Source organism: Mya arenaria, chromosome 17 (genome assembly GCF_026914265.1).
Source record: "Mya arenaria isolate MELC-2E11 chromosome 17, ASM2691426v1".
Taxonomy (NCBI): Eukaryota; Metazoa; Mollusca; class Bivalvia; order Myida; family Myidae; genus Mya; species Mya arenaria.
The window spans coordinates 52,173,340-52,461,697 of record NC_069138.1 but is presented as its reverse complement, the minus strand read 5'-3'; the positions used below and the strand labels follow the sequence as shown (position 1 = coordinate 52,461,697).

Sequence of the window (288,358 nt, the reverse complement as noted above, 5' to 3'; positions counted from 1 at the left end):
AGTAACAGTCGAGTACAGTTACAGTCGAGTACAGTTACAGTCGATTTAAGTAACAATCAACTAGAGGAATAGTCAAGTATAGTAACAGTCAAATACAGTAAAAGACAAAAACAGTAACAGTCAAGTACAGTTACAGTCAAATACAGTAACAGTAAAGTACAGTAACAGTCAAATACAGTAACAGTAAAGTACAGTAACAGTCAGATACAGTAACAGTAAAGTACAGTAACAGTCAAATACAGTAACAGTCAAAAACAGTAACAGACAAATACAGTAACAGTCAAATAGAGTAACAGTCAAATACAGTAAAAGACAAAATCAATAACAGTCAAATACAGTAACAGACAAATACAGTAACAGTCAAATACAGTGACAGTCAAATACAGTAAAAGACAAAAACAATAACAGTCAAATACAGTAACAGTCAAATACAGTAACAGTCAATTACAGTAAAAGACAAAAACAGTAACAGACAAGTACAGTAGCAGTACAGTAAAAGACAAATACAGTAACAGTCAATTACAGTAACAGACAAAAACAGTAACAGACAAAAACAGTAACAGTCAAATACAGTAACAGTCAAATACAGTAACAGTCAAAAACAGTAACAGTCAAATACTGTAACAGTCAAATACTGTAACAGTCAACTATGAAACAGTCAAATACATGTAGATAGGTTTATACGACATTGAGCATCGCATTTTACTGTTTTGTTGTTTTTGCATACACGGAGGTATTGTACTTTTTCAGATCGTTGAAGAATCTCCTTTGTCCTATTCTTGCTGGCATATTTGAGCCTGACCGACAAAGAGCATGGGGATTTGACAAATTCTATATAGCAGTTGCAGATATCCTGAACAGGAAATCATTAACCATTTTCCAAACTGATAGTTGTGAAAACTTCAAGATCTACCTCCACAAAATGGACTGGTATGTATTCATTAGTCTTCATTTTGGTCGTTCATGTGAACTTGGTGTTCACATGAATGAACAAAATGAAGACTTAATGAATACTGTTACTGTTTCTGTAAACAATTTTTCATAGTTTGCTTTAAATTTTATCCTGTTCATCGATTCAAGATATAAATGTTTGCCCTTCATCCAAGGAGTGGTAAAGCGAATGTTATTCTGACAAAAAAGATAATTGCGTTGTGTACAGTCGAATACAAGCAGATGTCAACATGGACACTAGTTCACAGTAGAAATGAATCAAAGTGTCACTTAAAGTTGCACTCTCACAGATTGACTGTTTTGATAACTATTATATATTTTTTTAATTTGGAATAAACTTATTATTTCGTTAATATCTGACAACTGGTGATATAAGACTGCTGACATTATCTATCAAGTCAATGTTTCATACCTAAATTTGAAAATTGTTCTTTTATGGCTAAAAGCGTAACACTCTACGAAAAAAGTTTTATGGCAATTTCCCAAACAATTGCAATCAATTTTATTGTGAGTTATCTAAAATGGCTGAATTGAAGGCGTTGTTGCCAAAATCAGCTGATTCTAACACAAAACATACAATAAAGGTCAACACTGTCAATCTGTTAGAGTGAAGATTTAAGATAGATTAATTGTTTATGCTAACAATGTTAAGATGATACAGGTCAGTCAGCGTAGCTTTGTGTGAACAATGCTGTAGTAGTTTCTTTTTTATTTCAGCCTGGTGCATATTCAGGAGATGGTAGCAGAAGCAACTGACATACCAGCGGAAAGACAGCTCATCCTGATTGGCAACAAGAATGTGAAAGATGTGGTTGAAGCTAATGCACAGTTTAAAACCTACCCGAAATCCGTCCAGAACGCACAATTCTTCGTCTTTGACAGAGACAATCCGGATATTCATAGACCGCGCATTCCGAAAATACGTAAATATCTTAATAATGTATCTGATATATTGTGATATAATTGATTTTTTTGTCATTATAACCGTCTGGCAATATCATGCTAGATGTCAAGTTTGAGGATTCATTAGAAAAATACATTAGTCTTTTAAATATATTAGATTCTGAAATAGGACTTTAACGCCCCTCACCCATCATACTGTGAAAACCCTAGGATACCGCCGGCCAGACCTAAAACCTCGAGTTATCCGAGGTACTATCAAACGATATATACAGTCAGAGTGATTGACCATGAAAAAATATGCACAATTGCATTAGACACCAAGATTGAGATTTATATTTTTCTACTCGGGGAAACGAAGATGATACTATACTATCGTGATAAAAAGCAACTTACATTTCAATGCAATATTTGTATATTTTTCTAACATGCCTGTTTCCATGTTTACTTTAAGGGTTTTCCACAGTACAAAAGGTCATGTAATTTTAGTTTGAAGGAACGATCGTTCCACAGTACAAAAGGTCATGTAATTTTAGTTTGAAGGAACGATCGTTCCACAGTACAAAAGGTCATGTAATTTTAGTTTGAAGGAACGATCGTTACTGGGAGTAAAAATTACATTCCTGGTTACATGTTTTGGGTAGTAAGGAGTTGACCAAATTTTACATAGCAGATTTTATCAGAATTTTGATAATTAATAATATACCACATTGACATTTTTTTTCAGAATAGTCTCCTGACATTATAGCTTTGTTTGGTGGCAAAAAAAACCCCAGCCTAATCCTAATCAATATTGTATTGAGAAAGTTATTTATTAAAATAATGAAAAATAGTGGATGAAATTCATTACTTGGTTACAAAAATGCAAATCTTTCTTAAAATAGCTGCAATCACCACTAACCTTCAATGCATTGTTGATTTGGTAGTTCTGATAATGTAACACATACACATATTCATTTTGTTAGTGAAACATTTCCGGGAAAATGTAAATGCTTTTTATTGGAAATCTAATAAAATCTTCTTTCGACAAAAATGCTCAACTCCGAATTACCGTGAGCTTTACATGTTGCAACGGATTTATGAATTATGTTTGCTAAATATTGAACCTCAAAACTTAATTCAAATTCTCATTTTAGTTTTGGTCCTTCAAACGACGTTTGCACTGTGGACGGCCCTTAAACATCATATACTTTACAATGAGTGTGAAGAAAGTTATGATAACGTATATTTAGTCAGTTGTGTTGACACGAAGTTGCGCGTGATCATGGTCTTGTGTTGTGGGGGAAACCCAGTCAAGAAGAGAAAGAGTCACACAGAGAAAACCCAGTTGTCCGGCTTGGTGACCACTTACCAAACTCAACTGCGCCTAGGCTGGGAAACGAACCCATGTCGCAGAGTGGTAAATGGACAACCAAAGGCCCGATGTTTTGAATGTTTGTCATTTTAAGCTGATATTGTGTTCCTGTTGCAGCCTCCTTTACAAATCTTGCAATGGACACCTCTCTGAGTTACGACTCTGCTGTTGCCAAGCAGTGTGTTGGAGTTGCACACTTCATAGAGTTCAGAGCTGAAGAAGTAATTGCTTGCCAGCATCTTGCCTTGGAATCCATCTTGCATCTCAGGTAAATGCTTTGGGTGGGTTACTTTAATGTTTGCGGGCAATAAAAAACGGGTTTGCATGATTGAACATTGGCTCGTAAGTTCTTTTGAAGGGTTTCCGATCAGTCTACAAGTTATACTGGTAAGAGACCATTTTTTCACCTGGACCAGTTATTCGTCCAACATGAAAAATCCTTGTTTAGCAATTCCAGTAAGATTGATCGAACATACAAATAATATTTTCTTTTCAACTGAACAATAATTTTAAATTGATCCAGGGTTGTGTCAACATTCTACCAGCATTATACCACTCAACAAAATAGTTCTCCATCAAAATGGATAGCAACATGCAACAAGTTTAATCTTATAAAAAAATCAGGAATACTTTTTTACTAGCTTCATTTTTTTCATGTTGGCAAATCATTGGTACAGTACACAGTCATTTCATTGGATTTAAGTCAGTTTTTTTTATTGAACTAATTTTTAAAACAATTATGATTTTATAAATCTAACCATACTGATCTTTTTCGATTTTTTTTCAGTTCTAAAATTGTTTAAAAAAGTCTCCATCTCCGGATAGAAAGGGGTCTCTAACCAGTAAATGTGCTTAGTGCAGTGTTAATCGATTTCATATATTTTTATAATACAACTTATCCTAGGAAGGCATTTAAAAAAAGGTCTTAGTCGCAAATTGAAATAATTTTAGTGTCATAGTTTTATTATTTTGCAAGATATTTTTTTTTAACTGAACTTAATCCGGCATTGAACATGAACAGGGAGCTGTGTTTTATATTCGTGATGTTTAAACAGACTTGCGATTGCACCTAAAATTCTTTATTAAATTTGGCCAAGGGGTGGTATTCAATACTGGTCTTATTTATTGGATCTTAGAACAATATAGCTCAGCCGATTACTCGATATAATCAACGGACATGAATACAGCGATGATGAATGACAATAAGATTGAGATCGTTTAAGAAATATATATGCACTGTCACTATTACAGTGAGATTAGCAAAGAAATAATGCAACAACTATGTGAACAAAGGTCCACTTCACCCCAGCAGTCCTTTTTGTTATGTCATTTGTGCTTTCCATGTTATTGGCATTCGTTTAGTCCATGTAATCTTCATCTATGTACAATGTTTTGTATAGGGTTATGTCTGAAACTGGTTGCATATAATATTCAATATAGAATTTTATTGGTCAATATTTATATCATCACCATACCAGACTAACTTTCAATTTTCTCTAACCTGATTCATTACCTGAACGTCGAACCGTAAAAAAAAAATTCTGTATCAATTTTTAATTAGTTCAACCTTCAGTTAATAATATAACTGTCTGTAAAATTAAAACGTTTCAAATACTGGTGAGTTGTTTTATGTCATTACATAATTTACAATTATTTGTATCTGTATTTATTTCTATTTTGATCCATATATATATATATATATATATATATATATATATATATATATATATATAATGTTTACAGGTTTCACCATACTGGCAACATAAATTGAAGAACCCTTACAGGTGTTGTTACTATATTGCACCTTCTACATATGTATCAAATATGTTAAATAGTTGAATTCCGTCAAAGAAATCGACTCATTCAGAATGGGTCATCCGGAATTTCACAACAAAGTTATAATGACTAATATGAAAATGCGCATTGAAGTTAGTAAACCATTTAAAGGGTGGTCAACAATATGCCATATACGGGATTTGTTGAATAAACCATATATTTCAGTATCACGCCTCCAACATAAATGACGAAACGCCACTGGTGACCCCATAGTTTTCCATATTGGATCACCAAATTTATATCGTACAACAATGACGTATATGACGTATATTTTCCGGTTCCGATGAATAATCCGATAAATACATTAAACATTTTGACATGTGCCGTAAAGAGGTTGTCAAAGTGATATATACGTTACGGGGTTAGGAGGTACCTGATATGGGAAATAGGGAGCTCAGAAAACCAAAGTTGGGTCGAGCTTTCCTCTCACCTACAAACCCCATATTTATAATATCACTTTTTCAGTATCGTAGTCATTTTTGTTAACAAACACAAAATAATAAGGGTTCATTTATGTTCTCAAACAATATAAGTCATACACTGTACTCATTGGTTTTGCATCTGTATGTTTATCCGTATTTTGTTAGTCAGAAAACAGCAAAGGTATTTTGTGATTTTCCGTATATTTCAGGGACTATGTGGAGGACTCCATGCGTCCAGCTGTAACTCTGGTGCCAGAAACAGAGATGCATATTGTAACTGCAAAGAAAAGACTTGAAATGATAGAATCAAGCCAGACATTGATAAAATCATTCCTGATTATTTTACGGGAAATCGGCGCGAAGACAAGTTTTAAAGATATGGGATCTTATTGTTTCCTTGATGTCAATTTAGTGGATGATTTGAGTGCAGTACGTATTGATAGTTTCTGTAGAAATTGGTGTCCCCAACTTTAAATTAAGTAGATAAAAAAAAATTGGCCAAGCTGGAAATTCGTATCTTGCCCGCTGTGTGACCAGAGACCTAGTGACAGAGACTGAGTGATCAAAGGCTGTGTGACCACAGACTGAGTGACACAAGGCTGAATGGCTTGAGAATAAGTGACCAGAACCTGAGGGACCAAAGATTGAGTGACTAGAGACTGAATGACCAGAAACAGAGTGACCAGAGACTGTGTGACTAGACACTGAAAGACCAGACACTGTGTGACCAGTGACTGAGTTACCAGAGAGTGAGTGACCAGAGAGTGAGTGACCAGCGACTGAGTGACCAGAGACTGAATGACCAGAGACTGAATGACATAAGACTGAGTGACAGAGACTGAGTGACCAAAGAATGAGTGATCAAGAGCTATGTGACAACATAATGAGTGACCAGAGACTGAGTGACCAGATACTAGTGACTGAGTGATCAATGGCTGAGCGACCAGATAATAAGTGACCAGAGACTGACAGATCAGAGACTGGGTTACTAAGGCCTGGCTGACCAAAGAAGGAGTGACCAAGGGCTGAATGACCAGAGACTGAGTGGCCAGATACTGACAGACCATAGACTGGGTTACTAGGAGCTGACTGACCAGAGATTGAGTGATCAAGGGCTAAGTGAACAGAGACTCAGTGACCAAGGGCTGAGTGACCAGATATTGAGTGACCAGAGACCGAGTGGCCAAGGGCTGAACGACTGGAATATGAGTGACCAGAGGTTAAGTGACCAGACACTGAGTGACCAGAGACTAAATGACCAGAGACTGAGTGACCAGAGACTGAGTGATCAGAGACTAAGTGACTAGAGATTGAATGACCAGACAATGGGTGACCAGACACTGAGTGACCTGAGAGAAGTGATCAGAGCCTGAATGACCAGAGATTGTGTGACCAGACACTAAGTTAGACACTGAGTGACCAGAGACTAAATGACCAGAGACTGAGTGACCAGAGACTGAGTGATCAGAGACTAAGTGACTAGAGATTGAATGACCAGACAATGTGTGACCAGACACTGAGTGACCTGAGAGAAGTGATCAGAGCCTGAATGACCAGAGATTATGTGACCAGACACTAAGTTATCAGAGACTGAGTTACTAGAGACCGAGTGACCAGAGACCGAGTGACAAGAGACCAGCAACTGAGTGACCAGAGACTGAGTGACCAGAGGCTAAGTGCCCAGAGGCTGAAAGACCAGAGACTGACTGACCCGAGACTGAGTGACCAGAGGCCATATTAAAAAAGTTTTTTTAATGAAGCTATTCAACTTAGTGATTTTGTTTTAATTTATAACATGAACTAAATTAATAACCTATATTTTCATAAAAAAAATTCATGTCTTATTAATATTTAGATCATTTTCTTACTTTTTTTTATAAAATTTCAAAACAAATAGCGTTGTTTAAATTCAACGTAGGCAAAAAGCCACCTTACTAGGTTTTACTTAATATTATGAATACGGCCACAGTTCATTCTCTCTTTTTCAGAAATCAGTATATATCATAAACAAACTATAAATCCGATTGCAGATTACTGTCCAACTGGGGGAACTCAAGGTGTATCTGGGAGTTATGAGTTCCAGACTGAGGGAGCACTCAACACAAGGGACCGTAGAATGTCACATATGTAACGAGCATGACAATTGGTTAGTAATTAGGGTGATTGTACATGCAAACATAAACCTAATTGAATGCTCTTATAAGTACCTAGACTTAAATACACGTATACTTTGTTCCATGTTCCTTTGCTCCGTGTTCCCTGTGAAAAAATCACAGTGATTTGATGGGTATGAACTCTGTTTTGGTGTCATTTGACCTGTACAAAATTTAGTGACATTTAACCTCGAATATTGTTTTCTTTAGATTTATCAAAGGGGTCACTTCTGCCAACTATCTAGCATAAAATAACAATGAATAACTGCACTTGAACAATGTAAGAATATAGAGGCATTTCCAGATTTTCTCACCCCAAAACATGTATTCAATATTTTTAGGTGCAAATATATTTCGTAAAGCATCTTCATGAACATTTTAAAGTGGAAATAAAATAGATTCTATGTCTAATTTAAAGAAAACTAACAATGTTTTATACCGGTAATATGAAAATGAGCAAATAAAGGGTATCCGAACATTCTACCGAGAATTCTGCAACTGTTACGGTGTGACACTATCCCGGTGTGACACTATCCCGTTGTCATAGCGGTGCTTGAGGAAAGGTGTCATATCTTTTTTAGCTATAACATTTACCTTTGGTACAATAATACCTGAATATCCAAGTGTTAACAAACTAATTGACTCTTGTTCATATACCGTATTCATCATCTTTCTATACAGAAATGGAAAGCGTTTTATTGGACTCATCCCGATTATATGTAGTACAGCTTTATGTTTTAACACAAACACTCCTCAAAGTATTGTTTCTTAAGTTTAAGCTGGCTGTATGTACAACACACAGTTTCATTGTCGATGTTTTATGTTTCAGTCTCAATAAAATGGGTCATTTGCGTGAAGGGATTCAGGCAGTATCAAATGCCTTTTCAAGGCGCAGAAAGTTTGAACATCTGCATGAACACGACGCGTTTGTTCACAGATCCGAACGGTTGGTTTTCCTTTAAAATGCTAGTAAACACGGTATGAAGGCATTTTAGGTTGGTCTGTATATGTTTTGGAATAATTTTTCTTCAAATTTACATCCCTTCAATATTATCATGTTTGGCCTCATACATTCAACTCTATGTATGGCTGGTATTACATATCGGATTATCCATTCATAAAAGGGTGGTGGTCATGCATTACCGGGTGAATGGTATACATTACAGGATGAAGGCCATGAACTACAGAGTGAAGGCTATGCAAAACACGGTGGAGACCATGCAAAATAGGTTGAAGAAAATGGATAAAATTGGGCCTTGCACTATGAGATTGGGATCATGCATTACAGGATAGAGGTCATACATTACAGGGTGCCAGTCATACATTAGCCTATGCATAACAGGATAGAGGTCATACATTACAGGGTGCCAGTCATACATTAGCCTATGCATTACAGGATAGAGGTCATACATTACAGGGTGCCAGTCATACATTAGCCTATGCATTACAGGATAGAGGTCATACATTACATGGTGCCAGTCATACATTAGCCTATGTAATACAGGATAGAGGTCATACATTACAGGGTGCCAGTCATACATTAGCCTATGCATTACAGGATAGAGGTCATACATTACTGGGTGCCAGTCATACATTAGCCTATGTAATACAGGATAGAGGTCATACATTACAGGGTGCCAGTCATACATTAGCCTATGCATTACAGGATAGAGGTCATACATTACAGGGTGCCAGTCATACATTAGCCTATGCATTACAGGATAGAGGTCATACATTACAGGGTGCCAGTCATACATTAGCCTATGCATTACAGGATAGAGGTCATACATTACAGGGTGCCAGTCATACATTAGCCTATGCATTACAGGATAGAGGTCATATATTACAGGGTGCCAGTCATACATTAGCCTATGCATTACAGGATAGAGGTCATACATTACAGGGTGCCAGTCATACATTAGCCTATGCATTACAGGATAGAGGTCATACATTACTGGGTGCCAGTCATACATTAGCCTATGCATTACAGGATAGAGGTCATACATTACAGGGTGCCAGTCATACATTAGCCTATGCATAACAGGATAGAGGTCATACATTACAGGGTGCCAGTCATACATTAGCCTATGCATTACAGGATAGAGGTCATACATTACAGGGTGCCAGTCATACATTAGCCTATGCATTACAGGATAGAGGTCATACATTACATGGTGCCAGTCATACATTAGCCTATGCATTACAGGATAGAGGTCATACATTACATGGTGCCAGTCATACATTAGCCTATGTAATACAGGTTAGAGGTCATACATTACAGGGTGCCAGTCATACATTAGCCTATGCATTACAGGATAGAGGTCATACATTACTGGGTGCCAGTCATACATTAGCCTATGTAATACAGGATAGAGGTCATACATTACAGGGTGCCAGTCATACATTAGCCTATGCATTACAGGATAGAGGTCATACATTACAGGGTGCCAGTCATACATTAGCCTATGCATTACAGGATAGAGGTCATACATTACAGGGTGCCAGTCATACATTAGCCTATGCATTACAGGATAGAGGTCATACATTACAGGGTGCCAGTCATACATTAGCCTATGCATTACAGGATAGAGGTCATACATTACAGGGTGCCAGTCATACATTAGCCTATGCATTACAGGATAGAGGTCATACATTACAGGGTGCCAGTCATACATTAGCCTATGCATTACAGGATAGAGGTCATACATTACTGGATGCCAGTCATACATTAGCCTATGCATTACAGGATAGAGGTCATACATTACAGGGTGCCAGTCATACATTAGCCTATGCATAACAGGATAGAGGTCATACATTACAGGGTGCCAGTCATACATTAGCCTATGCATTACAGGATAGAGGTCATACATTACAGGGTGCCAGTCATACATTAGCCTATGCATTACAGGATAGAGGTCATACATTACAGGGTGCCAGTCATACATTAGTTTATGCATTACAGGATGGTAGCTCAAATAAACGGAAGGGGACATGCACTTAAGGATGGAAACCTTGCATTAAAGTGTATATGATATGCATTATTGTGGAGGTCACGCATTACAATGTGAGGATCATGCGTTAAAAGGGGGTAAAACATTGCAGGATAGGAACACACTTTCACAATTTGGTTGTCATGCATAACAGGGAATTCATGCATTAAAGGATGGAAACCAAGCATTATCGGATGCAGGCCATACATTATAGGGTGCAGGCCATGCATTATAGAATGAAAGCTATACATTACAGGGTGGAAGCCATACATTACAGGGTGGAAGCCATACATTACAGGGTGGAAGCCATACATTACAGGATTGAGGTCATATATTACAGGGTGAAAGCCATATGTTACAGGGGTGAAGCCATATATTTCAGTTTTGAAGCTATATATTACAGATTGGAGGCCATACATTACAGGGTTGAAGCCATATATTACAGTTTGGAAGCCATATATTACAGATTGGAGGCCATACATTACAGGGCGGAAGCCATACAGTACATTTCAGTTTCGACACCATGCATTTTGGGTGGAAGCCATACATTATAGGCTTGAAGTCATATATTACAGTTTGGATGCCATGCATTTTAGGGTGGAAGTCATACATTATAGATTGGAAGTCATATATAACAGGGTGGAAGCAATACATTACAAGGTGGAAGTCATATATTACAGGATGGAAGCCATACATTACAGGGCGGAAGTCATACATTACAGGGTGGAAGTCATACATTACAGTGTAGAAGACATATATTACAGGGTCGAAGTCATATATTACAGGATGGAAGCAATACATTACAGGGTGGAAGTCATTCATTACAGGGCGGAAGTCATACATTAAAGGGGTGAAGTCATATATTACAGGGTGGAAGCCATACATCACAGGGTGGAAGTCATTCATTACAGGGTGGAAGTCATATATTACAGGGTAGAAGTCATACATTACAGGGTAGAAGTAATATATTACAGTGTGGAAGCCATACATTACAGGTTGGAGGCCATACATTACAGGGTAGAAGTCATAAATTACATGATTGAAGCCATACTAATCAATTTTAAGGCATGCGTTAAAGTGAGGAGAACATACAGTATAGTGTGCAGGCCATGCATAACAGTTTGGAGGATGAAGGCCATGCATGACAAGGTTGAACTCATGCAATTCAAGAAGGATGCATACATGTTCATTATGAAATGAAGGCCATGCATTATAGGGTGCGTGTCATGCATAACAGTAGGGAGCATGCATTATAGGGTGGAGGTTATGCAGTGAAAATTTGAGACCGCAGTGAATCCCATAACATTATTAGGATTTAAGATTTGTGATTCTTATACAAAGGCCATAATTCATCATAAAATGTTACAAATTTATAAGATAAATGGTCGATTTTAAGATATGTTGTATTGTGTTTTCCAGGGAGAAGCTGAAAGACCTGTGTGTTCAGACAGTGGACCAGTACCACTGTCACTGCGCTTACAACTTGCAAACAGTCCATGAGGCTTCACAAAAAGTCATCAGGTAATGTACAACAGGGGATGATGATGATGATGATGTTGATATGATGATGATCATGATGATGATGATGATGTTGATGATGATGATGATGATGATGATGATGATGATGATGATGATGATGATGATGATGATGATGATGATGATGATTTAATGATGATGAATATGGTGGTAGTGGTGACAATAAAGATGAATTTTCTTTTGTTTACCTTTTGTAGAAATACAATATTTTTTCATGCCAAAAAATCAGACCTGAGGACACCTGCCAGGTAACAAGTTTTGCCGAGTAACTGGATGCGCAACGTGCCCAAGGGTCTGATTATTCTATCTTGACCGGACACACATGATAGATTTTTTTCCAGCATACCTTAAATCCAATTTTGTGGAAAGAAATGAACAAGAAAAACGCATATTTGTACATTTCACCGAAAACGTATGCGCTGTTATTTACTGACGTCTTGACGCGCAGTAATTTTCATTCACTGCATACGCCAAGAAGTTCCTCCGGAATTACATCTTTAAAGGGTTATTTTGTTCTGTTTGAAGCTATATTTTAATATTCAACGATTTATGTGTTTAGCTCACCAGAGCACGAAGTGCTCAAGGTGAGCTATTGTAATCGGTCTTTGTCCGTCGTCCGTCCGTCCGTTCGTCCGTCAACAATTGCTTAAAAACATCTTCTCTGAAACTACCTGGCCAAATTCAATGAAACTTCACAGGACGCTTCCTTGGTTGTCCTTCTATGACAATACAACAAGGGTCACGATTAATTAATAACAAAATCGAAAAAAATGGCCGACTTCCTGTTTTGCTTTAAAAAACATCTACTCTTATACTACCAGTCAAAATTTAATGAAACATTACAGGAAGCTTCCTAGGGCCATTTTGTTGTTGTTGCTGTTGTTGTTGCAACAACAACAAAATGGCCAACTTCCTGTTTTGCTTTAAAAGGCATCTCCTCTTAAACAACCAGTTACAATTCAATGAAACGTTACATGAAGCTCCCTTAGGTAACCCTCTACAAATATACAACAAGGGGTCGCGATTGATCAACAACAATCAGGCCAGCTTCCTGCTATGCTTTAAAAATAATTTTCACTGAAACTACCGGGCCAAATTCCCTGAAACTTTAACGGAAGCCTTATTGCATGACCCTCTACAAAAATACAACAAGACATTGAGATTGATCAACATCAACAACAACAAAATGGCCGACTTACTGTTTGGCTTTATAGAAATCTCTGAAACTACCAGGCCAAATTCAATGAAACTTTACAGGTTAAGGTAGCTTCATTACGTGACCCTTTACAAATATAAACCAAGGTATCGTCATCAGTAAAGATATGTTTAAATTGCAACAATTTTATCGATGCCTTATCACAGAGTTGTGGCCCTTTGCTTAGGTGAACGTTGCCCTCTTGTTTGAAATCATCCCTTGAAATATCATCATTATGCTGACGTTAAGTAATTAATAATAGATAATAAAGTATTGGTATTGCGTAAAAGCGCGTAGAGGGTAGGGGTGCCATACAGAGTTTTCCAGCAAGGCGCAATTCACTCGAAATGTCTATTTTGCTTGTATGCATTTTCATTTAACCAATATTATTAACTATGTCCTACATTCCAGTTCCCTCCTGAAGCACTCGAGGATGCAAACAAATATCGAGTGCAACCTCAAAGGCATCCGTGAATGCTTCAATGAGATCAATGAAAGATTGTGTACAGTAAGTGCAGTGGAGGCAAATGACGTATAATATGAGTTATAATGGTGCTTGGGTAAAGATAAGTTACTGGTCTCTTAAGTATTTCCATACGATTTAAACTAAAATTATACCATAAATTTAAATAGACAATATCAAATTTAGCGGATTTGAATATGTGATTATTAGTTGTTTGAAATGAAGGGTGCGGGGATTGGGGAAGGAGGGCGGGCTACGTAAGGACATAAGTTATATGTTTAGTGTCAACGTTATACTTGTTAACACGAACCTTGCACATTTGTTAACATTGACAATTCCAACACTTGAGGGAAGTCTTATATTGTGGATACGTGTGAATCCTCCTTTTTGGGCCTTAAGAAAACGAACGGCCGTTTGCATCCACGTTTGTTTTCGGTTGTTGTTTCGTCCACACGAAAACTATGTTTCTCAATATAGGTTGAAGAGACTTTTAATCGGATGGTCCATCTGTCTTCTCGGGTGTCGAGCCAAAACTTCACTGGCCCTCCGATTCCTCTTGTCAGTGCGGAATTTTCCGAAGCTCCGTCCGACGCGAGCGCAAGGCAGAAAGAACGCTCTGCCCTTCTCAGCAGCCTCGCAGCGGAGTATGTTCTGTTTTTATTTATAAAGATATCAAAACAGTCAAAAATTGACCAAAGAATTGCATCCTTAAAAATAATTAGACAAAAAGATCAGAATTAGATGTTGTTTTGATAGATTCATTTATTGCTCAATTAAAACTAAAAGTGTTTGCCCTACATTAGCAGCCAATCAGGAGCGCTAGATTTTTAAAATGTTTCGTTCCTAATTTGTGAAAAATCATTACTTATAAGACGACTCTCCAGGAGTAAGTAAATTGCTATAACTGCGCATGCGCATAAAGCCACGTCTACTGTTTAAGGCGCATTTAAATGTCAACGCTGATTTAAATGACGACATAATTTCTCCATTGATTGACAGGTCTTTTTTACAGGCACACGGCTTCACTTTAAAGCTGATGTAATTCGGGAGGGGCTATCACTATGTCGGTTATAATTTATTAAGTAATTTCTTCGTGAATAAGAAACCACGGTCGCTCCGCTTCCTTAGATTACTTATTGACGAAGAAATTACTTCATAAACTCTAATACTCAGGGGCGTAGCTACGTCTAAAAACCGTGTAGGCCTGATTGTATTATAAGAGTTTATAAGAGGGGAATTTATTTGCACATTACACACATCTAATTATATTTACAATAATAACAATGAAATAAAGCAATACACCCTGCACGTAGATTAGATAAACACCAAACTTGCTTTGGTAAAAATAAAACAAATATTAAAGTTGTTGAAATAGCTATTTTATTGCATTTTAGGGTTAGTCAAATTTGTCATTTTTTCATAACAATTGTAGGCCCAGGCTTACAAGGCCTTTATATGTAGCTACGCCACTGAATTTACTTAGTGAAGTATATCACCTAGCTTCATGGAAAGTTTAATTCATATCATTCTATGTATTCCATCATTTCTATCCGTTTTTAAAACAAATGATACTTTTAATTTCGCCTTAGTCATGATTCAGCTATTTTTCATACATTTCAAATAAAACCATTTATGCAGGGTTGGGAATCTACAACATGCCAGTTCGGATCTTCACTGCACCGTAAGAATGAGTACTGATGCCCTCAGAAACTTGAAAAGGTAGGTCAAAGGACTATTTAATGAACCTTGTGTGAGTTGGACGTCTTGACTTCCCTGGCTTCCCTTGATTTTTTAAAGGAAGTAAATTAAAGTAGTTCAGGACAGGATAAAGAATTTTGTTACAAAAATAATAAAACAAGGGAAAGAAATCTTAAATATGGTTTAACTTTTTATAAAGAAATGTTTAAATGCACGGGAACTGAATGTTCTTTTGAATTATAACTGAATCTTATTGGTCTGAAACATACTATCGGGTAGATCTAATGTATCTTTATAAATGTTAGGGATGGAATAACTTGAGTTATTTTGCGAAAGGTTGATAAAATGGATATTATTAGTTTAAAGTTGTTTTTATATACAAGTAGAACAAAGTAGCCACTGTACAGACAAAATATAGCACTGTTATGAAACAACTAACTTAATGCACTGATTTCTTTTGCTGAAAATTGATACATGTGTATGAAAAATATCCTTTTGTATAAACAAAAGCAATCGGATAGAAAAACATTAAGCGTCAAATGTTTTAGATAGATTTATTATCATGCAGTTTCTTTTCCCGCTAGTATAGTTGGTACTTTTCTAATAGTGCCACTGAGTTTTATACCCTGTTAATAATCATTTTCCAAACAAATGAACATTTAACATTTGAAACATATAGCATTAAAACTGTTAATTTGTATCGAAAATAATTGACAGAGAAGCACATCAGATTAGGTTGTATATTTTAGACGGCTGGAAGGCGCCTCCAAATAGAGTCTCACCTCCTTTCTTCCTTCTACGTGGACGATGGAGTTGACAGGTCTAGAGATGCAGCCAATTTCAGGATAATTCGGCTTGCTAAGGGTTGTCTTCATCAAAATCATTACTTGGACAAAACGTATTGTTGCTAAGATTTTTAGCTCCACTGGCCGAAGGCCATGGAGCTTATGTCGTCACAGATTGTCCGTCGTGAGTGCGTGCGTGCGTGCGTGCGTGCGTGCGTAAACTTTTACTTTAAACGACATCTCCTCTGAAACTGATAAGCGGATTTTGACAAAACTTCACAGGAATGTTCCTTTTGTGGTCCTTTACCGAAATTGCTCAAATGGTTCCGGTCCATTGCACAATATGGCCACCAGAGCTAAAAATAGCAAAATCTTTAAACGACATCTCCTCTGAAACGGTTCGGCAGATTTTGATGAAACTTTACAGTAATGTTCCTTGGGTGGTCCTTTATTAAAATTGCTCAAATGGTTCTGGTCCATTGCACAATATGGCCGCCACAGCTAAAAATAGCAAAATCTTTAAACGACATCTCCTTTGAAACGGATAGGCAGATTTTGATGAAACTTGACAGAATTGTTCCTTGGGTGGTCCTTAACCAAAATTGCTCAAATGGTTCCGGTCCGCTGCACAACATGGCTGCCAGGGCAAAAAAATAGAAAAACCTTTAAAGAACATCTTCTCAGAAACCGATGATCAGATTTTGATGAAACTTAACAGAAATGTTCCTTGGATGGTCCTTTATCAAATTTGCTTCAATGGTTTCGGTCCACTGCACAAGATGGCCCCCAGAGGTAAAAATAGAAAAACCTTTAAACGACTTCTCCTCAGAAACCGATGATCGTATTGCAATGAAACTTGACAGAAATGTTACTTGGGTAGTCCTTAACCAAAATAGCCCAAACAGTTCTGGTCTGCTGCACAACATGGGCACCAGAGCTAAGAATAGAAAAAAACGTTAAACTACATCTTCTCAGAAACCGATTATAAGATTTTGATGAAACTTTACATAAATGTTCATCGGGATGCCCTTTAACCAAAATTGCCCAAATGGTTCCGGTCCGCTGCACAACATGGCTGCGAGAGTTAAAAATAGAAAAACCTTTAAGGACTTCTCGTCCGCAGTCTTCACGAAAAACATTTTAACCTACTAGCCAGTTGGACTAGCATAATGGCATATTTTACTAGTCCGAATGACAATCTAGAAGTCCGACTATTTTGCCACATTATAAAACTGTATGCTTGAGGTAAATACTTATTTCAATTGAGCAGCTTGCAGTTTGAGTAAACATTTCTTTATTATGATGCTCATGCATTGATAGGGAGTGACATCCTTCTGTTGGGAATAGTGCTCCTTGTTTTTCAGAACCTATGGGTACTATGTAAAAACAAAAGGCATCTTGCTTGAATAGACTGTAATAATATCAACATGGTTAGAAAAGAAATGCCATGCTTTAATAGCTTTGATTACATTTTACTACTGAATTACCTCCCTTTAATAGAAAAAAATAATGTCTTAATTTTTCACGTATAGCATCTTTAAATATTTTTTAAACAATAATAATTTATGAGTAAACATATAAGCATAAAGTTCTCACAAAAAGATCAATTTAAAAACCTTACATTTATACATAGGAAAGTATATATAGACTGAACATTAATTTTCGTTTAAGTGACATTCTGAAAGTTTATGAAACAGCTATTTTTAGTAACTTAAATGGCCGAAAAGTGTAAGTAAAACACCAAGTCGATTCTATCTCGTCAGTTCTTGTTCAGGTTAGATATTTGCTTCATAATCTATTCAGATTAAATGTTTATTAATTGTTTAACTTTTAAGCATTATTTTGGGTCGATATTTATAGTTTAAAGGAAAAACATTAAACATTAAAACATTTATTTGCATAGATATGTGCTGTTATTTCTTCGTTTACAATGTTTAACCAAAGCCATCTTTCCTGCTAGGTATCACATGACATGTGCTGTGTGGGTACACCTGACAACCAGTCTGAAACTGATTTACCACAATTATGATTATATAGCAGTTCTGATAAATCAAAAGTGATAACAAAAAAGAACAATTCCAAGGTTTATTTCTTTGCTTGTTTTGCGATCTTCTGATCCTTTGTACAAAGCAAACGACGTCTCCATTTCCATTTGGAAAACAATGGTTTGTAATTTTTAGCTCGCCTGTCATATGACAAGACAAGATTACATGTTAGTCAATCGTCAGTCCACAAATTGCCTGCGTCACAATTTTGACATAATCTTTATGAGACTTAATAACAAGGGTCATCTCAACAAAATCTTTGACAAAATGGCCCAAATGGTTCCGTTCCGCTGCACAACATGGCAGCCAGAGCTAAAAATAGGAAAAACCTTTACACCACTTCTCCTCAGAAACCGATGATCAGATTTTGATGAAACTTGACAGAATTGTTCCTTGGGTGGTCATTAACCAAAATTGCTCAAATGGTTCCAGTCCACTGCACACCATGGCTGCCAGAGCTAAAAAATAAAAAAAACTTTATACGACTTGTCGTCGAAACCGATGACCTTTTTTCGATAAAACTTGACAGAAATGTTTGTTTGGTGCTCCTTTACTCAAATTGCCCAAATCATTTCGGTCCACTGCACAACATGGCAGCCAGAGCTAAAAATAGGAAAAACCTTTACACCACTTCTCCTCAGAAACCGATGATCAGATTTTGATGAAACTTGACAGAAATGTTCCTTGGGTGGTCATTAACCAAAATTGCTCAAATGGTTCCAGTCCACTGCACACCATGGCTGCCAGAGCTAAAAAAAAAACAAAAAAACTTTATACGACTTGTCGTCGAAACCGATGACCTTTTTTCGATAAAACTTGACAGAAATGTTTGTTTGGTGCTCCTTTACTCAAATTGCCCAAATCATTTCGGTCCACTGCACAACATGGCAGCCAGAGCTATTAAAGTAAAAAATTTTTTCAAATAACTTCTCCTCAAAAATTGATGATTGTATTTCTATGAAACTTGACGAAAATGTTCGTTAGGTGGTCTTTGCTTGAACCTTTTGGCCAGTGGAGCACAGGCACTGACGTGCCTCTTGTTAAAAAATGTTTTAAAATCTTCCAAAGGGATATTACAATTATTAACTTTTTTTTTTATTTAAAAATTTCCAAAATTCTCTAGGTTTATTTTTTCTTAAATTCTCAATATCCTTCATTTTTTGACGATAAGCAAAGTTTTTCTTTTTACGAAGTAAATCTTTATAAGACTTCTTTTGTGCACACAGACTACATGTGTAATAAAATCGCATTTGTTGCCTACACGGCTATTAAAATCACCAGATAAAAATATCAACTATAACATTACCCTCTTGTAACTATCCATGGCCACCTTGTAACTCTTCATGATACAAGTTTTACAAGTTTACAAGTTTATTTCTCTTTTCCCAGAAGGTCATAGACCCATGTGGTACAATTTGCAAAATATATTATATGGCAAACATGCATCAATATTAAGTTGACATGATCTCATACATGCATTACGGTAGCACATTTTACACTTATATAAGAGGGTAATGTTATTGTTGTCGGATGATTATGTTATTTTCGCAGATAATTATTTTACTTTTATTTCTTTTGTTGATTTAGTGAATAATTTTCACATTGAAAAATAGTTATAGAAATTCTTGAGTATGTCTTGATTGATTTTTTGCGCAGAAAATACCTTCTATAATTATGATGTTTCAACCATTAAAAAACACCTGTTTGAGTAAAACGTAATAAGAGCTGTTGTATTTAGCAATGTTGATTATTTAAAACATATCATCGATGTTTCCTCTGTATCACACACAGCGTTATCAATTTAATCTATGAAGCAAAAGTCATAAGTGGTTCAAGAAGCATGCATGTCATTATTGCTTATACCTTGTAAAATATATATTTAAAATTTAAACATTCAGCTAACGCGGTGTTTTAAAAAGCAAATGTTTTTTTATTAAATTACATATTACCTTTAAACATAAAATTATTATAGGAAAGGAAAATACACAACAGCTTTTTAAAATTGGATATACAGCTAAAGTGGTATATTTTCGTCAAGCAACGCCCCTGTAAGTTTATAAAACTTTATTTTGATATTAGCAACTGACCGTTAATAGAAAAAAATGTAATCCCGTTTTTCAATCATTTTTTTAAACTTTGAAGCTGACTGTTCTGACTGCTGCTTCATACCAAACAAATTAGAGACGAAAACAACTGCTCGAACATAAATAGAATGTATATGATATCACCGTTCCAATACATTTTGTAACTGTTTGTCGTTGTTCTACGTAATACGAACTTCCCGGAAAATTCACACAACAATTAACAGATTAACTGATATTTTACCCTACCCACGTCTCAAATGTGGCAACAACCTAGCGTGATCTTAACTCATTTACCTGGAAAACGGTCTGTCTTCAAGCGAAACAGACTTGTCTCTGACACAGTGAGATGCCATGTATCATAAAACACACACTTATACGAAGAAAAATGTTTTATAGTCAATGAAAATCCACAATTGTTTTGCTAGCACGTTCGACCTGTCAAAGTTGTATTCAATAAATGGCGGCGGAGTAATTTGGCTATGCAGCCATGCCCCGTTTAAAATAAAAGTGATTTCGTTTTGTTCTGATTTTAGAACATATTTGCACTAATAAAACTTTATTAATTGTTGTTATAAAATCTTTGCACTAAAAACGAGCAAATAATAAACTATTTAAAAGTATATCCGAGAACTTTTTCTCAGCAAACCGGAAATAGAAAAATAACAGCTACGTCATCACCTATAATTTTGTGTGAGGGGCGGCCCACGGGTATCGGCGTGAATAACACACTTTTCAAAAAGGGGGTCATTAAGAAAATAATAAAAATAATTAAAAAAATCCGAAAAATAACATTAATGAAGCTGAAAAATTGTTTATTTCAGTGTAAGACTCGTGATCATAGAACAACTATATTGAAGCCACGTGTGAAAATATGGTTTTCTATGAAACTCGCGAAATGAAATACTATAATACGATAATATATCGGATGCAAAAGAGAAACAAACCATACAATTCTCTTTTATACATCTGGTTTTGTGGTATGATGCTTATTACAGACACATTGTAAGCTTGATACAAAGTATTCTGAAAATGTGTCGTCGCTGACGTCGGCTAAATTGTGCACACGTTGCAAGACACATGTTCAACTGGTCCATAATTCCAGCTTATATTATCGTAGATTTTTTTAGTGCTCAACTGCTCCGCGGCGCTCTTGTTTGTAATTACATTCACTAGACGAGATATTTTAGCAGCTCAAAGTGAATTCAAATATAGATTATTCAATGTTGCATATATGTATTGTATAGTTGTGCGTTCCCTTGTTACAGACTAAACCAGCGTCAACAAACTACCTCAAACTACCTCTATAAGGAATCCGTTTTGTAGGTATAGGCGTAATAACTATTCATACCGCTCGGGTAATTCGAGAGTTATCGCCCTTTGATTGTGGAAAATACCTAACATCGATATTTTCCAGTCGATAACTCTATAAGCATGCATCAAATCCATAACCAAATTTGCTCGGTCGGGTTCGAAAACCAGCCATGTCGTCTCCGTCTCTCTAGACCTATGACCCTTGGATAGAAGACTCTATATACAGTTTCCGCTCCTTCATTATAAACTGGCGAAGGTTCGTCAAGTTATTTATATACTTACATTCTTCCAAGCCGAGCGTCGAACCCGTCCGGGACGCATTAGTGACCACTGGCTAGACTCATACACGAGCAGTGTACTCTTGATGGTGTCACTGGTGAAATATTTCACAAGTAGGCTTTGTTTTCATCAAACCCTTGTCGCCTACAAATACAATAAAGTTTCGCAATTTTCAATAAATGCCAGCATATAATTCAATACACCAGATGATTCGATTGCAAGAAAAAAAAGAAAATTGTCAAACATCTTGACATTCTTGTGAACTTTGTTTTCATCCTAACAAGAGGCAGGCATTAAAACGTTCATTGTTAGATCTCAAGATGTCCTAGTGGTTTGAGCGAGGTATTTCAGTTTTTTTATATACTTGTGTAGGTAGCAAGCGGGGATTTTTGTTTGGAAATGAAAATTGTCAAAACAAAGGAGAAGATATTTGTTCAGTAATATTAGCCATTCATAGCTTCAGAAGGTGTGATACAACAATGGCGCCCCCTTAAATCATAGAAAAGGACTATTACCATTTCTATATGGCTTCACTGTCTAAACTTGGTCACATTCTTGACATTCTCGTTCACCAGAGTGATGATGCTATGCGTTCCACACAGATTTATCACGATCGAACCTCTTATGAATGAGATTGCTTCTTGACGGAATCGAATGCTTTGTCTGCTGAATGGTAAACCAAAATATACACAGGTTGACAAATTGAGGTATGATACATTCTGCAAAAAAGAACCTAGGTTCTCAAGGTTCTCTCTTGACTCGTATAACAACATGAGTTGTATAGCACCCCTTAAAATGCATGATCATCAGGTCAACTACCACCTGTACCTCTGGAAATAATTCCATGAAAATTACCCACTATGACTTTGAGATTGAAAATGAAGTGGTCGGATAAAAGTGCCAAGTAGTATAAAAAATGTGTGGACATGGGGTAAGATTGTTTCACAAGAAATTATAAAAAGTTTGTGTACTAGGGAAGCAGAAAATTACAGTGACTCGAAAAAGGACGATGAGGAAGTGAAGCATGATAATATGACTGACATTGTATTTGAAGGTGTATCTGATACAGACTAGATCAGGTTGTTGCTATATTACGAGCATATCGGTGAAAGTGAACATAAATTTTGAGTGAAAAACCTTTTACTTTTGTAACTTACGCAATAATGCATTTTTGGAAAATATTATTTACTGATAACAATATTGTAACAGTGTGTTTCATATCTTAACACGCAGTTTTCTGAGATTGGTGAGTACTAAAGGTTTACTGAGATTTATTTTCGTCTCATAAGGTAGAAATACCATGTTGCCTGCACATTAGTTTCAAATAACACTCGGCATCCTTCATAAGAACAATTGTATTCGGCATTTATTATCATTTTTGGTTTATTTAAACAATTGTACTTTTTAGGTAAATCATATTTTGGAGTAAGAGTTAATCTTTAAAAGTATTTAGAAGATTTACTGAGGTTACTTGACTTCATTGGTTGCAGATTCATTTTTCAAAATTTAATTATAATGTATGATTTCAAAACGTGTAGGCAATACGCAAAATTGGTTAGATGTATTACCATTACAATTTGTCACGTATATGACACTTAGTGTAACAAATGTCAAGTTGTTTTAATGTTATGTTAGATAACTACATGTAAACGAACACACGAGAGTGTACATCAAGTTTTAAGACTGTGATTTTTAACAGATTGTGTACAATTTAAACTATATAGTCCGTTGCAAGGTGAATGTTATTCTTGTTAACACTGGTAACGTAAATAACAATTGACAGATGCAATAGTATTCCCACTTCAGAATGTAGGTAATATTTCTAGTCTATTAAGTTAAACATAAAATATTAAGGAGTGTTATTTTATTACTACTTGAGTCAAAATGTGAAGTCATGTAATTGAAATTTGAAGTTAAGTATTTTATTTGTAGATGAGTATTTTTGTCATATATATATATTTAATCTAAATTTAAAGGTCGTTCATTTTTTTTTTGCAATTTAATCTTGCATAACAGATTAGAATTGTAAAGTGAAAAGTGTGAAGTTAACAAAACTAGTGTTTTTTACATTAAAAATTGTTTGTAACGTATTTTTTTCCATAAGCAAATGTTATTGTTTCTCTGAATAATATTTGTGATTTGCTTTTGTGCCTGCCATAAACAAGGATGACTGTGTAGATAGGATTGCAAAATGACAATAAATGCTCATTGTAGGCATACTTTGTTTAATTTGTATAAACAGCCATCATTCTTTCTGATGAAGTAACGTAAATTACAGTATAGTAAGCCATTTAACATCTTTGGTTTCAGCTGAAAAACTCTTGGTGTGTAAAATTACATAACATAATATTGAATTAAACCATTTTCTACACCTTCTTTTACAAAATGACAGTATTTAACAAGTGAAAGCTATGTTCGAAAGTTCCGAATTAACTAGTAACGGACTTTAGATGCTGTAACTTCCAAACGCCCCAACCGTCAAGGCGTAAACCTGTCTTCAAATGTTTGTAAGATGACACCCTTTCATAAAATCATGGCGTACATAATTCCCCCATTGGAGGGGGAGCAAAATCCTTTTCCACTCATAGTCTACAAAAGATGGAATCCTTCAGCAAATGTTGAGCTTTGCTCAAATATCGTTTTGTAAGACCACATATATTTCATATAAGCGTAAATGCATTTTATTTGCATAATAGGTTGATTAACATCATCACGTGGTTTTATCAATGTATGATTAAAATATTTGTCTATTATGAAGTCGTGACGGCCTAGTGATTCAAATTCTGTTATGATTTCTTGACCTCTCCGGCCTGGTTTTGCACCCCGCTACAGCCAACATACATTTTTATACTATAACTTATTATTTCTGCAATTTCGAGTAAAATAATGATGAAATAAGTAGTCCGGGTTCCAAGTCCTCATTTTTGAGAAAAAAGTGTCCGGCATGTTATACAAATTATTTTTATATGTTTTGTTAGGAGAAAGTCTATTTTTTATGAAAAGTGCCTTTGGCCACATTGCGGCTCTTGCGAATTTGCTAAATTCAAGATGGCGTTCAAAATGGCCGCCAAAATTTGTAATATGAGAAATAATCAAATAATAGGTTGTAAAGATATTTTGAAAGTAAATATTAAATCAAAATTACTTTTAAGTATATACATACACTCACTACTGTTCTGTTTCAAGTTTCAAAGAGGTCAAAATACTAATTTTGAGAAAAATACACTATCGAACTGGCTTCTTTCTTTTATTTTTAAAAAAAATGATAATGAGTATCAAGCTTTTATATGTATCAAAATAAACTGCTATGTATTTTCTTGTTATATTTTATTTTGAATGCACCCTATATGCTTTTACCATGGAGATATTCAAAATGGCGTACAAACAGTCAATATTCAGAATAAGCTAAAAATGATAAAAACAGATGGCTATTATAACTTGCCAATTCAGTAGAGATGTAATGTTTGAATATAAAGAGGAACATTCTCGTGGATATGACTTCTCTCATGATGTTCTTCAAATTGACATACAACCTTAACCACTTCAAGGTCAAGATCATTTTTTTCAAGGTCAAATAATAAAATGTACCCGAAAAATTGATTTTTCCTGTAATATTGTGGTGTGTTTTTTTAATTATGTGTAGTTTGTGTCAAAAAGTGGCGGCAGAATTGAAAATTGTATGGTCCTTCATTTTAAACAATATTTATAACGTAAAGGTGTTAGATTTTGTTGAATATGTCCAGATTTAATACTATTACAGAGTGCCAAAGGTGTTGATATCGCTGTAAGAGCCTTAATAATAAGGCAAATTGTGCAAGTTTTACACTCTAAGTCTTAGTCAATAGTATATCTAAATGCATGGCATGCATATATTTCATAATGTGTTTCATGTTACCATGCTTGAATGATCGCTTCAATGTCAAGATCAAGTTCATTTCAATGTCAAAATACAAATACGCAAGATTCATGTATCTTTAGGATATCATGTATATTGTTTATTTTATTTTATTTTTAAAGTTTACTATTGCATGTTCATTTACAACGTGTGATTGCAGAACTTGTTATCATGAATATATAAATATTTCAATATTAGGTAAGTTTTTAGAAAACAGTTTCAGAGTTTCTAAAAACATTTTGGTGCCATACCAGTACACGTTGCATAATATAAATGCAGAAATTGGCGTTAACATTATGTTCTCCAGTTCATTTTTTTTAATTCATAATATCTATGTCTAAAATCTAAATACAAACGGTGTTTCTATTTCATAATATGCTTAAAATTATGAATTAACTCACAGAACAGACCTCATAATGGTGATTATAAGGTCATAACACTAAACTGTACCTTGTTGGAGTGTTTTCTTTGTTTTCGTCTATAAAATAACTCCTAAATCTGAACGGTAACCAGTAGGCGGATCCTAATAATACATTAACTAGATTCAAGTAAATAAAAATACTTATATACATAATAGTTATTGAACTTTTTCCTTGACAACAGTTACGTCACCATCTACTCTCATTATTGAAATAAATAAAATGTTGTTGAAGATATTCCAAGTTCAATCCAAGTTCTGTAACTCTTCTTCATTTTATTTAAGTTATACTTATGTGTAAAGAGAAAGCAATTTGAAATTGAAAAGTAGTCGAATGTTTTGAATAAAAATGATGAATGAAGGGAAACTTGTCAAATATGAAAAAAAAACTTTATATATTCAAGTAAATTTAAAAAGAAGAACAATCTTCGGATTTCATTGGCCAAATATATCATAACATATAAATTACCTGTTATGTGTCTTGCTTGAGTTTGTTTTGCTCTCAATATACTATATCACGCCTCCAACATAAATGACGCAACGTCATTTGTCCAGGACTGGTCACGCGGCGACCACATATTTTTCCATATTGGGTCACCAAATTTATATTGTACTAAAATGGCGTCTTTTTTCCGATTCCGATAAATATACGAAACATTTAAACATGTAAACAGGTTGTCGACGTTATATATACGTTATTAGGGTGATAAGGGCGCAGGAAACCATATTCATGGGCTTCGCTCACACCCGATATGGTTTCCTTTGCCCCGTATATCCTATATCGGGTCACCTACTAACCCCGTAACTTATAATGTCGTTCCCAAAATGTGATCTCAAAGGCATTGTGTAGGCTTACATAGAGCTGCACATGGGTTTGTTTTGATCTTAATGGGTTTAATGGTTTCAAACATTAGGTCCGATGGACACTCTGTATGCTTACTTAGAGCTCCAAATGGATTAGTTTGGATCTAAATGGGCTTCATGGTTTCACAAATGGGGTCTATTTGACTCTGAGAATGCTTACTCAGTGCTGCACATGGAGTTTGTTTTGATCTAAATTGGCTTCATACTTGCCAAATTGTGGTCTAATGGGTACTGTGTAAGCTTATTTAGAGCTGCACATGGGTTTGTTTGGCTCTAAATAGGCTTAATGGTTGCCCAATGTGCATTTTCATGACACTGAGTAGGTTGAATGAAAGCTGCACATGGGTCTTTATGGTTTCTAAATGTGGTCTATTTAACACTGAGTTGGCTTACTTAGAGCTGCACATGGGTTTGTTTGGATCTAAACGGGCTTATTGGTTGCCAAATGTGGTCTATTTGACACCTAGTAGGCTTAATTAGAGCTACACTTGGTTATGTTTGGCTCTAAATAAGCATTATTGTAGTCGCAATTGACTTGATAGAGAATTGAACCGACTTAATTATCGACCTATGGAGTTTTTACCTTGATATACTTGACTGTACACTGGCACTGGTACTGTTTCGGCTCGTATAGAACCTACTTTGTCCTGAATATGGCAACTTTATGGATCACGTGGCACTCGATTGGCTTTATACGGTCTATATTTGGCAGATATCAGATTGAAAAAAGTTTTTTGGACACAAAGTAGACTTGAGAAGAGCCAGAGTGTGATGATGGTCTGCAAGATTGGGTTTGGTTACAGCCCAAAAGTGGTTGAATGACCTCTGACTTGGCTTTCGTAGAGCCCGTCTGTGTTTATTTGATAATGAAAGCGCTTGTCTGTAACCATAATAGGGATTTTTGAGCTCTTAACGAACCCTTCTGTAGTAAGAAAGGTACAAAATGGGCTTTATTGCAATCATTCAGAGGGCTGTTGGGGACCTTTTGTGTCATATTGATTTTTTTTTGGCGCTTGGAAGGCCACACAATGAGCCATAATGAGGTTTCGGGCATTCGGTAGGCTTATATATAAACACTATGGCTTGGTTAGGAGGTATTATACCTGGACGAACTGATTTTGGGTTGCTTGGAACTAGAATATCAATACATTAGGTTGGACTTGAAAATCGATACTTATGGCTGGATGTGCTTAAATGGGACTCTCGCAAAAATATATGTCATGTAGCATGTTTAAATTGGCTCAAGAAGGGACATTTTGTGGATGACTTGACTTTTAATATGGGAAATAAATTAACTATGATTAAAACTGCTTGGTGGTGTTGGTAATGTATAGAGATTTTAAGATAAAATTTAACCAAAACTATAATAAATTAAATAATAACAACTTCGATATTGAACAGATTTGCATTTAGACATTCAAATGAGTTTGACTTTGATTTTGAAAAGCTTAATTTTGTATTTCAATATGAACTACGTTATAAAATAGTTATCATCTATTTATATATATATATATATTGGCACACTGTAACGGTATGGTCTTTGCTATACTTCGTTTTTACCATAAAAACAACAATACAAATGTGCAATACCAGACGAGTTGTTTATTAGATGATGACGTGCAGCCAGGTTAAGTAAGTATAAAACGAGCACATGTATTTATGTAGAGCACAACACAATAAAATTCCCTGGCTAATAAAGTCCTATGCAGTGCAACCGACCGGCCAGGAAAAACCAGAGACGGTTAACTCTGGAAACCTGTGTTCGTTTGCCTAGTGTCGATCCACAAAGTATGAATGTCGAACCTCATTCATTTGTCTGGTTTCAATATGGATATAAAACAGTGAAACAAAATCACTAAAAATATTGAGGTGAAAATTTAGGTTACGAAGTGAACTGAGTGAAATCGACTGGTAGAATGACTCTACACGCTAATATACCAATATAGCACGAATTCCTCGTGCAAGACTGACCACTACTGTATTAAAATACTATCATTTCGCCAAGACAAATATTTCACGCTATACTAACGAAACGCGTGAAATGAATAGTCTTTGCTATACTTCGTTTTTACCATAAAAACAACAACACAAATGTGCAATACCAGACAAGTTGTTTAGAATACAAAAAGAGCGGGCTCGAAAAATGAGATGAAAAGAATAGCTTATCAAAAAGATAATATGTTTTGCAAAAAAACAAATGACGAATTTTGAATCATTACACTTAAAGTAATCTTTAAAGAAAAAAACAAACTACAAAGCTAAAGATTTAGACACTTGCAACCTCCTCTCCAAGGAGTCACAGACATATCTGTCCTTACTATTTTCGCTCTTCCAGCGACCATGACGTTTCCAACAACGATCGTTAACACCGGCATTCGCCGCGCACGTGGCGCCACCTGCACGCAAAGAGTGCAAACCTATGTTCGAATCCCCAACCACTTCTCTCAATCTAGCCAAAAGACACTCACGAGTTCTCGTGTAACTCAGTGGTTTATTCTTTGAAATGAGTTTGCATTTATCTTTCGATCTATTGATAGGCCGAAAAAGAAAACTATTTTCCAGACTAGACAAATTTGCTGCGCTAAAATACCTTTGTAACAAAGTGTATGGACAAGCCGCTGTAGAACCCATAGCAATATCTACTTTATCGCCCCTGCGATACTGGTCAGTCTTGCTTCCCCTTATAGCTATCGTTAAGTAATCATCGTAAAACTGTATATCGTTACAATGCAAATGAATCAATTCATCAAAACGCAAAAATCCATTAAACGCTAAAACAATCATACATAAATCACGTAGAATGTAAACATCTGTAGTGCTAGAATACTTGTTACACAAACTTATTAACGTGTCAGTTAAAATGGGATCCTTGCGTTGTGTCGGTTTTGAAAGGATTCTTTTTGCAGTTTCGAGCAGGTTTGACACGAAAGAATTAGCAGTAGGATCCGGTAAATTCCTGAGTTAATGCTGTACACAGTTGCACTTATCACAGAACTAGAAATGCGTTTGTCGATTAATTCAGTCAAATATAAGGCAACGTGAATTGGTGAAGCTGGAATTGCGTTACATCCCTTTGATGTAATGAAATGCTTCCACTTGTTAAAATAACTCATATACTTATATGTTCGTATTGTCACTCCTTGAACCCGCCAAAAAGTTCGCCATCTTGTCCGACAGATTACCGATTACGTCACCATCCAATCCACTGGTGCTTAACTCGTTTTGGATACCCTCTCTCAGGTTTAGGCCTGCGAAACATAAACATACATGAATTACATAAATCTCAAAGCCACAAATCCAAATTTAAGCGGCCTGCCGTCAAAAATCCCGTTCCTTCCGCGTCCCCGTCTTGTGAGACGACCAGGCTGAAAAACAATACAATCATGTACAAAACCAGCCTTTTCGCCGTCACTCTGAAAACATATTGGCCAACACGGAGCAGATTTCCACATAGGAACTAACAATGTTGCTTTACACCGTTCTTTCTTTATCTTAATAATGCAGTCATTGATCAATCTCGGTGGAGGAACTAGCCAATTGTTCTCTCCCGACCATTGTACACTAAAAGCGTCAACGGACGTAGTACCCGGACACCAGTACTTTGAATTAAAATTGGCACATTTCGCATTGTAGCTGCATGCAAAACGATCACATGTATGCGGTCCCCATACACGTTCTAAGTCATTAAAAACAAATTGCTTAATAGACCAGTCATCACTATCCGTACACCTACTCAGAAAATCAGCTTCAGTATTGTTTTCCCGAGGTACCCACTTTGGGACGAGTGTAATATTGTGCGTGTTACATACATTGTCAACATTCAAGGCAATATCATGCAAATAAGGCTTTTTACTGCCAACCTTCAAAATGCTAGGCACATTTTTATTGTCTGAATTAACAATGATCTCACGCCCTTCCAGGCAGCCAACTGAGCTATGTAAAACTCTATATACAGCCTCAAGCTCTCTCCAAGTCGAGCTTAAACCACTCTCAGTTTCAGACCAACAACCTACCACGACGCTGTCGTCAATGCCTTCAATATAACCACCAAACCCAGCTCCACTGGCGTCACAAAAGACGACTGCTTGATCGCTTACAACAGGCACCTCGATCTTTTTATCGGACTCTTAACTTGCCACAATTTAATCTCTTTATATTTGACTGCCAAAACAACATTTCGTCAAAAGCCACACTACTCACCATGACAGGAGCGTTCCAACTAGCCCGACTTAGCACACATTGATACAGTGACCTTGACATTAGACGCACAAGAGGCCCAACAGCAATTTGCATTGATATCAACTGACCAATAAGACGTGCGATTAAACGTACTGGGAAAGTTGACTTGCCACTTGCGATTTTTGCAATCAAATCACTCAAAAGATCAAGCATGCTCTCAACACGCTCAATGCTTACAACAAACGTACCTTCTAACGTGTTCCAAACGTAACCAAGCCACGTAATAGACTGACACGGCTCCCAATGACATTTGTCCTCCGCAATCAAAAACCCAAAACGTACTAGATCTCTATGAAAGAAGTTTGATGCAGAAACCGCATCCTCGTAAGTTTTTGCACCACCTAGACCGTCATCAAGAAATAAAACAATTTTATGGCCTAAACTTCTCCATTTTGTAATCAGAACTCTCAGTACTTTAGTAAATATGAATCCTGCAGTTGATATCCCGTAAGCAAGCACGTTATAGACGTAGTATTTTCCGTTCCAACAGAAACCTAGAAAAGTTCTATGTTCATGAAAAATCATGATATGGTGATAAGCACTGCGAATATCAAATGCAAACAAGTAATCTCCCTTAAAGAACATTCTTTTAGCAACTGACTGATCTTCAAAACAACATTTATACTTGAAAAACTCTGGATTTATATGGCGACAATCAAGCACTAACCGTGGCTTACCTTTCTTGCCAAATGCAACTGTCAACGGATTTATCACAAAAGGAAATTCGCTAACCTCAGATATACAACCTTTTTTCAGTAGTGTTTCGATTTCACTGGTCACGAACGATGCATCGTCTAATGCAGATTTGTTATTATTTAAAAAGACAGATTTAGGAATCTCTCGAAAAGGTAATTTGTACCCATCCCTTACGACATCTAAAATATACTCGTTTGCACCCGCTTCCTTCCAGTGTGTATAGCAAAAATTTAACCTACCAACGGGTGAATCAACTGATTTTACTTTTTTCAATTCTCTGAAATTTTCTACAACAGAATTCACCAAAGATCTACTTATCTTATTTTCCTTTTGTAATGGTGCACCCACGTCAGGCACCACAACCTTACATTCCGCCCGCCAATGTCCCGAACGCCCGCATCGGAAGCAGAGGCCCGGACGCCTCGTCTGCGTACCACCGCCACTGACCACAGGTATAGTAGAAGTTGTCCTGCTTCTCACGTCGACATTGTCCGATGAAGGAACTCCGTGATAGGGCACGAAACGCCGAGCACGTGACAGCCGCTCTTGACGCAACTTCCGGTCCGCTTTCATCTGGGCCCTGTAGATTTTCTTCTCGTCATCCGAGTCTTCTGCAAGAGAGTGAGCCTCATACTCTTGAACAACTTTCCATTCCATTCAGGAATCCGCAAGTTTAATCATTTTTTGTCTATGAGATAAAATGTCCATACCCTCTGAAATTTTCCTGTGCGCCTCGGCCACGGGTTCCGCGGAGTGGTTACTCAAGGAGTCCTGGAGATAGCCGTCAGCTTCTTTCAATTTGCCAAGAACTTTCGCGTTGACCTTATGCTGTTCTTCATTTCCCTTCCGCTGGAAAGAAAAAGACTCGTGCTGGGCGAGATTCTCTTGTATCGAAGAAAGCTGAGCTTGAGAAACATGTTGCCTGTCCGAAATACGCTTTTCAAAAGCATCCAATTTATTTGTAATAATGTTTTCTAAATTAGATAAAATGTTATTTTCTTCCATGGCTGCACGACCATCAAAACTAGAAATTTAGGTTACGAAGTGAACTGAGTGAAATCGACTGGTAGACTACACGCTAATATACTAATATAGCACGAAATCCTCGTGCAAGACTGACCACTACTGTATTAAAATACTATCATTTCGCCAAGACAAATATTTCACGCTATACTAACGAAACGCGTGAAATGAATAATCCTTGGCTGTGGCGGTTTAAAAAAATATGAAAGCTATACCCAAACAATTGTTTTAAATGAGGGAACATATAATTTACAATTCTGTCGACACATACTAAACGGAAATTAAAATGAAAATGGAAAAAAAGTATATAGGAAAAAAAATATTTTTAGTTATTTTTCATATCTTGACCTTGAAATGACCATGACCTTGAAATGACTGAAATAAGCTTGAACTTGACATGGGAGAGGTCAGATAGATATGTCAACATAAAGCATACTATGAAATAGATAAATGCCATGCATTTAGTTAGACTTTCATAGTAACACTAGCACAGTTTGCTATAAGACTTTAACAGCAATAGCAATCTTGCGTCCACCTTTGGCATGCCATTATAGTATGAAACCTTGGTGTTTTCAAAAAATATATAAAAGCTTTATCCTAAAATATTATTTTAAATGAAGGAACATACAATTCACAATTCTGCCACCACTTTTTAACACACACTAAACATAAATGAATTAAAAAAAGAAGAAAAATAAACAGGAAAAAATCGAATTTTAGGGTATTTTTTATACTTTGACCTTGAAATGACCTTGACAATGACCTTGAAGTAGTTAAGGTTATATGTCAATTTGAATTACATTATGAGAAAAGTAATATCCACATATATATTCTTTCTTATTTATTTAATGAAAATAGCTATATTCAAACATAATATTTTTACTGAAATGGCAATTAATGGCGGCCATCTTGGACGCCATTTTGGATATTTCCTTTTCGCAAGAGCCGCCAAGTGGCCAAACGATTTTTTCATAATCTACAGACTAACCTACAATTTGATACCAAAATGTGTTGTATAGCAGAGGGGTGCAATAAATTTCCTTATTTTTCACATTTTACTGTCTAGGAACCCAGACTAAAGTGTTTTCAAATGCATTATCGGGAATACTATTTAAACTCAAAACGTCTTAGTTTAAAAAAATGCAAACCATCAGGTATTCAGAAAGCCACGTGATATTGTGCGACGTAAATTTAGATTATACTAAATGTAACTTTCGGTTTTGTTGCATTTTCTAATTGCGATAAAGGCATTCTTTTTTGGTTAAAAACGTGAAAAAGGTGAAGAGAGGTCATTTGAATGGACTAAAAACAAAAAAAAAATAATACATCACTGAAACATAATGGGTCTTTAAATGTATGGCTAGCATTAAAGCCTTTCAATTTTAAGTTAAATAAAGTGTTAAAGCGTATCACCTTTGAAATGATATTTTCGAGCGTTTTATGACGTCATGTGATAAACTGTTTCCGGTAATGATTGGTCGTTCTTTTACAGATTGAGAAATAACTACTGTAAGGTTTTCTTAAATTATATTGAAATATTGATACGAAAAGCTACAGAAACAAGTTTAGTAGCAAAACATATTTAAAATAAACCCGATTTAATGGCACACGGTGAATACTTATTTAATAATTCTGGAAGGGAATAATAAACTATTCGTGGGTTTAGAGGTCAATCCACGGCGTAGCCGGGCCGTTGAATGATATTTGGCCCGAGTAACTCATAATGGCCCGAGATGTAGTCGAACTACACCGTGTATCTACCCCTTTAATACTTATGTAAGTTTTAAGTATTTAAAAAAACGCCGTGTATTAACCTCTTTAGTGTAAGTTTTAAGTACATTTGTGTAGTATTTTTAAAGTTACCTGAAAACCAGTTGTGCATTTATTTTTCGTTTACTTGACTACGATGGGGTATCTCACACTCAAATCGAATTTAGTTTTTGAGTGAAAGCCAAAAAGGCAAACAACAGTTTGTTGTCATTTCATGTTCCCATCAATTTTGATTGTTCACCTTGAACATTGCTATGCACGTCTATCCGATTTTTTTCTGTAATTGAAAATTTCTATGCACGTCTATCCGATTTTTTCTGCAAATGACATCTGTCTTTTCATGTCTTGAATATCAAAATTGAATTTAAGGAAAAGAAACTCGGGGTTTACGACCATTGAAATAAAGAAAAAAAAATCGCTTATGAAAAAAGTCGGCCTCATTAGCGGGTTGGTCGTAAACACGGGGTGGTCGCATAAAGGGTTTGTGCTGTGCATGAAAAGGCATTTCCCCGATTGCCTTGCAGTTAACGTTTAAAATCAACAGCTTTTTGCGAGCTGCTTGTGACGCCAATAGCAATCTAAGACATAATAAGTTAATTATATACAATAATGGAGGCAAAAGTCGATGTCGTTAACTGTACTGCTGCCCATATTACCGTTTATAAGTTATCACCCGTGGTTTATTGCGGGCACGTGCTTTTTGCTCTAAGCAAATTATTTATTATTTAGTGTACAACATAATTATTCTTGTTTTTGTGTGGATTTATTGCACAATGGCCAGCACTTCTAACAGGTTTTCTCCTTTGTGGCAAAATGGAAAGAAGCGCAACGTAGAGGAACAAGTGCTTCATCATGTCCGGACACATGTCCAGATATCAGTCAGTAATATGGCCCGTGTGGTCATCATGGTAAACGTGGTCCCACGTCTGTATTCGCCGAGTGAATTTGTTTTGTGATTAAAATAATACTGTTTTAAGTAACCACATTCCCCTTACTAATTATATTTGTTTTGTATAATGATGAACTCCAAACCTGTTGTGAAGCCGCCATTAACCCACCTCTAGCCCCAAGCATGGATGCCTAAAAATATTGTTTTATCGTATTTCGATTTTAAACGTTAAAGATGTCATTAGAGTATTACAAATACCTTTTTGAAGTCGATCATTTCGTCTGATACAGTATATTAAGACATCCTGCTGGTGAAACTATCTAATCTACCTAATTGTATACCTGTAACAAAGATGACATGAAGTAACATCTTAATGATTAAGAAGGGGGTCGTTCCAATATATTCCATGTCATTTGAGTGTTACATATTATAGGTTTTTGAATTCGATCACATCGTCTGAAACAGAGAAATTAGACATCCTGCTAGTGATACTTTATTATCTACCAAATTGTATACCTTTAACCAAGATGACCTGAAGTAATATCTTAATAATTAAAAAGGGGCTCGTTCGAATTTATTCCATGTCATTTAAGTATGACATATAGCATTTTGAAGTCGATCACACCGTCTGATACAGAGAAATTAGACATCCTGCTGGTGATACTTTCTTATCTACCTAATTGCATACCTGTAACCAAGTTCAAGCTACGGAGGTATTTTTCGATATTACCATATATAGCCGTGAATCACATGCACCTGACAAGAGAGAAAATATATCTGTATCTGTAACTTCAGAACAACAATTCCGACCAAGATCATTTAAGTTCGCATAAATTCATTTAACATAGTTTCTATTAAGAATTTTACAACAATAATATTTAAGGATATCAGTGTTAAAAAAGTTTATATTTAAATACAAGGACTACATACCGAGGATAATCTACGCCGAACTTGAAATGCCCTCACAAGGTATGTAATCTTTCTTAAGCTTTAAATATATTCCAATTAAATAGAGTCCACTCTCGAGTCTAACAATGTCAGTTTTGGTTATAATTATCAATTTAATCAAGAGGGGCGGAGGGACTATTGATAAATGTACATAAAATGATAAATTTGGAAGTAAAAATCACGTAAATGGTAAAATAACTATTAAAGATTGTTAGTTTGTACATACGACAAAAATGATAAGATGCGATTTATTTTGTGTAAGTACATAGTAATAATTTCTAACAATCTATTTAGTGGTCTATATCACAATGTGTAAATTACCCTCCAACGTTGTCACCCACTGTTTACATCTACCGCTTCACCTGATTTAATTCGTAATTCTGATTAACCAAAATAAAGGATTTATAGTTTATTCTGTCTCATCTATGTACAATATAATACAATAACAAATCTTCACATACAACATCAAGCACACAACCATTCTTTCAAAGAATTATAAAAGACTATATAAAAACATTTGTCTTGCGCGTACATTATCTTGATAAAACTAAATTACAGGAGAAGTCGGTGTATTTATTCAATGGTCACTTTACAAAATGATTCAAGAAAACTGTAATTTAATTTATAAGTTGAAATTGAGTTTCATAAAGTTGCAACAAGTATTCTTTTAGTAACATTAGTAAGTCTATGTAATATGGTAAACACATATTGATGTAAAGTTCCTCTGTAGAGGGAAATGCGTTCATAGCACGTTCATGTACTTTGTATTATGCACACTGGCATAACCAGTTCTCCATGTCGAGGTTCAGTCCCATCAGGGTCGAGCATGTTTTTTTTCTGAAGAAATCTGTTAGTTTAAGCATATTTATTTTACAACGATTGTGTAACAACTTATTACAACATTATATTAATCACTCTCGTTGGCACGATTTTACGCGAGAGTGTGGTCTTGTGTTGTGGGGGAAACCGGAGAACCCGGAGAAAACCCACTTGTCCGGCTTGGTGACTACAAACCAAACTCACATGCGCCCAAGCCGGGAATCGAACCCGGGTCGACTAAGTGAGAAGCGAGTGCACTAACCACTGCGCTAACCGAACAACCGAAATCTGTTGCGTCTTTGGCCTCGCACGTTACAAATGGTGGCAGCAGTAGGATGAAGACAACTGCCGAATCGGAGATGCCTTACCCACGAGTTTCCCAGACGAAGACTCGGGACGTGTCCTCTCGGAACGGAAAGTAATGAAACGTTCCGTTGTAGCTGAATATGCGTTCATAGTCCGCTCATATAATTGGTACTATGCAAATTGGCATAACCAGTACTACGTTGAGGTTCAGGGCCATGTAAATAAGGCAAGTCGACCCCTTAAGAGTTGAGCATGCTTTTCTCTGAAGGGATCTACAATTGCGTCTTTATTCTCACACGTTACAAGATGTTCCAGAAATAACTAAATTAAAAGTTTTGCTAGATAAAAACTCACGTGATTATATCACAACATATAATCAAATACAAAGCATATATTTACTAAATAAAACATTGTTTCTTCTTGTGTGTTTTTGTTTTAATTTTTACCACAGGCTTTTGCTAACGAGATGTTAAAAGCTCAAAGTTTGGTTCAAAAATTGCAACATCAAACAGTGTTTGCCTAATACTATTAAACATATAGCATTCTAATATCTTAATTCGGTTCAATATAGCTATCACGTACTTTAATGTATTAGCCATGAGTGAAATATTTACTTTTCGTGTTCACGAGATGAAATATATTGCTATCTTATATTGAAACCAACTATTTTTGTTTTGTTTTTATGCCTACAATTGAATTTAAAGATCATTAAATCACATTGTTTAGAAAAAAGCGAAATTACGTCGTTGATATTGTGTCCCAGCGCTGACGTTTGATTTGGAGCTGGTTTAAATTTCAAAGCAGTGAAATGTGTATATCTTTCGTCATCAATAATTCGTTTTTGTACTATTATATATCAAATCAGATTCCAGAGTGTGTTATCGTGCCCTTCACGTATTAACGTAACCAGTAAGATTTACCTGTTACCCATTTTCCGATAATACTATATTTAGCTATTGAACGCATGCTACTGATAAGAGAGGATAAATTAACATTTGTATCCGCAAGGTTTAAAGTGTTGACGCCATCTTTTTCAGACGGATTACGTGTAGAAGGAATATATTCTAAACAAAGATTCATAACATACTAAACAATTTTTAGTAGTTGGAACATTTGAGGTGAACATAGTTTTAGTTCTGTGAAAACTATTTTAATAGGTATCAAGCAGTGTCATTCTAACTTTACTTTTTAAGGAGAAAGGGAGTTTAACATGCATACTCAAGGTAAGTTATTTGCACTGAAATAAGTTCAACTATCGATGTTTACAATATAAGTTTAAGTAAATTAGTGAAATTAATTTAAAATGATAGCTCGAAAAAAGCGAGTAAAACCATTTTGATCAATAATCATGTGTCGATTTTGATAAACAACAATAAATTGAATAAAATGGTAGTTTTGTGAGTAAATTCAGTTGTGTTTTTTACTTTAGGCGACTATAAATTTATTGCTGGATGTTTATCCCTGTCCGTCCACTCGCTTTTCCGCCGCCCTAAAATTGTATTGGATTCAAGTAAAACCACCATTGAACTTGGTTCTGTATTTGCTGATCGGCACGGTTCTGTCCGAGAACGGCTTTTATTCATACCTACGGTTTTGATGTAAAATTCTCATGGAAAAAAAGGAGAATTGTTACGATCGTGTTTTTGACTCGTCTAGAAATACATGTAAGTATATAGTCCCATTTGCGTTAAAAGGAGCATGAGCACATGTTCAGCGGTGAAACGGTCATCTTGAGGATAAAATGTCACTCCTGGTCCCCTTCTAAAATGAATGAACATCTAATAATTCATTTGTGTTGGCCTTAATCATGAGTTGTTCTTTATTGATTCACCACAAGAGGTTTTAATTTGTTCGATGATAAGGACTATAAATCAGTATTAAGAATGAGTTATCACTGTGTTAAACATTTCAAAACAGTAAATAATTAAAGTATGAAAACTGTTATTATTACACACTATTTAATAAATATTCAATACCAAAATATTTATGTTTTTTTTGTCATTGTAGATATTTCATTTTTTGAAGCACATAAAACATCAGACCAGTATAAAGAACAATAATAAATCATACCCTTGATAAAGACTTTAGTAACTTTTAGGGATAGACTATAGGCACTCACAAGGCAGGTCAAATACGTTGCGATAACCATGCAGTAATTTAAAGATATATCAAGCAATAATGCACAATGCACTATGCTAACATTAAATGACTAAAACTCTTATCGGAGCACTCGACGAATGGGCCTTGCCTGAATGCGATTATAAATTCGCTTACAAACACTAAACAAACACTCAACGAGAGAAACTGTATGTACAGTTCAACAAAGACATTCCACACGCGCAGATCATTGGACACTCAAGGCATAATATTTTGTCTGTAAACATCAGCAATAAAATTATTAAATATGGCAAAATCTCATTTGAACTAATATCTATACTATGTACACAGAGGTTTGACATAGTGTGTTTATGGGTGATCTTTCTTCCTTCTATGGGATAGGTTTGCGTATATGAGAGTCACACAACCGATATCTTGCACATGGTTAGGATTATGGAAGGTATTACACAACCAATATCACCATGGTGATGCCTTATCGTGGGAAAATGTATTCGAGCCTTACAAATATCTGTTGAAAGCCGTATGCTTCTCTCTGTGTAGATTCTGGTTAAACAGATATAATTGTAAGTGTACCAGCTCTTACTACCTTTGAAGTTAAAACTAGTAGTGATACCTAAATAATGATTTTGGGCATGACATACGCATTGTCTTGTCATTAATTTATACAAAGACACAAGCTCAGACTCAAAACATTTTAGACAAATCTTGTTCATTTTTCATGGACAAAGTTTGAGCCAGTGGTTGTCCTATTTTTCATAGTATATCAACATCAAACTTTTTGCTTCTATATTCTAAGCCTAACGACAAGCAAGCGAAATTGTTAAAAACATCTCGTGTAACATAACACTATAGAAACATTAAGTTATTCTAGACGAAGAAGTGGTAGACTAATTCTTTTGTATAAATGTTCGACACCATAAAACGTGGTAAGTATCACATTTATATACAGTTTAACGGCTCGTCTAATATGGTTTACCCAGCTGCGTTCGAGTCAAAATACATCTCCGTATTGTACACTGTTAGATAACCCATACTTATATTACAGTTAATTTAATATTTCAGTTGCTGGAAGTGCACAAAGCACGAGATCCGCTGAGCGCACCAAGAGATGTATCCGTATCACAGCATGGGCCACACGAATTCTAGCTCTCCTCAGCATCGTGTTTTGTATCGTGGCCTTTGTGACAATAGGAGAATATGTGTTTGGAATCTTCATGATGGTCACAGCAATCCTTGTAAGTAGTTCATCGAGGCACAATTAAATGTAAGCATTGAGTTGTAAACCTCAGTGAAAAGGAATTACCACGTACAAACTATACTTACGGAGCCCAACATATTCAGATTATCAAGAGAATAAACAGATTAAAGAATGTCTTTGCAGTGGAACCTAGACGTTTTGTACCGTGAAAATATTGAAACCATCTACATTATGGGCATACGTTCGAATCAAACCGTGATGTTCGGACATATCGTATGCACTGGGAATTATAATGTGGGCACTCCTAAGTCCTTACACACCTGAAGAGTTAGGAAGATTTTTACAGCTCAGATCCATTTAGTTTTTTAGCAAACTTCTTCAGTATCCGCCTCAAAAGCGGCCATAAGTGACGTTATATTGTATGAGCTATTGCCTGGAAGGCAATTATTCTCATAATACACCTGCTAGTTAAAATAGTTTTAGAGTAAGCTTAAAATTCTACATAGAAGCATGTGTATTGTCCCTTTTTACAATTAATTGTGATAATCATCATCAAATGCATCTTATGTCTTTGCAAAAGTGTAATGAGTTGTTTTCCTTGCAAAAATACGTTATTCTATAACAATGAACCTGTTTGAGACTAAAGGCAATGGCTCAAACGAAAATGAATAAAACAAACATCACACACTGGCCACGCACTCATAAAAACAGCTTTACTGATAAATGATGTCAAACACCCTTCGTATGTAAAACATTACTTAGATATAACTAGTTGCAATTTCCTCAAGAATCCTGGACATGTACAATACTACAATTCTAATATCTCCTAGGTAGGCAATGGCTGCCATGAGTTGTGATGAAACAGTCCATGCACTAAAATTAACGATTACTTACCTTTCAGAGTGTTATGAGCCCGTTAAACTTCAACTGTTGCTGCTACTCGGATTGTTCAAGAAACACAAAGGCTGAAAAAGTAAGTTACATTTTGTCTTAAATCGCTGTATGTGTTCATTTGTTAAGGATTAAATGTTTTTGTAATGAGTCTCGTATGTGTTCAAAAATCTTAATGTATTTGTGTTTGGAATACCTAACGACTTCACGATATACTGTGTACTGACCGAATACAGAATAACATTTTTTTCGATTATGCAGTGCTTATCCGTATAATCCAATGAAATAACTGAATATCATCGGCAGCGTCAATGACTTCATCTATTCCATCGAGTTCACGTTCATTTAACCGAACTAAAACGTCATAAGAGTAATCAAAATGGGATCTGTAATACTATTACAGTGTTTCGTTAACATAATTGTAATTGAAACTGAACGGAAACTCGTTTAAATTAGAAACGGCAATATTTATAAGTAAAACTGCGTGTTTATGAGCAACATCTTATTTCAGGCAATCGGACATTGGGGTGTCATTGTGTGGATGTTCTTGAGCAACATTGGATACATCGTTATGTTTGGGTACAGCTGGTACTATTGGATGGCATCTAGAGATAGCTATTACTATAGAGGTTCCAGATATGACAACAATTATAACAAGAATTATAGCTACTACTACCCTAATCACGACATTTCTTTGCTCGACACAGTATTTGCAATGTCTCTGCTTATCACGTTCTTCCTATCGATATTCAACCTTTACTCGCTTTGCCTTGTCTACAAGTACGGTTGTTGCTTCATGAATGAAGTCGATAAGGAACACTCTCAGCAAAGCGTTGAAACAGTAGTCGTGATGAATCAGCAGATATCCACGATCGGAGGCGGTATTCCGGTTAACGTAAGTCCCTGATTTTGATCGTGATCTCAATTCATAAGAACAACCGTTTTTCTTTACTTTACTGAATAACTTCTGATGTTGCGACAATGTATTACTAGTATTTCACAACCTTCATGTATTGTGTAGCATGACATTTTAAATAGGTTTTTCAATACATATCCTAGTTAAAAGATAAATGTACGTAGTTGGTCGGGCTCGCGGGTGTACGAGCGGGCGCTAAATTGTCTATTTCTTATCATGAAACTAGGCATGTTTGTAGCTTATGGAAACATAAACATTGCGATTACTGTGGTATTGGAGTGCTTATTGTGACTGTTACGGATAAAGACTTGAGTGAATAGGATTATTTTTAAAGGCTTTAGATTTGATACTTGGTTTATAACAAGCTAATCTGAAGTACATTTGATTGGTAATTATGGCTATTGCGCTAAAGATAAAGGTCAATGTTTTTAAATAGAGAAACAAACATGTTTCCAATCAATTGCTGTAGAACTTAAGTTTAGTGATAAAACTTTTTGTGTATGTAGCTAAATTCAAGTGTAAGCTGGTGATTGCTTTTGGATTCGGTAGTGTCAAGTTCAAGGTCGCTGAAATTAAATGGGAAAAAAAGAAACAAACTTGTTAGCTAAATAACTTTAAATATGCTCGATGTAACGTTAAGAAACCTGCTGTGAAGAAAAACCTTTGAGTTCGGTCAAAATTAAAAACAAAAATTGCGTTCCTGGTAAATTGCTCGAGATAAGATGAATCGTTTGATCATTGTTTCTAAAAATTAGAAAAATGGTTTCTAAATTATAACTTTAGCTAGAGAAAACACTTTGTTTATCATAGTGACATGTATTCATAGCATATTAACAGTTCATTATGAATATTTTTACATTTACAACAGGCACATCGGGCCTATAAGTCACCTATATATGGAGCATAGTTTCATACAAAACATAAGTTGTATGTAACAGTGCGGATATACAAACATTGAGAATTTGGGATAGTGTAAATTTGGTTGTGTTTGAGGTTTATGTGTAGACTTAGCTTTCAGCTACTTTTGTTTAAGATGGTAAATGCCGCTGTTTTAACAGATAGAAACAATATTTGCTGCTCAATACTTGTGTTTGTCAATACATTAATGTGATTTAACTTGGTATATTTTTTAATAAAGACGCATTTTGGAGTCGGTGAGGTTAAATTTAGTGTCATTCACAATATAAATCGAAAACGTTTTACTCAATAACTTGTTATGCATTTCACTTGGGGATGATATTCAGGAATCAATGTGTTTGAGGAATATGTTACATAAACAAATAGGAATAATCGGCATAATAACTTGATCCCAAACCAAGTGCCAAATTTCCTTGTTTTGCCGCTTTGTGGGTTATCTAGATACTATCTTATAGTTTTTATAGCAGTACCTGTCGTATTGCTAAAAGTATTTGACGAATCTGCTTCATATATGACTTTAATTGACTTTTGTGCATATATTGACCTACTTCTTTGTACTAAATATTACATAAGTTCAATATCAACTTGGAACGCATATCATACACAGTAGTTGTGTAAGTTGAATAGAAATAATCACAGAATGCAAATCAGCTTATTTTTGCAGGGTGTACAGTTTACAAATGCTGCAGTGGGTGCTCAGCAACCGTTTACCAACCCTGGGATGCAGTACCCTCAATACCAGCCATATCCTGCCGGACCTCATTACATGGCTACACCTTTACCACAAGCTGTTGGTGTAACAACTGACTCAGTTGGCGTATCTTTTCCACCAACAATGGCGGAACCAGTTGGACAGGCTTCTAGCCCTCCACCATACGCTGAAGCTGATCCGAATGAGAAACAACCACAGTGATCGAATCACAAAGCTCGTTTCTTGCCAAATTGTCACAGTAACATGATACAATAACAATGATATAACTAAAACATACCAATAAGTGTTAATGTTCATAATTTAAAAAATAACATTGTTTAAAAGAAAATCATTTTACGAGCAAATCTGTTATTAGTCTTTCAAACAAAATGATGCCAAATGAATAGATCTGCATATCTATATAACATCCATGTAAAATTACCTTATTTGCATAACGTATAACTATATATCTCAACATATTTGTCAACATATATGTATACAATTTCATTATAAATGTTCAAGCGCTGTTACGTGATATGTCCAAATTTAGCATTTTCCGATGTGAATAAGTATCTCTTAAATGATATACAAAAAAAAACTCTTTGTAAATTAACCAAAGAGTTAAAAACCAAAAACTTAAAACAAAATATTATGATGGATCTTTCAATTGTACCCTTTTTGAGTGTGAAATATATTATTTATTCGGAATATGTTAAGTATGTCATTTCAACGCATGACTATAATTGCTATGTGTTTTAAACATGTGTTCGTAAATACCTGTATGTCGTCGCTGGTATGTGTTATTTTTTTATTTCAAGCTTTTAAGTTTAACTGATGTTGATTTTTACGTCTAAGAATGAGTATTGTCTAAAAATGTTTATAATATATATATAAAATTGATAAAAACCAACCAAAATCGGCGCGCTACTTTTTGTTTTAACAATTTATTAAAGTTATTTGCAAACGTCTGATTTCATTTATAATTTAATCATAAATCATGAGGGTATTGTTTATGGTGTATATGTGTCCAGACTTACATGTATTTTTTTTATATGTTCCTATAGCTAGCTTTTTACAGATTGATCCCACAATGATTTGAAATAAGATTGCGGGCATGCGCGGAAGACAATCGAAATATGAAACAATCGCAGTAATCGAATCAAAAACAATGTTGATGCCAATTACATAGATCTGCATTTGTATATACTTTCTGTGTAAATATTTCTTTTTTGTGTAACTTACTTACATTTATCTTAAAGGCCTAGTTTAAGCCTGCTATAAGTGACCCCCCCCCCCTCACCCCCCCCCCCCAAAAAAAAGAGAGTGTATTTGTACACAACTTCTGTTAATAAATCTTAATATAATTGCCTAATCGTCTTATCAGATCTCGATTCTGAGTATCCTGCTGTGCAGTTTTGGATATTTTATTATAAAAATGGACCCTAAATGGCCCTGAGCCAATTAACGAATACACAAGAAATTGACCATACGGAGATGCACAGCAGGGGATTATAATGCCAATCATTCCTTAAACTAGGCCTTTAAACATCTTAGTCAAATGATTTGTTTAATATTCTGTGTGGAATCCTACATATCATACATGCAACAGCATCTTACACAAGTTTTTGAAGGAAAATATAAAAAACAATTGGCGAGCCGTGAATAATTGAAAGCCAATAAGAGTTTGATCAAATTATGTGTGCTAAATAAAAAATGAAAAAAGGAACATTTAATTCAGATATAAGGTGTGCTTAACAGTGTTCGTATCACATCTTTATAACTGGTCGGCTTAACATGTCATCCATTTTCCGATTAAAATATATTTAGGTATATAGTTTAAAACACTACTCCGAACACAGGTAATCCAAAATTATCGCTATTTCGAAAATAAATCGGTCCCGATTTTAATCTTTCCTATTGTTTAATCTTTAAACAGTTATCGCTTGTCCGAATTAATCGCTATTCCGAAGTAAAAGAATACGGTCCCGATTTGGTACTTCACACCTTTTTGTAAATTCTTATTTCGAACTCGACCATCTCATAGTTTAACACATCATAATGCGAATGCACCTATAATGCATTAAGGCGCTATCACATTTGATCGCCGCACTGCTCACTCGACCCGCTAAAAGCTTGGAATTTCAGTGCTATTTAAACATGCTTTATATAACTTGAGCTATGTTCCGAATGCATGCATGTGCTATTGTTTAAACTGTTTAATGTTGTTTTAATAAAGAAGTATATTTGTTTGTTATTTATTAAACAAAAGTTCAACAAACATGTATACGAAACCGAATGTATCGTAAGTGTTAAAGGAAATTATTTAGAACAACAATTCATTTAACATTGAACATCTTTAAAGGTTGAATCATTTGAGGTGATCTTTCTCCTAGTGTAAGTTCTGCGTATTCTGAATAAAAAGGTTTAAAGGAGTGTCATTCAAATTGTTATATGTTGAAATAACGAACAAGGGAGATAAATTAAGCCGAATTTTAAATGCATACTCAAGGTAAGTAATTTGCACTGATTTAAGTTCAACCCTCGATGAGTTTAAGTAAATAAATGAAAATAATTTAGAATGACAGCACGAATAAAGCTAGCAAAACCATTTTAATCAATGATCCTGTGTCGGTTTTCATGAACGGCATGAATTGAATGGATTGGACGTTTTTGGGGTGAATGCATTTTTAAAAAATAAATAATTGTAATTCGTTGTATATTGATTCACCAGAACATTTTAAAGGTGTCTGGAATCAAACCAAATGAGTTTTTAGAATTAACACTGACCGAACACTTTTGCGAGTGATCTGTAGCCTTAGTGGGGCTAAATATGCGAAGGTAAGAGACACACAACCAGTATCTTGCACATGCTTAGGATAATGAAAGGTGATACACAACCAATATCACCATTGTGATGCCTTGTTGTGAGAAAATGTATGCGATACCTGTTGAATTCGAATGTTTTTCTATGCGTGGATTCTAGTTGGCCAGATAGAAGTGCATGTGTATCAGCTCCTACTACCCATGAACTTGATTTTATAATCAGCAATGATACCTGTATGGTGGTATACATCATGATATACATATACGTAAGTATGTCATTCATTTGTACAAATACTCAAGCACAGTCTAAAAAAGTTCTTCACAGTGCATCAACTCGCTAGCTATTGTTACAAATTATTTGTTTCTATATATGTTATATATATTTATATATTGTTTCTATGTTTATATATTCTACGATTCATGAGAAGTAAGCGAAACGGTGAAAAGAGTCATGTGTAACATAATTATATATATTTTGTTTTACTTTTTTAGACTTTGAAGTTAAAAACACACGTAGAAAATTTAATCACAGTTAAATAAAGCGAGTAATTTCATTTTTCGAACATATGGTAGAATAATTCAAAACTATGACGTCTAAACTCCTTTTATATAAATGGTGAACGCGGGTCATAGATAAAAAGTTTATGTCATATTGACTAAATGGCAAGTAGCTCAGAAATTGGGTTTTCTTCTGTACTTAATTCAAACAGTGAATACAAGGTGAACACTGTTTGCTGAACAAATACCAACACCATAATGTCGGAAAACATCGTATATTTGTATATTCGCTGCTTTGAAAGTTATTGACAGTAAGCTGTGTCCATTGACTAAATTGATGAGAATGGTCTAGTGATATATATGACCATCTTTTTCCCAATAGGCTGTGGGTTTGATCCCAACTAGGGTACATTCTCATGACCTCTCAAAAGGACACATAAGTACTGGTTTCTACATTGGGAATAGACTCGACAGGGATTATACAAGCTATCAGCTTTGGTCACGATCGAAATGAAAATAAATTAAAATATTAGTATAAACTAAGGGAAAAGTACAACGCAGTTATTAAAATAATATGCATTTTCAAAGATTTACTTTTAAACAGAAAGTAATGGTATCAACGACACTTGATTAATTTCTTTAACAAATCCCAAAGGTTTAAACACTTCACAAACACAGTTAATAAAAAAAGACATGTACAATATCACATACACAAACGGTTCTATCTGAACTAGAACAGTGTAGAAAAGTCATTGAACTTAACAATAGCAGGGCTTTTGATGGCATTTACGTTTCTATAAAATTAAACGAATAATCAAAAAAATAAATAACTGCAATGAATGATTTTTATATATATCATCGATACATTGCATTTAAAATTGTCTGTAAAAATTGGTGAAATTACGTTTACAAACAAAAAACTTTAAACTCAAAACACTAACAGATGATTGTCAAACAGTCTGTAACTAAAGCGACGATACGGATATGATGAGTTTATATATATTACAATCAAACGAATTTCACCCTTTTTAAAAAAGGCGGCACCATTAATTTTTGCGTTTTGGAGTAACTATGACAATACACAGCATGCGCATTTTATTTAAAGTTAAGAATACTCTTAAATAAAAACAATCTCAGGGATATATTCTTATTCTAGGAAACTCTGTACAATATCAATGTTGTTGTTCTCTTCATTTTTATATCATTCATTATAGTCACCAGTAATTCGTTCTTGTTCTCTCATATATCACATCAAATACCAAAGTGTGTTATCGTGCGCTTCACGTTTTAAGGTAACTGGTAGGTTTACCTGTCACCCATTTTCCGATAATACTATATCTAGCTAGTATGAAATAAGGCACTGCCTTAGACGGGCTCAAGGTATGTTATCAACTGCAGAAACTGCTAATGCAGTTCATTTTTTCTTAGGTAAACCAGAGTCAAAGGCAAAATTCATTTTATATGACATACGTTGACTTTGACTACACCAATTAGATTATTAAGGTGCATAACAAGTAAGGTTAAGATATTGCAAAGCAAATTTAATATTTTAATGTTTGAAAAAACTCATAATAACAAACACAAGTATATTAATTCACCTAATACTGAATATCATACAAGCATTTACAGTACAAAATGATTCCTACTTTAAACATAACAAGGTAAACGAAACAGATTGAGTTTACTGAAAACTAATTATTACAGTTTCAGTTACAACTAACTTGTACTAAACTATTTTGATATGTAAAACAGCATTGTGTATATTTTAGATTTTTAAGGTTCTGCAAATAATCTGGAAAAATGGTTTGACCACCTCAGCAATTTGAAATGAATATAAATTCCCTGTAGTTGATGTTGTTAGCACCATTCCATCATTGAATATAACAATGTATGCAGAAAGTATGAAAATATTTAATTATTTAAAGTATGAGTCTTTAAACTGAATTATACATCTATAACATTTTTCAAAAAAAACAAGAGGGCCATGAAGGCCCTTTATCGCTCATCTGATCCAATACTGATCATAAAGAATAACAATCTGATCAAGTTCCATAAACATATGGTCATAAATGTGGCCTTTTCCTATTCCTTGACCTGGTGACCTAGTTTTTGACTGCACATGACCCAGATTCGAACTTGGCCTAGAGCTAATCAATGTAAACATTCTGACAAAGTATAATGATCATACAGTCATAAATGTGATCTCTAGAGTGCTAACAAGCGTTTCCTATGATTTGACCTAATGACCTAGATTTTGACCGCACATGACCAAGATCGAACTTGGCCTAGAGCTAATCAATATAAACATTCTGACCAACTTTCAGGAAGATACAGATGTAATTGAGACCTCAGGCGTCAATTTCTCGAAACTTCTTAAGTCCCTTTTAACAGGATTAAGCTAAACTCACTACATTTGGTCTTCAATAATTTGGATAATATTTACTTCTTTAAAAGTTTTTATACTTTAGATAGGAATAATCTATATGTTAGTTAAATTAAACCGTTTTTCATTTATCAAAATTCCACTCAAGCATGTATTTTGAGTAATTGAAATAAGCTACTTAAGATTGTTAAGCTTAAGAAGTTTAGAGAAATTGGGGCCTAGAGTATTAACAAGCTTTTCCTTCAATTTGACCAGATGACCTAGTTTTTTTACCCTGATTCGAACTTGACCTAGAGAGTATCAATATTAACATTCTGACCAAGTTTCCTGAAGATACAGTCATAAATGTGACTTCTATAGTGTTAACAAGCTTTTCCTTTAATTTGACCTGGTGCCTGAACTGTGACCTCTAGAGTGTTAACAGTCAAATTGTTGACGACGGACGACGACTACGACGGATGACGGACAAAGGGGGATCACAATAGCTCACCTTGAGCACTTTGTGCTCAGGTGAGCTAAAAACAAGCACATAGATTATTCAACAAAACATTAGTTATTGATATTGATACACACAGACACATATTGTAAACTTGTAATATTTGCACAATAAAAATAAATTTAACAGTCCACAACATTATCAGAACATAAATGTACTATAATTTTGCTTACATTAGCTCATTCATTAGCTCATTCAGTTTAAAACTACAAAATGTATATCTTTTGCCAATACACTTGATTGTTCAGAACGTATTAGGCTTTGTTTTAATTTTAACAATGTCACTGTATTTTAGACATAGTAAATCCCTCCCAGCAAGAGTTTAGCAGCCTACTGACAAGATGACTGTAATAAACTAAGATGTATTGATCTATTGATAGGGGAATACTCTGCAAGAAAATTGACACTTTTCTCTGCATTTGATACATATGCAATTCTTGTATCTTATTTCAATTGTTCATGATGATTACAGTACTGAAGTCATCGATCCAAGATACATAATACACTCTGGTATAGGGTACTGAAGTGATCAACCCATATACCAACTCTGGTATCCTGGATAAAATGTTACTGGTGAATACAGTACTGAAGTGATCAAATCCTGATGCCACTCTGGTATCCTGGATTAAACGTTACTGGTGAATCCAACTTACTGAAGAGATCAATCCCAGATTCCACTCTGGTATCCTGGATAAAACCTTACTGGTGAATACGGTACTATAGTGATGAATTTCTATCTGAAACAGATTAACACCTAACTCAGAATATAATAAACAAGGGTCAATTTGTTTACATTGACGCAGATGAAGAGACTATCACACTAACAAATGAAGTCTCCGTTGTTAAAAATATGTAAATATGGCCTAAGACCACAGTTATTCTAACTATATGTTTCATATAGACACTAACCTTGAGCTTACATTGTATCTCTTCAAAACAGTATTTTCATATAATATTTTTGCAAAAACAGATTTCAAAACTCCTATAGTTCAATTTCAGGCTGTGTGCAACACATATTGAAAGTTTGGCATTGATATGTTAAACACTTTTAGAATTAGTATAAGCACCTGTGGTGTTTTCATAAAAAGCAGAAATAGCCACTTCCATCAATCGGTAAGCCGCAAACTTTTACAGAGCCATTATTTCCTCATGCATTGGAATAATCTGGCCAAGTAAAGTTTATATATATTAGACAGCAGCATAAAAATGGGCTGCCTACTGTATTAAGATTTTTCCACATTATCAGTTTAGCGTTTATATAAAAAATGACATAAAGCCAAACTGAAATGCTTCCAGGGACAAATGGCGCAGCAAAGGGAATGGGAAAAAAAAACACACACCAAAACTGAAAGATTCATGACAACTGCAAGTGTTTTCATGTATGAGTTGGCTACATGATGCAGAAAATGCAGTGATAGCATAATTATGCTAAGTTTAAAAACAAATTGCTTTAAGTATCTGTTTTGAAGGCTAGATTTGCCTTAAAATTAAAATTACAGCTCTTAACCAGTGTCTATAAGTTGCTTATTTACAACTGATTGGTATAAAGTTCACTCTTTGGAATCATTTACACACAAACAAGTACTACAAAGTTAACTTACATCTTCATTCTGAAATATTAGATTCAGAGCTCAAACTCCTGGATCTAGATTGCAGGACCTACTACCATGGGCGAAAAGCCGCAGCAAACTGGAGCTTATTGGCACATCAAATTCTGCAAGCAAGACACAAAATCAATATTTGACACAGAATAAGACTATCTTCTTCTACTGTAAAAGTATGAAAAAATGCCTGTAAACACTCATTTGAGACATACATAACCTTTTATGTAGGTATTATGCTTCAGTCAATTGTAAACACCCCCCCCCCCAAGCCCGGGGAATAGCGGGGACTTTGACTTTCAGTCTAGCCAACCCAGGGTAAAACCCCCGCCCTGCAGGGAAGAAATGATGTTAAAATGCCCGCCAAATGCCCCCGCACTGCTATATTTTGCGCCAAGACAAAACCATCGCATTCACCCGGCACTGCAGGGTCACCTGAATGGTAAAAACACAGCCCTTTTCCTCGGCTATCCCCGGTTTACCACTGGACCTGGAGGGTTCAAGGTTACAATTGACTGGTGCATTAATGCGATAAATGTAAAAAGTTCATTAATTCCAAAAAAAATTATGACAAAAATATTAAATATATAGTCTTTTGGACGATTTGCAATAACTTTTTTAACAACTAAAAGGTTAATCTTTACTAAATGAGTACCCAGATGCATTTTGAAAGCCTTTAAACCAGACTTTCTTAGAAATCTTTCTTACTTGCAGACAATATTTCTTTCTAAAAAATCCTTGCCAAGAACGGGTATGGACTTCCATCACTAGACCATGATTTGATCAGCATTGGTTCTTGTCCTTGAAAATACCTCTGTGGCTTCAGCAACCAGGCTGACTATATTAAATAAACAATAAATTTGTGTTTTTAATTTATTAAAGCTGCACACAGATTGAACGTTTTGATCAAATTTTATTAAACAATTGTCCCGAGATTCGCTACAGAAAAAAATCTTTTTGGTGCCAATCTGGTGTATCCTTTAAGGTATTTTGAGTGTATTTAGGTTTTTTTCTTTAATGTATAAAGGGGAAGGGTTCTTATCTCAACCCCCTGCTCACTTTTTATTGATTTTGCCATCAGAGATGAACATTTTTTCAATGTATTAACTTTAAGTAAATGAATATATTCATGAATGATTGATAGTATGAATGAATGAAAAGTAGCAATATTTCTTTAGATAGGGATCTCACTGTGTTGCTGTGATTGCTTAAGTAGATGTTTTTCATGTTCATAAGCTAAAAATCATATGCAAACTAAATGAAACATAATTCTGCATCATGTATAGTAAGTTGTGATACTTGTTTGCAATTAATGCAATGTTTGATTGAAAGAGCAAAGTAAATGGGCGAATAGATGCACAATACAGTTTAAAGACCAATGAAGGTCAGCAGTTTTATTAGAAAATGATATTATCTCAAAGCCCAACAAAAACGGCATGAAAGAAATTCAATTCGGAAAGAAACAGTTCATCAATGAGCTATTGAAATAAACACTTATCGTGATGTCATAACAAGCGAATGTTAATATCAAAGAGCAAGAAACATCCTGGCAATTTATTTCAGGGAAACCTTGACCAAAGTCTGGTTTATTTCCAAACGTATTGCCTCCAGTAATACATAACATGGCAATATCTGCATTGCTGAAAATCTGTCCACAGCAGTAATGTCAAAAACCAGGTGGCATTGATGCATTCTGAAATACAAAAAAAGTCTGTAATTTGTGCTAATCTTACATATCCCATTTAAAAGTGATTTACACTGAAATCTAATTGTTCTAAACTATAGTAACACAACTTCTTTATGACCAAACATATTGCTATTGAGCATTAGTACACTGTATGTACAGGACTTTTTCATTTTGTATGTCATGTTTCTTTGCCCCAATTTATGGAAGTATTTTGCTTGGGTCTTATGCACCAGTCAATTGTAACCACGCCCCCACAGGTCCGGGGGTATACAGGGGATAGACGGGGAAATGGGCCGTGTGTTTACCTTTCAGATGGCCCGCAGTGCCGGGTGAATGCGGTGGTTTTGTCTTCGCTTTAAATATAGCGGGGAATGGGCCTTACCTAGGGTCCCTGGGGTGAAGGGGCATTTGGCGGGGATTTTACCATCTGTTTGTCCCCTAAGGGCGGGGATTTTAGCCGGGGTTGGCTGGACTAAATGTCAAACTCCCCATTATTCTCCCCGGACCTGGGGGCTGCGTGGTTACAATTGACTGGTGCATTATCGCATGCAGATTTGAGTGAATCGTAGAGGGTGTTTACAGTATTTACTGTCAACAACACAAACTTCTTTAGGCAACTCTCACTCAGTCATGGGGGTTGTTTGGCAGGATGGTTTGCCATCTCCACACCCTGGACTGACTATATATTTACAATATTTCACACGATCTGTGGCCCACACCAAAACCTTCAACCCGCATTTGCCGATTTGTCTTTCAATCACAATTTTTGCACTCTAATGGTGTCAGCAATCCTCTCAACATATTCAGTCACAATCTCATCTCTCATCTCCCATAGTGTTGCTTGGCACGAGTAGTCACTCGGCACTATTTATTTACAATCGTTCACACAATCTGTGGATCAAAGCAAAACCATTCATCTTTACAGTCACAATAGCTCACAAAGCCATGGTGTTGGACCGCAACCATCCATTTATCTTTTCAGTCATGATCTTGCGCTCCGCCATGGGTTTATTTTGGCAGGAGGGGATACCTCTCCCGCACCCTCCCCTTCCAACTTCTTAATTTAATAACATCTGTCACAAAAAAGTGGTGTTGCATTTCAGTTACCTGGTATTTGGACTGCAGTTGTGGCTAGTCGAGCTATCTGACTGGGGCGATTCGGTCCCTTGGGTGATCTCTTGGTCTGAGAATTATAAAAAAAATGTTTTTGTGTACTCTATGATACACATAATAAACAAATGATCCACTTTTGGTCGTATATTTTTACATATTATTTTTTTAATATTACATACAATCTTTATCATTCACGTGGTATCGGACCGCAACCGTCCATTGATCTTTTCAGTTATAATCTTGCGCTCCGCCATGGTTTCACTTGGAAGGAGGGGATACACCGCCCGCACCCTCCCCGCCCAACTTCTTAATTTACACAAAAGTAGTGTTACATGGCAAAAGAGTTCACATGTCACACAATTCCTGTATATCTTTTTATTTTCAATCTCTCAACCAGCGTGTTGGTAATTGAAAGGTGTTCCCATCCTTTGATCTCAGTCAAAACAGCTCACTCATCTATTGCTGAGGCTCACAGACGTACTAACTGTCATGTGTGACCTTCGTATAAAATGGTAAACAATGCGTATGAATATCTTTAATAAACAATTGAAAACAAAGTATATATCTCAGACAATCTATAGAAATATGTTTTATTTGTCTTTGTGAGTTTACCAAATGAATTCATTGTAATTGTTTATAAGCATATTTTGAATAATTTTAATAACTAGTTGGGCGCTATTTCGCATCTCATAGTTTAAAATTTCATGAGCCTATTTTCTTCCGTGTTGTCACGCTCTGATGATTTTGGTGTCCCGCATGCACGCGCTCAATATAATTTATGAACAGAAAAATACTGGTTCCATCACCTTTACGTCTTGTTTTCAGGCTGATAGTATGTGCAACTTTTGAACGAAAGTAGTGTTATGTGTGACCGTAATAGGGTTCTGCCGAACTTCGCTCGGTTTAGAGCCCGTATTAAACGCATGGAACTGATAAGGAAGAGAAATTAAAATTTGTATCCACTAGGTTCAAAGTGTTGACGCCATCTTTTTCAGACGGGTTTAGTGTAGAAGGAATATATTCTAAACAATAATTCATTAACTGTTGAACACTTTTTAATAGTTGGAGCATTTGAGGTGAACTTACCGCTAGTTTAAGTACTGTGATTTAGAAGGTGCAATGCAGTATCATTCTAACTTTACTATTTAAGGAGCAAGGACGTTTAACATGCATACTCAAGGTAAGTAATTTGCACTGGTATAAGTTCAACTATCGATGTTTACAATATAAGTTTAAGTAAATTAGTAAAATTACTTGAGTCTGGCTCGAATAAAGCGAGCGAAACCATTTTTATCAATATCATGGCTAGATTTTGATAAACAACATGAATTGAATGGTAGTTTTTGGAGTGATTTCAGCATTTTTTACTTTAGGCGATTATAAATTATTGCTAGATTTTTATCCCTGCCCGTCCTCTCCTTTTTCCGCCGCCCTTAAATTGTATTGGATTAAAAAAAAAATGTTGAACTAGGTTCCGTATTTGCTTATCGGTCCGGTTCTGTCCGAGAACGGCGTTAATTCATGCCTACGGTTTCGATGTAAAAATCTCATGGACAAAAGGGAATTGTTATGAACGTGTTCGTGACTCGTCTAGAAATACAAGAAATTATATGGTTCCCTTTGCACTAAAGGGAGCATGAGCACATGTTCTGCGGTGAAACGGTCAACTAGGAAAATAAAAAAAATAAAAAGATAAAATGTCACTCCTGTATGAAAACTGTTATTATTTGTTTGTCATTGTAGATATTTCATTTTTTATGAAGCACATAAAAAATCAGACAGTTTAAAGAAGAAAAATGAATCATACCGTTGTTAATGACTTTAGGGACTTTGAGGGTTAGACAAAGGTACCCACAAGACACTTAAATTACGTTGCGATAATCATGTAGTAATTTAAAGATTTATCAAGCAATAATACACAATGCACTATGCTCCAAAACATAAAATGATTAAAACTCTTATCGGAGCACTCGACAAATGGGCATTTCCTGAATGCGATTATAAATACGCTTACAAACACTCAACAAACTCTCAACGAGAGAAACCGAACGTACAGTTCAACAAAGACATTCCAGATCATTGGACACTCAAGGCATAATATTTTGTCTGTAAAACATCAACATTTACTGATTAAGTGAGTTTATGTGTGATCTGTACTTCCTTCTTTTGGATAGGTTTGCGAAAATGAGAATCTCACAACCGATATCTTGCACATGGTTAGGATTATGGAAGGTATAACATAACCAATATCACCATGGTGATGCCTTATTGTGGGAAAATGTATTCGAACTTGTAAATTTCTGTTGAAAGCCGTACGCTTCTCTCTGCGTAGAATCTGATTAACCAGATATAGTTGTCTATGTATCAGCCTTTACTACCCATGAACTTAATTTTAAAATCAGCAGTGATACCTGAATGATGATCTTTAGAATGATATACGCATTGTCTTGTCATTAATTTATACAAAGACACAAGCTCAGACTCAAAACTGTTTTAGACTGACCTCGTTTATTTTCATGGACAATGTTTGGACTGGTGTTGTTGTCCTATTCTTCACAGTATATCAACAGGCTATTGTTAAAAACTATTTGTTATTATATTCTAAGCCTTACAAGTAAGTTTACATTTTGGTGACCGTTCCAAGGCGGTATCTAACAATTCTTGATAAACATACCTATTTTTTATATATATATATATATATATATATGCACTGTGCTGTTTGTGGACTTTTGTGCTGTTCTTTTATGTTTCTTGTTTGTGATTTTGTGTTCTATGTCGTTGGCGTTTGCCCATTGCCACTAAACCGGGTTTATGTTTATACGTTTTGCTACTGAGCTTGATTCTGTAGTTTTATGCATAAACATTGAAGTAAGCGAAATGGTTAAAACATCTCGTCTAACATAATTCTATAGAAACTTTAAAATATTCTTGACGAAAATGTGGTAGACTAGTTCATAACGATAACCGTCCTTTTATATAAATGTTCGACACAATTAAACGTATTTAGTATCACATTTATATACAGTTTAACGGCTCTTCTAATATGGTCCTAGCTGCGCACAAGTCTAAATATATCTCCGTATTGAATAGAACAATTTCAGATAACCTATAATTATATTACAGTTACTATTATATTTCAGTTGCTGGAAGTGCACAGAGCACGAGATCGGCTGAGCGCACCAAGAGATGTATCCGTATCACAGCATGGGCCACACGAATTCTAGCTCTCCTCAGCATCGTGTTTTGTATCGTGGCGTTTAAGTCGACAAATGGATATGTGTTTGGAGTCTTCTTGATTGTCATATCCATCCTTGTAAGTGGTTAACAGAGGCCAATTATATATTGAATTTAAGTGTTTAGTTGTAAACATCAGTTTAAAAGAAAAACAAAACAAGTGCCAACCTTACTCACGGAGCAATACATATTCAGATTGATTAATAGAATCAAAACGATAAAAGTTAGAATGTCTTTACACTTGAACCTAGACGTTTTGTACCGTAAAACAAATGTAACTATGTACATTGTGGACATACGTTCGATTTAAACCATCATGTTTCGGACATATCGTATTTACTGTGAAATATAATGTGCCCACTCACAAGCCCTTATACACCTGAAGTTCAGAGATTTTTCGTCTCTCTTACAGTTTATATCGATTTATTTTATGGCTAATTTCCTTAGTATACGCCTCAATGCGACCATTAGTGACGTTACAGTGCGAGAGCTATTCATTGGAAGGCAATCATTTTGAGCATACATCGCTCGTTCAAATATGTTTTTAAAACAAGTTTTAAACTCTATATAGTAGCATGTGTATTGTCCCTTTTTACAATCATTTGTGATTATCATCATCGAATGCATCTTAAGCCTTTGAAGGGTTATGGTTGGGTAATATTTTGCATTCCTAGCAAAGGTATTATAGATGTCTTTATGACTATATTTTTACGGTCACATTATAACCAATACTAAGGCGAATGAACACAACATGGATAAGCTCAGATGCCGGAAATTCAAAAGCAATATATATGCAAAGAGCTACAGAAACGTGCTCAGTAGCAAAAAGTTTAAACATTAACCCGGTTTAGTGGCAATATATATATAAATAATTGGTATGTTTATCAAGAATTGTTATGCAGGTACCGCCCTGGAACAGTCAGTAAAATGTAAATTTACTGGGGGGTTAAACCAGTTTATGTGTACAACGTCACTCTTATCCCAACCCTGTTTTGAGACTCATCAAAATAAAAAAGACTCATCAAGATAGTTTGACCGATAAACGATGTCAAACATTCTTCGTATGTACTACAGTTTTTATATAAAACTAACAGAAATTTCATCAAGACTTCTAGACATGTTCAATAATACTATAACAAATATATCCCAGGTAGTCAATGGCTGCCAGGAGTTGTGATGAAACAGTCCATACACTATAACATAACGCTTAATTACCTTTCAGAGTGTTATGAGCCCGTTAAACTTCTACTGTGGCTGCAATTCGGATTGTTCAAGATACACAAACGCTGCAAAAGTGAGTAACATTTTATCTTAAATCGCTGTATGTGTACATTAGTTAAGGATTAAATGTTTTAGTATTTAGGCTCATAGGTGTATGAAAACATTTATGTTTTTGTGTTTGAAATACCGAACGATTTCACGATAGACTGTGTACTGGCCAAAAACAGAATAGCGATTCTACGATTATGTAATGATTATCTGGATAATCCCTTAAAATCACTAAAAAATGGCAGCGTCAATGACGTCAACTATTCCATCGAGGTCACGTTCATTTAACCGAATGAAAACGTCATACGAGTAATCACAAGGGGCGCTGCGATACTGTTACAGTGTTTCGTTCATCAAAATTGGAATTGAAACTGAACGGAAACTCGTTTATATTAGAAACGGCAGTATTTATAAGTAAAATTGCGAGTGTATGGGCAACATCTTATTTCAGGCAATCGGACATTGGGGTGTCTATTTGTGGATGTTCATGAGCAACATGGGATACGGCATGATGTTTGGGTACAGCTGGTACTATTGGATGGCAACTAGCCACTACTATAAAGCTGCCCAGTTACTGGACACATTATTTGCAATGTCCCTGATCATCACTTTCTTCCTATCGATATTCAACCTTTACTCGTTTTGCCTTGTCTACAAGTACGGCTGTTGCTTCATGAATGAAATCGATAAGGACAACTCTCAGCAAGGGGTTGAAACAGCTGTCGTGATGAATCAACAGATATCCACGATCGGAAGCGGTATTCCGGTTAACGTAAGTCCGTAATTTTGATCGTAATCTCAATTCATAAGAACAACCGTTTTTCTTTACTTTACTAAATAACTTCTGATGTTGCGACAAGGTATTACTAGTATTTCACAACCTTCATTTATTGTTTAGCATGACATTTTAAATAGGCTTTTCAATACATATCCTAGGTTAAAGATAAATGTACGTAGTTGATCGGGTTCGCGGGTGTACGAGCGGGCACAGTCTACGATTATGAAACTTTGGTATTGGTGTGCTTAAAGTTACTGTTACGAAAAAAGACTTGAGTGAATAGGATTATTTTTAATGGCTTTAGATTTGATACTTGGTTTATAACAAGCTGATCTGAAGTACATTTGATTTGTAATTATGGCTATTGCGCTAAAGATAAAGGTCAATGTTGTTAACAATAGAAACAAACATGTTTCCAATCAATTGCTGTAGAGCTTAAGTTTAGTGATAAAACTTTTTGTGTTTGAAGCTAAATTCAAGTGTAAGTTGGTGATTGCTTTTGGATTCGGTATGGTCAAGTTCAAGGTCGCTGACATTAAATGGGGAAAAAAGAAACAAACTTGTTAGCTAAATAACTTTAAATATGCTCGATGTAACGTTATGAAACCTGTAGTAAAGGAATCGTTGTGTTCGGTCAAAATTAAGAACAAAATTGCGTTCCTGCTAAATTGCTCGAGATAAGATGAATCGTTTGATCATTGTTTCTAAAAATTAGAAAAATGGTTTCTAAATTATAACTTTAGCTAGAGAAAGTAAGTAAGTAAATTGTTTATTATAGTGACATGTGTACATAGCATAATAACATTTCATTATCATGAATACTTTTACATTTACACCCGGCCCATCGGGCCGATAAGTCATCTATATATCGGCGGTATATGGAGCATAATTTCATATAAAACATAAGTTGTATGTAACATTGCAGATAATATACAAACATTGAGAATTAAGAATAGTGTAATTTTGGTTGTGTTTGAGGTTTTTGTGTAGACTTAGCTGTCAGCTGCTTTTGTTTAAGATGGTCAATGTCGCAGTTTGTACAAATAAAAACAATATTTGCTGCTCAATACTTCTGTTTGTCAATTCATTAATGTGATGAAACTTGGTATATTTTTTTAATAAAGACGCATTTTGAAAGTCAGTGAGATTAAATTTAGGGTCATTAATAATATAAATCGAAAACGTTTTACTCAATAACTTGTTATGCATTTCACTTGGGGATTATATTCAGGAATCAATGTGTTCGAGGAATTTGTTAAATTAACAAATAGGAATAATCGGCATAATAACTTGATTCCAAACAAAGTGCCAAATTTCCTTGTTTTGCCGCTTTGTGGGTTATCTAGATACTTTCTTATAGTTTTTATAGCAGTACCTATCGTGTTGCTAAAAGTAATTGACGAATCTGCTTCATATATATGACTTTAATTGACTTTTTTCATATATTGACCTACTTCTTTGTACTAAATATTACATAAGTTCAATATGAACTTGGAACGCATAACATACACAGTAGTTGTGTAAGTTGAATAGAAATAAACACAGAATGCAAATCAGCTTATTTTTGCAGGGTGTACAGTTTACAAATGCTGCAATGGGTGCTCAGCAACCGTTTACCAGCCCTGGGATACAGTACCCTCAATACCAGCCATATCCTGCCGGACCTTTTTACATGGCTGCACCTTTCCCACAAGCTGTTGGTGTAACAACTGACTCAGTTGGCGTATCTTTTCCACAAACAATGGCGGACGCAGGTGGCCCTCCACCATACGCTGAAGCTGATCCGAATGAGAAACAACCACAGTGATCGAATTACAATGCTCGTTTCCTGCCAAATGTTAAAAGTAACATGATACAATAACAATGATATAACAAAAAATACCAATAATTGTTCATGTTCATAATTTAAACAATTACTTTGTTTAAAAGAAAATTATTTAACGAGCAAATCTGTTATTAGTGTTTCAAACAAAATATAAATTAACCAAAGAGTTAAAAAACAAAAAACTGAAAACAAAATATTATGATGGATCTTTCAATTGTACCCCTTTTGAGTGTGAAATATACTATTTAATCGGAATATGTTAAATGTATGTAATTTCAACGCATGACTATAATTGCTATTTGTTTTATACATGTGTTGGTTAATACCTGTATGTAACCGCTGTTATGTGATATTTGTTTATTTCAAGCTTTTTAGTTTAACTGATGTTGATTTTTACGTCTAAGAATGAGCATTTTCTACATATGTTTCTAAGAGATATATAAAATTGATCAAAACCAACCAATAACGCCGTGCTACTTTTGTAAAGGTATGTTTGTTTGAACAATTTACGTGTTATGTCTGCAAACGTCTGATTTCATTTATGATTTACTCATAAATCATGAATGCATAAATCATGAATGTATTGTTTATGGTGTATATGTGTACAGCTTTACATGTAATATTTGATACATTCTTATAGCTAGCTCTTTAAATATTGATCCCACAATGATTTGAAATAAGATTGCGGGCATACGCGGAAGACAATCGAAATATGAAACAATCGCGGTGATCAAATCAAAAACCATGTTGATGCCAATTACATAGACCTACATTTGTATATACTTTCTGTGTAAATATTTCTTTTTTGTATAATATACTTACATTTGTCTTAAAGGCCTAGTTTAAGCCTGCTATAATTGACCTCTCACCAAACTGTGACACCAGTGCAATTAGCAGGAAATGCACAGCAGGGAATTATTATGCCAATCATTCCTTAAACTAGGCCTTTAAACATCTTAGTCAAATGGTTTGTTTAATATTCTGTGTGAAATCCTACATATTATATATGCAACAACATCTAACACAAGATAGTTATTGAAGGAAAATATAAAAACAATTGACGAGCCGTGAATAATTGAAAGCCAATACGAGTTTGATCAAATTATGTCTGCAAAATTAAAAATTAAAAAAGGAACTTCAGTTTTATTTATTTCAAATACTGTGCATTAAATTGGCCATTGACAAAATAGTTTATAACATTGATGTAATTATATTTGTTTAAATCAATGATCATCAGTTGTGTGGTCCCTTAAATTAGAAATCAAGGTGTGCTTAACAGTGTTCTTTTTATATCTTTATAAATTGTAGGCTTAACTTGTCATCCATTTTCCGATAATATTATATTCAGATATACAGTTGCAAACCACTACTCCGAACACAGTTTATCCGAAATTATCGCTATCTCGACAAAACAAATCATCAAAATTAGCTTGACACATAAGTGAGATCAAACATCTCTCGTTTGTTACACATTAGTTTGATAAAACTAGCAGCAATTTCATGTAGAGTCCTAGAATGTACATGATAAATGTTATCAATCTCTTCTAGGTTAGCAATGGTTGCCAGTGGTTGTGATGAAACAGTTCATGCCCTATAAAATAACGTGACCTTACCTTCCAGAGTGTTATGAGCCCGATTAACTTTAACTGTTGCTGCTACTTCCCTTCAAGAGTTTATGAGCCCGATTAACTTTAATTGTTGCTGCTTCTTCCCTCCCAGAGTATTATGAGCCTGTTAAACTTCACTTGTTGCTACTACTTCCCTTTCAGAGTTTAATGAGCCCGATTAATTTTAACTGTTGCTTCTACTTCCCTTTCAGGGTGTTATGATATCAATTAACTTTAATTGTTGCTGCTACTTCCCTTTCAGAGTGTTTTGAGCCGAATTAACTTAAACTATTTCTGCTACTTCCCTTTCAGAGTGTTATGAGCCCGATTAACTTTAACTGTTGCTGCTACTTCCCTTTCAGAATGTTATGAGCCCTTAAACTTCTACTGCTTCTGCTACTTCCCTTTCAGAGTGTTATGAGCCCAATTAACTTTAACTATTGCTGATACTTCCCTTTCAGAGTGTTATGAGCCCGATTTACTTTGACTATTGTTGCTACTTCGATTTAAGAGTGTTATGAGCCCGATAAACTTTAACTGTTGCTGCTACTTCCCTTTCAGAGTATTATGAGCCCAATTTACTTTGACTATTGTTGCTACTTCGATTTAAGAGTGTTATGAGCCCGATAAACTTTAACTGTTGCTGCTACTTCCCTTCCAGAGTGTTATGAGCCCGATTAACTTTAACTGTTGCTGCTACTTCCCTCCCAGAATGTTATGAGCCTGTTAAACTTCACTTGTTGCTACTATTTCCCTTTCAGATTTATGAGCCCGATTAATTTCAATTGTTGCTGCTTCTTCCCTCCCAGAGTGTTATGAGCCTGTTAAACTTCACTTGTTGCTGCTACTTCCCTTTCAGAGTTCTATGAGCCCGATTAATTTTAATTGTTGCTGCTACTTCACTTTTAGAGTCTTATGAGCCCTTAAACTTCTACTGCTTCTGCTACTTCCCTTTCAGAGTGTTATGAGCCCAATTAACTTTAACTATTGCTGATACTTCCCTTTCAGAGTGTTATGAGCCCGATTTACTTTGACTATTGTTGCTACTTCGATTTAAGAGTGTTATGAGCCCGATAAACTTTAACTGTTGCTGCTACCTCCCTTTCAGAGTATTATGAGCCCAATTTACTTTGACTATTGTTGCTACTTCGATTTACGAGTGTTATGAGCCCGATTAACTTTAACTGTTGCTGCTACTTCTCTTTTAGAGTGTTATGAGCCCATTTAACTTCTACTGCTGCTACTTCCCTTTCAGAGTGTTATGAGCCCGATTTACTTTGACTATTGTTGCTACTTCGATTTAAGAGTGTTATGAGCCCGATTAACTTTAACTGTTGCTGCTTCTTCCCTTCCAGAGTGTTATGAGCCCGATTAACTTTAACTGTTGCTGCTCCTTCCCTCCCAGAATGTTATGAGCCTGTTAAACTTCACTTGTTGCTACTATTTCCCTTTCAGATTTATAGCCCGATTAATTTCAATTGTTGCTGCTACTTCCCTTTTAGAGTGTTATGAGCCTGTTAAACTTCTACTGCTGCTACTTCCCTTTCAGATTGTAATGAGCCCAATTTACTTTTACTATTACTGCTACAGTTGCAAACCACTACTCCGAACACAGTTTATCCAAAATTATCGCTATTTCGACAAAACAAATCATCAAAATTAGCTTGACACATAAGTGTGATCCAACATCTCTCGTTTTTTTACAAATTAGTTTGATAAAACTAGCAGCAAATTCACGTAGAGTCCTAGAATTTACATGATTAATGTCATCAATCTCTTCTAGGTTAGCAATGGTTGCCAGTGGTTGTGATGAAACAGTTCATGCCCTATAAAATAATGTGATTTTCTCTTCCAGAGTTTTCCGAGCCCGATTAACTTTAATTGTTACTGCTTCTTCCCTCCCAGGGTATTATGAGCCTGTTAAACTTCACTTGTTGCTACTACTTCCCTTTCAGAGTTCTATGAGACCGATTAATTTTAATTGTTGCTGCTACTTCCCTTTCGGAGTGTTATGAAATCAATTAACTTTAACTGTTGCTGCTACTTCCCTTTCAGAGTGCTATGAGCCTGTTTAACTTTAACTGTATCTGCTACTTCACTTTCAGAGTGTTATTAGCCCAATTTACTTTAACTGTTGCTGCTACTTCCCTTTCAGAGTGCTATGAGCCCAATTGACTTTAACTATTGCTACAACTTCCCTTTCCGAGTGTTGTGAGCCCCATTTACTTTAGATGTTGCAGCTACTTCCCTTTTAGAGTGTTATGAGACCATTAAGCTTCTATTGCTGCTGCTAATTCCCTTTCCGAGTGTTATGAGCCCGATTAACTTTAACTGTTGCTGCTACTTCCCTTTCAGAGTGTTATGAGCCCGGTTAACTTGAACTGTTGCTGCTACTTCCCTTCCAGAGTGTTATGAGCGCAATTTACTTGAACTATTGCTGCTACTTCCCTTTCAGAGTGTTATGAGCCCAATTTACTTTGACTATTGCTGCTACTTCCCTTTTAGAGTGTTATGAGCCCATTAAACTTCTACTGCTGCTGCTGCTACTTCCCTTTCAGAGTGTTATGAGCCCGATTAACTTTAACTGTTGCTGCTACTTCCCTTTCAGAGTGTTATGAGCCCATTAAACTTCTACTGCTGCTGCTAGTTCCCTTTCAGAGTGTAGTGAGCCCGTTTTACTTTAACTATTACTGCTACAGTTGCAAACCACTACTCCGAACACAGTTTATCCGAAATTATCTCTATTTCGACAAAACAAATCATCAAAATTAGCTTGACACATATGTGTGATCAAACATCTCTCGTTTTTACAAATTAGTTTGATAAAACTAGCAGCAAATTCATGTAGAGTCCTAGAATTTACATGATTAATGTTATCAATCTCTTCTAGGTTAGCAATGGTTGCCAGTGGTAGTGATGAAACAGTTCATGCCCTATAAAATAACTTGTTTTTTCAGAGTGTTATGAGCCCGATTAACTTTAACTATTGCTGCTAGAGTGTTATGAGCCTGTTAAACTTCACTTGTTGCTACTACTTCCCTTTCAGAGTTTTCTGAGCCCGATTAATTTTAACTGTTGCTGCTACTTCCCTTTCAGAGTGCTATGAGCCTGTTAAACATCATTTGTTGCTACTACTTCCATTTCCGAGTTCTATGAGCCCGATTAACTTTAACTGTTGCTGCTACTTCCCTTTCAGAGTGTTATGAGCCCGGTTAACTTGAACTGTTGCTGCTACTTCCCTTCCAGAGTGTTATGAGCCCAATTTACTTGAACTATTGCTGCTACTTCCCTTTCAGAGTGTTATGAGCCCAATTTACTTTGACTATTGCTGCTACTTCCCTTTTAGAGTGTTATGAGCCCATTAAACTTCTACTGCTGCTGCTGCTACTTCCCTTTCAGAGTGTTTTGAGCCCAATTAACTTTAACTGTTGCTGCTACTTCCCTTTCAGAGTGCTATTAACCCGGTTAACTTGAACTGATGCTGCTACTTCCCTTTTAGAGTGTTATGAGCCCGATTAACTTTAACTGTTGCTGCTACTTCCCTTTCAGAGTGTTATGAGCCCGTTCAGAGTGTTACTTCCCTTTCAGAGTGTTATGAGCCCAATTTACTTTAACTATTACTGCTACTTCTCTTTCAGAGTGTTATGAGCCCGATCAACTTTAAATGTTGCTGCTACTTCCCTTTCTGAGTGTTATGAGCCCATTAAACTTCTAATGCTGCTGCTATTCGAATGGTTCAAGCAACATAAAGACTGAGACAGTGAGTAACTGTTTGTCAAAAATCGCTGTTTATGATTAAATGTTACAGTATGACAGATCGTAGGTGTTTAAAACATTTGGTCATTGTACTGTAAGTAAATACCGAACGACTTCACAATATACCGTGTTCAATATAAATTATATGCATAAAGCTACAGAAACATGCTCAGTAGCAAAATGTTTAAACATAAACCCTGTTTAGTGGCAATGGGCAACGCCAAAGACATAGAACACAAATTCACAGACAAGAAACATAGAACAGCACACAACTCTACAAACAGCACAGTGCATAAATACTATATATATATATATATATATATATATATATATATATATATATATATATATATATAATTGGTATGTTTATCAAAAATTGTTAGGTACCGCCTTGGAACGGTCAGTAAAATGTAAATTTACTGGCGGTTTAAACCAGTTTATGTGCACAAACCTCACTCTTATCCCAAATATTCTTACTAAAGATAAAACGCAAAAGATAAATCTTATAAAAGTATACATTAACTTGAGGAAACTTATCAATAAAACAAATAATAATAATAAACGAAAAGGTAAACCCCAAGTATTTTAATGATTAGAGATCCCAACTCTATCTGCAGACGGAGGGAAACAATTCAGAGCACCTAATGCAAATACTTTTTAAAGATACGATGCAGTCATCGTTAGAAACCAAAAACATCACACACAGTCTGCCTTAAAAGGTTTAAAACTGTGTGATCATAGAGTTTCATAATAAAAAGCACCATTGTACTAAAACTGGGAACAAATAAAGAAAAACATTATTAAATATAAAAGCGACCAGTATATGCTATTCTCTCCTTCCAAATGATTTGAAAACGAAATATATTTGAAGAAATTTAAGTCACAGCCAATACACTCGGAAATTCTTCATAAAAAACAAAGCACTGAAGGTTTAGTTATGAAAGGGTGCTATATTCAACCCAATATTTTGTTTCAGGTATTCATCTTCAAAAACAAGAAGGTAAGTGCTCTTCAAAATATTGCCTTTATATCCACGGTTTAAATAAAATCCTAGTAATTAATTAAGTCTATCTGCTCAACTACCTACTATTTTACGAATTTTCTTTAAAACATCACCATAAAAATCGGGACGAGCAATACTATCAGCAATGAGCGATTTAAGACTACTATTGTACTTTGATATGAGATTATAATGACCATTAACACATTTTGAGAAAGTTTTCTTTAATTCAAAATATCGGAAACCCTGTCAAACCTAATACATTACAGCGTTTTTGCCAAGAAAATCACTGAAAAATACACAATTTGGATACAATTGAACGCTATGTAGATTTGATTGTTAGCGTAAATGACGTTGCTTGCTTCATCGACGTCCAAACGTTAATCCGAAATAACGTCATAAGAGTAAGGGTCTCTGTGATACTAAAGTGTTTAGAATGTATTTCGTATTTCGGAAAAGGAATTGAAACTGAACGGAAACACGTCTACTATATAAGGGACTGCAATATGAGTGAACTTATTTGTTTATGAGCAACATCTTATTTCAGGCAATCGGACAATGGGTTGTCTATATTTGGATATTAATGAGCAACATGGGATACGTTATTATGTTTGGGTACAGCTGGTACATTTGGACAATATCTAGATATAGCTACTACTCTAAAAGTTCTAGAAATGGCAGACATTATTACTACGATTATAGCTACTACTACTACCCTAAACGCGAGATTGCTTTGCTCGACACAGTATTTGTAATTTTTCTGATCATCATGTTCTTCCTATCGATATGCAACCTTTACTGGTTTTGCCTTGTCTACAAGTACGGATGTTGCTTCATGAATGAAGTCGAAAAGGACCATTCCAAGCATAGCGTGGAAACGGCAGTCGTTATGAATGAGCAGATATCTACAATCGGAGTTGGTCTTCCAATTAACTTAAGTTCGTGGTTTTAATCGTTTTAAAGCAATTTATAAAAACACACGAACTGTCACTTAAGTTGAATTCAGAGTCATTAACAAAAGAAATAGCTAAGTTTTACTGAACAATTTATGTTAAAGAAAACACTTGGTAATGTATTTAAGTCTAGGATTATATTTTTAGGAATCCGTGTTGTCAAGAAATTGGTTACATAATAGGCATAATAACATGGTTGGTACACAAAACTTAAAATGTCAAATGTCCTGGTATCGTCGCTTGATGGTGGTTACGTATTTATAATGTATCTATATCGCCAAAAGTAATTAAAAAAACACATGTTTGTTGTTTCGAATTACTTATCCTAAAGCTAAAAGAATATGACAAATCTGCTTAGTATAGGACTTTAATCAACTCCTGCTTAATATTGACATACTTTTTGTAGTACTTATAACATAACTTTAAAACTAACTAACTAACTTAGTTTAAAACTAACTAACCAATTTTGAAACGCATAACATACATAGTAGTGTATAAGTTAATAGCGAATGCTTTCATGTTCATTTTCGCAGGATGTGCAGTTCATAAATGCTGCAGTGGGTGCTCAGCAATCCTTTACCAGCCCTGGCATGTAGAACCCTCAATACCAGCATATCCTGCTGGACCTTATTACATGGCTGCATACTGTTGGTGTTACAACTGACTCAGTTGGCGTGTCTTTTCCACCAACACTGGCGGTTGAAGGTGGACAGGCTTCCAGCCATCCGCCATACGCTGAAGCAGATTCGAAAGTGAAACAACCATAGTGATCGGATCAAAAAGGTCGTTTCTTGCCAAAATGTTCACAGGAACGTGATACAAAAACAGTGATAGAACTGAAAATACCAATAAGTGTTAATTTTCAGAATTTAATCAATAACATTGTTTAAAAGAACTTTATTTGACGAGCAAATATGTGAATAGTGTTTCAAATAAAATGATGCCAAATGGATAAATGTGCATTTTTGTAATATATTCATGTAACTTACCTTATTTGCATTACGTATAACTTTATACCTTAAACATATTTGTCAACATATATGCATACTATTTCTTCGTGAATGAAGCGATGTTATGTGTTATGTCCAAATCTTTATAGTACCTAAAATGCATTATGACCTTACGCCTGCAAAATAGCATTTTTTTCGATATATAATTATCTCTTAAGTGAAATATAAAACAAATCTCAGACGTAAATTGACCAAACGGTGACAAACTAAAAACTGAAAAACATAATGATATGCTGGATTCTTCAAGTGTGCCATTTTGAGTGTGAAGTAAACTATTTATTCGGAATATGTTAAATGTATGTAACTGAAATACATGACTATATTTTATTTTTTTTATTTTATTTATGTTTGAAATTCAACATGTGTTCGTAAATACCTGTATGCACCACTGATAATTTAAGATATATGAAATTGATATAAAACAACAACCAATAACACCGTGTTACTTATGTAAAGGACTATTTGTTTCAAAATTTATGTTCTCTGGAAACATTTGATTTCATTTAGGATTTAGCTGTAAACCATGAGTATATTGTTTATGGTGTATATCTGTCCAACTTAACTTGTAAGTTGTTATTTATTTTCCTATAGCTTGCTTTTTTTAACATTGATCCAACAATGATTTGAAATATGATTGCGGTCATAAGCGGAAGACAATCCAAATGTAAAACAAGCGCATGGTTCGAATAAAAAACAATGTGAAGCCAATTTAATAAGTCTGTCTTTAGATATAGTTCCATGCAAATGGTTTCTTATTGTGTATTGTACTAACATTTAACCAGTAGAACATCTTAGTCAAATGTTTTGTTTAATATTTCTTCATGGATGTGGAGTTTTAACATTTTGACAAGAAATTATTGAGAATTATAAGTCATGCATTAAACTAAAACAAACCATAGCATCAATTATTTGTGCATACCATTTTATTGATAATATATTCACATTATAAAATCACCAGCTTTCAATTTTCTATTAAAAATGTTCTAATATACTTTCAATAAGTCCTCCTTCCTGAGTAATACATGCTTCAATTCTCCTGGGCATACTCTCTATCTAAACAGTTATCAAGTCAGGGCCCATAGTTAGGAGGTTCAGCTGATTTTAACTTATTGGTTTTAGTATACATGACGTTAGGTATTGTTAAACTACCCTCTTTGATAAACTGATAACTATTTATTTCGTCCAATTCGGTAAACTATGTGAAAAGTTATGCCATTTTTTAGCTTCGTTATCGGGGGTAATTATGTAATCAAATGTATCATGATAATATAAAGGGTTTACGGCACCATTTTGATAGGGCTGTTATTCCATTACATTTTAATGCTACCTGTAGAATACATGTAGATAAACCTTCGCAACAAACATGTTTAGTAGGTATTTTCACACTCGTAGTTTTGACTTTATTATGTCTAAAGGTTTCTTACTGTCTCAGTCAAGTTTCCATAGAAACAGATTCGGAACATGTAAAATTCAAACTAAGTGATGGCATAGTGTCCCAGAAACTGACCCTCCTGATTTATAGCATCTATCGTGAACAGGTGTTTCTGGTTGATATTGTTTTTCATTAACCCCCAAATGTTCATCATATTATTCAGATCAGGACTGTAGCTTTGCCACTCCAAAACTTTCACATTTTCCTCTAAATACCAAGATTTTTCATGTTTGGCAGTATGTTTGGGATCATCCTGTTGCAAAACCCTTTCATTTCCATACAAAACCTGGGCTGTTGGAAGCAAATATCCATGAAAAATGTCTGTATAGCTCTCACTGGTAAGATTATCCTCGAAGACACACAGTGGCATCACTCCAAAGAGACTTACACACCCCACACATGGAACTTGGGACTGTGTTTTGGCTGCTGGTTTTCATTCCATTTGGGTAGAGTCGGAAAGAGATTATCAGTGATATCACCTTATCCCAGTAACAGTTTCTATGACGCAAACACCAATCCAACATCTTCTGTTTTACTCTAGCCTCATGAGTTGGGATAACGATGCATTTTTCCCCAACCTATGGAATGAAGCTCTTTCTTCATGCTTTATATGGATATCAGCACCCCTGTAAATCAATTCATCTCTGATATTGGAAATACTCCATCTCTTTTTTTGGATGTGACTAAACCCACCCTCTTCCGATCACCAACTGTCAAACTTCGAGGCATATCTGCTCTTTTCTAATGCTTTATCCTCTGTCCATTCTCAATATTTCTCACAACCCTATATACAGTATATACAGGAATGTCTTCAGTTTCTGAAATGGTACTTGCAGTTGTAATCCCATCACTATAGAGTTCATAAACAGTCTTTATTTTCTCAAATGCATTCATTTAAACACTTAACTCTAAAGGGCGTCTACTCATATGTAAACACAGGAATATAACTCAAACAGACCACTGGAAAATTAAAGGGAATATTTACTTCCCTTTTTATTATAAGAAATTAATTGATGATGAGCATACATAAAATATGTTGTCACATCAATGTTGTTAATAAAATTCTGAATAATTCCTGGTCAAATTATATGTTATATACATTTTACACAGTATACACAGTACTGGACTATTGATAGTGATTTATTCAATCTTTTGTTCTATTATTCTTTATACACACTATTTTAAATAGATCTCTGGTAACATTTGTTCCATTTTTGACATTGTACTCACATATTCGTAAAAAATGTATTCTACGTGTTTTTATTTTGTAAATATTTTACAGTGTGTAATTCCTTTTTTGAAACCTTTATATCATATGTGCAACAACATACACAAGGTAGTTATTGAAGGAAAATATATGGAAATGAATGAACAGTTTTTTGAAATTTCAAATTGTGTGTATGAAATTGGCCGAGAAAAATATAGTTTATCACAGAAATGTAATTTGATTCTTGTAAATAAATTAACAATGAAACCCATGGGTGTACTTTGGAAACAAGAACAGACTAATTAAGACATGGTTTCATACTATATAGAGGGAAATTGTTTGTTTCAGTGTAAGATCGTTTTGTATGAATCCCTGTATTTGAGAGGTTATCCTATCAGTTTTGCTTATATTTTCTTGATTGCACAAGCTGCGGCCTTTAACCAAATTTGTCATTTTATACTTCATTTTTTTTGGCAATTTCTGTATCAAAGAGAAAACTAATGGTTATGTAATGTTTCCAGATGCACAACCGGGAAATCTAATTTTGGTGCCAAAGCATGACCAAGTCCGTTTCAGAGCAATCGAGTTCTTGTAAAAGAATATTCTGAACCCAGTCTGATCAAAATCTCGTGTAGTCATGAGATGTATGAAGAAAGCAGAAAGATGTTGTTCACAAAGTATCACGATGGCCTTTTTTGATCTGCCTAAATTGCTAATGTTAGTACCTCATTAATCATATGATTTAAGAATTCAATTACTTTTAATTAAAATCTTATTATTTTCATTGACCTTATTGAAAAAAAACGCTGTATTCTTCAAAGCATTTGTTAATATCTTTTACTTTGGTTATGATTGTTTTATGAAATCGACTTAAGTAAGGAAATGATTTAAGATGCAACCTCTTTACCATTAACTCCATTGACTGTTTGTGTTTAAAGACATTTTTTGAAGTCAACATACTCGTTAGATACAGTCAAATAAGACATTCTGTTGGTGATACTAGCTTATCTACTTTATTGTTGGTTATACATGTACCTGTAACCCAGGTCATGCCACTGTGGTATTTTCCGATATTACCATATATAGCTATGGAAGGCATGCAGTCTGATAGGAGAGAATGTAAAGTTATATCCGCTAACATAAAAATTAACAATTCCGACGCCATCTTTTTCATATGATTTAAGAACGAATTAATCTATTTAACACAGTTTCGGTTTAAGAATTTTACGACTATAATATTGAAAGGATATAAGTGTTGAAGAACAGTTTATATTCACTAACGAACTTCATAACGAGATAATAATCTACGCCGATCTTGAAATGCCCTCACAAGATATGTAATTATTCTGAAGCTTTAAATGTATTGCAATTAAATAGGGTCAACTGTCGAGTTTAGCAATATCAATTTTGGTTATAAATATGAAATTAATTAAGAGGGACGAGGGGCCTCTAGCTATTGATAAAAATACATAAAAAGACGACCCATTAAAACGTAATAAACATCGCGTTAATGATTAAAATATATGATAAAAGATTGTTGGTATGTAGTTGCAAGAAATGTTGTTGCTTCTTAACACAATTTTAACGACGTTTTTCGAAAATTACGTGACGCGCACAACAATAAAGTTTATGATTGTATATGTACACTTTAAATAACCGACTATACAAATAATGCTTTCCTTTTACTGTGTCATTGCCCGTTATGGTAAAGTGTGATGCCTGGTTAATATGTTTATATAACTTTTGTATTATTTGAAATGGTATTTCACTGATTTTTCAGAAGTAAAACAAAATATACAACTGCACATTATCGAGAAATTTAAGTGTGTTGTTTGTTTCTTTGTTTGAACTAAAATCGAAATTGAAATGAACTATAGTTGTGCAACATTTCGGAGTCCATACGCCTCTTTTATGTAATTGTGCTACTCATAGAACGACAAATGAAAAAAAAAGTCACCATGTATCCAAAATGCACATTATTGAGTTTTTGATACTTTAAAGGCAACTATCCCTGAGCTTGTTCAACGGGAAAATATATATATAAATAAATTTATGTATTTTATAGTAAAAGCTGTAAAAACGACGGCATTGCTCTTTGCGTTTTAGAGTACCAATTACAAAAATAATAGTCACTGAGCATAAAAAACAATGTGAAATAACCGGCATACGACAATACATGTACGATGCTACATTGTGAAGTACAGTAGATCGTAGTAAAATATTTATGCGCGGCGATTCGCCAGCGTACAATCAGGACGTTACTTTCTTGCCAAACTCCGCCTATAGAGGTCACAAAGGTCGAATGGCCAATGCAAAATGAACGCAAATTTAATCTTACTGAAAATCAAGTGCGAATGTATAAATATTGTTGTATTGTGATTCCCAAATCCAGCTTCGCCCACTTCAAAAGGTGTAGGTTAGCTTAAAATGATGCGTGTCCGATGTATTTGTTAATTATGAGGCATGCTACCTGCAGTATATTTTTCAGTGTATTTTTCATATTGTTGGATTTGCTTATTTATAAACGTAGGAATTGCACAAGTTTAATACCGAGATGCATGCGTCGTAAGCGATGTGATACATCAGTATGTTGGATTCAATGCGCTGTCCAGAATGATGTCAATTTTGTATAATTTTCTGACAATTTCCTTTTTTATTGCATTTCTATCGACAAGTGTCTTGTCAGTCGCTTTAATGCATAGGAGGGCTGATGCCAATTACTGATGATACACCATTTTATCACACGATATACCGTAAGTCTGATTAACAATTAAATTGTCAAAAACTTACATAAAATTTACATCGTTATGTAAAGTGCATTGAGTCATACATACTGATGTATCCCATTGCTTACGGCACATGCATCTTTCGCGGATTTGTGCTTTTTTTCCAAATCGAAATTTACAAGGGTTATCTAAGCCGTAGATCACGGTAAGTTTAAAAAAGCGTCGGCATATGTATATGTAAACAGATACAATTAAAACTGAGACACCATTAATCAATTATGCGCTTTTTACAAACGGAGAAACTCAGATGAAACAGCGGTATTGGTGAATATAAGGCTCGTTTTGAGAAAATACTACAGTTGCAGGTTTTGGACCATATGTTGTCTTGTCCCTTTAAATCAGATATCAAGGTGTGCTATACAGGCGTGAGACCACAGATATTTTTACTTTATGTTTCATATAGACACTAACCTGGCTTTTGACTTTATACACATCCCAATAGAAAAACAAGGACATGGCATCTCTAGAACAATTCAAGACACAAAATATAATTACAAGAAAACACCATGTTGACCATTGACCGACTGTCAAAATTGAGTTCAAATACATAACCCTTCCGCCAAGGAGTCAATTCCACAGGCTATGATTTTTTCCAATATTTACACTGAAAACTATCAATTTCTGCAATAGTGTCTAATTCAGTCAAGTTCTCTGCAAAAATAACATTTTTTTCTTCTTTTTCATTCAATTTTAATAAAATATTGATACTTGAACACAAGCACTTTTTTCTGTATTCACATCCGGATCAACGGGGGGCAGATAACTGCGGTTTTGAGCCTACAGTGCTCTGCTTGTGTTAACATAACTGCAAGGCTTTACCTGTCACCCATTTTCCGATAGTCCTACATCTAGCTCGGTGCTATATTTAGCTATTGAACGCATGCACCTGATAAGAGAAAATAAACATTTATATCCGCTAGGTTTAAATGTCAGCGCCTTCTTTTTAAGAAGGTTTAAGTGTAAAAGGAATTAACTTAAAACAACGATTCATTTAATATTAAACAACTTTTATAGGTTGAATCAGTTGAGGTGATCTTCCTCCTAGTTTAAGTACTGCGTTTGCTGACTAAGAAGGCTTAAAGCAGTGTCATTTAAAGCAATATTTTTAATAAGGAACAAGGAAGACAATTTATTAAGCCGGATTTAAAATGCATACTCAAGGTAGGTAATTTGCACTGGATTAATTTCAATTATCGATGTTAACAATATAAATTTAAGTAAATTAATGAAATTACTTTAGAATGACAGCTCGAATAAAGCGAGAAAAAACCCATTTTAATCAATAACTGATGAATGACATGAATTGAATTAATTGGTAGTTTTATGAGTGAATTCAGTTAACTTTGTTAGTTGTTGTAAAATGATTCACCAGAGCACGTTTTATGGTGTCCGACTGTAAAATATATTATACCGTTTAAACTACGAATTATATGGCACAATGTGAATGAAATTACAATGTATGCAACATGAAAATATCACGAAGACCAAAGGTTATTCCGTTGTTAAAGACTTCAGGGTTAGAACAAAATGTACATGCAAGCCACTTAAATAACGTTGCGATAAACATGTAGAAATCTAAAGTTATATCATTCAATCATACAATGACAACTACATGGACAACCCCAATAAACAAACGATTCAAGATGACCATATTTATAGACAGAAGGTCAATATGTGGTGGATCCGTGGTCTAGAAGTAACACACCTGACCATCAATCCAGGGGTCGCACGTTCGATTCCACGCCTCATCAATATACATTATAATCGCCTTCTGGGAGTGACGTTAAATTGTGGTCCATTGGGCAGCGCTATACACTGATGCACGTTAAATAACCACGGTTGCTCTAACCAAGGTTACATTCTGTCTGTGCACTATGCTCCAAAAATATAAAATGACAAACTATCTTATCGGAGCACTTGGCGAATTGGCCAAGTGTGACTCGTTATTTTATTTAGTCTTTGAAGTTTAAATTGCAATTAGAAAGTTTAGTCACAGTTGAATAAAGTGCGTTATAAAATTTCCTTAAACGTATATATATATATATATATATATATATATATATATATATATATATATATATATATATATATATATATATATATATATATATATATATATATATATTGAGTTATTCCTATCGATAACACCCGAACTCTCTTTATATTAATGCCCTACATCATTAAACGTGTTAAATGTTACATTTATATATAGTTTAACGTAAGAACTAGGTCATGTACCCAAATAAACCAAATTTCCGCGGATGTGTTTAACATTATCAAAACTTAAACCGCAGTATAATACGAGTTGGTACGACGCGGATGACCGCGTAGACTTGTCAAATGTTACTCCATTTATATTACATTTGTCGAACGATAGGATGCATTGATAGTTTGTTATATTCACTAAAAGGCAGATATCCCTGACATTGGGTTTTCTTTCGTATTAAATCCAAACCGTGTATACTGGTAAATACTGTTAGAGGCACAAATGCCAGCACATCTAGTTGATCGCGGGTAGGGGCTTAACATCATCCCCCCACCCTTGAAACGGTCCAAGATTTTTTTTATTATCAAAATAGGCGAAACGAAAACGAAAAGAATAAAATACGCATACAGTGCACCTATTCGGACTAGAAATTGTTAAATCCGACATTTGAAACCATATTTATTACGGTTCCGAGGGAGGGTGTAAGGTACCGTTTCTTATTTACCCCCCCCCCCACCCCATTTGCAGAGCAATTCTTACAGATTGTAATTTCTGAATCTGTTTATCGTTAAGACCCGTCTACTTACGACTGTCCTCTGTTATCAATTGAAATATTGAATGATAGTCCCGTGAACAAATAAGCAAGCTGCTTTCAAAGCTGTGTTATGTATTACATAAAACTATATTATTTTACAAATTGAGTCTAGTTTATATAAAGTGCAATCATAACACTGAACAATACTTTTAGTGAATTTTTAGATTTTTTAGAATACAACCTACATTTTCAGTCAATGGAACTGTAGACGGGCAATAACTAAGTACTAGGCTAAACCATTAAGACTTTAACTTTTGTGGGTATTTAAAGGTCCGCCTACTGCCACGTTACGCGCTCCCTGCATCGAACTCTGCATTGACAATGTATTATTTTAAAACAGTAAAATGACCTGAAGTAACATTTCATGATTAAGAATGGCTTGTGAATTATCTCACTCCCCCCATTCTTTATCTTTACAATGGTATTTCATGTCATCAAACTATTGCTAATACAATTTTGTACTGTATTTCAGTTGCCGGAAGTGCACAGAGCACGAGATCTGCTGAACGCACCAAGAGATGTATCCGTATCTCAGCATGGGCCACGCGATTACTAGCTCTTCTCAGCATCGTGTTTTGCATCGTGGCGTTTGTGACCATAGGAGAAGTTGTGTTTGGAATCTTCATGATTGTCACAATAATCCTTGTAAGTAGTTCAGAGAGGAACAATTGAATGTAAGCAGACAATTGTAAATCTCAGTTGAAAAAGAAAGACCCTCTCTTACTCACGAAGCCATACATAATCCAATTGATTATGAGCTAGGAAAAAATAGAAGTTATATTGTATTTGCACTTGCACCTATACGTTTTGTACTGTAAACATTTCGTAACAATGTACATTGTTGACATACGTTCGAATCAAACCATGATGTTTCGGACATATCGTATCTACTGGGAAATATAATGTGGTCATTATACACTTGAAGTGTTAGGGAGAATTTTAGTCTCTTTGACAGTTTAGACCCAGAGTTTTGGGAGATTGACTCCAGATTACACCTAAAAAACTGGCCATTCCTCACGAAATACCGCACGAGCTATTCGTTTGAAGGCAATTATTCTGATAATGTTCTATTATTTTAAATAATTTTCAGAATTAGTCTAAAACTATATATAGTAGCATATTTGCTTATCATTATTGCATGCAACTTTAGTTTTTAATAAACCGTAATGGTATGCTGTCCTTGCAAAGGAATTATAGATATACGTATGACTATGTTTTTAAGGTCACGTTATATTGAATATAAAGACGAAGCTAGGCCAATATAATACAATAACAATGAAAACAACATGCATATGCCAAGTAGTCTGAAACAAACCCTGTTTTGAAACTCAAGGTAAGGACTCAAACGCCAGTGGACTAGAGACACAAACGTACAAACACCAAACACATCAAAACAAACACAATACACAGATAACACACTCATCAATGTAGATATGCCGATGAGTATTTAAGAATCTTTAATGTTATAAATCTCTCCTAGGTAGGTAATTGCTGACAGGAGGTTTAATGAATCAGCCCAAGCACTAAAAATAACGTGATGGTTTTCCTTTCAGAGCGTTATGAGCCCGTTAAACTTCAACTGTTGCTGCTATTCGGATTGTTCAAGAAACACGAGGACTGAGAAAGTATGTATCTGTTTGTCTTAAATCGCTGTTTATGAACATATGTAATGATTGAATGTTACATTTTGTGCGGCTCATAGGTTAATTAAAACATTTGGTCAGTGCACTATTAGTAAATACCGAACGACTTCACAATAGACCGTGTACAAACCTAATACATAACAGCACAATTTTCAATGGAATCACTGAAAAATAACAATTTAGATACAATTAAACGTAGCATAGGTTTGAACATTGGCAGCGTCAATGGCGTCTCTTGTTTCATCGACTTTAAATGCATTTATCCGAAATAACGTCATACGGGTAATAACAAGGGTCTCTGTGATACATTGTTGTATTTCGTTCTTCGGAATAGGAATTGAAACTGGACGGAAAAGGTTATATAAGAGACTGTAATATGAGTGAAATTATGTGTTTATGAGCAACATCTTATTTCAGGCAATTGGACATTGGGCTGTCATTGTGTGGATGTTCATGAGCAACATGGGATATGTCATAATGTTTGGGTACAGCTGGTACTTCTGGCTAGCATCTAGAGATAGCTACTACTATAGAGGTTCCAGATATTATGACAATTATAACTACGATTATAGCTACTACTACGCGAAACACGACCTTGCTTTGCTGGACACAGTATTTGCAATGTCTCTGCTTATCACTTTCTTCCTATCGATATTCAACCTTTACTCGTTTTGCCTTGTCTACAAGTACGGATGTTGCTTCATGAATGAAGTCGATAAGGAACATTCCCAGCAAAGCGTTGAAACGGCAGTCGTGATGAATCAGCAAATATCTACGATCGGAGTTGGTCTTCCAATTAACGTAAGTTCGTGGTTTTAATCGTTTTTAACAAATTTATAAGAACATGCGTATGATGTTGAATACCTTGTGGTTTTGCGACAAGGTAGGACAAGTATATCTCACTCTTCTTTAATTGTTTAGCATGAAATTTTGTTTAAGGTTTTTCACAACAAATCCTGGTTAATAGATAAGTGTATCCTGTTGGTCGGGCGGGAGGGCACGCGAAAGAACGGACGCTACACAGGTCCCGAAATCATAAAAATACGTTATTCAAATCTCAATCTCATTGATTCTCTGACTCAACTCATTTTATCTCATTTCACTATGAATTATTTAACATCGTATGCGTGGGTATGCCTGGTAATAGCACATTCTGTCTTTGAATGTGTTGATTAAAACCTTTGGTCTAGATTCAAAGGAAAACACATACAGGCAGAAATATACTTGAATACAATTCATTGCATTTTATCAATAACTTAAGCACATTTTTGCTCTAGTATTAGTTATCTTATAAAATAGAAATATTTACAAAATGTTTTTATTCAAAGATTCTATGAGACAACACGTTTTCAAACAGGATAAAAACATGCCAGGATTTGAAACAAAATATGAGTTGGAAAATGAGTTGAGATTGACATTGAATTTTGACTTGAGTTTTTTTGTGATATTGGGGCCAGTTTGTTTTCTATTAATACAGTAGGCATGTTAATAGCTTATGTTAAAATATAAAATGTGATTTCTTTGACGTTGGTTTGGTTTTTGTCACTGTTACGAAAACTAACTTAAGAATATAATTTGGCGAAGGCTTTAGATTTAAAACTTGGTATATAGCAAGCTGATTTGAAGTACATTTGGTTTGTATATGGTGTCATTGCGATAAAGATCAAAGATTAATGTTATAAAAGAAAATTCACTCAATGACCTTGGAACTTAAACATAGTGATGAAACTTGTTGTGCATGAAGCTAAATTTAAGACTTAGCTGGGAAGTGCTTTTGGATTCGGTAGGTTCATGCTCAAGGTCGCTGACATTAGCGAGGACAGAATGTAAAACTGTTTAGCTCAATAACTCGAACAAACTCGAAGTATAATAATAAAACCTGTTGCAAAGGAAACTCATGACAAAATGCCACCCTGCTTTATAGCTTTAGATAAGATGAATCGCAAGGTCGTTGTTACAAACAGAATAGAAAAACGGTAATCTTAATAATAACTATAATTACAAAGTTAGGTATATAGGTTAAATATTCCACGCCTAGGATAAGCCTTCGTAGCACAGTGGATACAACACTGTATCAGTAGGGTTAAAGACGGTGTTTGTAAAGATAGAAACAATATTTATTGCTCAATACTACTATTTGTCAATTTATTATACTGATGAAATTTGGGGTATTGCAAATGAAGACGTACTTTTGAGTAATTAAAGTTGAATTCAGAGTCATTGATAATTGAAAAAGAAAACTCAACACTTTGTTAACGCATTTTAGTCTGTGATTCTATATTAATGAATAAATGTAGTCAAGGAATTGGTTACATAATTGGCATAATAACTTGATATCAAAAACTTAAAATGCCACATGTCCTGGTTACTTATTTATGATGTACCTATATCACCAAATGTAATTAGTATACACATGTTTGGTGTTTCGCATTACTCATCCTAATACTAAAAGTATTTGACAAATCTGCCGAGATATAACTTCAATTGACTTCTATTTAATATTGACATATTTTTGTACTACTTATTACATAGTTCAATACTAACTCGGATCGCATAACATACAAAGTAATGTGTAAGTTGAATAGAAATAAACAGAGAATGCAAATTAGCTCATCTTTTCAGGGTGTGCAGTTCACAAATGCTGCAGTGGGTGCTCAGCAACCGTTTACAAGCCCTGGGATGCAATACCCACAATACCAGCCATATCCTGCTGGACCTTATTACATGGCTGCACCTCCCCAGCAAGCAATTGGTGTTACAACGGACTCAGTTGGCGTGTCTTTTCTACCAACAATGGCGGCTGCATCTGCACAGGCTTCCAGCCCTCCACCATACGCTGAAGCCGATCCGAATGAAAAACAACCACAGTGATCGAATACCAAACCTCGTATCTTGCCAAATATTCAGAGGAATTTAAGACGATAACATTGATAAAACTAAAAAAAAAATTGTTTAAATTCAATATTGAAACAAAGTTATTTATTCAAACAACATTTATTTAACGAGACAATCGACTCTGTTTGTTTAAAACAAAGTGATGCCAAATAAATTGATCTGGATTATAATAGTATATATATTATCGGCGTAAACTTTACCTTATTTGCGTAATGTATATCTATACATCTAAAACATATCCGTCAAATATATGTATAATATTTCTTCGTGAAGGAAGCACTGTCATGCGATAGAAAAATGTCCCAAACTATATAAAAGTACTTTTGTTTCATATTGACATTACCCCTGGAAATTACTTTTCTCCGATGTATATATTTATCACTAAAGGGAAGTATAAACAACTTAGTCGGACATTGACCAGACGGTGAAAAACAATGAGTGAAAACATAATGTTAATCTGGATCTTTCGATTGTTTTTTAAATTGTGAAGTAATCTATGTTATTCAGAATATGTTCAATGTATATGATTGCAAACACGTGACTATATTTCTTTTATTTTATACATGTTCTAAATTGCACATGTGTACATAAATATCCGTACATACCGCTGTTGTGTGATAGTTATATTTGTTCAAGCTTCTGTAGATTAACAAATGTTGGCATTTCTTTATATCTAAGAATACGCACATTCTAACAATTGTATCTATAAGATATACCAAATATTCGGCGGTGAAAAACAACAACAAATAACACCATGCGCCTTTTATGAAGGTCTGTATGTTTCAACAATTTATGCATATTTATAAAATGTCCCCTGTAAACGTCTGTTTTTATATTTTATATTATTGTTAAATCATGATTATGTTGATGTTTTATATCAATCCAGCTTTGCATGTTAGGTTTTTTTGTATGTTACCTGTGGCTTTGCTATTTTAAAAATTGATCACACAATGATAAGTGAAAGACAATCCAAATGTGAAACAATCGCAGTGATCGAATCAAAAACAATGTGATGCCAATTTTAAATTAATAGATCTGCATTTGTATATAAATTACGTGTAAATGTACCTTATTTGTGTTATATACTACAAGATTTTAGTCAAATGATATGTTTATATTTCTTCGTGAATGTAGAGCTTTTATGTAATGTTCACATAAAATACACAGTACTGGAATATTGATAACCCAGTGATATAATCAATGTGTTGTGTCATCATTCTTTATACACACTCCTTCAAATATTTGAAAGGTGTCGTAACATATTACATTAGACAGATATTGAAGGTAAATATTTACATAAGAATTTAAAGGGTAACTGGTCTCAGGAACAACTGTGCTACATTGAGATTTTATTGAACGGTACTCAAACATCCAACTTACTTGAATTACCGATTGAGATAACTCTCTTTTGCATTCCATGCTAACTTTGGCCCTTTAAAATTATATTTATAAAAACAGGTTAAGGTTTTGCGTGTTACCAGATTTAAGTCAATATCTCATCAAATACATCATGTATTGCATATAAACATTATGCAAGAACTCCGAGCCATTCAACCTTCTTAAAAATATGTTCTATCTTGCATACAATTATAATTTTGCACCTTTACTATTCGACTTTAAAGTCAAGCGTGCTGTCTCTATGACAGCCTTTGTTTATTTCTCTGGTTTGCAAGCTACACATGTAGGAGAAAATTCACACCAACGAGACCGGAGCGATAGACAGCCTTTGTTTATTTCTTTGGTTTGCAAGCTACACATGTAGGAAAAAATTCAAACCAACGAGACCGGAGCAATAGACAGCCTTTGTTTATTTCTCTGGTTTGCAAGCTACACATGTAGGAGAAAATTCAAACCAACGAGCCCGGAGCTATACGGACTCGACGGTTTCACCACCTGCCCGTAAACACATAAACAGGTCAAACAGTATCACCTGGAGGAAGCTATTGTTCTTCACTGACGTCACTTCCTGTTCACGTGCTGCGCCTTCGATGGTGTAACACCGACTGTTGCGGGTTTCCGTTAGAAGATTACAAGTCAGCTTTTGCTGTTAAAAGGCGGCTCCCTATCAAAATGGAAGTTTATATTTAATTTTTAACTTAATAGACGTGATTTATTTTTCAATAGTAATAAAATTGAAAAGAGTTAATGTGTTAAATGTATCAACACAAGAGGTGTTTTGGCATCTCAGAATGCTTGCATTATTGATGAAAAATAAAGGAAGACAATTTGAAGATCATTTGAGTTTGCATGTTTTGCTTCCCATTTTAGAGGAAGTATACGTGTCATTTTAAATGAAGACTACTTTGTATTTTCACAAGCAATTATTCATGTAAATAGCAGTAGCGCAAAAGATGTTATAAAAAGCGTCATCGCTGGTTAATGGCGGCATTCCGAATGTTACAAAACAGATATTTTAATCATACTTGCACAATGTTCATCCCCAAGGTAAACATACATATTTTACATATTATGTCGATGTGTATGTACGACACGGCATGCCTAATTCATGGCGGCATCGCCAGGGCTGTATTATAATAGTACACGGTGGCATTACCAGTACTAGTAAATATTTAGATATTGTTAAAAATAAAAAGCGGCATCGCTGATACATAGCGGCATGGCCAGAGATGAATAATGATAGTACACGGTGGCATTACCAGTACTAGTAAATATGTAGATGTTGTTAAAAATAAAAAGCGGCATCGCTGATACATGGAGGCATGGCCAGAGATGAATAATGATAGTACACGGTGGCATTACCAGTACTAGTAAATATGTAGATATTGTTAAAGATAAAAAGCGGCATCGCTGACACATGGCGGCATGGCCAGAGATGAATAATGATAGTACACGGTGACATTACCAGTACTAGTAAATATACAGATATTGTTAAAAATAACAAGCGGCATCGCTGATACATGGAGGCATGGCCATAGATGAATAATGATAGTACACGGTGCCATTACCAGTATTACTAAATATACAGATATTGTTAAAAATAAAAAGCGGCATCGCTGATACATAGCGGCATGGCCATAGATGAATAATGATAGTACACGGTGCCATTACCAGTATTACTAAATATACAGATATTGTTAAAAATAAAAAGCGGCATCGCTGATACATAGCGGCATGGCCAGAGATGAATAATGATAGTACACGGTGGCATTACCAGTACTAGTAAATATGTAGATATTGTTAAAAATAAAAAGCGGCATCGCTGATAAATGGAGGCATGGCCAGAAATGAATAATGATAGTACACGGTGGCATTACCAGTACTAGTAAATATGTAGATATTGTTAAAAATAAAAAGCGGCATCGCTGACACATGGCGGCATGGCCAGAGATGAATAATGATAGTACACGGTGACATTACCAGTACTAGTAAATATACAAATATTGTTAAAAATAACAAGCGGCATCGCTGATACATGGAGGCATGGCCATAGATGAATAATGATAGTACACGGTGCCATTACCAGTATTACTAAATATACAGATATTGTTAAAAATTAAAAGCGGCATCGCTGACACATAGCGGCATGGCCAGAGATGAATAATGATAGTACACTGTGGCATTACCAGTACTAGTAAATATGTAGATATTGTTAAAAAGAAATAGCGGCATCGCTGACACATAGCGGCATGGCCAGAGATGAATAATGATAGTACACGGTGGCATCACCAGTACTGGTAAATATACAGATATTGTTAAAAATAACAAGCGGCATCGCTGATACATAGCGGCATGGCCATAGATGAATAATGATAGTACACGGTGGCATTACCAGTAGTAGTAAATATATAGATATTGTTAAAAATAAATAGCGGCATCACTGACACATAGCGGCATGGCCAGAGATGAATAATGATAGTACACGGTGGCATTACCAGTACTGGTGAATATGTAGATATTGTTAAAAATAAAAAGTGGCATCGCTGACACATAGCGGCATGGCCAGAGATGAATAATGATAGTACACGGTGACATTACCAGTACTGGTAAATATACAGATATTGTTAAAAATAAAAAGCGGCATCGCTGACACATGGCGGCATGGCCAGAGTTGAATAATGATAGTACACGGTGGCTTTATCAGTACTAGTAAATATACAGATATTGTTAAAAATAAAAGCGGCATCGCTGACACATGGCGGCATGGCCAGAGATGAATAATGATAGTACACGGTGACATTACCAGTACTAGTAAATATGTAGATATTGTTAAAAATAACAAGCGGCATCACTGACACATAGCGGCATGGCCAGAGATGAATAATGATAGTACACGGTGGCATCACCAGTACTGGTAAATATACAGATATTGTTAAAAATAACAAGCGGCATCGCTGATACATAGCGGCCTGTCCATAGATGAATAATGATAGTACACGGTGGCATTACCAGTACTAGTAAATATGTAGATATTGTTAAAAATAACAAGCGGCATCGCTGATACATAGCGGCATGGCCAGAGATGAATAATGATAGTACACGGTGGCATCACCACTATTAGTAAATATGTAGATATTGTTAAAAATAAAAAGCGGCATCGCTGACACATAGCGACATGGCCAGAAGTGAATAATGATAGTACACGGTGGCATTACCAGTACTAGTAAATATGTAGATATTGTTAAAAATAAAAAGCGGCATCGCTGACACATAGCGGCATGGCCAGAGATGAATAATGATAGTACACGGTGGCATTACCAGTACTAGTAAATATGTAGATATTGTTAAAAATAAAAAGCGACATCGCTGACACATAGCGGCCAGAGATGAATAATGACAGTACACGGTGGCATTACCAGTACTAGTAAATATGTAGATATTGTTGTATATAAAAAGCGGCATCGCTGACACATAGCGACATGGCCAGAGATGAATAATGATAGTACACGGTGGCATTACCAGTACTGGTAAATATGTAGATATTGTTAAAAATTAAAAGCGGCATCGCTGACACATAGCCGCATGGCCAGAGATGAATAATGATAGTACACGGTGGCATTACCAGTACTAGTAAATATGTAGATATTGTTAAAAAGAAATAGCGGCATCGCTGACACATAGCGACATGGCCAGAGATGAATAATGATAGTACACGGTGGCATCAGCAGTATTAGTAAATATGTCAATAATGCTACAAAGATATTAAAAGCGGCATCGCTGATTAATCATTGCATCGTCAAATGTGAATAAGAGTACACGGTGGCTTCACCAGTACTAGCAAATATGTAAATAATGATATATATATATATATATATATATATATATGTATGTATATATATATATATATATATATATATATATATATATATATATATATATATATATATATATATATATATATATATATATATATATATATATATATATATATATACGAATATTTACTTTACTAGATGCTTACTAGATGCTTTACCAGAATGCTTGGTTGACAAAGTGGATCGTTTCCGGAACTGCTACAACAGTGGATGGGCACAAGTATCATTCGTCAATACGAAAGCAGTTTTATTAAGTTGGAAAAATCGGCTTAAAATAACGGTTCAGGGAGATGGAATATTGTGTATGCTAAAGCTTTCACTATTGCAATATATTGATTGCACAAAGTGCTTTAAGGGCAAACGTTGAGAGGATTCTGCTGGTTTCATCTGTAGTACATAGTAAGTGAATGTTAATAACAATGTATTTCGTACATTTTTATAAAAACATAAAAACAATGTCCACACATAGAGTGACATTTCAAGGACTACTATCCTACTAGAACTGGTCCTTCTTATGTCCAGGTCAACTACTGACTGAATGAAAAATGTTTTTTTTTTATTTTATTTTTTTATTTGATATTGACTTTACATGGTTATGCTGTTATCGATATCGAATATTTGAGATGAATTCTTTAGGACACTTGTTCCTCATATTGAATGTATTTATTATCGAAATTGATAGTGTTAAACACGAATGTAAGGTAGCTTTTATATGGCACTGTAGTTTATATTAGTTTTATATTTGCCTCGATGAAATTACAAGTATTGGGTTATGTACTGATTCTGAAATTTATTCGATTAGCAAACGGGGTACAGTGAAGATCGTCTCATTGTAAACCTTTAGCGGTATTTATTTATTTTTTGTTATTATTATCATTATTAAAAGTAAATACAAATAGACGATTGTTTCTGTGAAGTTAACGAATATTTATTTTTCAGTTCGGTATTGTTTGTTCTACCGACGTACGAATGGGAGTTTACTCGTGTAGAGGGCTGTGAGTGGCATTGACTCCGGACATTACTACAATGCAAAAACATTCATCACTGTGTAAAGGAACTTTGAGCCATTCATCATGTTATGGCTTATCAGGGAATCAGTGCCTGTGTGAATGTTTTTGCATTGTAGTGTACACAAAATAAAATACCCCGCTTGTTGGAACACCTATACCTTTTCCTCTGTTTTTACATTAGGTAAAGATAATAAATATGTTTGGCAAAATATTTAATGAAATAGAAAACCTAATGCTATTTAAAACATTAAGTAAAAACTTAGAGATCAGCTCGCGAAACGTATACTGACAAGAACGTAGGAAAAATGAATGTCAAAAACATGGACTGAATCTGTTAAAAGAATGATAATATGTTTAAAGGTTGCTTTAAAAGAAATACTGTCTTTGGCATTTAGTTTGTAAATAAAGGTTTAAGATGTCATTACCAGTGAACAACGAGTTTATTTGAAAAGATTTTCTTTCATTATATTAAGAACAATTCATTATTCATATTAGTTTACCCGTTTCTTAAATTTCATCTGTTTCCCACTACTTCTTTGTGGGATTTCAAAATGAGAACATTGAAGTGGTATTCTTTTCTATAGGAGGTTATTGAATAGGCATTCTGTATGAACAAGAAAACCTTCGTAACACTGTCGCTTCATGCTGTGAATAGATATATTCATCGATCCTAAATTTAATATAATTTTTACACCTCTTGTCGTATTCGTATAAAATGAATATAAAATTGGAAATTGAATAAGAAGCATTTTTAACAATGCAAAGTCGACTTAAGAGTTTAAATTAGAAGTTTAAATGAAAATGAATTAAATGGAAAGCTCTATTTTGTCAAGATATTATGTTTGTCGTTATTGGTTATAATAATATATCCAAGTAAATAAACTTAATTAAAAAACAACAGCACTCTGTAAAGAACAATTTGATTTCGCATCGATTTCAGAGGAAGGCAACCCTGATACAAAACATGTTCTGTACCATTGCTCGTGGTTGTCAACGTTTTATGTGTTTACTCCTACTGTGGCCGCTTCTTTAGATCAACTCATATCATTTCAGTTTCACTTATATTCGTTGAAACTACATTGTGGCGACGTTGTGGTTTCAAAAACTACGTGTTATTGCTGTAAACAATATTTGACGTCGAGGGACAATTATATATTTCCTGCAATTGGCAACGACACTATTGCTTACTAAGCAATGTCCAAAATTATTTTGATGTGGTATACAGTATTATACTAGTCTCAATCGAACTTTCTATTCTTTGTATGTATGTTAAAGAAAGGGTGATTTGCGCTAATCAGAACTTCGGTTTCGCATGTGAAACCTGTTACACAGTCGTAGTTTTGGGTTATAACACCAAACAAGTGAGATTTGCAGATGGCTCAGACAATATCAATATGGAACAGCACAAATGATTGCGTTATTTACGCTGTTTAACACACTTCTTCACTAAAATCATACATAAAGCGCCAATAATAAGTAAGCGGCGCTATAACTATACCTTGTGATTTATATAATCGGCATCCAAAGAAAGATTATGAACCGATATGTGTTACGATTTGTACAATAGCGAAACTACGAAGAGACTCATAAGCGGCTTCAGGATTGGAGGGGATGGGGCGCTTTTTTGTCAGTATAGAATGAAAGATATTTATGAATTACATCAAAAGCACCACTTTGAACTTAAATTAGCCAACGGTGGAAACTGGCCCACCAACTACCATAATCACATCCACTTTGGGGGATTTATGTGAAAGAGGCCGAGCGCCCTAAATTGCGCATTGAAAGTGCACCCTCTTTAACGTAAAAGCCTTGATTGTCTATGCTATTTATCGATTAGCGCTTTATCTTAAATAAACTCAGGCGATCGAAGTATGCTATACAATGTAAAGCAAGTATCCGATTACTGGTAGGTTTCACAAAACACCTATTCTCCGATAGTTTTATATTTAGCTATTGGTCCCCATTCATACGAGAGAATACTCATTGATATCAACTTGCAAAATATTTCAGTGGAAGGAATTTATTTTTAAACAGACATTAAAAAATAATATTAGAGCATATACTTAAATTAACATTTTATTTTAACTACCGGGTTTATTGTTTAAGACGGATTAAAGCAGTCTTTTAAATACAAGTCCAACATAACAAGGAACAAGGAAGACGAAATACACCGAATTAAAAATGCATACTCAAGGTGAGTAATTTTACTAAATATAATTTAATAAGTGTGTAATATATGTGATCTTAAAAATATAATGGAATTCTTGCATGTTTCTTGTTTGTGATTTTTTTGATTTTATGTTCTATGTCTTTGGCGGTTGCCCAGTGCCATTAAAGCGGGTTTATGTTTAAACATTTTGCTACTTAGCTTGTTTTTGTAGTTTTTTGCATAAATATTGAGAGCGAATTCAGTTGCTTTACTTAATTTCTGCTTAATTGATTTTTATCCATCAGATCACCTATTTATTTATTTTGATAAATAAGCAGTCAATTGTTCCTGATTTTAATCAGGTGAGATTTAGGTAAAGACAGTGGCTAGGTCAGTAGTGATAATATAATATCAGACACTAAGCTGGGTAAAAGGTAAGCGACACACCATGCCCATTTACTTTGGTAAATGCATATAAATAACATTTAATAATTACGTGGCGTGGCCATTCGGTCAGTAGATGAAAATATAGTTGACTTTATACTTAACTATAATACAACACCATAGAACTATTGCTCACTATATATAACCCAATATCGTGTTAACTTGATCGGACAAACCCATACAAACGATATTCGAATGATGGTTATTTGGTTTTGAAGAATTTGTTTTAATATTTGAGACGCAGATTTTATTTAGAAATAAAAGTAATCATATATAAGCTATATTATTAGAGTTGTTCGAAAAGCATTTATAGAGTTTTGCCTAATCTAGACACATCGGCATCATATATATCGATTTAATGAACAATGAAAAAAAAGCAACGAGGTCATTTAAAAAAATAATTTTTCAGTTTTACTTCAAATCTTATTGCTATCTCCTAACCTCCATTAAAGGATTGTCAGTCTGTCTAATTAACTTGAATATTGAACTTGGAAGATATATAAATACTCCGCAAGATGAGAGACTTTGTATATATTGTCTGAATCAACATTTGACAGTTATTGATTGTGAATATCATGCATTCTTTCAATGTCCTAAATTCGATATTATTCGTAGACAATATCTTTTTAACTGGTATTCATCTGGTAATAGTTTAAATGATTTCTACTCTTTAATGTCTACTGAAAATGATAATACAATATTGAAGTTAACAATCTATGTATACCATCTGTTAGACATGATAAATGTGTCAATCGTATGTTGCAACTACTAAACTATGTTTGTTTTCTGTACATTTTGTGTATTTTGGGCCGGTGGCCTTTATTTACTTAAATAAAATGAATTGAATTGGATTGAAATAACGTCACCGTTTCTGACATAAGGCTCGTCATTTTTCGACTAGAACCCGTTTAGAATACGATTTTAGTATTTTTTTTGCCCCGTTGATAAGGAGCCATGCTGCCATCGGAACTGTGTTTTGTGCACGTACATGTTTCTATAAATTAAACAATTCAAATTAAGTTTAATTTATATCAAATGAATACTTAAAGTGACACTCGTACTTAAGATCAATACACACACATGTATATAACAAACATTTTGAGTAATAAAGCTTTAATACTTACTAAATAATGAATTTATGGAAAATATTAATTACTGATATCAAGCCTGTAACCGTGCATATAGTCGCTGAAACGCACAAATACAAAATGACTGATGGGTGCTAAAATATTTACAGTGATCAAATATCATCTCATAAGGTAGAAATACAGTGTTTATGCACCTTTACTTTAAATTCAACTTAGTATCCTTCATAAGAACCGTTGTCAGTAAATGAAAACAATTGTATTAATAGTAAATCATCTTATTTGAGAGTAAGTGTGCATCTTTAACACAGACAAACAGCTTTAAATAAATATTTACATTTCGAATACGAGTATCACTTTATTTTTTCAGTTGAAAGAAGTGCACAGTATACAAGAACCATTAAACGTACCAAAAGATGTATCCGTATCACCGCATGGGCCACAAGAATACTAGCTATTCTCAGCATTGTGTATTGTATTGTGGCGTTTGTGACACTGGGAGAAATTGAGTTCGGAATATTACTGATGGTCACAGCAATCCTTGTAAGTACTGTGTGCAGACCGAACTCTTTGAAATGCGTTTTATTGTAAACTCAATGTTAAAATAAAGTATATTAAAAAAAGAAATGTTTTCTCTGAATGGTGCGTACTTGCGAAAAATGCATTATTTTGAACAGGAGTCATGTTTTTATTTTCTTTCGTTGAAAATCACACCCTTTCCTGTTAATGTTCTGTTTTGTGAAATGAATTCATTCAGAATAAATAAACCATTTAATTTAAAAGGATATTTAATTCTAGAATTAAAAGAAACCATCATTATCAGATTGGCTCAGATATTGACTTCTGACACTACTGTAATATTTAGGCTGGTAAATCGCAAATACTGTGAAATGATCATTTAACTGCTCTGGACAGTTTCCATAAGCGTCTGCAGAAAACACACTAGGTCAATATAACCAAGAAGTGTTACTCCTATGATGATTAGCAACCAAAGGGGAAAAAAATAGAACAACGTTGTTGTGGAAACGATTTAAACCATTTTACGGATCCGGCACGATATACCGATGGTATTACGCTAGTGACAAAGTTTTGTTCAACTGGCTTCGTGCTGTTCGAGCTTTTAATATTCTTTTATAAAATCGAACTAAATTTTGTTTGAAAATCAAACATGAATTATACATTCTGCGTTGTCGATCTGTGTTTCAAACATAATAATACCCATAACAATAAATAACACTAGCAGAACTAAACAGACCAACATTACTTCAAGGCCATTAGTAAAATTATGGACCCTATTTATTCCAACAAGTTATGGAGGTAGCTCTGGATATTGTTGTATACTGTAATAAACACTTGTTTAAACAGTGCGTGGTCATCCCATATAACCTTCTGTTTTATTCATAAGAGACCAGAAACCTATTTTAGAACGACTTTACTTAATAGTTTGTTGTGTTTAACAAACATAATATTTAGTTTCATAACTATTCAATAATTTATAAATATATTAACATTACGATTCTACAATGCCGTGGGCGACATCAAAACTATTATAATAAGTAATGACATTAATCATTGCAATTATTCACCATTGTACAAGGTATTTTTTATGAAAAAACCCTGATGTTTGATTATCACGTAGATGTAATAACACTCTATTTATTATATATGAGTCCCTAACATAAACAAATCTTACGCTAAATATTCAAAATATGAAAGAGGAGAAGCATGTCGTTAAAGTTGTAAACGTTAGCGTTATAAACTATTGATTTTACAGAACTTGAATGTATCTCATGTCTTATATAAAAATTATATTCATTTATTAAGTAACCTTAAAGAATCTTGAATGCATCCGATTTATAATTGCTTTACGTAAAACGATCAATTATGTTCTGTGTATAAAGCAGCTTTGCAAGTTCAAACGAAATAGGTCAACAGCTTTTAAATCGGTTTCTCTTAAACGAATATATATTATACAATTTATTTTACATATTACATGTCTGACATCAACGAAAGCTCGAATACAGTTTTAAAAACTCTGTACACGATTTAAAACGCATTTTCATTGACATTTCGTTTTCGTTGATGTAAATATTCATCATTCAGACATTCCTCAATAATACCGACCAAATGATTGGTTTAACTGTGAATCTTTACATCATTTATGATCTTGTGAGAAGGTTCTTAACTTTGCACAACCTATTTCCTTTAACAAAAGTAGAGTTTCAACATAAAATCTTCTATTAGCCATGGAATAACTAAATAACCACTTTTCCTCAGTTTGGATCAGATTTAAAATATATGCATACTTACTTATCAGTAAAAGGCATATACCCATTTCGCCAAAATAAATAAAGTTTGGGTAATAAGATTAAAGCTACAAGTGTAATTCAAAGTCACACCTAAACAATTGAGTGACATATAAACTTGCAGCGAGTGTAGACCTACCTTCTCCTGAACCAAATTGTGCGTTAGAAATAATATTATTTTCTTTCCATTTTGTTGTTCTCTGATTAAGTACACATTTTGTGAGTAGAAGGGCAATTGAGTGTAACCAGTTTTGTGTGATAGTGCATTGAGACCGATCGAGTGCAACTATTGGTTAAGAAATGGTAGAAAAAAATTGAAGTGCAGCCATTTTTAAAGAAGTCATGATAACGGTTGTTGTTGTTTTTTCGGGCGGTGATATCCATTGCATTGTATGTTGATTTTTTAAGTTTCAATAAATGATCAAATACGGGGCACAAATACCCATGGGCATCGGACAATCGTACACTAAAGGTTTTTTGCTGACAACTTGTAATATATTTTACTGTACACCGACACGCCATTCAATAAGTGTACACCATTTCACTCCATATTGATTTCCGCAAACTATCTTCGTTGTCGCTTTTTCTTCTAATGTCAATTAACAAAAAACCTACTACGCTTTCATTTTTTAAATACCCCAACAGACAACTACACTACCATAAAGTAATACTGATAAAAATGTATAAATCTTTTTATTTTCAGAGTGTTATGAGCCCGTTAAACTTCAACTGTTGCTGCTACTCAGATTGTTCAAGAAACACAAAGACTGATAAAGTATGTATTATTTGGTCTTCAATCGTTGTTTATGTACCCATTGAAAGATTGAATGCTTTAAGTTGCGGTTCATCTGTGTTTGAAAACATGTTATCAGGGCCCTGCTTGTGATGTCTCAAGGGCAACATATCTAAATCAATTAATTAGGACTAAATATTTGAAAAAGAAATCTAGAATATTATATAATTGTAAATCTAGTCCAACTAAATTGCTGAAAACTATCAATTCCAATTCATTTGGACGTAGTTTATATTTGTTTGATTGAATATCGGCAGCATAATGGACGTCAATTGTTTTATCGATGCCAATTAACAAATAAAGTACTGTTTTTAGAAGTTCATTAAAAATGGAAATAGTTCAAAGTCAAATCAGTTATCTTATTTCAGGCAATCGGACATTGTGGTGTCTATGTGTGGATGTTTATGAGCAACATGGGATACGTCATGATGTTTGGGTACAGCTGGTATTTCTGGATAGCATCCAAATACAATAACTACCCCATAGATTACACAGATTATGATCAATATCCACAACGAAGTCGCTCTTACAACTCATATTCCAAAGACAACAAGGCGTTGTTGGACGCAATATTTGCATTTACTTTGATCATTACTTTCTTCCTATCGATTTTAAATCTTTACACGTTTTGCCTTGTCTACAAATACGGTTGTTGCTTCATGAATGAAGTGTATAAGAACTGTTCACAGCAAAACATTGAAACGGCAGTCGTGATCAGTCAACATATATCAGCAAGAGGAGGTCTTCCGGTTAATGTAAGTTCGTGTTCTTAATCGTTTTAGCATTTAAAAACAGACGTAGTAGGTCCCAATCTCAATTGTTAAGCTCGGCAATTTTACCCGATTTTTCCACGACAAATCCGGGTAATTAGACTTGGGTGCGTCGTTGGTCAGGCGGGCGACCGTGGTTTCCTATTATGAAGCTTAGTGACCATGTAGAATACAGACTTTGATTACTTTTGGTGTTGGTCTGGTCAAAGCTACTGTAACTAAAACAACCTGAGTTAATTTTAAACAACTTCAGATTTGAAACTTGGTATATAGCAAGCTAATTACATTTTGATTAAAAATCGGGTCATTTAGATAAAGATCAACGTGAATATTACTTAAATTAGGAAGAGTTTCACGTAATAAAGATGCAATTTGGTGAGTATAAAGCTCAAGTCAAGTAATACCTTAGAATTGCGTTTTGAGTGTCAAGGTCAAGATCACTGTTATTAATAAATGAAAATTGGTAAGCTAAATAACTTAGTTAATAACCATATAATCGATGTTAAGTGAAGAAACCTGTAGTAAAAGAAACACATGTGTTCAGTTAAGGTTTGATACTAGTAATAATTAGTAATAATGCGTTTAAGCTTAACGTCTTTAGACAAGGTCGATGCATATTAATTAAATTTGTTGCGTTGGAACCTCAGATGAAAGGTGTTATGGAGTTGCTTACCGGCTTAGCAAGATAACGGTCGCTGTTGCTAGAATAAAGAAAAAAATGTTTTTGATCATTACCCATAGTTAAAATTGATCGATAGTTAAAATTTGTTGTTTTGGAAGCGTATGTGAAGACTTCTGTGAAAACTTTAGTTAAGAATAACATGTGGTTATGAATGACTTAATAACTTGATATTCAAAATTTAAATTGCAATATTTCCTAGATTCACCGTTATGAGGTCATATTATATTATATTATATTATATTATATTATATTATATTATATTATATTATATTATATTATATTATATTATAAGTCAAATAATAAAATCTCCATAAATATGTTTGGTGTAACGTACTTTTTATCGTAATGCAAGACAATGGTGAATCTGTTTAATATATCACTTAAATGAATTTCTGTTTAAATTTGACATACCTTTAATACTAACAATCATATAATTTACAACACGAACTTGGAACGCATAACAATCATAGCGGGTTGTTAGCCGAGAAGGAGTGGTTGGTGTTAGGAAATAATTATTTATGTTCATCAATGTTTGCAGGGTGTGCAGTTTACAAATGCTAGAGTTGATGCTCAGCAGCCGTTTACCAGCACTGGGGTGCAGTACCTTCAATACCAGCCATAGCTTGCCGGCCCTTATTACATGGCTGCACCTTCCCAGCAAGCTGTTGGTGCAACTGATACTGTCGGCGTGTCTTTTCCACCAACAATGACGGTGACAAGTGGACAGCGAATCAGCCCTCCACCATACGCTGAAACCGATCCAAATGTGAAACCTTTACAGTGATCGAATCCCAATGCTCGTTTCGAGCAAAATTAAACCGGAACATGTGACAATAGATATAACTTACAAAGACTCCAAAGTTGAAACAATGCCAATGATTTAAAGATATTTATTAAACATGCAAATCTTATATTTTTGTTTAAAACATTGTGATGGCAAAAACAACATATCTGAGGTTTTATATTAAACCGATTAAACGTAAGTTATTGGTGTTATACGATATTTAAAACATAGTTGTCATATTATATACATAATATTTCTACGTTTCTATAAAGTTAAATATAAACAACATAGTCTTGAATTGATCACTGGGTAAGCAAATAACAAAACAAAAATGTGTTATTCTTTATCTTTCAATTTTTTGTCATTTATTTTAGTACTTTGTAAGACATGTTATTGGTATATGTTCAATGTTTATATGTTTTGTACGATTGTTTTCCTTGCTAGCACATGACTATATTGCTTTTGTTTTATTTATGTTTTAAATCAAAACAGTTTCTTTGTAAATACCTGTTATGTGGTATTTGTTCATGTTTTATAGTGCTTGTGATGTTTATTGAAATTTCTATACAAATAAAAACAACCATTTTTCTGATTAACTATTCTTTAAAGTTGTATCAAATTGACCTAGGCGGTGAAAATTAATATTACCACCTTATTTTTGGATATGCCTGAACAAAAAACTATTGAACTATCAACTATTAACAGAGAATATTTAAATTTGTTCTGTGAAAACGTCAGAAATCATTTTTATATAATTGTAAAATAATGAATGTACTGTTTATGCATTATATAGTGTTCTTAAGCGTCACATGTAACCTTGTTGCACTATGTAACATTCGGCCCGCTTTTTAAACATTGATCTGACAGTGGTTTCAATATTTTTGCGGCCGGTCAATCCTGTGCCATACGCGGAAAACTATCCAAGTGTGAAGCTATCGCAGTGAACGAATAAATAATCAATGTGATGTCAGTTTTATATCAAAATATTTGTATTTTTTATATAATGCTCGTGTTTAAGTTTGATTTCATTTGTTTTTATTTGTATACACATTAATTTCTTGTGTTTGTTTCATATCTGCATGTAACCTATTGCTTGCTATTAAAACACATAATATGATATTATGATCATATTTATATGAAAGCACAGTACTTGGAAAATCGATCAGCTTTAAGAATTGCGTTTTAAATGAATTGTTGACATTTCCCATTGATAAAGACTAATGAACTCACTTTTTAAAGAGCACATCATGTCAAACACATTCATTTGATATTAAGAAAAATATTGCGTTTGTATAATTAAAAATGACTTCGGAAAAAAAACTGACATAACGAACGTTTGGCTTATTGTCATCCAATGTTGCAATCGTTTTCCATCAAAGAAAAACATATTTCACAAATGGTTCGAACATTTGCTTCTGACAAGTTTCGTACTTACCGTTAGAAAAGAAAATTAATGCTCAAACATTTACTTGAAGCACTCACTACTTGATAAAAATCGTATCGGCTTTAAATAATTCACGGCTCTCCATATGTTTCTTATCTGTATTTACCTTCCTTTTAGTGACATTGTAATGTTGTATGCTGTTTCGTATATGCTGTAAGAATTTGGAATTATACAAACCGTACAATGTTTACCTAACAAAACATGTAATTATCATTGTTCATGAGTATGTGAGTGTAAAGTCATATATTGGACATCGCAGAGATCTTAAATAGAGCATATTTTGGAATGGTGTCATATGAAAAAATATTTTAAGAATGGTCATTTCTTAAAAAATCAAAACCTCATCAGTTTTTTTCATGCTATTGTGGATACTTATTGGATTTTAATTTATTTTTACCAAACACCTCTATTTGGAATACCCCTTTACTTACTCTCGGACGCCTTAGACGCACAGTTGCTTTCGCCAAAGACGTAGACTGTCAATGATACACTTGTAAATAAATAGTTCACCAATATTTCTATTTTTATTATTAATTATTTACTTGTGTTTTAGCGTATATAATTAATAAACATGAAATAAATTAATGGAATGTATTGATACTCCAAATAACAACTAGTGCATTATTGCAATTGAACTGGGCATGAATACATTGAACAAATTGACCTTATTACACAGATAACCACTATCTGACTATATCAATATAATTGTATTAAAGCAATTTTCTCCTGTTTTAGTGTTTGTTTTATCATATAACAACATCCGGTATAAATTTCAAAACCGGTTTAGAGCATGACAGCTCAGTAATATTACAGAGATTTAACCGATATGTTTAAGGCTTTTTATGATGATCATGAGCGGATTCGGGATATAAAGGTGGGAAGGGTCGCTTTTATGTCAATATGGAATGGAAAGTATGTATATATTCACTTAAGCACCATTTGATACTGCAAGCAGCCGAAACAAATCTAATGGGAGGACTTCCTCACTCTTCTCCCTCCTATGTTCAGTTCACATGTATGGGGCTTCTGGAGAGGGGGACGAGCGCACAATTACGCGCATCTAAGATGCGCCCCTCAAACTTCAAATCCTGGAGCCGCCCCTGTAATCTTCCAACAGCAATAACTTAAGACACTCAATATAGGTATACCTTAATCAGCTAACCATGAAAACTACCCAATGTTATGCTAGATTCTTCCCTCTATTAGTTTTACCTGTCAACAAGCATTCAATAGAACTATAGCTAGCGTTCACTTTATTTAACTGATCGTGATGACGCAACTGCTTGTTTACAAACATTCATGTATACTGAGTAGATTGAAACTAAACAATTCCATCTTCAAACGGGTCTAACCCTGCTATGAATTTAATAAATTTAAAATACATCTGTACTGTGGAAACAAATCTACAATACACAGAGAAGATCATGCTTAGTTTTAAATACACTTCATGTATATAAAAAGTAAAAAAAGTAAGTCCCCTTTGTGCGGTCACGTGACCACTGATTGTGGATAAACACCGCGTGTTCAACAAATCTTATACAGGAATATTTACACGGCATCTTGTTATTGGGATCGTTTGCAAGACAAGATAAACAGTTGTCGCAATTCATCAGTTGGAAGGAATTATTTTAAAACAATTATTTTAATAACAGTTTATTTAAGACAGATTTTAAAAGTGTATTTAATAAAAGTACTTTACAAAGGGATCAAGGAAGTTATTAAATACACCGCATTAGGAATGCACACTCAGAGTAAGTTTTTTTAACACGGTATTTAAATATATATCCATTACATAAGATCAACTATCTATGGCAACACACGTTATGTGTTTTAGTAAATACATTAAAATAAAATTTAGAATGGCAGATCAAACAAAGCGTGCGAACATGTTAAAATTAAATTTACATGTGTAAACTGTATTGCGCGCCATAATTATACGGTATATTTGAGAGAGGATTAATCTGTTTTACGTTTCTTACTATTCCTAAATTGCTTTATTTTGATTCGCTAAAGCACGTGTTAAGATATACGATGATATCATTTCATCAAACCAATTATTAAGGATCCCAATAGCTGTTTTCAAGTATTTAAGATAATGTTTAAAATCATTCTCGTACATGAGTTTTGAAATCGGTAATGTAAACAAGAACAAGATGTGTGTATTTAATAAAAGTACAACTAGACCGGATAATGCGCTGATCGTTTATGATGAAATCATCGAACTGGTTGATTATTTTACATTACTTGGAACTTTATTATACTGGGAATTCGAAATGCGCTGAGCAATACTTGAATAAACTAGTTATTAACGCCTATCTAATTATTAAAAAAATGTCTAGTTCACGGCCTACATTTAGCAAAGTTCATCTTGATGTTAAATCTAAACCGAAACTATTTGATTCACTGAACTCCTCCAATTTTCCGTATGATTCAGAAATATTAGGATTTTACAGTTATAAAGAAGTTCATACATTATATATTAAATTTTGTAAACACGTTATGGGTGTCAAACCTCAAGAGTCTAGTAAAGTTCTGGTGGAACTGAATAGATATCCGTTGTTCGTCAGGACAGTGTACTGAGGTATCGGTTTTAAATTTAAAGAAATGCTGCTTACCCTATTCACATATGTTATTTAGAACAGTCACAAGCTGTACAACTGCATAGAAATAATTAGTTTTACCTTAAAAAAAGTGTTACACAACATGGGATTAAGTGGTATTTCCACTGCTTTCAATGCTGATTGTATACCTCCATTAAAACAAAAAATTCGTATACACCAGGATTCAAACTCAACCGCAGCTAGTCAACCAAAATTAGACTTTTATAGATTATTCAACGTGAATTTTTCCTGTTTTTGTTCGTTTTAGTGACATTGACCTTGACCCTAAGGGCCAAAAATGCAATTCAATGAAAGTCCTCCATTTTATTTCCTTTATAACAGTGAAATTGTCCTTGACCGTTCGGCAAAAACACAATCTTACGAAAGATCTTCATTGTCGCTTCCTTTATACTAAGTTTGGTCGCAATGTTTCAACCGTAACTGACTTTATTCAGTACGAACAGTTCTATTATTAAGTAATATTGACCTTTACCATGACCCCAGTGGCCTAAAACACAATCCCTTCAAAGATCTCCATTAATTCATCCCGTATACCAAGCTTGATTGCAATATGTCAACCCAAACATAGTTTCATTTTATGTTCCCCACTTTATATTACAATACTGTATACATGTATTATTCCCAACTTTTCCAAAACATATAAAGGTAAAGTCATGGCAAAATTACCAGAGTGATCAAAAATGTACTTAGCTACCACTTCTACTCATTTTAACTCGAGTTTGTTCAATCACGTTTAAAATAACCACTTTGAAATTGGGTTATTTATTTTTTCAACGAAATGCAACAATACTGCAGTAGGAACGAAAGATCTCTTCTTAAAACAAATCAGGTCATATAACTTTTGCTTATAGCTTGAACTAATAACACGGATGATACGGCTAGAAGCTTTACAATCGGCACAAATTAAATGATCGGCATATCCTTTTATATCTACGCTCTCCCACCTCCGAAGTTCATTCTTGGAACAACTCCGAAGTCCATTCATGGAATAAACAATTCATATAGGCTTATTAGGTAACAATACAATAAGTCAATGCAGGTTAAACTCAAATACATTGGGACAAACATTTAAATCATAAGTTCATGCGTCAACAGTTCACAGTATTGGCAATTGTTGGATGAAATGACATGCTTTATTGTACATGTCTCCAAAATGTACATTAAAGCATGGCATACTAATTAAAAATCAATTATTACAAATTTAGCCGAAAGTATGATGCTCGGAAATTTAAGATATTATGAAAAAGTCTTTATTAGTTTTATTTCAACATTTTTTAAGACACGTTTGTTACGCTAACACCCAACGAGGTTTACTCCACATTTGTATTCAAAATAATATTTTGTCCAGTTATAATTCAAATCAAAACTCTAAACAAATCCTTTCTCCAAACCACTATGTAGAACTGTCAGTCCAGTAGAAGTCTCTGTTGACCGACCATGATTGTATTTTTTTTTCTCCCACCTCAGATAAGTAGATCCAATAATTTAACCATGCTAGAAATTTTTAGCTTGCCCACGGATGCACGTATGGAACTCTGATTAATTATTTCTCGCTTAAAATGACACCATAAAACAGTTTTCACGCATCTTTCAGAAAATACTGCTCTACCCTTCTTAGAACTTTTTAAATACCGATTTGACTATTATCATTATCTGAATCACTGTGCGCATATCCATGACAACCAGGAATTACCGCATATCCATACGCAATATTTTCACTAAGCACAAAATAGTTCCAGCAAAAAATACATTTTTACTTAATTTTGTTTAACTGAGGTGGGAGATAGATTCATCCCGACCCCCGCGCAGGGAGTTTTGCGGAAACTTGGTAAACCTCGTTTCCGCAAAACACCCTACGCTCGGGTCGAAATGAACCTATCTTACACTCTCGGCCATGGAAGATACTTATAGTCTGTTCTCCATTAACGAATATTTTATCATTGCCCCATTGACAACTGTTGTTTTTTTTTCAATTTAATCAAAATATGTTAAGTTTATATCAAGTGAATTCACTTACAAAGAGTTTTAATAAAAGTAAACATTCCTAGTTCGATTTTTTTTCTTTATATTTCTGTAATATTTCAGTTTCCGGACGTGCACCGGGCACAAGATCCAATAAACAGACCAAGGGATGGATCCGTATCACAGCATGGGCCACACGAATACTAGCTTTCCTAAGTATCGTGTTTTGTATCTTGGCCTTTGTGATCAATGAAACTGCGTTTGCAATCTTCATGATTGTCACAGCATTCCTTGTAAGTAGTGCGTGTAGTATTAGTCAGTGAAAGAGTTTTATTGTTCACTCAGTCATAAACTTCATTGTTTTTGTTCTAGAAGTGTTCATTCAGATAATGTTTTTTTTATATATATCGTATATGACCAGGTTTTTGTCCGAATGGTAATTGATGTATGCATGCTTTGATCATTTTTCCATAAAATGTGTTTAAATATTTGTTTTAACTGTATGTCGTTAAAAAATGTTATGTTTTCTTTTAATTTTCTGTCATTGTTTTTAAATAATTACAGCACACTAACATTATTTACTCTCGAATAAATTTAAATGAATAAGTAGTACGGGCTCAGTATCTGACACTAACGGCGTTATGCTGTGTGCTTGTAAATTGCAATTTATTGTGATATAATAACTCGGGTGTTTGTCATGGTTGAGGTATTGCTTCAAATGTCGAAATCTTCAGGTACACTTCTTTTTCAATTATTGACCTCGAAAACAATAAGGTTTATTTGCTGGTCATAACAAGACTGCCCACTGATCTCAAAACTAAAATTGTTTATCTGTTGATCATGACCAAGAATAATACCAAGTCCAAGGTCCTTGAGCCAAAGTATTCTTCAGATAATGAATGTAAAGTGATTTTCCACTAAAGGTCGACATGACCCACTGACCTCAAAATAAATACAATTCGTATCATGGTCATGAACGTGTAAGATCCCTGAGCTGAAAGGTCACCACGACTATGACCAAATGACCTTAAAATCAAAAGGCTTTAGGTGCTGGTCACACCGACCTGCCTACAAAGTTTAAGAAACTTGGGCCGAAGCGTCCATATGATATTGATCGGAATCCATGGGAGCGGACAAATGGACGGACAGACGATTGGATAACTATGTACCAACATAATCCCAGATGTTGATATACTAACAGTTATAAACTTAAGGATTAAGGTTTATAGTTATAAGACAATTATGATGCAAGCTTTGGATGAATAAGGGAAATTTGATACCGGTTTATAAGAGGTATGATTATTAAAACTGAAATGGAATTCATCTTATGTAAATCCTTGACTCAGTTAATTTCCTAAAATGTTCATAGTCAAATTAAGACAAAATACAAGTTTTCAACACAAAATTATGTTTATTACATAGCACCGGTGAAAATAAAGTATTTTATATATTTCAAGTTATTATATCATATGACTTGTGAGATACTCGACCTTAGAAAATGACTTGAAAATAAGATGTTTAATGAATACCATCCTAGCAGCATAAATGAGAAAAGAAATTCAAAGTTATTATAACAAGTTTAATGGTATTTAGAATAAAAAAATGAGTATATTGATATCTAAAATAAAATGCACATAATTGTATACTCAACAAATAGCAAGACAAACAACTGAACTGCATTGCGAGGAATGTAAGAAGTACAACAGGATCCGTATTGTTGAAGAATATTGAGTAAATTAAAACAATCAATAAGTTATAAAAAGAATGATTTATTTTGAAAATCATATTATAACCTCAAGGTGTTGTAACTGCTGTTGAATAGAAATATTAGTACTATTTTCAAAATTTTATCACTGATATTCTCTTTGCTTAAAATCGGAGTCTCGGTATCTTTAAGTATTGTAAACTTTTCGAAATTTTTGCCATTTTAACCCCCAGTTATTATAGATTACAATAGATGGAAAACGTCAAATAGCTAATTGTTACCCCTTGTCTGCATTTATTGCCTATTTACATTTGACAACAAATGTTCAATGTTAGTTCCGTGTTACATGAAAACATTATTTGGGAGATTAACTCGCATTGCCTTTAGCCTAGTGAAAGACTAATCTGAACAGTTATTACAGAGTTAGTGTATGACGTACTGCATATAATTTGTTTACCATCTGAATAGGTTTATACAACCAAAGCGAATACAGCTATAAAATACAAGAATGTTTTGATGTCCATTAAAAAGCATCACAAATGTTTGTTCAAGTCAATTTATCTTTGAACAATTGAGCGAAGAATAAAAACTGCATCGATTGAAGACTTGCCCCTTTAATCAAATTGCGCGTCAGAAATCACAGTCTTTCCTTTGCTGCATTTTACTAAAACAACAACTTATGTATGCAATTATTATGTGAAAAACTACAGAAACAAGCTCAGTAGCCAAAAGTTTAAACATATCCCCTGTATAATAGCACAGGGAAAACGCCAAATACATAGAACACTAAAGCAAAAAATCACAAATAAGAAACATGGAAAAACAGCACAAAACTCCAAAAACAGTAAAGTGCATATATTTGCTTTACTACGTTTATACTAAAAACTACAGTGCATATATGCAACACCAGACGTTTACGAAACAAAAGGGGCTGGTTGTATCATTATTTCGAAGTTTTTCAAAATAGTCAAACAGAAGAAGCCTTAAAAGAATTTGCCACACGCGGACGCTTCAAACAGCGATCCTTTATGCCTGCCTTGACTGCACACATTGCGCTCCTTGCGAGTAAAAAGCGATAACCTTTGTTTTAATTGCCGACTACCTCCCTCAATTTAAACAAAGTAAATTAGTCACAAAAGGATTAGTTGAATGGTCTAGCAAAAAAACTAAGAGAAATTTGCACAACACAGATGCACTAATGGCTATGTACTCCGAAAATCAAATGCAAATAAAAAAAAACCATTCGTTTTGCTGCTGATTGATCATTTAAGCAACATTTGTACTTAAATAATTCTGGATTTATGTGACGACGATTAAGTACAAGTCTTGGTTTATCCTTTTTTCCGCACGCATTTATCAACAGATTTACCACAAAAAGAGGCTCACATTAAGCCCTTTTTCCAAGTTTTAAATTTACATGTATCAAATACTTTATTGTCCTTCGCTCACTTATTATTATTTCAAAATACAGATTTTGAAAATATCTTAATGGCAATTTATAACCATTCCAAACAACATCTAAAATATATTGACTGGTATCTGCATCCTTCCAATGTTCGTAATATGAATGTAACCTACCGACCGGTGTTTCAACTGAATTGACATATTTTATTTATCGAAAGTTCTCTACAACAAAAGTTTAATCAGCTTAATTTCATTTAATGTCGTGACACCACCACCGGGAATCGCAGCCGTATAGGCGACCCCTTAAATGTTCTGAACGCCCGCAGCGAAAACATAGTTCCGGACAACTGACAACATAAATCGAAAATGTAGCTCTGGCACTGTTGTTGCCTGGTGTCAACATGAATATGATACAATGCGATGCCGTCGGGACTATCTCTCCTGACGCAACTATTACGGTCCGCTTTCACTTCGGGTTTATAGATTTTCTTTTCATCGTCATCAGCAAACGGATGAGAATAATATTCATGAACAAAAACATTTAGCTTCTTTTATTTTGCCTAAAAAATAAACATTGACTTTTACACTGCATCGTTTGCATTCTTTTCGGAAAGAAAATGACTCATCCCTTTCAAAATACTTCTAGATACTTGTAGAAAGAAGACACCTGCGACTGCGACAATTGTTGCTTATCCAAAATCCGCTTTCTAAAAGACCATAATTTTCTGGAAACAATGTTCTTTAAACTAAACAAAATGTGATTTTTTGGCCGACATCTTTACTGTACGGAAAAAACACGTGTTCGGGTGATTGTAAAATTAACGATGTATATAGCGTGAAGTCCACTGTAAGAATTTACACATCGTTTTGTCATTGTTTGATAAGGTACACATGTACAAGTAATATATGGATACCGTACCTTCGCAACTTTTGCTCAAATTGCGTGTGATTGAATTGCATTTTATAGATAATTACGTAAAAAAATGATGTAACAACTTGTTTTTAAAAAGTGTAAAAAGACGCGAATTATTGTATGCAGTTTATGGTTTAACTCTTGGCTACTGAGCTTTTTCCTGTAGTTTTACATACAATTATTGTTGGCCGTGCCTTGAGACCCGATCGAGTGCAATCATTGTGTAAAATTATTTTGGATACGTTTAGATGCAGCCATTATATTATCAGTTACATTTAAAGATTAGTGTAGTTATTTTGTCTTACTTATATGTTTTTTTTTATTTTTAGTGACTAATTTAGAATTGCCAAATGATAGTATGCCGATCGGCCACAGGCAATGGATGGCACCCTGGTTCTTCGCTGACCACCAGCAAAAAGTTTTTATGATGCCAGACAAGCCATTGAATGTGTTTTAAGTGTTTCGCTCCATATTTACACACTATTACCGTCGTCATCGTCGTCACTGTTTTCCCCTCATGTAACCTTTTAAACCCAATACTTTATATAAATTAATCCTTATAACAATATATAAATTATTTTCTTTCAGAGTGCTTTGAGCCCGTTAAACTTCAGCAGTTGCTGCTTTTTCGATTGTTCAAGAAACACAAAGACTGAGAAAGTATGAACGCTTTGGTCTTGAAGCATTGTTTAGTATTTTATCGTGTTTTGTGTACACTTTAAGGGATTACATGTTTAAGAAGTGCAGGTCATCGTTGTTTGTAAACATTTGGCCCCCTCCTCTCTGATCACTGACAAAATGTGTTCATTCACAGATGAGCAGCAAATCTAAACTACTCAAAGTTTATATTAACACTTAATGTAAACAAAATGCAAAATGATCTGAAATCAAACTAAATTGCTGAGATATCGCTTCCGGAACAGTATGACGAAGTGTATATTTGGCTGTTTAAACATTGGCAGCGTCAATGGCGTTATTGGTTTCATCAACGGCATTTGACTAAACACATTCGACGTTCCTTTACTGTTAGAGTATTTTCAATGGTTTTGGTTCATTGGATTTTGAAATAAAGTAATATAAACGAAATGTGTCCATATGAGTAAATGCATAAAAATTCAAATACATGTAAATGAGCATCATACGTCTTCTTTTTATTTCAGGCAATCGGAAAGCTATGTATCTATATGTGGATATTCATAAGCCACATGGGATACGTCACAATGTTTGGGTACAGCTGGTACTTTTGGAAATCATCTAGAGATAGCTTCAACTATAGAGGTATATAGATAGATATGACAACTATCATTATTACAGTTATGCCCACTACTACCCGGAACACGACCATGCTTTGCTGGACACAGTATTTGCAATGTCCCTGGTCATCACTTTCTTCCTTTCGATGGTCAACCTTTACTCGTTTTGCCTTGTCTACAAGTACGGTTGTTGCTTTATGGTTGAAATAGATAGGGCTCACTCTCAGCAAGGGGTCGAAACGGCAGTCGTGATGAATCAACAGATTTCAAGAATGGAAGAAGGTCTTCCGGTTATCGTAAGTTCGTGTTTTTATCCTTTTGTTAACTTTCAAAAACATGCAGTGCTGTGGCAATGTATTACCAGTATATCGCAATCTTCTTGAGATATTCGGCGCGATATTTTAACCAGGTTTTTCACACACACAATCCATGATATTAGATTTGCATACGTCGTTCGCCAGTCTTGCGCACTGACCGGCATGCATTAACAATGCAAATTCCGATTATGATATGTGTATGTTTATTACTTTTATGATGATGTAGCTTGCTATTGCTTTGACGATGGATTGTGATATTAGTGAATGCTTATCAGACCATTTTTGCAGGGTTTGCAGTTCACCGATGATACAGGGGGTGCTCAAGAAACGGTAACCAGCCCTTTGGTGCAGTACCCTCAATATCAACCATATCATGCTGAACCTTTATGCATAGCTGTACCTCCACAGCAAGCTGTTAGTGTAACAACTGACTGTACGACAAGTGGACAGCCTATTAGTCCACCGCCTTACGCGAGAATTGATCCAATTGGAAATTCATCGCAGAGATCGAAATAAACGCTTCTCATTATAAGTATTTTTGCGTTGTAGAAAAGTATTGAGCGCGCGTGCCCTTGGTGTCAATGTCGGCGTGGTCGTTGTGCTTAATTTTGACCTCGCCTTTAACTGAAAAAAAGTTTAAAACAGCAGGCAATCGTTGGCGTTTGCCTCATGACACTCTTGTTTCGTGATGGTTGGCCATTTATTTGTTTAAATACACGCTTTATTCATCAGTACATATAATTAGAGAATACTAGGTTAGTGCTGTGGATAGAGCGAGTTATTCTGGCACGTCGGAGGAATATATCCGGTGAGCCGAATGCGAACCCGATTAGTTCCGTAGCCTAGCTAAATAAAATTTCTCCATCTACGGCACTAACCGAGTCTTCTATGTATCTTGTTACTTTGTTAATTTAAGAAACGATCAATTATCTTAAAGATGCACACTTTCTCCCAAATAAAATTTACCACAAACGATGAATACGTGTCGACACCAGTGGTTTTTATGAAGGATACCGAGTAGAACTTGAAGAAATGTACAGAAAACATGGTATTTCTTCCTTATGAGAAGATAGAAGATCACAGTAAATATTTTTGCACTCACCAATTATTTAATATTTTTGTGTTTGCAGCTATTAACGGTTAAAATCTTATCATACGTATTGAATAATTCTCAAGCATTGTACTTGAAAAGGTTAAATAAACATTAGTATCTACAATGACAGAGTACAAACTTATTTGTTGAACTCATTGAGTATCTTAGTTCTGTACAACACTTATATCAGTAGCATATAAGCTGACCTGCAGCGTATTCATAAATAAATACATAACTATAACACAATGAAGTAAAAAAAGACAAACCCGAAACAGATACACAAGTTCAATAAACGTATCCATTACTTTTATTAAGTGTGGCAATTGTCGAAAGATACGCTCAATATAATTTTAAGCTACGACATAATAATATGGAAACATATATCAAGAAAAGACTTGACCCGAAGCGAGCAAACCAATTCTGTTTACTAGACATTTTGATGAACTTACGTTTGTTTTAAGTTGTGTTTATATTAAACTGTTGAATTGTATTTCATTTAATTGCACGTGACTTGTACAGGTCATTTGGCAACACATTTATAAATAGAAATGCAAGGTTGCAAGTATTAACTTCAGACAAGATGTATTGAGAGATAAATCTAGCGTTTTAAATTTCGGGCGCTTCTTTAATTTTCGCACGCTCCGCGATACTCAAATGTCAGTCTCAGTTTAGTTTTTTATCAAGAAATATGATTTACACCTTTTCAACGAATTTATAAACATACCCGCAATACATTTATCAGTAGTTGTAAACATATCATGTAACGAGCTATTTATGTCGTATAAACGGGTGACTCAAATGTACCTTTTCAGTTTTAAACCATACGATATTATTGGTGCATACAGTCGAAATGATATTTTCAGCTAAAATCATGTGAGTAATGTCTGCATAATTGGTCATAATTGCCTGTACAATTTCAACACGTGAACTATTCAAAACTACTGTAAACATTGAAAGTAGTTTCCACGACATTAGATTGACCGATGGTTATGATAACATTTCCCATCAATATTGACAGCTGCATTGGGAATTTCAGTCAAGATCGCATGACTAATGTCTGCATTATAAGATTTTCTAAATAGTTTAAGAATTATTTCCCCGTCTCGACATCACTTCTATGAGACAATATGATTTTAAATAAGTTCTGCATTCAATAAAAACAGGTATTATTCAATAAGTGGTTTAATGTGATACATAACCAACCACAATAGATTAATGACCTTGCTTTGATGTAAAAGATTTGCCCTCTATACACAAACGCATATTTCTATCCTTCAAGCCACTGTGTGAAATCGTAGGATGGGTCTTCTCCTAGTTCATGTTCATTAGTTCATTTAGAATCTCAATAAGCTTTTAAAGCTGCACTCTCACAGACTGAACGTTTTAACAATTTTTGTTATTTTATGTCTTGGAATGATCCAATTTTTGTGCGGAAATATGAAAATCTGCGATCCGATCTTTTGTCAGCAGTCTTATATTGCTGGTTTGCAGATAGTTGCCCTTTCAAAGACAAAAGATAAAAGTCGTGAAAATGGTAAATTTGTGAGAGTGCAGCTTAAAGAACTGTTTAAGTAATACATCTTCGCATCAACATCACTTCAATGAGACTACGAAATAAGCGTGTTCATGTCACGTGGTTTGCGACGTCACATTTGTATATGGTATAAAGCAAAAAGCCACAGGATCCGAAAAGATAAGTTACTGTAGGTTCTTTATCTCAATATAAATTTTAACGCAACAGAGTACTCTCTAAGAGAAAAAAACTGCTGTACATTCGGGTTTAAGCTATATGTTTTACATTGCATGATTTGTGCTAAGCGTGTGAACAAATGCAAGATTGCAATCTCATTAAACAATGCTTGCATAAAAACGCAAGTTTAGGTAATAATTTTATATCCCAAGATTAAAAAATAGTTAAATAGTAAGCTTCATTATTATAAAAATTCAATTGTTGTATTCCGATGTGACTATTGAGTTATTTGGGTAATATTGACAAACCTTTCACAAGTATTGCTTTATTATGTAATTGCAGACATGAGCAGAAATACATCATCAAATTAATCATACGAGAAAGATATTTTCAGACAGAAATGAATAAACATTTTGTGAATTAGTACAATATGCATAATCAATTCTTGATAGGCAACTTTGCAAACTAATAAAAAATGATACTGACCTTTCATCTGCCCTCGTCTTCGAAGTTTTCATAACTGTGAATACCTTTAAAAATATAGTAGCATCAATCTTGATAAACGATACACACGTCTGCGATTATAAGTCTTTAAATCAGTGTGTGTATACCACGTGATAAATTACGTCATATATGCTACTTCGGAAGGCAACATTTAGCTTTAAATAAAGGCTTAAATAAGATAAAAGATGACTTTTCGTTTACAAGACCATTTTAAATAAAACAAAGGGCAGTCTATGCCGCTTAAATAGCCCAATCTTTGTTTTATTATCGATATTTAATAACTCCCCACCCCCACCCCCCTCACACACACCAAACAAAAATTGTCCAAGTGTTACTTTAAACTGTAGAATTAATAAAACATCTCGCACACCCTTCACGTGTATAGTGGTTGGGGATTGCCCTCAGTAAATTTCCCAGTGGGTTCGAAATGACCAAAACATCATAATTTGATTAGAATACATTTACAATGTAATCATTTGTTTGTGCACTGTATTATTTCGTTCTTGTTATGGAACTCATTTATCAGCGATGGAATCAGGTCTACGTAAAAAATGACCTTTGTGATTTTCAATCATGAGAGACTATGTTAGATACCAACTAATAGTAGGCCTATTAGGCTTACTACTGGCGTTATCTCTACAACTCGACCAAATGCGCGGCAATAGTTTTGCGACGGAAGAAAGTCATTGGCTGCTCCCCGCAACCGACCGTATACGGAAACAAAACTATACCAGAGACGGACGTATATGAACACCTGGGAATCGTACAGTCACGAACGGAAAACACCCATATGACATTGACACTGTAAAGCGTAAAACTCGTGGTACATTTCTATCAATAACAGGAAAGGTGTCAGGTCATGCTGTACCGAATCCGGCCATAGCGTAAAAGCTATACAACACATGTGTCTTACCACGCGCATTGTTCGGGTGCGAACTTTGGAACGGACTCACGCGAGGAGACATACACCTACTTGAAGTGGCCCATCACTTTTGCCTAAAAAAGGCACAGAATCTTCCTCATCTAACAAGGTCAGATATGGCTACCGCTCTTGAAGGGGTCACATCATTAGTCATACATGGACAAGCAGAAACTCGCGTTCTTTGGGCTACTGTGTTGGTCCTCAGCACAAAGCATTGTGAGACACTTACTGCTTCGCAGACTCTTTTAGTACAAATATTGTGCCACACAAAAACTAGGCTTTATGCCTGATATAACGCGAATTTTTGATAAATATGGTATTTCACCTATATATTAAACCTAGTCAAAGCGTCATTCCCAAACAAGTACATCTGGAAACGTTCCTGCAAGACAGCTCTCTACAACCACGAAGTGAATGCATGGAATGCGAGAATGGACACAAGCTCTGACTTTGATCTATTTAAACAAATCCATCCGCATTTGCGCCTATCAAGTGTGTAAAAAAGGTATAAGGCAAATGTAATATTACGAAATGACGCTTTTCCAATGACCTGCATCTTTCGATGAGTAAACACGTTCGACCAACGTTTATACAAACTGGACTCGACGTCATATAGGTCATCAGAAAGGCGTCCTATCGTGATATCCGCTATAATCTTTTGTATTTGTATCCTTAAGGTTAAATAAAACTATTTTATGTTTGACATGAAATGTAATGTAATAGAAAATATAAGGTGCTAACTAGTATTAACCTAACCGGTAGGTTTTACCCACCACTCATTTGTCGATAGCCACTGATAAGAGGGAATATAAAGCCGTGTACGAGTCTACCCATGCCTGTATGACGTAGATCACTTAATCCACGCTGTTATTCGCCGAGATAAAAAGAGTCAACGCCTTTTTTAGAAGACAGAATACCTTAGCATTGGTACTTGAACAACTTTTAAGTTTTTGTATTTGGAGCGTATGCTTTGATCAAAATCTGATTTTTACTATCGTCGCATACTGTTAAAAGTATAAGTGAAGTCATTCAATTGTTCTATTTAATAAGGAACAGGAAGACAACTTACACAGAAATAATAATGCAAACTCAAGGTAAGTAAAAACACAGCATCAAATTTAAATATCTTGTGATTATATAACTTTCGATGTTAACAATTCACACTTGCAACATTTCGATATATTTATGAACCATAAACCTCTCAGTTAAACGTATGATTATATTACCATTAACACACAGAGCGGAAAAATGCGTTCTTACCTAAAACACCGTTTTGATTAATTATAATTAACAGTTATTAAGTATACTTACCAAAAAACGATAAAATTGTCATATTTTTATTATTTATTTTAACATAAGTAGATATAAGCGAATTTAAATTCTATAATTATTTTGTTAATGCTAATCATAAGGACTAGCTGAATTAATTGACGCATATTAGTGAACAACCTGGATCTAGACCTGGATCTAGAAATCCACGTGCTGCTCGGGAAACGAGGTGCATGTTACATGTTGAGTGTATGTGTATGTTGATTGATTTGTGCAAGGATTTAAATTCATGTGTATAAAAACACATTATCAATTGGGTTATTTAAGTTACAAGAGTTCTCCGTTAGTCTACTGATGATCTTGTTCGGGCTATTACTATGCTTTAAGCAGGTGCACGTCATGATGACGCGTTTGCGCCAATTTATCGTCAGGCAGGTGGTCATCGATCACTTCGCACAGTTAATGATCGCCATATATCTGGCACATCGCGAGTTAAGACTCTTGCGCAATACCGCTTTATGAGGATGACACATCTACATTATATTTCTTATCCGGTAACGGCTATCGCAGCTAAAACACCTGGACATACGAGTGCCTAGATATGTGCTCAAATGTTTAGAATTAGGCAAACAGAACATAATAATGGATAGACGTTAATATATTGGACCATGCCTGACAGCTGTACGTCGTCATAAACGTCTGGATTGCGTACGTCGACACCAATGATGCACTCAACAACACTGAAACACCGTGTTATTTAGCGACGAATATCGGTTGTATTTGAAAAACGCTGATGGACGCATATAATGTTGTAGGAAACGCAACGGAACGTCACTATGATCCAACAGGTTAACGATTGGTGTCTTAGCTTCGAGTATCAAAAACCTACATTGAGAGGGATATTTCGCATGGCCTGCATTCTAGCATGACCTGTCTGCAATCGAACATTCATATGACGTCATTGATCGCCGGGTTCGACGTTGTATTTCTAAATGCTGTAATGAAATTACATGTTTTGTGCACGAAGAATGGACAGCGATACCACAGGTGACCCTGATTCCTTCTATGCGAAGGCGTTGTGCAGTTAGAGATGCAGATCGCGGACACAATTGATACTGATTTAAATGTAAATTGCATTTTTTTGCATTATCGTTGTTAAACATAGTCTTTTTGAAATAAAATCTAAAAAAAAAACTATTTAAGAAAAATATCAGAGGGGGAAAAAAGTGAATATGTTCTTGGTTTCGTATTTTTTGGTGAGTACTACAATATTAACAGGGCACATATAGTCTAACTTGATTTATGCTTTTTAATGCATTTACATATTTTATTCATTCGACTGATCAAAACAAATAAAAACCATAATTTATGAATAGTTGAATAAATATAATGGTTAACATCTTGATCACATAAAACCCATAAAATGAAGCCAGGTGGTAATAAACAAGTTTAAGCAAATATGTTCGCCCTGTACGCAGATTTCAATGGTAAAGGATTTAATCCAATGAGGTTCGAGTTTTCTTGTGAGTGATTTGTACTTCCTTAATGAGGCTAGCCTTGTGAAGTCGAGATACATACAGCCGATTTATCGCACGGGGTTAGATAGCTGCAGATATCCATTTGCCAACGAGTTTTGATTTACCAGAATGTACTGACTCTGTACAAGCTCCATTGCAGTTGCTGTTGTATTCGTGTCACTGTGGGTGTTTCTTTAAAATAAATGCCAGACATTTTTCAAGAGTTAGATTATTCAATTATATTAAATAGCGGCTGACATGAAACACACATGCAAATGCAAATACCTATCCAGTATTTTACAATCATTGGCTACATATAAATATAACACCATGCAGGATATAACGGTAACTTTAGACTGTATGAAATAGCTGTTTAAATCGAATGTTTCGAATTACCCTTTTTATGACACGTTTGTAACGTTTTCTGTTGAAACCGACCTACAACCTTTGACATCTAATACGCATTAGGGTTGGAAATAATAATGTGTCCAATGAAATCTTTCCAAATTATATATTTCATATTTGGCAATAATCAATCAGCCATTATTAATTGAATTCAGGTGAAGTGGAATATTTTGTTCGTTTGACAAAGCATTATAAAGGGTCTACGATTGATTTGCCCATTTGATTTGTATACTAAAACCTATTATCCATTACATGGCATGACCCGGAACTTCATTCGGTCAGTAGATCAAACCATTTTTCGTTGACTTAGCGCTAAGCTATAGACGTCATCAAGCAGGATTTACTATTGCTCAATGTCCTAAAATAGACTTAGTTCATTTTCGGTGAGTTGATCGGGAACACGCAGGCAAACGATATTTAAAGGATGGTTGCATTTCTTCGATTTTTTTAAATATTTCAGACACATTCGTTTACGGTACTTAAACAAATATAATTAAATTGTAACAACATATATGTTCTAAACTTGTTTATCAAAGTCAATTGTGGCAGACACAACGGTCTCATATATCAATTAAATAAACAATGAATAAGCGCTACGCGGTCAGTTTAAAAATGTCTACTTTCTATTTCTTTTAAACCGATTGATCTCAGAACCGCTCTGAAGAACTGTCGTACCAATTGACCTCACTGTTAACCGACACCAAATGTCAATTTCGATTTAAATGCGTACTTCTTGAAGAAGGTGTAATGCTACCTGCGGAAGTGTGGTCTGTGTTCATGAACATTTCTGTTTTACAAACCAAATCGTGTTTAGTTTATATCAAGAGAGTGCTTAACACCGACACATAGCTCATAAAAAATGTTATCATTCCGAATACGACTTTCACTTTATATTTTAGTTTCCGGAAGTGCACAGAGCACAAGATCCACTGAACGTACCAAGAGATGTATCCGTATCACCACATGGGCCACAAGAATTCTTGCTCCCCTCAGTTCTGTGTTTTGTATCGTCGCCTTTGTGACAGTCGGAGACACTGTGTTAGGAATCTTCATGATGGTCACAGCAATCCTTGTAAGTCGTGTGAGGATGTCACATCCAGTGTAAGCGCTTTTATTGTACACCCAATATTAACGAAAATTGTATGCCTTTGAAACGAATTATTCTGTCACTACCGTAAAGTATTTGGCCGGTATATCGAAGTCAATTGTAAAATGATAATTTAATTGCGCTTCGGTGAATGTCCACTACGATAGAACAATATTTGGCCGATGTAAAGATATTCAAGAAGTGATTGATAAGTATGATGCCATAAAAGTCGACCCAAATCAGGACAACGCTTTTGTTAAAACGCTTTTAACCACTCGCTGAAAGCGCACGATATATTGATAGTATTTTGCAATAAATCAACTTTTGCTTAACAAGCTCCCTTTATTCTTTTCAAGAGTTTGATTTTGTTTTGTTTTACAAATGTCTTAAAATTCAAAAACAAAAATAATATGATTAGCTATATCGATTTACCATATAAATAATGAACTGAAATAGTGACATTACAAATCATAAGCTATAAAACGATAAAATTATTACGAGACATATATTACATAAATGACGGATCAATCTTATTACAATGGATGAGTTAGTAAGCGAAACACATCTTAACTATGTGTATGCACAAAAAGTAAAAACATAATTTTAAATAATATCTTAACAAATTACTGATAACAAAACATGAATGTATAACACGTCTTATATACTCATCAACAGAGTATAGTGAATCTGAATAGCTTCATATATATATATACCATATCTTTGACTTTGTTTTGCCTTTGTTTAAAATATCCATCATTTGAAAGTTGTTTACAAATAAAAAAAGTGCCAAGAGAGATAGACCCGAATGAGTTCTAGATTGACAAACCACCTCCGTCGTCGCTTTATTCTCCTCATGCCAACCTATCTATAAAACAATAAAATCTTTATTGACAAGCCCAGTTGACATACATTTAAATAAAACCCTGTAAAGAGGCACAAAGCAACGGCCCAATCGACAATGAGCTAGAGACACCAACATATATGAAGCATATACTCAAATACAAACCCTAGCCCAAGTCTAGACCCACTTGTTTTCTCTAGATATTTCAGCAGACAACTACATCAGTCAAACAGGTATTATTATAAACTATTTATTACTCGCTTTCAGAGCGTTATGAGCCTGTGGAACCTCAACTGTTGTTGCTACTTGGATTGTTCGAGAAACACACAGACTGAGAATGTATGTAGCTGTTTGTCCTAAATCGTTGATTGTGTACATAATAAAGAATTGAATGTTTTAGTTTTACGGCCAATTGGTCTATGAACGCTCTTGGCAGGGTTTTCTTAGTGACATCCGTAAAACTTATTGATTATGCATTGAATATACAGTGACATACATAGATGATCAGCAAATCTTAAACAATCAAAGATTATATTTGCACTAATTCTTTGTCAAATTTCTCTCGAAAAATCCAACAAAAATGATGAGATTTTCAATAATATTTTGACGTATTGTTTTGTTGTTGTTTTTTGCTGTTTGAACATCACTGAATTTGAAATATTTGCATATTAGGAAGTGCATAAGGAGTTCACATGCGTATGAGCTACATAAGTCATCTTTTTTCAGATGATCGCACATTGCAGTGTCTATGTTTGGATGTTCATGAGCAACATGGGCTACTTCATAATGCTTGGGTATAGCTGTTTCTTTTATCGTTCAAACTACTCCTACTCTAACCGTTACTACAGCATAGCTTTGTTGGACACAATATTTGCATTTACGCTGATCATCACGTTCATGCTTTCGATGTTGAACCTTTATTCCTTTCGTCTAGTCTACAAGTACGGTTGTTGCTTCATGGATAAAGTCGATAGATATCACTCTGAGCAAGTTGTTGAAACGGCAGTGGTAATGAAACAAAATATATCTACAATTGGGGGAGTTCTACCGGTTAACGTAAGTTGGTGGTTGTAATCTTTTTAAACAATCTTAAGAACGGGCGTTATGTTTTAAATAACTAAAGGTGTTGCGACAACGAAATACTTAAACATCAATATCTTCTTAAATTGTTAGCATCACATTTTTGCCAGATATTTTACAACAAATCCTGGTTATTAGATTGGGATTTGTCGGTCGGGCGGGAGGTCGAATGCGGACATTAAATAGGTGGTGTACCGATTATGAAATTTGGTTTTTATGTACTTTATGGTAACAAGTAGCTTGAAACTTATTTCGTGTTGATTTTGGTCAATTTGACTTACCATAGAACATGGTCTCCGCTCATAAATGTAATTTTATAATAAAAAATAACATTTGAAATTTTGAATATAGCAAGCTAATTTCAAGAGCAGGATCTTGATAATGCATATCTCAATACCTTTTGATATTGGCGATGTATAGTGACATAACATGTTGTGAAGGAAGCTTGTGAAGACGTTACTTGGGATTTCTTGCAAAAGAAAATGTGGGATTAAGGTCGCTAATACTACAATCAGATAAACAATGGTATCTTATTCCTTACTTCAAATGAAGTTATTTGTACTAATGAAACTTGTTGCATAAGAACCTACGGTAAATAAGTCCTTTGCGGTTGCTTTTAGGTCTTGTGGAATGAAAGTCGCAGTTACTTAACATTGAGATTGTTTCTGATACATCCATTTAGTTCGGCTTTTATTGATAGTGTGCACTCTGTTGTGTATAAAGCTTATGTGGAAACATATCTTCGATCCCTTTTGTTGCCAGTATGGTACAAATTCGCTATTTCTTTAAAATGATAGAAATGATAAAAAATATAGTTTTTACTTCAAAACATTGATGTAACTCGTTTCGTTGCAAATAAAAACGTGTTTTGGGATTGCATTATTGGTAAAGGAACTTAAGTGCATATGGTTCTCATGCGAAAATCTACCCTGAGATTAGATTAAGGAGTAATTTGGTGAAGTACGCTATCACTAGAAAACAATCAAAACAGTTCTGCATACTAGCTTAATATCAGAAACGATGGTATCGACGCATTCAGACGTTTCTGATAACTTTCTTATATTAAATCATATCGCAAAACAAAATCTCTATAATATGTTTGGTGAAACGCACTTTAGGTAATTGACCATTCTGCTTAATATGTGAGTGTCACTTCCATTTTTAGGTTACAGATTTTTATTATCAATTATTATAAAATTTACAACGTGAATATTGTACACATAAAATATATGGTGGAATGTAAGCTTTATTTAACTGTATGCAGTTAACAGAGAATGCTAATATGTTATCTGTTCACGGTTTGCAGGGATTGCAATTCACAAATGCTACAGTACGTGAGCAGAAACCGTTTACCAACCCTGGAGCACAGTAGCCTCAATCCAGCCGAACACTTATGAACCGTATTACATGTATTCTTCTCCCCAGCAAACTATTGATGCTACAAGTAATTCGGTGGGCGTGTCCTTTACATCAACAATGGCGACAACGAGTGGACAGCCAGTCAACCCTCCGCCATACGCTGAAGCCAATATCAATGTTAAACAGTCGCAGTGATCGAATAAAAAAGCTCGCTTCTTGCCTACATTCATCGTCACATGAAGCAATAAAAATGATAGAAATAAAACAGAACCAAACAAATATTATTCTTACGCTTAAAACAATGTGATTTGCAGTTACAGCTCTGCTTTTTTTAATATTATTCATGTATACGTCCTTTATTTGTGAAATGTATTGATATATATATCTAAAACATATTTGTCAACGTATGTTTTTAAAGCGTTATAAAGCTTAAGTTGCATTAATACTTTACGCCTAAAACTAAGCATTTTCCGATGTAAATATCTCCAAATGGCATAAAAACGCATTAGTAGTAACATGTCCACACGGTTAAGAAACAACAACTGAAAACATTGCTTGATGCTTGTATACACCTGTATCTTTCAAAATTTCCACTTGCCATGTGTGAAGTATTAAATATATTCAGAATGTGTTTAATAGATATGTTTGATATGTAAATTTAACTTCTAAAGTATTGTTTTTGCTGTTATCAATGTACAATTTAAAGTATATATTCGTATATGTATAATTCAGTGCATTCAGTGCAAAGAATATTCAAAACTACATCTAACAAGCACAACAATGTTACTTGCGAGTGTAAACAGTAACAGAAATCCGTCAAACATACTCATACAGTCGGCTTGATACGCCCTAATCATGGCATTACAATCTCGCTAACTTTCGACAACTTCATGTTGTTTTTTTTAAAAAGAACTAATATGGAAATTGATAAGTAGTTGCAATGATGCTGATAAAGTTTATCCTGAGCTTACCGAGGAAGGCCAAATTTTATCTTGTTAATTTCCATATTGTTTTTTTTTAAATTAGACACGCTCGGCATTTTCAAAAAATACAATATCCTGACCATGTTGAAGATGGCTGAATATTATGTGGACAATTTCCGTATTCCAAGCATTCGTTTTCTTTTTAAAACTATACGAAGTTGTCAAAAAGTAGCAAGGGTTTATAGATCCATGTCAATGTTAATTATGAAATATCTCTAAAATTATTAGAATAATCCATCAGTTGAGAACTGTCTAGTCCAAATAATTGATTTTTTCAAAAAATAAATACAAATTATATGGCAAATCCTTCAATTGTTTTGTCAACATTTTGAACCATTTATTCAGATTGGGATTCCTTGTTAAGAAATATTGTGTCTATAATCCTAACCCTAAAAGATCATAAAAAACAAGATACGTTCAGATACGTTATAATCATAACGGTTATTTCGTATTAGTTCCTTACTCTAAAAGTCATTATTCAACAAACAAATTATGAATTTAGGTTTGTTTATTTCATTCCTTACTGTAAAAACATAACGGACTCCTGCAGATCCCATATGATTTTTTTGTCTGTGTCAAAAGAAGCTTTTTAATTGATTTAATCTGGGAAAAGGAGTTGTAATGCACCAGTCATTTGAACCACGGCCCCCAGATCCGAGGAATATCGGGGACTTCGTCTTACGGTCCAGCCATGGCTAAGCAGGGTAACATCCCTGCCCTGCTGAGACGAACTCCTGATATAATTCCCGCCAAATGCCCCCGCACCCCTGGGATCCTAGGTTAAGCTTATTCCATGCTATATTTGACTCAAAGACAAAATCCACCATTCATCCAGCACTGCGGGCCACCTTGAAGGTAAAACACGGACCATTTCCACGGGTTTCCCCGGTAAACCCCTTTGGGGCGTGGTCACAATTGACTGTTGCATTTTTGGTCCCGGATTTTACCATTAATGCGTTCTTTGTGCAAAATATTTCTGAAATTACAAATTATAAATTATATAATCTTTTACAAGTATCAAATACTTAACAATCAAGTTCATTGCAAAACATCCGCGTTTTTTCACCAACCTGTGTAGGGATTAGCAGGGGCGGCTACAGGATTTGACTTAAGAGGGGTTATTTTCAATCATAATAAAAAATAAACTTTTAGACAATTTTTGAGGGGGAAGCGCCGTCAAGCTCCCCCCCCCCTCCCGTCACCGAGCCTCTAGTAAGGATAAGAGGAGGCCTATCTCTTGACTGTCTATGTTTTCAACAAGCATCACAACAGAAAAATGAAAAAAAAAATATATTACTTACCAAAGGGTGTTTGAGATATCCAAAACTTTAGTGCCATTCATCGTCCTGCAAAGCTCAATAAAACAAAATAATGTCATTATTTTGTACAGTACAGATAAAGATACAGATAATACGTCTAACACATTCGAAATTTTACAGCAGATGGTATTGATTACTGTGAAATGTTTGTGTTAAGCCGGTTTGAAGGTACATTCTCTCAAGTAGTAATAATGAAACAAATTTTTGCACAACGAGGTTGGTTGTCTTTTTTTTTAATTCTTCTTCTTTCTGGTTGTGAACTTTCCAACACAGGTTATTTATAAATAACATTTTGATACTTTAGTATATTATAATAATAGTCGTGATGGCAAGCGCGGGTCAAGCAATATTGTAGGCAATGCATGGGAGCAGACCTTCACAAACTCAGAAATAAACAAAATAAATGCACAATTAAAGGGCGGTTCCAGGATTGACATTACAGAGACGGAAGAGGCAGAACCTTTTGACTTTAACTTTGGCTTTTAACGAAATGGTCCATTCTGGGATTTTTTATTACTCTACAACCCAATACTGTGGTGATGGGATTAAGTCCCACGAGGGGCCTGGATAGGTATGCAAGTGAATTTTGTGAGATTGAAAATTTGGAAATTGAAAATTCAAAATTGAAATCGCTGATTCTTTTTCTAACCCTAGCTCCGTACACCTATGCAGGGTGAAAAACAACACCATCAATCATAAATAAAATGAGCATTGGTTTCAGAATTTATTTTTATTTATTTCAATAGCTGAAAACACAAAAGTATTAAATGATTGGCGAGTGCTAAAAAAATACTGTAATCTACTTTTATCTCAGAAGGTAGAAATACCGTATTTTCTGCACATTTCGTTCAAAATAATCTCGGTATTCTTCATAACAACCATTGATTTCGACATTTTTTCATCCATTTTGGTATATTAAATTAATATTCCGATTAAGTTTCGTAAACGCCACGATACTAATCACGATACTTAGGAAAGCTAGTATTCGTGTGGCCCATGTTTTGATACGAATACATCTCTTGGTACATTCTGTGAATCTTGTGCTCTGAGCACACTCGGCATCTGAAATAGAGTTAAATTCGTACTCGGAATGTAAACATTCATTCAAAGCTTTTTGCCAGGCACTCTCTTGATATAAACAAAACACAATTTTTGTTTGTAAAATGGAAATGTTTATAAACACAAAACACAACTTGTCAACGATAAATGGTTTAGATCTACTGACCGAATGAAGTTCAGGGTCATGCAATGCAATGATAAATAGGTTTTAGTATAAATTTATCTCAAGCAATGGTCATGAAGTATCGTAGACCCTTTAACATGCTTTATATACATAACTAATTATTCCAATTCAACAGAATACAATCAACAATAGCTGTGTGAGTATTGCCAAAAGATTTCATTGGACACCTTATTATTTTTAAGTCCAAAGAAATGAAGAAATTCAGAGCTTTGTCAATACAAACAAAAACATAACATTATTGATCAGATGTATAATCTTCTCGTTTTTAGGTTTTCTTACTATTTGTTTTCTTTCTCTTTGTTGGACAATTATGCCATCAACAAATGTGTGTACAACAAATCACAAACCTATTCCTTTTAAAATATGTGTAAAGTCGATATTGTCATCAAATAATCCTTTAAATATTTTATATATCAAAGAGAGGTAATCTGGGACTAGTGCCGAATAAAGTTACACTTGTCTGTCATGTGAATCAATTTGATAACAACAGCCAAGCGTTATGGTATTTAAAATGCAAGAGGTTTACATCGTAATTAATTAATGGTTCAACTGTAAATTATTCAAACAAAGACTGTTCAAGTTTGAAGTTAAGTCAATTATCTGCCAAAATATTTTATGCTAAGAGAAGCAATTTGCAAACAATCAGCCAGAGAGTTATGCTTTTTGAAACTCTAGAAGTGGTTATAGCAGTAACAGTAGTAGCAGTGAAATTGAAAAAGCGGACATTGATTATGATACGAATTTCCATTACGACAAATTCTGTCTGGTGCCTTTTATAATTAAATGTTGCCAATCATTGTGAACCATTGGATATGTTTATACATTTGCATGTATGTTACATATTCAGCCACCTTTAAATATAATTTAATAGTTTAACTCTTGGAAAATTAAGGCATTTCTTTAAAACAATTACAAAATGACAAGAAAACAACAAAAACCGGAATGGACCTTGTACAGAGACAGTAATACCTGGTAAATCAAAACACGTCGGCAAATGGATATCTGCGGCTATCTAACTGCGTGCGATAAATCAGTTGTATGTATCTCTACTTCAGAAGACTAGCGTCAATAAGGAAGTACGAATCACTCACAAGAAAACTCGAACCTCATTGGAAAAAATCCTTTACCATTGAAATCTGCCTAAAGAGCGAAAATATTTGCTTAAACTTGTTTATTAGCTTTTGGCTTCATTTTATGGGTTTTATGCGATCAAGATGTTAACCATTATATTTATTCAACTCTTCACAATATGTTTTTTATTTGTTTTGATCAGTCAAATGAGTAAAATATGAATATGTAAATGCATAAAAAAACAGAAGAGAAACTTTTACACGTTTTGTCCCTCTGACATTTTTCTTAAGCTTTGTTTAACGAATTACATTCTTTCTAAAAAAATACATAGAAAAGCGCATTTTTATATTTTTACCAAAAGGCGCGTGCGATAATGTTAACTTACGTGATGACGCGAAGTAATTTTTATTCACTACATACGTCGAGAAGTTCCTTCAGTATCACGTCTTTTAAGGGACATTTTGTTTTGTTTTTAAAGTATATTTTTGTAAAGTTAATGAAACTCATCTTTTGAAATCTCATAATTATGGTTACATAAAGTGTAAAATAAAAGAAATGAAAAGTATTACGTCACAGCGCGTGACTTATTTGGCATGGGGGATGCCAGATGGAGTTTTCCGGCACGGCTGAATTCACCGGAAATGCCTATCCGGTGTGCTAGAAATGAACGTATAGCCCTTATTTCATGTTCTGTTTGCCTAATTCTAAACGTTTGAGAACATATCATGGCATTCGTATGTCCAAGTGTTATAGCTGCGGTAGTCGTTACCGGATAAAGAAATATTACGCAGATGTATCACCCTCATATAGCGTTATTGTGCAAGGGTCTTAACTCGCGATGTGCTAGATCTATGGCGATCATTAACTGTGCGAAGTGATCGATAACGATCTTCCAGACGATATATTGGCACATGCGACTGACCTGAACGTGCAGCAGCTTAAAGCATACCAAAAGCCCGAAGTTCATCAGTAGACGAATGGAGCACGCTTGATACTTAAGTAACCCAATTAATAATGTGTTTTTAAGTTTTTCTACAACTGAGTTTAAAACCCTGCACAAATCAATCAACATACACATACACCCAGCATGTGACATGCCCCGAGCACCACTCGGGTGTTCTAGATCCAGGTCGTTCACCTATATGCAACAATGAATTTTAGCTGATATTTATGATTAATCTTTAAATCGCCGTGTATAGTCAAGGAACTGCTTTCGCCATAACATGACCTAATTTTACTAAGCAGGTAAATATTCACGCAAATAATATATACGAAAAAACCTAGATGAGCACGATAAACATTTTTAAGCTAAGAACCCTTACTTCCGATCTATCTATATAATGAAGTCAACTGGTTGCCAATTTAAGGATGATGTATTGTAACATTACCATCAACAAATAGAATAAGCTCGCCAAATAAAAAAAGAAGGCGAATTCATAAAAATAACGATTGACTAACGAACTCCCCTCATGTCAGCATATAATGATCATCAACAAATCTTACGAACATTTACTGTTGTTGAAATGGCCCGTTACGTGTGAACTATAAAAAATGATTTGTTTATACTCGTTAAAATAGTACCGATTTTTAAATATATTTTTGTTCTGTGTCAGTTGGTTGTTGTGTTTGTATAAGCAATTAAATAATTTTGATGAGATATGAACCATGTTTTTGATTTATCTCAGTAAAGTAAAATTTTGCATTTGTTGACTTGTTTTGCTAGAGAAGCCTCCCTTAACTTCTATACACAAAAGAACATAAAATATTGATACGCGCCAGCCAATCTATTGGTGAAAATTTGACAGATAGCAGTAAAGTCAGATAATACAAGGATTAAATAGAAAAGTATAAAGTAAATGTAATATTACGAAATGACGTTTTTTCTAATGACCTTCATCTGAGGGTGACTAAACATGTACGACTTACGTCTTTACATACCGGACCCGACGTCATACAGGTCACCAGAAAAGCGTCCTATAATAATATCCTTTATATTCATTTGTATTTGTATTTGTTAAGGTTAAAAAATACTTTATGTTTGACATGAAATGTACTGTAATAGAAAATAAAATATGCCAACTAGTATTAAACTATCACTCATTTGTCGATAGCCACTGTTTACAGAGAATATCCATGTTATTCGCTAAGATAAAGAGTCGACGCCCTTTTTAGAAGACAAAATGCCTTAGCATTGCAACTTAGGACAGCTTTTGAATCAAATAATTATTTGAAATAAGTACTGAAAAACTCAAATCTGATTTTTACTATTGGGTGCATACTGTATTTGTGCATTTTCATTCAACTGTTCTAGTGAATAGGGAACAAGGAAGACAGATTACACAGAAATGATAATGCATACCCAAGGTTAGTAATAACAAAAACATTTATATATTTTGATATTAATTAAGTTCAACTTTCGATGTTAACAATACACATTGAAACATTTAGATATATCAATGAACGATAATCCTCTCATTTAAACCTATGATAATATTTCCATTGCATAGCTTAATTGACATACAGAGCGAGAAAATGGGTTCTGATTGTAATCTAAAACACCGTTTTGATAAAATTTATGAATATACTTTCATAATTATCAAAAACGTTACCATTTCCATAGTTTTATTGTTTTTTAAAAAATAGGTAGATATTCTTAAAAACTAATTTAAATTCTATATTTCGTTTATGTTAATCATAAGGACTACCTGAATTCATTTACGCATATAAGTGAACGACCTAGATCTAGAATTACACGTGCTTCTCGAGGATCGAGGTGCATGTTACATGTTGAGTGTATGTGTATGTAGATTATTTTGTGCAGGGTTTTAAATTCATGTGTATAAAAACACATTATCAATTTGGTCACTTATGTTACAAGAGTGCTCCGTTAGTTTCCTGATGAACTTGTTCGGGCTATTAGTATGCTTTAAGCAGGTGCACGTTTGTGCCAATATATCGTCAGGCAGGTCGTTATCTATCGTTTCGCACAGTTAATGATCGCCATAGCACATCGCGAGTTAAGACTCTTGCACAATACCGCTATATGAGGATGACACATCTACATTATATTTCTTATCCGGTAACGACTACCGCAGCTATAACACCTGAACATACAAGTGCCAGGATATGTGCTCAAACGTTGAGAAATAGCCATACCGAACATGGAATATGGGCGAGACCATATATCTCCATATATTGGACCATGCTTGACTGATGTACGTCGTCGTAAACGTCGATTGGGTACGTCGACACCACTGTTGGACTCAACAACAGTGAAACACCGTGTTATTTATCGACGAATATCGGTTGTATTTGCAACAGTCACTATGATCCAACAAGTTAACGATTAGTGTCTTAGCTTCGAGTATCAAGCACCTACCTTCAGAAGGATATTTCAATGGGTTTTTTTTCCGTGACCTGCTTTCTAGCATGACCTGTCTCCAATTGCGCATTCATTTGACGTCTTAGATCGCAAGGTTCGATGTCGTATTCTTAAATGCTTAAATGAAATTACATATTTTGTGCACGAAGAATGAACAGCGATATCACTGATAACCCTGATTCGCTCTATGCGACGGCGTTGTGTGCAGTTAGAGACGCAGATCGTGGTCACAATTGATACTGATTGAATTGTAAATTGCATCTTTGCATTATCGGAGTTAAACATAGTTTTTTTCACATAAATTCTAAAACAATATTTATGAAAAATATCAGAGGGAAAAAAGTGTATAAGTTCTTGTATCGTATTGTTTGGTGAGTACTAAAATATTAACAAAGTACAATAAAGGCTTTGAGAATAAATATAATGGTTAACATCTTGATCACATAAAACCCATAAAATGAACCCAAGTGGAAATAAACAAGTTCAAGCAAATATTTTCGCTCGGTACGCAGATTTCAATGGTAAAGGATTCTACCCAATGAGGTTCGAGTTTTCTTGTGAGTGATTTGTACTTCCTTAATGAGGCTAGCCTTGTGAAGTCGAGATACATACAGCCGATTTATCACACAGGATTAGAAAAGATATCCATTTGCCATCGACTTTTGATTTAGCAGATATTACTGACTCTGTACAAGGTCCATTGCAATTGCTGTTGTTTTCGTGTCACTGTGGGTGTTTTTTATTAATAAATGCCAGAAAATTTCCAAAAGTTAGATTATTAAATTAAATTAAAAATCGACTGAATATGTTACAAACATGCAAATTTAAAACACTATCCGATATGTTACAATCATTGACTACATATGAATATAACAACATACCAGACAGTTTTCGTCGTAATGTGTTATTCGTAATCAATGTCCGCTTTATCAATTTCACTGCTACTACTGCTACTGCTATAACTACTTCCAGAGTTTCACAAAGCATAACTCTCTGGCTGATTGTTCGCAAATTGCCTCTCTTGGTATAAAATAGCAAATAATTGACTTTACTCCAAACTTGAACAGTCTTTGTTTGAATGAATTACAGTTGAACCATACCTTTATTACGATGTAAACCTTTTGCATTTTAAATACCATAACGCTTGGTTACTGTTTACAAATTGATTCAAATGACAGACAAGTGTAACTGTATTCGGCACTAGTCCCAGATTACCTCCCTTTGATACATAAAATATTTAAAGGATTAATTGATGACAATATCGACTTTACACAAATTTGAAAAAGAATTACTTCGTGACTCATTGTACACTCATTTGTCGATGACATAATTGTTCAACAAAGAGAAAGAAAGCAAATAGTTAGCAAACCTTAATACGAGAAGAGTATACATTTGATCAATAATGTTATGTTAATGTTTTGTTATCGAAGCTCTGATTTTCTTTATTTCTTTTCACTTAAAAATAATAAGGTGTCCAATAAAATATTTATTTCCAAACCATATATTTCTTCTTTTGTATTAATAACACAGCCGTTGATGATTGTATTCAAGTGAAGTGGAGTATTTATTACTGTAGATAAATATGTAAAAGGGTCTCCGATACTCCATGCCATTGGTTGAGGTAAATGTATACTAAAACCTATTAACCATTACATTGCATGACCCTGAACTTCATTCGGTCACTAGATCAAAACCATTTATCGTTGACTTAACACTTATCTATAGAACATCGTAAAGCAGAAATTACTATTACTCACTGAAGATGTGCTAAAATCGGAGTTGTGCTTTGTGTTCAAAACATTTCTATTCTACAAACAAAATTGTGTTTCGTTAATATCAAGAGAGTGCTTAACACTGGCAATAAGGTTTGAATGAATGTTTACATTCCGAATGCGAATTTTACTCTATTTCAGATGCCGAGTGTGCTCAGAGCACAATATTAACAGAATGTACCAAAAGATGTATCCGTATCACAACATGATCGCCACACGAATACTAGCTTTCCTGAGTATCGTGAATTGCATCGTGGCGTTTGCGGCACTTAATGAAGCTACGTTCGGAATATTCATGACTGCCACAGCAATTTTTGTAAGTAATATGCGGAAGCCCAGTACACAATAATACTTTTGGTTGTACATTCAATGGCCAAAAAAGTATATTGTTTAATTTTTCAATAAGTTTAACTTGAGTAATGGTTTCTATATTCAATATGACGAAATTATGTTCCGAGTGTTAAATTGATGCTTTAATTCTTTATTTTCCCCGAAATGTTTGTTTCTGCGAAGAAATTATGGGGTATGCTTCTGTTGTTGAAATAAACCTTTCAGACCTTAAGTAGCATCATGTTTGAGAAAACGTTATAATCGAACGGCCTCATTTATTATCTCGCAAACAATAATTCAACCGCAATCTGGATAACGTCCACACTCGTCGTCAACAAAAGAACTCAGTTTGGACTAGGTGAATGGTTTCGGGAAGTGGTAGTTTAATGAAAAATTAGAACAACAGTGTAGTTGAAATGATTGAACCATTTGCAGGTAGCGCTGTATATTCATGGTATATAGATATAAACATATTATTGTTAAAGAGCTTCATTAATATCTTGTGAGAAGGGTCTTGCTGAATCAATATGTTTCACCATGTACTTTAAAATACGTGTATACATGAATCGACCAAATCGCCAAATACATCATAAGAAGTTGATTGTCTAACAGCAAACTCTAGGTTTACACTAGTATCTTTGCTTTTAAAAATTTACCATATAATATTGGGGAATTTAGATTTAATAACCAAACCTACGAATGTATTTCAGTGTTATACCTAAATAGTTACAATTGTTAACAATTACACCATCTGTGTTTGCAAAGACAATACAAGGATACCCGATTGAGAGCAACCATGTGTAAGAAATGTTTGAAGACCTAATTAAATGAAGCCAGATCGTAATTGATTCATTCAAATGGGTGTTACTTACTTAAAAAAACTGGAGCGGTGTAGAATTTTTCTAGTATATTTTATAGCCGATTGATGATTACCAAAAACTGTACACTCATGACCTTCAGCCTCGATCAATAGTTCATTGGTCTTTCCTCTGGCAAAACGTTTGGACTCTTGACCTTCACGCCATTCAATAAGTGGAAAATAAGTCAGTCCATTTATTCGTTGCATGTCAACTTTTAAACACATCATTGTTTCTTTTAGATATTTGAGCAGACGATTTACACTTCTAAAACTGATAATAATGAATTAATAACTTCCTTGCAGAGTGTTATGAGCCCGTTTACCTTCAACTGTTGCTGCTACTCGGACTGTTCCAGAAACACAAAGACTGAAAAAGTATGTAACATTTTGTCAGAATGCGTTGTTTGTGTGTAATTTGAAGTATTGAATGGTTAAGACTTACGGGTCGAAGGAATTCATGAAACATCACTGACAAAATATGTTCAAGATGAACAGCAAATTTTAAATATGTTTATAAGTGTTATATTTACGATATGTTTTTGCAAAATTGGACGTTGTGTTTATTTGGCTGTTTGAACACAGGCAGCGTCAATGACGTTCCTTGTTTCGTCGACGTCATTATACAAGTTCAAGTATCGTTTCCCTGCTGTCAGTGACATTTTGAAGATTGATGGTTTATCATTTAAAATCAAATTTACAAGAAATGTTTTCACATAAAAGAGTGCATTAGGAGTTCAAATGTATGTTTAGAGCAACATTAGTCATCTTGTTTCAGGCAATCGGACATTGGGGTGTCTATGTGTGGATGTTCATGAGCGACATGGGCTATGTCATTATCTTTGGATACAGCTGGTACGTATGGACAGTATCAAGCTACCAATACCACAACTACGACAATGACATATATTACGATGAATATTCATCCACATATGGCTCTTACTACCCCAACTTTGGATACAACAGGGCGGCTTTATTTGACACAATATTTGCATTTTCGCTAATCATTACGTTCTTTCTTTCGATTTTCAACCTTTTCTCGTTTTGTCTTGTCTACAAGTACGGTTGTTGCTTCATGAGGAAATTCGATAGGTATTACTCTGAGCAAGGTGTTGAAATGGCAATCGTGATGAATCAACAGATATCTACAATCGGGGGATGTTTTCCGGCTAACGTAAGACCTTGTTTAAATCATTTTAACAATGTATAAGAACAAAGATGCTGTGTTGAATAACTTGTTATTTTGGGACTTTATATTTCTTGTATGTCACAATGTGCTTTAAAATGTTTGATATGACATTTTAACCAGGTTTTTTTCACAAGCATTCCTGGTTATATGATTGGGGTATCTCGGTAATCGGGCGGGCATGCTTTGGGCGTTAATCAGGTAGATTTGGTGTGTGACTCAAGTAACGATATAGCTTGCTATTCCTGTAAAGGTCATTGTTACAAAAGATGAAACATGGTGTACGCTCAATAACTCGATCTTCTTTTAAAAAAACTTGTAGATTTGAAAGTTGGTATAGATCAAGCTGATGTGAGGTAAACTGGACTTGCATTTGGCGTCATTGATATCAATATCAAGGTCAAAGTTACTAACAATGGAAAAACAATCCAAATTTAAGTGTATTATTGGAACTTGCTGCGTAAGAAGCTAAAGCTAGAGACCTACCCTTTTAGTATTTTGTTACTAAATAGAACATATGACAAGCTCAATGAACTTCAAATTGATTTATAGTGATAAAACCTGTTGTGTCAATTTACATTGGGGATCTCTGAGTAATCTCAAGTCCATTAGTAATAGAAATCAAATTTTCTGATCGCATAAATCAAAGGCTTGTGGCGTGGCGTTTCTATGTATTTACTAATACTGTATCTTAATTCCAAAAGCACAATCACTATTAGTATCTTTGGTTTAATGGTCTTTTATATCAGATATTTGTTGGTACGTTTTATTATATAATGTTCACCGCGGCCTGGTAAACATCATATATGTTGTGTGCTTAGCTGAATAAAACTGTTCGATGTTAAAAGATAATGCTTACTTATCTTTTAAGGGTTTGCAGAATGCTCAGCAAACATTTACCAGCCCAGGGGTGCAATATGCTCAGTACCAGCAATGTCTTGCCGGGCCTGATATCATCACCGCACCCTCCACCCAAAATATTGGTGTTGCAACTGACTATGTAGATGTGTCTTCGGCATCCACAATGGCTGTTGAAAGTGGTTGGCATTCGCGAAAACTGCTGTAATGGTGAAAAAATGGCGGTGATCCATTCAAAACGATCTTTTCTTGATAAAGTTCACAGTGAACAGTAACAATGGAATAATTAAAAACGACTCATTTTTGTTAAAGTAAATCAAGGTTAATGATTTGAACACTATCATTAATCAAGCCAGTCTGTTTCTTAGGTAAGTTCGTGTACATGTACCTTATATGTGTAATGTATTAATATATCTAAAACGCATTTGTCTAAATACGTGTATAATATTTCTTTGTGAATACATATGTGTAGCGCTGAAATTTAATATTGGCAAACCTTTAAAGTTTATAAGTTGCATATTGACTTACATAATAAACTTTTTAAATTAATCTAAACACCGAAGTCAAAAATGGACCACATAGAAAGAAAAAAACCTGAAAACAATGTTTTACTTGTACAAACCCGTATATTTCAATTCTTTCCTATTTCCGTGTGTATTATATATTCAGTGATTGTTTAATGTCAATGTTCGAAAGGTAATGTTATTGTTGAAAATATTGTTTGTGTTTTATATCTGTTCCGAATATGCAGAATATTGCAGCATGACCTATGGCTTGTACTTTTCATTTTATTGTTGCTTTTAGAAATCACATTATATAATATTTTGAATTGTATAAAAGACAGAGTTCTTCTAAATTGATCTGACGTAATGTAAATGTTTAATTGATGTCTCATTAATTCTTATACACGTTTCTTTTAAAATATCAGCGATATTTGTAATATGTCCACTTGTGACTCGTAATTCACGTATGTTTTGTAGTAGTTACATATCCATCTATAATATAATTTGTTCTCTGATTTGTTTACTGTTTATTTTCTTATGTGTTCCTATATGTCTTCTCTGATCTTTTCACTAAATGTTTCTCTGATTTGTGCTACAATTTAAATGGTAAGATACAGCAACACATATAGACCTTAGCATAAACACGAAAGTTATCTTCATGTTCACACTGTTATATATTCATAAAGACTCTAACATAGTCAAGTACCTAATCTTCTGTAAGCCATTGAGGATTTTAAACAATACATATTACACTGGTATGCACATAAAGACTTTAAACGAGATACGAACGCTATCATCTGCTATCCATTGTTGTTTTCCAAACAATACATAGGTTGTCCGCTTATCGCTTCTCACCAAGGCGACCCGGGTTAGATTCCCGGCCCGGGCGCACGTGAATTTTGTAAGTGTTCACCATACCGGACATGTGGGTTTTCTCCGGGTACTCAGGTTTCCCCCCACAACACAAGACCACACTCTCGTGCAACATCGTGCTAACGAGATCGATTTTGTGTAAGCTTTCATAGCTTTCTTCACAATCATTGTTAAACAATACATATTCACACTGTTATATTCCAGCAATGAGTTATAATCGAAATTACAATTATTGATCAGTTAAAACATCAATATTCATTGATTTTATATAATTGTATGCATATGTTGTCTGCCGGCGTTTTGTGTCTTTCGTATAGTGTATGTTAGGATAAAAGTAGTTGTCGATACATTTTTGGCTCAGTGGCTTGTCCTTGTACTAATAATTATGTTTTTAATTGTCCCTCGACCGTATTCATATAGCTACTTTTTCACAAACGTTTTAAATACCTTTTTTATTTAATGTATGTGTATGCCTTTATTATTTGGATCTTTTCCTTGTTTATTTTCACAATTTTGATGTAAAACGTAGTAAGTTTTCATCAAATTCAACTAAGAATTAAAGGATTTATTTCTTTATTTTAAATTGCTTGATGAAAACGGTCCTTATTCTTCTTCTTTGTGCTTCTTATGTAGTTCAGGATGATTATAAAAAACAGTTGACAGCGAAAGAAAAATGTGCATAATCCATTTTAATCCTATTCACAAGGCTAATGTAAGTCCTAAACAAATATCCAAAGCATGTTCCTAATGGGGATTTTAACATAGAAACTAACCAACTGATGTAAACATTGCACACCATGATGCCTACATTGTTTATTCAACAAATTTGTTGTTTTGTTGTTGTGTTTTTGCATGATTTGTGTAAAAAATACTAGGATTTGTGCCAAGTGTCCGTCTAAATTTAATTATTTGTCTTAAATGTATGGATATTTGCTTTTGATAATACGTATTAAACTTGCTTTTCTCTTTCTTTCTGTGTTTTTCAAGGGCTTAAATTACACATTAACTTGTCTTGCCAATAACGAATAAAACATGCTCAGTGCTTCTTGTTATATTGCCATGATATAAACTCTACAAAGAAGTCGACAACCTTAAGGGGAATAACTTTTATATAAAAAGGCATGGAAAAACGTTTATTCACGTAATCAATAAAGCTTTGAATGACATCTTTAGTATCGATCAATAGTAATAAAGCTCACAGCGGAGTATAACCGCGGTAGAAAATGTAAAAAGGAACGTACTGTATGCGTCAGATTACACTAAGTGAGCCTACTTGATTGTTCTGAGAGTTTATAAGGGCCCACCATTGCCGATTGACTACAATATGGTTTGATCCCGACGTGACGCTATAATTAATTATAGTGTTTTGTTTTCTTCTGCTAACATCTGCATTTAGATAAAAGCAGAGTTGACGAAACATAGTGAAATACTAGGAGATCCGACTTTTTCGAAGATACATCTTGTTGTTTGATGCACCCACTGTACAGCACTGATATACAGTACTGCTAATTTATATCGAACAAATCAGACCCAAGGACACACCCAACGCCGGTAACGAGGCTTTCGTGCTCAAGGCTGGGCGTTTTTTGATCCGAAACGGAAACACATGCTGATATTCATTCTTGCATACCTTAAATCATCAATTTGTGGAATAATTGACGTAGACAACGCATGTTTGTATATTTTACCAAACACCTTATGCGACGTTGTTTTCTGAAGATATAGATTTTCATTTTGTTAATTAAAAGACTTGCATTCATATCAATATAATTGCGCTTTAACCAAATGAAATAATTTACTATTCATACATCAAAAAATAAAATAAATAAGAAGTTGCGGGCTGTTTCTCGTGACTTATCTGGCATAGGGGGGTACAAGATGGGTTTTTCCAGCATGGCTAAATTCACCAGAAATGCATAACCGTTGTGCAGACAAACTACAACTATATTTGCTTTATTCGGTACTGAGTACTCCATATTTCCCATTGCTACCACCGAATGCCGGGCGCCAAGGAACTTGTATATTTTGTTCACGTACTTAAGTTTGCCACAATCAGGGATTAAACTCGGGATTTCCGAGACGCTCTACCGTTGAGCTATAGAGCAGGTATGTTAGACCACTATTTACATTTTACTTGCCTGTTTCAGCAAATGACAGAATATCAAAATGATTTCCTCACTCGAAAAAACATTAAATCTAAACACATTGACATTCATAAACATTTAATGACTGTAATTTCCATATTGAAATAAAAAAGTACTTTATTATGTATTATTGTCAGTCTAAAACAATATAATGTTTATCAGCAAACACTTATTATGTTTATTACATCATAAATAAAAGTTTTGGATGATTATAAAATCATTGGTCTACATGACAAGTGCACGCGTAAATATAAAGAGTGTTTAATCCATATTTACAATCGTTTTACGACTACCAGTATTTCAATCAAAGCATCCTTAAAGGGTTCGCATTAGTTTGAAAGTATGTCCAAACAGTCACAGAGGTTTAGACCCAGAACTCCTGTTCTCTGGCAGTGGGATAGTCAACAACAACTTGCTTTTGGCACTCTGATTTCTTAGCCTACTGAACATCTTATCAGTATGCTATTGCATATTTCTCTCTTGTTGTCCATTGTGATGCTAACACTTGTGGCCTTTATACAGCGTTTATTCATTTCAATGTTGGTGTTGAAATGGTGATTGCGTATGCAAGTAGAGGTCTTCGCCCTGCCGAACTAGCCAATCCTCAAGCTCGAGGTTTCTGCACTCAAGTGATCAATAACATACATTTTCATGATTCTCATTATGAAAATGAGTTTCTTGTTGAGACCGACAACAATTTTGCTACCTTTGTTCTTTCCTCTGCTGACTGATGCTGCACAGGATCGTTAGGTGACTTCTCTTGCTACATTTACCTTCTTCTTTCAGTACAAGTCAGGTTTCACCAACGTAAACGCAGATTGCACCAGATGTCAACATTTACTGACACTAGCAACATCATCTGTGCAGCTGCAGTTGCTTTTATCAACTATGTTGAAGTTTTTTCTACTACCCCTGTACAACATGACGACGATGTGTGACGATTTACAGTCAGGGGGGGAGCACCGTTGAGTCGCGGCCAGTCCAAATCTACTTCGTGAAAGCAAACAGTTGGTGGAGGACGGTGAAGTTCTTTACAGGACCGCCAAGCATGATGGCCAGCAAATTCGTTAACTGGATGATCCAACAGTTTATCGGGGTGTCAATGGTGTTCTTTGTTCATGTTAGTCATTCACGGAAGAGTATCTCTGGTTAGCACGCAAACAGATTTATTGGCCTGGAATGAAGAAGGATTTTGATTCCAGAGTCGAGTCTTCTTAACATTGTGTTTTCCGCAAAACCCCAGTTACTCGTTTCTCTCCACTACTCCCAAAAGTTACTTCTTGAATTGTTAACTTCTCAGCTATGACTTTTCAAGACTTGATATTTCCAAGAGTGGCTTTGGGGATATAGTCATTACTGATTTTACCAGGGTTGCGAAGGCAATACGATATACAAAATACTACAGCTGTTGCCACAGCAAAAGCTCTTTGGACCAATTTATTGTTTACCATTATTTGCCTGAGCAGATCTATTCAAATCAGGGCAAAACCATTGGTTTTATTATCATCAAGTAACTCTGCAAGCAAGCAAGTATAAAAAGTCTACTTAAGAGTTCTAGTTTACCAGTATAAAAAGTCCCGGACTACCCGGGGCAATGGAGGTTTCTAGCGGTAATTCATAGTGTACACATAATATGTCGTGTTTTCCCGAATAATTTGGGAAACTGGGTTATTGCAGACGAAAGAAACTAACGTGCTACATCCAATATTGTAACATACCAACTGAATTCACTAGACTAACTAAATGTACTTGTTTAGTGCTGCGATACAGAGTCATCTGCATAACACAACTTTCAACATAAAAATGAGTTATAACCTAGAATGAAATCTCGCTCAGCTATGTCCCTGCAATGTTTTTGTGACTTCATCCATTATTCGGTATGAACCGTATATGATTTATCGTACTATGTAAAGTTGTTTCTAACGAGTGTCTTTACAGTACAAAAAATCAATGAATGACGTGACATGCATGCTTAAATATAGATATTGGATGCACGAACCTGCTTAGTGTATCCACCAAGATAAGTGAAGACACAATAGTTTGCGGAAAATTTTAAAAAATCAATTAAATCACTCACTTGTAAAGTATTGTACAACTAAAAGTCGTATAAAGAAAATAGACGATGTTCTAAACCTTAAACTACCGGGATTATTGTTTAAGAAGGATTTGTCAGTTTAAATCAATACAAAGACTGTCCTAAAAATACAGATACCACGTACTGATCATGCTCGCTCAAAGTAAGTAATTGTACTAAACAGTTGTAATTTATTTATATGACAATTAACATAACGGCAACTCTCGATGTTTAAAAAACACGTTCCTTATAATTTTATAGCATAGACTTTACAATTATAGCTGAGAATAGCGAAGAAGGGTAAATCGTGCGAACATATTATGATCATTAACATATCGCTTCGTTCGCTTTATTTGATAAACGTCTTATGTTGCTAAAATGTTAGATATTGACGTTAATTGTTGAATTTTGATTCAATCAATAGGATTTAAAGGGACACACTCACAAATTTTATATCGGTAACGTTTTTCTTTTGACTTTAATTCAAATTATGTTGTTTTTTTCTTTCTGGTATGAACAAACACTGAAAAGCAACAGGCTCATTTCAACATATAACTTTTTAACAAAGCATCAATTTTCAATAACGTTTTAATTGCGGTTCGGTGAAATAGAGCTTTTTTTACAATTTTAGAAATTAACGCAAGAGCTCTAATATGCAGATGATTTTTATCATTGTGTCAAGCATTTTGTTAATATCTCACGCAAAATTAGATTTATCGATGTCTGACACTATGAAGCGTAAATCATGAAGCGTAAATCATTTAAAAGGAACTACAGAAATGACATAAATGTCATCTGAAATCACCATCAAATAATGTATTTATACACATATCATATCGTAGAGTGCTAAAGGGATTCCGCAAAATATTTCATGCTGGCGAAATTGTTTTGATATGTTCCAAACCGTACATGTAATTTTTTTCAACATTTTACCTATGGCTTGCTATTCAAAAATGCATACGTTTATATAAAATACACAGTACTGGGAACTGTATCCGTCCTGGATGTCGTATTGTTAAAACATAATTATTTTAGTTTTTTACCATTTAAATGATATTTGTATGACTTCCAATTTGTGATTTGAGTGGATATATTTTAGTTAGTACCGTTGCTGTTTTATATCACTATTTTACACTGCGCGAGAACTTGTTCAAATTAAACTTGATCTCTGTTTTTTCTATATAATTCTTTATAATTCGTTGATAAACATGGCGATAAGGTACAACAACACAGACTTGACCATAGAAATAAACGTTATATAGACTTGACCATAGACACGAACTTTATATAGACTTGACCATAGACACGAACGTTATATAGACTTGACCATAGACACGAACGTTGTATAGACTTGACCATAGACACGAACGTTGTATAGACTTGACCATAGACACGAACGTTGTATAGACTTGACCATAGACACGAACTTTATATAGACTTGACCATAGACACGAACGTTATATAGATTTGACCATAGACACGAACGTTATATAGACATGACCAAAGACACGAACTTTATATAGAGTTGACCAAAGACACGAACGTTATATACCGTTTGCCAAACACTACATTTACACTGTCTTGTCATTTTCATTATTTGGTGTTCAGTTGACAATATAAACTCTGTTATTCTGATCTAATAAGAGATTTTAAAGCTGCATTCTCACAGATAAATCGGTTTTACAACTTTTTATTATTTTTTATCTTTGAAAGAGCAATTCGAGGGGTGAATGCGAAAAGGTTCTAACTGACATAAAATAAAGAAGCAGATAGAACCCTTTCGCTTTCACCCCTCGAATTGTTTGCGTAAATATCTGCAAACCAATGATAAAAGATTGCTGACAAAAGATCAGATCGCAGATTTTCATATTTCTGTTCGAAAAATAATGTTTTATGGCTTAAACCGTTAGTAACGGTTTAAGAAAAATGCATAGAACATCATTTTTTGTTTTTAAATATAAAAATCTGCGATCTAATTTTTGCCCACAGTCTTATATAACTGGTTTCCATAAATTTTCGCAAAAATTGGCTCGTTCCAAAACAACAAATAAAAAAGTTGTCAAAACTTTCAATCTGTGAGTGTGCAGCTTTAATACGAATAAAAGCGAAACTATTAATAGTTATAATTCAAGACCATAATTGCCCTTGGGATTAGACAAAATAGCATATCTTTAAACATCTTAATAACAAGTTTAAGCAAATATTTTCACTATAACGCAGACAGCAATGATGGATTTTACCCAATGAAGTTTGAGTTTGCTTTAAAGTGATCTATACTTCCTTATTGAGACTTGATTTGTGAGTGCAAGAGACACCATAAATGGTAAAAGCTTGTTATGGGAGAATATGTGAGGCACTTGAATATCTCCTTAAACCTCGGATAACCATCTACTTAAGAGTTATAGCTTACCAGAAATGAATAAAGGCCTGATTTGTCCAAGAATATAATCATGGAAATATATTATATACAGGCCAAATATATAACACTCTTTCAAAAGAGTTCAATTACTGCGAAAAAATCTAAAACCCTACCCAAAAGGGTACAATTATATATTTGTAATTTTCAATGTTCATGGACCGAATGTTTTAACAGACGACTGCTTAATTGAATTTGCACCAGAACGGTCATCAAATATACATGGAAATATAGAAAATAACGCAAGTCATTCACATGGTAATATTGATTATTCATTTTCGTGGCGTAATACAAAGAAAGAAGATTATATTAGTACTTAAAACGGTGTAAATCTTATTCAATTTATGAATAAGATAGAAATATCAGTTGAAAAATAGGAAAATTATTCTGATATTGATTCGTGTTTATCGAATTTAATTAAGGTTACCGATATTATTTGCGTACCATTGTTTTCACGTAAAACCGATTTTAATGTTAATCCATCTACATCTGGTATTTACAAAGGTTGTTTTTCACTGCTGTATTCAAAAACAGCGTTCGAAATTATAACTACCAAAATATAAAATCAGCACACGAATCAATAAATAAATGCTAAAAATAATTTCATATTTTCAAAGGACTATTGGAAATTATTAAAAGATGGAACAACTCATAATGCTCCTAAAAATCTATCTCTTGAATCGTTTACAGCCAACTTACAGGCAATGAATGATCCCAATGTTGTTGTTTTTTCAGCAACGAAGACATTTTATTTGTTAATAATACTATCTTATAAAATGAATTAAATATAATGTTTCTGAACTAGATCTTTTATTCAGTGCGGAAGGCGTTCTTAAAGGTATACAAATTTGAGTTTGGGCAAACGTGCTGATCCAGATCGGATACTGAATGAAGTTTTGATGTATTTTAAAGATGGACTATCGTCTTTTCAGTGAAAGCTATTTCATAAACTACTAATAACAGGGTATTTCCAGAAAAATGGACTGAGCGTTATAGTCCCAATACATAAAAAAGGGCAATTTAAACGAATTTGTAAATTTTAAAGGAATTACATTATTACGTGCTGTGGGAAAACACTACAAACATAGTTAATAGTCGACTTTCAACTTACGATTTTGGAACAAAGTCTTTGCCTACATTGTTATGTCTTAGAAGACGAATTTCATTTCTTGAATAAATGCAGCCTGTATACAAATATTAGATCTAAATATATTCTTAGATGTTATCGTACTTATCCATATATGTTTCAAACCATATAATTGCTGAAAAAAGAGCAGACATTTATGATCTATGTATTTGGCGTTTACCCAGTGCCATTAAACCGGGTTTCTGTTTAACTTTTTGCTACTGAACTTGTTTATGTAGCTTTTCGCATAAATACTGTTAAAATATCTTTCTATTTTCGTGTTAAAAGCATTTGCTCAAAGCATGAATTTTATTACTTTACAAGATACATGATTATTATATGTTTAGTACCAGCCGTTAAATATTTGTTAAAGGAGTTGTACGTACTAATTATTTCATTACGTTTTGAAACCATTTTTTGTAACTGTAAAAAATCTCAACTAGTTAAAAAGACTTATATAAACCGCCAAGCAAATGTTAAATAATGGAAAATGACCATGGGCTATCATAGTCTACTTCATTGACGTTGATATGTGTAATGTTATGTGAGGAAATAAACTACCCCAGTAGTGCTCTGTGTTCAGTTCTATAACTTACAATTAAACAATTATAACAACAAAGTTTCTTAACTCGTTTATCGGAGAAGTGTGTGGATGAAAGAGTCACGCTACTTTCGTAGCTGTGTTTTGTGTACAGAAATATTTTCATTTTACAAATCAATGTTTAGTTCATATGAATTGAATACTTTACACTGACAAATAGCGTTTAATGAATGTTAACACTCCGAATACGACTATCATTGTAATATTTCAGTTGCCGGAAGTGCACAGAACACAAGATCAACTATACGTACCAAGATATGGATCCGTATCACCTCATGGGCCACAAGAATACTAGCTCTCCTCAGCATTGTGTTTTGTATCGTGGCTTTTAGTGAAGTGGAGGAACCTATGCTTGGTGTATTCTTGATCTTCACAGCAATCATTGTAAGTAACGGCCGAAGGTCAAATCTAGTGTAAGTATTGTATTGTACACTCATTGACAAAATCAATATTTTCTTTATAAAACTTGTGTTTTTAAGAGCAACACGGTACTTTTCAAGTAAGTCTATTATTGTCAATATATATGTTTGAAAAGTATCATTGTTTGCCCTTTTTTCTAAAAAATTGCATTTTCGTGAAACAAGTTATTGTTTCATTTGGTGTCGTTGGCAATGAGACTTGTTTTTTATTTGTTTTCTGTCGATGAACTCGAAACCTTTCAGAACAAATGTTTCTCATCATTAAATCACGACTTTCTTTTCCAAATTTAAGAAAATCAATTTGAATAGAAATGCTCAGATCCATATTTCTGAAACTATTGAACTGTTTTAGCGAGTCAATCGCAAAAATGGTGATGATAATTCAACTTGAAACGAGTTTAACCTCTTGCGATATATTTATGGTATTTTGCATTTAACACATTATTTTTTTTTGCGAGCTTTCTTCATACTTTTCGAGTTTTTAGCATTGTATTTTTGACAATTTCGAGTTAATTTGTGTCCGTGAATGTAATACAGTTATCGTTTTGTGTTTCAGATATGATAATACCTAAAAACAGATAAACACCAGGAACATGATATATTCTTTTGCGAGTTTTCTTCCTACTTTTCGAATTTTTGGCATTGTTTTTTTTACAAATCAGAATTAAAATTTGTTCGAAAATTTATTACAGTTATCGATTGGTGGTTTAGATAAAATAATGACCATAATAAATGATAAACAACAGCAAAAATATATATGTTTTGCAAAATCACTTCAAGACAATATGTAAAACTTCGTACTTGTTTTTGTATGTTAATGATTTAGCCGTAACCAGTTACCTAAAATTAGGGCATATGGATCCATAATGATTGAATAGAACAAGTTGTTTCAAAACTTTTTGTTCACATTAAATGTAACCATTTTTATACAAAAGAACAAAACAGATTTGATTACATGTAAATTGTACAGTTGCTTGTGCCACATACATAGTTTACAAATGTATTAACATAACAACAATAAAATGTTGTCATTACCATATATGAATGGTGAACTGAAATAGTGCCATTCAAAATCATCGAACTATATTGTAATTTATTCATTATGACAAATATTAATTTTGATTATCACTTATATGTTTGAACACTTATATGATATATTAACATAAACTCATATACATAATTCTTAATTGTCACAAATGAAGTTTTAAATGATATGTACAGATTCAAACACCATTTAATTGACAAACAATTCATACAATTTCCCTCCATATCAATACTGCCGTTTATTTTACAACCAACCGTCCTCGTCGCTTTTTTCTCATCATGTAAACAGTAAAACCCATTGTTTGTTCTTTTAATATTTTAGCAGGCACTTTGACTACTATCAAGTAACACTGATACTACTTTATGGATCATATTCTTTCAGAGTATCCTGAGCCCGTTAAACTTCAGTTGTTGCTGCTACTCGGATTGTTCAAGGAACACAAAAGTTGAGAAAGTATGTTAAATTGTGTCTTTAATTATTTACATATTAAAGGATAAAATAATTTGGCATTGCGGCAAATCAGTTTTAAAAAAACGTTCGGTCCGGGTGTTGAAATTGATGTCAAAAGAACTTGGCTGCTTGATCATCGTCAGCGTCAATGACGTCACTTGTTAAATCGACGTCATTTAACCAATCACAAGCGTCGTTTTTGTACTGTCAGAGGTATTTTAAAGATTTGTAGTTCATCGGAATTTGAAATAAAATTCAAAGAAAATGTGGGAAAGAACCTAACGAGTTCATATAAATGTTTATGAGCAATCAACTTATTTCAGGCAATTGGACATTGTGGTGTCTATGTGTGGATGTTCATGAGCAACATGTGCTACGTCATTATGTTTGGGTACAGCTGGCTCGTTCGGGAAGAATCAAGAAAAAGATACTATGACTACGGAGATGACATGTATTACGATACACATTCATCCCAATATCGCTCTCGCTCCTCCTACTCCAACACGAAAGATAAGCTGCCTGTATTCGACACACTATTTGCATTTACGCTGATCATCACGTCCTTTCTGACGATGTGCAACCTTTACTCGTTTTGTCTAGTCTACAAGTACGGTTGTTGCTTCATGAATAAAGTTGATAGGGATCGCTCTCAGCAAAGAGTTGGAATGGCAGACTTGATAAATCCACATATATCTACAAACGGAGGCGGTCTTCCGGTTAACGTAAGTTTGCGGTACATCTTTTTTACGATTTATAGGAATGATAGTTTTGTTTAAAAGAACTTAAGTGGTGTTTCGACTGTAACAAAATTTCCTATAAATGGTAGTATGACTTGTTAACAAGGCTTTTCCCTAATAAGCCTTGTATTTAGCTTGGCCTATGTCGTTGGTCAGGCGTGCAGTCATAGGCGGGCGATAATGAAACTTGGTCTTAATGTACTTATATGGACATACACCTTGTCCTTGCTTTTGATATTGGCCCGGTCAAAGCCTCTAAAATAGAAATATGGTTTCTGGATTCTACTAATAAGTACATTGGTATTGTATTTGTCACGGAATTTAGATCGATGCCAATGTTTCTAAAAAGTATTTATACTCAATTACTTTGATTTGAACTAAAGTGAAGGGACGAGACATGTTGTATAGAAAGACAATATGAAGAGATAATTTTTGAATGCTTTTTCGGTCGGTAGAACCGAAATGTAGGCCATTGGTACTAATAAAAAACTTATAATGTTAACCTCAATACCGTTTAATATAATTGATGTTTAGTGATAAAACCTGTTGTATCAAACGTTTGCCATACATTGGGATTGCTTTACTAATCAAGACAAACAAGCTTGTGGTAGGACTTAAATTTCCATTGCTTTTGATGTCAGAAGTGTGAAGTTGCAGTATCAAAATACAGAAAAAGCTGTAAGTTTAGTGTCCAGTTCATTATAATGGTGAAGCTTAGTATGTCAAACATATTTTAGGTTAAGGGTGATGAATTTTAGTGTATTTGAGGCTTATGTAAAAAACCTTACTCATAAATTAGATTTAGGACACAACTTTCAGGAAGCTAATACTAAAAACATAAAATAAATTCTGCTTAATAACTGGATGCCCAAAACTTAATATGCCAGTTTTCCTGATTGCATATATTGAAAACCTGGTGTCGCCATATCTTTGTCGTTTCTATTTACTGACGTACAGTGTATCTTTATCGCAAAAACAAAAACACTGTTTGTATGTGTGGTGTAACGCACTACTCATCGTATGTTAATACTATTGAATCTGCTTAATATATGACCATGCTCATTTTCACGACTTATATCTTATTGTAACAATGTTTTTGGTACTGATTATTAAATAATGTACAACTTAAAAAGAGTACAAATTTAAGGTGGTTTGTAAGCTGAACTGAAATGTATGATGTTACCAGAAAAATACGTATTGGTCATTGCTTTAGGGTTTTCCGTTCGGCAATGCTACAGTGGATGCTCAGCAAACGACGTTAAACAGCAGCAAACTGATGCAGCTCCCCCAATACCAACCGTACACTACTGGTCCTTATGACATGTCTGCACCTCCCCATCAAGCTAGTGGTGTTATAACTGACTCGATGGGTTCGTCTATTCCATCATCTATGGAGGCAATGAGTGGACAGTCAGTCAGCCCTCCACCATACACTGAAGCCAATCCCAATGTGAAATAGTCGCAGTGATCGAATCAAAAAGCTTGTTTCTTGCAAAGATTTATCGTCACATGAGAATATTATAATGAAAGCTCATATTTGTAAAATAAAATCCAAAGGTGAAACAATTGTACTATATTCGTAAAACCGTGTCTTATTTGTGTAATTTAACTTTATATCTAAAACATATTTGTCAACAGATATGTAGTATTATTTCTTTGAATACATGTATGTAGTGCTGTAAAATGATATTCACAAATCTTTATAGAGCTTAAGTTACATTTTGACTTAACGCCTCAAAATAATCATTTTCTGACGTACATATCTCTAAAATACATTAAAATCAATTAAAATTACATTTATTGTAAGCTGACCACACAATGAGAACAACAACATCAAACAACATAGTGGGATGCTTGTCTGCACATGTAGCTTTCAATGCTGACCACACAATGAGAACAACAACATCAAACAACATAGTGGGATGCTTGTCTGCACATGTAGCTTTCAAACTGTCCGTATTTATGTTTGAAGTATAAAATATATTCAGAATATTGTCAATATATATGTTTGATATGTTTTGTTATCATTTGAAATATTGTTTATGTCTATATCTGTTATTATGCGTTCCATTTTAGGTTTTTGCCAGATCGTGAATCAGATATTGTCTTACTTTAAAAACATAACTCATATCATATTGGTATATGATATGTAGTATATGTCGCATTATTTTGTGACTCCTAATTCTCGTACGTCTGACATTCATATCACAGTGGATATGTTTTGGTAAAAAAAATTCTGCTTGATATCAATTTCTTACGCTAAAGGAATATTTCAGTTTTGTTTATTTAATTAAACTTGTTCTCTGTTTTTTTTTTCAATCTTTTGCTTAATCAAAAACACATACTCATGTAGTTTAAAAGTGTTGATAATTATTATGCTTAAAAGACAGAGTACTAAGAAATCGCTCAGATTGTGAATCGAATATTGTCTTACTTTAAAAAAATAACTAGTATTGTACTTGTATTATATCAGTGATATTTAGTTCATGTAACATTTGTTACTTCTAATTCTCGTACGTGTGACATTCATATCACAGTGGATATGTTTTGGTAATTTTCGTCATTTTTCTTGCTGCATTATATCAATTTCTTACGCTAAATACAAATTGTGTTTTGTTTACTTAATTAAACTTGTTCTCTGGTTTGTTCTTAGAATTGTTAATCTGATTAGTTGGTCAACAAAAATGGTAGGGTAAAACAAAACATGTAGTCTGCAACATACGCGCTAGTGTAATGTTCTTCTAACCTCATTATCTGCCATACTACACACTTTTTGCTGAATGTTCACAATGTTTTGCTCAAAAACACATTTGACATTTTAAGCTCGTCTATTTGAAGAATACGGATTCTTTACCACGGCGTTGTCTTCCGGTTAAAGTTTTAGGGCAAGCTTGCATTTTATCTTATTACTCCAATTTTATTCATTTCACTTACTACTTCACGCAGTTGCTTAGGACCATCACCACACAATGCGTTTACATAACTCCATATTATCCTAAACACAAATTATGGCCCGTATTTACTTGTGGACTTTTAAGTTTTAGGGCAAGTTGGTATTTTTACAAATTACTTCATTTAATTGATTTTATAATTTACACATTTGTTGACGACCATCTTACTATTAGGTTACATAACACCATTTCGCCAAAAATACAAATTATGGGCCCTGCTTGACTAAGGAACTTAGGTAAAAGTTTAAAAGCACATTGTGTCTGGTCAAAAATTTGAGGGAAGCTGGGATTTTCACTTATTACTTCTTAACCCTTTATTCAATTAACTCCATACTCACCCTAAATACAAAATATGGGTCTTGGTTGACTTTTTTCTGTTCTTTTGTTTGCTTTTGACAGACATATTGTTTACACTTTTAACCCAAGTGAAACCTTGTTATAAGAATGAAGCACGCCGTTGATGGCGCGGGCAAGCAGGATGGCGGGGTCAATCTCACCTATTGTATAGCATAATTAAAGTTAGGTTTGACAAACTTTGTATAAAGAAAGAGTTTATAGAGATTTTCCTAGGATTTCGTTTGGGTTCACTGTAAGTGAAAACAAAAAAGTGGTTGGTACTGAATATTTTTGTTAGGGTTGACATATTGCAGCCAAACTTGGTATATAGAAAGAGTTTATAGATCCCTTTCATGTGATTGTGTTTGGGACTCCGACAGTCATAGTCAAGGTCAAGTTCACTGTTACTTAATATAGAAAAATGGTTAGTACTGAAAGATTTTAGCTAGGTTGACATATTATCACCAAACTTCGTATAAAAGAAGAGTTTATTGAGACCCTTCTTTGTATTGCATCTTGGAACCCCAGGATTATGGTCACTGTTAAAAAATGGTTGGTACTGATGAACTTAAGAGAGGGTTGATATATTACGACCAAACGTAGTATAAAGGAATAGATTATTGATCTCATGGGATTGCGTTTGGCGTCTCTAGGGTCAATGTCAAGGTCACTATTACTAAAAATAGTAAAAACAGTTAAAACTGAATCCGACAATGAAGGCTGAAGTTCTCCTGCCAATCATTGAAAACCTGATTTCGTCGCATTCCGGCTTTTTTGTTTACTTTTTAATTTGTCTGTTTTATTACTTTGTACATTACCGAACTATTGTATTCATTTTTAAGACAAATCGGCGTATAGTCAAGCGCGCTGTCCTACGACAGCTCTGTTCGTAATGCAACTGTTAAGAGTACTAAGGAAATGAAACAATAGTGACGTATTTGTCTAAAGGTGTGTTTGTTTATTACTTTTGATCATATATATAATTTGCTGTACTTTGCTTTCTGTTCAAATGTGGTTTTCCAGTTTAAGTTTCATGAATTTTTATGCCTATTCAGAATACGAAATATAAATGTAAATTGTATCATACTATATTTACATGAATAGACTCTACAAAGGAACAGCATTATTTTAAATAAATTCTAAATGTCATAGTATTTGAACTTTGCTCACCGGACAGCAACATTTACTGAAACTTTTCTAGAACTGATAATGTTTCCATCATGCTGTTAGTTTGATATTGGTTGCCGCTACGGGTAAACGCTTGAATCAAATAAATGACAAACCAACACAGTATCAAAATATCAAAGATTTTTATGTAGGGAAATTGATTTCACTTGTAAACAGAATAAGATTTTGACAGCATGGCACAACAGCCGCAAATTGATAAGATATCGGAAACTACAGGGTCAATCCCAATGGGGTAAATAACAAACATAAACATAACCACAGATCTCGGTCAGTTAAGAAGTTTGTGGGTACCATAATTTTTTTAAAAATCCAATTTGCAGTGTTTGCTCTGCAATGCAAAATATATACACAAAACACTTTGGTAACATTAGCTCACGTGAGCTCAGTGCACAGATTGAATCTTATGTAACTGATTTGTTGATAAAGTTTTACTTTCTGTTTCGACGACTATTCTCTCTTCATAGGGATATGTAGACAGAGTACTATGGTATTTGGTATGAGTTCTTCTTTCGTTTAAACCAGGGAATATTTATAACGATTAAGAATGTATGTGAACACACTATTTAAGAGTGTTGTTTTTAATCCACTTATATAGACTCGCAATTGTGCATTAGAATTGTTTTGCAAGTTGGGTAATTTTTGATAAAGCGTACAATAAGGCACACTCTGGTTTAAACGTACAAATAGCCATATTCATATATAATAGAAAATGGTGAATAAGAGGTAAACAATGGATTACCGTTGAATACTTGCAGCACACTGAAAAATATATCCCTCTTGATTAAAGAAATAAGCTCACGTTTTGACGAAATGAACACTATCTGACCATTCAAAACAAGAAAGCAGCGCACATTATCCACGATCAACACTCATTCGGAATATTAAATGAAACTCCTTTTTACAGATCATCAATTTAATAATTCAATGCGCATCGTTAAGTAACCGAATTTGAATCTAATTTATTTGTTGAAATAGTTTTTCCTTTTTTGCCACGAAGTTTATGCTGATTCACATGAGGCTTACATTGTATTTGCTTGCATGTTTTATTTTGTTTTACATGTATTGATAAACGTACGGGTAAGCGGCGCTCATGTTTATCCTATCCAATTCTCTTACTTTCACGGTTTTCACGGATAATTTCAAGGCGCATATCCCGACATGTCCTTAAAAGGGACCAAACAAAGCCGAGATGTTTAAAAGAAGTATTACAACCGTACATGACTAACTTAAGGGTTTGGGCTTCTGGCGCAGTATATATCAAATTATATGTCCATGTGCTGTATAGTAAACTAGCATTATATACCTTGCAGGTAACCATTTGAATTGAATATTGGTCTATAATTTTAAACAATCGTCAGATTTCGGTCTAGCCATTCCGATTTATTTCCGATTATATAATCTTAATAAAACGTTATTGAAATGATTAAATATAAGTGGCTAAGAACGCTGCGTCTAGCTGGTTTAAAATAATTAAAAGAAAAGTACATGTACATGTACCCACTTTCCTATTGTACTATATTTAGTTATTGAGCGAATGCAACTGATAAGAAAAGAAAGATTTGTACCTGATCAGATGAGCTTCACGTCGCAATCTCTGAAAAAACTTTACGCCATAGGACATATTCTAAACCATTTATTTATTAAATGTTTAAAATCTTAATTTTTAGGGCATATATACCAATTAACATTTGAGTTTTACTACTGGGTAAACTGTTCGAGAAGGATTAGTACCGTCACATTCAATTGTTCTACTGAATAAGGAACCAGAAAGACAAATTACGCCGAACTATGCTTTCTCAAGGTAATTTTATACTTATACTGATTATTTAAATATTTTGTAAAACTCTTCAAGTTCAACTCTTGATGTTAACAATATGAGTTTTGATATACAATTGAAAATAGAAGTGTGGAAAGAACAAACGGAGTGCAATCAGTTTAATAAATAAATTTGCTTGTAGCTTCGTGTCATGGTTTAAATTAATTGGCAGTCCTGTGATTGCATTCGCTTACTTTATCTTGATTTTGAAGTTGTTGTATTTAGGTCCATCAGAGGACATTTCAATGTATTAGATGTTAAACAAAAGTTATCATTTAATCATAACACTGATAGCAATGTTGAGCTGTGAAGCCGGGTGAGTGCATGGAAGCATTTGAAACGGCATCAAATACTGATTACGAATACGAAAGACAAATGACTAAAGCCATACAGTGAAAGGGTTTACAGTGATTTAAGTTCTTTATTTTAAATGAAATAAGCAATGGCAAAATGTCTTCCTGGTAGTAATGTTTGCAGTAACCAACCGTATCATACGGCAGGGCCGGGAATCGAACAAGGCGCGCCTTCGTGAGAAGCGAGTGCGCTAACAATGGCGCTAACCGAACAAGCATCAGGAACGACAAGCAAGTCACTTGAATTCGCCATTATTGTATCAATAACAATGCCAAGCTGTATCAAGTGTGAAGGGGATCCTCGAAAACGTTTGTAATAGGCAATATTAATCGTTAAAACCTTTCAAAATGAGTAAATACCGAAAGGGTTGTTATGAAATAAAAGTTACAATCGCCATAAATCAAGCCATCGGCTTATCCTATTATATTTGCGACCTCCCACGTCCGAAATCATTTATGGGATAAAATGAGCATAGGAGCATTGGATTCAAATGGACGGGTCCGAATTCATCCGCCTTTAAATGGTAATAATTTAATAAAAAGATGAATGTAAAGCAAATAAAGTTGGACAAACATCGACTTTCCCATTCCAGTTTAACCTCAGGAGCGAGAGCGCGGAAAAATGCGTCCTTGATCTTATTATATTCAAGACACTCTGAACTTAAAAAACAGTGTTAATTAAATAAGAATTAGCAATATATTACCTATTAATACTGGATATAATACCGTCTGTTAAACATTTCAAAACCTAAGTAAAAATCAAGTATATAGAATGTAATAACAACAAAATTGTTGTCATTACATGTATGATATGAAGCGCATAAAACGCACGGAATGCAAGATAAAACATCACATATGTTTAACTCATGATTACAATTATTGGAAAAGCCCATCAACAGAGGGTAATTTCAAAAGATAACAGGACTGAACAAAGTGGTTTATTGTAAATCAGCATGATCACATAAACCAGTCAAAAGGAAGTAAAGCGGCTATCAACTAGTTTAAGCAAACACTAACGCTATGAACTGAGATAACAGTGTTGATTAATTATACCTGATAAGGTTTGAGATTGCTTGTTATTAAAATGAACTTCCTGATTGAGGCTAGGTTTGTGAAGGCAATCGATTTCTTGCATATGATTAAAACTATTTCATCGGCCTAGGAGTTGTGATTTTTCAAATTAGAACTGCCTCTGTATTGGTAAGCAAGCTTCTATACGGATGGTCTGGTATATGTGTCACTGTGGTGATAAAAATGCTAATTGAAGGAGATTTCAAATATATGTCAGGATTTTCCCAAGAGTTATACTGTTAACTAATATTAAAAACTAGCAAAATATGTTAGACAATTGCAATAACGAACTCCAATATGTTGCGAACTGCGAACAAATGTCAAAACATTTTATAATGACAGGCTTTCAATACAGTGCAGTTTCTATCGTAATAAATACTGCTTACCAATTAAGTTGAATGTCCAATTAAGCCACATAACTGCTAACTATCACAAATTTAAAGATGCATAACTCTCTAGATTATTGACTTCAAGTTGCCTCCCGTGGCATAAAGTGTATTATCAATTAATTGGCTTTACTTCAAAAATAAAGTATTGTATATAATTAATGGAATGTTAAGCATTTATTGATAGCAGTGTAAATGTTGTGAACCATAACTCTGCTGTTCACCTCTTGTTTCTCAGGAAGTATAACTGTATTTTACATACATCCCAAGATTACCCCCTTTGATACAAGGAAATCTTGTTGAATGGATTGAAGTTAATATCCATTTTACACCATAAAGGTTTGACCTTTTGTAAATAAATTGGTTATTGAAAATTGTTCAAAAATGATTTAAAAAAAGCAAATTTAATTACATAATACTACATTCAGATGTAAAAAGTAAAAACACTTTTGCAAATGAGCAGTTAAGATTGCATTGTAACATTCAAGCTTTAGTAATTTAAGTATTGCTCATTTTGTGGGCAGTTACTACTTAATGCCTTTATCAAACGTACCGAAATAATATTTATAGAGCCTTGAAACAGACGTTAAAATTCGGAAGTTCTCAATTCTGTTTATATTACATGCATAATTTATGTATGCTCAATGGTCCTTAAACCGCCACAATAACGTTTAATCAAGCCTGATATACATGTGTATTAAGAATAATAAATCCAACAATGACATTCATCAATTTGAAATAATTGGTATTTATGTGTCCGATGCACAATGATGTAATATTTTGATGCCTGGCGACTCTATATGGGTGGGGTACCATTAAGGATTTAATGTACAGAGGAAAATATGTTTATATTAAAGCGATGCAAACATCAACACGCTGATACGATCTTGAAACAGGGAAAACTTAGTCATTTTACTTTCGATTTCAGTTCAAATGAAGAACTAAAAATTAATCTGCAATAACATTTTGTGTTTCATTGTTTTCGGTTATTTATTTCACATATTATTATCAGTAAGCAAAACCCATTCAATTGATCTTAAAGTTACATGTGATCATCAGGCATCAAAATTGAACATCATTATCCAAGAATGAAATGACAGCCTTATTTGTACATCCAATAAATTAAGTAAGTACATTCAAAACATGAACTTATATACAATTACTTGTTTTAAGACATCAGCACTTTTTTATATAAATTGTCAAAATTAATGATATATTATGTTAAAGAAACTGACGATTCTATTGTAAAGATTTTCAAAGTCGAATGTTTAGCCAGTACGTGCCATGACCGAGTATTTTCATTCGGTCAGGAAATCAAAATATAGAACATTATAAAACAGGATTGACTATTGCTCACTTTCGATGTCCTAACGTTCGAGTAAGTTCATATTTGGTGATTTGGTCGGCGCACCACAAACAAACAATATCTTACACAATCTTATTTAGAATTCAAACTGACCATAAATACTTAAAACAACATAGTAGTTCTTAACTTATTTATGCAGTTAGAGTGTCACCTAAAGAATAATGAGAATTTTGGAGGTTTTTTTTTTATTTCTAAAAATGCAACTGATTTTGTTTTAAATCAAGTGAATTATTAACACTGACAAATAGATTAAAACGAATGTTAACATTCTAAATACGACTGTCTCTTTAATATTTCAGTTGCAGGAAGTGCACAGAGCACGAGATCCGCTGAACGTACCAAGAGATGTATCCGTATCACAGCATGGGCCACACGAATTCTAGCTTTCCTCAGCATCGTGTTTTGTATTGTGGCGTTTGTGACAACAGGAGGATTGCAGTTTGGAATTTGCATGATAATCACAGCTATCCTTGTAAGTAGTACGCAGAGGTCAAATACAGAGTAAACGTTTAATTGTACTCTTAATGACAAAATAAATTGTATTATATTATAGTTCTCATAATTTTCATACAGAAAGCAATATTCTATGAATGGGTTGTATCCAATATCAGGTACTCTTTTCTTGATATCTGGCGATTTATAATAAAAAAATGAATACATGTTTTGATTTTTTTTTTTTTTTAAAGACTCACTTTTTTTCAGCGAAACACGACGTTTTAGACGAATTAAATATAAAAAAAAACAACGTAAAACAAGAGAAATAAAAATATATGTCCGTGAACGCTTTCACAAGACGCACTTGAGGTTGAAATATCGTATCGGTGAACGAAGAATTGATGAAAATATCGGTTATATAGCTGGAGCGCAAAACAGACGTCTCAAAATTAACGTACTTTGAAGACTCGTAGTTTCAAAACTGATCCGAACATTGGACAAGTAAAAGCATTGCATAACTTGGCATATGCTCTTCCATTCGTATACCAATTTTCAGACATTAAGTGTTTCTATATATATATATGTATGCGTTGCTTTTTTTAGGAACAATACATGTTCTGGAAACTAATTATTTCTTACACTACCGTGATGTTATTGTTCGGTATATTGCAATTTATTTTGAAATTTGGTAAGTGGAATGTAGCCTTTTCCCTTATAACCGCGTTTTTCGATCGTTACAATTATCAAAACACCGGCTAGCCTCAGTCATTCAGCCGCTCTGATCAGAGTCAATGACGTCAACATGGATCGCAATGAACGATATAGACCCGGATGCAACGTCTAAATGATCGAGACTAAATACCGGCTACATGAAAACAAGTTCACTTCCTGATTCTTGAAAATATGTGAACAAATGACATTTCTACCACCATTTAAATTAAATTGATTAAATTTTGGACAAATGTGTATGTTTTAATTTGGCTCCCGCTAAAAGTTAACGTATACCATTCACACAAAAACATAAAACAAGCCGAATTGTGTATATCTTATAAATATAAGACAAAAAGGAAAACAATGTGTCAGACTGTGTGATTGAAAAATGTATTAATCTCACTTTGTGTTGTATATAAATGTTTGTAGATTTTTTAAGATGTATATGTGTATATTTAAACTATAAATGGATATCATTCAAATGTTAAATACTTATGCTGATTGTTTTTGTCTATGAAAGAAATATTGCATATTGTTTTATTTTCTTGGAATATTTTTGCTATAAATGAAAGTTGACACAATCAGTATTTGCAGTACAAAAGAAAAAAATTGTCCAAAGGAAAAGCTAAAAAAACCTTGGTTAATAGATTTTGATATGTCATTGAGCAGGCAGGTGGCTGTGACCATTGGTGCTTGTGGTCAGACTTTAGCTTAGCCATGCAAAGGGTATTTTTAAAAAATATTTTCAAAAATGTTAAAAAAGTGGAAAACTGTGGTTTTGTGCTCTCTTATTTATTAAATAGTTAACAGAAATACATTTGTACTTGTTTAAGTCGGTCAATAGCTATTCATAGCTAATGTTTTCTCTGTTATGTCATACCGACTGAAAATAAAATTTGATTTGATTTGATTTGAGAATAATCTTGTAATGTTATCATTCATTCACTGGATGTTATCTTTGTACTGTTTACAACATCATTGTTTAGTAATTAATTGAAAGAATGTGAGAAAAAGTGAATTAAATTACTGTATATTTGTTCGCTCTTCGCTCGCTCCTCTATTTGGCTAAATGCAAAATAATTATTTTTATTATTATTTCGCTCGCTCGTATCATATTTTTTTTTGAATAAATCCGATGAACAACTTATCAATTTGGGGAGGATTCAAATGGAAATTTACTGGTGGTTTAAACCAGTTTGTGTGCACAATCTCATTATCATCCAAACAATCCTGTATAATAAAATCACTTAAATGGTTGAACGTCATCAAATTTCCAGGTGTTTCTTACAACATTGCCCTTCTAGTTATTGCCATTTTCTCGTTTAAAATAGTAATTCTTTAATGTTCTATTCATATATAAAAAAAACTAGGTGTGTTTATCAAGGATTCTTAGGTACAGCCTTGAAACGTCATTAAAATGAAAATTTACTGGGGGTTTAAACCAGTTTGCGTGCACAACCTCACTCTTGTCCCAACAATCATTAATATAGTAAAAAAGTAAAAGGTAAATCTTTCAAAGTATGCATTTACTTATTTTCAGTTGTTTGCTGCTTAGCAAAAGTGTTTTCGATAAGAGGAGTCAATTTCTTTGTAACTGAGTAACTAAGTACGAGCGAAACCTGTTTAGTAGCACAAAAAATGGAATTAACTATAAATAGTATTTTATACAGTTTTTTTTTATGCATTTTAGGTAACCAGACTAATGATGGAATGTTTTTATGATCATTATCCAACACTTAAAAAAATGATATACAAAAATATACACGGACATGCCCAGTAGTCATAAATTTAAATAAAATATAGAGAGGCACAAATCAAAGACCAAAACGACAATGATCTAGAGATATAAACATATATAAAGCACACACAAAAATAAAAACCTAACCCAAACCTAACCCAAACCACTTGGTTTCTCTAGATATTTCAGCAGACAACTATCAAGTCACACATGTGTTCATGTATTTATTACTCGCTTTCAGAGTGTTATGAGCCCGTTAAACTTCAGTTGTTGCTGCTACTCGGATTGTTCAAGAAACACAAAGCCTGAGAAAGTATGTAACGTTTTGTAAGAAATCGTTGTTTGTATACATATTAAAGGATTTAATGTTTTAGTATTGCGGTAAATGGGTGTAATAGAGCGCTTGGCTAGGATTGTGTTAGTGATATCCGTAGAATCTAACGACTTAATATGAGCATACATAGATGATCAGAATATCTTAATCATTCAAAGTTTATATTTACACTAATTCTTTGACCATTTTCCTACAATAATCCAACAAAAATACTGAGATTTTCCAAGATATTTGGACGTATTGTATTTATTGTTTTCTGTTTGAACATGGATAATTTGAAAATACGTGCATATAAGGAAGTGCATTAGGAGTTCAAATATATGTGTATAAGCTACATCTGTCATCTTTTTCAGGTAATTGGACATTGCAGTGTCTATGTTTGGATGTTCATAAGCAACATGTTCTACATTATACTATTTGGTAATAGCTGGTACTTTTGGTCAACCTCGAGAGAAATCTACGTTGATTACAGGGATGAATATTATTATGACGAATATTCATCACAATATCGCTCAAACTACTCCGATTCCTACCCGAACCACAACATAGCTTTATTGGACACACTATTTGCATTTACGCTGATCATCACGTTCTTCCTTTCGATGTTGAACCTTTACTCGTTTTGTCTAGTCTACATATACGGTTGTTGCTTCATGAAGGAAGTCGATATGTATCACTCTGAGCAAGGGGTTGAGACGGCAGTCGTGATGAATCAACAGATAACTACTGTTGGGGGAGGTCTTCCGGTTAACGTAAGTTCGTGATTTTAATCTTTTTTTAAAAATAAGGACCTTTTGTTTTAAACAATATATTTTAGTCAAATATTTTGCAACAAATCCTGGTTATTAGATTGGGATTCGTCGTCGGTCGGGCGGGAGGTCGTAAGTTTAAATAAGTGTAGCTTGTAATTTATTTTGTGTTGTATTTGGTTAAAGTCACTCAACATACAAATATGATCTCCGCTCAATAATGCGATTTTCTAAGACTTTTTAAAAAAATTGAAATTAGGTGTATAGCGAGCCAATTTGAAGAGCATGAAATTACCTATTAAGGTCATTGAGATCTAGATCAAGGTCAATGTTACTAAAATATCGAAAAAGTGTTTTCACTCAAACACTGAACTAGAACATAATTATAGTAAGAGAGTATCTTTTGCAGGCTGCTAATTTGAAGAGATACCTTTGGATTGCTCTTGGGGTCTATCAGTCAAGTTTGATATCAATTTTGCAATAGAGAGAAAATTAATAATGCTAAGCTTTATACCTTTGAATATTGTCGATGTATAGTGACCTAATATGTTGTGCAGGAAGCCGGTGAAGTTGTACCTTGGGATTGCTTTAGTTTTTTTGTAGGATCAAGGTCAAGATCGCTGTTTCTACAATAAAACACTATGTTATCTTATTAATTATTTAGATGCAATTTTTTTTTTGTACAAATGACACTTGCATAAGAAACTAAGGTAAATACGTCCTTAGGGGTTGTTTTTAATGCTTTTGGAATTAAGGTCACTGTTACTTAAAATTAGAAAGATTGTTTTTATCAATCCATTTAGTTGTTTTTTATTGATAGTGTGCACTCTGTTATGTATGAAGCTTATGTGAAAACATATCTTTCGATTCGTTTTGTTGTCAGTAGCGTCAAGGCCTCTGTTTTTTCAAATGATAGAAAAAAATGTTTCAGTTCATAATACTGATAAAAACACGGTTTGTCACAAATAAAAACGTATTTTGGGATTGCATTTGGGGTTATGAATTGAAGTACATATGATGCTGAGGCAAAAATATACCTTTGAAGGGTTAAGGAGACATTGCGGTCAATGAAGCTATAACTAACAAGAAACAAAACAGTTCTGCCCAAAAGCTTGATAACAAAAATGTTAATATGCCAATATCCTGATTGAAGTAAAACTTGGTGCCGACGCATTGAGACGTTTCTTATAACTTTCTTATAGTATTTCTTTATCGCAAAAATAATATCACTTTGATACGTTTGCTGAAACGCACTACTTAAAAGTCAAAGTCACATATTAAGCAGATTCGTCAATTACTATGAACATAACGTTCAATATAGCTTTTTGCATATATGTGTGACTTTTATCTTGAATTACATACTTTTGGTACTAAATATTACAAAATGCACAACGAGAATATAGTACAAATAAAAACATATGGTGGCATGTAAGGTTCATATAACTGTTTGCAGAGAATTCTAATCAGTTAAGTTTTGCAGGGTTTGATGTTCACAAATGCTGCAGTAGGTGGTCAGCAACCGTTTACCAGCCCTGGATCACAGTACCCTCAATACCAGCCGAACACTTCCGGACCGTATTGCATGTATTCCCCTCCCCAGCAAGCTATTGGTGTTACAAGTGACTCGGTGGGTGTGACCTTTACATCGACAATGGCGACAACGAGTGGAAAGCCTGTCAGCCCTCCGCCATACGCTGAAGCCAATTTGAATGTTAAACAATTGCTCTGATCGAATTAAAACCATAGCTTCTAGCGATAACTCATCATCGCATAAGCCAATTACAATGATAGAACTTAAAAAAAAACAACAACAAACAAATCTGATCCTTATGTCGCAACCAATGTGATGTCAAATTTATAGATCTGTATTATTTCATAATATTCGTGTATACGTGACTTATTTGTGAAATGTATTAATATATGTCCAAAACATATAAGTCAACCGATATGTTGAATAGTTCTCTAAGAATACAAGTAGCGATGTTTTGTTATTTTCAAAGCTTTATAGAGCTTAAGTTGCATTCTGACTTTACGCTTCAAAAATAGCATTTTCCGATGTATATATTTTAAAATGACATGAAAACACATTAATAGTAACATGGCCACACGGTTTAAAAGTAACAAGCGAACACATTGTTTATATACACCTGTATCTTTCACCGATTTTCCTTTTCTATTCATGTATGAAGTATAAACTATATTCAGAATATATTAAGCAGATAAGTTTTATTTGTAAAGTTTCCTTTTTTAATATTGTTTTTGCTGTTCTCAGGCTCTATTTTTAAAGTAGTTTCTGCATGTTCCCCAATTAGGGATACCGAAGATATATTTGCTTGATATAAAAGGTCAACGATGTCAAGAATGTATACTATTATTTTTATCCTTAACTTATACTCTTGAAAGAATAACCGGTTTACAGTGGTATGTAACCTGGCGGAACCATGTGGACTGGCCGTACAGCGTGGTAAATAATTTGGTGTTCTCATTGTAAACAGTGTTCTAATTCATTTTACCTTTGTATATTTGTCTGCATGAATATAATAACAAACGTTTTTTTTGTATATGGTTTTCCAATATGTAATCTCTTTTAAAACTTTATGCTCTATTTTCCAGGTCACCCGTTCATTGTTATGGTTTGTTATGTTATTTATGTTTGTTATTCATCTCTCAAAGTAGCTCATGTTTTTTGTTAGCATATGCCCGGCTTTAAATAAAGATTATCGTATCTTGTATCTTGCAACAAAAAATACATGCCACAGAAACAAACACAGAGACCCTTAACGTCACAAGACAGTGAAGCGTTTGTTTTCTTTGAGTAGTCGAATCTTATTTTATTAATTGATATAATTTTACTTTCTTGCAACAAAGTTCATGTTGATTCAAAAGGGGGTCATATTACATTTGTTTGCATTTACTGATGGCATAAAGTTATAAACTGATATGGCAGGTAAGGCGGACTTCTATCAATCGAGTGGGCAGATTAAACTTCTAGTTTGATAATGTTTGTTTTCACCTAACACGGATTTCCATTGTTAATTTCAAGGCAGTCATACTGAAATATCCGTATAATGATATTTTGTAGGGATGCAAACGAATATTCTAATATTCGAACATTCGATCAAACGTTTGGTATTCGAATGCCAAAATCAGTATTCGAATATTCGTAAAATAAGTTCAATAAAGAGAATAAAAAAGCTTTTGCCTAAAACACTGTTGGTGTTTATAAAGTTCGTTTGTCTTGTTTTACAACGATTGGCCCCAACGACAGAGGTGTGAATGTGATGACAATACACTAAACACGCGGCAGGTAATTTAGGGACATATCGTCGGGTACTATAGGAAGTCCCCCTCCTTTAACAATAACTGGCTAGTAATCGACTTTAACACAAATGTGTTGTCTTTGATTCAAATTAAACTGTGCAACATAGCTCAAATCGCCGTGATGATATGAATGTCATGTGCAACAATAATGTTGTTACATATCTGTGCTTTAAACTGTTTCGATACAATGTTCGTGCTTTGAAATGTAAATGTATAGTATCGCATTTTAGGATTTATTTTCTCTATTGGTGTACAATAGATGAGTCAAATCCACATATGTTTTCGTTTTATTATTTTACTAGAACGAGGCTGCTAGTCCTACGGAAAGATCCTCCATTTGCGCAAAACGCTGTTTGTATAGGAATCCATCTAATTTCACATTGTTTACAAATATAAAGGCAGCGGAATTAAAATTATTCGATTTTGTAGTTTGTCTGTTTATAATGTATTGCTTTTTTCCTGAAAATGATGATTTTTCAAAGGCTCATTTGGGGAAAATCAGGGTCCAATGCGCGTACTGGCTACGACAAAGTAGGGTAAAAATGCACAGGCTATTACTTTAGCGAATAATAATAGAAGTTTACTTTCCCTTTAAATATGTATATCGGTAATTGAATATTCAAATTCAAATCAAAAATAAATCAAAATAATATTCGAATATTCGGTCATTCTTTCGATCGAATATTCGAATATTATTTTTATTTGTCTGTAAGGTGATTGTTGTCTTGGTAACTTTTGTTTCCCTCTTTCAGTTTTGGTTCGGCCTTTATCGTTGTGGCCTTAAACAGTGTCTTAGTTTAATGTTGCGCTACTGGGTCATTTCATGTGTATTGTATTGTTTTATTAGGTATAGTTTATACAAATATTGATATTACCGTCCCGTGGTCTAGTGGTAAAGGCGTCCGCCTATGGAACGGGAGGTCGTGGGTTCGATCCCTGGCTGCGTCATACCAAAATACGTTAAAAGTTGGTACATGTAGTTCCCTTGCCTGACGCTCGGCATTTAAAGGGTAGTGCTTTGAAAAGTGGTGTACTCAGTACTGGTTTAACCCAGGAAAGTTGTACCCCGTGTATCGATGATAACGCCGAGCACGTATAAAAACAAAGGGGTCTCTTCGAAAAAGAGCTAGGGTATCGCACCAGGACTTCTTTGTATCCCACCACTGTTTCTTCCGCGTGTTGTCCAATCAGCAAAAACAGAGGACCCCGCATGAAATATGGGCTTGCACTTTCTTGGGTTCTCCTTGACCGCAAGTTCTAAAGAATTACATACATACCGCCTCGAAAAGGTTAGTGAAAATGGGGTTCCGAGATTTAAAAATGTGTTTTATAGTAAACTTGCAGTTTATCGCAGACAGCAATCGTATCAAACGATCAATTTTCAATGGTAGGTGATCGCCGTTCGATCTGTGTATACAGTCGAAACTCGTTATGTCGACTTTTTTCAAATGTATTTCTTTTACGTTTATGGATCACACAAAACACATACAAAACCACAATCGCATACACTTGTACATTGTAAGAAAACGGTATAGCGCATATGAAAACAACTTTTATAAAATAGCACATTCGTGTTTCGTTTATACACAGCAATATAGCACATTCTCAAAAAGCTTTCAAGCACTATTATTTATTGGTCGACCAGAGCAGTGGAACTAACATTGACATTATGAAGTTATTATTTCTGTGCCCATTCGGGATTGTTATCAAATCAATAAAATGTTCATGTTTTAAACAAAACCATAAAGAAATTGAGCAATAAAGGTATCTTTAATAAAAAACAAACGACTTTATTTATTCGCACTTAACAATTACATTTTTGTTTCCTCCAATTATGTCAGTTTGTAAGATTGACACGCACGGTATATTGCGTCATGCCACCAACCGTCATGAATATGTTCACACCTACGACTTGATTTACAGTCTGACATAAAGAACATAGGAAATGTGGGAAATTCGACCACAGAGACTGAAACACGAAAAACGGAAGAAAAGTCGACACAACCAGTAAGTCGACATATCCGATGTCGACATAGCGAGTCTGGACTGTATAAGTAAGTAATAGTAAGTAAGTAATTATTTTATTATAGTGACATGTGTATATATACATCATTACAAATCAATACAAATATAAATAGTTTAAGCAATTACACCCGGCCCATCAGGCCTATAAGTCAACTAGATATCACATATATGAAATACAAATTTTCATAAATTAAACATAAAGAATATGTATGTAAGGTTTAAAGTGAATATTATACATATCTATAAAGGAAATGTTTATATCATCCAATACGTTTATAAGTGAGTTTACATATTAAGGACATTGCATAAACAAAATTTCAACGTAAAAGATGTAATGTTAATAACTAGCAATACTTTTAAGCAAACAGTCTGGTTTTTCTCAAAGTGAAAGCACTAACAATATACTTGGATAATTGTCTCACATAGCCCTTCATAAGTAAAACAAGTTTGTCTAGATCGGAGATATTTACAAAACTGTCAAGTGATATGATATTACCAAGGTAGGTATTTCTCAGTTCATTATACAGAGAACATTGAAATATGAAATGACACTCGTTCTCAACTTCTCCAGAGTTACATAGCCTACACGTTCTAGAGTCCACTGGTTCCCCTAAATAACGACCGGTGTCTAATCTCAGTGGTAATATACCAGTCCTACACTGAGCCAATAATGAACGTTCATTTTTCTTAAGGTCCATACTCAGATAGGTTTCACACTTGAATTCTTGTTTAAATTCACTGTACGTTCGTAATTTCGGCATAGATCTTATATCCTGTGACCAAATGTTAACATAATAAACCTTGATCAGCGAATGCGCGTTCTTAATATCAACAGGCTGTTTTGCATTGAAACTGTCAGATATTCCTATTTTGTCCATGATGTCCTTCACCTCGCTTGACCAGTTAGCGGTACATTTTCTATAGTCTATTTCAAACACCTGGGCGCACAGTCGGTCACGGTCCATGCGAACAAGTCTATTCCACAGGCGTAGCATATTACTCCAGCGGCGATTACGGGTGGGTATCCATCCAGTGTCCCCTGTCAGCGCCGGGATCGGCGCGAAGCGATGGACGCCAAGGGCGTACCTCATAGCGCGGTTCTGCACATTATCCGATGGTTGGTATTGTTTGTACCCCCACACTGAGCTGCAATAATCCATGACGGGCACAACACAAGCGTTATAGAGTTTCTCATATGGTTTAAAGGAAATGTCTTTCAAGGGGTGTATCTTACTTATAACACTTCCAAGAGCTCTACCTCCCCCCTTTGAAAGCCCCTCACATGTGGTTGAGAAATCGCCTCTGTCTTGAAAAATGATGCCTAGATACTTATATTTGTCCACTATTTCTATTTCATTATCACCAATACGGAAGATAAACTGTGTTCGTTGAGTGCGTGCTTTCCGGAAGTGCATACATTTCGATTTTGACGCGTTTATGATTACACGCCAGCGTTTGCACCAGTTGTTCAAAACGTCGAGCATTGCTTGTAGGTTTTGTTCAGTGTCTGCGGTTAGAACAATGTCATCAGCGTACATGAGAATGTACACCTGGTGTTCCTCGATGGTGACGCCACACTGTAAGTCATTTATTTCCTTTACTAGGTCATTGGCGAAGACGGCAAATAACGTCGGTGATAACATGCACCCCTGTTTCACCCCAGATATGCAATCGAACCAGTCTGTGTGTGAGTTGTTGAGCCGGACACAAGATGACGAACTCGCATAGATATTCTTGACAGAGTTATAAAACTTTCCATCGATATGATTTAGTAACAGTTTGTGCAATAACATGTCCCTGTCAAAATAATCGAAACAACGTTTCAAGTCAATAAACGCTGCATAGACATTCTTGTTGTTTCTTACAACACTAATAAGAGTAGAAACGTGATCTTCACACGATCTGTTCGCCCGGAAACCGTCCTGCTCATCAGCAAGGAGATTGCCCGTCTCTAGGTATTTTGTTAAGCGTTTATTTAAAACGCCGTATACAGTTTACTGACACACGATAGTAGGCTAATCCCTCTATAGTTCATTGGGGTCCTTTTATCTGATTGTGGGTCCTTCAATATTGGGTAAATGATTGCTTTTCTCCATATTGATGGGATTTTACTAGTATCGAATATTAACTGAAATAACTGTTGTAACACGGCAATAACCGGCGGGTTTTTCAACACATCATACGGTAAATTGTCTATTCCACATGCCGAGCCGGATTTACTTTTCTGTATAATTGAAGCTATCTCATTCAATGAAATGTTACTATTTAATGATTCGTTCGTGACGTAAAGGGGGTCAGCCATGTTATTCTCAATTAAAGTCTTGTGTATCTTTGCACGATCGTAGTGAATATCGTCAAAACCATCCGATTCCTTGCAGTTGTACAAGTCCTTTAAGTCATTTTTCCACCGTTCAAACACTTTCGTTTCATCACTGGTAACAGAACCATCAGTGTCATAAACTTCCATAGGTGTATAATGCAGTTGCGTTTGTTTTTTTAAATTACGCTATATATAGAGCTGTTATCTGACGCAATTGAGAGAGAAAACATACATTTTTGATACACACAGACAGAGTTTCGTTGCCATCTTACCATATTTTTTATGATTTAAATACAAATGATTTGTTTTTACACTTACTACATTATAATCTCTGAGCCTATAAATTGATCAAGGTCTTATTTTTCAAGTACATGTCTTACTGTTTAAAATTGCATTAACGCAGTCGCATTCATTTACACATACGCGTACTATTAAATTAAGAACTTAAAATACAGCAAAGGTAAGGTAAGTTAGTGTACTTAATATTGATTTTTTTCTGATAATCTTCTCCAAACATGTACACTCCCGGAAGTCGCGAGTGGGCAAAACACATGCATAATTTAATTAAGTTTCCGAGAATTTGGTTATAATCATGACTTTGCAAAACATGTCCTGCCTTTATAAACTCGTTTGTTTAAAAAATATTAAATATCAATTAATTCTACGTTCAATTTAAAAAAAGGTTGAGCAAACCCAATTCATTAATTTACATAACTGACATCGACAATCGATGGAATTTCATTACTGTGTGCTGTGTGTTTTAACCATATAATATGCGTTTATTTGCAAGTAATTGTTTGTGTATCATTAAAAAGTGATCAAATTGTGCGGTGTTATGCTTTCATTAATGTATTGATCAACAGAAACATGTACATCTTATCGAGCAAACATTCGTTCTTAAAATATAAGTTATCTCCACAATGTCACAAGACATTATTTACATAATGTCGTTTAGATAGCGATAAACATTATAGCACCTAAAAAATTCGTTTTTTTTAAACTTCTGCGTTTTAGTGCAAATGCTTTTCAAACTAAGCTCTCAAGATTGAAATTCAAATGACATAAAAAGCACTGAATATTTTTTTTTTGTATTTTGATCCCTCCAACCCACATTTGTAAAGTAGCGATTCCTAAACAATGGCTGAAATAATTATTCACTGACAGATCCACAAATATTCTTTTGTATTAGCAAATATTAATACCGATAAAGAATGTATGAGAACATAGTATTTAAAAGGGATGTTTTTAAACCGTTTATGTGGTCAAGCAAGTGTGCATTAGAACTGGTTTGGTGTACTTTTGATAAAGCGTACAATAAGGTTTATTCTGGATTAAGCGTACAAATAGCCTTATGCATATATAGTAGAAAATGGTGTATAAGAGATTAACAAAAATTACCCTGGTACACTAACAACAAACTGACAACTTTATTTGAAAATCCCTATGGGTTTAGTTGTATACTTCTTGATTAAAGAAATAAGCACACGTTTTAATGAAATGCACACTTACAATTAAAAACAAAAAAAAACAGCACACATAATTAACGCTCATATAAACACTCGTTTAGAATATGAAATGTATTTTTTTGTACAAATCAACAATTTAATAATACATTGCTTAAGTGAGGATTTGCGTTTAATTTGTATGCGACGATCAGACGGGATAAAACAAACCTCAAAATCATTTTGTTTTTGCTCTGGATGTCTATGCATAGAATTCTTGCTGAATACATCAGTCCCTTTTTCATGCACATTTATCTTTTCAGTTTGATATTTTTCTGAAACCATGGCAGTACAAGAGATTACTTATCTGTGTGGCGCAGTGCTTGTGGATAACTTCCGACTGCTTTATGGCAGTTTTTTTATTTGGGATAAAAGAATAATGCAGCAATTTTAGTGAGCTTTATCAGAGCCATTTGCTTTGTATGTGAGTTCAATGCCGATCAAAGTCTCCCGTCTGTGGTACACCTAAATGTGTGCTTACTTTATATTGTATTCCTTAAGTGTTTTACAACCCTTTACCTTTAGCTGATAGGCTTTACACGTACCCGCCTTACGAAATAACTATATTTAGCTATTGAATGTATGCAACTGATAGGAGGAAATAAACAGTTGTATCCGATAAGCTTATCTTAATAACGAAATCTTTGTACGAAAACTTTATGCCATGAACATGTTTTAAAACATATACTTATTCAATATTTAATATTAAAAAACACTTATTATTTGGGGCATTTATTTGAACAACATCTGTTTTGTACTACTGGGTATACTGTTTAAGAAGGATACGTGCAGTCATATTCAATGACACTACCAAATAAGGAACAAGGATTACACCGAATTATGCTTACTCAAGGTAAGTAATTACATGGCCATTTGAATATTTTGTAATTAAGTTTAAATCTCGATGTCAACAATATGAGTTTTAGTAAATTAATAAAAGAAAGTTGAAGTGTGGATCGAACAAAGGTGGCGAAGTCATTTTTATCATTATTTTTACTTATACCTAAATGCCATGGTTTAATTTCATTGGCAGCCTTCTGAGTATATTAAGCTACTTTAACTTTATTTTGAAATTGTTGTATTTTGATTCATCAGAAAACGCGCTTATGTATCCGATGGTAAACAAAACTGATTATTGTATCATACCATTGATGATAATTTTGAATTGAGACCCGACATAATGTTGGTATCATTTTTAAAGGCTTTACTTAATGATCACTAATATGTGAGCCAAATTACTGATATGTATATATATAATAGAGAGAGAGAGAGTGTGTTTGTGTGTGTGTGTGTGTGTGTGTGTGTGTGTGTGTGTGTGTGTGTGTGTGTGTGTGAGAGAGAGAGAGAGAGAGAGAGAGAGATTGCAATCTGGTTGTGTTTGTTTTTTATTTTAGCTGAAATCATACTTGTAATTCAATAAATGCCAAAATATCTAGCTTGTACTAGTGTTTGTGGTATGATGTTTACATAGTCTTTCTAGCCGCAAATGAAATCCTTTTCAATTATATCCAAACAATAGTTGCACACCTTTCTTCCACAATACACATAATTGAAAGTTGGCTATCATAGATTGAACTACAGTTATTAATTGTATAAACGTGTTTTGTTCATTCTAAGTCACTGTCGTCGGCACGATGGTAATGAGTGAGATATTGTGCTGCGTATGGGTGGGAGTGGTACAGGAGTGCTCGGTAAAAGACCACTTGTCCAGCTTGGTGATCACAAACCAAACTAATGGGCCAGGGCTGGGAGGCGAACCTGGCTTTTGGGAGAGTCTAGTGCGCTTATCACAGCGCTAACCGGACGACCAATAGAAATGACATGCAAGTCACTTTAATTCGCAATTATTTTATTTGATAAAATGCCAAGCTGCACCAAGTGTAAAGGGGCCTCTTAATCGTTTGAAGGAGGTGACATTTATATTTTCACTTGTTAAAATTTAGCACTTAATAATCAACTTATTTATTCAATCACGGTAAAACTAAACTCCAACCTCCAGATAAATATTGGAACTCATTTTTTGTTAAAATTTATAGATAACCCTTTATTCAGCTATTTTCGCCTTTCAGCTTGCAACATTTCGCTTTATTTATGCACGACTAACATCTCATTTAAACTAATGAAGGCATATGTCCGTTGCTAATAGCTGTTTCATATATCACACGGCAACAAAAGATACAATCGGCTCAGATTTAACCATCGACAAATCCTATTTTGTATACGATCTCCCACGTCCGTTCCTTCATAGAAAACAATGAAGATAAGGAGTAATGGATCGAACAAAGGTTGAAGTTAATGCATCAGCCTTTAAATCATTATAATTCAATAGCATGATGCATGTTAAAGTCCGATAAAGTTGGGCAAAAATAAGAGTCCTTATTCCAGTCTAATCACAGGAGGAATGGAGCGAAATATACGTTCTTAGTATAATGATAATAAATATATTTTAAATAAAACTTGTGGATTAATTAAAATTTATAATTTATTCCTATTAAAAGTGGATGAATCACTATATGTAAAACATTTCAATAAGAAAGAAAAATCAAGTACGACAAACTTTATTGCCGGTATAAACAAAAGTATGAACCAATATACATAGAATGCTATTTGGCATACACGTAATACTATATGAAACGCATAAGAACAAAAAATACAAGAACGAATAAGTCAAAAGGTTAAAGCTGCACTCTCACAGATTGAACGTTTTGACAACTTTTTTATTTTTCTGTCTTTGAACAAGCCAATTTTTGCGAAAATCTATTGACACCAGTTATATAAGACTGCTGACAAAAAATTAGATCGCAGATTTTTATTAAAGTTCAAAAATTGATGTTTTATGCATTTTTCGTAAACCGTTAGTAACGGTTTAAGCCATAACACATCAGTTTTCGAACGGAAATATGAAAATCTGCGATCTGATTTTTTGCCAGCTTTCGTATATCATTGGTTTGCAGATATTTACGCAAAAATATGCTCTTTCCAAGACAAAAAATAAAAAAGGTTGTAAAAATGGTATATCTGTGAGAGTGCAGCTTTAAATGAGAAGTATATGGCCCAGTATGAATGATATAATGAGATAAGCACACCAAGAAAATACGATCTCGGACCATTCCTGGTCTTAGGGCGAGTCAAAGATGCATATTGTTAAACATTATGATCGCATAAAGCCTACAATATGAAGCAAAGAGGTGATAAACTATTTTAATGTGCATACTTACGCTACGAAGTCTGAAAACACCTAATGGGGTTTGAGGTTGCTTAAAAGTGATCTTTACATCCTTATCTTTATATGCTAGTTTTGGAAATGTAAGATACACATAACCGATATCCCGGACATGGTTAGCACAATTAAAATATAAAGTCTTGTTATGTTGAAATGAGAGAAGGTCTTTTATACCTCTTGAAAGCCTTAGATTTCTATCTGGTATTATTTTAAAAGGCATTTCTTAATAATAACTTATATATTAACAATAGTGTACTACGGGTCATAACATTATGCTTCTTGTGTTCAGTTGATGTAGCAATTGATTATTTCTTCATATTTTTCTTAAAGCTGCAATCTCACAGATTGAACGTTTTAACAACTTTTTTTGTCTTTTGGAACGAGCGAAGTTTTACGAAAATGCATGGAAACTAGTTATATAAGACTGCTGACAAAACATTAGATCGCAGACTTTTATATTTAAGTTCAAAAGTTGATTTTTTTATGCATTTTTCTTAAACCGTTAGCCATAAAACATTACTTTTCGAACGGAAATATGAAACTCTGCGATCTGATCTTTTGTCAGCAATCTTTGGTTTGCAGATATTTACGCAAAAATTTGCTCCAACCAAGACAAAAAATTAAAAAGTTGTAAAAACGGTATATCTGTGAGAGAGCAGCTTTAAAAAACACAATATAAGTGTGCCAACAAGCTGGGTATTATATTTTATGTATAATAACTATTGAAAGCATTCACATATGCTCTAATTCCTCCAAATCGGTTGCCATAACTGATGAATTGCTTAATATTATTAATGTTTCTTCATTTTAGTAATATTGGGAATTAATGGCGTTCTCAGCCCCCAACAAAAAAATGCACATTTGTACATTAGTAACAGAACCCGTTCCAAAATGAAAAAGATATATGCGTTAATGATACAGAACACTTTTTTTGCATGTATATAAACAAATTATTATACTTGTTACAAAAAATAAAATAAATGGTTTTATTTCGTTATTTCGATGTAACTGTACAAGATACTGTATTCAAGATTATCAATTCCGATAATAAAAACATGTACTAGTATTTTTTGTCATTTTGAAACGTATTAAAAAGGTAATACCCCGATAACGAAATTGCATGGGGTTGCTATGAGTCAACATTTAGCAAATTAATTTTGGCTCTTTAAAAGCTCATTAAGTTTTATTTACATTTTTACTACTGGGTATTTGTTCAAAAAGCATACGTGCAATCTAATTTAAATTGTGGTACTTAGTACGGAATAAGAAAAACAAATTACGCCAACTAATAATGCACGCATTGAGTTATTATACTGAATAAATTACTATACAAATCTTGCAACTAAGTTTAATTCTCGTTATCACCAATATTAGTTTAAGCAAATACATACAAACAACACCCTTGCTTGTACTTTATTGTTATATTTTAAATTAATTGGCAGCCTTGTGAGTGGAACTAGGTATTTTTGGTTATTCTGAAACTGTTGTATTTTTATTGGTCAGAGAACTGTGAAGGTAGCCCATGTTGAACAAAGATTTATCAATTTTGGAACAATTTTCAACAACAAATATTTGTACAAAGGGTCCCAACGGTATGGTTCTATTGTGTAAAATTGATATTGCCATCAATTAATTGTTTTCATAATAAACGGATGTAATCTTTGAAAGTATGGCATATACAGTCTGTCATGACAAGCAATTTGTGAACATCAGGCAAGAGGTATGGTTGTTATAGTCTGTAATGTTTACATTGCCATCTATAAATGCTTTACATTTCAATCACCTCATCTATAACTCATCAGCTCTAAAGAAAAGTCTACTCTTGCTAATATGTTATGCCAAGAAAGACAATTTGCGAACATTTAGTCAGAGAGGTTGGTGTCTTTAAAAAGTAGTAGTAACAAAAGCAGTAGCAGATATGTCTATAAATTGGACAGTATTGATTAAGACATAAATTGCACTGTATAACATGTTCTTACATGTGTTGCCAAAAAGTGTAACCTTTTTGACATTTGTTCGTAGTTGGAAAGCATTTGCGTTTGTTTGTTTAAAGTTTGCTACATATTTGGCCAGTTTCTAACAATAGTAAATAGTATCGTCATTGGAAAGTTCCGCAGTGACAGAAATATGCATAGGGTCCTGTAGAGAAGGAGCTATATCTGGTTTATCAGAACTCTAAGGACGATGGGAATCTGCGGCTTTCAAAAGCTATACAAGACACACATATGTTTTCATTAAAAAAAGCTTTAACTATTTCATAATATAAACCGTAGGAGACATATCGGTTGTTTATCTCCCAAAAAACCTAGCCTAAATGAGATAGTATAAATCACTCACAAACAAACCCAAACCACATTGGGTACAATTCATTATTACTGATATTTGCGTACATAGCGTAAATATTTGCTAAGACTTGTTTATCAGAGCTTATCTTTATATTTGGAGATTTATGTAATCATTGTGTTAACAATATGCCACTTTATATTGTTCTAAGGTCCGTTGCATTGTGAGATTACCTTTTGTTCGTGTTCTAAACCATGTGTGGTGTTTGTTCTTGTCTTCTTTGAGTTTTATGCTAAAATTCTTTCATGGTTCACTGGTTTGATACAATTTTAACATACTTGAACTCCTTACTTTTTTACAGACAGTATTTAATGCAGAATTAATACAAATATGTTGTGAAGTCTAATATATATATTCTTTGTCAATCTTTGCTATTATAAACACGGTGTTTTAGTTTCGATTATCGTTGCACTTAGAACACATTCTCTTGCGCTCTCCCACTGTGACTGGACAGGAATTGGGACTTTAGGATTATGTTTGCCCAGATTAGAAGGACATTGACAGTGGTCATGCTATTAAACATTTACCATTTTAAGGCTGGTGAATTTGCGCCTGTCCTGTTCGATCCATTACTCCTTATGTTAGTTTTGTCCCATGAATGAACTTCTGAACGATCCCAAATATAAAAAATATGCTGATGGTTGTATATGTGCCGGGCCGAAACATCAGTGCTTTGTGTAATGAACTATAAGCATCGGAAATATGTCATCATCAGTTTAAATGATAGTTTAATCGTTCATAAATATGTGGAAATGTTGCAATAAGGTTGCATTGTTTCGAAAATCGTTAAAAATGCAGTTTTAAAATGGGTTATTTGACAACAGTTTATTATATTACACCTTATATAAAATTAGATTAATAGTTTCTTGATTTCAAAGGGTTTAGAGCTCCCCCATATAATAATGGCGAATTTAAGTGACTTGTTTGTCATTCCTGTTAGTTGTCCAGTTAGGGTTGTGGTTAGCGCACTCGACTCTCTACAAAGCATCCTATGTGCGACTTCATGCCTTTCCGATTGAACTTGATTGGTGGTCACCAAGCCAGACAAGAAGGTTTTTCTCCTGGCACTCCGCTAGGTGAGCCCCATATTATTTTGCTATATCTAGAAAGGGTTCTATTGGTGTCAAGAAAGAATATGTACCATATATTCCGCAAACAATATTAAAAGTTGGATACCTTGGCATTCAAAAAATATAAAGTCCGATTTCATTTGAAATGAAAAACAAAACACAAATTGCAATAGCTTTCTCTATACCTATTTCATTCATAACATTATATGGGCTCACCCGACGTCACAATTCAGCATTATTATCAATGGTTTGATGAAAATAAAAGCTTTGTTCAACATCAGATACGTTAAGATTCACTGATGAATATATAACAAAATATAACAACCGAATGCGTTCACAAGTCTGTCAATTAGTTGGAACCATTAACATGTAAGCAAGTGTTTTTTATCAAAAAGGCTTCGCTTTCTTTTTTTCGATCTCCACTTCTATTTCTTTTATTAATTTTCTGAAACTTATATTTTAACATTTAAAGTTGAACCGACGATTAAATCGCAAGATATTTAAATGATCAGTGTAATTGTAAAGATCTGTTCAAAATGTTCTAGAATTTCCTTTATCAAAACATAGTAATAATTATAAGATCTCAAAACAGACGTCAAAGTTGGATAGTTATTAGTTCTATTATAATCTGCGTAAACTGTGAATGCTTAGCGATACGTCAAAACGCGAAAAGCAATTTTAATGATACTGACAAAAAGTAGTTACATTGAGAATATCAAATTCAACACTTACATGCAATGTCTTGAAAGAGATGTTATAAAGAAAACCGTTGTACAATGATGTGGACTGTTCGTGCCCGGTAAGCCAATAAAGTGTAAATCATTCGAAAAGATTGAATATGTCTATATCAAAAACCTGTACATAATAAAGCGATAAAATATTGCATTCACTAGCATACAGGGGGTAACCTCATTTTCAGTGAGGTGGCCGGGCAAGCATTAAACAAATTTTATTTAAAGACTAGTTGAACTTGTTTGAGTTTTTGAATATTTTAACTCACAGTCTTATTCATAATTGATACTAATCATAAATAATTTACAACAACAAAGTTGTTTCTTAACATATGTATCCACGAAAAGTATGACTTAAAGAGTCATGCTTTTTACCGAGCTTTGTTCTGGGTACAGAACTATTTATAATTTTACAAATCATAATTATTGAGTTCATCAAGTACTTAACATTGACAATTAGTTTTTCATGAACGTCAACATCATGAATGTCAACATTCCGAATACGATTATCACTCTTAATATTTCAGTTGACGAAAGTGCGCAGAGCACAAGATCAATTGAAGCTACCAAAAGATGTATCCGCATCACAGTGATAGCCACACGAATACTAGCTTTCCTCAGTATTGTTTTTTCTACCTTGGCCTTTGTTATGGTGGGCATTATTTTTGGATTCTTCATGATGGCCACAGCAACTTTTGTAAGTAGTGTGCGGAAGCCAAATCCAATGTTAGCGTTTATTGAACAAACTTTTATTGTATTTATTTGTCATGATATATTCAGGAAATTGTTTGTCTATGAATTGGGGTGTATTCAATAATACAAGTATTATTATTGATGTATTATTGATGTATGATTGTTTTGTTCATATTTTACTGTAAACTCCTTGTGCCTGAAACAAATTATAGTTTCAATTTCTGTCGTTAAGAATTACCCTTTTCAGAATAAATTAAATAGTGCACGATATTTTGATATATATAGAGTTTTAAACCTTTTATATGAAGAGATTAGCGCGGTCGAATAATTTGAATTGCCGAATGAAAATCACAAAGCCTTTCGGTCTTGTGCAATAGTTTACTGGTCGATCCACAACCTTGGCAAATAGTTTGACCACTGCCCGACAAGCCATTCCATAAGTGTATAACATTAAATGGAAACAGAAACATGAAAATGTCACTCAATATTGATAGCCGCCATTAGTTTGACAAACTTTCGTCATCGTCGCTTTATTCTCCTCATGTCAACTTATCAACTCCAAGTTTTCTTCTTAGGATAATTCAGCAGACAATATCACTACAATGCAGTAACACTGATAATACTGATTCTTTCCTTTCAGAGTGTTTTAAGCCCGTTAAATTTCAGCTGTTTCTGCTATCGAGATTGTTCCAGATACACAAAGATTGAGAAAGTATATAACAATTTGCCTTTAATAATTTTTGTACATATTAAAAACTTATTTTGTACCGAAGAAATCGTCTCGTGTGTAATAATTAAATGTATCAACTTACTTTCGATACATGCTGAATTTAATCTAATTACCGGACCTCGCATAAACTTCAATATTGTGTCTACATGTTTTTATTTATCTATGTATTTCCTTACTTTGCGGCGTAACCCCAACCGTGAAATAAAACTAACATGCACAATGACATATGTAAGTATTTCAAAAAATATATAGAAAGGCCTTTTGTGCCCTCCATTGGAGGAGAGAATGTTCATTACGTTAACGTGAAACATTTGTAATCTTATTTCAGGCAATCGGACATTGGAGTGTCTATTTGTGGATGTTCATCAGCAACATGTGCTACGCCATCATGTTTGGGTACAGCTGGTATATTTGGGCAGAATTAAGAGAATACTACTATAATGACGTGCATAACTATTACTTCTTTAACGTCGACGAATACAACAGCATGGCTTTATTGGACACAGTATTTGCATTTACGCTGATCATTACGTTCTTCCTTTCGATGTTGAACCTTTACTCATTTAGTCTTGTCTACAAGTACGGCTGTTGCTTCATGAATGAAGTCGATAGGGACCACTCTCAGCAAAGCGTTGAAACGGCGGTCGTGATGAATAAAGAGATATCTACAATCGGAGGCGGTCTTCCGGTTAACGTTAGCGTGTGGTTTAATGTTAATAAACTGATTGCTTTTGTTTCGGTCTGGACAAAGTAATTAAAATACATATATGGTTTCTGCTCAATAACACAAAACCTTCTTAGAAAAAGGTATAGATTTGCAACTTGGTATATAGCAAGCTAAATTGAAGTACACTGGAATTACTATTTTGACCATTGAGTCCGGACCGATGTAATGATAATAAAAAAATATCCACTAAATAACTTTATTAAGAATTTCAGTGTAGTAACGAGATTTTTTGTGTATAAAGGTAATTTGAAGAGGTACCTTCGATTTGCTTTTCTGGGTCGGTATGACCCAGGTGAAGGTCTCTGTTACTTTAACAAGAAAACAAATTACATTTAAGTCAATACCTTTCAATATAATTGATGTAAAGTGATTAAACCAGTAGTCTATGAAAACTTATGTTAAGACGTACTTTTGTATTGCTTTATCTTTTCTGGGATTAATCTCAAGGTCGATGCAACTAACGTTATATAAACAAAGGTTTCTACTTTATTACCTACTAGTTGGTTTATGTTTAATGATGAAACTTGCTGCGTAGAAAAAAATCAGGCGGTGAAATACTTTTGGATTACTTTTCGTGCTGGTCGGATCAAGGTCGTTGTTACAAAAAAAGAAAAATATTTTTTATCCATTTCTTAAGTTTGAAATGATGTATAGTGTGAAATATGTTGTGAAACATGTGTGAAGACTTACCTTTTGATTGATTGAGGAGTCAGAAGGGTCATGTCTCTGTTTCAAAAAAAAGCAAAAATATGCTGAATAATTTCAGTGTTCGGTTCTATTTAGTAATGAAACTTGGTATGTTAAAAATGAAGATGTACTTAGGGATTGTATTTCAGGTGATGATATCTAGTTTATAGGAGGTTTATGTGAAAACTTACCATGTGATTAGATATAGGAGTAGCCAAGGAAGCTTTACTCTGAAAGGCAAAACAGTTCTGTTAAAACATTTGATATCTAAAGATATAACCAAATTTCCTGATTGAATAATTTAAAGACTACTTGTCGACGCATTGTGACATGTCTTATAACTTTCAAAGAACTGTTTAAAGTTCAGATTGTCCAATTAGAGCCCAGTATTGATAAGCCCGCCTGTGTGTATGATAAGCTCGCCTCTGGCTAACAGTTGCATTTATGTTGATAGTTCAGTTATTGATTAGATTCAAGATCGTGTGCGTATGAGTATGAATGTAATAAAGCTATATTAAACCATCCCGTTTTGGGTCTGTTATATCTTCACAGGGTTTGCAGTTCATAGATACTACAGTGGGTTCTCAGCAACCGTCTACTTACCCTGAGACACAGTAGCCTCAATACCAGCCGTATCCTGCCGGACCTTCTCAGCAAGTTATTGGTGTTACAAGTGACTCGGCAGGCTCGACTTGGCGGCAACGAGTGGTCAGCCTGTCTGTCTTCTACCATACGCTGATGCCACTCCAAATGTGAAACCAAATTACAGTGATCGAATCAAAAACATGTTATTGCCAAACATATTAGTGAACAGATATATTTCACCAACATGCATAAAAACGCATTTGTCGTAAGTATTTCACAAGTGAAAAAGCAACAACTGTAAACATAATTGGATTCTTGATAGTATTGTTCATCCCGATTTTAATGGTGATGTTTTAAAGAAAATTCGTAAAATTAAAATGGTTCCAGCAGGTAGTTGGGCAGATAGACTCAATGAATTACTTGGATTTTATTTAAACCGTGGATATAAAGGCAAACTTTTGAAGAGCACTTGCCTTCTAGTTATTGAAGATGAATTCCTGAAACAAAATATAGGGTTGAATATAGCATCCTTACATAACTAAGCTTTCAGTACTTTGATTTAATGATGATTGTGCTTTTTTGGCTAAAACATTTTTGGCTGACTCGGAGTGTTTTTGCATGTGACTTCATTTTCTTCAAATATTTTACATTTTCAAATCATTTGGAAAGAAAAATTAGCTAATAAATGTCGCTTTTTTATTTAATAATGTTTTCTTTATTTGTTCCAAGTTTTAGTACAATGGTGCTTTTATTATGCAACTCTATGATCACACAGTTTTAAACCTTTTATTTTATAAGGCAGACTGTGTGTGATGCTCATTGTTTCAAACAATGTCTGCATCGTATCTTTGAAAAGTTTTTTGCATTAGGTACTCTGAATTGTATTCCACCGTCTGCAGATAGAGTTGAGATCTCTAATGACAGAAGTATTTGGGGTTTACCTAAAATTTTATTATCATTTGTTTAATCGTTAAGTTTCCTCAAGTGAATGCATACTTTGATAAGATTTACCTTTTGCGTTTTATCTTTATTTAGGATTGTTGGGATAAGAGTGAAATTTGTGCACTTAAACTGGTTTAAACCCCCAGTAAATTAACATTTTACTGACCGTTCCAAGGCGGTATCTAACAATCCTTGATAAACACCCCTAGTTATTGTTATTTTTATAGAGAATATATGTACTGAATTGGTTGTTGAGTTTTTTTTTGCTGTTGTTCCATCTTTCTCGTTAATTTATGATTTTTTGTTTTTGCATTCAGATAGAGACAAACATTATGCGCCTACAAGTTAACCTAATTAAGCCATTTCTTTGAATAGGCTTCTTTAAACTGAACATCAAATGACAAAATAAATGTGAATGTTTTGTGTGTTTGTCCCTTCAACCCACTTTCGCACAGTAGCGCTTCCTTATCAACCGTTGATATGAGACTTAAACACCAAACACAGACTCAATAAAATCATAATAAAATGACACGAGTTACACTGATATATTAAATATGAGTTGTGAGATCCAAATATGGCTATTGAATGATTGACAAAATAATGGCTGTGTGCAATCTTCAATGATTCCTTTACTGATATACCTCAGATTTTAAAATTTAATGTGACGAGTACTATTACCTTTCTTATGACGTTTTTTTTTAGATAGCGAATTTTTTGTTAAACAATATATAACCAATAAATTCCATGAGAACATCTTCTTTAAAAGCGATAATTATTTATGTTTTGATGTAAAAGTTCGAGTATGCATCAACTTGTTCTGCAGTCAACCATACACTCGTGTTGTGAGTAGTCTACATTCTTGATAAGGCGTACACTAATGTACATTCTCTATTAAGCATACAATAAGATACATTCTCGATTAGGCGCACAATAAGGTACATTCTCTATTAAGCATACAATAAAATACATTCTCGATTAGGCGCACAACAAGGTACATTCTCTATTAAGCCTACAATAAGATACATTCTCGATTAGGCACACAATAAGGTACATTCTTTATTACGCATACAATAATGTACATTCTCGATTAGGCGCACAATACGGTACATTCTCTAATACGGATGTAATAAGGTACATTCTCGATTAGGCGCACAATACGGTACATTCTCTATTAAGCATACAATAAGATACATTATCGATTAGGCGCACAATAAGATACATTTTCTATTAAGCATACAATAAGGTACATTCTCGATTAGTCGTACAATAAGGTACATGTTCTATTAAGCATACAATAAGGTACATTCTCGATCAGGCGCACAATAAGATACATTATCTATTAAGCATACAATAAGGTACATTCTCGGTTAGGCGAACAATACGGTAAAGTCTCTGTTAAGCATACAATAAGATACATTCTCGATTAGGCGCACAATAATGTACATTTTCTATTAAGCATACAAGAAGGTACATTCTCGATTAAGCGCACAATAATGTACATTCTCTATTAAGCATACAAGAAGGTACATTCTCGATTAGGCGCACAATAATGTACATTCTCTATTAAGCATACAAGAAGGTATATTCTCGATTAAGCATTCAGTAAGATAAATTCTAGATTAGGCTCACAATACGGTACATTTTCTATTAGGCATTTGATAAGGTAATTTTTCGATTGGGCGTAAACTAAGGTACATTATTTATTTGGCGTTCAATAAGGAAACCATACAACAGATGAATACTAAGTTGTATTTCAAAAATGCCAACTTTGCGAAATTGTAAAAATTCAATCAACTTTGTAGGTAACGTGTATTTTGTACTTGATTTTCGTTCTTCGTAGATATGTGAATACTTGATATCATTGTTCAAATTGATACATTCTTAAAATTGTTTATTAATACAACAACATCCGATTTCACTTAATATCAAATCGCTGTGACAAGCGATGGTTCGTAGATTTGATGTCAGGTTTCAAGGAATAGTCGAACACGCAACTATACTCTCCTATTAAAGAAGTAACTAAAATGTTCGAGTCTAAATTTGCTTGGGGGTCGAGGTAATTCTTTAAGAACAATTCTGTATTTGATTCTAGAAGAAAGTCGCCATATTGATGATTGAGCTGTGAACAAAAGTATGTTACTGTCATGTCGGATTGTTTGTTTACGAAAAAAATACCGCTGGAATCTGGCGTTAAAAACTGTCTGGGCAGGGATCGGAGGCGTATAACACCATATCAATATACCAAAAACAAACGGAAGATGCACCTTCTGCATAAGACCATTAACAAAGAATCTATATCCGTTCGTTCTTTTTCAGGATTCACAATTCACAAATGCTGCAATGGAATACTCAGCAAACTATTACATCTCTTGGGACACTGTACTCTCAATATCGGTCGTATCCGGCAAGGCATTTTCACATCCTCTTCCACACCATCAAGATATTAATGTTACAGATGACTATTGCAATGCTTACAGTTTCTCAACCCATTCACCGTACACAGAAACCGATCCAAATGTGATACCATCCCAGTGATCTAATAAAATAGTCCCAGTTCCAATTCAAGTGGAATAATAATGATCAAAAATTGTATTATTATATTATTTTTTTGCTGAAAAAGAACATTCTGATGACATTAATACTCAATCAGTGAAAAATTCAATTGTGTTGAAAGTTTTTAGGGTAAGCATTTTGCAAATAATACAATGTTTGCTCAGCAAATAATAACTTCTTTTTTTTCAAACAAAAAGCCCCCTTACGGCGAATGTAAAACCTAGTCAAAGATTATATAACAAAAGGTCTATATTTGGAGAAAGTGTGCCAAAGTGTGAAACATGCATAAAGACGATTAGAAAATACAGTTGCGAATTTGTTTTGCCAAACAAGGTAAACAAGGCTTGTTTTTAACTTTATTTCCTTGTAAACATCCCTTTTGTAATACATTTATCGAAATGTACCTATTTTAAAGTTGCAGATATGTCCCTCTGTTCTGTGATATTTGTTCAAGGTCTGACGATGCGGATGATGCATGTTGCCTTATAATATCCGAAACATACTTCGAATATCTGTTTGCTATAAACATATATGTGTACGCTTTATTACCAGAAAAACTGAACCTTTTCTCTTAACAAACATATACTTTGAATGAGATTAATTGATATATAACATATTAAACTAAAAGAGCGCCATGTTAAACACGTGAAATATTAAATAAAACGTTGCATTTTGCATTCATTAACATCATCATTTCTTGGCAAGGACAACTCATATATAACTACAATGTATGTGCATCGCATTATGATAATGCAATCGTTGTCATAACATGCATTAGGAAAATACATTTTTTCATAAATAAATACATTTCAAGCAAAATAAAATCCCAATACGTATTGGAATCAAAAAGAAAGAAGTTGTACGGAAATCATATAGGCAAAAACAAAATAGATCATTTATTAATACATCATTTATTGAAACGGAGCCCTGGCATTGTGGGTGAGGGCTCCAAAGTGAACATATTATGTCATATAGTTGTAAATATATGCATAGATTACACCAAGATGCATCATGTATGACAAATATTAGCAAAAAAAAGTATTGTGGGTGGGAGAACCTGCTCCCTCCTTACCATGTCCTGATAGTGTTTTGAGGGTTCTGGGGTTGACGAGCGCCGAACGTTGAACATCTAAACTGTGCGGCGTCTAACATCACATACTGATTCTTGTATACGCACCTGCGATTTCAAACCGATCGTATCTATTTACTTCTTTTTTTCTATTAACTTTATATTAAGCTATTGAATGCATGTAGCTGATAAGAGCGAATGAACGTTTGTAACCGCTTAGATAAAAGAACCGACGCCATCTTTTTCAGAAGATTGTGGTTTAAAGCAATTTATAAATTAAATATTGAAACACTTAATATTTGGAGGATACAGTTTGATAAACATTTGCTTTTATTACCGGATATACTGTTCAAGAAGGATAAGTGCAGTTTCATTCAAATAATACTACTTGATAAGAAACAAGGACAAATTACGCCGAATAATAATGCATACTCACGGTAAGTAAACACATCGACCATTTACAAATGTAGCAATTAAATCAATTCAAATCTCGATTTTCACATATAATTTTTGGTAAATACATTAAAAACTTAAGTTAGAAGTGCGGGTCACACAACGCGATTTTGATTAATAATTTTATTTGAACCAGTAATGCGATGGTTTAATTGAACGGCAGTCTATGAGTGTATTCGGTTGTTTCACTTCATTCAGAAGTTGTTGTGTTTGATTCATCCGAGCACTTTTTAAGAAATCCGATGTTAAACAAAGGTTATCATTTCATCAAACCGGATAACCATTATGTAAAACAAATTGCTGAAAAATATAGAAAAAGTATACCCATTGCTTAAAGTTGTTTAAACATAACACGAATGCCACGGCCATAAAAGTTGCAATTGGACATATTAACCATCGGCATATTGTTGTTGTTGTTGTTGTTTTTTTAGTGTTTTTTTTTCAATCTCCAACTTCGGATATTCATTTAATCAACTTCCGAAATTTATTTATGGGACAAAATGAGTAACATATTATTACGCGGAAGAAAGTGTACTAAGTTTAATGTTAAACACCATAATTAAAACTAAAATGTTGATTAAATTGGAATTAACCATATTTTTTTTTTTATTTATACTTGATAAAATACCGTTTGTAATTCATTTCAAAAAGTAAGGAATTCAAATATGACCAATTTTATTTAAACAGGGTATAAACCAATTTACATATAATGAAATCTGGCATGTTGTCATTACATGTATATGAAACGTATTAATCACATAAAATACAATACAAATAACACACATCGTTAACCGATAATTTAATGACACGTAATAAATGGAATTATGAAAATAACACACTGAATTTTCTTCAGAACTTGAACATTTTGGGTTGGAATGCTTGACACATTCATTAACGGCATTGTTAACTTTGTGCATTTCAAAAAACCATATATGTTGTATGTTGTTCAATCTGGTTACCCAAACACATTTGGGCATCATTTAAATGGTTTTATGTACAGACGAAATATCATAGCGATAAAAAAAAATGAAACTGCGATTACATTATCAGTTATGCATTTTGTGTCATTTATTTCCCACATCAGTGTCAATAAGCGATACCAACTGTTCATGGTGTAGCCTCATTTTTGATGAGTTGGTTGGGCACTGTAACCACACAATAATTTAAGGATAGTTTAATTATTTTCGATTTTTTATTTTTATTTTAGTTACAGTCATATTCAAAATAAAAACTAAACAAACATGAGATATAACAACAAGGTTCCTTTACGTGTTTATCCAAAATGAGTGTGGTCTAAAGAGTCATGCTACTTTCGGAGATGTATTTGGTGTACCGAAATGTTTTATTTTACAAATTAAATTGAGTTTAGTTGATATAAAGTGAAACACTAACAAACACTGACAAATAGCTCATTAAAAATGTTTAACATTCCGAATACGACTATCATTGTAATATTTCAGTTGCCGGAAGTGCACAGAGCACGAGATCCCCTGAACGTACCAAGGCATATATCCTTATCACAGCATGGGCCACACGGATACTAGCTTTCCTCAGCATTGCGATACAAATCATGGCGTTTGTAACAGTCGGTGATATTGTGTTTGGACAATTTTTGATGGTCACAGCCATCCTTGTAAGTAGTGCACAGAGGCCAAATTCAGTGTAAGCATTTTATTGTACACTCAATGATAAAATAAAGTGTTGTTGTTTTTTTTATTTTACTAATCATTTTCATTCAGGAAACAGCGTGTCTAGGAAAGGGGTGTATTCAATGTAACCAGCATATCTTTTAAATATCATTACAAACAATACAAAATTTGTGTATAATGAAGCTTTCATACTAGCTTTAAATATAGATGTTTCTTTACTGAATATATGGTGTACACTTAAACATCAAATTTGTCTTCTATTTCATGGAATCACACACTTGACAATGACGTAAGTTCCGCTCTAATCTATCATATCTACCAGTATGCATTCTAGGTTATCGTAATAAGATCTATATACCATTGAAATATTCATACACCATTTGCATTGACAATTCTTTGCCATTGTTGTGAATATACATCATTGAATCAAAATTGAATCATTTAAAATTACAGTGCATTACAATGCAGTGGATTTCGTTTATCTGGGAATCATATAATATTAAAAACCATATCTTGTGAGAAGATTCTGCTGAACCAAGTTTTTTAAACATTGTTATTTCTAACATCTTCTATGAACGATTAATTAGCTTCATTATCACTTTCCTTCAGTTTGAATAAGAATTGCAAGATACGTACGTATCTATTTATATGTAACACGTGTCTACTTAAATATCCAATAAACATCAGCATCAGAGGTTGAGTGTCTTAAACCGAGTTTAGCTTCCCAAAGTGTGTAGATTTTGTCAAGACCCATAAATCACACCCATATGTAATAATAGATGAAACAAACAAAATATTATATGCCTTAAATGGATATAAAATCATGAAATTTAAGCGTTGTTTTTCAGAAAAGCGCACTAAATTTTATGCGAACGCTACGTCAGTTCAAAAATGACAAATTATCAAAATGAAATAACACTGTTTCATTTTTATTTCCCTGCTCGAACTCTATACATCCTCGGAAAGCATATAATAAAAAGGTGTGTGTTTTTTTCAAGTGAAAATATTTTTCAACAAGAGCGTAAAGGATAGACCTGCCTCTACTTAGACCAAATTGTGCGTAAAAATAACATTATTTTCTTCACACCATTCTCATATTGTCTGATTTAGTACACATATAGAAGTTGTAAGTAAATACTGTATCGTCAATTTAAACCAAACTATTATTCTCTTCACTTGTGCTCATATTGTGTATATACTCGACTGATTGAACTGCAATCTAATGAATGGTTATATGAACACCCATATATTATAATATTTTGTAAAAGTGCGTGGGGATGCACTTGTAACAGTGCATATAGACATACTAGATTGAGTGCAATAAAAGTGTAAATCATGTTTGAAGACCCTTTGAAGTGAAGCTATTTCGTAAGTACTTTGTGGAAAAAGGCCTCGACTACTAATAAGATTTGGGAAGTGGAATAATTTGCATTGTTTATTTGTTTCTTATCTTTTTGAACCAATTAATAATTATAACCAAAATGGTGTACACAAATGCCTTTCGGCATCGGGCAATAGTTTACTGGTCCTTCCCCGACATCGGGCAATACTTTACTGGTCCTTCCCCGACATCGGGCAATAGTTTACTGGTCCTTCCCCGACATCGGGCAATAGTTAACTGATCCTTCCCCGACATCGAGCAATAGTTTACTTGTCCTTCCCCGACATCGGGCAATAGTTTACTGGTCCTTCCCTGACATCGGACAATAGTTTACTGGTCCTTCCCTGACATCGGGCAATAGTTTACTGATCCTTCCCCGACATCGGGCAATAGTTTACTGGTCCTTCCCTGACATCGGGCAATAGTTTACTGATCCTTCCCCGACATCGGGCAATAGTTTACTGGTCCTTCCCTGACATCGGGCAATAGTTAACTGATCCTTCCCCGACATCGAGCAATAGTTTACTTGTCCTTCCCCGACATCGGACAATAGTTTACTGGTCCTTCCCTGACATCGGGCAATAGTTTACTGGTCCTTCCCTGACATCGGGCAATAGTTTACTGGTCCTTCCCCGACATCGGGCAATAGGTTACTGATCCTTCCCCGACATCGGGCAATAGTTAACTGATCCTTCCCCGACATAGGGCAATAGTTAACTGGTCCTTCCCTGACATCGGGCAATAGTTTACTGGTCCTTCCCTGACATCGGCCAATAGTTTACTTGTCCTTCCCCGACCTCGGGCAATAGTTTACTGGTCCTTCCCTGACATCGGGCAATAGTTTACTGGTCCTTCCCCGACATCGGGCAATAGTTTACTGGTCCTTCCCTGACATCGGGCAATAGTTTACTGGTCCTTCCCCGACATCGGGCAAATAGGTTTTACTTTTGCCCGAAAAGCAACTCAATAAGTGTACAATGTTTTACGCCATATTAATTTCCGCCGATAGTTTTAAAAACTGTTGACGTCGTCGTTTATTCTCGTCATGTCAACTTATCAAAACTTTTTCTATTCCTTACATATTTCAGCCGTCAACTTCATTACTATCAAATAATATATGTGCATGTATTAAATATTTCTTGCAGAGTTGTATGAGCCCGTTAAACTTCAAATGTTGCTTCTATCGGGATTGCTCAAGGAACACAAAGACAGAGAAAGTATGTAACTTTTCGTCTTAAATCAAATGTTTTGTACATATTTTAGGATCGAATGTTATAGTCTTGCAGTAAATCGGTGTATACAAATATTTGTTTTGCAGTGACGAAATGTTTGCAATTGTTATATTTACACTTATCATTTGCAAACTTTCTCTAGAATTATGCAACAAAATTGCTATTGAAAATCGCTTCAAAGATATTTCGAAGTAGCGTATTTTTGGCTTTTGAAAATGGGCAGCGTGAACGACGTCAATTGTTCCATTGCCGTCATTTGATAAACAACCACACGCGTCATTTCTTTATTGACAGATAAATTTCAAAGGATTGTGGTTCATCCAAATGATTTTTACGTGAAATTTAAAGGAAATGCATGCGGAAATGCCATAGGAGTCCAAATAAACGTTTATGAGCAACCTTAGTCATCTTTTTTCAGGCAATCGGACATTGGAGTGTCTATGTGTGGTTGTTCATGAGCAATATAGGCTACGTCATACTATTTGGGTACACCTGGTTCTTTTGGGGAGAATCAAAAACGATAAACCATGATTACGACAGACATTCATCCCAATACCCCTCAACCCATACCCCTAATAACTACTACAACTACAATACAAATTCCATGCCTTTAATTGACACAGTATTTCTATTTACGCTGATCATCACGTTCTTCCTTTCGATCTTAAACCTTTACTCGTTTTGCCTGGTCTACAAGTACGGTTTTTGCTTTATGAATGGAATTAAAAGAGATCACTCTGACCAAGTTGTTGAAACGGCAGTCGTGATGAATCAACAGCTATCTACAATCGGAGAAGGTCCTCTGCGCAACGTAAGTTCTTGGTTTTAATCGTTTTCATATGAAAACTACTTTGTGATGTTGTGATAAGGTATAACAAGCATATCACATACTTCTATAAATGTTTTGCATTACATGTAAACCGGATTTCTTACACCAAATCCTATTTGAAAGATTTGGATATGTCGTTGGTCGGGCGGGTGGTCAAAGGCGGGCATTAAACGGGCATTAAACAGTTTGTTTTCCATTTTTTGTTTGCGCCTTTTATAAACATGTCGCTTGCGATTGATTTTGGTTTTGGTGTGGTCAAAGTCACTAAAAATAGAAAAATGGTTACCGCTTAACTTAAGTCTTTAATTACAAAATACATGTATTTGAAACTTGGTATAAAGCAAGCTGATTTGAGGTACATTGGGATAACATCTGGGATCATTGAGTCAAGATCAATGTCAATATTACTAAAACGAAAAAGGGTTTCCACCCAGTTAGAAAAAAAATGTAGTAACGAAATTTGTTGTGTCGGCAGCATATATTAAGAGGTACCATTGGATTGCTTTGGGGTCGGTAGAATAAAGGTGAATGTCACAAAAACGAGAATACTTATACTGTTAACCGCAATACTTTTTATTGCAATCGATGTTTAGTAAGCAAAGCTGTTGAGTATGAAACCTATGTGAATACGTAAGTTTGGATTCCTTTAGGTTTTGTGGGGTTACGGTCAAGGACACTGCTTCTAAAATAAGGTAAACAATGGTTTTACTTTCCATATAGTTTATGTAAGGTGATGAAATTTGATTCGTAGGAACCTAAGGTGAAGAAGTACTATGGAATTCCTTTTCGGGCTAATGAGATCAAGGTCGCTGTTACAAAAAATTCAAACATAAATCCGGTGCTTATCTTAGGTTAGAATTGTTGAATAGCGTATGTTGAAATATATTGTGTATGAAGCTTATATTAAGACATAGATTGTGATTGTTTTTGGGGTCAGTAGAGTCAAGGTCGCTGTTTCTAAAGAACGCAAAACATATGGTCAATAATTGTAGTTTTCAGTTCTTCATTATGATGAAACTTGTTATGTTGCAAATGAAGGCATGTTTTTGGATTGCAATTTGGGTGATGAGTTTTAGTTTATAGGAGGTTTATGTGAAAAACTCACATGGTATTGGATTGAAAAGTCAGTGTAGTCAAGGTTACTACAAAACATAAAAACAATTCTGCTTAATAACTCGATGCCCAAAACTTAAAGTTGCCCGATTTTCTTATTGAATGAATTGAAATCCTGGTGTCGCCGCATTTCGACGTTTATTGTTACTTACTTGTAGTGTATATAAATCGCAAAAACTGTAATACTATCAATATGTTCCTGTAACGCATTATTTATCGCAGGCTAAAGGTAATTTACGAATCTTCTTAATATATGTGATTAATTGACACTGTCATGGTGATAGATGTTTGGTTCTAAATATTACGGTATGAAACGCGTAACATGATACAAATGAATTCATAGTCGTGTTTAAGCTAAATGGAACTGTTTAAAAGAAAACGCAAATCAGCTAATTCTTACAGGGTTTGCAGTTCACATATGCTGAAGTAGAGACTATTGGTGTTAAAAATGACTCCGTGGACGCGTCCGTTCAATCAGCAATGGCGGAAACGTATGGACAGCCCGCGATCCCTCAAACAAATGCTGAAGCCAATCCAATTGTGTAACAATATCAGTGATCGAATAAAAAAGCCCATTGCGTGCCAAAATGCATCGTCACATGGGACAATATCAACATGTGTGTAGCGTTATTATGTAATAGTTCAAAGCTTTATAGTTCTCAAGTTGTTTATTGACTTAAACCTTAAAACAGCATTTTCTGATGTATATATCTCTAAACTACATTGAGACACCTAGTTTAAGTATGAAGTATAATATACGAATATGTTTATATAAGTTTAATACTTTTAGTTAGCATTGAAAATATGTTTGTGCTTTATATCTGTTCTCAAGCTTTAAGTTGCTGCATGTTCCCAATGTTTTGCTTATTCAAAAACGCATAATAACATATCTAAATAATGCTTCTATTACAGGCATAATACTCAACCATGTACTGGGCCTTGATTTAGACATCGCATTGCCTGATATACATAACTAATTGTGTATGTCTATAATATCAGTGATATTTGTGATATGTCCCATTTGCGACAGAGAAAAATCCAACGTGCCCTAAAACTTTAACCTGCCCTAAAACTTTAACCTAAGTTCCTAAGTCAACCAGGGGCCAAAACTTGTATTTAGGATAATGTGGAGTTATGTGATAGTTCTGAACAACTGTGTGAATAATTAAGTCAATCGAATGAAGGGTATACAAGTTATTAATAAATATCCCAACCTGCCTTAAATATATTTGTAATATGTCCCATTTGTGATTCCTCATTTCCTGACAGTATTGTTCTTGCTATTTTGTTATCAACCTCTAACGCTGCACCAAAAATTGTTTTATTTTGTTTATCTTAGCAATTATCTTATTTGTTGTTTAACAAAACGATAAGGTACAATAGCATATATTGACTTTAACTTAGACACAAATGTGTTACTCCGCTAGCAATCATGGTTTGCCAAACAAAACATTTAAGATAAATTACATACAACAAAAGTATGGATAAACAAATAGTATGACGCATGTGTGGTCTGTCTTAGTCGATTTTAAGTTGTTTTTCTCTCACACCGTGTCAGTTAACCAGAGTTCTTGTTACATTGGCTACATGGCTCGTCCCATTTATTCAATTTTAAAGTTGTATTCCAAATTTTCTACTCAGTGGTTATTATCAAATTAAAGATTTTAATACAAAGGTTAATAGCAAAAACATATTGTTACAAACTAAATCCATTTAAATCCAATACACGAGGTTTAAGTAATATTGTAAAATATATAAAACATTGTTCCATGCACGGACATTAAAGATGAAACAAACCAACTGATTTTTTAAACATTGTACAACATGATGCACATAGACACTTTCTAATAGTATGTATTGTATTATTTGTGCCTGCTATTAAACATGCATACAATTATTTGTTTCATGTATTTTTCTATTATTTCAAATGTGGTTTTCTAGCATTGAAGTGACATGTACTGTCTTGCCAATTTAGAATAAAACATTTAACATCATAGTGTTTGAACCTTGCTTACCGGGCGACAACATTTAAAACTATACTTTACCAGAACTGATAGTATATTAATCGTATTATAACGTTGGCATTGCTGGCCAATCAAGTGTAAACACTTAAATAAAACAAATGACAAACCAGCATACTAAGAATATATTAAACAAGAGCTGTCGTAAGACAGCGCGCTCGACTACGCCGCTTTGACTTAGAAATGAAAACAATACTGATGTAGTTGCCTGTCAAAAGCAATAAAAAATCAAATAAAAAAGTTGACAGTGGCCATAACTTTCGGGGGCCTAAAACAGGTCTCTATAAACTCTTTATATATACCAAGTTTGCTCCCAATATGCCAACCCTTACTTAAGTTATTCAATACCAACATTTCTTTTCTATTAATAGTAACTATGACCTTAACATTGATTCTAGGGGCCTCAAACGCAATTCAATGAAATGTCTCTATAAACTCTTATTACATACAAAGTTTGGTCACTATATGTCAAACCTAGCTAAAAGTATTCGAAACATAAGGTGACTTTGACGCTGCCCTCCCGCCAGGCCACAGAAACAATGACGCAAGTCATTCTAATAACTTGTTTACCCTTGGTAAAAACCTGATTATGAATATAAAAATATCAAAAGAAAAAAGGTAAAAAAGAAGGTCAAGGGCCATAATTTGTGTTTATGGTTAAATGGAGTTATCTAACCTTATTGTTAGTTGGTAGGCATTAATTGTGCGAAGTATTAACTCATTTGAGGGTATAGAAGTGTTTTTATTAAAATCCAAACTTGCCCTACAACTTCAACCTGCCCTTAAACTTTAACCTATGTTTCTAAGTCAATCAGGGGCCAACACTTGTATTAAGGATAATGTGGAGTTATGTAACCTGATTGTGTGATGATCCTGAACAACTGTGTGAAGAATTAAGTCAATCGAATGAATGGTATAGAAGTTATCAATAAATATCCCAACCTGCTTTAAAACTTTAACCTAAGTTCCATAGTCAATCAGGGGCTAAAATTTGTATAAAGGATAATATGGAGTTAGCTAACCTCATTACGTGATTGCCTTGAATAACTGTGTGAAGTATTAAGCGAGTTGAATGAAGGGTATTGGACTTATAAGTGAAAATGCCAACTTGCCCTAAAACTTTATCCGGACGCCGACGCTGGGACGAGTAGTATAGCCCTCCTTAGTTTTCGAATAGTCGAGCTAATAATCCATAATTAGTGAAAGTGCTTCCATTTGAAAACATAATATGATTTTGAAAGCATGGTACATGTACCGCAAATCGACTACTCGAGGTACTCGGAAGCAACTGATCAGTGATAAAATTCAGGATTTTACTTGAATAAAAAACAATATACTATCGTTCTATTGTTATTATTTTAGGGAATAAAGACGCATTGAGATAATTGATAAGGTGATGGCGATGGATAACAGATAATAAAAATATTGCAAAAAAAAACAATGTTCAATTTCAAAAAGGTAAGCATGGCTTAGCAAGAAATTAACGTTATATGCAACGCCAATCCTAAATTGTAGGTTCTAAAAACAACGTTAGTTGAGTTGACTAGAAAATGTATGTAAGTAATAAATATAATGAAAATTGAATATCACGAATCCAAAATGTACTTAACGCGAAGACTTGAATACAATTACCACACTAGTTTAAATTAAATGTGAAATATTAATTTTACACTTCCCTTGTCAATCATAAGGATATAACATGAACTGCTAAATCTAGCATAAAAAGTTCCGGGTTTATATATCTATAATATGTATGTGGCATTTTTCACCGATGCTACTTAGGTCCAAGGTCTGCAGTATAGTACAGTCAGCTGAGCTTTATTTTATGTTGCCTATTCCATCATCTAACCTTTGGAAACAACATTTGCGTCTGCGAACCTCTGCGTGTAATATAAGGCTTTTACAAAACTATACAGGTCTGTGACAAGGGCAAAACAATTAATACCAGTGTATGGCGAAATTTTGGCGATGGTTTGTATATATTTAATCGGATTCATGCTACAATTTGGAATAACCGGTAAGATTTTTGTATAATTTCGATGTAAAACTGATTATTCTTTGCGCAGAACGCAGTAATATGCTTAGGATGGGTATATTAGCTATAAAATTCATGTCTAAACTGGACGTTTACCGTTTTCATGACGAAGTGTGTTGGGAAAGTTTCTTCTCTTGTCAATTATAACCCTAGTGGATTTTTTGATTTTATAGAATGTTGAAATGTCGTCGACAAATCATGATTAATAGTTGTATTGTGTCCCATGACGTGATAATCAGCCCATAAAATGTTGTTGTTTTTTTCATGTTCAGGATCAAGATTACCCAGCTGAGGCTACAGTCAACTATTTAAAGTAAGCCAGGGGCAGCTGTTGGGATCTCATATTACATTCAAGTCTCGGTGTACGCACCTGCGATTTCTGATTAGTGCATTACCTTATGCAACTCGCTCTCTGTATAATTCAAACCGATCGTATCTATTTACTTTCTATTTTTCTATTAACGTTATGTCTAGCCATTGCACTTTTGCAGCTGATAAGAGAGAATGAACCTTTGTATCCGCTTAGATAAAAAGAACCGACGCCATCTTTTTCAGAAGATTATGGTTTAAAGCAATTATAAATTAAATATTGAAACACTTAATATTTGGAGGATACAATTTGATAAACATTTGCTTTTATTACCGGGTATACTGTTCAAGAAGGATAAGTGCAGTTTCATTCAAATAATACTACTTGATAAGAAACAAGGACAAATTACGCCGAATAATAATGCATACTCAAGGTAAGTAAATACATTGACCATTTACAAATGTAGCAATTAAAAAAATCAAATTTTGATGTTAATAATATGAGTTTTAGTAAATACGTTGAAAACTTATTTAAGAAGTGCGAATCATGGTTTAATTGAATGGCAACCTTTTTTCCAAAATTATAGCATTTTGATCCATCAGACCATATTTGAACGAATCCGATGATAAACAAAGATTATCATTTTGTCAAGTCTGATAACTAATATGTAAAACAAATGACTGAAAAAGTATAGAGAAAGTTTCATTTTTTGTCCTTATTTTAATTGAATCAGATGCTTTCAATGCAAAATGTCCTGCTTGTAATACTGTTTGCTGTATAATGTTTACATATTCTTTCCAGCCGCAAATAAAATCCTTTACAAGTATACCAAAATAATAATATAAACTAACCAAAATTCTAAATTCACATAATTGGAAACTGCTTCCTAAAAATGGAACTATATGAGATTAAACTTTATTTATTTTACAAGTACGAAGACATTTATATAAGCTTATTCTAAGTCACTATCGTTTGCACGATGATATACAAGTTTGTGGGCTTGTGCTGACAGGGCAACCTAAGAGCCCGGATTAAACCCAACAGTTCGCTTGTTTACCACTAACCAAGTTCACATGCCAATGCCGGGAAACCAACTTTAGGTGAGAAGCAAGTGTGCCAATCACTGCGCTAACTGGAAAACCAAGAGGAATGACAAGCAAGTCTCTTAAATTCGCCATTATTGTGTTAATGACTATTCCAAGATGCATCAAGGGTTCGATCAAACGTTTGAAGAACGTGACATTTATATTCAAAATCTTAAACTTAAATGTATACCATATACTATTAAGCTGAAACATCCAGGGACAATTTTGAACACATTTTTGTAAAATAAACTTTATTATTATTCTTTGTTCAATAGCACCTTTAACGCTTTTCACAACCTATTTGCAAAATTTTGATCTAGCACCGACCATATAGGTCCATGGATATATTTATGAACGTTTAACCTCCAAATTATTCTTATGATGACACGTTTCATGACACCTCCAAACAAATCGATCCAATAACAAGGTGCCATGTACATTTTGATTTATTAATATAGTTGACCGTGTGATGTATAACTACATTTGGTAGGTCATGTGACCACGAAAACGGACTTCTTTTCTTTTTTGAACAGTCGGAAAAACCGTGCTGCAGAATCCTATCAATAGTCCACCGACAATCGACCTCAACAATAACTCGTCAAGCAATTTCCATCGCCTTGCATGATAATGACACTGGCAAAAAATCGGCGGAAAAATCTACATGAACACTTACCCCACCAGCAAATGCTGAATAATGTGCGTCATTCAACGACAGTTAATTTCATTTCTGTGGTGAACAACAACAACTCACTTACAACAGAAATTGATCACATCATAACCGGTGCAGTTCTGAACTTACATCACTTTGTTATTTTATATATCCACATGAAGTAAATCCATTGAACGTTGGCTTTTGTTTGTAAACACACTCGTGATCTTGGACCATGACTTGTGACTTGCGGATTATTTGTTACTTGAATAGATAATTGTTTGGTGTCTGTCCGATGTTCATGCACTTTCAAAAGTAGAAAGCAGTACGTTTTATAGCGATAATAATATTGAAACAAGCTGTTTTTACCTAGAAACATTCTCTATTTCACGTCCGATTTCAGTTGAAATAAAGAACAAAAATACAAACTGCGATAAAATTATCATTATTATTAGTAGTATTATTATTATTATTATTATTATTATTATTATTATTATTATTATTATTATTATTCATTTTAGGCCGTATATTTCCAACATCAGTATCAATAAGCGGTATTCTTTTAAATGATACCAAATATACATGGTGTAACCTCATTTTCAATGAGTTGGTTGGGCACCGTAAACACACAATAGTTTGAGGATAGTTATTTTATTTTTCGATTTAATAATTATTTTAGATAGAAGATGATTTTATTTCATTTCAAACATTCAAAAAACATGGTTTCAATGAAATAAGTCGAAATGACCCTTGATCATTGCAAAAGCTGATACATATTCTAATATATATTTATATGGCGATCATAATCAATAGTTCAAATGTAAAAACATTTAATATTCGAGCATGTATAGCACATAGATAAACTATACACACAAAGAAATGAAAGTAATATGCGTTTAAATTCAAGGCTTAAACTCTTTATAAATTATTACGCTACATAGTTAACTCTTTCCTTATTTCAAAAGCTCTAAATACAAAAACTGCAAGATTTTTAACTACATTAACATTCTTCGACATAAAAAGCGCAATTGTTTTATACATGCTTGGATGACGACGATAGTATCGAGGTAAGTATTTTTGTCTAATATGGGTATACATGTTACATTCAAAAAGAAAGTGGAATTCATCTTCTAAAATGTTACAAGATGGACATATCCTATTATCAATATCTGTACGGTTCCATCGACCGGTTTCAATACTTAATCTATGAGATGATAACCTCAATTTGCTGAGAGCAATCCTATATTTTTCAATATTAACGCATTTTAAATAAAACTGAAAATCAAAGCCAAAAATATTTCTATAAAACAATGCCCTAGAAGATTCAGTCAGCCTACTATGAAGGTTTTGAACACAATTATCCGTTAGTCTTTGTTTAAAAAGTGATAGAAAACTCGTGTAGACTCCTACACCTTGTACTAACCAGACATGATAGAAACCCAATGAGCTTAGAACACTTTTAACCTATGTTGCCCAGTTATGTTTTAAAGGACGAATCTCAATATCATCCAATATGAGTTTATAAATAAGATTAATGTATTTGTGTTCCGGAGAACAAATAACCTTAAACCAGTACTTAATCATGCTTATAGTGCTGTGTGTCTGAATATATAGTCTCTGTTAGGATAAAATCATTTTGTGTAATAGTTTTCACAGATAATATATATTTGATAAATTGAGTATGTATCCTTTCTATATGAATTATTTTAATAGATCCCCATACTTCAGACCCATATAACAAAATTGGCTTAATAAATTTATCGAAGAGCTCAATTTTATGTTCTGGAGTAATATTAACGAATTTATTTAGGTATTTTCTTAATTTGTATATCGCCTTTTGCGCTTGACCAGCTAAGGTTTTTATGGCCTGCATAAACGATCCTCCTGTTGTAAAAACTATTCCTAAGTACGTAAAGTTATTTACAATTTCAATGGTGGCATCGTCATATAAAAACTCCAGATCTCTAGGCACTCTTCCACCTTTTCTAAAAATTGACACTTTTGTTATCCCCCGCCTATGAAATAGGGAGGGGGGTATTGAAATGGCGTTGTCCGTCCTTCCTTCCGTCCGTCCGTCCGTCCGTCTTTCCTTCCGTCCGTCCTTCCTTCCGTCCGTCCGTCCGTCACCTGCGTTTTCTTAGTAACTATCCAGTAGAATTTCATGAAACTTAAAATAAATATGAACCACTATACTGCAATGATGCCCGTCCAAAAAAATTGGTCAATTGTCCTCGGAGTTATTGCCCTTGATTTTTTGAAAAATGCACATTCACAGCCATTTCTCAGTCACTAGCTGGCAGAATTTCATGAAACTTAAAATAAATATGAATTACTATACTGGGATGATGCCTGTTCATTTTTTGGATTGGTCAATTGTACTTGGAGTTATTGCCCTTGATTTTTTGAAAAACTCTCATTTACAGCCATTTCTCAGTAACTAGTTGGTAGAAATTCTTGAAACTTGAAATAAATATGAACCAACATACTGCAATGATGCCTGTTTATTTATATTTTGGATTGTGTAATTTCTATATGAGTTATTTGCCCTTGATTTATTAAAAGATCCATGTTTGCAGCCTTTTCTATGCAACTAGCTGGTAGAATTTCATGACACTTGGAATAAATAAGAACCAACATACTGTGATGATGCCTGTCTACTTTTCTTTTGGATTGGTCAATTTTCCTTAGAGTTATTGCCCTTGACTTATTAAATTTAACCTTCAAGCACAAACAAGCCATCAAGCACAAACAAGCCATCGTTGGCGGGGGATATCTTTTCACTGAAAATGCTTGTTTTATTTATATTAACTTTTAATTTCCATTGTTTGCAGTACTCACCTAGTATATCAAGATTAAATTGGAGTTCTTACGCAGAATTTGCAAAAATTACAATATCGTCTGCATACATAAGTAAGAAAAATTCAATAAATTAGTACCCCTTTTGCCCCCTTCAAATAAAGTGTTTCTTCCAAGTCATTAATATAAAGAGAAAACAATATTGGCGAAAGACATTCACCTTGCCGCCACCCTAGATGACTTTCGAATATAGTACCTACGTCGTTCTGAAGCTTAACTCTTGTATATACATGACTATACATGGGTTTTATAACTTATAAGTCTACCCCGAATACCAAGTCTATATATTTTAAACCAAAGATTTTCCCTTACAATGTAGTCAAAAGCTTTAGTAAAATCAATAAACGTACAGTCATATTCAAATCAAAACTAACCTTTGATAAACCATAACACCGAAGTTGTTCCTCAACTTGTTTATCCAAAATGTGTACGACCTAAAGAGCCATGTTACTTTCGGAGATGTTTTTGGTGTACAGAAATAGTTTTATTTTACAAATCAAATTGAATTTAGTTAATATCAAGTGAATTCTTAGCACTGAAAATAGCTCATTAAAAATGTTAACATTCCGAATACGACTATTATTGCAGTTGCCGGAAGTGTAGAGAGCACGAGATCCATTGAACGTACAAAGAGGTGTATCCGTATAACAGCATGGGCCACACGAATACTAGCTCTCCTCAGCATTGCGTTTTGCATCGTGTCGTTTGCTGTAGTCGGTGAAATGGTGTTTGGACTCTGTTTGATGGTTACAGCCATCCTTGTAAGTAGTGGGCAGAGGTCAAATCTATCATAAGCATTTAATTATGAACTCAATGACAAAAATAACTATATTATTTCATTTTTCTAATGGTTTTTATTCAGAATTAGTTTTTAATGAATGAGGTGTATAACCGGCATGTTTAAATGTTATTATTTAAGGGTTAATTATTATTTGTCGTTCGTTTATACAATTTAAACTCGGCCACGATTTTACAAATCCATAAAGCGCGCATAAAATATTTGGTGGTGGCAGTGATTTTGGTTGTAATACTTTTATAATCAAGAAATTACTGATATATTTTAACTCCTGTTTAACGAATGCGTGACCCATGTGAGTTGGCAAGAAAATTGTGGTCACGGTGACTTTATGGATAACTTTCAGTTCAAGATAAAAAAAAATAGCGTCATATTTTTTTTTTTTTTCATTTAACGTTTTCCAACAAATTGAAGTTTAATTTTTTGACAATTGTTTTTACTCGACAAATACATGACACTTTGACAGTCTCCATTCATTTCATGTATTTCACTGTTGTTTTATAATACGTTATGTAATTTTAAAATGTTCTTCTATAGTATAAGAGATACCATTACATCTTTCCAATGATGGAAAAATGCATTTCGACATTATTTAACTTGTTAAAATATTTAAATAGGATATATTTATGTCTTTTTATCAGTTGCTTATGTACATGTGCCGTGCTATATTTAGCCATAAAGTAGTAAGATTTATACGTACGGTGATTCACCAACGCCCAATCAGAGTGTCGCTTTCTTGCCAAACGCCGCCAACAAAGGTCACGAAAAATCGACAGGTTCATACATAATGAATTCAAATTGTATGGTTCAGAAAATCTAGTACGAATGTAAATATTGATGTATGAATTCATTGCTCAATATTTAAGAAAAAATTGCATTATCTGGAAACAAGGTATTTCTGTCGGTAAAATGTGACCTTTATTCTTGTTCATTTTCGGTCATAAAACCTTTCAAATAAAAGCATCATAGTATAAACAGGCAATATACAATTTAAATAGTAAATGAAAAATTGATAATAGGACGGGCTCAGATTCTTATTTCTAACACTAAGATTTAACGAACTATTTAAAAATTCTTGTCCTTTTGTACGCCGATGATACAATTATACTGGCCAGATCACAACACGATTTTCAGAAATGCCTTAGTGATTTTAACGAATATTGTCAGCATTGGAAGCTCGAGGTCAACATAAACAAAACAAAGGTCATGATATTTGGGGCGAACAGAAGATCGTGGAGACATTATAGATTTACACTGAACAACGAAGAGCTAGAAATCGTTGATAACTATAAGTATTTAGGAATGGTATTTAGCCCAACTGGGAAATTTAATAAAGCCAAAGAACATTTAGCCCAACAAGCAAAAAAGGCTTTTCATTTCCTATACAGAAGAATTAATAAACTTGACTTACCAATTGATCTTCAACTTAAACTATTTGATCATACTATTGTTCCTATATTAACTTACTCTTGTGAAATCCTAAGATTTGAGATTACCGAAATTTATGAAAAAAATCATCTAGATCTTTAAGGAAAATAACAAATTCAAGGAAAAGTACACCTGCACATATGTTATATGGCGAGCTTGGCAGAGAACCGCTTAAAATTACAATTCAAAATAGAATGATTGCTTATTGGACCAAACTAGTACTATTTGAGGACTTATACGCGCATCAATAGTTTACCGCTCGATGCGACAAAGTAACCTAAATTTTAAATGGCTTAATTAAATAAAGTTTATTTTTGACTCCACTGGTAATTCAAATTTGTTCGAAAATCAAATAAACGTAAATGTTAAGTTCACAAGTTATAGTATAACGAAAATATTAAAAGACCAGTACTTACAATTTTGGCACGAAAAAATGAGATCGTCGAATAAAAGACTATTTTATAGTAGCTTTAAGCAAACGATTACACAAGAGAAGTGTTTAACTATCATTCCACTAAATCATGCTTTAAATTTATACAAACTTAGATCATGTAATTTTAAATTTCCAACTTTAGCATGGCAAGGAATAGAATACACGCACAGGCGGTGTCCGCTCTGTCAGTCAGACATTGGCGACAGCTACCATTACATATTAACGTGCACAATTTTTCAGGATCAAAGAAAAAGCTTCATTTCATGATATTATTGGCAGCATCCAAATATAGCGAGCTCCTAAGTACAAGTAATAAAAAAACTCTCGTTAATCTGTCGAAGTTCGCCAGATATTTGATGAATCACGTGAAATTTTAACAATACTTAATTACTCTTCTTTTTCTTACCTCGAGGCTTATATTCCAAATCACGCAGCGATCATTATCTCTACAAAGTCCATTTTTCATAACTAGTTAAATCTAAATAATCTCATATTAAATTTGTAGCAAGTCCAAGACCACTTACACCATTCATAAATTTCTGCACGTGCTTTTTGTACCGTTAACAACGAAACGAGGCGAATTTCCATTCATAAAATATCCCGAGTTTAAGGGACTTGTTTTTACTACAGATCTGTTAGCAGATCAACGAGCAGTATACATGCCAAATTCTTAAGTTGTACACCTTTGTATTACATTGATTTCCTTAATCATGCCTGTTAGCGATTTGTCACTGTACCCGGTGGTAAAATTGCCTAAATTGTTATTTTCCGTCATGTTGTTTACCCAATTGCCTGTATATGTTATAACATGTCTGTTGTAACGATATGTTACCGTGACAAAATAAAAAGTGAATGTGTGTGTGAACTAACGGAATGTTTTTGGCGGTTAGTCGTTATTTGTTTGGTGAAATAATAATTCCACTTATCCTGTATATTTGTTTTCTTATCTTTTCAACCCAATTAATGATTGCCAAAATATAGTTCACAAATGCATTTTGGCCTCAGGAAATAGTTGACTGGTCCTTTCCCGATCTCGGGCAAATAGTTGTAAATATTTTGCTCGAAAAGCTTTTCAAAAATTGTACAAGGTTCCACTCCATATTAGTTTCCGTCGATTGTTTTAAAAACAGTCGTCCTCGTCGCTTTATTCTCCTATTGTCAACTTATCAACCCCACTTTTTTCTTCCTTAGATATTTCAGAAGTCAACTTCACTGCCATCAAATAACACTGAAGATGTATTGAATATTTCTTTCAGAGTGTTGTGAGCACGTTAAACTTCAGCTGTTGCTGCTATTCTGATTGTTCAAGAAACACAAAGACTGAGCAAGTACGTAACTTTTTTAATTAATATATATCGTACAAATATTAAGATTGAATTTAATAGAAATCGGTGTGTAAAAAAAGGTTTTGGTCTTGGCGCGGTATGTAATGTCTAAACGACTTAACGATTGTATGTGCAGTGACGAATTGTTTGCAATTGTTATATTTGCACTTATTATACGCAAAATATTTCTGAAAAAATGAAAAACCAAATCTGTAAAAAAACGCTTCAAATTTATTTGGACGTAGCGTATGTTTTGGCCGGTTGAACATCGGCAGCTTCAATGACGTCACTTTTTTCCTCGACCCCATTTAACAAACAAAAGCGTCGTTTCTGTACTGCCATTGAGTTATTCCGAAGATTTGTCTTTCATCGAATGACATGAAATTGGAAGAAAACGCATGTATATAAGAAATGCAATAGGGATGCAAATACATATTAATGAGCCACATTAAACATCTTTTTTAGGTAATGGGACATTGTGGTGTCTACGTGTGGATGTTCACGAGCAACATAGGCTACGTCATAATTTTTGGGTACATATTGCTCCTTTGGGGAAGAACAGGAGGCAGAGACTATATTTACAAAGATGACTTTTATTACGAAAAAAGTTCACCATATCCCTCTGACTACAATTCCAATACTAACGACAGCATGGCTTTATTGTACACAATATTTGTATTTTCCTTAATCGACACGTTCTTCCTTACGATGTTAAACCTTTACTCGGTTTGCCTTGTCTACAAGTACGGTTGTTGCTTCATGCATGAGATAGATAGGTATCACTCTGAGCAAGGTGTTGAAACGGCAGTCGTGATGAATCAACAGATAACTACTGTTGGGGGAGGTCTACCGGGTAACGTAAGTTCGTGGCTTTAATCATTATATTTTTTAAATCATTTGTGGTGTAGTGACAACGTATAACTAGTTTATCACATTAATCTATAAATGTTTAGCATCACATGTTAACCAGATGTGTCACAACAACTCCTGGCGTCATAAGCGGGACTTAAACAGGTGCTTTCCGATTTTGAAACTTGGTGTGTATGTTCCTTATGTAAATATGTAGCTTGCGAATGTTTTTTTGTTTTGGTTTTGTCAAAGTCACTCAATTAGTAAAATGGTTCCCGCTCAATAAAAAAATCGCAACTTGGTATAAATAATGCTAATTAAAATTACATTTACTGGGATTGCATTCGGGATCGTTGAGTCAAGGTCAATGTAACTATAATTGGATGAGATAGCTTTGCTTTGGATTGATTTTGGGGTCGGTAAATAAAACGATGAAGGTCACTGTTACAAAAAAGAGAAACCAATTACTGTTTACCTTAATACCTTTTTATGCAATCGATGTATAGAAATGAGACTTGTGGTGTATTAATCTTATATGAAGACAAACATTAGAGTTGCTTTAGGTTGTTTGGATTAAGGTCAAGGTCGCTGCTACTAAATTTATACAAACGATTGTTTCTAATATACATATACTTTATGTATAGTGATGAAACTTGTTGCATACGAAGATTATGCTAAATAATTCAAGTTATTAGTTCATTACAGTGATGAAACTTGGTATGTTGCACATTAAAACATATTTTAGGATTGCATTTCGGGTCAAGAATTTCAGTGTATATGATGCTTATATGGAAAGTTACCATGGAATTGGATTTAAGAGTGTGGTCAGGGAAGCTGTTATTACCAAACGAATGTGCTAAATAACTGGATCCCCCAAAACTTAAAATTGCCCATTTTTCTGATTACATAAGTGGAAAACCTGGTGTCACTGCATTTTGACCTTTCTAGCTACTTACTTATAGTGTATCTATATCGCAACAACTAAATCACTATTTCATATTTTAGTTGGACGCACTACTTATCGAATAAGTAACTGCCAAATGTTTCTTAATATATGTCTTTAATTGACTTTGCCATAGTGATAGATACTAGTTGGTACATAATGAAACGAGTTACATGATACAAATAAAATAAAGAAGGTGTGTTAATCCATTTTGTTAGGGTTTGCAGTTCACAAATGCTGCAGTAGGTGCCCAGCAAACATATACCAACCCAGGGGTGCAGTACTCCAAATACCAGCCATATCCGGGCGTGTCCGTTCAATCAACACTGGCGGGAACGAGTGGACAGTCTGTCAGCCCTCCACCATACTCTGAAGCCACTCCAAATGTGAAACAATAGTGATCAAATAAAAAAGCCCGTTTCTTGCCAAAATACATCGTCACATCAGGCAATAACAATGATAGAACTGAACGATAATCATATTTGTAAACATCCCAAAGTGAAATGTCAGTAAATTTAACAACACTACAAACCAAGCTAATCTAATCCTGTTGTTTCAAACAATGTAATGCCAAATTTATAAATCTACATTTTAATAAAATATCCATGTAAATAACCTTTTGGTGAAATGTATAATTATATATTTTTAAAACATTTATGTACTTGTGTGTAGCGCTGTTGTGTGATATTTCAAAGCTTTATAGTGCTTAAGTTGCATATGTTGACTGTATGTAAAACCTGATGTATATATATCTAAAATAATTAAAACACCTAGGGTGCGAGTTGACCACAGGGTGAAAAACATCAAATGAAAACGTAGTGGGATGCTTGTAATTTTATTTCTATAATATCAGTAATATTTGTTGAATGTCCCATTTTTGACTCCTTATTCTCGAACGTGTGCCAATCATATCTGAGTGGATCTTTTTAGAATATATATTTGTATTGCTGTTCTGTTATCGACTTCTTGTTTTACCAAAACTTGTTTTTCTTTGTGAATTTAAACTTGTTCGTTGAGTTGTTATCTGATATGCTTGTTAGCAGAACGATAAGGTACAATAACATCTATTGAATTTACCCTAGACACAAATGTTATACTCTGCTAGCCTAGCAACGGCATGGTTTGCCATACAATACATCTAAGATAAATAACATGCATCAGTATTATGGATAAAAAAATGAAATGACGCATGCGTGCTCTGTTTGGGTCGTTTGTAATTTGTTTTTCTCTCGCGCCGTGTCACTTAATCAGATTTCTTGTTACATTTTTGGCTGCATGGCACGTCCCAGTTATTTCCGTTTTAAAATTGTATTCCAGTTGTTCTACACGGTGGTTATTATCAAAATAAAAAATTAAATGCAAAGGTTAATAGCAAAAATACATTGTTACAAACTACATCCATTTAAATCCAATACACGAGGTTTAAGTAATTGCCAAAAAACACTAAAACAATGTTCAATACACGGACATAAAAGGTGAAACAAACCAACTGATTTTTTTTTAAATTGTACAACATGAAACCAACAGATTCTTTCTAATAGTATGTATTGTATAATTTGTGCCAGTTATTTAACATGAATGCGAGTATTTGTGTCCCGTTTTTGTCAACATATTTATTTATCTAGGTTTGATCATATATAATTTGCTTTGTTTCCCTATCTGTCAAATGTGGTTTTCCAGCATTGAATGTACATGTTTTGTTTTGTCAATTCAGAATAGAACATTTAAGATATATCTTAAAAATAATCAATGAAATAGACTCTACAAGGAAACAGTTTTATATTTTAAAATAAATTCTAAACATCATAGTGTTTGAACCTTGCTAACAGGATGACAATATTTAAAAATATCTTACCAGAGCAGAGTATATTTATCATATCATAACTTTTGTGACCAATCCCGTGCAAACGCTTATATCAAACAAAAGAAGGCTCGAGCATGCTTTTCTTTAAATGGATCTGTTGTGAATTGTGAATCCGTCCGAAAATGAGTTTCCAAATACATCATCATCAGTTTAAAACAGGAATTTACCATATATGTCATATTAAACGAGCAGGGTGTATTTCTGTATAAGATCTCGCGCGCTAAACAAGAACGACTATATAACTATTTAAAAAAAAATATTAATACACAACTTTCTGCAATTTTTATGGCACTCAGAAAATAAACGCATGACGTGAACAGATGCTCTAAAATGGGTTCGTATAAATGCTTTTCATCGTTTTTTTTTTTGTTTTTTTTTTTTTTTTGTTTTTTTTTTTTTTGTTTTTTTTTTTTGGGGGGGAGTAGGGTTAAGTTCATCATTATTCATGTAACAGAATTGGAAAATGGACCCTCAAGTGCGTTTTATAAGGGCATGCACATTTGATATTACACTTACGGTAAGAACATACATGTATTATGATTTATGACGTACACACATCCACATAAAGTTCCGATGAATAAGTGTGCAAAGTGCAAATGTGTGGTCATAACAGGTTCAACCAAATATAGGGATGAACTACAAATGTTCTTCGTCTGTCTCACTCAGATTTCGCATATGTATCAAACTTATATAGTAGTGATGGCCGGTTTTAATCATTGCAAAATCAAACCTGGAATATTAAGGGTAGGAATAAGCTGTGAAGTCCTTTTACTCTCAAAATGTGCTGAGCAAATTCGCCATCTAAAACATTGCAACATTTTGCACTTCTTTTTTTAACAATCAAACCGATAACAACTATTCTTTGCAAAGGTGTAAATCTTTACATGGACATCGACACTAATCTGCTTGAAATTGATGCTTACACAACCTCTAAACAAGCAACTTATGCGCGGTAGGCGGTGTTCCTCAGTCCGCCTGTGGATTTCTTTTACATTTTCGATGCAAAATGGCACAATAAGATTGTTCAAATAATGGCTCTGTGGTCAGAAGTGGCCCTGCCCAGGCGGTTCCTGGTTTCCTTCATACTCATATAGTAACTTTGAAAATCTTCTCTAAAACAAAAGGTCAAGACTTTTGATAACTTGTATGTAGCCTCATGTAATGGCTGTTAATTAAAATAGTTCAAAATATGTTCCTGTTGCCAAAGCGTGTTTGCCCTTTTTTTCTTCTCTGAAACCGCAAGCCACTGACTGTTGAAATAAGCAATGAAGCCACATGTTTGTCTAAACTGTCCCTGTACATGTGGCTCCAGGTTTACCATATACTTTTATAGTCTAATGTTAAAAATCTTCTATTAAACTCCATTCCACAGGCTAGCTTCATGGTGTGGCTCTAACCAAACTTGTTCAAATAATGCCCCTGGAGTCAAAACTGACCAGGCCCCTGGGCTGGTATTCATAAAATATCTTATAACCAGGAATATACTTAACTTTGAAATGACTTACTAGTATGTTAGGAAATGACTGATGAATACCAACCCAGGGATCCAATTATATCTCATCTAAAATCACAAGACCAAGACCTTTAATACTAGTATTAGCCTCATGAGTGCTAAGAAACTAACTACAACCATAACTTCCTTATCAACCACTCAGTTAAAAGCATCAAATGATTTCCTTAGCAACCAATTACTTTCTTAACAACCCCTATCTTCTTTAGCATACAACGGCCTCCTTAGTAACCAAGGACATCCTTAGCAACTAATAACTTCCCTATCAACCATTTACTTATTAAGAGACCAATGATTTTCTTAGCAATCAATCACTTCCTCGGCAGCCACTTTCTCATTTATCAACCAATGACCTCTTACATAGCAAATAAAAACTTCTTAAACAACCACTAACTTCTTAAGCAACTGATGACCTCCTTAGCAACCATTGACTAACTTTACAACCATTGACTTTCTGAGCAACCATTTTCTTCCATTGCAGCTACATTCACAGTAACCAACCACTACCTTAGATACAACTGATAATCTACCGACATTTATAGCAAAAATGATTTCCTAAGCAACCAGATAATAATCGAGCATTTTGGGAGAGATTATTAGTCTTATTTGCAAATATTCATACTTAATGTAAGCCTAAGACTAATGTTTATGTAAATTTTAATAACACAATTTACATTTGTTTTAACTTTGAAAATCTCAGCGTCTACAACACTTTCCAAATCAATCATTTTTCACCCACATTTTAACATTGAAGAATGGCTTTCAACGTTGTTGTGTCTGCTGGATCATTAATTTTATAGAACATGAATATCGACCCGGTTGGCTCAATGTTTTACACAGTCAAAAATTTACATACTACCACAACTTTTAAATTTTGACTTAATCGTTTGAACCAAAGGTTATATAAGGTTTTAGGTTCAAGACAATAGTTTTTTATTTGTTTTCGCTTTTAGTCAACAAACCATCGATATAATCAAAGCATTGCCGCATTCAGCACTTTCAGTGCTTTGATTAACACTACCCGATCATTGTTCAGTACTTAAGAAGGTAACGCAGTTGCGGTGTTCTCCGATTTTACTAAATATAGCTACAGAACGCAATTGAAAAAAGGACATAAATATTCCGATCTAACAATACCGAGTTTCGGTGCTATTTTGACTGTACTAAAGATTTCAGTACAAATCTTTTTTTCAGTATTTAGGTATTTATTTGGAGCATATACGTTGATCAACGTCTTGTTTCAAGTGCAAGGTGTACTGTTTAAAAATAAATTATTTAAAAGCAGTCGGATTTAATTATAATTACATGTACAATTAAATTAAATAAGGAAGTAATATACGACAAATGTAAAATGCATACACAAGGTAAGCAAGTGAACTAAATATGAATATGCCTTTCAGTTAAAAATATCAATCTAAAATATAATGTATGTTATAGTTATATCATGGTATATACAAAATGTTGTGTTTTAACAAGCCAGACGATTGGAACCATTTTTGTTCTTAAGATCTTTAATCAGGTAAACTTAGATGGATGCCGTATTATTATTTCTGTAGTGTATGGAATCATTTAAGTTATTTTTCAAATTATACGTTTGTGTTTATTTTGAATGGCACACAGCGCATTCATTTCAAGTGCAGTGGAACTCATTTTGCCTTTCCACTATTCACTTTACATATTCCAAACCTTTACCTTTTCCTGAAGTCGAGCGCCAGCATGAGGGTGTACAATACATTACATACATGTATATTTTATATAGTACAAATCGTGCATAAAACCAATGTTCAATTTAAAAAGAAGTAAGTGAGCCTTAGCAAGAAATGTTTAAAAAGACAGCGCCAATCCTAAATTGTAGGACATCAAGACAAAAAGACACATTAATTGAGTTAACTAGAAATGCAAACGACACATTGCACATATGTTTTCACCCGAACTATGAAAATACATTTCCATCAAGGCTTATGTTATAGTTGTTATTAGTTTAATATTTATCAACTGTATTGTTCTTTACAAGGATTGGCGTCCATTTAACAGAATAATAATAGTAATACGAGTAGGTGTTCGTATATGCGTCACGCAAAAGTGTTTTTGCCGTCCACTTTTTTTTTTTTACTTTTAAAACTTCAATAACTAGCTTTGAATTAAAGTAATAATGTATTAAATGTAATAACAATGAAATAACATTACTGTACGCATTAATTTTCTCAGGATGGCACAGTCATGCAGACGACACACTGAATGAATGTATATGTATTTACCTAAATCATTTATCCCCTATTCAATTTATTTTCCAAAGACGTGTTGATTGAAGTATAATGACAAATTCAAGAATTTATAAAAGACCTTGATTATCTGTGGTATAGAAAATACAACTTAACATCAAAAACTTAAAATAGCTTTTGAAAGTTTAAATTACATAAGGTATATACATAATAGGTATACTTCCTTGGAGTGGTGTTTAAAAAATGTTGCTGCTGATATAAGAATACAATTTGCTAGTATTCTGGATTCGCAGACTTAAACAGGACGCAGCTATAAAACAAAACATGTTTGCACATTCCGGACGGACCCAATAAAAATCGAATCATGACATTTTCGGTCTTTCGATTGGTTCTGCAAACACAACATTCTTACGAATGCCATTATTTTCAATTTAAACGGTCGACCTTTTGAAGAGTATCACTATATTTTCAGCTGCCGGAAGCGCACAACATCAAAGGTCTACTAAACGTACCAAGTTACTAGTTCGTTTTGCAGCATGGAGCACAAGAATACTTACCCTCTTCAGTTTCGTGGTTTTTATCCTGGCCTTAAAGAATATATTCCATCCGTTTTTTGGATACTTGATGTTTGTCACCATCATATGTGTGAGTAACGCTTAAGATCCGATTGAATGCATTCATATCTTAGGTAGTGTTAGTAGAGAAGATTGAGTTAGTCATTTGTAGTATACAATGTTTATTAATATATGTGACCTCCTACCCAAGCCTTTGTAAATCAATACATATTTTTTCATGTTACTTTGGTATCTAATTGGAAGCACACACACGCACGCCCACGCACGCACACACGCACACACGCACGCACGCACACGCACACACGCACACACACGCACACACACACGCACACACACACAATACGGCTGTAGAACTACAAGCTATGTAGATACTGAACTCGAAGATGTAATTTCATTCAATAGACACACAAGTTAAACGGGAAATCCTAATCATATTCTTTATTCACAGTGTAATCAATAACGATACAGTATATCAAAACAATTAGTATATTAACTTCCCTTTTCAATCATACGGGTATAACATGAACTTTAACATCAAGCAAAACAAGTTCTGAATTGTATAATATTCGTGTTATTCACCTAAAACCACATATGTGTTCATATGATGAGAGTAAAATGAAACTGTGAAGCTGTGGGACCTTAACGAGTGTAGGCACTAGTCTAGACTCCGACTTGAAGCTGTTCCTCTTTATGGCCCAAGGAGCATTTAAGTAGTTGCTAGAGACCCACTCGAGTGTATTAAGTTTGTAAGCCGAGCATGACAACCTTATTCAATGTTGTCATATTTTAGTAGTATCTTCTTAGAAATAAAAATCAGTGTCAATGCAGCAAACCAGTAGCATCTGGTACCTTGCGGAACCAATGAAACTGACTCATTATTTTTCATGAGAACAAACTTTTCGTAGCCAAATTGCCCACGGTACAAACCAACGCATAGGGTATTAGTAGATCGGGGGTATTCAACGATGCATAACGGAGCATATCGTAGTTGAATATCGGGGGTATCAGAAGATGCAGTGGAAGAGTACCTTAATGATGGTAGCACTAGTGTATATATGAGTAAACCAAACTCATTGTTACCATATTAAGGGTAGCACAAGTGGATATAAAAGTGAAAATCTGATTGCAACAATTTGATATATATAGGACAGAACATTTATTTGACATATGTTTGCTAAATAATTAATCTTTATAAAAACTAATTTACAAACAAACATGGCATGGCATGCATGTAACATATAATACAAATACAATTTATTTCCTTAAACAGAGAAAGGTTTCTGTCCATGTTGCCTAAAATGCAATAAAAATGGAGCTTCCATTTTTGTTTAATCAAATGTGTTTCTATTCAGGTAGTAGTTGTAAAATTTAGATTGAATTCGCATTAAGAGTGATTAGTGTGAGTCCAGTTGTAAATTACCTCATACATGTCATTTCACCGTCCTTACAATTTGTGTTGTGTATTCCATTACCCTTTTCGTAATATTCAGACCATATAAAAACAACATTATATCTTGGAATAAGTTCAAATATTCAAGTGTATTTAAGGAATGCATTGCCCGGGTTGATGTCATTATCGGGATATAAACGCAATTGGGCTGGTCAAAGTGTGTGTAGTAGTGTAGACTCCACGCATACTTTGACCAGCCCAATTGCGTTCATATCCCCGATAATGACATCAACCCCGCAATGCATTCCTATTCATATTCCATTCCAATGCATCGGTAAATAGAACGACAGGACTGCAACCGGGAACATTTTTTCAAATGACTTTACAATAACGCGGGAAAAGAGCAACCACTTGAAATCACTTTTAAACGTAAATTTGAAAAACTTATTACAACAATACATTTAATATATAATAAGTTAACACTTTCTAAAATGTTGATTTATATTTTACGGGATCTGCTGACACAATACAAACAATAACAAGATCAATAGTTTTCATGTATATCGTTATGCAATGAATTGCGATCCGAACATATCCGAAGATGTTGCGTTCATTGATTGATAAACGCAATTGCCGAAAGGCAGTTTATTTAAGGAATGGAAGTTAAGGTGTAAATATAAGTGTATAAGCAAGCATTAAGGATTTCTTACTTTCCTTTCTTTCAGAGTGTAATAAGCCCCCTAAACTGTTACTGTTGTTGTTATTCGAAGGGTGCAAAGAATACGGTCAGTAATTAACTTATCACTTTGTTGTTTTGTTGCTTTCTTTCTTACTTAACATTAGGTAAATAAGCGACTGTAGTAAACTGTATAATACGTTTTATTTAAAGGTAATTATACACAGTCCATCTATAAGATATAGCTTCTTAAATGTTGTATAACAACGGCTGTTAAAGACACTTGTGTATATGAGGAGCAGAATCTCTCATAAGTTTTTAATACAAGAAATTTATTTGAATTTCGCTTAATCAAATACGTTTGTTAAAAGTCGTCTATGAACTATTTGAAAAGTTCCTGTGTGAACAAATATTCTACAATAACCAAAAGTAGTAGTAGTATGTATTCAGTTATTTTAATAGCGTAGTATACCATAGCATGGTAAATAATAGAACTCCGTTACTGCCTCGCTACGCACATTTGCATCTTATTCTGTCATTTCGTCATTCCATTATATGAATACAACATAATGTTGTGTGCAATTATGATTACGTTATTTATATTGATCATTATTTCTCCAACCCGAGGTTATAAGTATCGTTCATGGCCGAGAGTGTAAGATAGGTTCATCCGAACCTGAGCGTATGGTGTTTGGCGGAAACGAGGTTTACCGAGTTTCCTTAGAACGCCCTGCGCGAGGGTTTGGATGAACCTATCTTACACGAGCGGCTATGGTAGATGGTACCCTTTTGTGCCTAGTGAAAATAATGTGGGTATAGATATGTGATAATTCGTGGCTGCCTTGGATATGCGCGCAGTGATTCAGATTATGTTGCTAGTCAAATCCTTCTTTAAATAGTTATGAGGAGAGTGCAGCATTATTTCTTGAATGGAGCGTGAAAAGTTTTTTATAGTGCCATTTGAAGCGAGACAATTAAATAGGATTCTAAATATTGCCACCAGACAAGGTTTCCATGATGCTACAGACGACGGTCTTCAACAAGGGAGGTAATTGTGTGATGACAATAAAAAAGGAGTTCCATAAGGGTACTTGTTTTATCTTTGCCCGTGGGCAAGCTAAGAATTTCCAGCATGGCCAAAGTGTTGGTATACAGTACAGTACAGTACAGTACAGTACAGTACAGTATAGTGCAGTTTAACACAACATAGGAAAAATAGCATAGTATAAATATAGTATGAATATATAGTTTCTTTCTTTCTTTTTGCTTAATTTTGTAACTCCCATTCCAGCTTGCAAATATTGGAGTGACTTGTGTTAATTAAAGTGAGCAGTGTCGGATGCTATCCCTTTTCAGACAAGCGGACGTTACTGTGTGTATGTGTGGTTGTTCATCTGCAACATGCTCTACCTACTGATGTTTGGGTACAGTTGGTTCTTCATGACGTTGGCAAGAAAAGCCTTCTCCAATAATAGCGACCCCAGCAACTTCGAAGCAGCTTCGATCATAATAATGATCATCACGATATTCCTTTCGATTTTGAACCTTTACACGTTTTGCATTTCTTACAAGTACGGCTGTTGCTTCATGGATATGGTGGATAGGAACCATTCTCAGCAAAATGTTGAGGCGGCAGTCGTGATGAATCAACAGATATCTACGAGTGGTGGGCAAGCTAACGTAAGCTCGTTTTATTTCAAGCATTTCTTAGGCTAACAAAATGCAGGTCAAGGCAGCGTTGTATCGAAATTCAATGCAAAGACTTTAAGTATCTTCCATGGCCGAGGGTGTAAGATAGGTTCATTCCGACCCGAGCGTAGGGGGTGAGTTTCCGCAAAACACCCTGTGCGAGGGTCGGGATGAACCTATCTTACACGAGCGGTTATGGTAGATGCTTTTTCTCCCACCTCAGTTAAACAAAATTAAGTAAAAATGTATTTTTTTGCTGAAACTCTTTTGTGCTTAGTGATTCAGAGTATGTAAATTGTCTGATCGGTCTTTAAATAGTTCAAGAAGAGTGAAGCATTATTTCTTGAAAGGTGCGTGAAAACTGTTTTCTGGTGACATTTGAACAAGAAATAATTAACTAGCGTTCTAAATATTACCACAAAACAAGGTTTCCATGATGCGCTTCAAACAGACGCAACAGACGACAGTCTTCAACAAGGGAGGTAATTACAATGTGGTGACCATTAAAAGAAGTTCCATACGGGCATTTTATCTTCGCCCGTGGCCCATGGTTAAATTAATGGATCTATTTATCTGAGGTGGGAGAAATTGTATTATGACAACTCGAGACACTGATATACATTGTTCAATTGAACACATTCTTTGAATGATTCTTTTGCGATTCCAATGGCATAATATTTCCTTTCACTTTGATATCGAATCGATGCGAAAAGCGGGGGTTCCTGGATTTGGCCCATGAATGAAATAACTAGACTGTGTGTGGCTTAATGTCTTGATGGGTGCTTTGGGTAGCTCCTCCATTCTTGGCATTTATTCCCAGAAAAATGTCGCAAAGTTTACGATTGTTTTCTAAATGAAAGTTATTTCTATTACGTTCTTTCAGGATTCGCAATTCACAAATGTTCCAATGGATGCTCAGCACACTGCTTCAAGTGGTGGGATACGGTACTCACAATGCCAGTCGTATCTGGCCGGGCATGATTACATGGCTGCACCTCACCAGCAATGTATTGGTGTTACAGCTGACTCGGAGGGGCCGTCCTTTCAACCAACAATGACGATGACAAGCGGACAGTTTGTTAGCCCTCCGCCTTACACGTTATATGATCCAAATGTGATATCATGATCTAAAGAAAGCTCGTTTTGCAAAAAATGCGATAAACATGATGTATAATTGTACTTCATTTTTGTTCATTTTTGTTCATTTTAGATCATTTGCTTAAAAGAACAGTATGTTGACATGAATACTCAGTGAGTGAATAATGCAAGTGTGTTGATAATGCACAGTGTTAGCGATTTATAGATAATACAGTAGGTGCTTAGCAAATCATTTCCATGCCTTCTCAAATAAATGGCTCCTTTTTCGGAATATTTTTTTTAGTTCCGGCGAACGTGAAACTAAGTCAACGAATTATAAAAGAAAAGGTCAATATATTTTGGGAAATCTGTAGAAATGTAAAATACGTCATGATTCGATAAAGGCTGTTATTGTGAAAACAGGTAATGATTTCAGAGTCCATCAAACAAGATTCTAATCCGGATGTTTAGCATTGTTTTGTTTAAATATGTATGTTTTTTTGTGTACTCTTAATCCGGATGTTTAGCATTGTTTAAATATATATTTGTATACTCTTTTTCTAATGTACACATATCTTAAAGTACCTATTTTTAAAAGGTGTTTGAACTTCTTTTTGTTCATGTATATTATGTCAAGCACGTTTTTTTATATTATTTAAAGCACCATCAAAACCTGAGAGTCCTATTTCATCGCGCAAACTATGTTATGTTGCTGACATTTGCAAAGACATGTGTGTAATGTGCTATACGTCACGCTTTCGTTTCCAATGAACAACTTAAAATGATTTTTTGTCGAATATTCAAACTTAGTCGGTATACGACCCCCACTGATTTTATGGTAAACAGGCCAAAGGTCACCATTACTAGAAATATTACGTTATATCGTTTCTTATCAATTACTTTTAATGCCATTTTGTATATTCTTTAAACTTGGTATGCGAATTGCATTGTCAGGTAGGTGACCCGTATTTATATTTATCTGTATACGAGGTTAGAAATCAATACCTCAATGAGTTTTCCAAATTATGTTCCGAGCAAAAAATAAGAATGACAGTTAACAAAAAACTAAAAAAAGCCAGTGTTGTGGTTTTATTGCACTGCATTTCTCCTCAGTGAGATCTTTCAGTTTGAAGTCAATATCTCAGACTTTTTGAGTTATGCTACAGAAAAATAAGTATTAAAATTAACATAGGCCAATAACTAAAAATAAAATGCACCCAGAGTTATGGTTCCTTTGCACTGCACTTTTACTCAATGAGATTTTTTTTTATAAAATTTAAATCAATTCCTCAAAATTGTGCATGTTATATTCCGGACAAAATTGCACAGACACACTCATACACACACATGACTACCATTACTATATCCCCTTCGCCTTTCCGCGCAGAATGAAAAATCCAACATTCGAATTCTCGACACAACAAGAGCTGTTTACCCACACTGCATTAATGACTAACCAAATGACATCCATGAAAGGGAGTTAAATCCAATGAACGTTGAATACAACAAAAGAAACTAACATGCGACCATTTGCACAAATAGTTACATCTCATTGAATCAAACTTTCTTTGAAAGAAGTGAAAACTAGGGAGTAAATGATCCTTCCTGTCAAGCAGGCAATGTATTCCTGCACATAAACATATAACATTGTATGTAACAAGTTGAGCTACACATATAGCTCAACATATTGGAGGTGACAGATGATTGCATTAAAAAAAGTTTTATGAAACATAAAACAACTCTTTTTTCGGAAGAATTTCAAAACAGTCCAGCAAAAGTTCTTTGCATTTAAATAGTGATGTTTATGTTCTGTATGTCGCTTGAACATATTTTTAAACACAATTTTCCATTCCGAAATCATATTTTGCTAGTATGTATTTATTTCTTGTTTGGTAAATATAAACACATACACGGGTCATAATAGAGTAAGTACCTTTGGACCTCTAATTTGGACCCCAAAAGGGTTAATTTGCTTCTTTAGGGGGCCGGTAGCGATGCAAAAGTGGGTGGGGAAGGTCAAAAACTAAAACGTTTTAAAAATACATGTTTTAATAAGTTTTGAGGAACAATCTTTTTTGGGGGTGAAACATTTATTCTTGGCCACATGTTTTGGGTAGGCCTGGAGTTCAACAAATTTTACCAAAAAATATTTTAACAGATTTTGGATCAAAAAGCATTCACATGATTATGGAAAAGTCTGTCAACATTTGTACTTTTATGTCAAAATGCCCCAGACTACTTATTCAACAATGTCTTGAGAGATCTTAATGATGGCTTGTCAAATAAGAAGGTTATTCAGAAAAATAATGAATTTTCGCGGATGAAATTCATTTCCGGGTTACAAAAATGCATAGATCTTTTTTAAAATAGCTGCAATCAACACAAAGCCAAAAGACATTGATTGGGCAGTTCCGATCAATTTGACTCACAGACATATTCTTTTTGTATTAAGACATTTCTAGGAAAACGTAAATGCTTTTTGATTGGAAATATGATAAAATATTCTTTTGAAAAAAATGCTCAACTCCTAATTACAGCTTTTCATGTTGCATCGGATATATGAGACATGCCTGTTAAATATTGAACCTCAAAACTAAATAGAAGTTGAATATTTAAAACATTTAAAATTTCATTGGCTTTATTTTTTACATGTATATTAAAATGTAATTCATTAGGTAGGATAAACTTCTAGAAGTCCCAGCAAATCAAAAATATAGAATGGCATCATGTGGATATCAAGAATACTCGATTTCTTGAAACCTGAAAAAGACAGAAGAAGTATAATGATTACTTTTCTTTGCATTTCAAATGGCACTGTTCCATTAAAAAATGTTTATTTCGGCATTTCGCAATATATCTTATTTTATTAGAAGCATTATGATATTATTTTTTAATCAACTAATTCTCTGCATTTCCCTAAAAAACATATACCATTGTTTATCACTTAAATTTTCTAATAGAAGCTCCAGAAAGTTTCATTTATTTGTTTCGACTGTGATTTCAACTCTTTTTCAATGTAACTTGTGTAATAGTCAAACAACCACATTTTACTTAGTAACAAAGTTGTTAAAATATGACTTCACTTCTAAAACACTCAAACTCACATTCCATGAATGTTTTGTAATACCAACCAGAGCATTGCAACACCGATACCAAGTCTGTCCATTATTGTCGGTGATGATAAATCAGAGAGCCTGACTCAACAAACATTTTAACCAGAATAATAGGAAATTCTTCACAACTGTATCAGAATGTGCAATAATATAAACATGAGTACTAATTTCATGTTAATATCTTAATAAACATTTTCCATCTGAAGGCTAAAATTGGAGATTTTGTAGAACACAAATGATGATGAAGGCTATAATAACACATCTACTTTTTATTCTTCACCTCCCACGGCATCAAAGTATAACAATGGGTTGCAGCTACCGGTAGTTGTATAAAGCTGTTTTTATTTTTGTTTTGGTCAATGTTATTCAAAAGTTAATACAAATTAGTCAAAAGGAAGCCATTGACAAACTTATCAAAGTTTTAAACAGTTGATTATACCGGCATTCTGGGCATGTAAAGAACACAGTCTGCCCTTCATCAGCGGAGCGAGTCTGCCTTGTGGTGTAGATCATCCCATCATGCTCACACTTACTGCATTTCCGGTCAGCCTGGGTAAACAGAAAAGTGAGTGCTACAGATTTGACACAGTCCTGTATGGCTTGTGTAAAAAAAAGCATTTTGTATTGCTGTAAATCAGTGTATTGGTTGAAAATGGAAACAAAGCCAGAATTTACATTTTAAAGTATAAATACAACAGTCTCAATTTAAATCAATGACATAAATGATAACTCTATCACTGCTAATGACCCCATGTTTTGTAATGTTGGTCCAATAAGATAACAGGTATTTGACTAGCACAGGAAAAATAAGCTGTTAATGTTTACAATAATGAAAAACCACTATAGCTTGTGCTCACACAATATTATTTAAGTTTTATTCAGAGATAATCAGTTCTCGAGATAAAATGTATTATCTTAAAAAAAACATATAAAATATACAGTAAATTATTCAACAAGATGGGCTGACATTTAGATGGGTGAGCACACAATTGATTATACAAATTATACTGCCGATAAGCTCAACCATCATAAAATTTTCATTAGGGTAGTTCGAGAAAAATAACAAAATTGTTTTATTGTTTTGCATCCATGCATCAATACCATTGGGCCTTTCAGTTGTGAGTCTGCCTCCTCCTCCTTCCCTAACATGGTTTCTGGTCTGTTAAACTCAGCCTTGGTCCGTACCTCTATTCCATCAAAATCTGAAATAGAGATGAAATGAAACTTGATTGGAGCTTAACTGGTTTTATTCTTTAACACATCTAGAGTTAATGATTTGAAATTAATAATGTGGGCTTCAACAAATTAATGCACAGATTCCCTTTTGAGAAATGGTGACCATAAAGTTATAACAATATTTAGAATTAATGTACATGACCCTAAAAATATGTCTTGAGAAGAATATTCAAAATATGTTAGTGAATATGAAACCAGTTCTACCTTTCACATCAATCTTGAAGCTACAGAGAGCACACATGACCACATCCTCCACTTCTGGCAATGGCAGCACGGTTCCACATCGTGGGCAGAAGTCAAGTTCGGAACTGAACACCTCTTTTCTCCCCGACATGGTGGCACACTGAGATAAACGTACATGTATATATGGAGGGCATAAAATGCATTGTAAGTTTAACAAGCAAGTTCAACGACTTGATCAATCATTGTCGAAGAACCAAACTTTTCAAAACAATTTATCATAGGCAGAAATCCACAGATTAATTTTTAACCAGAAAAAAAGTTAAATTGAAAAACCAATTCAATATTGAAATATAAGTCAATGCAATAGTGAAGACATCACATGACATTGTTCAGTATTAGTTCTATTTGAGTTATTAAAGGGCAATAACTCTTTGTTACTAACCCATACAAGACTTATCTTGAGAGTGTAGCACCATATTTAATAGTTATACACACATCATAAACATGCACAAGACCACACTCTCGCGCAACATTGTGCCAACAAGAGTGACTTAGTATAAGCTATCAGAGCTTTCTTCACAATCGTTGTAAAATATATAACGTTTCAACTAAAAGGAAGACTTAAAACAATGATAACTTTCGTTTTACTACATCATTTTAAATGAAACAAAGCACAGTCTATGCCGATTAAAGCCTTCGTTTTGTTACTGGAGTTTGTTAAGTTGATTAGTTTCATCAAACACTTCAACAAACCTGTTTCCAAAATAAGGTTTTGACAGTGCTCCATCAGACGGCCGTATTGTGAAAAGGTTTGTCAAAATGTTTTAGGAAACTAAACTCTCAATCAAACTCTAGTAAAAGACTGAAGGAATGGCTCTGTAAGCGGTGTAGATTGCGCTATGTTTCATTTAAAATGGTGAAGAAATAGTGAAGTTATCTTTGTTTAAAGTTTTAATTTGAAGCAAAATGTTGCCTTCCGACATAGCATTTATGACACAATTTACCACGTGGTATACACACACTGATTTATATCTGCAAAAAAGTTGCATATATAGTAATTGATGGACAAAATTTAACTTTTTTCATAAATACCGGGTAAAATCACCATCCTGCGGACATTAACTGGTGGTAAAATCCCTGCCAAATGCCCCTGCACCCAAGGATACCTAGGTAAGGCCCATCCCCGCTACATTTTGCGTGAAAACAAAACTACCACATTCACTTGGCACTACGGGGCCTCTACATGTCTAGGACAGGAATTTGACTCAGTGTTTGGTCAAAAATGATATATTAAATCATTATATGACCAAAAACTGACAAAAAACAACAATTTCGGACAAAGACCTGGTCATTTATACTATCTCTATTGATAGTATAAGTGACCTGCAGTGCGTTCAGTAAGGCGAGCGTTTACAAAACGCTCGCAAATGTTTTGTTTTGTATCCCTGTTGCAACGCAGCGCATACACATTAAGCGGGAAACCAAACAGCAAACGTTCGCCGCAAACATCTTTACTGAACGCGTTGCAGGTTTTAGTCCGAAATTGTTGTTTTTTGTCAGTTTTTGGTCATATAATAACTTTATATTACATTTCTGACCAAACACTGAGTCAAATTCCTGTGATGTCTAGGAGTTGGAGAAGCTACTACTATCAATTCATCATTTTGATATTGCATTATCTCTAATAAATCTGTGGATAGAATGATGAACAATGACTTCATGTAAACAAGTAATATTTATCCTAAAGGCTAAATATTACAACAAATAAACCAATAAATCATATAATTATGTTCATGTGGGATGGGAGTGTCGTTATAACACTATTGTTTTATTGTCCACCAAATATAATAAAATACATAAATCTCTAATTACCAATAGACTACAAAATGAAACGATACTGTCTATAAATTTCTAAAACTTGTTTCATGCCGAATGGGCGCAGACATATTGGCTGCTATACAAAAGTGGAATCATCTAAACGACATTGTTTAACTTGCGAATCAGAAACAAGATCAATTATGATTTAGTATCTCATCAAAAGGAGGCGGGATAAAAATATTTATATAATTTTTATACTCTAGAGAATGAAGCCTACAATCAAACAAATACCCTTATAATATTTTGACTTTTTCGTTCATTTATGTGCTGTAAATTTGATCAGTTGTCAAAGGATCAACATCGGTTCAGCGATCTACCAAGATGAAGCTTTTAACACACAATATGCTAACCTCAAACATAATCAAGGGAGTCTCAAAAGGATTTCCTTTAAAAATCGTCGTAAGTAAATATACAGAATGAAGATTTTCAGATTTCCTTCGCATTTGTAATATAATTTCGCGATACACATGTTTATACCACAGGCGACATTTGCGTTGATATGACCCACCCTATGTCCACACCCCCCTCTTAAAGAAATCTTCTTTATTTTCAACACCAAAACTATTTGGAACATGATCATATATCATAAAACCCTGAATATGAATAAAATAATTCCAAGATTTTTTTTCAAAAAAATATCCACTACCGTAATTTACCTAAGAGTTTGGACACCTTAAATTAATTATTTTTTTCGCTGTCCGAATTCATAGGAAATTACCATTTTTACATATTATTTACATGTTTGTTTAACCTGCCTTTTTTCTTCATGTTTGCATTTTACCACTTATTAATTTATTCGTAGCAATCAATAGTCATAAACTTATTTATTACGCCTATAAGTGTAATTCCTTCATCAAGTTAATAAAAACACCATTTAATACATGCATTGAACTAAATAAACACATTCTATCGGCTTCAGATCAAAGAGTCACACTGTGTGACGTCACATAATAGTGTTTTAGCTAAAGCGGAATGGAAGGGCGGCCCGCCCTGCCCTTTTTTTACCCCGCCCCGTTGCCCCTTTTTACACGCCCTGTCATATTTTTCTCGCCCTCTTGCGCTCTTCTGGCCATTCAGATCGTTGTTTTAATATCGTTGTCATCATAGACCAGAGATCGCAAAAAATCTGACTTTTCGAATTTTGGGGCATAAAAAAATTGCGGTCGGCGGTAAAAAATTACGGTCGGTCGGGTTACAGGAAACAGACATATTTTTTTTTTAGGCCTTATCACAAAGTTACGCCCTAAAAATATTTCATTGGTCAATGTCGCCGTTTCCTAATCTGTCACAGATCAGTGCGTGCTAAGGCACACGACCGTCATCACCGCGGGTCGGATTAACAGTAATTCACGCTTATAATCAGAGTGCTAATTGCTGTTCATTATGACACATTATTCCTTGTCTGAGACATCGAAGTTGTACCTCTAAATGTCGATCTTTGATGCCGATGTTGTTACAGTTTTAATTAATTTAGCCATTAATAATCGGTAATCTCCTAATCACATAATTGGGTTGTCTATCATCCAATTATCGCAAACGTCCCATGTTAACCAATCAGAGAAGACAATGGTCAAATTATTAAAAGTTTGTTAAATTGCGATAGAAAAAGCGAATAATTGATGAATAATGTTGTCAAGCATTAGTAAACAATTGATACTTGCAGTGTAAAAACAAGGCACACTTTTTAGAACACTGTTTCGTTTGAAGCAGACGGTCATTGAAAAACAGACGGTGGCGCTAAGAAAATCAAATACTCAAAACTTCATGACCAATATTTGATAGTTTTTGTGTTGAATGTTCATAATGAAAATTTGTTTTGTAATCTCAAAACTTTTTTATTTGCTTTATATAGCGTTGACAGTATTTTCCTCATTTGTACGATGTTTAAAAGTAGAAGATTCGGCGAGTCACCGCCATTTTGTCATAACATTTTTCGGAGTTTATTTCTCGATTTTCTAGTTCTATTATTAAGTGTAAGTGAGTTTTTCATCAAGGATAGAGATTTTAAATGTCATTTTGTTTTAAAATGTCAGCATATTGAAATTTATTTAACCATAGACAAGTAAACAACAGCAAAGCTGAATGTGACATTCGTACCCTATCCTGATCGTACCAAAACAAGATTCGCCCCCTGCACTTAAATGTTTTTAACAGCTCATATATAAGGCCATTCTGATTGTTTCAAATGGTATTTTTTTTATAAATGTCTTTGTTTTTATTTTAGACGCTTTTTGGAGGTAAACTTTACATTGCAAAAGTACACTTTTGATAGGCCAAAAAAAGAACACTTTTTTAACATTCCATCTAGTAAAAGCAATCAAAGTAAATGTGAATTTAAAGTTTTGTGGCATGGCACAATATTTATCTCAGGTTTTACGATAAGTATCTCTTCTCCTTAAAGTCTCCCCACTTCTCCCTAAAATTGAGTGGTGGGAGAAGTGACTTCTCCCCAAAAAATCAGCCTTGTGACTGTGAGAGCCTTGGACAGGTGACAACAACCGGAGATGTTAAAGAAAGTGTCTGAAGTGAAAATGAACAAGAAAGAAGAATTAAGAGTATTCTGTAGGGATATTTCTACAATGTGTGCATGAACATGCATGTACTTTATAAGGTACATGGTCGTTCTACAACAATACAAAGCTAATATTGTGCGCATTGTTTTCCCATTTAAGAAAGCACCATGCCCCTATTTTGGCCCACCCTGTCCTTTTTTGGCCCACCCTGCCCTTTTTAATTCCTGGCTAAAACACTACATAATTTACAGTTATACCCACGAGGATCTCGTGGAGAGCATGGACATTGATATGCACTTATGCAGTAAAAATGTATAACTGTACGATTATTGCTTCATACAGTCTATAAGTGTGGTACAAGTTTGAAAGTTTATTGGCAGATCGTTTTACAAACATGTCATGTCTATGTTTTCTTAATCCCTTGATTGCCCTTGTTGTTTCTTTAATCCTCCAATAAATATATCACACTTCCTTTTTCTGCAGGCAATAAATCTTTTAGGATGGGTAGTAACTAATTAACTTGTCACAGTGGTGTATACATACGGTTAGGTAATCTAGCCAGGCATTGTAAAGATAAAAATCAATAATCTTCGTCTGTAAAAATTGGTAACTGTGAAGGTTATGATTGATGTCCTTTGGGTGTCCGAAAATTAGGTACGCAAAATAAATTATTTTGGAAAATAATTTTGGGTGTCCGAATATTTAGAGTGTCCGAACTCTTAGGTGAATTACGGTAATTAATATTCTAATTAAAAGTTGACATGTTAGGAGCTGGTGCTGGTGTTTTCGTATAGCCACAATAATGCACGTTTAGAGAATTTATTTTAACATTTGGATATTCATTTTGTTCCCTAAACGCCACAAGTCGATTGACCCATACCAATGTAAAATAAATTCTTCAATTGTAACTCCACAATACTTAACAATTCACTGTCAAATAAAAAACACCAAAGTTACACATAACTTATTTTTAGTCAATATCTTTCTCTTATAACACATTTCATGAAACACTAATTCAGATCGACTTCTGTCAACAAAGCATCGCTATTTTAGCCCTATCTTGCAGGTGCCCGTTATCTTTCCACTCAATATAATTAGCGCTGGGATCTGTCATTCTTGGCTAGGAAATTAACAAGTGGTATATGGACTCACATAGTCGCCAAATAAAAAATCGTCAAAGACTCGAAAGTGGCAGCCACTTTCGAGTCTTTGACGATTTTTTATGCGCCTGTTTATATGGACTAGTTTTCGTAAAGCTTGTTAACTAACTTATTTTTTAACCAATTGTTTCCTAACAACTTGCATTCAACGAGAACGATTAATGTAAAGTTGTTAGAACTTATTCCACAATCGTTATGAAACAGATGGCTCCCAAATAGATCAGTATTATCTAAATTGCTTATTTAATCAAGGAAAATTAATTTTTGTGTTTGATATGGGTTTTTTTCTGAAAAAGAACATTTGCTGACAGTAATTTATATATTGCCAAAAACATGTGTGCCAAGGATACATTTTCCTTTAAATTCAAGGCCGTGATTTTATTGGATTTTTGCCACTGTCTTTCAAATTGGGATTAATTTCTGACTTTTGGAAAATACAGACTCATGCCAAAATAGCTGATATAATAGCAAATTTGACTTTTTTATGCATACAGTCACATGATACACTGTACTGTATGAGAGATGGCCTTGTAAAGATCTTGTTTTTTATTCAAGAAACTGTGACTTACAAAAATTTGGGGAAATAGACACTTTTCATTAAGAGAACAATGTTAAGTGCACCACTGCAAAATGTGCAAGGAAAAGTGTGCATTATGTTTTGATTATTTTATTTTATATGTAACTAGTTAAAAATCATGTATTTTTACAATTACGGTATTATTTTTTGATGTTATTACTTTTAATATAATATTATACTAAATAATGGTAAACTAGTTAACATTATAAATAGGATTCGCAAACAAATGCCTTAAATGAATCTATCGGTTCTTCATTTTTAATGAATATATTATTTTTCATGTAGTGAGTGTAAAATATTCTTAATTAAACAGTCAATTTCAATTTTAAAAATTATGTTCCAAATTCTCCCACAATTTTAATAGAGCCAGTTTTCCAATTGGAAAAGCTTGAAAAAGCCATTTTCCAATGGGAAGGCCATTTTCCAATGGGACTCCCATTGGAAAAGTTGACTTTAAATGCCAAAAAAACATATTTCTAAATTAAATTTCAGGAAACAAAAAATATCTCTTATTAGTATTACCTAACGCATTTTAAAAATACAAAAATAAAAAACATTGGGTGAAAAATAAAAAAAATAAGTTTGCAAAAATTCCGGATTTGCAAACTTAATCCGGATGCTGTTTATTATAAAAATCATCTTGCTTGTTATTTGTAGGCATCAAAGGTGGAAGAGAAGGAGGTTGACTTTGTTCCAGAGTTCACAGCCAGAATGATTCCTAAAATTGATTGGCCAGCATTAAGACAAGCAGCTGCAGATGTATGTTATATTAGGCTAGTTACATACATCTAATCATGTAAAGTAGTTTAAATTAATTGATAGATGGCTTACAGTAACACTATTTAACTTTTTAAATGAAAGTGTCTTATATAAGTGTATACGGTAGAAATATATATATATTTTCAATAAAAAAACATTGTTTAATTAATGGAGAGTAATGATAAAGGAGATAAAAAAAATAGGCAAAAAAATTGAAATAGTTACAACATTATTGAAGAAAAGCTTTTCAATTTTAGCTTGGAAAGCCAGACAACCTACCAGAGAATGTAGTGGAAAAATATGAGGAAAACGAAGAGTTCTTGAAGAAAACCCACCATGTACTAATGGAGGTAATTTAGAATAATTGTAATTTTACTTATAGGTTACCTAACTAATAAATGATAATGTGGGTACTAATCATTCCTCTGTGAACTCCAGTTATCCCCGGACCATGAGACCACACAATTGTGTTATGTAATGTCAACAAGAGTGATAAATATAATGTTGTAGTAGCTTGCTTCACAGTCGTTGTAAAGGAAATAAGTTAAAATTAAATAAATGAACACAAATGGAAATTACGAGAATTATTTTAAAGTAGAAGATTGTAACTGTTTGTTGTTGTTTTTTTTGGGTTTTAAGATTATATTTTCATCAGTCAAGGTTCAAGGATTTGGTCATTTTGGAAGAAGAAAAAAAATGTTTATACTGATAAGCCAGTATGAGTAGAAGAGATATATGTTATTTGTTAATTATTCATACACGTATACGGTTAATATTTACCAAAATAGGAAAACTTATGATGTGTATATATGTTTGAAGTAACCAAGATGCAGGTTGAATAGTTCACTACAAGATAAACCATAAACATGATCTTTTACTTTGATCAACTATTTTCAGTTGGAGGTTTTGGAAGGTGAGCTTGTTTGTCCAGAGACGGGGAGGAAGTTCCCTGTATCCAACGGCATCCCGAATATGCTGTTACGGGAGGACGAAGTGTGACATGGTTGTTTTGACTGTGTCTTGATAAAGGGATTGGTTTCACCTTGCTAGGGAGCTGTGCTCTTCTTTCTTATGTGGTGATGTACAATGATAAACAGACACTCTGCTGGAATTAGCAGTTAGGATTGACATAGACAAAGTTAAAAAAAGATCTTGAAAAAAAAAAAAGCCTCAGTGAACTTGTTCTAACCACATGTGGTTGAAATTAGCTTAAACCCAAAAGCTCATTCAACACTAGTGTTGCTAATCTGGTGCATTCAGGATTGGAATTTTAAATGTGCCAAACATAAACAGAAGAATTATTATTTTTAGTATTGAAAGAGTTTTATGCTTTTCTGTGTTAAAGAAGCAAACAATTAAAATAAGTTACTTAGTGTTCAACATCTATTGGCAGTGTCATTGTTACGTTGCAGTTATTGCAGGTACATTTACACAATTTGAGTCAGATAGCAAAACAAATGAATCCGATATTTGTTCACGCTGCTGCACATGTTTGTATTTTTTTGGAACTTTTGGACAAAATGTTTGTTCTTTTGAAGAATTCATTGATATACACAGGTGTATTCTTTTTAAGAACCTGACTTACTGTTATAACTATTGTTGGACCTGATTTTAATGATTTTGAAAAGATTGTTATGATGAATACTATTAAAAGGTTTATTAGTTGTGTTCAACATGTGCATATACTTATGTTAATTTCATTACAGTTTTATTTCATGCTTTTTAGTGTTCTCATATACTTATGTTAATTTCATTACAGTTTTATTTCATGCTTTTTAGTGTTCTGTTTAAAACTATTAAATGGTGGTTTATAACATGATAAAATCACTGTTACTGTGAAATTATCAAAATATAAGTTCCTGGTTTCTGAACTTTAGCCTGTTTTACTGTGAAAAATGAATGTAAACACACAGTCCTGGGAACAATACCCAGTATCATAATTTTGGTTATGACATCTTCAGTGTAAAATTTGTTGCTTTTTTTTCAAATATGTGTCAATTAAACATTTATCTAAATGATGAACAAGCATGAAATAAAAAGGTATAATTGCTCATTTAGTTTCTGTGTATGGTTGAAATATATTTTACCTTGTAAACAGAACTAAACATTTGGTGCCCACACACTGAAAGTCTTATTAGAATTGGGATAAAAATTACCCTCATTCATTTCACACATTAACAGTTTCATCTACTTGTATTTGTATATTATACAATAAAAGATGGTTAAACATGCATATATGTTATCAACAAACAAATAAAAGTATTAATTCAAATGAATGAACTTTCTTTAATTCTTATGAAATTTCTTTATATGTCGTTGTGCAAAAAATCAATACCATTACTCTGGTTGAAATTAAAACAAGCCCAAAAGCCTGCATTAGTAAAAAGCGCCCAAGGTTTTGCTCAATTCTGGATTTATATAGCAGTAGGGGTTTAGTTTGGTGTTGAAAAGGGACAGATATTGCACATTGTGTTCGACTGTGAAGAACTACCATATATACAGTTGTACTGCTCTATAAATTTGGAAAAAAATGGTTAGAAAGGATTGAAAAGGTTTCAATTGCCAGATGTATTAAGTTAATATGTTTTTCTAATGACATAAGCTTTTAAACAAAACGAAAGAAAATATATGATTATCTAAAGCATTCAATTCTAAAAAGGAAGAAGGGAGCACATGCTGGTATCCGAGAGAGTGTAGGGGTTCAACCCCATAAACAGCAAAGTGCTACACCCTCCTTAACCCTTTAGCTAAAACCCTATAGCAGGGATGTTTTCAAACAAGAGCTGTTGTAGGACAGCATGCTCGACTAAACACTGTTTTGTCTTAGAAATTACTACAATAAAGATGTAATATGTGTCTGTCAAAAGCAATAAAATGTCAAATTAAAAAGTTAACAAAATGCTGCATTACGACGAAACCAGATTGTCAATGATTGACAGAAGAACCTAGGCCTTCTTTGTGAGATTCAGTCTCAACTGGTTTTTTTTCTGTTTTTAGTAACAGTGACCTTAACCTTGCCCCTAGGGCCTCCTTGAACCTTTAATTTAAAACCCTACAGCAGGGCTGTTTTTAAAAAAATAATGCCAAGCTGGGGCTTGGCTATCCAGGTCAATTTTTGAAAATCATATACCTTGGCAGCTTGTTGATGGGTTATTCTACAACTTGCAGACATCTCAGTAATAAGAAATTCTGTATCGAACGTAAATCGATCAGACTGAATGAATTTCTCAACATACTTGCATTGATCTCAAAACCGAAATTTCCAGATCTGTGGAGAATTCACAGCCGTGTATGTAAATATTGCTTTAATACATAAACTCTGTTCAAGGTTAGAAATAGGTACATTTACATTGAAATCAACAATGTTGATCAATAAAAGCTTTTTAATTCCTTACTGTCAGAGTGTTTCTCTAGTAAAACTAAACTCGTCCACACTGAAAGTTCTGTAAATATTTACGACACCCACCACCTCAGTTATGGTTTAATGTTTTATACCTCGTTGTAAACGACATTTCTTAATAACTAGAAAATGGTGTAAATGAATAGTTGTAATTTATCCAAAAGATAATTTAAACTATTAAATGGTTAACTTAAGCTCTGCCTACTTGTAACGATTCTAATATGGTAATGAATATATAGACTAAAATGCAAAAAACACTTGAACCTAGTACAAATTCATATATACTTCTCATATAAAATCTCATGATAAGTAGACTATTTTTCTTGAAGGTTATATTTATTTTTACATGTCCCAATTTCGTTTGAACATTTTTAAATTAAAGAAAGAAAATTAAAAGACAACTTAAAAGAAGACCATTGGAGATGGACATTAATAACCAATACAACAGTATGGAACATTTCCATTTATCGAAAAGAAAATACAATAATGCTAAAAACACTTGTAATGATAAGAAATATTGTATTGCAATTAAAATAAAAACATCAAGGAATATAACAGTTACAAGTTTAAATAATACATGTGCACAGTAGTGAAAAAAGTAAGGCAGTTTACCATAATTTTCATGGTCTAGAAGATAATTTCATAATTGTTCAGAGCTTTATCAACGAATACCGTAGTTGTGACATTGAATGAATTATTTAGAAATGTCGAAAAACCATTGTAAAATAAATCTGTGTGTCAAATAATGTAACTAAATTTTGTTGATGATTTAACTTTAAAAAGTTCTTGAAAAATATGATACTGTTTTGGGTATGTTGTCATATATAATTATAAAATTATTCAACATTTATAGTCATGTACAATTACAATGTTATTAAGTACCAGATAAACATAGCCATTGAAATGAAGGAGCTGGGTTTATTGAGTTGGTTTTAAAATTTCAGAATGTGAATAAAAAGGAATTAATTCCAAAGGCTAAAAGCAGCAACTAATAAAACAAGTTTGCTTGAAAGTTGGTACAATATGCCACAGTAATTGATAATGATCAATACAAATATATGCACATAAATTATATATGTTAACTGACAGGATAAAAAAGGACACCGTACATATACATTAGACTGGATAAAATATCTTACTATAGGTAAAAAACACTATAAACAAACAATGTATTTTTTACAAAAGAGTGGAGTTTCATAACCTGTTCACACTGCGATATTATAAAACAAACAACTAAACATGCATGCTTTAACATACATGTATCTAGCTTTTTTTTATTAGAAAATTAATATTTGAACAGAATGCTTGATATAAATATTTCAATAGCGCAGATTTGCACTTTTTTAAAGTAATTGCGCTTCATGTTTGCAGGATACTCATTTGATATAAGGTAAAAACTTTTATTGGTCAAAATTAGCACAAGCCCGCAAAACTTGCACTGGTAAGATGTTTTCAGGGCTTTCCTCAAATGCTGGATCTTATCACAAGGCTTGTTCATCCAAATGTCTAAATTTAACTTTTGGATTTTGTATATTACAATATTCATAGATTTTTAAAACACCATTTTTCAACAGCACATACTAAACACCTAAAACTACTTAAGTTTGTATTTAATCATGTATGTAGAACAAGAATTCAAAAAATAATAAATGCTTTGCAAATCTCTCTTGGCCATGACAAATTTCATTCCATTCAATTGTTGTTTCAATATATATTTTTATTTCAGTCCATTGTTTATGAAACCCATTTCACTTCTCCACCAATTCATCATTCCGGCATCCCCACTTTCTTACACATATGCCGGCTGCCTTGCATTTCTGTTAGGGCCCATAGCTAGTTGGTGTTGAGGACCACAACATAGAGCCCGGTCTGGGCCCATGGCCCCTTGTGACCCTTGAACTCTACTTGGGTCAGGCCCTTCTCTCAGAGCCATGTTTGGGCCACTGGCTCTTGTGTACTCAGTCCTGAAAAGATTTATTGGTTATTGATGCTAGTTACTAGTATCCAGTTTCACCAATGGCAATTTTGAAAAACAATGGTCTTTTGAATAATATGGCTCAAACTCGCTTGGCTTTAATTTCTCGTTGGCTCGAAGTGGATCTAAAAGACCGATATCTTTATACTGAATATAAGCAATCCCGCTTGGTTCGAAATTCCGATGCTCGAGGTATTTTCGCTGGTCCCTGTGAGTTCGAGCCAATGGGTTTTGACAATTAGCAAAGACTGTGGATGCTTAATCGACATCTTAAACATCCTTTTAAATTTGTATCAACATGGTCATACAATTGTGTGACTCTGTCACTCATGGAAGATGGGTAAAAACTAAAATAACAAAATAATCATTGATCACAATGATTTCCAATCAAGGCCAATCTATAAAATCCATACCAAGCATTTATGGCATATCAGATACATGTAAAATCAACTGGTCAACCTTTAATATATATTTCAACCTCATTCAGAATGTATAATTTCAATTATGTTACATAAGAATTAACAGATTTCTGTCTATATACATACAGCAGAAGGGCTTTGTTGGGTCCCACATGGTAACTGGGGTCTGGTCCTCTGGCCTCTGTCCTGTACTGGGAAACATACTGCTCAGGTCTTCTAGTAGGCTGCCCAGTCACAGGACGCTTACTGCGGTGACTGCAGAAGAGATATAGGAACTAGTGAACAATATCAAAATGATATTTTAACTGTTTGAAAAAGAGAAATATAATTGTATTCACAGATAAATCTCTTTAAACTATTATTATTTGCAACAAAATGCAAGGAAGGTTCCAAACCCCTTTATATTTTAGTGTTGCTTGGTTACTTTAAGATATATGACCTGTTATACAACTGTTATACAACTAATGATCTTCTGATAAAAAAAAATACAATAAACAGAACAAAGGCAGTTTTCAGTCTCCAACTGAGATAGAAAACAGGATAACTTAGCTTAAGAGTACAGTATAATTTAGCATAGAAGTTGTAAACATAAATATTTACATAATAAGTCTTTTAGTGTTAACTATAGAATATTTCTAGGGAATTCATATCGTACAATTAACATATTTATAATATATAGACTTACATATTCTTGATAAATAAATACACCTATGCTATTAGCATGCCAGTTATGTTTCAAATCTTTAAACTTAATGGCTGCACTAGTACAAATGAGTATATATCTTTATAATATCATTTATATAACAGTGCACTGATGGTGAAACTATCAATAATATGATCTTGATTGTCACAACACTATAACTCTATACTGCAAAGCACAAAACTACTTTAATGTTATAAATTCATGAAACACTGCAACTCAAAATTGAAGCCATTCAATAGATTCAATACCAATCTAATTTAAACACTATTAAAGCACACACTAAGGCCAAACTACCGGTAAGTTGAAATGACAACAGCTATCTTAAAAACTAAAGTAAGACACTAGAATATAATATTTCCACCAAAACACAACATTGATTCAGCCATGCACTGAACCTGTTGTCATTTGCTGATTGCTGATCATGTGACTCATCCCCTGTCACTGATTGGTCATGGTCCTCAGCATCAATATCAGTCTCCAAAACTGGTCGCTTACAGCAGTTTACGTTATTTGTAATAGTGTTCAGAGTTTCTATTGTAGATTTCAGGACTGATTTACTTAACCTTTGAAAAGAAGAAATAAACTGTGTGTGAGAAATTTGTATTAAATGGAAGTTACGATCTCCGATTCTTATCTAAAATATCAAATTCACTTATTACAAATCTACTGATACATTGATTACTAAAATACATAGTATGATTAAATGCAGGAAATGCAAGCAAAAAACACATACTCCTCTATTATATATATTATATATAGTTTTTACTCTGTTATCTATTGTATGCTGTTATTTATCATACTTTATTTAATATCTATCATATTAAGACTGAGTTTTGTTTCACTTTGTTACAATGGACACACAAAAATTCTCAATGGTATTTGTTTTTATTTTAATGTAAAAATGTTGTGTTTGTGTTATTAAGTGCAAATTGATAACATACTTTTTAGTTAAGCCATGCCAAATTGATTCTAGATTTAGGGACATCTGGGGCCATAATTACAAACAGTCCAAGTCAAGACTCAGACAAACATTTTATAGCTCATAATAAGGGTCCAAGGTGGGATAGTTTTCAGACTTCAACGTAAGACAAAAACATCTGCCAAAATCCAAATTAAGCATAGAAAATGATTTTCTATACTTAAATAACTTAATAATACAGAGAAAGAGAAAAACATATAAATGCAAAAAACTATTTCTTGTTGTATGGATCTTTAAAACCTATATGGTTTTCTTTTTTAGTTTTATGGAAAAAAATCATTAATTTCATATTATACATTTGTCGCTAAGAGAAAAAGATTTGTATTTTTTCCCTTTGGGCATTATTTTTACCGGGAAGGTAGGAGTTAAGATATGAACTTCACGATTAACTAGAACAATTACAGTATGTATGGTCTTATGAAATGTAAGTAGAAGAATTAATTATATTGAGATACATACTCAGTAACATTTTTCGTCTGCTGTGTGGACAAAGGTGCAGGCTTTGTCCTGCTCTTTGATGAAGAACCACCTGAAGAACTTGACCCAGTCTTTGAAGATTTCACTTGACTTGTATACGACGAAACATTCGAGCCAATCTTGCTGTATGAGGATGCTCCAGTGGATGGGCGTGAATAGTATTCAGAGGATTTCTTGTATGCCGGTGTACTGCCTGGCCTGTGGCTTGATGTACTGGTGCTAAAAGTAGACATGTATAATATAATTTATGATGATTCCTGTGGAGGTTCATAAGCAGTCAACTGTTCCTTCTTCAAAAACCACTTAAAAACTATCTCTTAATCAATTCCACACATTCTTATCAGTTGTCTATTTAATTTGATCACTTTCTCAGCTTTTGTTGATGATGTGATTGCCTCAACAGGACTAACATTCGCTGACGATGTCACATATATGTCTTGAAAATTGCATACAAGTATGAGACAATAAGATAGGAACTCCGAAATCAATAAAGCTAGATTAAGTTTTATTGGTGCTAAAAACCTGCTAATTTTGAAAATTGACTCATATTCTGCTGAGTTAATGCTTAGACATGTATACTATCATTATAACATGTTATGATGTTAAGATAATCAAATATTATTGAATAAACTAGTCTTATTAACTAGCTGAGTTAGCTCCTCATATGTCTAAGTCAATGTTAACATCTGTATCAAGTTTCATGGTTACGATATTCAATGCTATGAATAATAATAAACTGACTTTACCTTGACCTTTTTCTGATAAAACAGATGAGATTAACCTCTACATGTATCTTCAATCTGTGAACTTACCTTGGCCTAGATGGTTCATCATCAAACATTGCCACAGGCTCCAGGGAGGCTGGACTGACGGCAGGGGTGGGGGAGGGTGATCTAGTCCTGGAGTTGGAGGTGCTCGGGCGACTTTGGGAGGTACTTGGCCTGCTGGTCCTGTGAAAATAGGAGATTATTGTCAAATTATTGAATTAAGAAAATTGTATGGATAATAAGTCTTATAAATTTAACACTCTTTTAATTTTACTTGTATGTAAGGTGTTACTACATGTATGTACTTGTCATGTTAGAGGATGCTTAAACTTTTACCTAGTATGTCCTCTTTTTATGCGAAGTTACCTATGTTAACCAAAGTCTGTCATAGAAGGTATGACTCTTCCCAAAAAGATTGTGGACGTCAACCCACCAGGTACAACCAAAATGCATTCTATTCCTGGATAGGCCTCAGTGATTCCAATGGTCATTTGATTGTATAGTCCAATGTCAACACTAAGATTTTATTACTAAGATTACCATCATGCTAAGATGTTTGTTGAATACGGCCCCTAAACTGGTTCCAACACAACAAGCAGACTTTAGCATGGTTCTATAAAAGTTCCATCTTTTGCTACAATCAAGACAAAAGAAATTAGTTTTTATAAACTAAATGACTTACGTGTTGGTATTAGCCATGTCTTTAAGGACACTTCGGGCCTTGGTTTCATCCCAATCAGTCACCTGAAAAGCCATCTCAATGACCGTCTTGTCGGTTGATGTGAACTCCCTCTGCAACTTTGACATCACTGGAATAAAAATCAAAACTTACCATCCATTCTGCGATTTTTTTCCCATTGAACTTACAGCCATTTACAGCGTATATCATGTAGAACAAGAGCTGTCACAGAGACAGCGCGCTCGACTATTCCGCCGCTTTTCAGTGTAAGGATTGAAAAGTTTTGGCGAAACATGCATGGATCACTGTTAGATTAGATTTCAATGCAATTCATGATGTGCTGAGATATTAACATAAATGTGGTTACATGGCAAATTTCAACCAGAATTTTTAAGTCTAATAATAAAGGGCAATTATTTGCAAAATACAGTTATCTATTTGGTTATTCAATTACGTTGAGTGGTTGATTACAATTCTATAAGGTCTCAATGCAATACATCAAGTAGTTGCTGAGAAATTAACCTATGTGTGCTTTCATGCAAAACCTTAACCCGAATATCTAGGTCGAATAATAAAGGGCAATTATTTGCATTAAATGAAACTAGAGTTATCTAACTTGGTTAATTAAGTAGCTTGGATGGTTGAGTACCATTGTATAAAGTCTCAATGCAATACCTTAAGTAGTTGCTGAGATATTAACCTATGTGTGCTTGCACGCAAAACCTTAACCAGAATTTCTAAGTCGAATAATAAAGGCCTATAATTGAATTAAATGCAAACTAGAGCTATCACTGAAGGTGATTAATACCCCCGAATGCCGCCCTGATATGAAATTGCAGTCAACTATTTGGAAAGCCAACCTATAAATGACAACTTTATTTTATGGACTATCGTCAGTTATTCATTTTTTGATTATGTTTCTAAAAGGTAGAAAAAAGGCTTTAAACAATATCAGTGATGCTAATACTGAGATGTTAATACTGATATAGTTGATGTTCTAAAGCACAGACTATACAATTGCCTATGACCATCTATAAATGAGTTAAGTTACTTTTTACAAGTTATGCTCCGGACAAGAAGAAAGTAACAAAGGGCAATTACTCTGTAATTGGCTAAAATAGAATTGCGATTCCTGTACAATGCACTTCCTCTCATTATGATCTATCACTGTTCAAAGTTTTATTAAATTCCATCCAATAGTTTTCAAGTTATGCTCCGGACAAGAAAAAGTAACAAAGGGCAGTAACTCTGTAATGAGCTGAAATAGAATTGCGGTTCCTGTACACTGCACTTCCTCTCATTATGATCTATCACTGTATGAAGTTTTATCAAATTCCATCCAATAGTTTTCAAGTTATGCTCAAAAAAGTATTTAAGGCCATAACTCTGTAATTAGCCAAAATAGAGTTATGGTTCTTGTGCACTGCACTTCCTCTCATTGTGCTTTACCATTGTATGAAGTTTCAATAAATTCCATCTAGTAGTTTGCAAGTTAATGTCTGGAAAAAAAATTGACAGCAAAAAACACAGATAAAGGGCAATAACTCAGTAATTAGCTAAAGTAGAGTTATGGTTCTTGAACACTGCACTTCTTCATTATGCTTTACCATTGTATGAAGTTCCAATGGATTCCATCCAGTACTTTTCAAGTTATACTCCGGACAAAAAAAGTAACAAAGGGCAATAACTCAATAATAAGCAAGAATAGAGTTATGGTTATTGTACACTGTACTTCCTCTCATTATGCTCTACCATTGTATGAAGTTTAATCCAATTCCATCCAGTAGTTTTTAAGTTATGCTCCGGACAAGGTAAATTGCAAGGGACCGACCGACAAACTGACCGACCGACCACAGGGTGACTCCAATATAGCCCCTTCAAACTTGGTTTGTCGGGGGTATAACTAGAGTTATCTAACTTGGTTAATTAAGTAGGTTGGATGGTTGAGTACCATTGTATCAAGTCTCAATGCAATACCTCAAGAACTTGCTGAGATATTAACCTATGTGTGCTTGCACGCAAAACCTTAACCAAGGTGTGACTCAACGCCGACGGTTGGGTGAGTAGTATTGCTCTCCATATTCTTTGAATAGTCGAGCTAAAAATGGCCTACAATTTCCCAAAATGGGTGAAACTTTCCCTTTCATAGTGAAAGCCATTTCATGAACAAAACGACAGTAAAAAGGTTAAATTTATTGTTTTCGTAATTGATACGATCATATCCTCTTTACTTGGAAGTGGTAGAAAATTGTATATTAATGGGTGAAATGCAAACTATTATAAGAATAATGAGTGCAAAGAAAGCAGACCTGTGTGAACATCTGTCAGTTTTTCAGCCCTGATATAGGAGCTTTACTTGACCATTAATTACTGGCCTTCCTACACATATTCTATTTACATTAAATGCCTTTGTGAAATTGTTTAAAAAGTTCCAAATCAATATATTATTAAGTTTCTTAATTTTGGCCAACATTAAAGTTTATGCATGATGCTTATGACACAAAAATCTGTCAAATTAACAGTACTTCAGCTTTTTCTTTGAAAAATAGAACAGCTAATAAGAATACAATTTCTTTTGAGAAAAAAATAAAATTCATGAATATCTAAAATCTTACACTGTGTCTTCTGTCCTTCTGTCAGCTTGGGCTTATCCGGAGTTCTTGCCCTTTGCTGGCTTTGCTGATGAGTCTTCGAAGGTGAGGTTTTCTTAGTAGGAGTTGTTGTCTGCCTCGGTGTGGGTGATTTTGCGGGACTCCTGGCCCTTGCCCCCTGTGCAGAGGGGTTTCGATGGGTGGCGGGAAACACAGGCTTGTACCCCACACGCTCTAGTGTCTCTCTGGCTTCTTTTTCGTCTCCTCCACAACTGAAAGTCAAAGTTTTTAAAAAAAGTTTGCTTTGGATTTTATTCATTAGTTTAAATGAAATCAAGTAAGAACTATTTTAGCCATTTTGAAGACTTTTTAACACATTGAAGATGATGTGGGCTCAATTTGATCCATGTGATTGTGAATATTGTTACAAAAACTACAAAAACTTATTATCGTTTTTTTACGGTACAATTATATTTATAATATATTTATTTATATAAGTCAACATATTTGTCAATTTCAGGTTGTTTATAAAAGTTTACTGTGTACACCATTATTTACCTATGTATACTTCATATATTACAACTATACACTTTGTCTAGTAAAAAACGAACTTGAATGTGAATCCATCTTTAAAATGGATTTGTTTAAAATAAAACACATCACAGCAAAAATACTCACGCCTCAAGCAGCTCAGTCATAAGTTCATGGTCTGCGTCAGGGAACATGGCGGCAAGCCTCTCTTGAATGTCATTACCCCTGGGTGGGGGATGGTGCACCCCGGCTGCACGTTTATACCCCATCTCAAATAGCTTGTTGCCAACCTTCACAACAACATTGTTGTTTCTATAAAGAAATCATATTTGTATAATATAGTATAATTTACATATTAAGGGTACTGTTCTAGGAAGAAGTGATTTTTTGATTTTTTTAAACATGAGAATTCTGATGACCTCCTTATGGCTTTTTTCCTGAGAGATAAATGTTTTGGTTTTATAGACATATAAATGCAGCAGTAAATAAAACTGATGGACTAGAATTTTAAATATTACTTTTATTTAAAAAAAGTGGTCTTTATTCACTTTTCATTTGCAATTCTGGTAGATATCTTGGCTTCAAAGCACATTGATGATCATATAAAATTATATTAAAATTTCTATGACACCATTTAAAATCTTAAATCTGTATGCACATCCAACATTTAAATACTTATAAAACGATCACTTTTTGCAGAGCCTTTTACAGCCTTCTCACAAAACTGACTGATATAGTGTACACATACGTTTTAAGAAGCTGTGAGATTACATCCTCCGGGGCATCAGGAAACGACTGGCGCAACTCCTGTACCTTCAGAAGGTCAACTTTCCCTTCCTCCTGAAGAGAAATAAAGGCAAAATAAGGTTTGAAATGTATCACACTTATTAGGCAATTTATGAAAAATTGTTTTGTAGTGAAGTCTGCAACCTTTGTCAGAGATTCTGTAGGAAGAAAATGATTTTATTATCACTGAATGTATCACAGAGAACAACAGGTGACAATGATTAAACTTCAAACAATTTCTTTGCTTAGGCCTAAGAATATAAAAGGTTTGGTTAGGGTTACATCCTTTTTAAAAATAGGTAGGGTTGGTAGGCGTTTTTTTTTTTTTATTGGGCTTTATATAAAAATGCCATTTTCATCATTGGAGAATGGTGTTAAAGTAATCTTCTGTTTAAAGCATTCAAGGTTTTAAACTACATATTGAAAAGCAAAATTAGTTTTTCATTTTTTTCCAAACTGACTATAAAAATGTTAGGGTCGGCGCCTATTCTGTAGGTAGGGTCGGGCAACCCGAACCAAATGTTTATTTTCTTTAGGCCTTACTGCAGACATAAAACACAAGAGAGCAGCGGAGGGAATTTTGGTCTGGGTTTTATTTAGTAGAAAGAGGGTATAAACTTGATAATGTTTGATAAGTTTTGGCCAAGGTAAAATATTTAGCACAACAATTCTGCGGCTGACAACATAAAAACTATCACAATACCACAGCTTTTTTCTTCAAAAAAAAGAGGAGCTAAAAAATGGCCACATTATTTGGGTGAGAGGGCTGAGCCATTGCAGATTAAGAAAATTTGAGGATGACCTGAATTGCACTCAAAGGCTTAGGAGATAAAAGAAACATAATGCTCTGAAACAATCCTGATATATCAAAGATTTTATAACATATATAATATTAACAAGCTCAAAGAAGCATAAAAGCACATGCACATATATTTTAAACCGTTAACATATACCAGGCAGTTTACAGACACTAGAAAAATGGAAATAGTATCATCAGATGCAAACACAAACCACAAGATAAGAAAAACAACATACAGCAGTACTGCCGAAAAGACGGTCAAAGTTGGTATCGTCATCGCTGTCAGATTCTGTGCCTGAACTTTGTATAGTTGTGGTGCCTCCATACTGTTTGAACATTGTGTTCATTTTTGTTTCTTGCCCATAACTCCTGCCAAATTGTCCGCTTTGGTTCAAGGCCTGAGGAAAAAGTCATGTAAGCACAATAGAGTTACAGCTTATTAAAGGCATGCTTGCTGAAATAAAGTACCAGTGGTCGAAATTAACACAAGCCATCAAGCCCAAGATCACTTGTACAATGACTGTCAGGCTTGTTCAATTAAGCAAGCCCAATGGGCTGGTGGACTAGGCTGTGAATAAAATTGCAATTGTAAAATGCCTTAATTTCCCCAAATTTTGAGTACCGGTAATATCCTTTTCCCAAAATCTCTGTTGTTTTATTTCTTGATAAAGCTTATAGTTTTTTGGCTACTCAAGGTTTTTAATGTTTTGTTTGTTCATTTCTGTTCGGGCTTCTTTAAATTTCAAGATTACAAGCCCAAAATGCTCCTTTTCAAAATCCTAATTTTGATCACAAAGTACATAATAGGCATTTACTAACTGTAGATTTTCATTCCTACCCAAGGAAGGCTTATTCATTTATGGCTGAAGTTACTAAAAAACATTCAAACAAGAAAATTCAAAGACATGCAATGAGTACCGGTAATGAACATGTTTTAACAGTGAAATACAAAATTATTCCAAAGGTTTTAACACATTTATTGAATTCACTTATGAGAATGTACAGGTAATTCTCCACACGATTTGCACATTAAATAAACTTACTGGTACAATTATTAAATGAATGGCACTAACCTGAACATGATGAATAAATCACTCATAAATTTAAGTTTTGATGTACAAAAACTGAATAAATCACTCATAAATTTAAGTTTTGATGTACAAAAACTCTTCTTTATCAATTTGACTTCAATTCAAACATATATTATTATTATATCAATACTGGGGTTTATAGTAATATGAACATGATTTCACTTCCTAATTTGGGATATCTGATCATGATTACCATGTGATAATGCAATACTTAGATAGCATGACACGAATACATATAACTAGAGCTATCAGTGAAACTGACTCATACCCCCCACATGATGCTCTCTCATAGTCATAAGGCACCAGTTGGAAGGTAGGGTCAGATGTTGTCCTATTTACATTAGCAGATTTGAGACAAAGTAAAACTTATTACTATTTGCAAGGTTTATGTTCATCATGTTAATCAGGTGTTGTTTTCAATTGCAACATGTGAAAGAAACATACAAACATGTAACTCTGTAGTGAATTTAAAGCTGCACTCTCACAGATTGAACATTTTGACATTTTTTTTTTATTTTTTGTCTTGAAACGAGCCAATTTTTGTGGAAATCCATGGAAACCAGTGATATAAGACTGCTAACAAAAAATTAGATCGCAGATTTTTATATTTAAGTTCAAAAATTGATGTTTTATGCATTTTTCTTAACCGTTAGTAATGGTTTAAGCCATAAAACATTAATTTTCGAACGAAATATATGAAAATCTACGATCTGAATTTTTGTGAGCAATCTTATATCATTGGTTTGCAGTTATTTACACAAAAATTGGCTCTTTCCAAGACAAAAAAATAAAAAAAGTTGTAAAAATGATATATCTCTGAGAGTGCAGCTTTAACATCAAAACAAGCCAATTCTGAATTTTGTTTTTAACTACTCGGTATAATTATTTTCATTCGAGAACTGATGCCTTTTTTAATGTCAGCATGTTTGAATAAATGTTCTGTGCAACAAACATAACCCTAGATTTGCAGCTAGTTGAGATGGTGGATATAGCATTCCTCTCAAGTTGTATAATTCCATGCTTTATATACAAATTAATTTTGTAACTATGTCAAGAGCTATGACTCTGGAAATACTGGGAGCAGATCCACACAAAGTCCTTGTTGCACTACATCCTGCTTGTTAACATACCTGTTAAGTTTTATCAAGCTAGCTATTGAACATACTTTTGGAGTTACTCACAAAATTGCATGCTCTAGTGGGTAACATTTCTTGCAAGCTTTATGACTCTGGTTCATAGGGGTGAAACAAAACTCAAGGCTTTTAATGAAATTTGTAACTATATCAAGAGGCAGCCACATGTTATAACCAAAGTACAATACTTCACATGCTGGTTAACATACCTGTTAAGTTTCATTACTATGGTTAATATCCTTTTGGAGATACACAGGACACAATCATTCATGCTTTATAGGCTTTTTTTAACTCAAGGTTCATAACTCTGCACTTAAAAGATGCAGCCATGCAATAAAAGACCTGGGTGCACATTTTCTTGTGCTAAGTAAATTCCCTGTAAAGTATCATCACTCTGGCTAATACAATTTTGGAAGCAAGTGTAACAAGATATTGAATGCTCTATAAGCTACTTTTAACTAAAACAAGGGCCATAACCCCAAGTGTCCCACTTCACATGCTGCATAACATTCATCCTGTGGATAATACTTTTGGATATACATGTACGTGCAAACAAGGTTGGGGACAGACAAACAACCGGGCCAAAAGCAATAAGTTTCCCTTCAATCCGGAGACATAATTTCATAAAAAAATTGAATAAACACAACAGTGGTGTATAGATGTATAGACAATAGTATACGTATATAACTATAAGACACTTAAATTAAGTTTCACCCTACAAGAATGATTAAGGTCATGGACTTATATCAGGCTATTTGTTTACATTCTGTTAAGTACTGTGTCTACTTCATAGGAATGAATTGATGCAAACAAAAACAACACATTAATGAAACCAACCTGCATAACATTGAAGAACAGAGTAACAGAAATTTAAACAGAACAGTAACAGGGCATTTCAGTGTTACCCTTTGACTTTTGTCTGCAGCAGGCATCAAATGTAGAGCTCCATGTATTATGTCTATACCTTGTGCCCCATGCTTTTTCTCAGCACTGGGAATAACCACAATTGCATGTGACTTATTTGAACTAGGTTTGGCTTCATGCATTTTGTTTGAACTAGGCATTTCATTTACCCTATGCCTAGTGTCCTGAACATTTTGTTTTGACCCTTGCCTTTGGTTTGAACTAGGCATAACATGCAAGATTTGCCTGTTTCCTGTACTAGGTATTGCTCCTAGTGTTTTGTCTGAACTAGGCATTACGCCTTTCCTCATTTCTCCTTTGAGTATTGCCCCTTGACCTTCAGCTGAACTGGGCATTATCCCTACCACCACCCTATGCTTATTGTCTAGATTAGGCATTGAAACATTAACATCCCCTTTTATTTTGCCTGAACTAGGCATAACATTTCCTCTTTGCATGTTTCCTACTTGTTCACTGGGAATTGCTCCTTGGCTTTCACCTGGATTGGCCATAACTCTTTGTGAATGTGCATTACCAACATTGAGTATTACCCTATTGTCTGCTTTTGGTATTGTCCCTTGCAGGTTGTGTCCATAGGGTATTGTCCCTTGAATGGTGTGCACATTGGGTAATGCTCCTTGCCTAGTGTCTGCTTTGGGCATGGTCCCTTGTTTGGTGTGTGTATTGGATATTGTCCCTTGCAGGTTGTGTGTATTGGGTATTGCCCCTTGCCTACCGTGTGCTTTGGGTATTGTACCTTGCAGGTTTTGTCCATAGGGTATTGCCCCTTGACTAGTGTGAGCATTAGGTAATGCCCCTTGCCTGTTGTCTGCTTTGGATATTGTCTCTTGTTTAGTGTGTGCATTGGGTATTGTCCCTTGCCTGTTATGTGTATTGTGTATTGTCCCTTGCCTGTTGTCTGCTTTGGTTATTGTTACTTGCATGTTGTGTGTATTGGGTATTGTCCCTTGTTTGGTGTGTGCATTGGGTATTGCCCCTTGCCTGTTGTCTGCTTTGGGTATTGTCCCTTGCAGGTTGGGTGAATTGGGTATTGCCCCTTGCCTGTGGTCTGGTTTGGGTATTGCCCCTTGCCTGTTGTCTGCTTTGGGTATTGTCCCTTGCAGGTTGGGTGAATTGGGTATTGCCCCATGTCTGTTGTCTGGTTTGGGTATTGTCCCTTGCAGGTTTTGTCCATAGGGTATTGCCCCTTGACTAGTATGAGCATTTGGTAAAGCCCCTTGCATGCTGACTGGTTTGTGTATTGTCTCTTGTTTTGTGTGTATATTGGTTACTGCCCCTTGCCTGTTATCTATATGCATGTTTGGTAAACCCCCTTGCTTTCCCTCTGTTTTATGATAATTAATCGTTTGGTGCATGTTGTTTTGAGATTGCAATAAGGGTTCTTTATTCTCAACACTTGGATTTATTCTATGTTGTCCTTGCATTTGGGTCCTCTGTAAAAGTGTTTAATCGTATATATATATATATATATATATATATATATATATATATATATATATATATATATATATATATATATATATATATATATATAGTCATTCATTGTAAGAGTATTGATTTCTTAACTGAAAGCCTGATAAATGTAGGTATATCTGAATAACTCATTGATTTCAGAGGTCCAATTTGCATAAATCTGCAAGCCCTGCATCAGCAAAATTGCTCAAAAATTAACTGTATTATACTGATGCTGATGTGGACAACAGTAACTATGATTCATTACTAAGAGCCAAGTAAAAAATAATGATCACGTATTATACTTTTAGTAGAAATTATGCAAAAACTGATTTATATAATAACCCAAGAAAAGCACTTTACAATAGTTCAACATTTTTTTTGTAGAAACCTTTCGTGTACTTTTATTTCAAATAAGGCTTTTAGAAATAAAACAGATATAGAACTTGACCAATATACCTCATGTTTAAAAATATGACTGGAAATACTTTAGTTTTAATTGATCTTGAATTATGATCTTAATAAGGCCTGGTTCTCACCTGCTCAAATCCAGCTTTCTGAAATAACACTTTTGGAAAAATTCAAATTTCTTCTGAGCTTTGCCTTTATATTTCTGATTCAGGTGGAAAGCATGAAATGTATTCAATCTAAAATATAATGTCAATTCAAACCTGTGCAGTTGTTTGGTATGACTGATTCTGGGGCTGAGCTTGCTGCGGAAAACGAGGATCTACCCATGATGTTGCCTTCGTGGTGTGGTTAATGAAAAAACTGCAAAGGCAAAACAAATGAACAAATTTTAAACTTTCATTTTATTTCTAATATATTTATATAATAAAAGTATTCCTTTCCATATATAATTACATCAACTTAATACCATTTATGATGCTCATTTATTGTTATTGACATTTTAATATTTTCCTTTAAGTTGGGCAGTTGGCAGTTACACAATAAAAGGTCTATGTCCCTATTTACGTCATATCCAAGGGTTTCCGCCAGGCCTTTAAGACTTGTCAGTGCCAACGTCCCTTTGTGCGGCGAGGCTAATTAACGTCACATATTAATCGCACCAGCATGCCTTAATCCCTTTAGTGACAAGCCTTATCAAAACAGTATTCAATATTGACAATACACAGCTTATGCTTTCGTAATAGTTGATCAATAGCAAGAAGCCGTGTCAGCCGTATAATAGTCCAAATAATTGTACGTTTACGGATTTTTTTACGTTTTTTGATATGGCAAATCCTTCACGTACAAATTGTTTAGTATCAAAAGTGGGTAGTTATTCCGATCGGGATTCCGAGTTAAAGCATTTAACATCTAAAAAATATCATAAAAACAAGAAATATTACCATATTAAGTTATTTTATATCAGTTCCATACATAAAAATGTCGTATCCTACGAATAATTATGAGTTTGACGTGTTTTTTTCATTTCTTGCTGTCAAAACATAGCGATATATACATGAAGGGCACCTACAAGGCTTCAGGGCACAATTTTTAAACAATCGGGACATTTCGGCTATGGCCGAGTTGTTACGATTGTATTAAAGAGGTCTATCATGAAGCTTGTCGGAGGTGGCCAAGTTATTACGATTGGGTCGAGTTGTTCCGCTTGGCATAATTGTTGTCTGTGTCATTCAACTTTCGTTTTATTGGAAAGGTAAATAATGTGTTTTAATGCAAGAAATTCTTGTTTTGTGCAAAAGAACTTTTCACTTACATGGTAAAATATGAATATAAACCTTTATGATCAATTTAAACCATAAAATACTTAACTTAATACAATTTCAATATTTTTCAAAACACCCCCGGTTTTTGCACAAACCCATTTAGACGTTAGGGATTGGAAGAATCCCGTATAACACGTCTATAATTTTAGACTAGCCGTATAATAGCATGCTGATCTTCTATCATAATGATTGGCTGATCGCCAGAAGGCGTTTCGGGACTACTTTGCTTGACGCAACAGCCAATCGTGTTCCTGGCTCTCTCTTACTCCTCCCATAATGAATTGGCATTAGGTGTGAACTACATTGTACCTTCATCTTTTCAATCAAGAACATAATTGGCTTTCGAATTCAAACAAAACAATAATGTGTTAATTGATGGGTATACCTATTTGTAATTTACAGCATTCATAAATTTATGGAACTTTTTTTCTCAAGTGCATTGCAATATCTGATTATTGCAAAATACACAAAACTGAAAAGGCGAAAATGTTGCAAAACTGAGACCTGTCAAGTGAAAAAATGTCAATAGTATTAAATCAGTGAAGTTTAAATAAAATAACATTCAGCCGGAAAACCAGTAAAAGATTCATGTTGTTTATTTCTATCAAGTTGACATACTAAGCCCTCTGATTCGGGTCCCATCGGGCTTCATAACCCGGCGGTAGCGGAGGAACCCACTGGTGAGACGCCATCTTAATTGTTTACATAATCAATCAACCGTGTAAAGCACGACTGCCAAAACGTCTCAATATGAAACGTTCTATTTGATTTCATACACAGTTATCTCTCTTATATGTAGATAGTCTGGAGTTCCTTCCCCTTACACTATCGTTATCGTTACTGTATGGAATATCAGCATGCAGGGAACCAAACTTATATGTAGACTGGTACACTCTTTCTCTTTTTTTCCAAGGAAAAAGTAACGTAGGATACCAGTCTAACATTAGCCGCATCTTGATTTTGTAACGAAAAAATGACTTTATCATGTATTTATATGTTTCACCTGTTGGTATGATTTTCGAGTTAAAATACTGATTATTTATATTCCTGACATGATGTATCAAAACTGTTATGAAAATACTACATTTAACATTATATAACTGTCAATTTCACAAAGCAAGTACAAAACATCGTGGACATCGTCGAGAAATGTAGTAAAAACCTTAAGTTATTACAATGTAGACTAGTATATCTATTTAATAATAAAAACAACTTATTACAATGATTGTGTATATGTGTTGTCTCATCATTTTTGTGTCAGTTGAAGATGACTGAGAGTAAACATGTTTTTAAACTATTTCAATAATGACTTACACATTTAAAAAAGTTTCATAAAGTTCTATATATTTGTAGATATCATTATCGTGTGTCACCTTCCGGAGAAAGTGATTTCACTAGTTTTCACTTTTTTTTTAGAAAATTAGCCACCATTGTCAAGGACGTTTTCAAATACATCCAACGAGTTGAATTGCTCTCTGCATACACATATTCCATCTGATACGAAGTGAACAAAACATATACAAAAATAGATGAATTGGTCAAGTTGTGAAAGATAAAAGAATAATACCACTATCATCTTACTACAAGTATAAACTGAGCAGATTACTATAAATACACGAGGCATGCATGTATAATATAGTAGAGGTATACACATATAACCAGAAAAGCGCGATTTTGAGTCTGGCAGGTGTCCTTAAACCTTGGCTGATCCCTCTTTCTCTTTGCTATTCGGAACCGTTACGTATACCAGTTCTCCCGGCGTTATCACCCATCCAATTACTAGTCATTTGCATGTGCTTTACACTTCAAGGGCATCGGATGCGTTAGGATGACTTAAATGCCCATGAAGGGCACACACGGAAAGAAAGTAATGCACATAGACCGGTAGGTCTAATCATTGAAGACAAATTCGGATAAATGAGAGTTAAAGTCGCGGGGGAATTGTAAATTTTACAAAAAAGTATCAAGAGAAAAGAGAGACAGAAACCGTTAAACCCTCCAGACGCAAATATAGTAGGGTTATTAGTACTGCGTTTTGATCCGGGAGGTTGTATTCGACTCGAGTGGATTTTTGCAGATTCGGATTTCACGAGAGTCGAATACGACATTCCGGATCAAAACGCAGTACTAATAACCCCTTTATTATATACATTACTGGTTAGATCACTTAAAAGCCACATGTTTTCATAATAAATGTCATTTTAACGACGCACTATTTTGTTTTATGACGTCATTTTAACATCGCTCAACGATACTTGTTATGATGTGAAGTCACAAGAGTGGATGGAATACGGCCGTATATGTATTGCGTGTTGATTTATGATGGGTATATAATAAAATGGTTTCTTTCATGCTTTACGATGAAATATGGGGGTTTAACAGTGAAATAACAACAGTGAAAATATCAATTTGATATTTTCACTGCAAAATAAGGAGTGAAAATATCAATTTTCAGAACTACTTTTAAAATCCTTTGTTGTTAATGCACTTGCCTTGGTCAAAACAGAACACTGGACTTCAGTAAATTATGTCAAAAAATGTTTAAAAAAAAGAAAGAAATATTTTATAAATTTAAATAAATATATAATTGGAAATTAACAACTTACCGTTTATTACCGGTTATCCCGTTTATCAAACATTTTACTGATCTTTGAAGCTGAATGTTCGAACATTTGCTTTCATTCCAAACAAATTACAGGCAAAAACAACTGTTCGAACATAAATAAAATTTTATAGCATCGTTCAAATGTATTTGGAACTGTTAACCGTTGTAGTACGTAAAATGAGCTTCCTGGAGAATTCACACAACAATTTACAGATAGATCCGATATTTTTTACCCCACCCACATCTCAAAATGCGTCAACAAACTAGCGTGTATTGTATTTTCTTTAGACCTTGCGATCAAGGATAACCCGTGAAAGTGCAAGCACTTATTTCCAACGGGGTCCTTTGTTTTTGCTGAAGGGACAGCACGCTGAAGAGACAGTGGTGGGATACAAGGAAGTCCGGGTTCGAGACCCTAGCTCTTTTTCGAAGAGACCCCTTGGTTCTTTTACGTGCTCGGTGTAAAGCACCGATACACGGGGTACAACTTTCCTGGGTTAAACCAGTACTGAGTACACCAGTTTTCCAAGCACTACCCTTTAAATGCCAAGCGCCAGGCAAGGGAGCTACTTGTACCAACTTTTAACGTCTTTTGGTATGACGCGGCCAGGGATCGAACCCACGACCTCCCGCTCCGTAGGCGGACGCTTATCCACTAGGCCACGGAGACGGAGCGTGGCATTTACTCTTCTGGAAAACAAACATTTTAAAGCGAAACAGACTGGTCTCTGACAGTAAGATGACTGAATATTAACTTACTATAAAAACACGCGTATATGCAGTCTTAAACTAAGAAGAATGGTTAAAATCCAATGAGTATCCACATTTGTTTTGCTAACACATTTGACCTTCCAAATTTTCATTCTATAAATAGCGGCGTAGTAATTTGCTTAAAATAAAAAGTGTTTTCATTTTTTTTAGGAACATTTGTGCACTAAGAATACTTCATTTTTTACTGTTCATAAAGCTTTGCAATAAAAAACGAGCGAATATTAAGCTATAAGAATGAATAGCAGAGAACTATTTCTCAGCAAACCGAAAGTAGAAAAGTTGACAGCTATAATTATGCATGAGGGGCGCCCCACGGGTAGCAGCGTAAAGCCCACCCTTTTAAAAAAAAGGGGTAATTCAGAAATAAATAAAAAACAAATAAAACTCCGAAAATAAGCATAAAAGAAACAGAAAATTTGTTTATTTCAGTGTAAGATCGTATTTTATTTCACGAGTGTCATAGAAAAACATATTTTCACGAGTGGCGAAAATATCCTCTATTTATCTACCTATATCTCACGTCTGTCACTTGTGGATTTAGACAACCTTTTTGAAGTTTATTGGCTATAAAAAATACAGGTGGTATATAAACTCTGGACCGGTTAAGTGAACCATGGTTAGATTCTAACATTCTGGAACTCATCAGTCAAAGAGATGCTTTTTATTTCAAATTCAAACAGAAGGAGATGTTAGATAAATGTCGTTTTTTACAGAAACCTTGTTCAGAAAGAAGTCATTACGGCCAAATCAGAATATATGTCAAATAAGCTGGAAGAAAATAAAAATGATCCAAAAAAAGCTGTGGTCAGATTTAAAAAATCTTGGATATAATAGTAAAAGTAAATCTTCTTCAAATATTGTTTTGAACATTGATGATGAAAATTGCTTTGAACCGTGTTAGATTGGAAATCATTGTAATACCTTTTTACTACCTTTGCCTCAACTTAAGTAAAAGAAACTACCTTTGCCCTTCAATTTGTTTAACTATGAGTCCGACTGTTTTAAACGATTTTATAAAGATAGAAATTCTGACTCTGTTAAATCTAAACTTCACACTGTTAGTGAAGAATACATTTACAAGGAACTATGTTAACTAAATTGTTCAAAAAGCACAGGGTTAGATAACATTCCTGCAAGAATTTTAAAAGATGCTTCACCATTTTTAAAGATACCAGTAACATTTCTGATAGATAGCTCTATCACAAGTAACATTGTACCATCTGAACTCAATAATGCTAAAGTTAAACCATTGTTTAAGAAAAACATCAGATCTGATGTTTCAAACTATAGACCTGTAAGCATTCTATGTATAGTTTCAAAAATCTTAGAAAGAGTTGTACAACCAACTAGAACCTTTTCTTGTTAAACAGGGATTGATATACGAACTTCAGAGTGGTTTTAGATGTAACTATTCAACTGACTCCTGTCTAATTCATTTGACTGACCATATAAAACAACAAAATTCCAAAGGTCCATATGCAGGAATGATTATGTTGGATCTCCAAAAGGCGTTTGATACCGTAGATCACACATTTCTATGTCAGAAGTTAAAAGAAATTGGTGTGGATTCAATTGAGTGGTTTTAATCATATTTTTCTGGACGTAAACAAGTTGTCAATGTAAATAATACAACGTCTGAACATCTCTTGTGGCGTTCCTCAAGGAAGCATACTTGGACCGTTGCTGTTTTTATGCTTTGTCAATGATATGAGTATAAGCATAAGTGAAAAATGTAAATTAATATTATATGCAGATGATAGTCCTATCCTTTTCTCACACAAAGATGATCCTTCTGTTATTAGTAATGTACTCGGCAAGGAACTTGAAAGCTGTAGTGAGTGGTTAGTTGACAACAAACTGTCTTTGCATCTTGGAAAAAAACAGAATTTATTGTAATTGGGTCTAAGAGGAAACTAACAAAAGTTGATAGCTTCAATGTAAACTGCAATGGTCATATCATAAAACCTAAAATATCTGTTGAATATCTTGGAAGTATACTGGACAATAATCTCATTGCTGCATCTATTGTTAACAATATTGTCAGTATTTTAATTCTAGTTTAAAACTTTTATATAGACAAAAATCTAAGAAGAATGTTATGTAACTGCTTAATACAATGTCATTTTGACTATGCATCGACATCTTGGTACAGTGGTATATCTAAACAATTCAGAATAAAGTTGTCAGATTTATTTATGGCTATGATTGTAGAACTTCCCTGAATGCCTCGGCTTTCAGTGATCTTGGATGGCTTAATATAGAAAATAGGATAAAACAACTACGACTTAACCATGTACATAAAATCTTTAATAGTAAATGCCCATCATACTTACATGAACATTTTACTTTAGTCTCATCCACACATTCTTACAACAGTAGACATAGTGCTTGAAATTGAAGTGCCGCAGGCTAACAGTTTTATATTAAATACTTTCTTTTATCAAGCAATCCAGGACTGGAACAGTCTTCCAAAATCTTAATAAAGTTAAAAGAATTGAAAAATAAAAATACTTTTAAAAAAGAAGTGAAATCACGTCTCATTGTTGGTATGAAGTGTGCAGAATGGGAAGATTTCATATTTTATTATTGTTATTCATTTAAGCTTGCATATCAGTTCTAAGATTTTTGTCATATTATGCTAAAGTGTCATATGGATTTTACAGTCGGTTGCATTATAACTGTAAAAGAATTTCGATCTCAAACATTTAATCATTTTTTAACTAGTCAGAGTACATGTATGCTGGTCTGGAGGAACATATAGTGTCCGTCGCGCTAGTGGAAACTTAATTTTTTTACGTCAAATAGTAATCGGTAAGTAGTAACTTTCCAAATGATACTTGAATTATATTGGGTCATCAGACATAAATATTTAACACTAAATGGCTCTTTAATTGACATACTTATTTGTATATAGGATTCCTTAAGTGATGGCTATCAGTTAACTTGTATAACTGTTGGCATATATTTACACCACCATTGAAAGAAATGCACCGTGTGTGTACAGTATAATAATACGGTATGTTCTAAACTATAAATTACTTAAAGTTTGCTAAGGGTCACAAACATAATAGTATACTATGTGTGTATTATGGACTACATGGGTACATTGATACGCATTCAAAGCTCATACGTCATTACAGTCATCACAACTAAAAATGTTAAGATATGCCACATTTTTACCAGAAATTTACTTAAATGTTTTATAACATGATAACTCTCAGCGTAATAACTAATGCGCGAAATATGTATGATTTATATCATATTTAAAAATTGCTTTTTTGGGGGGGGGGATTTAAGAACAGTTCTATTTTGTTTTGCATCCGCTGCTTCTTTATTCCGCTAGTATATTTTGAATGTATCTTATACTACTTATTCTAGAATAACGATTAATCTTTTATAAGAAAAGTATACACAATAAAAATATTAATCTCAAAATAAGTATTAACAAACTAAGATCAGGAGTGCTAAACATTTTTTTAAATACATTTCGAAATTGCTGATAATACAGAATAATTGATTACTCGACAGAAATGTATTAAATATAACTCACTAAGCTCTTCATAATGACTGCCTCCTAGCAGCTTTAGATTTGACTTAAAAATTAAACAAGATTCAGCTATTTGTTTTGGCAGAAATGCTTCTTTGAATGCAAATTGTGCATGTTTGAAAGATGTTTGCATCTCAATGTATGCAAATTGTTGTTATTCAACATGAAAAACACGACGCCGTAACACCAACAATCTGATTTTGTCTGGTAATGAAAATCTGAAGTGTAAGAAATCACGGGAATTAAACATATTTTAGAGCATTTGAGGTTAAAAGTTGTGCATCCAGTCTTTAGCAATCCATTTTGTCTACCTACATCAATACTATCAATGACAAGCTATTTGTATTTGTATGTTTTTATGGGTAGACATTACGGACCCTCAAAAGTGACAAAAAGACACATTTACATGTACTTTCCGTAGAAATATTGATTTCGATTAAACGCAATAATATTTCGTTTAATATACAGATACATGTTTAAGATTATTGAGGAAGAGCACGATCAATGCGGATAGAACGCCGAATTCGTAAGAAACATGGCACTTTGAACGGGGCAAAACTCTATGAAAGATCATATTGTCAAACTATGCAGCTCATCTACAGCTAGCTAGCTATGATCACTATCTAGTTATGAATCAATCAGTTTTGTTTTGGTGGCTAGGAATTAGCTTCGACGTTATGTCATAGAATACGCTATTGGGCAAAATCAAACTCAATGAAACATCATTGAGGCAGACCATGCTGATAAAACAGCTTATCACCTTCGACTAGCTATTCTTCAATTTTAATTGTGTTGAATTTCAGCCAATGCTTACTGAAAAATAGCCAAGACAAGAACGGTAGAAAATATCCAAGAACGGTAAATAGCGCTGTATGTTGAACTGTCAAAAGTGATAAATATAACATCTACACTCTGCTGAATGTCTCATAATTCATTGTATTTAAGCCCATGGTTGCCTAGAAGTAGCATGGGCAAGATTGATGCGCGCATAGGAAAATTAATGTTCATAGTTTTAAAGATTGTGAAAAAAATAACATGCTGGACAATACTAATCACATCACCCGCGCGAAAGAGTAATAGTTCTTTATTTGAGAATAGTATAGTGTTTAAATGAAATAGAAAAGAAATATAACTCTGTTATAATGTAATGAAAATACGTATTTCAACCGAAAATGAAAAGAATCTCATTAATACATTATCTATTAAAGACTCGATTTGCCAATGTTTATCAAAGAAAGTACAAGGACCATAGCATTTTATTTGTTTTAGAAATTGCGACTGAAGCAGTTTTAAATATCCAGATAAAATAATGCTCATTACTGAGAGAAGAGGTATGCGAGTGTCTGTTATTATTGAGGCAAATCAATAATTTATCCACCAATGTATGACATGTATTCATTCTACAGCTGTAAACATCACATGGCAAATAACTATTCTTGTATATTTATTACTCTTTGATACTGATGCTCTATACGTTTCTTGACACAAGGAATGCTTCTATAAGAAGGCTATTACGCAGTAAAATTCTTCCTTTCCAAATTCAGGCATATTTATTATTCAGAAAATGAGTTTTGGAGAAGACCAGCTATCATCTAGACATTTGTAAGTGTCACAAGATTGTCATTATGTCCTTAATGATTGCCCTATGAGAATATGGTTTGAGCGGGAATCTCATTACATCCCCGCCAAAGGACAAATTTGATACTTTTTGTAGACATGTGTATATTTTTGTTATTGCCTAACGTGTCTTTGGCAATTTCTGGAAGCTACTAAACGATGAACTTTGAAATGCGCAGCTGCGATGTAGGAGTTAGAAAGGATAAAAACCGAGAATGAAAATGACCAATATTTTGGAGGAAATGTGAACATAACTAAACGATAAGTTAACTGTTAAAAGAAAAACAAAACTCGTTTTCAAATCAAGAAGGTATGTCTATAAACATGAAATTCAGTTCTTAATTGTGGTATATACTCACACTACTGTAACAGCTGGGGTGGGGTGGGGTTGGGGGGATATTTACATGTACACGGTACGTATACCATGTTCTTCACCACATTGGAAAGAAGACTTTTGTACTACAGAGGCGAAAGGATAATTTAGAATAAGGAGAAGACGAGCTAATATTTTTGTTAATTGCACCCTTTTTGTATAACGAAATAAAGTGTGAGAAATCACTAGGAGTGTTAAAACTAAGATACTATAGCTGGAAATCTTCAGCAAATGTTGATATTTGCTCAAATATCGTCTTTGATATCACAAGTATCATTGCCTCTAATAACACTTATGATCACCTAACGCTTCGTTGTTGCGCGATTGGTTGATTTACATTATCACGTGATGTTATCAATGTAATGTTACAAAGTCAAAATATCCATCATGTTTGTATTAGTCAAGGTGGCCTCGTGGTGAAGGCGGCGTTTTTTCTTCACTGTACCGGCAAGGGTTTGCACCCCACTTAAACCAAACTACTCTTTTATACTAAAACTGTTGTTTTTTTCTGCAATTTCGATATCATAGGGTAAAACATTGACACAATAAGTGTTTTCAGATGCATTACCGGAAATACTATTTTTTTTGTCCCAAAAACATGAGCGAGTCTCTTTAATCCAACTTTTGAACTGTGAAATGCCTATAACATATGTAACAAATAACTATTCACTAGGGAAATTGTGACTTAGATATTAACTGTACAATAATCTAAAACATGCAACGTTAAGACAAATTTGACACGGTAGTAATCCGTAAATGAAATTCCCAAGACTTCAGTTATGTAATAAAGCGTTCAATACAACGACAATACATTGCGTTTGGGAACAATTTGTAAAATAAAAAAACAAAACAAAAAAAACTCGGCGTTTTTTTTTTCAAATCCTGCAGAATTCTGTTTTAACTTGATTTCACAAGAAAACCCTTGTCCAGAGGGACAACATGTCAACGAAAAAATGGCGCAAAACCTATAAACAAATTAAAAACGACGTAATAAGAATTGCAATTTATTGTAAAAGTTGATAACACATTTCAAAAGTTGTGCTTGATATGTATATAACATTAAAACATCTAAATATCATACTTAAAATCATTATGTTCGTGGGAGTTAATTTCCGTGGATCTCTAAGGTAGGGCCAACCACGAATTCAAGATCCTGACAAAATATTTGCTTTAGAGTGCTTTATTATTTTGTTATTCATTCTCGCTGACGAATATATATGATTTTACAGCAGTGGTTTAACAGCAAACCAATTAATTGATATTTCACAACTTTAACTTCTTATTTAATGACGTAGCTCATTATCCATGTGATTACAGAATACATTTTACATCCGAGAGGCCAATTGTGTTCAACTGTATTTGATTATTTGAGTAAATCCGACTGATTTCACTATAGTTTTTAGAAAGGAAAAGGCATCTAAGACCATAGTGTTACTGTCAGATAAACAATCATTCGGAACTTCTCGGCTTTTTCCATCGAAAACAACCTTGGATGTATATGGATTGTTTACATTGTCAGAAATCTTAACATTTAACTACGCTGCAAGTAAAACTTAATGACTTTTCTCGTGAGAATCTTAATTATTAGTGCAATAATACACTTCACTGGCAATTAGTTTAAACTAAGCTATTCAACATACACGTTAAAACATTACAATTAATCAAAACTATTATTTAAAATTTTACGAACTACTTCTACTGATCTACTGTTATACATCCGAGGTTGTTTTCGATGAAAATGGCTGAGGTGTTCCAAATGATATACAATCGTACGGGCCAATTATCACTACGGTAACCCTCAATAGCTCTCAACGAGAACATGATGTATAGTCCTATGAAAGTGATAATCCGGTGAACATTTAGTCCGGACTATCCTCATAAGGAATGAAACAACACTAGTCCACATGAGTTTCGATGTTTTAAATGGTGACTATTATAACATATTATAACATAGAATGTACACAGTACAGTATTATCTCTTTGCTTTAAAAATCATAAATTCTTTTATTTGTTAAAATCGAACGTTGCATATTACATCCGACTCGCTCCAGTCGAAACATCCTGCCCGAACGAGCATTGGTCCTATAAGTGCAGAAAGTTATAATATCGTAATGTCGGAATGAGTTGTTTCTTAATGTTTACAAAGGTTTATTCACGCTCTGTGACTGCTCTATCGCTTTACCCCGTCGTGACGCCATCCCGATTAAAAGTGTTAAAAGTGCCATAAGTGACGTCAGATTAAAGTGAGTGCGGTTTCCAAAACTATTAGTAGAGATGAGCAAAGAGAGTGAGATACACGATACCCGTCCACCTTTTCTAAGAGACCGCTTAGTTCGTCCACATACCCCGTGGAAAGCACCGATATGTGGAAGACAGTATTGGGTACTCCAAATTCTAAAATATTATAGAGCTTCCACTGCAGAAGCGTACGGTCTACCATTAAGCTAACGGGGCGGAAGTTAATATATCGCGCGCCGACGATGACACTTCTTTAGGGTTCCGTTCGTCAACGTTGGTAAGATGATAAATGCTTATCAAGATGACAGTATAATCACATAAAATGACGGACAACTTCTATAATCTTAATATCTAAGCAAACACAACTGGTATTACAATATGAAATAAATGCATACTATAATTCGAATATTTTTTTAATCTGAATTTAACGGTAATTTGAAATTATACAAAAATAGAAAGATGGATCTTTAGTTTAAAGGTCTAATAAACCCTGACACCTATACGTGAATATTGGATTAATCTAGGGCTGGTAACACTTAAGCGAAATGCAACATATACTAGAGTTACCACAGGATGTAATTAATACACCGAGTACACCACCTCCTTGTAATATGAAGTAACGCTGGGAGTTATGTATGCCCATTGAATGCGCTATGCCGGCGAGGAGGCAAATTAATTAAATGGTCCTACTAATAATTATTAATATAAATAAGGAATATAACATTTGTGAAATAAGGCATGAACTAATGAATTGAGTTGACTTAAGACAAACAAAATATGTTTTTCTGCAACTGAAGTCAATACCTCAAAAACATATAAAGTTATGCACGGAAGTCAGAAAGTCACACACCGCCATATTAATAGAAAAAGGACTTAAACATCTTTGGATTTAGGCATGATATTTTTTATTTGAGTCGGCTACTGAGCTTGTTTATGTAGTTTTTCACATAAGTATTTGGATTTTGGCATGTTTTTTTAATTGAGTCGACCAAACACAAAATAAGGTTTCTTTTGTATAGTTGAAGTCAATACCTGAAAAGGATATTCAATGAAGGAGGGAGGTAAAACACAGACAGCCATATCCCCCGCCGAATTAAGAACAAAATCAACGCTGCCTTACGCTTAAGGATCACAATAAAACAATGAACAACAATGAACAATTATTAAAAAATACGGCACCAAGAGTTCAGTATTGTTCATATGCACTGCACTTTTCCCGAATGAGAATTATTGTTATATGAAGTTTGTAGTAAATGCCTAAAAGACTTTTCAAGTTATGCTACTGACAAAAAAGGAAGTGTGAAAATAAACAAAGGGCAATTAGAATGGAACCAGAGTTATGTTTCCTGTGCACTGCACATCTCTCAATGAGCTTTAGTTGTAGGTGTAGTTTGCCCGTTTGAGAGAATTAAAACAATATGCATACAAATTATCAAGGGGCAACAAACTAATGATTCATTTGCATATAACTTTGCTTCAACAAAGTCAATAAGTGTCATACAAAGTTTAAAGTCAATACCCCAAAAACGTATGCAGTAATCGAGAAAAGTATACTTGTCCCGATGATCCAGGACGAACAAACAGACGGCCGGACGAACGGACGGGACATGTGATTCCTATATAGTCCACACCATTACTAATACTTTCTTAGGTATACAATCGAGCAGCGTCGGTTAGCCACCATGAGTCTTTGTTGAGTTAGATAAAAAGCAACAATATTTGCCAAAATGTATCGATTGCAATTAATAACTTTCATGATCAGATTGCCATTCCCTGGTTTGGGGAGTTATATCTCAGGGTGTTTTGATTAAAAGAATTGACACCTTATACCAAATAAATCAATCATATACAGCCAAAGATCATTTCCCTGAGACATTATCCAACACATATCTGGTATTAAGGCATGTGATTGAACATCTTATTCCAATATGTATTAACGGAACTGTCATTTCCCCTGAATCGAATGCTTTTATAGCGTCTTTAAATAGTATAACAATTTCGGCCGGTTTAAGCTAACCATTCTAGTAGTTGTAGCCTACATGTAAACCAACTTTAAAGAGTGTGTTTCTTAGTTGCGGGCAATTCTTTTTAGTCGGTTAAAATATAAAAAAATATATTAATTTACTATTCACACTGTTATCACTACTGTATATGCTGAAATGACTTTGTCATTGTACAGGTTACTCGCCTGTACATTTAATTGACATACTTCTGTGGAATTAATATTCAGTATTGAGAAATATTTAAAGAATATGATATATTTTATAAATTGATACTTTAACGTTACACTTACCTCAGGTCATATTTAAATCCTTTAATTATGTTTCTAGGTACAAACAAGGGGGTCGGGAGGTCTTCATGCACCTAACATATTCGTGTTGAATGTATTTTAACCGTACGACCGTTTCATGTAATGTAATGGTGTTTTTTTTAAATTTTAATTGAAGATATTGTCAAGTTTGTCTCTCGGTATATAGGCAACATCCTCGTCTCAACAGTTTTTAATCTTCATTCACAAAACCATGACTTACTATACATATATATGTGTTATTTTATTCATTTTATCATCATACTTATACATTCGTAAGAAGGAACCTTTGCACGACGTCGTACACATGCAGTGCAATGGATTATTGCTATTTCATTTTCAATTGAATCCAGTACCCAATACCATTTGAGAAAATGATATTTGGCTGTATTCGTTTCTCGGTTGTATGAGATGTATTGTCCTCCATCTCTTGCAGACGATCAAATAGTCGGTTTATGTGGACCACTAAGTCCTTTACTAACTTCATGACTTACATAGCATTACAATGCGTTGACAATGAAACTACACATGACTTACATAGCATTACAATGCGTTGACAATGAAACTACACATGACTTACATAGCATTACAATGCGTTGACAATGAAACTACACATGACTTACATAGCATTACAATGCGTTGACAATGAAACTACACATGACTTACATAGCATTACAATGCGTTGACAATGAAACTACACATATCAGCAATACAGCAGTCCATTTCAGTGAAATTTATTTACAATATTACATTACTATAAACATTGAGATAGATTAGGACCAACGTATTATTAAGTTAGGTATACAACTTAAAATTTACCAAGATGGACGTCCGTATAGGAAATATCATATACTCTGGAATCAGTTTAAAACGTATTCTAATTCTATGTCAGTTATTCGTTGTAAAGTGATAGCAAACAAAACTTAGCACCGAGGAACTCGACAAAGCTAGTCAAATGTTAAGAAAGGTTAAAAACAGATGCAAAGGAGATGAATGAGGAAGATGTGGCAGGAGGCAGAACATATTGAGGGTGTATAGCCACTCAAAGTAATCAGCGACGTTTTTAAAGTTCACCAGTGTAGAATTTGTTACGCCGAACGGTAGGAGTTAAACATAAACGTCTGCCAAAGGATTGATATTTTTAGGCAGAGATTGTCGTAGTTTAACATACAACAATCAATGGATCTGCGAAAAATTAATGATAGTTATCTTAAAACAGGTGTTCTCGTTTGAGTCTACAGTGCATGCCAAGACAAGCATGTTGACCTGAGATATTTCTAGATCCAGAATAGTAGTGCGAAGGAAGAACACGATTTTTATCTTGTAAGGGCGTACTTGAATGGATGGGTGAAGGCGGTAAATATACGTTAGAAGGTTGAACAAGTGTTGGGTACACGTAATAATTTTCCCGAGTTTTAATTATTTGTAGCATATTTAAAAACAACATAAATGATATATCTAATTTAAATCTTCGCCTGAAGGAACACATACCTTTCGTTATTAAGAACTGCATTTCAAGTTGTGGATACCGTTTATGGTGTTTTGTTTGGTTATATACTTGCCTGCTATGCTAGCCACATTTTTCTTTGGCAGCTACATCTGCATTTTTTAAAAGTCATGTGTCTGTAGCTGTCTGTAGCTGATGATGTTCCGATGGCTGTGTATGCAGTTGCGTTTTATGTGTTTATATACGTTATAACTATATGCCAAGTGCCCCGATATGGTTCCAGAATATGAAATATATATATATATATATATATATATATATATATATATATATATATATATATATATATATATTTAAGATTGAGAATGCTACTTAAATACATAGTTTAAGGAATGTTTGGCATGATAATCCCGGGCTGTGCATCTCCTGCTAATTGCACTTGTGTCACAGTAGGGGCCAATTACCTGTGTATTTCGTTTATTGACCAAGGGACATTTAGGATCCATTTCAGTACTTAAACCTCCAAAACTGCACAGCAGGATACTCAGATAGGTCATCTGATAAGAGGGATCAAGGCAAGTAGATTAAGATCAATACACTGAGATTGTGTACTGTCCACATATTGGGGGGGGGGGGTTCACTTATAGAAGGCTTAAACTAGGCCTTTAAGGTTAAGGTGTTCAAGTTTGAGTAATGCAATTAATTAGTAGTTATACCTTCAACTCAGTTCAATATCTGCATGTCGGAAGAAAGAATTTAAAAACTACTTGTTCTAGCTTCCGTGCTGATGCAAATCGAATACATGAACAATATCGACGCTATACTTCAAAATGAGTTAAATGTCTAAGCTGGACAGGACATACTTTCTTTTTGCTTCAATGAATTTTAACTGAATTTAAACGAAATGTATGGTTGTCGTATACGTGAAACGCTAGAAATGAGATTTTTTCTGGCTTAAATTTACGTTTTACAATTTTTAATTAATAAAGGCAAATAATTAGTATAGTATTACATTTAATAACGCAACTTGTTCCGGATCCATCACGTCATCGTCTATATAATTTGTGTTGTGACCATAATTTGTTCGTGTATTGTGCAAACCTATACACAGCTAGAACACACCAACGGTAAACGACATATACAATAACTAACACAAAATATATACAACTTTCATTGATATGGGAATTTCAATAACCAAATTTTTGGGGCTAGGGCGGGGCTGAAAGTTTTGGTTTAAGCATTATGCATTTATCAGAATATTAACACATATGTAACATTGTTGGCAAATCCTTAAAGCAGAATGTATTGTGTGTATAAAATTAATGGTAAGGAAAATGAGAATAGTGTCCCATTATTGTACATAAATGACGTCTGTAATGGAATTACGCATTGTCTTGGAAATAGATACAGCTTCTCTGAAGAGGGTTTCCTTTACCAGAGTTAACATTAAGCCCACAACGAAACGTTAATGTCTCGTTTTAGCTTCTTGATTTAAGTGTTGTGTCAAAATTTAAGGGTAAGAATTTTTATTATCAACGATCGATGAAACAACATGTATTTACATGTAGGTTTTCCTTACAAAATTGAAGTGCTACGAAATATTGCAACACGGACACCATCATGTATGATGCAAAGCCACATTTTGGCTGTTTTTCACGCGTTGGGATATAAATCATCAGCAATGCACGTAACATATTTTACGTGCCAGCAAAGCTAAATACCCATTAAGGTTATAATAAGGAGCAGATTGGTATCATCACATTTTACGAAAAATGAATAAAACATGAATAAACTCGATATACATGCGAAACATACGCATGTAAATACTATTCAAAACGGCATTTAACAACTACAACACTCTTACCAGTTAGTCCAAACACTAGTAGAAATACGTCAACACATACACACATATAGTCGGCTAAAAACGCCGTTACACGCACAATTTCGGTAACTATATTTGGTTTCAAAATTAGAACCAAAACGGAAATTGATCAGAAGTTGCGATGCCTCTGTTAAAGACTAGTATCATGAACCTGCCAAAAATGGCCGAATTTTATCTTAATCACTTCAGTGTTGGTTATATCAAATATCTCTCTCCTAACTATTTGCAGCTGCAAACAAAACCCCAGGCTTCCAGGCGTACATCTCATTCATTCCAACAATATTACCTTAAGGTTTCATGACAAATAGTTTTTGTGTTTTGAATCTTACAAGTTAAAAAATGCAAATGATTGGTAATTGAAAGGCCATAACTGTCCACGAACTATTTGCACCTACAAACAAAACCCCAGGTGAAAAACTTCATCATCTCAACAACATCTTCCTAAGGTTAAATGTCTCTAGGTTAACTTGTTTTGAAGTTCGCATATTCATACGGACGGATTCAAGGACACACGGGCGGCGGACAGACGGACAAGGGCAAATCTATATTCTGGGTAGGCACACAAAAATGGACACAATAAATGGGAAGTTAACAAAAGGAAATGAAAATGAATCATCATGTTCAACCACAAACTATTAGAAGATTGGAAACGACATAGACACATTAAGAGGAACTGCATTCTTAACATTCTTTTCCTCTGTGCGCCGTAGAGTTCCTTTTCAAATTTCCCTGTCGCGATGAGTTTATAGTTTATTAAGCGACACCCAGTCCCAATTGACCCTCGCCTAAAATAAGCCGAACTATCCTTGTCAGTGCCACATATAATTGACGTCGAACGAATTGTGTGAAACGTCTCTAAACGTATAGACATAAATATATACTGTTATTTCCTTAATGGTAATAAAATACACAATAGCAAAAAAAAAATACATATTATTACGTGTTCTGTTGCTGTTGTTGCTATTATGGAAGTACAAAACAGGTTGTGTTTGGCCAGTGGTATCATCTTTAAGGAAGTGCAGTTTAAAAAGGTTTAGTAATATTTAGTTATTATTAGTATATTTTCTAAGATATTTATTTCTTGGTCGATGGGATCATTTTTTCCATATAGGTGTATGACCCTCACAGTAGTATTCTCGTGGCGGTCACTATTCTATGTATAAGGTGGTCATTTTTCTATGTGTGTTTTTTTGTATTCTGGTTAAGGAGGCGTCAATTTCCTATATAAAATTACGCTTATTCATTATTGTATGGGGTCATTATATTTCATAACACCGGTCCATTGAATTGTTCATTTTTTAGTGTTGGCTAATTGTATTAGGAGTAGAAATACTTCGTTCTTTATGCATCATATATTTTTAGAATCACTACATCTTTGCCAAGTAGTGTAAATTCAATTGCTGAAATAGACACCCGTTTTAAAATAAAAAATTAAGATAAAACACGGTCAATGATGAATACAGATACCATTTATTTATGTATTTTGCGAATAATAAGTGAGATGATCGGATGTCAAGAGTTTTCGGCAGGTTGACATGTCTTAGCCAGCTGTTTCTAGCTCACAAAACCAGTAAACATTAATACCAGACCAAGTTCTATTACAGGATTTCCGTCTGTTAATTATCATTTGCCAAAACTGATACGAATATATTTCAGCCGATCTTTCAATATCATAATACAACCCTTCCGTATATTATATTTGGAAACACAACGCATAATGAATTAGAATTCGTAGATTGGAAACTAATAGAAAAAGAAACAATTAAGTACGCTTCATATCGGTATAAAATGAAATACAGTTAAATTATTGGATGATTTGCATAAATTGCCTAGAACCTCATCATCTTATGTTGCCATCCCTTGAATACGGAAAGTCAACAATCAGGAAAATGACAGTTCCGGTGATATTTATTTGAATAAGATGTTCAATCACAGGCTTTGATATCAGAAATTTGTTGGAAAACGTCACAGAGAAGTGATATTTGGCTGAATATGATTGATTTATGTTGCATAAATTGACAATTCCTTTAATCAGAATTCGGGAGAGACCAATTCTCCACAGAAAAATGGAAATTTGATCGAAAATGTTATTCTTTGCAATCGATACATTTTGCAAACATTTTTCAATCTGAAAATTATTCGCTTACGTTAATACGTTTCCGGGCTGAGAATCTCCACACAAGAATTTTCAGTTCTCATTTGTTTTTAAGATTTAAGCTTTATGATATTTGCAGTTTTCATTTGCAAACTAATTCGCTTAACTTATTAACTTGTAAAATAAATTCCAGGGGACCGTTTCTATAAAGGATTTTACTCGTAACATAATTATCTTAAGTCTGTTTCAAGGACACACATGGCAATACATCGATTCTTTTCTTTAACTTCGTTTTAAATGCTGGCTTAAGTTCAATTCACTGAATTATGTACCAATATGATTAAACTATGACATTAAGATTATTTCAATTAACGATTGAAATCGAAATCTTTATGCACTATTCAATTGTAACCATGGACCTCCAGGCGAGTGAAATGGGCCATGTTTTTTATCTTCATGGTGGCCCCGCAGTGCCGAGTTAATGCGCTGGTTTTATGTTTGAACCGACAAAAGCGGGGAATTGGCCTTACCTAGGATGACCCCGGAGTACGCGGGCATTTGGCGGGAATTTAACAAGCATTTGTTTTCTACCTTGGATTGCCTGGACCTCAAGACAAAGTCCCCTCTATTTTTCCGGACCTGGGATCGTGGTTACAATTGACTATTGTATTATTGAAACCTCCTCGAGGTTTTGGGTGCAAATAGTTTTCGCCTTACAAATGCATGCATATACACTATACACAACATGTTTTAGACCATTCGAGAAACGATGGCTTCAATTGTTTAGATTTTCTTAATAGACACGGTTTTTGTCTTTAAAGATATATAAAACCTGTGAATAAAGTTCATTCGAAAAAAGCAATGGACTTCTTCCTAAAAGACATACGAGGAGGAATAAAAATACTTGGACCTCCGTTACATAACTTTGAAATTATTTATGTTATGTATTCTTAATTGACACGAAACATTTCAAACTGCGTTTGTTATCAAATGAGACATACATGTGTTAAAAAGATATTGCATTTTTTTGTTGTTGTCGGATGCTTTCGGTTTTATTTTCTTCACAGCATTCTCTTTGCCTCTACATCAAGCTTAGGTTTCCCCACATTGCTGCTGAGCACTTGAACATCGATCATTTAGCAGCTTTAATTTAAGAAGTATCACAGACATGATAGGCAATTACTGAAAATGTACAAATGTCTAGGAAAAATATAAACTTTCCTTTTCTTTAGATATCGGCCAGTTTTTTGAGACGTCTGTTGCAAAGAATACATGTACGAAACGCCTACAGCAACCAATCTAACGAATGCATGGCCCTCAAGGGAAATTGTAATAGGAACTTAAGTAAATGTCACATATATACTTTAACAAATAGAAGTCAATTAGAGATTCCAGACCGACTATTTACTACTTCCTTCTATTTGGAAGGCAGTGGCGTAGCTATATATAGGCATTGCAGACCTGGGTCTACATCTTTAGAAAAATGATAAAAATCAAATAACCACAAACAATGAAAATGCAATAAAAACTAATAACTGCCCAAACACTTTGAATAAAAGTTTGTTTAATTTTAACCCTGGCAGTTTTTTGTTTATTCAAACTACGTGCTGAGTGTATTACTTGGTTTTATTGTAATCATTGCAAGTTTAATTGAGTGTGGGTAATGTGCGTGCATATAAAAGTCCCAAAAATCACATAGACTCATCGGGCCTACACGTTTTTTAGGCCCTAGCTACGCCCCTGGAAGGCTATGCATTTGTAATGCAATGTCCCTTTTTGTAATGGAGACATAATCTAAACTCAAAAAACACCGACACCAAATTAATCACTAAATATCATATGTCTATGTAAAATAATACAGACGGCATGATTTCCGAAACGTATCTTGTGTGATATAATAGGTTGAAGGTTATTCCAGATTAGTTGAAAGTTTACAAGATTAGGGGTGATTAACGTATTGTTTTAGGATAAAATATCAGGAAATTGCAGATACTTACAATATGTGTATAATAGTTTAATAAAAATACACATTGGGAATTGTTATATTATTCAAACCATGCATTTAATTGTAACTGGCTATATAGGTTGATGATACCACGGCAACAGCGTTTGGAACACGATATGTTTATCATGATAGAAAATTGATGTTTGTGAAATTCACAACATCAATATAGCTTCTAGAAGATGCAAATACGAACAACCTCCATATATAATAATGTTAACGGGATGTCTTAGATCAGTAGTTTTACCATTTTTTTTGTTGATACCAAACACCAAATGAGTTTTTTGCGGTTTGGAAAGCTGTTTTGCTTGAAGTAACAAATGTACAGTTTGGCCGAGTTTCTGCATGTCGTCATCATTTTTGAATTTCTTCTTAACAATAATAAGGCAGATACAATGATAACGCAAATAGTCGTATGGCTGTTTAACATAAATGGTGTTTCAGTACACGTGCTGAATCACTGTTATTTTAAGTGAACTAGATTTCGAATGGAACGAACCGATCAAACTGCCTCCAGAGGCCTAAGGGGGTTTCGATAGTTTCAAAAACCAGTTGCGGTTTTCTTAAAACAAATGATAAAACTAGTTTGAAACTGTTATAACAAATACACAGTTCGTGAAACCGATATTTACCCCAATTTAGTTTATAACCAACGAAATAGGCCCTAAATGGTATTTTCTGTGGTTATAAATTTTAACAAATCTATGCTATAGATTTGAATATTTTATCAAAATAAAACTACTTGGAAACAGGTCCGGTAAAAAAAAGAATGTTTATACATAATTCGAAGAACATATCAAATGTTAAATAGTCAATGTAGTTTGTGAACAATTATGTGTAAAATTTTATTGAAAACCATGAAAGGTAGACAAAATGTTCAAAAGATGTATGTTTTCTCATTAAGGTTTAAACAATCTAATCTGTGTATTTGTGTGCAAGAAAAAACCGCAATCATCGTGTGATAATGTCATTACGTACGACAAAATGTTCAAAAGATGTATGTTTTCTGATGTAGGTTTAAACAATCTAATCTGTGTATTTGTGTGCAAGAAATAACCACAATCATCGTGTGATAATGTGATTACGCACGATATATCGTGCGAACTAAATGTACCTGTCAGACAGATAAACGTGTTTAAATTATTTTAGAAGACACGTTGCAAATGACCCATTTACATTTCAACTTAACTCTATTAGTCCTTTTTATAAATAAACAAAATATGGGTAACCGTTGTTAATTAGGCTGGAAAGAATAATAAAAAGGTAAGTGTATAGTATAATAGGAAAGCTATGTGACAAGAGGTAAGCAATTCCATATAATAATTTTACCATTGGTTTAATGCCATTTTTGCTATTGGTGCTTCACACGTTTCACATAAACGTACAATCTCATTATGTGAATTCCTACCATATCAGCTGCATTAATGATCGTTATTACTACTAATTACCCACTTAATAAACCATCGAAGTTGCCAGTACATCAACATACAGCTGATTAACAACAAGTTTTAGACTTACTACCACACAAAGACAATAAAACCGTTCATTGTATTTTTAAAACCAAATATTCTTGATCCTCTTAAAACAATATTTGCTCTCACATTACGTGCCAATTATACTAACAGAATCATGACGCCTCCCAGAAATAAAAACCTACCAAAGGTGGTGCAATTAATTTGTATAAGACAATTAACTTACTACTCACTATAGCAACTGGAATTTTACAATTAACTTTTATTATAAGGCAATAACACTACACTATTGTACACGAAAACTTTCCAATTCCCTGTTATTTCGATCCAAACATAACTGTTGAATTGCATAGTGTTCCCGCTGGGATTCTTAACATAAGACATGTTTTGTACTATCCATGTCGACGGGTGAATGCGAAAAGGTTCTAAGTGACATTAAATAAAGAAGCAGATAGAACCTTTTCGCTTTCACCCCTCGATGTGAGGATTGATGTTTCGTTGAGACCTTTTGTAAATGTTTATTGGGTGACCCAATATGTTAGGTTAATATCGAGTCGGCATTTCAATGCGTTGTCTGACTAGCCACTTGGCCGGTACCCTGCCAAGTTCCACAGGAGTATCACAGGCACTGGACAGAACATCGGGATAGTGCGTGCCGGACACCGGACGATAAACGGGTAAGTATTCGATATTATTTCCAGAAATGTCGGCCGATCCCCGGCGGCGACACCGGGCCTCGTCATGGCAGTGTGCGGAGCATTTTAAATTGTGAGTTTTACCGCCCTATACAACAACAACCGCATACTTCTGTTAAAATACCTGTTCCAATAAAGCGATTTCAATTTTTACAAAGAATAGCTCCAAGTCATCGTATCTAGGTCAGGCAACGCGTTTTGCAAGACCTGTAAGCGGTCATTCTCGGGTATATATTTTATAAATTTACTACTATATTATACTTGATGAATTCCTTACCAAGCGTTTCGTCCGAAAATATATACAAAGACAAGCTTGAGTATTCTTCCACTTGCATACAATATAGCAATATATGTTAGTAACATTGATCCATCTCCTACATTGAGATGACACGATAATCATTGTTTTCCATTGTTTTTGTTATTTAATGTTCTATTTCACTCAACTCTTGTTACAACCATCTAACAGTATTCCCAAAGCAGTTGCAGGGGCCCATAGCGATTATAAATTATAATTTGGCAATGTTATATTTTATTTTATTTTGCTATATATCTGCGTTAATTAAACCTAAGCCAGTATACCACATGAACACGAAGTTGAAGAAATAGAGCCTAATCAATGTGTTGCCATTTGTGATGTTGAAACAGATTTCAGATTCTTGAGGTTACGACTAAACTCCTCTAAGAAACGGGTCCCGGGGGCATTGTAGGAGACGCTTCCCTAAAACAAGTTCGTACTTAATTGATTATCATTGCGTATATTGTAGATATGATTATAAAAGAAATAAAACAGAATATGACTCACAGATATATCTTAAGTGTGTGCGCAGATGAAAAGTGCTTGTTTGATATTCCCTTCCACTGATATGTTTCAAACAATTTGCTAATTAGATCTTGAATTGAGCGTGTTGCTTTGGGCGTGTTGACTTTGATTTAATTTCTTTTTCTGGAAAGCAGGTTCTGATCATATATACTTTCATTTGATTAAGATGAATCATTGTTTGAGCCGTGTCCTGGCAGTGATATGCCAATTCTTTAATTATTCTAGTCGTCTGCTTGTTTCATAATGTAATGGAAACTACAGAGACCAGCATTGCAACCAGAAACTTATTGTTACATGATGTAATGGATACCTGTTGATTTCAGTATTAGATAGTATTTTATAATACGAGAGCGACAAAAAAAAACTTATATTTGAAAATACAGTTCTTTTATGATTACTAGTGAAATTAAGTACGATCTTCCCTTTTCAAGAGATTTTTATGCTTAATTTTGGACTTTACTGGTATTTTAATATATTTATTTAATACCCCCTTCTTTAAAAGAGTGCTTTCAACGCAACTACCTATAGGACGCCCCCTAAGTAAAGTTTTGACGGCTGATGACGAAAGTGTGAATTTTATTTCCACCCGCTGATAAATCGTTATCGAGTATATTTTTTTTCAAGTTAATTATTTACTATTGTTTCAGTGCAAACCTTTTATGACCCTTCATCAATGAACATTTATGAATGCATCTATGTTCCAAATGCTAACAGCTAATACAACGTAAGTATTTTTAAATTGAACAGGGCATGATTTCATGACAAAAATAAGACTGGTCATCATTTACTGAATGAAAACTCGGAAACGTCGAACGTGTAAATAAAACAAATGTGAATACACATTTGACTTTAAAAAGCATTCCAAGTTGTTGAGTTTGCTCTATGATACACGGGTATTCAGTCATAACTCACTGTCAGAGATGAGCATGATTTGCCTGAAGACGGTTCGTTTCCCCAGATAAAGAGTGAAGACCACGTCTGGTTGTTGACAAGCTTTTAGGCGGGTAAGGTTTAGAAAATTCTCAAATAATTTTCGGGCGGTGCGTTCTACAAAAACAGACGGTTTATAACGATATATGATAGATGATATTACATCGAACTTATGTTCGAGCAGTTGTTTTCCTCGGTAATATGTTTCGTACGGAAGCAAATGTTCGAACATTCAGCTTCAAGTTCAAGAAAACGTTTAAAAAACGGAATAAGACCTCACCAAATTCATATCTTTTTTATCGGATTTCCCGCACCTATTTCTTCAGAAAGACAATTTTTAATTTTTTGTATCACTTGCGCCCGCACCATCTTAAACGAGCGCCCATTTGTTTAGTGGAATGTAGCCTTCTCCCTTACACGTTTCGGCGCCGCTGGAAACTCCAGTCGACAGCGTACGAGGTAGAGCGCCATAGGCGACGGCAGTCGACATTTTACGCTCTCTAACCTAAACCGTGTTTTTCGATTGTAAAAAATATCTAAAACACCGGCTTCATGAAAACAGATTTCAAAACGAGGCTCTTACCATTATTTTGGCAAAACCTGAATGATATCACAAATAACAACAAAGCACACCAATTTAGTATTCCAAATAAACTTTTAATAAATGAAAAAGATATTGAGGGTACAGTGGAAATATTGGAAGCCTTAAATTCTCACTTCACCAATATATCTAATATAATTAAGAGAAAACCATTTGCTAAGGAACATTTTTCTACTCTGCAGAAATATCTGGATGAAAAATTGCGACATCATCAGTTTAATGTGGAAAATATTACAGCCCTTGATGTAAAGCACATCATTGATAAACTTGACATTTCAAAGTCCACTGGTCCTGATGGAATAGGACCAAACATTTTACGCTATTGTGGCGATTACATAACATCTACAATAGCTTCCATCATCAATAACAGTATAGAAAGCGGTATATTTCCTGACAAATTGAAAGAAGCTTCTGTTGTCCCGATACACAAATCAGGAAATAAATACGAACCGGGAAACTATCGCCCTATATCCATTCTCAATACTTTATCAAAGATATTTGAACGACATATTGCGTCTCAGTTGCAAATGTTTTTTAAGAGAACGGATATTATACACAAAAATCAGTGGGGTTTCCGTCCAAATCACTCATGTCAGACTGCATTAACCCATCTTATAGATACTTGGTTGAAGGGTATAGACAGTGGTGATTGTGTAGGGGCCATTTATCTCGATCTCCGAAAAGCATTTGACTTAGTCGACCATGAAATACCCTTACACAAACTTAAACTTTATCATTTCACAGAAAGGTCTATGAAGTTATTTAGGTCCTATCTGACTAACAGGATGCAATTTGTGAAAGGGAACAACATAAATTCAGAGAAAATGAAAACTATGTCGGGTGTCCCTCAAGGATCAATACTCGGTCCCTTACTTTTTCTAATATACATCAATGATATGCCTTTAATTTCTTCCAATTCATGTATTGACTTATATGCAGATGATTCCACGTTATACAAAATAGGTCCAAGTATATTGAGCATTCAGTCAGATCTACAAAAAAGTCTTAATAGTGTGAGCTGTTGGTGTGAGACAAATAATATGTCAATCCATCCATCAAATCCAAATGTATGATTCTATGTACTAATTATAAGGCAAAACATGCATTGCAACTTGAACTATCAATAGATGGATTGTCAGTAGAAAACGTGAAATGTCAAAAGGTCCTCGGGGTGCATGTTGATCAGACATTGTCATGGCATACACATGTTAAGACTGTAGTGAATAAGCTTAATTCAAAATTGGCACTTTTAAGAAGAATAGCATATTATTTAACAGACGAGATGAAATCATTGTATTATAATGCATATATCATGTCAAACATGGAGTACTGTTGTAGTGTCTGGGGACTTACACATTCCTCAGATACCACAAAAATCACTAACATTCAGAAAAGAGCGATTAAGCTAATAATGAAGTCGGGAACTAGCCACTGTGGAAACATGTTCAAACAGTCTGGGTTGCTATCTTTTGAAGACAGGTGCTATTATCATCTCTCATTACTTGTTTTCAAAAGCATGAATTGTTTGACTTCTTCGTACTTCACAGAATTGTTAACATTTGCCAAAAATGAGCACTATAACTTGCGTTCTTCAGAAAATAAGGATCTTTTTGTTGTAAAACCTAGAACAAACTATATCAAAAATACATTTGCCTATAAAGCAATGAAAATTTGGAATAATCTTCCTACATACATTAAATGTCAAGATAAGCTACCAGCCTTTAAACATGCATTAAAAGGCTACTTATTGGCAAAATAATTTTATCACATGAACAAAAAATCTTGACACTTTATTTAAATCACATTATAATAAATAGTTCATTGTTTACATGAATTGTGTTAATGTACGTATATGACATTCTTGCAACAACTTGTAATGGATACTACCAAATATGTAAATATATTGATTGAATGTGGTTTTACTGAATATATCTACATTATTTACAGTATGAAATTATTGTAATTTATAATCATCATATTAAACTGAGTTGTGTTTGTCGAAGAAATGTATGATAGTGATAGTGTGATTGTATGTTTTGTATGTTGCTTAATATGTATAGTACATGTGTTTTTGTAATACTTTTTGTGTGAAGGCCATGCTGGAAATAAGTAGTATGTCTGTAATGATTGTACACTTAGTATGTAACCTTCGTTAAATAAAGTTGTTATTATTATTATTATTATTATTATTATTATTTCACTAAAGTCTTCCTGATTCTTGAAAATACGTGAACAAATGACATATCTCCCGCCATTTTAAGGTTGCTAAAATTTTGGAGGATCGTGTTTGTTTAAATATGACTTTCGCTAAAAGGAAACGTATATATGCTTGGCAGTGCGGAATGTTATCGTATATGACAGTAAAAGCGATGAATTCAATTCGGACAGGTCTAAAGGGAATACGGATGACAGTTACATCATTATTTAACGCAACAAATTCTCTAAAATAGAGTAAAGGAAATTAATAGTATTTGCATAATTTCTCCTGCTTTAAATGAACGGATTTGTCGACAGAGAATGATTATTTTTTACTCGTAACAGAATGATCGGTTTAAGTTTTACTCAACATTTAGTTTGCAAAAGTTGATGCAAATTGCAATATTATCACTGGGGAATAGAACATATATTCCTGAATATAAAAATATAATCTCTATACAATTTGTTTTGTTTAAAAAAATGTAATTCGTTTTGTAGGATATAAAATAGAGAACGTCCGACTCAAACAATACAAAAATAGCTATGTGTGTTTAATGTGTTGACAACTCATCGCTTGAATCCCCTATTACTGCATACACATGCATATAGAAAACGATAAATAGCCATCTGAGTTAATGTTTCAAGCGTTAATGGTGAAGATGCCTGATTTGTCTTATATAATCAGGAAAAGAAATAAAATAGTATTGGTCTGAAAGCTTATTTCAATTTTCTCTCCCCCAATTCCATTTACGTCACCATTAATGTAAAAGCTGACACTGAAACATTTGCCTGAATGACACATATTCAGAAGTGGGCTGGTAAGAGATCAAACAGGTTTTGGACATGAATTCGATATTTCGAATTCACAGAATTTCTTTTAACTAGGATCGACTGGGTAGAAATTGCGTTTTGCTCTTATCTGAAAAGGAAGTTTCGACAATTCCTATTGTTTCAGAAAGCACTATGGTATGAGGAAAGCAGCTGGTATTCTTCCATCAACCAATATAAAGGTGAGCTCCACTCTTATTACTTATTTTCGATGTTTGCGTTTTTCACATCGCACAAATAAAAACATTTCTAGTTTCCAGTGATGTGCTGTAATATTAAAAACATTTATGAAAAAAAAAGAACTCAATTTTTAACAAAAAAGAAATGTTATAAATATTTTCAATAACATGTATGATATATGTGTGTCTGGCTGTCTGCTTAAACAGTGTCGGTTTACGTTATCATGACTCATTTACACAAAGCATATCAGTGCAACTAGATCATGACTAATTACTGCGCTATTACTCTATTACTGTACTACTGTAGTCATTCCAACGGTTCGCAAGATGTCAACATTTCGATCCACATCACCAGGGATTGCTTGACAATGTTTCAAATGTAATGTGTTTATGTCATGCGAGAAGGTAAAGCAAATTTTGCATCCAACATAATTTAAGGCCTTTGGGTATATTACTTTTATGAGGCGTATAGTAAATTTTCATTTGTGAAACAAACACAGCTTGTGTTTTGCATTTATCATTAGTCCGTGTTATAAGATGGCACACATTTTATGAAGCGTCTTGTTCTATACGATAAGTTATTAGTTTGTAATTAGGAGCAAAGTATAGAAATAGTTTGAACTATTTGTCAACCGTTTGAGGTGTGTTAAATAATGTGCAATACACCGACTGTAACGCCTAGGCCAGATAAACAGGTATCCACAGAGAGCAACAGTTACAATATATATGCAAAAAGCTACAGAAACATGCTCAGTAGCAAAAACTTTAAACATAAACCCGGTTTAGTGGCAATGGTCTAATAAAACATATGTAGAGTACAAAATGCAACGAAATTATGTTTGAAACCTTTTCAATCACAAATGCTTCAACATTTTCTAGCGTACAATTGTAACTGTGTATGACAAAATAAGTCAGAAAAAACCTCAACGTACGATTATGCCTGGATACAGCTAATGATGTATTGACCTTACCGATTTATGTCATATTTCATATTATTAATTATTATTTTAAGTGCGTTTTGAAAATACATTTTTTAATTGCAGTTACTTCCCTTGGTACTGGCTTTTGGTTTTGCCGTATGAAATGGGTGGGAATGAGAACTAGTCAGTTGACAGTTCAGTTTCGCAGTAATAAACATAAGTTTTCAGAGGAGTTCGTCCTCAAAAGGGTTTAATAATCAAAACATCAAGACATCAGAATTGTGTCCAATGGACACGAATGCCCCCTCTTGCATCACGTGACACAGGAAATGTTCATGCCAGTTCCAATTTATCTCCAACCAAAATAAAAATCTTTGCATATAATTTAATTCGGTCACTTATATTTTCAAACTAAAAAAATGCTAACAATTGTATAACCTGAATTTTTGACACGTTAATTACCACACACACACACACACACAAACACACACATTCACTTTTTATTTTGTCACGGTAACATATCGTTACAAAGACATGTAATAACATATACAGGCAATTGGGTAAACAACATGACGGAAAATAACAATTGAGGCAATTTTACCACCGGGTACAGTGACAAATCGCTAACAGGCATGATTAAGGAAATCAATGTAATACAAAGTTGTACAGCTTAAAATTTGGCATGTATACTTACAGATCTGTAGTAAAAACAAGTCCCTTAAACTCGGGATATTTTATGAATGGAAATTCGCCTCGTTTCGTTGACTAACGGTACAAAAAGCACGTGCAGAAATTTATGAATGGTGCAAGTGGTCTTGGACTTGCTACAAATTTAATATGACATTATTTAGATTTAACTAGTTATGAATAATGGACTTTGTAGAGATAATGATCGCTGCGTGATTTGGAATATAAGCCTGGAGGTAAGAAGAAGTAATTAATAATTGTTAAAATTTCACGTGATTCATCAGATATCTGGCGAACTTTGACAGATTAACGAGAGTTTTTTTTATTACTTGTACTTAGGAGCTCGCTATATTTTATCATATTTGGATGCTGCCAATAATATCGTGAAATGAAGCTTTTTCTTTGATCCTGGAAAATTGTGCACGTTAATATGTAATGGTAGCTGTCGCCAATGTCTGACTGACAGAGCGGACACTGCCTGTGCGCGTATTCTATTCCTTGCCATGCTAAAGTTTCAACTGGAAATTTAAAATTACATGATCTAAGTTTGTATAAATTTAAAGCATGATTTAGTCGAAAGATAGTTAAATGCTTCTCTTGTGTAATCGTTTGCTTAAAGCTATTATAAAATATTCCTTTATTGGACGATCTCATTTTTTCGTGCCAAAATTGTAAGTACTGGTCTTTTAATATTTTCGTTATACTATAACTTGTGAACTTTACATTTACGTTTATTTGATTTTCGAACAAATTTGAATTACCAGTGGAGTCAAAATAAACTTTATATTATTAAGCCATTTAAAATTTAGGTTACTTTGTCGCATCGAGCGGTAAACAATTGATGCATATAAGTCCTCAAATAGTACTAGTTTGCTCCAATAAGCAAACATTCTATTTTGAATTGTAATTTTAAGCGGTTCTCTGCCAAGCTCGCCATATAATATATATGCAGGTGTACTTTTCCTTGAATTTGTTAATCCTTAAAAAAATCTAGATGAATTTTTTCATAAATTTCGGTATTCTCAAATCCTAGGATTTCACAAGAGTAAGTTAATATAGGAACAATATTATGATCAAATAGTTTAAGTTGAAGATCAATTGGTAAGTCAAGTTTATTAATTCTTCTGTATAGGAAATGAAGAGCCTTTTTTTCTTGTTGGGCTAAATGTTCTTTGGCTTTATTAAATTTCCCAGTTGGTCTAAATACCATTCCTAAATACTTATAGTTATCAACGATTTCTAGCTCTTCGTTGTTCAGTGTAAATCTATAACGTCTCCACGATCTTCTGTTCGCCCCAAATATCATGACCTTTGTTTTGTTTATGTTGACCTCGAGCTTCCAATGCTGACAATATTCGTTAAAATCACTAAGGCATTTCTGAAAATCGTTTTGTGATCTGGCCAGTATAATTTTATCATCGGCGTACAAAAGGACAAGAATTTTTAAATTGTTCGTTAAATCTTCTACTAAATACTCAATCGTTACTCCATCATTATTCCTAGTAACCCTAACCTAACCTTAATAAAACTGTCACTTCCATGAAATTGAAGGACCATAATTCTAAATGCTCATTTTCGCTAAACGAAGGACCATATCTCATACCCCAGGTTCTCAACGTATTCACTCCAACAGCATTACCTTAAGGTTTCATGACATATAACTTTTTTAGTTTTAAATGGCAAAGTTCGAAAAAGTCAATATTTGGTACTGCAAACAAAACAAAAACCCAGGTGCACAACGTCTTGATCTTAACAATATTTTGGAGTTTTAATGCCACAAGTTCACATATTCATACGGACGGAATCACGGACAAACACACGGCCTGACCGGCGGACAGACGTACAGGGGCAAATCATATTCTAACAAAACAAAAATTAGATAGAAACAAGAAAATTGGAAATAAAACAAAAGCATAGGAACATCATGATCAACCTCAAACTACTAAAATATTGGAAACGACATAGAAACAATTAGGGGAATCTGCATACTTTAACAAAAAGAACGATTTTCTTCTGTGCGCAGTAGAGTTCCATTCGAATGCTCTGATTTTACACCAATTCAATTGAGAAAAAGAAACAGAGTAAAATGTCACACATATCTCTGTCGTAATGAGTTTATAGCTAATTAACCGAAACTCTATCCCCTTTGACACGAGCCTGAAATTAGTCGGGCTATTCTTGTCAGCGCCACATAGAATTGAGATCGAACGATTTTTCTGAAACGTCTCGAAACATATAGACATAAACAGAAAATTTGTTCTTTAATATTTTTTTTTATTACGCTCAACACTATTATACATGTAAATAGAGGTAGACATTATATTATAATATAACATAATTATAATATAAAAATAAATAAATTAATGAACCAGGTTTTTGGGGTCAGATGTTAAAGCATAATTTATTTGAATTTTGAAGACATTAGATACACTTAACCGTAATAAGTTATAGCCGAACTATTCATCTTTAAAATATTAGGGTATATTGTCATGTGGGTTTCGCAATGTTTTAAACACAACAGATATGAATTTGCGTGTGAGTATTAGCTTTTCACAATCATTCTCACACATTATCCTTTGAAAAGATATTATATTGGCATCATTTCTATGAATAGCTGGTAAATATTTTCTTCTTTCATTTGCAAAGTGGGTGCATTTCAGAATGTAATGAAATTCATCGCCAATGTCATTTAAGTTACATAGTGTACATTTTCGGTCATTTCTTTGAATACCATGCCAGCGACCCGTCTCAACGGGCAAATAATAATTGCAAAGTCTGAAATTTATGAGCGGCTGGATAAACATTTCTGGAATTAAACCATAAAAATCTTCAAACTTATGATCCGTTTTGTAAATCCTATATTTGTAACATTTTGGAGACTCATTTACAGTACTATTCCAAGATTGCTTGTATTGATCATTTAGCGAATTTTCAACAAGATTAAACAAATATTCCTTTGTACCGTCAAAGCACTGGTTTTGCCATATTAAACAAAGGCCACATTCATCAAAAATATTCTTAACATTGTCTAGCCACATATAATGCCTATTTTTCTAATTGACTCATTATAAAGTAGTTTTACAATAACGGCGATAAATTGTAGTTATTGTGAGTAAGTTTATACCAAAATCCTATAATACGTTTCTTAATTAAATTACTGAGTGGGAATCTACCTAAGTCGCCATACAGCATAACATGAGGTGTGCCTTTCTTTACTTTTAAAATATGCTTCATACAATCAGTTTGAATTTTTTCAATTGTGCTAAGGTCTCCAAATCCCACCCTTCACAACCATATAACAAAATTGGTGAAACAGTATTATCAAACAATTTCAATTGGCAATTAATTGGTAACTGCAAACCTTTGACCTAACACTGTAATATTTCTATCCTTTCTTGCTCTATCACCAAATACTAATATCTTCGTTTTAACTTCATTTATATCTAGCTTCCACATTTTACTATAGTTAACAAAGTTTTCCATTGACAATGATAATGAAAATAATAACAACAATAAATTAATTTTTTAAAAGAAATACGTGATATTGTTGCTGTTGTTGTAATTATGGAAGTACGGAACAAGTTGTGTTCGGCCGATGGTATCGTCTGTAAGGAAGTGCCGTTAAGAAGCGTTTAGTAATATTTAGTAATTATTGGTATTTTTCTAAGATTTATTCCTAGGGTGTTTTTTTCCAAATAGGGCGAACATTCTGTCGGGGATCACTACTCTACGTGACTGATGTATGTTTTCTATGTGTTCTTTTTCTATACTGGGGCGTCATATGTTTTATAGGGGGTGTTTTTTCATAACAGCGAATCATCAAATTGTACAATACTTTCTTAGAAATACTACGTCTGTAGTGTAAATTTTATTGCTAAAAAAGAGACCCATATGTGTTTGAAAATACAATTTTAAGATAAATCCCAGTACATGATGGATACCTGTACCCATTTTTTTATGTATTCCGCGAATAATAAGTGAGATAATCGGACATAACATGTAGTCGGCAGGTCAACTTGTCATAGCCAGCTGCTTCTAGCTCCGAGCATAACAATATGTTCCTGGAATTTAATCATTTTGAAACTTAAAATATATTGTTTCAACGAAATCGCGATATTATAGCAATGAATAGCGTGGAGCTGTGTCATATGACCAGCATGTTTAGCATCATCAGCAAGATTGAAGCCGCCTTTGTCGTCGAAAGTTTTCAACTGATTTCTTAGCGTTGAGGCCAAATTTTACTAACGATGTTAGTATGAGTTAAAGACCGAGTTATTTGACTGTGTATAGATTATAAATGTTTTCCATGGCCGGTCATTTAAGATAGGTGCATCCCAACCCGTGCGTATGGTCTTTTGCGGAAACGATATTGAAACGATGTTTACTGATTTTTCGCTGAACACCCTGTATTCAAGGGTTTAAATGAACCTATCTTACACGAACGGCAATGGTAGATGTTTTTCCTCCAACCTAAGTTAAACAAAATATAGTTAAATTGTATTTTAACTTATTTTTTCGTGGCCAGCATGTCCAATATTTGGATCTACTTATCTTGGTCGTGAGAAATATTGTTATGTCTAGTATAATTTGCCCTTATAATCATAAATGAAAAACAAAAAACAAAAAAACAATGGGCACATTTTCAATTGTATTCAAAATCGAGCATAGTTCATTTCGGCAAAACAAAAAGATGGACTTTCTAATGATCTTAAACAAATAATCATGTTTTCCTTAAATAAAATGCCATGTTACAAGTATACCGCATATTTATTTATTGATATTTTGGTAATGTGTTTTAATACGCCTAAGCAATTAAATTTTGTAAGAAACTATATGTAAAATACATATCGATGAATCTAAAAATGTCTCACCCTCATGGTTTGACACAAGACTTAAATCGCGATGCTAAAACGAGATATTAACGTTTATTTGTGGGTAAAAAATTAACTCCAGTAATGGAAAGCTCTTTAGAGAAGCCATATCTATTTCCAAACCAATACGCAATTCCATTACAGACGGCATTTATGCGCACTAAAGTAAAAAGTATTCTCTTATCCTTACCATTAATTTAATACCCTCAATATATCCTGCTGGAAGGGTTTGCCGGCAATGCACATTTGTGTCAATATTTTGTTGAATACATACGGTATCTCTTATGATTGGTCTTAAATCCTCGCCCTCACCTCAACACCCTCTTTCATGTTCTACTCTAAAACAGTGTTTATTAATCTTTTTATTAATAAAGGTTGTATATATTTTGAGGCAATTATTGTATACTTCGTTTGACGTTAGTGTGTTCCATTTCTGGTTTGGACATAAAGACAAAGTGACCACAACACAAAAATATAGACGTGAACACGGAGTCATCATGTTGTGTTATTAAATGAAAATAACGCAATTGCAAAGACATCTGAAGTAAATTCTTGTGTCGATAACCAACTATTTGATCGTCTGCAAGAGATGGTAGTCAAGAATGTAGTGAAATGCCTTTCTTCCTCAAATCCATTGGCGCCTGCACTTATTCATTGCACGTCATGTATACGACGTTATATAATGCTTTTCTTCTAACTTATATATACGTACGATGTTAAATTAAAAATATCATAACATAAATATTTATTTTCTGAATATATGTAATAAAAATCATTTGAGAGAAACAGGTTGCCGCGACACCGATGAACAATAACACGAAATTCATGTGTTTCAAATATAAGACGACGCCATATACACATTCGATGAAAATTACAGTTCCTGCGATATCTTTTTTTTAATAAACAGTTTAATTACATGCCTTAATACCAGACATGTGTCGGCAAACGTTTCAAAGAATATTTTTTGGCTTCGTAGGATTGATTAATGTTGTATTAAGTTACACTTATTTTATTCAAAACTCCGGAGAAATATTTCTCTTAACATTATATCCTCAAATTAGGGAATGGAAATTTGTTTAAAAGGTTAATAATTATGTTGTCCTGGATTCAAACAAACTGATCAAAATATCGCTCGTAGACCTAATGAAGCATTATTCAGTTTGCATTTTGCTGAACTAAGGAGTTATTGTTAACATTGTTTATGCTGTATTCTAGGCCGGAGGCCATTATTCACAATTACTTTGAGTTACGTTGAGTTGAATTGACATGTATAAATCTTACGCTAATTTGAACAAACGCTTTCTTGCCCTTTTATTTTAGCTTAACGTAAATACCTTTTTTACTTAAACAAAAACTTTTAACTTTTAATCGTGAATTTTTCGTTCAGTTATCCTCACATTTTCTCCAAAATACTGATCGTTTTTATTTAATTTAAAAGTATATGTTTCGCTTTTAACCCCAACATCGCAGCTGCGAATTTCAACACTAATCGTTGAGCAGCTTCTAGAAATTGTCATCGACACATTAGACAATAGCAAAATGGTACACATGTCTACCAAAAGTGTCGATTTTGTCCTTTGGCGGGGATGTAATGAGATTTTTGCTCAAACAATATTCTCATAGGGCAATCATTAAGGACATAATGACAATCTTGTGACACTTACAAATGTCTAGATAATAGCTGGTCTTCTCCAAAACTCATTTTCTGAATAATAAATATACCTGAAATTTGGAATGCAATTAACGGCGTAATAACCTTTGTATCAAGTGTCTGTCACATATAAATATTTTGTATGTAAAAACTGCGTACAGCATAAAAATGTTAAGAATAATGTTATAATAGTGCCACCCTACTTTCTTGACTGTTTTATCTATTTTCAAACGCAGCCATTATTTGTGAAACAAAGGTTGCTACCTGTTTAATCGTACACGTCTTGTAGTTATTCATTAGAGGATACAATGAAATTCTGACATCTCTGACCACGATACCTATTAAAAAAAAGATTTGTCCTAATATCCTGTTATTTAGGAATATCAAAAAAAAATATGGAATTCATTTTCAATGTCTAGCACATTTAAGTGTGTGAAACAATGCAAACAAATTCGGTCTTCCCGTTGGGCATTGTACATGGCTGGTAACTCCTTAGTCAAGCGGAACGTAAACTAAATAATACTTACTTGGGTCTACGATCGAGCACTCCAGGATTTTTTGACTTAACACATCTGCAAACATAGAAACGCGGAATATGTCTGAATTCATAATTAAATGATCAACTGACACCCTTATTTAAAATAAATACATAAAGATGTTTAACAAACATCCACTTTGACTGATAAACCATTAACTACTTACTGAATAATGCATCTATGGAAAATATTTATTACTAATAACAAGATTGTAACCGTGTATTTAATAGCAGAAAGCGCAACAATATTAAATGATTGGTAAATGCTAAAATATTAACTGTTACAAAAGTCTGATTACGTAGAAATATCAAATTTTATGCTCATTTCTTTCATATGAACCATTGTTTTCGACATTTATTCATCCCTTTTGGAATACTATTAATTGTGGTAAATATTATTTCGGAGAAAATGAGCATCTTAAAGATTGTTCTTCTCTCAAAGTAGTTCATTCATACATTTAAATAATCATGCTTTGATCAGTTTGTTTGAATCCAAGAAAACCTATACATTATTTGTAATAGTAAGCGACTGCTTTCCGGTTTTGAAAAAGTCTGCCAAAATGTATCAATTGCAATCAATAACCTTTTAGATCAAATTTCCATTCCCTGTTTTGAGAAACTTATGTTAAGGGAAATATTTCTCCGGAGTTTTGATTAAAATAATTGTCACTTAATACAACATAAATCAATCATTCGATGCCAAAAATCATGTTCTGAGACGTTTTCCGACACATATCTGGTATAAAGGCATGTGATCGAACTTCTTATTTAAATAGATATCGCAGGAACTGTCAATTCCACTGAATGTTTATATGACGTAGTCTAATAATTGAAACATATGAATTTCGGTTTGCTCATCTTCATTTCGACATCCTTTTTTACACAACATAATTTTAATTTATTTAATAAGACCATGATTATTATTGATACATTCAAAATATAAATATTTATGTAATGGGCTTTTTTATTTTAACATCGTACGAATGTATTGGTTAGAAGAAAGGCGTTACATTACGTCGTAAACATAACGTGCAATGAATAATTGCAGGGACCAATATATTTTGAGGAATGAAAGTATGTGACTGCGTTCCTCCAAGTGTTGCCATTGCCTTAAACTCTTGCAGACGATCAAATATTTGGTTATTGTCAGCAGGTGTTTCTTCAGATGTCTTTGCAATTGCGTTATTTGCGTTTAATAATGCGACGTGATAAGTAACTCCGTATTCACGGCGCCATCGTCTATTTGTTTTGTGTTGGTGTAACTTTGTCTTTATAACCGAACTTACGTTCGTGCATGGTGCAAAACCAGAAAAAGAGCAATACGGCAAAAATGAAGTATACAATAACTGCCACAAAATATATACAACCACTTATAGATAGGGATTTTTTTATTTATTTTTTTTTGGGGGGGGGGGGG

The 288,358-nt window shown here is 34.1% G+C and overlaps 15 protein-coding genes across 25 annotated transcripts; 13 read left to right on the top strand and 2 right to left on the bottom strand.

The window, feature by feature from the left end:
* Nucleotides 1-36,592: 36,592 nt before the first annotated feature.
* On the top strand, nt 36,593-46,850 carry LOC128223980 (uncharacterized). 2 transcript variants are annotated; one of them, XM_052933536.1, is made up of 5 exons: nt 36,593-36,765; nt 41,050-41,222; nt 42,087-42,158; nt 42,588-42,971; nt 44,575-46,850. In XM_052933536.1, exons 1-5 carry the CDS (start codon nt 36,753-36,755, stop codon nt 44,821-44,823), a joined length of 891 nt encoding a protein of 296 aa, XP_052789496.1. In that variant the 5' UTR covers nt 36,593-36,752; the 3' UTR covers nt 44,824-46,850. The 2 variants fall into 2 exon arrangements, with proteins under 2 accessions (XP_052789496.1, XP_052789495.1); XM_052933535.1 differs by lacking the exon at nt 36,593-36,765 and adding an exon at nt 38,884-39,092.
* Nucleotides 46,851-56,364: 9,514 nt separating this feature from the next.
* On the top strand, nt 56,365-63,434 carry LOC128223979 (uncharacterized). The gene is made up of 6 exons (XM_052933534.1): nt 56,365-56,382; nt 57,377-57,434; nt 58,343-58,515; nt 59,659-59,730; nt 60,157-60,477; nt 62,054-63,434. The coding sequence occupies exons 2-6, from the start codon at nt 57,416-57,418 to the stop codon at nt 62,288-62,290; spliced, it is 822 nt and encodes a 273-aa protein (XP_052789494.1). The 5' UTR covers nt 56,365-56,382; nt 57,377-57,415; the 3' UTR covers nt 62,291-63,434.
* A 13,472-nt stretch (nt 63,435-76,906) lies between these two features.
* On the top strand, nt 76,907-84,003 carry LOC128223978 (uncharacterized). Its single transcript, XM_052933533.1, has 5 exons — nt 76,907-77,220; nt 79,333-79,505; nt 80,414-80,485; nt 80,921-81,304; nt 83,126-84,003. The coding sequence occupies exons 1-5, from the start codon at nt 77,208-77,210 to the stop codon at nt 83,372-83,374; spliced, it is 891 nt and encodes a 296-aa protein (XP_052789493.1). The 5' UTR covers nt 76,907-77,207; the 3' UTR covers nt 83,375-84,003.
* Nucleotides 84,004-91,611: 7,608 nt separating this feature from the next.
* LOC128223977 (uncharacterized) lies at nt 91,612-100,814 on the top strand. Its single transcript, XM_052933532.1, has 5 exons — nt 91,612-91,875; nt 93,730-93,902; nt 96,369-96,440; nt 96,827-97,213; nt 98,449-100,814. The coding sequence occupies exons 1-5, from the start codon at nt 91,863-91,865 to the stop codon at nt 98,530-98,532; spliced, it is 729 nt and encodes a 242-aa protein (XP_052789492.1). The 5' UTR covers nt 91,612-91,862; the 3' UTR covers nt 98,533-100,814.
* Nucleotides 100,815-101,600: 786 nt separating this feature from the next.
* On the top strand, nt 101,601-111,514 carry LOC128224681 (uncharacterized). Its single transcript, XM_052934649.1, has 5 exons — nt 101,601-101,889; nt 104,845-105,014; nt 109,332-109,403; nt 109,904-110,292; nt 110,602-111,514. Exons 1-4 carry the CDS (start codon nt 101,877-101,879, stop codon nt 110,027-110,029), a joined length of 381 nt encoding a protein of 126 aa, XP_052790609.1. The 5' UTR covers nt 101,601-101,876; the 3' UTR covers nt 110,030-110,292; nt 110,602-111,514.
* A 20,523-nt stretch (nt 111,515-132,037) lies between these two features.
* On the top strand, nt 132,038-135,288 carry LOC128223610 (uncharacterized). Its single transcript, XM_052932884.1, has 4 exons — nt 132,038-132,166; nt 133,343-133,414; nt 133,815-134,210; nt 135,094-135,288. Exons 1-4 carry the CDS (start codon nt 132,038-132,040, stop codon nt 135,286-135,288), a joined length of 792 nt encoding a protein of 263 aa, XP_052788844.1.
* A 5,343-nt stretch (nt 135,289-140,631) lies between these two features.
* Nucleotides 140,632-149,727, top strand: LOC128223160 (uncharacterized). Its single transcript, XM_052932448.1, has 5 exons — nt 140,632-140,837; nt 145,029-145,201; nt 146,663-146,734; nt 147,055-147,453; nt 148,682-149,727. The coding sequence occupies exons 1-5, from the start codon at nt 140,825-140,827 to the stop codon at nt 148,925-148,927; spliced, it is 903 nt and encodes a 300-aa protein (XP_052788408.1). The 5' UTR covers nt 140,632-140,824; the 3' UTR covers nt 148,928-149,727.
* A 3,800-nt stretch (nt 149,728-153,527) lies between these two features.
* Nucleotides 153,528-164,113, top strand: LOC128223159 (uncharacterized). Its single transcript, XM_052932446.1, has 5 exons — nt 153,528-153,744; nt 157,235-157,407; nt 160,061-160,132; nt 160,507-160,905; nt 162,383-164,113. The coding sequence occupies exons 1-5, from the start codon at nt 153,732-153,734 to the stop codon at nt 162,629-162,631; spliced, it is 906 nt and encodes a 301-aa protein (XP_052788406.1). The 5' UTR covers nt 153,528-153,731; the 3' UTR covers nt 162,632-164,113.
* A 6,571-nt stretch (nt 164,114-170,684) lies between these two features.
* LOC128224726 (uncharacterized) lies at nt 170,685-182,145 on the top strand. 4 transcript variants are annotated; one of them, XR_008259531.1, is made up of 5 exons: nt 170,685-170,923; nt 177,965-178,134; nt 178,771-178,842; nt 179,189-179,667; nt 180,827-182,145. XR_008259531.1 is itself a non-coding variant. In XM_052934710.1 (5 exons), the coding sequence occupies exons 1-5, from the start codon at nt 170,872-170,874 to the stop codon at nt 180,840-180,842; spliced, it is 378 nt and encodes a 125-aa protein (XP_052790670.1). In that variant the 5' UTR covers nt 170,685-170,871; the 3' UTR covers nt 180,843-182,145. The 4 variants fall into 4 exon arrangements, 3 of the variants coding, with proteins under 3 accessions (XP_052790670.1, XP_052790669.1, XP_052790668.1); XM_052934710.1 differs by having other exon boundaries at nt 179,189-179,256; XM_052934709.1 differs by having other exon boundaries at nt 179,189-179,554.
* A 3,554-nt stretch (nt 182,146-185,699) lies between these two features.
* LOC128224910 (uncharacterized) lies at nt 185,700-194,076 on the top strand. Of its 3 annotated transcripts, XM_052935003.1 has the most exons (6): nt 185,700-185,860; nt 187,337-187,509; nt 190,052-190,123; nt 190,557-190,949; nt 191,618-191,659; nt 192,483-194,076. In XM_052935003.1, exons 1-5 carry the CDS (start codon nt 185,848-185,850, stop codon nt 191,651-191,653), a joined length of 687 nt encoding a protein of 228 aa, XP_052790963.1. In that variant the 5' UTR covers nt 185,700-185,847; the 3' UTR covers nt 191,654-191,659; nt 192,483-194,076. The 3 variants fall into 3 exon arrangements, with proteins under 3 accessions (XP_052790963.1, XP_052790961.1, XP_052790964.1); XM_052935001.1 differs by lacking the exon at nt 191,618-191,659; XM_052935004.1 differs by lacking the exons at nt 190,557-190,949; nt 191,618-191,659.
* Nucleotides 194,077-196,647: 2,571 nt separating this feature from the next.
* LOC128224667 (uncharacterized) lies at nt 196,648-208,599 on the top strand. 2 transcript variants are annotated; one of them, XM_052934628.1, is made up of 5 exons: nt 196,648-196,879; nt 201,625-201,797; nt 204,950-205,021; nt 205,484-205,876; nt 207,038-208,599. In XM_052934628.1, exons 1-5 carry the CDS (start codon nt 196,867-196,869, stop codon nt 207,206-207,208), a joined length of 822 nt encoding a protein of 273 aa, XP_052790588.1. In that variant the 5' UTR covers nt 196,648-196,866; the 3' UTR covers nt 207,209-208,599. The 2 variants fall into 2 exon arrangements, with proteins under 2 accessions (XP_052790588.1, XP_052790587.1); XM_052934627.1 differs by having other exon boundaries at nt 207,029-208,599.
* Nucleotides 208,600-211,273: 2,674 nt separating this feature from the next.
* On the top strand, nt 211,274-218,842 carry LOC128224669 (uncharacterized). Of its 2 annotated transcripts, none has more exons than XM_052934629.1 (5): nt 211,274-211,548; nt 212,879-213,051; nt 215,097-215,156; nt 216,404-216,727; nt 217,620-218,842. In XM_052934629.1, exons 1-5 carry the CDS (start codon nt 211,536-211,538, stop codon nt 217,860-217,862), a joined length of 813 nt encoding a protein of 270 aa, XP_052790589.1. In that variant the 5' UTR covers nt 211,274-211,535; the 3' UTR covers nt 217,863-218,842. The 2 variants fall into 2 exon arrangements, with proteins under 2 accessions (XP_052790589.1, XP_052790590.1); XM_052934630.1 differs by lacking the exon at nt 211,274-211,548 and adding an exon at nt 211,562-211,703.
* A 576-nt stretch (nt 218,843-219,418) lies between these two features.
* LOC128222959 (DNA-directed RNA polymerase I subunit RPA12-like) lies at nt 219,419-224,307 on the bottom strand. Its single transcript, XM_052932152.1, has 5 exons — nt 224,218-224,307; nt 222,367-222,505; nt 222,028-222,128; nt 221,366-221,475; nt 219,419-220,573 (listed from the first exon to the last, which is right to left on the bottom strand). The coding sequence occupies exons 2-5, from the start codon at nt 222,494-222,496 to the stop codon at nt 220,549-220,551; spliced, it is 366 nt and encodes a 121-aa protein (XP_052788112.1). The 5' UTR covers nt 222,497-222,505; nt 224,218-224,307; the 3' UTR covers nt 219,419-220,548.
* Nucleotides 224,308-224,385: 78 nt separating this feature from the next.
* LOC128222958 (multifunctional methyltransferase subunit TRM112-like protein) lies at nt 224,386-231,591 on the top strand. Its single transcript, XM_052932151.1, has 4 exons — nt 224,386-224,622; nt 229,131-229,232; nt 229,490-229,582; nt 230,130-231,591. The coding sequence occupies exons 1-4, from the start codon at nt 224,545-224,547 to the stop codon at nt 230,229-230,231; spliced, it is 375 nt and encodes a 124-aa protein (XP_052788111.1). The 5' UTR covers nt 224,386-224,544; the 3' UTR covers nt 230,232-231,591.
* A 1,489-nt stretch (nt 231,592-233,080) lies between these two features.
* On the bottom strand, nt 233,081-250,416 carry LOC128224531 (mucin-5AC-like). 3 transcript variants are annotated; one of them, XM_052934408.1, is made up of 12 exons: nt 250,290-250,416; nt 248,610-248,709; nt 243,575-243,736; nt 242,502-242,593; nt 241,901-242,065; nt 241,247-241,494; nt 238,635-238,761; nt 237,998-238,135; nt 237,168-237,404; nt 236,125-236,292; nt 235,153-235,281; nt 233,081-234,596 (listed from the first exon to the last, which is right to left on the bottom strand). In XM_052934408.1, exons 1-12 carry the CDS (start codon nt 250,361-250,363, stop codon nt 234,422-234,424), a joined length of 1,815 nt encoding a protein of 604 aa, XP_052790368.1. In that variant the 5' UTR covers nt 250,364-250,416; the 3' UTR covers nt 233,081-234,421. The 3 variants fall into 3 exon arrangements, with proteins under 3 accessions (XP_052790368.1, XP_052790370.1, XP_052790369.1); XM_052934410.1 differs by lacking the exon at nt 236,125-236,292 and having other exon boundaries at nt 250,290-250,363; XM_052934409.1 differs by lacking the exon at nt 243,575-243,736 and having other exon boundaries at nt 250,290-250,363.
* Between the last annotated feature and the right edge of the window lie 37,942 nt (nt 250,417-288,358).

Bases quoted from the DNA above. Each gene is read 5' to 3' on its own strand.
- LOC128223980 (XM_052933536.1), top strand. The intron at 41,223-42,086 runs GTAAGTAGTTCA...CTTACCTTTCAG, and splicing joins TGATGGTCACAGCAATCCTT to AGTGTTATGAGCCCGTTAAA. The intron at 42,972-44,574 runs GTAAGTCCCTGA...TTATTTTTGCAG, and splicing joins GAGGCGGTATTCCGGTTAAC to GGTGTACAGTTTACAAATGC.
- LOC128223979 (XM_052933534.1), top strand. The intron at 58,516-59,658 runs GTAAGTGGTTAA...ATTACCTTTCAG, and splicing joins TGATTGTCATATCCATCCTT to AGTGTTATGAGCCCGTTAAA. The intron at 60,478-62,053 runs GTAAGTCCGTAA...TTATTTTTGCAG, and splicing joins GAAGCGGTATTCCGGTTAAC to GGTGTACAGTTTACAAATGC.
- LOC128223978 (XM_052933533.1), top strand. The intron at 80,486-80,920 runs GTATGTATCTGT...ATCTTATTTCAG, and splicing joins GAAACACGAGGACTGAGAAA to GCAATTGGACATTGGGCTGT. The intron at 81,305-83,125 runs GTAAGTTCGTGG...TCATCTTTTCAG, and splicing joins GAGTTGGTCTTCCAATTAAC to GGTGTGCAGTTCACAAATGC.
- LOC128223977 (XM_052933532.1), top strand. The intron at 93,903-96,368 runs GTAAGTACTGTG...TTTTATTTTCAG, and splicing joins TGATGGTCACAGCAATCCTT to AGTGTTATGAGCCCGTTAAA. The intron at 97,214-98,448 runs GTAAGTTCGTGT...CAATGTTTGCAG, and splicing joins GAGGAGGTCTTCCGGTTAAT to GGTGTGCAGTTTACAAATGC.
- LOC128224681 (XM_052934649.1), top strand. The intron at 105,015-109,331 runs GTAAGTAGTGCG...ATTTTCTTTCAG, and splicing joins TGATTGTCACAGCATTCCTT to AGTGCTTTGAGCCCGTTAAA. The intron at 109,404-109,903 runs GTATGAACGCTT...TTTTTATTTCAG, and splicing joins GAAACACAAAGACTGAGAAA to GCAATCGGAAAGCTATGTAT.
- LOC128223610 (XM_052932884.1), top strand. From the start codon at position 132,038: ATGTATCCGTATCACAACATGATCGCCACACGAATACTAGCTTTCCTG. The intron at 132,167-133,342 runs GTAAGTAATATG...ACTTCCTTGCAG, and splicing joins TGACTGCCACAGCAATTTTT to AGTGTTATGAGCCCGTTTAC. The intron at 134,211-135,093 runs GTAAGACCTTGT...TTATCTTTTAAG, and splicing joins GGGGATGTTTTCCGGCTAAC to GGTTTGCAGAATGCTCAGCA.
- LOC128223160 (XM_052932448.1), top strand. The intron at 145,202-146,662 runs GTAAGTAACGGC...ATATTCTTTCAG, and splicing joins TGATCTTCACAGCAATCATT to AGTATCCTGAGCCCGTTAAA. The intron at 147,454-148,681 runs GTAAGTTTGCGG...TCATTGCTTTAG, and splicing joins GAGGCGGTCTTCCGGTTAAC to GGTTTTCCGTTCGGCAATGC.
- LOC128223159 (XM_052932446.1), top strand. The intron at 160,133-160,506 runs GTATGTAACGTT...CATCTTTTTCAG, and splicing joins GAAACACAAAGCCTGAGAAA to GTAATTGGACATTGCAGTGT. The intron at 160,906-162,382 runs GTAAGTTCGTGA...TAAGTTTTGCAG, and splicing joins GGGGAGGTCTTCCGGTTAAC to GGTTTGATGTTCACAAATGC.
- LOC128224726 (XM_052934708.1), top strand. From the start codon at position 170,872: ATGACACTACCAAATAAGGAACAAGGATTACACCGAATTATGCTTACT. The intron at 170,924-177,964 runs GTAAGTAATTAC...TTAATATTTCAG, and splicing joins CCGAATTATGCTTACTCAAG to TTGACGAAAGTGCGCAGAGC. The intron at 178,843-179,188 runs GTATATAACAAT...ATCTTATTTCAG, and splicing joins GATACACAAAGATTGAGAAA to GCAATCGGACATTGGAGTGT.
- LOC128224910 (XM_052935001.1), top strand. The intron at 190,124-190,556 runs GTATGTAACTTT...ATCTTTTTTCAG, and splicing joins GGAACACAAAGACAGAGAAA to GCAATCGGACATTGGAGTGT. The intron at 190,950-192,482 runs GTAAGTTCTTGG...TAATTCTTACAG, and splicing joins GAGAAGGTCCTCTGCGCAAC to GGTTTGCAGTTCACATATGC.
- LOC128224667 (XM_052934627.1), top strand. The intron at 201,798-204,949 runs GTAAGTAGTGGG...TATTTCTTTCAG, and splicing joins TGATGGTTACAGCCATCCTT to AGTGTTGTGAGCACGTTAAA. The intron at 205,022-205,483 runs GTACGTAACTTT...CATCTTTTTTAG, and splicing joins GAAACACAAAGACTGAGCAA to GTAATGGGACATTGTGGTGT.
- LOC128224669 (XM_052934629.1), top strand. The intron at 213,052-215,096 runs GTGAGTAACGCT...CCTTTCTTTCAG, and splicing joins TGTTTGTCACCATCATATGT to AGTGTAATAAGCCCCCTAAA. The intron at 216,728-217,619 runs GTAAGCTCGTTT...ACGTTCTTTCAG, and splicing joins CGAGTGGTGGGCAAGCTAAC to GATTCGCAATTCACAAATGT.
- LOC128222959 (XM_052932152.1), bottom strand. From the start codon at position 222,496: ATGTCGGGGAGAAAAGAGGTGTTCAGTTCCGAACTTGACTTCTGCCCA. The intron at 221,476-222,027 runs GTATTGATGCAT...CTGTTTACCCAG, and splicing joins CACAACTGAAAGGCCCAATG to GCTGACCGGAAATGCAGTAA. The intron at 220,574-221,365 runs GTATAATCAACT...TGTCTTTTTCAG, and splicing joins TTTACATGCCCAGAATGCCG to GTTTCAAGAAATCGAGTATT.
- LOC128222958 (XM_052932151.1), top strand. From the start codon at position 224,545: ATGAAGCTTTTAACACACAATATGCTAACCTCAAACATAATCAAGGGA. The intron at 229,233-229,489 runs GTATGTTATATT...TTTCAATTTTAG, and splicing joins TAAGACAAGCAGCTGCAGAT to CTTGGAAAGCCAGACAACCT. The intron at 229,583-230,129 runs GTAATTTAGAAT...AACTATTTTCAG, and splicing joins CCCACCATGTACTAATGGAG to TTGGAGGTTTTGGAAGGTGA.
- LOC128224531 (XM_052934408.1), bottom strand. From the start codon at position 250,363: ATGGCGTCTCACCAGTGGGTTCCTCCGCTACCGCCGGGTTATGAAGCC. The intron at 248,710-250,289 runs GTATGTCAACTT...TTGCCTTTGCAG, and splicing joins GACCCGAATCAGAGGGCTTA to TTTTTTCATTAACCACACCA. The intron at 242,066-242,501 runs GTATGTGTACAC...ATTTCTTTATAG, and splicing joins ATCTCACAGCTTCTTAAAAC to AAACAACAATGTTGTTGTGA.